This window comes from Panthera tigris, chromosome D1, assembly GCF_018350195.1.
Source record: "Panthera tigris isolate Pti1 chromosome D1, P.tigris_Pti1_mat1.1, whole genome shotgun sequence".
NCBI classification, from domain to species: Eukaryota; Metazoa; Chordata; class Mammalia; order Carnivora; family Felidae; genus Panthera; species Panthera tigris.
The window spans coordinates 107,887,271-108,154,636 of NC_056669.1; the positions used below are offsets into that span (position 1 = coordinate 107,887,271).

A 267,366-nucleotide genomic window follows, 5' to 3' on the forward strand; every position below is an offset into this window, starting at 1 on the left:
GAGAGACTGGCATAGTTAACCCCCGCATACCCATCCTTCAGCTTACATAAGTTATCAACTTTCCTGGGGTGTTTTTTTTTTTTTTTGCTCCGTTTTAGGGAGTATTTAAAAGCAACCATTACATTAACTCATAAGTACAGAATTATATATGTCTACATGTAAGGATTTCTATTTTTTTATATATTTATTAATTTTTTTTTAATGTTGATTTACTTTTGAGAGAAAGAGAGAGACAGAGCATGAGTGGAGGAGGGGCAGAGAGAAGGAGACATAGAATCTAAAGCAGGCTCCAGGCTCTGAGCTGTCAGCACAGAGCCTGATGAGGGGCTCAAACTCATGGACCACAAGATCATGACCTGAACTGAAATCGGACACTTAACCGACTGAGCCACCCAGCCTGGAGCCTGCTTTGAACTCTGTGTCTCCCTCTCTATCTGCCCCCCACCCTGACCCTGCACCCCACCTCCCCCACCCCCTGCTCGTGCTGTCTCTCAAAAATAAATAAAAATGTTTTAAAAACTAAAAGGTCTTTGAACAGATTTCCTGCTGTTGAACTCTCAATTTTTGATTATATGCAAATACATTCATTCTACCCTCATTTTTTATTTATTTTTGAGAGAGAGAGAGAGTCGGGGAGGAGCAGAGAGAGAGGAAGACACAGAATCCGAAGCAGGCTCCAGGCTCTGAGCTGTCAGTACAGAGCCCTACACGGGACTCAAACTCACGAACCATGAGATCATGACCTGAGCTGAAGTCGGACACTTAACCGACTGAGCCCCCCAAGCACCTCTCTACCCTTGTTCTTGAAAGATAATTTTGGTAAGCACGCAATTCTAACTTGGTTATTTTCTCTCAGTGCTTTGCAGCTATCACTGCCTTGTCTTGTGGCTTCCTTTGTTGAGAAGTTTGCTGTTATTCTCTTATTTATTAGAAACCTGTCCTTCCTTTCAGCTGTGAAAACTTTGTGTCCATTATCTCTAAATATATTACCTTTCCTCTATGTTTTCCATATGTTCTTTCTGGGACTTATTAGTAAAATAACTAGATAGGCCTCAGGGAAAAATATGTGTAACACATACATCCAAGAAAGTCCTCATATCTAGAGTATAAAGAACTTCTACAAATCAATGATGAAAAGAGAAACAATAAAAATTGGCAAAAGAATTGAACAGAAATGTCACAAAAGAAGATATCCAAATAAATGGTAATAAACACACAAAAAGTATTCATCAAGAGTCATCAGGGGCGCCTGGGTGGCTCAGTCAGTTAAGCGTCCGACTTCAGCTCAGGTCACGATCTCACAGTCCGTGAGTTCGAACCCCGCGTCGGGCTCTGGGCCGATGGCTCAGAGCCTGGAGCCTGCTTCCGATTCTGTGTCTCCCTCTCTCTCTGCCCCTCCCCCATTCATGCTCTGTCTCTCTCTGTCTCAAAAATAAATAAACGTTAAAAAAAAATTTTTTTTTAATTAAAAAAAAAAGAGTCATCAAAGAAATGCAAATTAAAACTACAATAAGATACCACTTCCCACATACTAGGATAAAAAGACTAAAACATAAAATGATAAAGAGGATGTGAAGCAACTTGAACTCTTGCTGGTGAGAACATAAAATGGTACAACCACTCTGGGGATCTGTTTGGCACTTGTGAAGTTAAATCTACATTCACTCTATGACCGGCAAGTTCACTATTATGTATTTTCCAAAAATGAATCTTTAAAAATGCTTTCACAAAAGGTACAAAGATGTTTCTAGCTTTTTTATACTATGAGAAGACTGTAAACTACCTAAGTGTCCGTCAGTAATAATCCTTTGTGAGTGGATTAACAAATTGTGGAATAGTCACACAATGGACTACAGTTACTGTACCTTGCACCTTCTACCATGGAAAAGAAGCACCGTGTCTGCGAGGCAGTTTTTAGATTTAGACCACAGCACATACTACGTGTAGGGATTCTGTTCTGACCCATCCATTGAATGGCTTGAAGCCACGTTTAAGTAGAGCCTGGAGCAAAAGAGAGCTCAATGTGTATGCAGGTTAAGGTCCAAGGGTCCCTGCCTATCATGATCTACGAATTGTCAACCCCATCAAGTTCAAAGTGACATATTCACAATCGGGCCTGTACAGATCCAAAGGGCAAATGTAAGTTTCATGACCATGTGGCCTGATCCCCACTAGGTCTGTTGCATCGACGTCTCCCCATCAGCTCATGCCTGTGGCCTCTTAGGGATTCTCTATGACCAGCTAACAAAGACGAAAAGCTCATGCTTGGTTCATTGATGGGTCAGTATGATAAGTTGGAGTGAACCAAAAATGGTCTGCCGCTGTTCTACAGACCTACCCAGGGTGGAAAATAGCGAGGGGTAATCCTCCCAGTGGGCAGAGCTTCAAGCAGTAGACATAGTCATCACCTTGGTGTAGTTTGAGAAATTAATGGCCTGGAATAGCGCTATGTATGGATTCCCGGGCAGTGACAAACTCATTCGTCAGAGCCTGGGAGTAGCAAGGTTGAGAGCCCAGAGACAAGGAGACGTGGGGAAGAAGCATGTAAGTGGCCTTATGAGAGTGGAAAGAAAGTGCAGGGATCTTTGTGTCTGGTGTTACTGCCTACCCAGACAGCATCCATCATAGACAGAAACCAAACAATATGGTGGACAAGACGACTTGTCTCATGGATGTAAGTCAGCTTTTGTCTTAGGCGACTCTAGCATTTGCACAACTCGTTCATGAATAGAGTACCACAGTGGCAGGGATGCAGGTTACCTATGGCCCAATGATGTGGGCTCCCTTTCATCACAGCTGATGGCAAGTGAATTACATTGGGTGCTTCTGCAATGGAGTGGCTGTGATATTGTCCATACTAGGATTGGCATGCATTCTGGGTATGAATTTGCCTTCCTTACCTAGGTTTGGGTTAACTCACTGGGCTAGCAACCATGTCCATGGATTGGAAGATTCAGTATTGTTAAGATATCAATTCTCCCCAGATTTATCTATAGAATTAGTGCAATCTCAGTCAAAATACTGGCAGAATCTGTTCTAGAAAATGACAAATTGATTCTAAAATTTATACGGAGGGGCGCCTGGGTGGCTCAGTCAGTTAAAGCATCGACTTCAGCTCAGGTCATGATCTCACAGTTTGTTCAAGCCCCACGTCGGTCTCTGTGCTGACAGCTCAGAGCCTGGAGCCTGCTTCCGATCCTGTGTCTCCCTCTCCCTCTCCCTCTGTCCCTCCCCTGCTTGTGCTCTGTCTCTCTCTGTCTCTCAAAAATAAATAAATGTTAAAAAAATTGTTTTAATTTATATGGAAATGCAAAGGACCTATAATAGCCAAAACATCTTTGAAAAAGAACAAAGTTTGAAGAATTACATTACTTGATTTCAAATTTATTTTAAAACTGTATATTGGGAAAAAACTGTATGTTGGGCTTTGATTAAAGAAGGGTTTATTGAAGTAAAAAAAAAAAAGCTGTAGTAAACAAGAAAGTGGGATATTAGCGTAAAAACGGACCTATTGATAAATGGAACAAATTAGAGAGAAGAGAAAGAGACTTACACATATACATACATGATCAATTGATTTTCAACAGGGGTGCCAAGGTAATTCAATGGGGAAAGGTTAATCTTTTCAAGAAGTGGTGATGGAATAATGGGGCAGGGGAGGGGTGGGGAGTAAAGAACCTTAATCCTTACCTCACACCATATATAATAGGTGGTTTCTTGTCTCTGCCAATATTTATTGCTGAGTAAAACGTGATACTTTCATGTGTTTGGTGGTGGTTGTTTGAGAAATCAAACAGTCCTGTAGGCTTAACTTGAGAAAGCCGCCCTCCATGGAGGGTTTGCTCCTGCTTTTGTTTCTGCTATTAATTTCAGTGGAGGTGGGAGTAACAGGACCACTGAGTCCATTTTAGTACTAATTTAGCCTCTCTTGTGGGTTTAGCGCTAACTGGGAGTCTCAAAATCAGCGTTTGATCCTTATTCTTGTTCTGAGAATTTAAAAGTGTTGGCCTAATGTCAATTGTGCTTGCTAGATATTTAAAATATTTTAAAACTGGGGCACCCAGGGGGCTCAGTCAGTTAAGTGTCCCACTTCGGCTCAGGTCATGATTTCACAGTTCATGGGTTCAAGCCCTGGGTCGGGCCCTGTGCTGACAGCTCAGAGCCTGGAGCCTGCTTGGGATTCTGTGTCTCCCTCGCTCTCTGCCCCTCCCCCGCTCATGCTCTGTCTCTCTCCATCTCTCAAAAATAAACATTGAAAAAAAATTAAGATATTTTAAAACTACGATTTTATTGTCTTACTGATAAAATTACTCTTTCTACAAATGATTGACACCAGAATTAACACAGTTTAATAAAACAATGTAAATATTGTCTATAAAACCATCTAAATAGTTTTCTTGTTGGAGCTGGTTGTTGTCATTGCTATTTGAGTAGGTTCCATGCCTGACACGGGGCTTGAACTGATGACCCTGAGATCAGTAGTTATCCGCACTGCCGACTGAGCCAGTTAGGCGCTCCTGGAGCTGGTTGTTCTAATGGGGAAGAGCAGAACTAGTCTTTGAACCTCTTTAAACTAGTCTTTAAATCCTCCTAAGTTTATATAAGGGACTTAGAATGAAGTTATCTGTCAGTTTTTCTGATACATATGACAAATATCTACACCAGTTATGGATTTAATATCTGTTTCTATAACTCTCCTAAGAATGGCATCTTCCCTATCTCTTGGTTTGTCCTCCCAGTCATGATTTGGGAATGTGAGAATCAAAACTGTATCAAAGGAGAAAAGTGCACCTGGATATGTAAGGAAATCATAGCCTTTCACCTTTCTGGCTGCCGACCAGTCGGTTTACTTTGTGTGCAACTTGTCTTGGTTCACTGGGCCTTGGGAATCAGATGTGCTGGCCCACTTCCAGCGTCGTGACAATAGCTAACACTGAGCATTGGTTGTGTGCCGGATGTTGAGCTAAATGCTGTACATGGGTGAGTATTTGAATCTCATGCTCACAGCCAGTCTTTGAGGTAGGTGTTGCACCATTCTACCTCCACATTACATGTGAAGTAACAGGTTCAGAGACACTGGGTAACGTTCTTAAGATCACACAGCTTCATGGAGAAGCCAAGATTGAAACCCGTTCTGTCTGCCAGGAGAACGGATGCTTTGTTGCAATTGCCTACATCGATGTGATCCTGGAGCCAAGTCCCAGATGCAGTGTTGAGGGCCCTTCAGATCTTCCTTGAAGCAAGCCATCTTCCCTAGTGTCTCTCCAAGTCTATCTTTGGCCCCAACATGGTCAGCTCTTGCAGCAAGATGCATGAAGCAGCTCTGGGTTTTCGAGGTCCTTCATGATGTAGGTCAAATCTGCCTCCCTTTGGCTTCCATTAGATGCTCAGCCCTTTGCCCTCTGGGGCCTTATAGAAGACGTAAAGCTAGTCCACACCATAGGGAATCCCCTCAGATCTTGACTCATGCATTCACCAGATATTTACTATGTGTCCACAATGTGCCTGGGACAGAGCAGTAAACAAGACAAAATGGTAGCCCTGGTGGAATTGACATTTTAAAGAGGGAAACATACAATAAGTTTCATGTTGATAGTGACACACACACACACACACACACACACACACCCTTATAGTCTCTCTGGATCATTCCAGATTTCCAGATTTTTTTTTTTTTTTTAGGTTAGCACAAGTTGCTGTTTTTTCTGCCACATTTTTTTTTTTTTTTTTTAAGAATAAAACTCAGGGGCGCCTGGGTGGCTCAGTTGGTTGGGCATCCAACTCTTGATTTTGGCTTAGGTCATGATCTCAGGATTGTGAGGTTGAGTCCTGCATAGGGCTCCATGCTGAGCCTTGAGCATGGAGCCTGCCCAAGATTCTCTCCCTCTCTCACTGCGCCTCCCCCTCATGAGCTCTCTCTCTCTCTCTCTCTCTCTCTCTCTCTCTCTCTGGGTGTAAGGCTACTGCCTCCTTTCTCTTCACATACTGTTGCTCTTTCTCTTCCTCCAAAAAGATGACCAGCTCTGGCTTCCACACAAGGAGACCCAAGAAGGGGAAGTTTCCATGATTCTCTAGAATTATACCTGTATGGTTCCTGCTCCTCCTGAGAGAATGCTATGGCCGCATCCCTGAATGTCAGCAGTCCCTGGCATTGTTTCTGTCTGTGGAAATGTTGGGGTTCGGAGCCAACAGCCAAGGAAGAATTCTTGAGACATCTTCAGTTACAAAAAGGTGGTTTTATTAAAGCATGGAGACAGGACCCATGGGCAGAAAGAGCTGCCAGATTTCCAGATTCAAGATCCTTTGAAAATGTGGTCTCAGATGAGGTAGTCATACAAAGAGCAAGGCCATGGGGCTGGCTGTGATGACCCCATGCAAGATGCTTTGGCTTGTTTCTGGGGTTTGGATGGGCCATAGGTCCAGGGCAATCCCAAAGCTTTACTCTGTCCAAGTCCCAGCAAAAAAAAAGAATGGAAATCCTGCTTCCCCATCTCCATACACCAAACAAGCAGACAGTAAGAAAGGCATAATTCGCTGGCCTCCCTACCCTCTCCCAAACTCCAGAGTTCCCACTCCTACCCCTGCCCACTATTTCCTTCACCCATCCCCAGATCCTTCCCTAGCCAGAGTGCATAGGCACTTCCAACCCAGTCACATTCTGCCTTTCTCTAGCCTAAAGCTCCCTTGCCTATTCTCACTGCCTCCCACCCTGTCTCAGCCACCCTCCCAATCTTCTGGTCTCTTCCACCTCCCACCTCTGTCTCCAGTTCAGCCTTGGCCCAAGATCAAGTGTCAGAACTGTTCCCTCAGACTTACACCCTTCCTGTTCACCTCCCCAGCCCTACTCCAACAGATATTTGGAATAGGAGAACATTTGAGATAGTATCACAAGTCAAACACACACATTTCCTTTTATTCCATGACTCTCTCTAGTCACTGACTCAGGACACAGTGGAACAAAAGAAGTCATGATGCTGGTTTCAATGTCATAACGATAGATGACAACAATAGAGTTGTCAACAATAGAGTCTATCAGCTTACCACCCCCACCAAGGGGGATCATGAGAGGATGAGGAACAGACAAGACAGGGACATCAGAGGTTTCAGAAAAGACCCAAGAAGTTGGGGTGTCCCCCCACTGTGTCCGAGCCACGGCCCAGCCCCCACCTTGGCTAAGGCACAGAAACAAAAAGAGAGCCCAGAGGGATTGGGTTGCTGGCAGCCCCATGCCTGTGTCGTGTTTCTGGGCGGGAGTCAGGGTCAAGGATGTCCTCAAAGATGATGGCCAGTGGGAGCCTGGAAGGTGATTTGAGGGGCCTCACAGAGCCCCTGGGCATTGAGAGGGATGGGGCACAGAAGGGTTCCCCTGCAACCAAGAGTTGTATGGTTTGGGCACCAAGAGCTGGTAGGCCTGGAGAGGCTCCGCCCTGAGAGCAGGGAAGGCCAAGATGCGGAAGGAACCATAGGTACCAGCAGGGTACCTCCCCAATATTAATAGTATTATTAGCACTCCATTAGCCTTTGTGGACTGCTCACAATATGGCTGTTCATGTGAACGGAGCTCATTTACATCTCAAAGCAACCTTGTGAGATACTACTATCCCCATTTTACAGATGCGTAAATTGAGGCACAGAGGGGTGAAGACACCCACTCAAGGACACAATACAGTAAAGGACACATTAAAAAATCACTTTTATTAAAATATATTTGCATACAATAAATGCATATATTTTGAGCATGCAGATCGATAAGTGTTGACAAACATACACATCTATGTGTCCATCACCACAATCAAGACACAGGACATTTCCATTATCCCAAATGCTCCCTTGTGCCTCTTCCCAGTCAATCTCCACACCCATCCCATGCCCTAAGCACTAAGTGATCTGTTTTCTTCTTCTTCTTCTTCTTTTCTTCTTCTCCTTCTCCTTCTCCTTCTCCTTCTCCTCCTCCCCCCACCTTTTTTTTCAAGAGAGAGAAAACATGAGCAGGGGAGAGGGGCAGAGGGAGAGGGAGAGAATCTCAAGCAGGTTCCACGCTTAGCATGGAGCCTGACACCGGGCCCGATTCCATGACTCTGGGATCATGACCTGAGCCAAAACCAAGAGTTGGACAGTCAATCGACTGAGCCATGCAGGTGCCCCTAAGTGGACTGCTTTCTGATACTATTAATTCAATGAGTCTTTCCTAACACTTCATAATATGGAATCATACAGTGGGATGAGTACTCTTTTGTATCTGGCTTCAAATGCCATCTATTGTAAAGTTTCCATTCAATTTTTTTGCTTTGAGTTTTTAGAGTTCTTTATATGTCTGGATAAAAGTCTTTTGAATTTGCAATACACGTATTGCAAATAGTTTCTCCCAGTCTGTGGTTTGCCTTTTCATTTTGCTAATGATGTCTTTCTAAGAGCGAATTTTTATTTCATCAATTTTTTCTTTTATGTTTTTAAAATTTTTTTAATGTTTATTTTTGAGAGAGAGACAGAGACAGAGCATGAGCAGGGGAGGGGCAGAGAGAGAAAAATTCACAGAATCCAAAGCAAGCCCCAGGCTCTGAGCTGTCACACAGAGCCTGCTTAGGATCCTCTGTCTCTCTGTCTCTCTTTCTCTCTCTCTCTCTCTCTCTCTCTGCCCCTCCCCAGCTTACACTCTCCCTCTCAAAAATAAATAAAACATTAAAAAAATCTTAAAAATTGTTATTTCATGTTTATTTTTTTTTTCTTTTTTAGAAAGAGGGACACCTGAGTGGCTTGGTAGGTTAAGCAGTTGACTTTGGTTCAGGTCATTATCTCACAGTTTGTGAGTTCGAGCCCCAGGTCAGGCTCTGTGCTGCCAGCTCGGAGCCTGGAGCCTGCTTTGGATTCTGTGTCTCCCCCTCTCTCTGCTCCTCCCCCCACTCATGCTCTGTCTCTCTCTGTCTCAGAAATAAACATTAAAAAAAAATTAGAAGTAAGGATCAAATGTCTCTCTCTCTCTCTCAAAAATAATAAACAAACATTAAAAGAGAGAGAGAGAGAGCGTGGGAGAGGGGCAGAGGGAGAGAGAATCCCAAGCAGGATCTGAACTCAATGCAGAGCCCAACATGGGGCTCAATCTCACTAACCAAACCATGAGATCATGACCTGAGCCAAAATCAAGAGCCAGACGCTCAACCTTCTGAACCACCCGGGCGCCCCACTGATCCATTTTTGAATCAGGTTTTGTATGGGTTAAGAAGTAAGGATCATGCGGTACCTGGGTGGCTCAGTTGGTTGAGCGACCGACTTCGGCTCTGGTCAGGATCTCACGGTTTGAGTTCGAGCCTCGCGTCCGGCTCTCTGCTGACAGCTCAGAGCCTGGAGCCTGCTTCGGATTCTGTGTCTCCTTCTCTCTCTGCCCCTCCCCCCACTCATGCTCTGTCTCTCTCCCAGAAATAAACATTAAAAAAAAAAAATTAGAAGTAAGGATCAAATGTCCTTTTTTTCTCCCCCAAATGGACGTCCAGTTGGTCCAGCTCCATTTGCTAAAAAGCCTGTCCTTTTCTCATGGAATTATCCTGACTCCTTTGTTGCAAATCAATTAACTATATGTGTGTGGATCTATTTCTGGACTCTATTCTGTTCCATAGATCTATGTTGTGATATATGTTTCAATTCTTATGCTAATATTATACTGTGTTATAAGTCCTCTGATCTCATTCTTCTTTTTCAAAAATTACATCGGCTATTCTAGGTCCTTTGAATTTCTGCATTTATTTTAGAATCAACTTCTCAATTTCTACCAGTAAAGCCTGCTGAGATTTTGATTGAGATTCTTTTAGGAATCTATAAAATTGAATCTCATTCTCAAAATGAAAAGGCTGCTTAGAAATAGGATACATTTTAATCAAGTTTCTAGAATATGTAATTGTTAACTGTGGCCATGGAGCAACCAAACTTAATATAATCTGAATAATTATTAAGACTGAACCCTTATTAAAAAGTAAGTGTTGGGGCGCCTGGGTGGCTCAGTCGGTTAAGCGTCCGACTTCGGCTCAGGTCACGATCTCGCGGTCCGTGAGTTCGAGCCCCGCGTCGGGCTCTGGGCCGATGGCTCAGAGCCTGGAGCCTGCTTCCGATTCTGTGTCTCCCTCTCTCCCTGCCCCTCCCCATTCATGCTCTGTCTCTCTCTGTCTCAAAAATAAATAAAAACGTTAAAAAATTAAAAAAAAAATAAAAAAAATAAATAAAAAGTAAGTGTTGGTGGGGATGTGGAGAAATCAGAACTCTTAGGCACTGCTGGTGGGGATGTCGAATGGCACAGGCATTGTGGGAAACAGTCTGGCGATTCCTCAGAAAGTTAGACACAGAACTAGCATAGGATGCAGAAGTTCCACGCCTATGTAAATGTCCACAAAAACTGAGAGCAGAGACTCAAACAGATAGGTCCACACCAGCGTTTATCACAACATTACTCAAGGCAGCCAAAGGGCGGAAACAACCCCAATGTCCATCAACAGATGAATGGGTAAACAAAATGCGGTCTAAACATACAATGGGATTTTATTCAACCTGTAAAAAGGAAGGAGATTCTGACCCGTGCTACAACACGGATGAACCTTGAAGACATTATGCTACAACACGGATGAACCTTGAAGACATTATGCTAAATGCTATGAAGCCGACACAAAAGGACAAGTATTATTTGGTTCCACCTACATGAGGCACCTAGAATAGGGAAATTCATAGAGACAGAAAGCAAAATAGAAGTCAGCAGGAGTGGGAAAAGGGAAATGAGGGATTATTGTTCGTGGCACGGAGATGACATTGGGGATGATGGAAAAGATGCATAGTACGGACGGTTTTACAACACTCTGAATGCATTTATGCCCCTCAGTTGCACACTTACAAGCGCTTAAAAGGAAAAATATTTTGCTACGTATATTTTAGCAAAATAAAGAAGTAAGCCTTTACTAATAAATTAATGGCATATATCTAGTGACGTTTAAAAACAGAAAAGTGTAGGGGTGCCTGGGCGGCTCAGTCGGTTAAGTGTCTGACTTCAGCTCAGGTCATGATCTCGTAGTTCACGAGTTCGAGCCCCGCATCGGGCTCTGTGCTGACAGCTCAGAGCCTGGAACCTGCTTCGGATTCTGTGTCTCCTTCTCTCTGCCCCTCCCCTGCTCGTGCTCTCTCTCTCTCAAAAATACACAAACATTAAAACAATAAATAAATAAATAAATAAATAAATAAATAAATAACAACAGAATAGGGTAAGCGTGGGGCAGGACTGGGTAACTCATTTTATAATCTGTTTTTAAAATGTGCCCCATTATCTTTGCTTGCACTTGGGCTCACAAGGGAAACGATGTGTCTCTTGAAAGCACTTGGGAATCCATCTCTCATTTAATCAGCCAACAAATATTTATTTAGCACCTAGTATTGGTCCAGCGCTGTTCTAAATGTTGGGATGGTGGTGCGGAGAGGAGAGCCAGGAGCGAAACAGAGTCCTCGCACTCGGGGAACTTATGTTCTACTTGGAAGACACATGTACGAGTAGAAGGTATCAAGCGCAGAGGCAATATATCAAGTGGAGATAAATGTGATGAAAAAAGGGACGATTTGATATCATTTGCTAAAGTATTTTGTATCTATGTTCGTGTGGGATACTTGTCAACGTCCTGTTTCCTTACGATAGGTGTGGTTTTCATGTCAGGGTAATGCCGGCCTTATAAAATGAGCGGGGAAATGTCTCTTCTGTTTCTGAAAGAATTTGTGGCGGATTGGTATTACTTCTTCCTCAACTTTGATCGAATTCACCAGTGAACCAACTGGACCTGGCATCCCATGCGTGGGAAAGTTTTAATTTACGAATTCAGTTTCTTTTTTTTTAAGTTTATTTATTTATCTTGATAGTGAGAGCAAGCGGGGAGGGGCAGAGAGAGAGGGGGAGAGAGAATGTCAAGCAGCGGACGTGGGGCTCGATCCCAAGAACTGTGGGATCATGACTCGAGCCGAGATCGAGAGTCGGACGCTTCACCAACTAAGCCACCAGGCACCCCCTCCCTTAGATATTCTTGAGTCATGTTTTGGGACACAGTTAAATTACTTTGAAATGGTTTGATCCTTTTGAGTCTTGCTTTTAAGATTTGGAGAGCTTTTTTTCCCCTCACACCAGCCAGTTCTCTGGCACCAACTGAATGTTCAACTATTTATTTCCATCCTGACACTATCTGTAGTTTGCACAGACCTCACAGGTTAAGGGCTTAGTTTCACAAGATTGCCCTCACTTCAGATGCCGGTTGCCAATGGGATGCTCAAGCTACCCACGTTTCTACCTGGCATTCTACAAATTTGAGGGGTTCTCATGACCTCCCCTCCTTCAGGTTCAAAACTTCCGTAGAATTCACAGAGCTCAGGACAGTGCTTTACTTACAATTACCGGTGTATTTGTAATTGTTACAAATTACAAAGGCTCTAACTCAGGAACAGCCAAATAGAAGAGACACAAAGGGCAAGGTAGGGGGGTACAGAGCTTACGTGACCTCTCTGGGCACACCACCTTCCTAGCACTGGGTGTTGACTGCTCTAGAAGAATTCTGCATCCTGTTGTTTAGGAGTTTTTATGGAGGTCTCATTATGTAGGCATGATTGATTAAATCATTGGCCATTGGTGATGAACTCAACCGTTAGTCCCTCTCTCTTCTCTCGGGGTTGGGAGTGGGGCTAACCGTTCTAACACTCTAATCACATGGTTGGCTCCTCTGGCTACCAGCTTCCATCCTGAAGCTATTCAGGGGTCCACCAAAAGTCACCTCATTAACACAGATTTGAGTATCACTGAAAGGGGCTTATTATGAATATCTAGAAACATTCCTATCATTCAGTAAATTCCAAGTGTTCTAGGAGGTCTGTGCCAGGAACCAGGACAAAGACTAACTATATATGTTTAATTAAACCAAAGATCTATTAGGGGGGAGCAGAGCTGCATTTAGTCTGGGGCTAATCACTCCTCACTACTGAAGCAAGACCCATCTAGGACCCAAAGCCCCATGTATTATGAAGTCTTCATTCTGACTAGTGGGAACAGACACAAATATCAGTTAGGTCAAGTTGGTCGATAGTGTTGTTCAGGTCTTCTATATACTTACCGATATTTTCTGTACCTGTTTTTGTTTGTTTGTTTGTTTTTTATCAGTTCTTGAGAGATGAGTGCTAGGTCTCTCATTGTGGATTTTTGTTTCTCCTTTTGGTTCTGTCAGTTTTAGCTTTATGCATTTAACCTCTTTTGTGGCTCTGTTAAGCATCTGACTCTCGATTTCAGCTCAGGTCATGATCTCACAGTTCATGAGTTTGAGCCCCAAGTCGGGCTCTGTACTGACAGCACAGAGCCTGCTTGGGATTCTCTGTCTCCCTCTCTCTCTGTCCCTCCCCCACTCTCTCTCTCTCTTAAAAATAAACAAACAATAAAAAAGAAACTCTTTTTTGAATGCGTACAGTTAGGACTTTCATGTTTTCTTGATGACATAATCCCTTTACAACTATAAAATGTCTCTCTTTCTTGCTGGTAATATTTCTTGTTCCAAAGAGGGCTATAGTATTCAACCAGCAGGTCAAATGACCAACACTACAGCTACAGGTAAGCCCTGTTTCCCTCCATCTCTACTGTAGATTCATGTCCACATCTCAAAAATTACTGAGATTAGATTCCCCACCCCCCAAGTATGACAGATCTCAAAACAGAGATTAAGATGAATTATGGAGAAAATAAAGGTTCTCTGCTTTCTCAACAGTGTTGTCATGCTGTGTAGATGGAAGGATGGAAGGATGGATGGATGGATGGATGGATGGATGGATGGAAAGATAGAAGGATGGATGGAAGGATGGATGGATGGATGGATGGATGGATAGAAGGATGGATGGATGGATAGAAGGATGGATGGATGGATAGAAGGATAGAAGGATGGATGGAAGGATGGATGGAAGGATGGATGGAAGGATGGATGGATGGATGGATGGATGGATAGAAGGATGGGTGGATAGATGGAAGGATGGAAGGATGGATGGATGGATGGAAGGATGGAAGGATGGGTGGATAGATGGAAGGATGGAAGGATGGATGGATGGATGGAAGGATGGAAGGATGGGTGGATGGATGGATGGATGGAAGGATGGATGCATGGATAGAAGGATGGATGGATGGATGGATGGATGGATGGATGGATGGATGGGTGGATGGATGGATGGAAGGATGGATGCATGGATAGAAGGATGGATGGATGGATGGATGGATGGATGGATGGATGGATGGATGGAAGGATGGACAGATATGGACAGATGAATGATAGATGGCTGCTCTTTAATGTCACAGACAACACCCATCTGTTCCTCCTGTGTTGCCTGTTTGTCAGCCTACCCCATAGCAGCAACTTCTATCTTGACTTCTAAACTACTCTTAACCAGCAACTCTCTTGCACATCCTCTTCCAGCCAGGCCCTCCGTGCTCTGCCTAGCAAAGTTCCTACTCTCTCTTTGATCCATCTTCTGAGGACACTAGAAGCCTCCTGACTATTGCAATGAAGATATTTTGCATCCTGATCTCGGCCCATCCTGTGGGCAGCTCCCTCTCCAGTCCTCATCATCAACTATTCCAAACCTGAACTTCCTTTTGCCTCTGCACCCATGCACACCCCCCAACAAAGCACCTGGTCTCCCACTCCCCCCGAAAAGAGATCTAGGAAGAGGTTCTCAAACCTCAAAAGACCTCAGCAGTGCTAAGGCCCCATGACATCACAAGACAAACAGTCTTTGTTTCAACAAAGTTTATTTTAGCTACTATTCATTGTGTGCTTACTCTACTGAGCCCTTTACATTCGGTGGTTATTTGTTACAACTACCAGTTGAAAGAGGTGTAATTATTCATACTTCATAGATTAGGAAATTGAGGCTCAGAGAAGTTAAATTACTTATCCAATCAGGTAGCTAATAAGTGGCAAAAGTAGGGATTCTTTCTGCAACATCAACTTTACTCAACATTTTTAAGATAGATAAGATTTGTTTTATTTTATTTTATTTTATTTTATTTTAAAGTTTATTTATTTATTTTGAGAGAAAGAGAGAGAGAGGGAGGGGCAGAGAGACAGGGAGAGTGAGAATCCCAAGCAGGTTCCACACCATCAGTACAGAGCCCAACGTGAGGCTTGAACCCATGAACTGTGAGATCATGACCTGAACTGAAATCAAGAGTCTGACGCTTAACTGACTGAGCCACCCAGGCACCTGTAGATAAGATTTACTTTAAGTGAGAAAAAATAGAAGAAGAAATAACAATGTAAAATAAATTCTAGCCATAAAGTAATATCAACAGGATATAATCCAAGTATATCATTCATTGCACTAAGGTATGTTGCTTAAAACACACACACACACACACACACACACACACACACACACAGAGCTATTACTGAGTTAAATCGAATTTTCTTTCAACCCAGTGATCCCACTCATGGAAACTGATCCTTTAGACTCTGAGGGATTTATTGTAGCTGTGTTCATGTTGGCATAAAACCAAGAACAGAGCAAAAGACCCCAGAGAGCTGAATTCCTCCTGTGTAATATTACAGGCATTAACGAGTGAAGCAGGCTTGAAGGGGGTCCCACGAGGTGCTGCTGAGTGAGAAAAGCACATTTGATTGGCTCAAAGCACTAAGAGTGACTATGAGACCAAACAAAAATGTCTGCACATACTCACAATCCTATAGCCATAAAAACACACGTGTTATGTCCATGTATTCATCACGTGCTCCGGAGAAGCAAAGTCAACAGAAAGGTGCCACTGTTGGAGGTGGGCCAGGCCTTGTATTGGTTGTGTATAATCAGAGAATCGAAATAGAAACACATGTATACGTGAGAGAGAACACACGTGCTTGCGAGTGCGAGCAGGGGAGGAGCAGAGGGAGAGGGAGAGAGAGAATCTCAAGCAGGCTCCATGCCCGGCGTAGAGCCCAATGAGGAGCTTGATCTCACAACTGTGAGATCACGACCTTTGCTGGAATCAAGAGTTGGACACTGAAACGACTGAACCACCCAGGCACCCTGAGAATAGAAATATTTTTAAGCCAAAAGTATATCTGGGGGGCACCTGGGTGGATCACTTAGCTGAACGTCCAACTTCGACTCAGGTCACGATCTCACGGTTCGTGAGTCTGAGCCCCACGTCGAGCTCGCTGCTATCAGCATGGAGCCCACTTCAGGCCCTCCGTCCTCCTCTCTCTGCCCCTCCGCTGCTCGTGCTCTTTCTCTCAAAATAAACAAACAACTTAACATTTTTTTAACATATCAAATATTGTGAAAGATACAAAATAACTTGTGGGTTTGGCAGGATCATACATGGGGAATGGGGAGGACACAGGTGAGAGAAAGAAAGGAGGTGGGAGGGGGAGAGGCCCCCTAGAGGCTGAGACAGACAAGAGCCGGTGTCTCGCACTAAGTCCGGGACACTTTCCTTCCCACCTGGGGCCCTCCCTCTGACCTTTCACTGCTCTTCCTGTTTGCCCCCTCGATGCTTTCTCAGCCCAGATGACTCTTCCTCTGGACCTTACAGCTGGGGTTGCTTGTCATCTGATGACATGTGTGTTTCCCTCCCCACCTTCCCAAACTCAGGCTCTGTGGGGCCGGGGCCGCTTCCGCATCGCCCGTCCCGATTTCCCCAGTGCCAGCGTGGTGCCTGCACAAAGGAGCCTCTCAATGAACATTTGCGGGAGGAATGAATCTGACCCCACAATTACCTGAGAATGGGGTTAGGTGCTGTACCCATTTGACAGGTGACCCATGAAGGCTCAGAGCTTTGGGGGACTTAACCAAGCCATAGAACCAAGGATTAGCAGAGACATCATTTGAACACAGACCCTACCTTTCAATCCACTAACCCACCCGCTGCCAGCCCTGCTCCCGGAAACCCAGAGCCAAAATGGGGCAGAAGCCCCTGGAGCACAGACCCCCACCTCAGCAGAGAGACTCGGGGAGTGGTCTGAGGGGCTACAACAGTGACCACTAGGGAGGAGATGCGGGGCTCAATCTCACCAACTTCAAAATCATGACCTGAGTTGAAACCAAGAGACTGGTGCTTAACCGACTGAGTTACCCAGGAGCCCTGAATTATTTTCCTATAATAGAATTGTATGAAAAGTTTCAGAGCTTTCTGTAAGTATATATATATATATATATATATATATATATATATATATGTATATGTATATATATATATACACACACACACACGCACACACATATGCTTGAAAGATTTATCATTATGAACCAATATATCCCAAGACCATATGTGTCAATGACAAGTAAAAATTATCTCTACCTGATTCAGGGGCGCCTGGGTGGCTCAGTCAGTTGAGCGCCCAACTCTTGATTTCAGCTCAGGTCATGATCTCACGGTTCATGAGTTTAAGCTCTGAACCTGGCTCTGTACTGACAGTGAGGAGCCTGCTTGGGATTCTCTCTCTCTCTCTCTCTCTCTCTCTCTCTCTCTCCCTCCCTCCCTCCCTCCCTCCCTCTCTCTCTCCCTCTCCCTCTCTCTCTGCCCCTCCCCTGCTCACATGCACACTCTCTCTCAAAATAAATAAATCAACTTAAAAAAAAATCTCTACCTGATTCAGACATTTGATGATGGAAAAGATAAAAAGAAGGGAAATGAACAAGTTCAAGGTCAATTAAAAGCCAATTACTGGGGTGCCTGGGTGGCTCAGTCGGTTAAGCGTCCGACTTCAGCTCAGGTCACGATCTCACGTTCCGTGAGTTCGAGCCCCGCATCGGGCTCTGGGCTGATGGCTCAGAGCCTGGAGCCTGCTTCCGATTCTGTGTCTCCCTCTCTCTCTGCCCCTCCCCCGTTCATTCTCTGTCTCTGTCTCAAAATAAATAAACGTTAAAAAAATTTTTTTAAAATAAATAAATAAATAAAAGCCAATTACTGAGAAATAAATACAAGTATTTAGTAGTTGATATTTAGAAGTTACCACTTCTTAAAATGAAAACGTAAAACATACAAAGCATTAATTGCCTATCTGATAGTCTTGACAGTTGTTTGTTAACAAATATTCCAGATGTAAAAACCTTTCTTTCATTTGGCATTGACCTTGATCAAATTGTTAAAATGGCATCTGCAAGCAACTTCAACTCAGGCATGTATCCTTCATACAAGCCCCTTTCATTTTCATTTTTTCACTTGAGAGAGAGAGAGAGAGAGAGAGAGGGAGAGAGAAAGAGAGAGAGAGCGTGAACTCACGTGCTCCAGAGCGCGGTAGAGGGGCAGAGAGAAAAGGAGAATCTTAACCAGGTTCCATGCTCAGTGCAATTCCGACACGGGGCTCAATCCCTGAGCTGAAATCAAGACTCAGACGCTCAACTGACTGATCTGCCCAGGCACCCTGCCCATTTCCTTTTTTTAATAAGGAAAATCTTTTGTCTGCTGGTCCTGATTTTGGTTTTGCTGTTGAAATCAGTATCGTTAATTTAGATTTCGGATCAGTTTCTGGTTTCCTGCTGGAGCATTTCATAGCACTCACATCTTTTTCATCTCTTTGCGTTTTTCTTCTTAAAGTTTTCGCAAGGAGCCGCAGCCTACAGCTGCTATTTCAATGCCAGAATACTCCAGTGAACATTATTGGGTGGTATTTGAATAATGTGACATTTGGATCTCCTAACAAGATTGAAAGTACTGCGTGGAATCCTAGGTCAAAATGACCAACTTAAGGACTTATTTTACTTCCAGAAGGTGTTATTTCTTAGGGATACCATTCATAAGATTTGTATAAAGAATAGTTTGCCCACAGACTTAGTATCCATACACTGGAATGTGATTCGCCCTTAAAAAGGAATAAGATTCTGATACGTGCTACAACATGGATGAATCTTAAAAACGTTACTCTAAGTGAAGCAAACCAGACGCACAAAGACAGATAGCATATGATTCCATCTATACGAGGTGCCAAGAGCAGTTAAATTCTGAGAGAGAGAATGTAGAATAGTGGTTACCAGAGGCTGGGAAGAGTGGGGAGCGGGGAGTGATCGTATAATAGGTAGAGGGTTAACGTTGGGGATGACGGAAAATATTCTGGAGAAGGACAGCGGTGACGGTTGTGCAAAAGTATGAATGTACTTAATGTCACTGAACTGTACACTTAAAAGTGGCTGAAATGTTAAGTCTTAGGTTATGGATATTTTGCCAGAATTTAAAAAAAAGAAAGAAAGAATGCCTCCCTGTTAGCAGAGGCAGGGCCACGAAACCACACTTAACAGTATGGAAACGACTGTAAGTGAAACTAGTTTCATCATGATGACTTCTCTCCTATGAACTCGTATTTCTGCATTTGCTTTCGACTTGATTATCAGCAGCTTCTTTCAAAGCATTAATGTCTCCGTGTTGACCACTAAGCTTTAACTGTTGTAGGGGAATTGTAATACTTTTTCCTGATTTTTTTTTTTCAGGGTCAGGACTCGCCACACAATTTGTGTGGCCCTTGTTTGAAAGTTATTAAGGATTCTCTAAGTTTATTTTAAGAGAGAGAGGGAGCACGAGCGGGGAAGTGGCAGAGAGCACAATCAGCCAGTGACCTAACAAAGATTTTTTTTTTAATTTATTTATTTTGAGAGAGAAAGAGAGCACGGGTGGGGGGAGGGGAAGGGAGAGAGGGAGAGAGAGAATCCCAAGCAGGCTCTGCCCTGTCAGCACGGAGCCCAATGCGGTGCCTGAACCCCTGAATCGTGAGATCATTGACCCAAGTCAAAGTCAAGAGCTGAATGCTTAACCAAGTGAGCCACGCAGGTGCCTCAACCTAACAAAGATTTTTAAAAAATGTTTATTTTGAGAGGGGGAGAGGGGGAGAGAGAGGGAGGGAGACTCGCAAGCAGGCTCCGAGATGTCAATGCAGAGCCCACAACGGGACCCCATGTCCTGAACCATGAGATCATGACCTGGGCCAAAATCAAGAGCTGGACGCTTAACCAACTGAGCCACCTAGGCGCCCCAGTTATTAAGAACTTTCAAGATGGCAACAACCGAATGCTAAACTAAGTGTGGGACCCTCTTCAGCTCTGGGCCCTGTGTAACTGCACAGGTCACATCCCCATGAAATTGACCCTGCTTAGGATCCAGGAAAACACATTTCCTGAGAGATGCCAAGAAGGAATTCTTGCACGGAAACACTAGGTGTGAAAGCAGAAGGATGCGGCCCAGTGACTACTGTAGGCTTCCTACTGCTTTAGAGGGAATCCCCTAGAGGGGCACCTGGGTGGCTCAGTCAGTTAAGCCTCTGACTTCGGCTCAGGTCACAATCTCGTGGTTTGTGAGTTCGAGCCCCGCGTCAGGCTCTGTGCTGACAGCTCAGAGCCTGCTTCGGATTCTACGTCTCTCCATCTCTCGGCCCCTCCCCTGCTCATGCTCTGTGTCACTCTGTCTCTCAATAATAAATAAACGTTAAAAAAAATTTTTTTTAAGGGAATCCCCTAGAGAACAAAGCCAACCCACTGGGTTGGTGGCCTGGAGAGATGGAATAAACCTGGGTGCCTGGTGGTGTCATCTTTGAGCCACTGGGCCAAGCAGTCTTGGGGCTGCTCCACCTCCAAGGAGGTAAGATATTTGGCTTATTAAAGCAGTTTACTCTTGGTTTTCTGTTATTTACAACCGAGAGTATCTAACTAATGCACGTCCTAAAGAAATTTCCTTTCTCCTCCTTGCAGCACCCCCTGGTTCCCCTCCAGAGGCTATCTTCCTCACCAAATAAATACAAGCTCATAGTTTTTTATAATTTTCTTCCATTTTTATTTAAGCTTTTCTACCTTTTATTTTAAAATTTTTTTTAATGTTATTTATTTTTGAGAGAGAGAGAGAGAGAGAGAGTCAGAGCACGAGCTGGGGAGGGGCAGAGAGAGACAGAGAGGGAGACACAGAATCCAAAGCAAGCTCCAGGCTCTGAGCTGTCAGCACAGAGCCTGACGTGGGGCTCGAACTTGGGATTTCTCTCTCCCTCTCTCTCCCCCTCCCCAACTCATGCTGTCTCAGTCTCTCTCAAAATAAATAAACTTAAACTTTTTTAAAAAGAATCAATGTTTTTATTTCTTTTTTCCTTTGTCCATTTGTTTTGTTTCTTAAACTCCACGGGTGAAATCGCACGGCTATTTGTCTTTCTCTGACTTATTTCACTTAGCATCCCACTCTAGCTCTATCTGTGTTGTTGCAAATAGCAAGCTTTCATTCTTTTTCATGGCTAAGTAATATTCCATTGCGTGTTTGCACCCCATCGTCTTTATTCATTCATTTATCTCTTCATTCGGGTCTCAGGTCACGTGTCATCTCCTGCAGTGGCCGTCCTGGCTGCCTCAACGGCCATTTCTTCCTCTCCCTGCTGGCCACAGGCATTGGCTGAGGCAGAGACACGTGCCCCATAACGGCTCACTCTGAGGGAATCCCACGGCCGGGGAAGACATTTTTCTCCTTGGACATGGCCTGGGACACATGTAGGTCCTAGAGCTGGGGGCAGCTGTCCTGTGATCACGAGAAGAGCCCACCCTAATGTAGGAGGAAGGTAACCACGAGGAGGCTGGAGTGGAAAGACAGAAACTTCGTTGTTGGTGATATGTCGAGTTCTCAGACGAAGCCATCCTGAAGCCCTGCGTGCCTTTGGGGCCACGCGGACCAAGAAAAAAGGCACTGCGTGACTCTGGGGCCTAGCAATCTTGACCGACAGCCCTTTAGAGAGGTCCGCACTGACCGGCACCTCACTCCCCACCGGATCACAGTTTTATCATCGACACTGCACTTACCACTACCCAAGGGGATTATTTTTGTTTTCTTTTGCTAACTGTTCATGTCCAGCCCACTAGAATAGGGGCCTCATCTGTTTTCATGCAAGTTGCTCCTGCGGGCTGCGGCACACAGGTGGTGCTCAATTAATGTTGTTGAATGCCCGATGCCCTGTTCGCCAACTGTTTCTTTTCTCCTTTTTTCTTTGCTGTTGCCGTCCTCACTTCCCGGAATGTCCCCCAAGTCCCTTCTCTTGCTAACACTTGCTCATCCTCTAAACTGTAGGTCAAACATCAGATGCTCTGAGATCCCTCCCTGGATCTGTCTCCTCTGAGCTTAGGTTTCCTTCTCATCTTACGAGACTAATCACTCTCTGCAGTAAATGTCAGTCTGCATCTCTGGCTCCCTGGAGAAATCATGTGCTTAATCCATTTGACAGGTTTTAATGGAATGCCTCCTGTAAGCCAGGCACTATTCTAGAAGCTAGGAGCATAGCGCTGGACAAAACAATACAAATACTGTGTTCGTGGATCCTACATTCTAGTGAGGGAAAGACAGTACTGAGTAAATAAGGAAAATATATGGCTCAATGGCTGGTGAAAATTCTATGCAGGACAATGAAGTAAGGAGCGGGGAGATGAGGTGGGTGGGGGATGGGCAGGCCTAACTGAGGAGGTCAGAGGTGGCCTCACTGGGAAGGTGACATGTGAGCAAAGGCTTGAATGAGGTGAGGACTAAGCCAAGTGGATAAAAGGAGAGAAAGTGTTGCAGGAAAGAAACAGCAAAGGACCAGAGAAAGGAACTTCCTATGTCCTGGAAACACAGGGAGGCCCGTGTGGGTAGAATGTAGTGAGTCGCAGAGGAGAATGGAGAGAGAAGCGGCAGATGGTAATGGGACTGGATTTATACAGGGATTTGGGGTTTTACTCTGAGTAAATGACGAACCACTGGTGGATTCTGATCATCACGGTGACACGGTGTGAGTTGTATTTTCGAACGATCCCTCTCGTTCCTGGGTATGAGGCTTCTGCAACAGTTCTGGGAGGCGATGGCGGTAGCTCGCCCCAGGCTGGCAGTGGTGAAGGCAGAGAGAAGTGGTACAGCCTCAAGTATTTGCTGGTGGACTGAATGTGAGAGAAGTCAAGTCCGATGACTTCAAGGTTCTTGGTCTGAGAAGCCGGATGGATAAAATTTTCACTGACAGGGACAAGAAAGAGAGTGGGAGGAGACCGTTAGGACGAAGACCAGGAGTTTGTTTTTGGATATGACCCCTAGACATCCAGGCAGAGATGCTGAACGGGCAGCGAGAGCGGAGTTGGGGAAGAGGTCTAAGCTGAAGATACAAGTTTGAGAAACCTCAGCATGTGAATGTTATGTAAAGCCACGAAGTCCAGGACTGAACCTGGGGCCTGTGAACATTTAACGGTCACGGACAGGAAGAGGAACTAGCAGAGGAGATAAGCGGCAGCCACGGAAGTTGGATGGGAACCAGGAGGGTCTGGTATCCTGGAAACAAGGGAAAGAGTGTTTCAAGGACTGGAGAATGACCAACCGTGCCAAATACCATTCGCGAGAGGACCAAGAAGCAGCCATGGGATTACCATGGGGGTCACGGGTGACTTTGACAAGGCGGCAGGGACTGAAACTCTGCTGTGATCCATAGCTGGCCCTGGATAAACATTTTTTTTGTTTATTTATTTTTTTAGAGAGAGAACGCACATGCAAGTGGGGGAGGAGCAGAGAAAGAAGGGGAGAGAGAGAGAATCCCAAGCAGGCTCCACACTGTCAGCACAGAGATGGAACCCACGAACCCATGAGATTATGCCCTGAGCTGAAATCAGGAGTCAGATGCTTAACCGACTGAGCCACCCAGACGCCCCAATTTTAAATACATTTTTTATCTATACCTCTCTTTTTCCTCCCAATCCTCAAGACTGTAAGCTCCATGAGGTCGGTTTCTTTCACACATTCGCTAACGTATTACAGGCTCCTAGAGTAGTGCCCAGGATGCTACGGGATCACTAAATATCTGTTGATTCTATGAATGATTAATACATTACATTTAAAGTTAGAAAACTAATATACAAAAGCATATGCCTACAAATCTGAATCCCCATCTCTAAGGAAGTACGTCCACAAGCGGCCAGGCACTGAGGTCCCTTAGCGGTCCCGCCCACTTCTCCAGCCTCCCAATCCCCCAGACCCGCCCCCGGCGCCCAGCAGGCTGTGTCCCTGCCGGCGACGCCTCCCGCTGCCACGAGGAGACGCTCGAGCCCGGGCGTCCTGGAAGCACAAACCTCGTCCCACGTGACCCGCGCCGTAACCACGTGATCGGCGTCGCACCCGGTGGGCGTCACGTGACGGACTCAGCTTTCCTCCAATCGTTGTGCGCCTTTCGGGGATTCCACCTAGGACCCAGGCCTTCATTTAAAACACCCCACTCTCCCGCCAGCCAAACGGGACGCCTGCCTGCTTCCAGCTGGATAGCGGTGTCTCTTAAATGTCTTCTTCTAAAGCGGCTTCAGGAGGCGCGGGCCTACAGCGCGATCAGTCCCGGAAGTGACGTCTCCCAGAGGGGCCGGAAGTGGCAGTGGAGGGAGGGAAGATGGCGGAGGTGGTGAGTCCGGTGCCCGGGGCGGGGCGGAGGGAGCCAGGGGAGGTGGGTAGAACCCGAGGCCCCCCAGTAGCCGACCCTGGCGCCGCGCTGTCTCCCCAGGGGGAGATAATCGAGGGCTGCCGCCTGCCCGTGCTTCGGCGGAACCAGGACAACGAAGATGAGTGGCGTGAGTGACGTCGGGGGGCGGGGCTAAGGAACCTGAGGGCGAGGGGCGGGAGGGAGTCAACCGAACCCTCGGGAGGGGGTGGGGCCTCTATAATCCTGGGGCGGGCGGGGCGCAGATACCCAGGAGGGGCGTGGCTCTCAGCCGCTCGGAGACGGACAGGGCGGGGCGTGGAGAGGGGGCGGCACTTGGTGACTAAAAAGGGGTTTGGGCGAAGGCTTCCAAGTGCTGGGGATCCAGTCTGGGGGTGGAGATCAGGTCTTAGGAGGGTGGATCCTCATCGCCTGGCTCGTCTAAGGCTCCTGCCTGTGCTGTTCCCACAGCCTTGGCCGAGATCCTGAGTGTGAAGGACATCAGTGGCCGCAAGCTTTTCTACGTTCATTATATTGACTGTGAGTTCTAGGTTGGGGTGAGGTAGGGCTGCAGGGTGGGGTTGGGAGGCAGCCTCTGGCATTCCTTCCTGAGCCATCCCCACTGCTACAGTCAACAAACGCCTGGATGAATGGGTGACCCACGAGCGGCTGGACCTAAAGAAGATCCAGTTCCCCAAGAAAGAGGCCAAGACCCCCACCAAGAACGGACTTCCTGGGTCCCGCCCCGGCTCTCCAGAGAGAGAGGTGGTGAGTAGGTCCCGTGCTTCACCTTTTTTCTCCTGCCTCCTACTTTTCTCATCTCTTGGCCTCAGGGGCTCCTGGATGGGTAGGAGTGCACACCCTTCCACTCTGGCTTCAGCTTGCAAAGGATGGGGGGGCCAAATTGCAGATGTAGCTTCCAGAGTCCAGTAGCTATTCCTATGTCCTTGAGAGGGCAGAGGGTGGGGTTTGAGCACTCCACGCTGAGGGGCCCCTACTCCCCTTCCCCATCCCACAACCATCCCCACCCCAGAGGAAGACCCTGGACCTATCTCTACAGCCGGCCTCCGCCCAGGCCAGCGGGAAGACCTTGCCAATCCCGGTCCAGATCACACTCCGCTTCAACCTGCCCAAGGAGCGGGAGGCCATTCCCGGTGGCGAGCCTGACCAGCCGCTCTCCTCCAGCTCCTGCCTGCAGCCCAACCACCGCTCAACGGTACCCTCAGCAATTCCAGGGACCTTGCTTTCCTCTTAGGTCCCACCTTCTCTACCTTCTGACCCACCTTTCTTGGTTTCTCTCTGCAGAAACGGAAGGTGGAGGTGGTTTCACCAGCAACTCCAGTGCCCAGCGAGACAGCGCCAGCCTCAGTTTTTCCTCAGGTAAGTTCCCCAAACCCTTGTTTTCTTTCTCGCTTCTCCCCTCTGGCGGCCTCTTTCAAGCTCATCTCACAGCCACCTTTTCCGTTCCTACAATTTCACCTGCAGAATGGATCCGCCCGTAGGGCAGTGGCAGCTCAGCCAGGACGGAAGCGAAAATCAAATTGCTTGGGCACTGATGAGGTAGGTCTGGGGAAGAGGAAAGCTGGGTGAAAAGGAGGGGACACAGGCAGGGTGGAGAGTTCAGTGATTGGCTTAAAAATAAATAAGAGGTTGGGGCGCCTGGGGGCACAGTCGCTTGAGCGTCTGACTTCTGCTCAGGTCATGGTCTCCCAGTGAGTTCAAGCCCGCCTCGGGCTCTATGCTGACAGTTCAGAGTCTGGATCCTGCTTTGGATTCTGTGTCTCCTCTCTGTGCCCCTCCCGTGCTCATGCTCTGTCTTTGTCTGTCTCTGGATAATAAATAAATGTTAAATTTTTTTTTAATGAATAAATAAGAGGTTGTAGGCAGTGAAGGATCTAGGTAGGGTTATGAGCCAGGCAGAGCTGGTCCAGATCAGTCACTGGGTGATCTTTTTCAAACTACAATTGAAAACTTTCCTAGTTGCCTTTTCTTTTCCTGGAAAGTGCTGAATATAGTACCACGCTACCCCATAGGGTTGTTGTTAGGCTTGAACAAGGAAAGCTATGGAAGGGTTACGCGAGCTGTGTCCTGTAACCTGGTGTTCTCCACTGGCCCTGGGCAGGACTCCCAGGACAGCTCAGATGGAATACCGTCGGCTCCACGCATGACTGGCAGCTTGGTGTCTGACCGCAGCCACGACGACATCGTTACCCGGATGAAGAACATCGAGTGCATCGAGCTGGGCCGGCACCGCCTGAAGCCGTGGTACTTCTCCCCGTACCCACAGGAGCTGACCACATTGCCCGTCCTCTACCTCTGCGAGTTCTGCCTCAAATACGGCCGTAGCCTGAAGTGTCTGCAACGTCACTTGGTATGAGGGGTCCCAGGAGGCTGCCTGCCTGCTGCCCTCCACCCTGCCCCTGCCCCTGATCCTCCTGTCTTCCTCAGACCAAGTGTGACCTGCGACATCCTCCGGGCAATGAGATTTACCGCAAGGGCACCATCTCTTTCTTTGAGATTGATGGACGTAAGAACAAGGTCTGTGGCTCAGGGGCAGTGGGGAGCCATTGGCACTGGTGGTGTAGCGGGGAGTTAAATGAGCAGCTTCCTCCTGCTCAGGAACACACTGAGCAGTCTGATCAGCAGATTAGTTTGTCCCATTTTTATGGAGTTCCTGCCGTAGGGCGGGTGTGGGGAGGTACAAAGATGACCAGTAACTAGACAAAGGCTCTAAGTGTTCACAGTCTGGAAAAAACAGATTTGCCAATATCTTCAGATTCCAGGGATAAGTGTCATGAAACAAAGGGCGGGGGGGGGGGGGGGGGCGGGGCGCTCAGGACCCAGAGGAGATGGCCAGCGGAACTTCACAGAGGAGGTCATCTTTGATCCTTGACACAAGGGTAAGGTGGGAGGTGGGTAAGGGAGTCACAAGCAGTAGGGTCCTGAAGGGTAGGCCTGGACGTACAGGTGGTGTGAGGGCTCAAGACCATTTGGGCTGAAAGGCAGAGAGCATGAGGCAAGGTTGTTGTAAGAAGCAGAGCTCAGGTGGTGAGAATAAGGTCAGTTGGGGGAGGAGTAGGGGTCGCTGCAGGTTTGGGCTTCAAACCTGCCTCAGTCTGTGGCTGCGGGAAGGAAGGAGTAATCTGGAGGGACCATTAGGACTGTGAGGTCATTCCCAGGGCAGAGAGGGCAGTGAGGGAGAAGCATCTTGAAGGGCAGGTGAGAGCTCTGGCTTGGGTGCTGGGGAAGCTTGCAGGAAAGAGGCTTTAGCCGCTGTTCTTTGTGGTTAAATGTGGATTTAGGCCTCCAGATGGCAGTGCCCAGCAGGTGGTTAAAAAGCCACGTCTGGTATGCAGGAGAAAAACGTGTATAGAGGTAAAGCAGCAAGATTAATCATTTTGCTGGGCAACCCCGAAGGCTGTTCCCTTTCAGTTTCAGAACACCTAATCTCCATTGTAGGATAGGAGGTCAGCCTCCAGTAGGTGTGACTGCGGGCCAGAGAGTGTTGTGGTTTTGGACAGGTAGATTCCTAGGACCATCACCTGGGTAGAGCTGCTCATAAGCCGTGGCAGTCTGCCTTCCTGGAAACACGCTGCAATTTGTTGACCGTTGTCAACTACGGCAGAGGGCAGTGGAAGCCCCCTGGGCGAGACTTAGGTGGAGGTATGGGGCCCGGGGGTAAGCCCGCCCAGCCCACCAGCAAGGCAGGTGGTCATCGTGGAGCTGGTATATGGGCTCAGCACTGAGAAGTCGCTCTGCCTGAGTGGCAGGGACAGCCTGACCGATTGAATGGATCAGACCCCAGGGAGGAAGGCTCATCACCTATCAGCCTCGGGTAAAGAAACTAAGTGACTACATTTAACACTGGGTGCCCAGAATGGTGACAGGCCTTTTCCTTTGCAGAGTTATTCCCAGAACCTGTGTCTCCTGGCCAAGTGTTTTCTCGACCATAAGACATTGTACTATGACACAGATCCCTTCCTCTTCTATGTCATGACGGAGTATGACTGTAAGGGCTTCCACATCGTGGGCTACTTCTCCAAGGTGAGCGCTCACCTGGATCCTCTCTCGGCCCTGCCCTGAGCTGTGTCCCCCTCCTCACTCACCCACCCCTGCTTTCTAGGAAAAGGAATCCACGGAAGACTACAACGTGGCCTGCATCCTGACCCTGCCTCCCTACCAGCGCCGGGGCTACGGCAAGCTGCTGATCGAGTTCAGTGAGTACCTGTGCCCTCGGCCGGGGGCTGGGGTTGGGTACTGGCGGGCCCGGCACCAGTGCCCCTGTGTGCCTCCCTCTTAGACATGCCAGGCTACTGTCAGCCCTGCTGTGCAGCCCCATCACCAGGGGAGCTGGCCAGAAAGAAAGATGAGACCCTCCTGAGGTTGTCTTCTATTCTCAGCGTGACTGCCCTGCTCGTTTGTTAGGTTCTCAGCCCCTCACTCCTCCTTGGCTAAGGTTCTAAGCACCACCCAACTTTCCCCAAATCTGACTCATAGGCTCCTGCCGAGGGCCACGGGCAGAGGCCACGTGAGCCACTGTTGTTTATCTGTCTGGTTCTGTGCCGTCATACAAGTTCCTAGGTGAGGACCAGTGCCTCCGTTTCCCTAGTTGTTGCCTGAGCCTTGCAGACAGATGATCAGAATGTCATCAAACATCAAAATGGTGTTAACTCAGCAAATTTTTGTGTGGATTTGGCCTCTGCTTCTTGGATTCAGGCAGATCAGTCTCTTTAAAGCCCAAAAGGGACTCTGTCCCTCGTAATACATGAACTCTTCCCTGTTCCTCCAACTGCAAGGCCCCCTTCTGCTTCCCAGTATCTTATCTCCACTCCATTCAACTCTCTACTCACTGAATCCTTGGGATAACCAAGCTCTGACCTGGGAGACAGGAGGGAGCGTTAGCTGTTTGGTGAAGACACAGAGGCTTGACTTAATCCAGGTCGTGGTCTATTTGAGGAATTTTATTAGTAGAATGATGCTGGACGGTGGCACATCCCCAGGAAGCCCTCTGTCTGGTAGAGCAGGCAGATACTTAAAATGCATCTAAGCTTGGGAGCTCAGACCTCAGTGGAGACAGGTTATGGTCAAGGTCACCAAGATGTGCTCAGTTCTCCCCAGCAGGAGCAGACCGGTGCACCACAAGCACCCATTCCAGGCAGTTCTTGAGGACAGGTGGAAATTCACTGGGGAGGGGCCAGGAGTTCCTGCAGCCAAGGAGGTGGTGAGTGTGGCCTCCAGTTGATCAGGACTCCACATGCACTGGTGGGCCCAGCAAAGTTGAGTAGAAACCTGGATTCGGCCCTGTTCCCTTCTGTTGCTGCCTTTCTCTAAAGAACCGGCCTCTCTGTCCTTCCCTCCACCAGGCTGCTGGTGGAAGTCACAGGAGATTGGACAAGAGGGTAAGACTGGCAGATAAAGATAGGGAGGAGTGGGGCAGAAAGGGCCATGGCCCAACATAGTTGATGACTGAGGGCGAAGGGCTTTTACAAGTAATGGGGACGCCCCAGACCCTGAGGAAGAAAGAGAATGAAGACTCTGCCAGGAGACCTGAAGCCACACAGGCTTTTGCAGCAGCTGAGGGGCTCGCTGGAAACTGTCTGCCAGTGCCCAGTAGTCAGCAGGGTAGAGGAGGACAGAGCAGTCAGAGGGGGGAGGGGAGGAGGGAGTCCCTGGAGAGATCAGGTAACCTGCTGAAGAATGACCTGACCTGGGGGGTGCATTGGCGCTGCTCTCCTTGCTTTACCTCCTTTCTTTTTTTTTTTAATGTTTATTTTTGAGAGAGAGAGAGAGAGAACACGCGTGTGTGCCACGTGCCGTGCACACACTGGGGAGGGGCAGAGAGAGGGAAGGAGGATCCAAAGCAGGTTCCATGCTGACGGGAGAGTGCTTGATATGGGGCTCAGACCGGCAAACCGCGAGATCATGACCCAACCCGAAGTCAGACGTTCAACCAACCAAGCCACCCAGGCACCTCTCTCCTTGCTTCGTGTCAGCACCTAGCTAGGCCTAACCTGGTCCTGGAGCACTGATGGCCCTCAGGTAGCAACTAGGGGGGCTGATTTGACTATAAATCCAAGGACCCTCAGGCCTAGACGAGAGGCGGGGTCTGCCTTCCCTCCTCACATACCCCAGCAGAGAGAGTCTGGAATGATGAAAATCAGAGGCACTTTCTTTTCCTAAGACATTTTCTCTGCATTCCCCGCCCCCTGCTCTGCCTATAAGCCCTCACTGGCTCCTGAGTATCCCTCCTAGTTGACTGTGGCTTCTACCCTAGGTCCCGCCACAGCAGAGTGTCAAGAGTGAATGCTCATTAGTTCTTTACGGGGAAACTGAGACACCACAGACAAGCCCCTTATGCCAGGTCACAGAACGACCACCTGGCAGGGCCAAGATGGGGCCCCGGCAGTCTACTTCCATAACCCACGCTCTGAAACACTGGTCGCACAAAGCTGTGACCGCTTACCCACCCCTTCCTGCTCTGTTGCCGTAGGCTATGAACTCTCCAAAGTGGAAGGGAAAACAGGGACCCCTGAGAAGCCCCTCTCAGACCTTGGCCTCCTATCCTACCGGAGCTACTGGTCCCAGACCATCCTGGAGATCCTGATGGGGCTGAAGTCAGAGAGTGGGGAGAGGCCGCAGATCACCATCAAGTGAGCCTGGCCCTACCTACCCCCGGGGGTGCATGGCACGCCCTGTCCTCACTCCTGGGGTTCCTGGGAGGCTTGGGGCAGAGACGAAGGTCCGCAGAGAACCTGATCTTTGCCCTCCCACAGCGAGATCAGTGAAATCACCAGCATCAAGAAGGAGGATGTCATCTCCACTCTACAGTACCTCAACCTCATCAATTACTACAAGGTAGGGGCTGGCAGGGGGAGACAGGTTTGTGTAGGGCTGCAGAGCACGTGCCCCACGTGGGCTGACCCCACCCCCCATCTCCCCTCCAGGGCCAGTATATCCTCACGCTGTCGGAGGACATCGTCGATGGGCATGAACGAGCTATGCTCAAGCGTCTCCTTCGGATCGACTCCAAGTGTCTGCACTTCACTCCCAAGGACTGGAGCAAGAGGGGAAAGTGGTGACCAGGCACTGTCCACAGCAGTGGCAACAAAAGCACGCGGGGCTGACAGCACGTCCCACCCCTTCCAGGGTCCCCAGGAGGCATACCAAGGGAGGTGGGGCTGAGGACAGCTCCATAAAGAGAGGACGGCCTCATAGGGCCTGGGCCGGCTGGGGCCCAGCACCAAGGCAAGGTCGGGGCTCAGGTCAACTCCAAGGTCAGCTGACCGCAGGCCTGGGCCTGCTAGGAACCGGGGACCGGAGGGAGCCAGGCAGCTGTGTACAGTGACATGGGGGGGTGGGTGCACTCTGTACAGAGGACTAGTGGCTGTAAAAATTCCTTTTGTAAAGTAGGAGTTGGGGGGAGGGTGGGTACTGGCTGCAAAATTCTGGCCTCTCTTGCCCTCACTGCTCCTTGGCAATAAATTGTTTCTATAGGCCAGAGCCACGAAAGTTTCTTGTGGGAGAAAGGGCAGTGCCAGCTCAGGGGCTCCAAGGTGCCCACAAACTCACAGGTGCTGTGAAAAGCTCATTTATTTGGGGTGATGGAATCAGCGGCTCCAAAGTGAAGAGCTGGTTTACTGGGGTGAAGGGACCAGTGGCTTTCAATTTCAGGTTCCGGTTCTCAGTCCTCAGGCACCTGTGCGTGAATCTGCAACAGGAGTCACCTCTACCACTGGATTTTTGACATGTCGTGACTGGGCGGCCCACCTACTCTGGGAGGGACCCAGCTACTCAGAATGACAGCCCCTTCTAGACAGGTCAGAGGTTAGGTGGGGAAGCCACGCTGCCCCTGATCAGTCCAGTCCTCCATTCAGACCCAGGCTCCACCTGTCCCATTGTGCTCCCCCGCCCCGAAGCCCCAAATCCACTGCGGGGGCAAGGTTCTGGAAAACCTAGGCAATAAGCTTGAAGTCAGAGAGGAACGGACGGGGCCTGGAAGAGGGCACATCCATCTACTCACCGCGGCAGCGAGACTGGGCCAGGTTAGGGCCCCGCGCACTTTGGCATCCGGACCGGGGATGGTCTCCAGGCCCCACAGCGTGAAGCCACTGAAACGAGCGGTGGCTCCAATGAAGCGGTCCTGGGGAGGGAGCTCGGCTGAACATTGGGGCCACCGCTCCCGCCCGCAGCCCCCCTCCAGCCCTATCCCCACCGACCCGCCCCCGTGCTCACAAAGTCCCGCTCCGGCGCCTCTGGGGGTTCCACCAGCTCCTGCTGCTCTTGCTCGTTGTCATTCGACGAACCCTCCGAGGAGCCCTTCCCCACCACCACCTCTCCCTGGTCTTCCATCACGTAGCCCACGAGGCCGGGCGGCACCACCACCTCCTCGCCGCGTAGTTTGCGGCCCCGAAACGACACTTCCAGTCCTGTAGGAGACAGGCGCGGGGCCTCAGTGAGGGCCTGATTCAGGCCTAGTGGGGCAGCCTCCCTGGGGCCCTCCCGCCATCGCCAGTGGACCACGATCCCCGGGAGCCCTTGAGCCGCTCCTCGCCGAGAAGAGAGGGGCGCGGGCGCGGGCGCTGCCGGGAGCTGTAGTCCGGTCGTGAGTGCTCACCGTCGGGACCCTGGCGGATGGCTGGGGTGAAGAAGCGCCCCACGGGGGCAGGCCGGCTAACCAGAACCTCGCAGGGCAGAAGGTGCAACGTGGCGGGAGGTGCGTCGCGCAGCGTGCCGGGGCGCAAGTGGATTCGGCATTTCTCGACGGCCGCTTCGTCGCCGCTCTCCATCCTCGGCCGCGATTCTGCCACTCGCTGGCTAAGGCCAAAGCTGGCGCGTAAAGCACGCGGAGCCTGTCGGGAGGCCGGAGACGGTCAGCGCAGAGCCTCCTGGGAGGCGTAGTCCTTCCTTGAGGCTCCTCTGCGAGCCCTGTGTCTCTGTGTTAAAGTCCCAGCCATTTTTTCTTGAAAATGTTTTTCAGTGGTACGTTATGGTTGCAAAAAATGAAAACTATTTCGAAGAGTATTCTTTTCATGTCATCGGTAAGAAGAGTTGTTTGTTTTACTGGGGACATCAGCCTTCCTCAAATGTGTTGAAGATGTTTTAATCTGAGTTTGTGGTTTGTTTTCCCAACTGTGACATGTTTTTTTGTTGTTTTTTTTTTTGTAAATTTATCAACCTTTTCCTCTTATGTCTTTTTTGTGTTCTCAATATTTGTTTTTTTAGTTTCCTAACTCTTCCGTAATGTTTATTTGTTCAGATGCCCAACTTAGATATGTTTTGACGTTATTTCATACCACAAGTATGTGCAAAACTGGTAATTAAGGTTAAAACTGCAGTTAATGTATAGATTTGAGAAAGTGAAACACACCTCCAGACACCCAGGTGTTGGCGGTGGTATTCTGTTAAACATGAACAATTTCACAGAACATCAGCATTAAGCAAAGTTATTCTGTGATGTGAGGGATCAAGGTAAAAACAAGATCACTCTATAATCACGTGAACACCAAAAAAGATAGGAACAGTGTCCAAACCACAAAAATGATGAAACATCCTTCCATCTTGGGTAATGTAAGCGACCTTTACCAATTACAGTTTTAGCCTTTGTCTGGGTAAGATTTGTTAACATACCCCATCTTCGAAATACTACTTCCTGACAACTCCAGTACAAAGAACTCTCACTTTCTTAAACCCTTCCCAAGTCACCTAGCACAAGCCCAAATCCTATAAATCCTTCCTAAACACCCTTTAACTGAGATGCCCAATAGCACAAAAGTAATAAACCCATTTGTGCAACTATAGATGTGCTCTTGGTGTCTTTGGCTGGAGGGTATTGGTAAATTAGAGAGTCTTTCTTTAGTTTTCTATCAAGCCTAAGATACATAATACCATTTATTCATGTCTCCTTTTACATCTGTGCAATTGTGAAGTTTGTTGATATATTCACTTTTTTTTAAGTTTATTTATTTATTTGGAGAGAGAACAAAGCAGATGAGGGGCAGAGAGAAGGAGAGACAGAATCCCAAGCAGGCTCCATGCCATCAATGCAGAGACCCATGTGGGGCTTGAACTCACAAACCGTGAGATCGTGACCTGAGCAGAGATCAAGAGTCGGATGCTCAACAGACTGTGCCACTCAGGCACCCCAGTTTTTACATATTTTATTATTAGATAGTTTTTGTTTCTGTTATTAAGTAGATTTTCCATTTTATTTTTCATTACTTTAAAAATATTTTTTAAATTTATTTATTTATTTTGAGGGAGAGAGAGAGTGCAAGTGGGGGAGAGGCAGAGAGCTAGAGAGAGAGAGAGAATCCCAAGCAGGCTCCACACGGTCAGCACAGAGCCCAATGCAGGGCCTGAACCCACAAATTATGACCTGAGCCAAAACCAAGAGTCAGATCCTCAACTGACTGAGCCACCCAGGTGCCCCTAAGATTTGATTTGATTTGATTTTTACTTTATTTTATTTTTAATTTTTAAAAATGTTTATTCATTTTTTAGAAAGAGAGACAGAGCATGAGTGGGAGAGAAGCAGAGATAGAGGGAGACACAGAATCCGAAGCAGGCTCCAGGCTCTGAGCTGTCAGCACAGAGCCTGACACGGTACTTGAACCCACAAACCATGAGATCATGACCTGAGCTGAAGTCGGACGCTGAACCAATTTTTATTTAAAAAAGTTTTTTAAATGTTCATTTATTTTTTGAGAGACAGAGACAGAGCATGATCTGGGGAGGAGACAGAGAGAGAGAGGGGGAGTCACAGATTCCGAAGCAGGCTCCAGGCTCTGAGCTGTCAGCACAGAACCCGACACGGGGCTCAAACTCATGAACCACGAGATCACGACCTGAGCTGAAGTCGGACGCTTAACCACTGAGCCACCCAGGTGCCCCTCAACTTTTTATTTTAAAAATGGAAATTATTATTTTAAAATTTTAATGTAAATATTTAAATTAAATATTTAAAAATTTAAATATTTCCCTTATTATTTTAAAAATGGAAATAAAAGGAAAGTATCAAGCAGTTTTTTTGCCTTTCTGATACTCACTCTACCAATGAGCAACCAGATAGTTGATTAAGGGCAGCGGGGGTGGTCTTTATAGAAGTATTCTAGAGGGTAAAAGAAGAATGGTGGACTTAGAATATTGGCTTCGTAGCTCGTAATGAATGAACGGATTACGTGGTGATCTCTATGGCTGCTAATCTCACAAAAAGGAGACATGAGGTATTATGCACCCCCTTGGAACAGTCTTGCCTCCTCCCCTCACAGAATCTGATGACACTTCTAGATCTCATTAGTAATTGGCAGGAAATATAGGACAGAAGACCCTAACACTAGGAATGCAGTCACTAGAATCCAGATGATGGGAAAGTGGCAGAATCAAAAATATAAAAACAAAATCCAACATCTACTCCTGAGTTAAAAAAGAGTTAGTAGGGTAGCTTTAATGAGACATATATAACAGATCAAAAGGCAGTTTCATGATTATTGGTGAAATAGAAAAGCATTCCCATGGGGTGCCTGGGTGGCTCAGTCGGTTAAGCATCCGACTTCGGCTCAGGTTACGATCTCGCCGTCCGTGAGTTCGAGCCCCGTGTCGGGCTCTGGGCTGATGGCTCAGAGCCTGGAGCCTGCTTCCGATTCTGTGTCTCCCTCTCTCTTTGCCCCTCCCCCGTTCATGCTCTGTCTCAAAAATAAATAAACGTCAAAAAAAAATTTTTTTAGAAAAGCATTCCCACGAAAACTTCAGGAAAAAGGAGAGGGTGTCCACTGAAGCCAGCAGCATATGAGATTGTTCTGAAAGTGCTAGAAAAGAAAACAAATTGCATGCAGCAATGAGGAGGCAAAGTTATCATTGTTTGGAAGTGGAAGGACTAATTCTGGGAAACCCAAGAAAATAAAATGAAAATTCTTAGAAATAACAAAAGACTTTAGTATATATCTGGCTTAAAAAACAAATGTGTGAGGGGCGCCTGGGTGGCTCAGTCGGTTAAGCGTCCGACTTCAGCTCGGGTCACAATCTCGTGGTCCGTGAGTTCGAGCCCCGCGTCGGGCTCTGGGCTGACAGCGCAGAGCCTCGAGCCTGCTTCAGATTCTGTGTCTCCCTCTCTCTCTGCCCCTCCCCCGTTCATGCTCTGTCTCTGTCTCAAAAATAAATAAACGTTAAAAAAAAATTAAAAAAAAAATGTGTGAGAATCAATAGCTTTCCTGAAAACTGTGCTTGGAGACCAAATCCTGCTCATTGCTTGTTTTATGCAAATAAAGTTTTACTGGAAGACAGCCATGCTTATTTATCTGCATATTGTTTATGGCTGTTTTATGCTACAGTGACAGAGTTGGGTAATTGCGACAGAGACCATATGTGTGATTTGCCAACCTCTGCTTTAGGTAAATCATAGTTAAAAGTTAAATGGAAGGGAGCCTGGCTGGCTCAGTAGTGGAACCTGCAACTCGTGATCTCAGGGTTGTGGGTCCAAGCCCCACGATGGCTATAGAGATTACTTAAAAAAATAAAGTCTTAGAGGTACCTGGGTGGCTCAGTCGGCCGAGCATCTGACTCGTGATCCCAGGGTCGTGGGATGGAGCTCCACGTTGAGCTCTGAGCTGAGCATGGAGTTTGCTCAAGATTCTCTCTCTCTCTCTCTCTCTCTCTCTCGGAGTCTCCCTCTGCCCCTCTCCCCCACTCCCCCACTCTCTCTCTCAAATAAATTTTAAAAAATAATAAAAATAAATAAATAAAATAGTAAGTTGTTTTCCTGGCATGCTCTGACTGGACCTTTTTAAAGTATCATTATTAAAAAATAGATTTTTAATATTTTGATCTGTTTCAGCTAATTGTGATTATTATTCTTATTGATCCTCACATCATCATGTCAATTGCCAATGTAAATGTCTTCAAGTTAGCTCCTGAGCTTTTATTTTTTTTTTATGTTTTTAAATGTTTATTTATTTTCGAGAGAGAGACAGAGTGTGTGGGGGGGAGGGGCAGAGAGAGAGAGACAGACAGACAGACAGACAGAATCAGAAGCAGGTTCCAGGCTCTGAACTGTCAGCACAGAGCCCGATGCAGGGCTTAAACCCATGAACTTCGAGATCATGACCTGAGCTGAAGCCGGACGCTTAACCGACTGAGCCACCCAGGTGCCCCATGTACATTGTTTATTCTTTTAAATCATTAGCATAGGGGCGCCTGGGTGGCTCAGTCGGTTGAGCGTCCGACTTCAGCTCAGGTCATGATCTCACGTTCCGTGAGTTCGAGCCCCACGTCGGGCTCTGGGCTGATGGCTCAGAGCCTGGAGCCTGCTTCCAATTCTGTGTTTCCCTCTCTCTCTGCCCCTCCCCTGTTCATGCTCTGTCTCTCTCTGTCTCAAAAATAAATAAAAAACGTTAAAAAAAAATAAAAAAAATAAATCATTAGCATAAGTTTATGTATATTGAATTCAAGTTCCTGATATTTTGTTGAAAATTTTTACACCTGTGTTCATGAGAGATACTGGTCTATAGTTTTCTTTTCTTGAAATGTCTTTATCTGGTTTTGGAATAATGCTGACCTCATAGAATAAGTTAGAAAGTATTACCTCTGCTTCTATTTTCTGGAAGAGATCGTAGAAAATTTTCAGTTTTTTTAAATGGGTTTTCACCACTAGAATTCACTAGCAGAACCATCTGGGCCTGGTGCTTTCTTGCTTTCTTGCTTTCTTGCTTTCTTTTTTTTTTTTTTGGAAGGTTGTTAATTATTTTGTGTTGTTGTTTATTTTAAAATAGAGGTGTCTGGGTGGCTCAGTTGGTTAAGCGTCTGACTTTGGCCTAGGTCACAATCTCGCCGTTCCTGAGTTTGAGCCCTGAGTCGGGCTCTGTGCTGACAGCTCAGAGCCTGAAGCCTGTTTCAGTTTCTGTGTCTCCCTCTCTGTCTCTCTGCCCCTCCGCTGCTCATGCTCTGTCTCTCTCTCTCTCAAAAATAAATAAACGTTTAAAAAATTTTTTTAATAAATTTTTCTTTTTCAGATTTATTGAAGTATTATTGCTAAATTGTGAGATATTTAAATTGTACATTATGATGATTTGATACATGTATACACTGTGAAGGATTCCTCTCATCTCGTTAATTAAGACATCCATCACTGACAGCACAGAGCCTGCTTGGGATTCTCTCTCTCCCTCCCTGCTCCTTCCCCTCACATTCTCTCTCTCTCTCTCTCTCTCTCTCTCTCTCTCTCTCAAAATAAGCTTTTGGAAAAGTTTTGGTACTTTGTATCATTCAAGGAATTGGTCTATTTCATTTATCAGATTGTCCACATTGAGTTGTTTGTCATATTTCTTTATTATTCTTTTCTTTATTTTTCTACTTTATTTTACTTTAAATGTTTATTTACTTTGAGAGAGAGAGACAGAGTGAGCAGAGGAGGGACAGAGAGAGAGAGAGGGAGACAGAGAATCCCAAGCAGGCTCCGCACTGTGAATGCAGAGTACTGAGCCTGACTCAGGACTCGAACTCCCAAACTGTGAGATCATGCCCTAGGCCGAAATCAAGAGTCAGACGCTGAACTGACTGAGCCATGCAGGTGCCCCCTTTATTATCCTTTTAATGGCCATAGGATCAGTAGTGATGACCCCTTTTTCTTTCTGGTATTAGTGATTTGTGTCTTTACTCTTTTTTTCTTAGTTTGGCTAGAAGCTTAACAATTTTTACTGATCTTTTCACAGAATCAACTTTTGGTTTCATTGATTTTCTCTGTTGATTTCCTGCTTTCAATTTCATTGATTTCTGCTCTAATTTGTGTTATTTCTTTTCCTTTGCTTGCTTTGGGCTTATGTCACTCTTCTTTCTCTGGTTTCCTAAAGCAAAAGCTTAGATTATTGATTCTTAGATCTTTCTTCTTTTCTAATCGTGCATTCAATGCCAAAAACTTCAAAGTATAATTTTCACTGCATCCCACAGATTTTGACAAGTTACATTTTATTTTCATTTAGTTCAAGATATTTTAAATTTTCTCTTGAGACTTCTTTGACCCATGTGTTATTTAGAAGGGGGCTGGTTACTTTCCAAATATTTGGGGACTTTTCCAGCTATCTTTCTGTCATTGATTTTTAGTTTAATTCTACTGGTCCTAGAACAGATTTCTATATATTTTTTTAATTTGTTAAGGTGTGTTTCATGGCTCCAGATGTGGTCTTTTCTGGTGAAAGCTCCACCTGCACTTGAGAAGAATACGCATTCTGCTGTTGGATGCAGTACTCTGTAATCTATAACTATTCTATAGTCTATAGAAGTATTCTATAAGTCCAATGGATTACTGGTACTGTTCAGTTCAACTGCATCATCACTGATCTTCTGCCTGCTTGAGCTGGCTGTTCCTGATGAAAGGGTATGGAAGTCTCCCACATGCAGTGCATTTATCTATTTTTTCCTTTCGGTTCTGTCAAGTTTTTTGCCTCATATGTCTTGATGCTGTTGCTAGGCGTATCGCATACCCATTAAAGACTGTTAAGTAAGTCTTCTTGGAAAATTGACCTTTTATCATTCTATAACGCCCCTCTTTATCCCTGACAATTTTCCTTGTTCTGAAGCCTGCTTTGTCTGAAATTAACAGAGCTGGTCCAGCTTTGTTTGGAGCAGCGTCCGCATGGTTTATCTGTCTTTATCCTTTTCTCTGGTGTCTTTATAGTTAGAGTGGATCTCTTACAGACAATATAGGCTTGGGTCTTTTTTTTTTTTTTTTTTAAGTTTATTTATTTTGAGAGAGACAGCGCTAGAGGGGGAGGGACAGAGAGAGAGGGAGAGAGAAACAGAATCCCAAGCGGGCTCTGTGCTGCCAGCTGCAGAACACAATGTAGGGCACGAATCCATGAACTGTGAGATCATGACCTGAGCTGGAACCAACAGTCTCGGATGCTCAACTAACGGAGCCACCTAGGCGCCCGCCCGGGGCTTTTTTTTTTTTTTTTTTAATTCATGCTGACACTTTCTGTCTTTCACTTGGTGCACTCAAAAAGATAGTGATTATTGATATAGTTGGATCAATTTGAACCATGTTTCAACTGTTTTGTTTGTTGCACTTTCTTTTTTTCTTTTTAAAAAAAAGATCTTCCCGAGGCCCTGGGTGACAGTCGGTTGAGCGTCCGACTTCGGCTCAGGTCATGATCTCGCAGTTCGCGGGTTCGAGCCCCAGCTCTGGGCTGACAGCTCGGAGCCTGGAGCCTGCTTCGGATTCTGTGTCTCCCTCTCTCTCTGCCCCTTCCCCGCTCATGCTCTCTCTGTCTCTCAAAGATGAATAAACGTTAAAACAAATTTTTAAAAAATATCTTCCCCTCTTTTTCTGCCTTCTCTGCCTTTAGCATTTTGTATGACTCCATTTTCTCTCCTCTCTTAGTGTATCAATTATACTTAAAAACATTTGGTGGCGGGGGGGGGGGGCGCCTGGGTGGCTCAGTCGGTTGAGCGTCAGACTTCGGCTCAGGTCAGGATCTCGCAGTTCGCGGGTTCGAGCCCCACGTCGGGCTCTGTGCCGACAGCTCAGAGCCTGGAGCCTGCTTCAGGTTCTGTGTCTCCCTCTCTCTCTGCCCCTCCCCCGTTCATGCTCTGTCTCTCTCTGTCTCAAAAATAAATAAACATTAAAAAAAAAAAAACATTTGGGGGGCATCTGGGTGGCTTAGTTGGTTGAACATCTGACTTCAGCTCAGGTCATGATCTCACAAGACTCCTGAGTTCAAGCCCCGTGTTGGGCTCACTGCTGTTAGAATGGAGCCGGACTCGGATCCTCCTCTGTCCCCTTTTCTTTCTGCCCCTCCCCCACTAGTGCTAGTGGGCTCTCTCTCTGAAAAGTAAATTAACCTTTAAAAAAATTGTTAGTAGTCACTTTAGAGTTTGCAATATATGTTTATAATTAACCAATTCAGCTTTCAAATAACGCTGTACCATTTCAGGGGAAGTGCAGATACCTTGTGACAAAGTATTCCCAGTTTCTGCTTACAAAGTTGCCTGCAGCCCATTGACCAAATACTTGAGGCTGGCTGAGTAAAACGTTTCTCCAGGAACTCTTTACTGTCTTAATGCTAATGCTTTGCTAAAGGGAAAAGCAATCTTAGCTTGACAATAACTAGGCCTCCAGTACCCTGGGAGTCTTTTTTTTTTTTTAATTTTTAAAAAAATTTTTAAAATTTACATCCAAATTAGTACATAGTGAAGAAATGATTTTGGGAGTAGATTCCTTAATGCCCCTGACCCATTGAGCCCCTCCCCCCTCCCACAACCCCTCCAGTAACCCTCAGTTTGTTCTCCATATTTATGAGTCTCTTATGCTTTGTCCCCCTCCCTGTTTTTATGTTATTTTTGCTTCCCTTCCCTTATGTTCATCGGTTTTGTCTCTTAAAGTCCTCTTATGAGTGAAGTCCTATGATTTTTGTCTTTCTCTAATTTCACTTAGCATAATACCCTCCAGTTCCATCCATGTGGTTGCAAATGGCAAGATTTCATTCTTTTTGATTGCCGAGTAATACTCCATTGTGTATATAGACCACATCTTCTTTATCCATTCATCCGTTGATGGATATTTGGGCTCTTTCCATACTTTGGCCATTGTTGATAGTGCTGCTATAAACATGGGGGTGCCTGTGTCCCTTCCAAACAGCACCCCGGTATCCCATGGATAAATGCCTAGTAGTGCAATTGCTGGGTCGTAGGGTAGTTCTATTTTTAGTTTTTTGAGGAACCTCCATACTGTTTTGCAGAGTGGCTGCACCAGCTTGCATTCCCAAGCCCTATAATTTCTTGAAGTTAAATGCTCATGCCCTCAGAGTTCCCTTCAGCTTTGCAGTCTCCTGCTTACTGTGTATTTGCCCTTACGGGTAATTCTCCATGACCAAGCAGCTGAGGAATAAGTTCAAGCTTGGCGTACAGGTAGTTGTGTATCCTAAGCTGGTACTAACCGGACATGGCAGGCTCTATCGTTACGGCCCATTGGCAGGAGTCCAGAAGGAGAAGTGGACATCCGGTTGGCCAGCAGTGTAACCCTACATCAATATTTCTCCACCTTGACGTTACTGGCATTTGGGGCTGGATAATTCCTGTTGTGGGAGCTGTCCTGCACATTGTAGGATATTTAGCAGTATCCCTGGCCTCTCCATGCAGATACCATAGGAACTCCCCCTCCCCAAGTCCCCCAAAATGTCTCCACCTATTGCTAGATGTCTTTTAGAGAGTGAGGCCACCCTTGGTTCGGAACACTGGTCTACTGGTCTACGGTGGTTCATGGTGGCAGCTAAAGGTGAGGCAGATGTTCCAGGACACGGCCAGAATGTGATTAGAAAATTAGTGGCTCATGGGGCATCTGGGTGGCTCGGTCGGTTGAGCATCTGACTTGGGCTCTGGTCATGATCTCACAGTACATGAGTTCGAGCCCCACATCGGGTTCACTGCTGCCAGCGCAGAACCTGCTTTGGATCTTCTGTCTCCCTCTCTCTCTGCCCCTCCCCAGCTTGTGCTCTCTCTTAAAAAAAAAAAATTAATTAATTAATTAAAAAAAAAAAGAAAATTAGTGGCTCAAATCTCTATGTTGTACACCTGAAACTAATATAATATTGTACACCAATAATACCTCACTACATTTAAAAAAGAAAATTAGTGGCAAAGAGATCTAATAAAGAGGTACATACATAGATTTCTTGGAATGGCTCGCAGTGTAATATCTCCTGTGGATGCTCACCAGAGGGCACCTTGCACAAGTGCAGAAGGTGACGTGTTCATTTCCCAATCGTACCTGTTCTTGCCCAACAGCCTCCTGAAAAAAAGCCATTATGGGCCATAGATGGAGAGTGTGCATGGTGAGCTCAATAATATGAATTTCTCTCCAGCAAAGCTGATCCAACCACTGCCACAGATAAATGCCTCACAGTCAGAGCACTGAAGTCTGAACATAGCAGAATGTATTCCAGGAGATCCGCCAGACGCTCAGTTTCAGTTGGATTGCAGTGGATTGCTTCCATTATGGATGTGACAGAAATTCTCCCGAATTTGCTTATTCTGGAGAAGGCTTTGCTTTCCCCGACCATAATGCCTCAACCAGTATTTTCGTGGCAGTATCCCTCACAGCACTGCTTGCAAGCACAGAAACTCTCTTGGTTGCAAAAGAAGCAAGCCAATGATGGGGCGCCTGGGTGGCTCAGTCACTTGAGCGTCCGACTTCGGTTCGGGTCACTGATCTCGGAGTTTGTGAGTTCGAGCCCTGCGTCGGGCTCTGTGCTGACAGCTCAGAGCCTGCAGCCTGCTTCGGATTCTGCGTCTTCCTCTCTCTCTGCCCCTCCCCTGTTTGTGTTCTCTCTCTCAAAAATAAATAACCATTTAAAAAATAAGAAAAAAAGAAATGAGGCCATGGTATGAGGACCATGGGCATCACAGGCCTTACCGTAAGCTGTCTCAGAAGAGTAGGCTCTATAGAAGAATGGAGTATCTACCGAAAACAGTTACCCTGTCCACTGGCAAACAGTATCTCGCTAGTTTCAGGCAGCTGTCCTATAGGATACGGTATGTCCCTATCCTAACGGTACCTGTGGATTTTAATTTATAGTGGTGACTGAGTGATGACAGAGAGGTCAATGCCATTGAAAGAAAAGTTCAACGTTATTTACAGTTCCCCTGGGAACAAGAGGGAGGGCATGCCACACGGGGCCACGTGGGGAAGCACCAGCGTTGGTCAGGAGGCAGAGAGGAGCGAAGGGAAGGCACAGACCACTGCCTTTCTCGGGGCTTCTGCGGGAAAGTCAAGACAGGGCCGGGTAAACAGCGTGCACTGAGGGACTTTGGGGCATAGGGGCTGTCCCTAGGCATCTGGTACCTGGCCCTGGGCTGATTTAGGGGAAGGGAATATTGGCTTGGTGTTTGACAGGTAAATAGAGGAGGTTGTTCAGAGTATGGGCTCGAACCCCTTACTCTGTAAACAACTTTGGCTGTTAGTTCAGCCCTGTAATTAACGGATGCCAAATATGGAATCTAAGAAAACACAGAACGGTGCTCTGAATCAAGGACCTATCTGTGGTGTTTTTTCACTCTCGATGAGACTACAGGGTCTGAGAACCAAGGGATAAAAGTGGGATATATACATATACGTATACAATCATATACAACAATTGTCTCACAATTTGTAAGAAACTTTTATTTGAAGTAGTTTCTTTTTATTATTTTTTTTAAACGTTTATTTATTTTTGAGACAGAGACAGACAGAGCATGAACGGGGGAGGGGCAGAGAGAGAAGGAGACACAGAACCGGAAGCAGGCTCCAGGCTCTGAGCCATCAGCCCAGAGCCCAACGTGGGGCTCGAACTCACGGACCGCGAGATCGTGACCTGAGCTGAAGTCGGACGCTTAACCGACTGAGCCACCCAGGCGCCCCAAACTAGTTTTAAACTTACAGAACACTTGAAAGAGTTCCCAAATACCCTTCGCTTGGCTTCTCCTAATGTTAACATCCTAGGTAGCCAGGGCGCAACGATTAAAACCGGGGAATTAGCACCGGGGCAATACTATAAACGAATCTGCAGACAAGATTCAAGTTTTGCCAGCCTCCGGATCGATGCCCATTTTCCGGTCCAGGATCTGACCAGGATCTGGTCCAGGATCACATATCCCATATCTTCGGTCACTCTTTTTCTTTTATGACCGTGACACTCACGAAGAGCGCCGGCCAGTTATTTTGTAGAATATCGCTCCGTTTGGATTGGCCTGATGTTTTTCTCCCAAGTGGACTGAAGATATGTATTTTGGCAAAAATACCACGGAACTGCTATTGTGCGCTTCTCCATCAGCATATCACTGCCCTTTTTAAGCGTTTATTTTGAAGTACTCCCTACACCCAGCGTGGGGCTCGAACCCACAACCGTGAGATGAAGAGTCGTGCGCTCCACCGACCGAGCCAGCCAGGTGTCCCAGGTGCGCTTATTACTGCTGTGTTCACTCCAATCACTTGGGGTTCTCCCCTTTAGAGTCACTGTATATTATTTTATAATTCATAAGGGTCTTATAGGGAGCTATTTTGAGGCTATGCAAATACTCTGTCCCTCCTCACGCTTCTCCCACCATTTAAGAACTGAAGGATGGGGCGCCTGGGTGGCTCAGTTGGTTGAGCGTCGGCCTTCGGCTCATGTCAGCTCATGTTGGCTCGTGATCATGTCATGACCTCAAGGCTGGTCTGTGAGTTCCAGCCCCACCTCGAGCTCTCTGCTGTCAGCAAAGACAGAGCCTACTTCGGATCCTCTCTCTCCCTTTCTCTCCGCCCCTCCCCACCCCCCTCTCTCTCAAAAATAAACATAAAAACAAAAAAAAGAACTCACTGCCGATTACCTGAAACTATTATTACTCCCGGTGTGCCCAGTGGTGATTTCCTATTTCTGACATTCCTTCTACATTTATTAATTGGAATTCTAGAGCTGTCCTTTCCCCCTCACGTGTTTATTCAATTATTTACTTATATCAACATGGGCTCATGGAGATTTACTCATTCTATAGGTTTGAATCCCTTATTATCATGATTTACTTGCTTATTTATTCCAGATTTGGCCATTGAGAGCTCCTTCAAATTCACTGCCTTCATACATTGAACAAGTTACCGTCATTAAAAAATGTCTTGTTGGGGCGCCTGGGTGGCTCAGTCGGTTGAGCATCGGACTTCAGCTCAGGTCACGATCTCGCGGTCCGGGAGTTCGAGCCCCGCGTCGGGCTCTGGGCTGATGGCCCAGAGCCTGGAGCCTGCTTCGGATTCTGTGTCTCCCTCTCTCTCTGCCCCTCCCCCGTTCATGCTCTGTCTCTCTCTGTCTCAAAAATAAATAAATGTTAAAAAAAAAATTTTAAAAAATGTCTTATTGACAGTTCACATACCGTAAAATTCACCCCTTTAAAGCATAAAATTTAGTCATTTTAGGATATTCCCACCATTATGAAACCACCACAATGATCAGACTCCAGAGTATTTCCATCCCGCCAAAGGGAAATGCTATTTCCATTTGCGGACACATCTTGTTGCCTACTTCCCCCAGTCTCTGGCAACCATTAGTTTGCTTTCTGTCTTTGGGGATTTGCCTATTCTGGAAATTTCATAAAAACGATCTCACACAGTACGTGGCTTTTTGGTTCTGGCTTCTCTCACTTAGCGTCACGTGTTCGAGGTTCATCCGTGCTGTAGCACGTGTCAGGACTCCGTTCCTTTTTACGGTTGACTAATATTTCACTGTACAGATATACCCTATTTGGTTTATCCATTTATTTAGCGATGGCCGTTGGGTCGTTCCTGCTTCTCGGCCATTATGAACAATGCTATGATGAACACTCACGTGCCCGTTTCGTGTTAACATATGTTTTCAACTCTCTTGCGTGTGTACTCGAGTGGGTATTAGCTAGAGCTGCCATCACCAAAGACCACAGACTTGTGGATTACACAACAGAAATCTCTTCTCACAGCTCTGGAAGCTAGCAATCCAAGATCAAGGTGCCATCAAGGTTGGTTTCTGGTGACCCTTCTTTTCTTGGCTTGTGGATGGTCGCCTTCTCACTGTATCTTCACAAGTTCTCTCTCGGTGCTTTGAACTGGACTTGTATTTCCCTGATGACTTATTAGGCTGAGCATCTTTTCATGTGCTTCTCGGCCACTTACATATCTCCTTAAGGGAAATATCTATTCTAGCCCTTTGCACATTTTTTGGTTGGGTTGTGTGTCTCTTTGTTGTTGAATTGTAATTGTTCTTGATACGTCTGGATACTATACCCTTTCAGATATATGACTTGCAAATATTTGCAATTTTCAATATTTCAGATATATGACTTGCAACCCATTCTTTGGGTTGTCTTCTCACTTTCCTGAGAATGTCCCTCGATGCACAAAGTTTAGATTTTTTTTTTAAGTTTATTTATTTTTGAGAGAGAGCATGAGTGGGGGAGGGGCAGAGAGAGAGGGAGACAGAGAATCAGAAGCAGGCTCCGGGCTCCGAGCTGTCAGCACAGAGCCCGACGCGGGGCTGGAACTCACAAACCATGAGATCGTGACCTGAGCCGAAGTCAGACGCTTAACTGACTGGGTCACCCAGGCGCCCCTTAGAATTTTTGATGAAGTTCAGTTTGTCTGTGTTGCTGCTTATGCTTTTTGGTGTCATATCTAAGAAACCATTGCCAAGTCTAAGGTCATGAAAATTTACCCTTATCTTTTCTTCTGTTTCATAGCTTTAGCTCCTACATTTAGGTCCTTGATCCATTGTCAGTTACCTTTTGCCTTTGAGGTTACCTATGAATTTTAGGACCAGCTTTTCTGTTTCTGCAAAAGCCATTCAGATTGTGATATAAGGACCGCACCAAATCCGTGGATCATTTGGCGGGAGTGTCGCCATCTTAACAATATTCAGCCTTTCAATCCATAAACATAGATGCCTTCCCATTATTTGTGTCTTGTTCAATTTCTTTCAGAAATATTTTGTAGTTTCTAGTGTATAACTCCTGCATTTCCTTGATCGAATTTATTCTGAAGTATTTTATTCTTTTTGGTGCTATTATAAATAGAATTTTTTCTTAATTTCCTTTTTGATGAAATTTTTTTTAGTGTTTATATATTTTTGAGAAAGAGACAGAGGGTGAGCAGGCGAGGGGCAGAGAGAGAGGGAGACACGGAATCTGAAGCAGGCGCCGGGCTCTGAGCTGTCATCACAGAGCCCGACGTGGAGCTCGGACTCACGAACCATGAGATCATGGCTTGAGCTGAAGTTGGACGCGTAACCTATAGAGCCATCCACGTGTCCCCTTAATTTCCTTCTTGGATTGTTCCTTGCTAGTGTACAGAGTTCAATAGGCATTCTTGAGATCTACTATATTGATTATGTTGTTTATGTCTTCAATGTCATTCCTTATTTTTGGCTCTTTTTTTCCTCTGTCTTATTTTGAGTGTGATATATTAAAATCTCCTGTAATTAGTGTATTTCTATCTATATTTATTTGCATCATCTGTAGTTTTTGTATCTCGAAAGTGTTTACTGGAGCACCTGGCTGCCTCAGTTGGAAGAGCCTGCGACTCTTGATCTCGGGGTCAGGAGTTCAAGCCCCACATTGGGTGTAGAGGTTACTAAAAGAAAAAAGTTTGTTATGCTATGCGGTGCATAAATACCGTGACAAATGTTACAGCGTGGTTGTGAATTGTGGCTTTTAATATTTAAAATTGCCCTTTTTGTCAGGTTTAATGCTTTGCAGCCTGAATCCTACTTTGTTTTAGATCAAGAGCATTACCTCTGATTTTTTGTTTCCATTTGCCTGGTATGCCTTTATCCCCTATCTTTAGTTTCTCTGAATCATGTTGCTCGAGGTGCCTTTCTTGTAGATAACATCGTTGGGTCTTGCTATTTCAGCCAAATTAAAAATTAAAAAAGAAAATAGGTGAGCTAAACCTTACATTTACACTTATCAATATAATTGGTGTGTTTGGTAATAACTCTTTGTCATAATATTTTATAATTATGCTTATTTGTTCTATTTGATATTTGAGTTGTATTTTTTTGATCTTTAATTTATAAGATAAATTGGTATTTAGGAAGGCTTATATTTTTGTTCTAGCGGTTACCATTGTATTTATACCTTAAAAAAAAAAGAACCTCAATTTCAAAACTCTGCCTGGCTTATCCATTTTTACTGGTACCTTTAACTCCTACTTATTGTCTGTTCTTTCAGTCAAAGTCCAATCTGGAGAGAAATCACACAGTAATTTGAACAGGAGGAGTTTGATATAAAGAATTATTAATTATAACAAGGGACCGAAGTGCCAAGGCATTGGCCAATAAGAACTCCAATGAATATAGAAATAGCAGATATTGGGGTGCCTGGGTGTCTCAGTTAAGCGTCCAACTTCGGCTCAGGTCAGGATCTCACACTTTGGGAGTTCGAGCCCTGCAGCGGGCTCTGTGCTGACAACGTGGAGCCTGCTTCGGATCCTCTGTCCCCTCCTCTCTCTGCCCTTCCCCCGCTGGCACTCTTTAGCTCTAAGATAAATAAACATTAAAAAAAAAGAAAAAGAAATAGCAGATATAAGGAGCAGCCCTCCCACCCCCCATTTACAGCAAGGCTGTGCCCAGGAGATACCTCTCTTCCCACGCATAGGTCTGAGATCCAGATCTGGTTGCACAGAGCATGACTGTGGCTCACAGGGTGTTAGCGAAGTCAACTGTGGTGCAGGTGGAACTTGCTGGAAAACCATTCTGTAGGGTGCCACGGAACGCTGTCGATGGGCAGGTGTCTCAGTGGAGATACTTTGCGCCAAAACAGTCCAAGGGGAGGTGCTGGGAAGCTGCTAACGGCTGGCTGTCGGGCGCTAGAGGAGGCTGGTGCCGGCAGAGCCATGGGTGCCCTGCATGCTTCATGCCTGAGGAGCCACAGGTCCTGGAGAAGCTTCACGAGACGGTCTAGTGAGACCTTCAGAAGGTGGAAAGAAAACTTCCTTCTGCCCTGGCTCCTCTGCGCCCTCTGCTGGCAAGCTTAAGAGTGAGCCAGCCGGCAAAGACCCAGATTTAAATGGCCCCAGCGTATTTTCACAGAGCAGTCCGTTAAGAGTGAATTTGGAGCGGAGAGGCACCCATACAGCCATCAGTGAGTTTCATCCTATTTTCCTTTCTCCCTCTCCCTTCTTCTCCCACGCTTTGAATTACACTCATTATCACAATATGTAACATGTTTACTTTTTTCCCCATGCCACCTCTGGTTTAGCCTTAAGTCATACGTGTATATATATTTGCATCATCTCTAGGGTGGGTAAAGTACATTCTCTACCAGATTGGCTCACAGGTGCAGACTTCCCGAAGTAGTTGCTGAAAAACAGAAAACTGTTTCCTATGGCCTTGATACTTGAAGGACAACTTGTTTGAATATAAAATCCTTGGTTCATGCTTTAAAAAATACAAGGTTAAAAAAAAAAAAAAACGCTAGGGGCGCCTGGGTGGCTCAGTCGGTTAAGCGGCCGACTTCGGCTCAGGTCATGATCTCGCGGTCCGGGAGTTCGAGCCCCGCGTCGGGCTCTGTGCTGACAGCTCGGAGCCTGGAGCCTGTTTCAGATTCTGTGTCTCCCTCTCTCTGACCCTCCCCCGTTCATGCTCTTTCTCTCTCTGTCTCAAAAATAAATAAACGTTAAAAAAAAAAAGCTGTTCCATTATTGTATCGCTTTGTTTATTGGCTTTTATTTTTTTGTTAAGTCTATTTATTTATTTTGAGAGGGGTGAGGGGCAGAAAGAGGGAGAGAGAGAATCCCAAGCAGGCTCCACTCTGTCAGCACAGAGCCTGACTTGAGGCTCAATCTCACAAACCGTGAGATCATACATGACCTGGACCCAAATCAAGAGTTGGACGCTTACCCGACTGAGTCACCCAGGCGACCCTGTATTTTGGCTTTTAAAAATCTGATGCCATTCTGATTCTTTTGTCTTTGTAAGTTATTTGATCTTTCTTCCTGAAGATCTTAAGAATTCTTTTTTTTTTTTTAAGATTTTTTTGGGGGGTGGGGGGAAGGGCAGGGAGAGAGAGGGAGAGAGAAAATCCTAAGCAGGCTCTGTACAGTCAGCATGGAGCCTGATGTGGGGCTCGAACTCTCGAGCCGTGAGATCATGACCTGAACCGAAATCAAGAGTTGGACGCCCCAAGAATTCTTTTTTTTTTTAATTTTTTTAATGTTTATTTATTTTTGACAGAGAGAGACAGAGCATGAGCGGGGGAGGGGCAGAGAGAGAGGGAGACACAGAATCCGAAGCAGGCGCCAGGCTCCGAGCTGTCAGCACAGAGCCTGACGCGGGGCTTGAACTCACAGACCGCGAGATCATGACCTGAGCCGAAGTTGGACGCTCAACCGACTGAGCCACCCAGGCGCCCCAAGAATTCTTTATAAAGAGTATTTTCAGGGGCACCAGGGTGGCTCAGTCGGTTAAGCATCTGACTCTTGATCTCAGGATCATGAGTTCAGGCCCTTCACTGGGCTCTGTGCTGACAGAAGTTAGTAGCCTACCTTCTACCCAGTAGAAGCCTACTTGAAAATAAATAAAATCTAAAAGTATAAAAATATCTTGAAAGCTAATAGTTTTATGAGGACATGTCTTAACGCTGATTGTTCTGGGTTAGTTTTCCAAGGTTCCCAGTGGGCCCTTTCAATGTACAGGTTTTTTGCTCTTTTCTTATAGTGTTAAATATCAGCTCTGGTTCATTGTTTGGTTTTTCTTCAGGGACTCCGATAATACCAATGGGATTCCTTCTTTGACAATCTTCTGTTACCATTATTTCCTTCTTCTACTTCTTTATCACGTTTTCATTCTCTCGATTGTTCTTCTGTCTTTCTTCAATGACCCTTATTGTATGTTTGAGTCGATTCTCCCTTGGGCATCTTACAACGTAATCTTTATTTCTAGATAATTTTGTGCGTTTCTTCCATTTCTCTCCTGAGTTCTACCAACCTTCTTTGTTCTTTTCCTGGGTGTTATCTATTTCCATTCTGTTTAAAATTTCTCCTTCTAGGGGCTCCCGGGTAGCTCAGTGAGTTAAGCATTTGACTCTTGGTTTCTGCTCAGGCTATGATCTCATGGTTGGTGAGTTCCAGCCCCGAGTGGGGCTCCGAGCTGGCAGTTCAGGGCCTGCTTGGGATTCTCTCTCTCCCTCTCTCTCTGCCCCTTCCTCGACCTCTTTCTCTCTTAAAATAAATAAATAAACATAAATTTTTTTTTTTCTCATTCTAGGTGGCTTTGCATATCTTCTAACACTTGTTTGGGGTGTATTTCGTTCTGGTTAGAGTGCTGCTCTGTGGCTGTTTCTTCAGGGGTGGATGTAAATTGTTCTTGGTTTGACAGGTGATGAAATTCATTTTGCGATATTTTGCAGTGACTCTGTAAGAATCCGTTCATCTTTTCTTGCTCATTTCTGTGCTGTTGGGTGTTTTCTCCCTAATCGAATGCTCCTTCTTTTGTCAACATGGCGAAGTCCAGATGCTTTCATGGATTTGTTTGGAGAGGGGGTCCTTTGGTTTTGTTCTTTCGTCTTGCAGAACCATGAAATCTCTCCGTTTTCTTCCCCTTTGACAGCCAAAGGGTACCTCTCCCTTCCTTGTGGCCCTTTGCTCTCCAGGAATCTGTGGTTTTCAGAGACGGGCCGGTTACATCACTGTGTACTTTGAAATCCCTCCCTTAGCGTCAAGCCTCTGACCTAGTCCAGACAGGGTTTCACATTTTTCAGACGTCAGGTGGACGCAGTGTTTCTGTGAGGTCTTCCATCAAGTGTGGGCCACTACCAGCTCCCTGCTTCTCCTAGCTTTTCTCAGCCGGTCTGCTCAGAGCCCGTGTGGGAAGGGTGAGGGTGGGACAGGGACACCAGAGATGGTGTGCTGTCACTGTTTCTTGTTTTTACTTACAGGTCCTTTTAAGTCTGAGCATTCGACCTTCAGGCTCTACTGGGGGCTTGGTTTTGCATAATTATATCTTTCTCTTCTCTTCGTTCCATATTGTTTTTTTTTTTGGGGGGGGGGGAGATAGGAACTAGGCTGCTACTGTCATTGTCTTTAGCTACCCAGAAGTCTCTCTCAAAATAATTCGCTTCTCATCCCTCCAGCTTTGGCCTTTGCCAGTTTAGAGTCCTTAGTACCCAAGAGAATGCTAGCGGACACAGCAGTGGTTCTTTTGAACTGGAAGGGAAGACTGCTACCTTGTGTTTTTGCCCTTTTCATGCCTTGGTACCAACAGCTCTAAAAGGATGGCTGAGGGGTGCCTGGGTGGCTCAGTCGGTTAAGTGTCCAGCTCTTGGTTTTGGATCAGGTCGTGATCTCACGGGTCATGAGTTCGAGCCCTGCATCGGGCTCTGTGCTGACAGTGTGGAGCCCGCTTGGGATTCTCTCTCTCCCTCTCTCTCTTCCCCGCCCTTGCTTGGGCTCTCTCTCTCTCTCTTTCAAAATAAATGTTTTTTTTAATAATAAAAAATAAAAGGATGATTGATCCTGATGATCAAGGAAGAAATTGTTGCTGCCATACAATGGAGTGGGGGGTCCCCAGGACTCACCAGGACTGCCAGGCCCAGTGATCACCTTCACTAAAAAAACTAAAGACACCCAATACAGGCAGACTTACCAAGGACTTAGACCTCTTGGGGAAGAAGGTCACCTCACTAGGTAAAGATCCTTGAAGACAAACAAACAAACAAACAGCCCATGTGATGGATCATAGAAGAAATAAGTTATAAATGCTAATCTAGGGGGTTGAGAGATTAAATACAGGATGCTCAGTTATACCTGAATTTCAGAGAAACAACTTTTGCTTGTTTTAGTATCAGTATGTCCTAAAAAAATTATTTGTTGTTTCTTTGAAGTTAACTGGGCACCCTGTACAGTATTTTTATTTGCTAACGCTGGAAGCCCTAATGATGGCCTTGAAACTCATTACACAACACTTTCTTCCTTGCAAGTAAAATCTAGCTTAGCCAGTATCTTTCCCTTGTCTTATGTAAAGTGTGTTATTGATGATTGTCTTCATAACCCAGTGCACCTGTTACAGTGTATCGAGATGGGATCATGACTCAACTACCAAGCGTCTCCACACCAATCTACACTTCCACAGTTGCCATGCTGGGGGGAGAGAGGGCCGGGAGGCTGAACGCTAGCGGTTAGTGCTTTGCCCCAGAACTGACATTCTATGTTTCATTAGCCAGAGCTGGTCTCACGTCCAGGCCTAAGTTCAGGGAGGTGGGGAAGGGGACTAATGTACCTAGAAGTGGAGAGCCAGCAACATTGCCAATGTCCAGACAGGTGGCCAGTGGCTGATGGAACTTGGGGTCTTCCCTTTTGGGAAGAAGTCGTGGTTGGAAGAGGGGTAGTTGCGGGAGCATGTCGTTGTTGCTATGGCCTTCAAGAAGTTTAAGTACGAGCAGAAGTATGTGGAGACTGAGCGTGCAAAGGGGTGGACTGTGGTGGATGTCATGGGCTCATGTCCATCCCTACCTTCCCAGGCGTACTGAGAGGATGTGAAACTGAAAACTTTACTCACACACCTCTTAGTCAAATTAAGCACACGCATGCCTTATGATTCAGCAATTCTCTTCCTAGCATGTGTCCCAGGGAAATTGCCACATAGACACATGAAGGGACATATTGTGACGCTCGCTGTGGCATATCTGTGGTGGGGGCAGGGGAGCTGGAGGTCATCTGGTGCCCAGCACTGGAGAAGTGGGTGGACAAAATGGGACGGATGCATGGATGGGTGGACAGATGGGACAGAAGGATGGCTGGTGAGTCCTCCCATGGGCCAGTGATCTTAATCTTAGGCTGAGGATTATCACTACTTAGTGCATCTGAAGTCAAAAAGAAAACGAGTACACTTCCCAGGCTCCCTTGTGCTAGAGGTCTGTGTGAGAAACAGATGTCCTCTAAATGACGTGGGCAGAGGAAACAAGACGGAGGCCACTCGGCGGCCGCGGGAGGCTCGGCCTGTCTGTAGCAGGGCCAGCGCTCTGGCTTTGTGGGTGCCAAGAGGCACCTGGGCTCTGGCAGCCCACCCACATTCCAGGATCGAGGCCCAGCTTCTGGGTGCTCGGAGGAGCTGGACTGCAGGCAGGGCAGGGGGTCCTGGAACTCAGCAGTGCCACAGGCAGCTCCTGGGGGCCCCCTTCTCTAGCCTTCCCAGCCACTTTGGAAGTAGCCGGGTGTCTTAAATCCCTTTCCTGGATTCTTTCCTGGAACCAAACCCTTCCTGATTTGGCAGTGGCGTGCCCAGATCACCCAGCAAGTTACCGCCGTGGCCCCAACTTGGGACAGACCTCCCGACCTGACCTGTGACGGCCCGCTTGTCCCGGGCCCTGCTTTCCTTTCCCAGCCCGCCACGGTTAGGAGGGGCAGGAATGGCCCATGAGGAACCTGTGGGCTGGAAGCCCAGGGGGCAGGGGCCACACGAGAGGCCCTTCCGGAGCAGAACAGTTAGGCCCCAGCCTCTGGTCATCCTCTGCCCAGCACTGCTGATTGATCACCGCTGACGGACCACAACCCCCCACCGCCACCCCAGGGGCTGGCCCAGGGCAGAGAGGCCTGGGGACTCCGCCGCCCTGTGATCCGCGCAGGTCTCTGTCCTCACGGTGCGGTGATGGCAGCCTGCTCCAAGATGACGAAACACCATTACTAACCAGCTGGGTGACCACAGGAAAATCACTCAACCCCTCTGGCCTACAGATTTCCTCATCTGTGGGGCCCCACCGAGCTGTTGCAAGGATGAAATGAGGCAGCGTAGGTGGAAAATACCAGCTTGGTGCCCGGCAGCAGGGTCGGCGCCAATACACTTGAACTCAAAGTTGTCTTGCACATTTGGAGAAAGAACAAAGGGACTAGTTTTTCTTAGCTAGAAGATTCTTAGGTCCACAGGTCGGGTTGCAGTGAAGGAGAGTCGGCTTAGTTTTAGCCCGCGTTATGGGGCCTTTCTGTCTTAGCTCCCCAAATATACTGACAGGCCCTTCCTAGAGCTGGCTCCAATCGACACAGCACGGGGAGCCCCCCTCCCGGGAAGGAGCTGCTAAGCCCTCTCTGCGACTGGCCTCCGGTCCGGTCCGTTGCGCTAGCTAGCCGGAGCTCCCTGGGGCGGGCACCCGGCAAAGCTCTGGAATTGGAAAGGACCAGTCCCAGGTGAGGAGGCCTAAATCCAGCTCCCTCGTTTCTAAATTGCCGCAAGGCTCCGGGCCACCGCCGGCCCCACTCTGGGAAGTAGAGACGACAAGGACACTTTTTCTCCCACTTGCTGGGCAGGGATTCTGGAGAAGCCCAGCATACCGGGGCAGAAAGATACGTTGGGCCCCTGCAGTAGGGGTGGGGGTTCCTAGTCTGGAGGTTTTCCTGGAGCCTCTCGCCCCCGCCCCAGTGTGCGTGCCCCCAAGTGGGGTTCAAAAGAAAACAAACCAGTAAAGTCACTGGTGAAATGTAGGTTATTTTAAAGAAAGGACCCACAGGACTGGGTCCTGGCCCTCAGTGCCCTTCTTGGACAAGACCCTGTAAGGGCCACCTCCCTCGTCCCGCTCCCACCCGGCCTGGCCTCCAGGCTCAGACAGCAGCTGACAGCCCACGGAGGTAGTCCCCAGCCAGGGGCAGCACAGCCCAGTCATCGGTCCGCAGGGCCACGGGCACCCCGTCCTCCCGGGCCGCCTCCAGCCGCAGCAGCAGCCTCGAGTCCGGGGGCAGACGGATGGCTACGTGGTAGCTGGTGGGGGGCTCGGCCACCACCACGAAGGGCTCCAGATGGCGGGACACCAAGGCCTCCAGCCCCCGTGGCCCAAGAGGGCACCAGAGGCGACTCTCGGCGCCCTTTGGCAGGCAGGAGTCCCAGAGCTCCTCGAAGAAGCCCAGCTTGTCCCCCTCGGGGGCCTGGGGGAAAGGCAGAAAAAGGTCAGCGAAGTTCACGGGCAGCGGCGGCAGGCGGGCATGGCACGTGAGGCCGGTGGGCGTGGTATAGAGGGCACGCACGTCCAGCCTCGTGGGGGCCGGGCGTCGGGGCTGCAGAGGCAGGAGCAGAGGACGGCAAGGGCGGCCGGGGCACAGGCAGGGCACGTGGACGGCCCCCAAGGGCGCGTACACTCGTCCTTCCACGCGGAAGCGCAGCTCCAGCGAGTACGCCGGCTCCAGCACCTCCACGCGGAGCTGCAGCACCGGGCCCGGGCCCGCCGCCCTGTGGGGCCCCACGCTCAGCCGGATCGGGGCCGGGGCCTCCTGCACCACCAGCACCGCAGCAAAGCCCTGGTTCTCGGCCACCAGGGAGGAGGCCGACGCAGGTGCAGCAGGCGAGGGGCCCAGGGCCACCCCCAGCTTGGGCCCCGCGAGGTGGGCCAGGAGGATGTAGTAGAGGCGGGCATGGTCCCGCCCGTCGGGGTCCTCCCACTGCCTGGCCAGCGCCTGCAGCAAGTCGGCCAGGCCACCCCCAACACCCGCCCGCAGCAAGGCCCGGCAGACCCGGAGCAGGGCCTGCTGGAGGCCCCAGTCCGTGCAGTGCGCAGCTGCCGCTCCCAGGAAGCCGAGGGTGGCACTCTGAGCATTCCCGTCCGCCACTCTGGCCAGGATCTGCAGGTGCCAACGAAGGGCCTCATCCCTGCCCGGCCTGGACACCACCTCCTGCCGCAACGCCACTCTCAGGGGCTCCCCCAGCTCCGGGCCCACGCGATCCAAGAGGTCCACGAAATGCGGAGCCAGCACCGGCCGGGCTCGGTACAGCCGGGCCAGTCCGTGGGTCAAGGGTGTCAGCACCGTAGGCTGCGTGGCTAGGCACTGAACAACCAGGTAGGAGGCCTGGAAGCAGAGGGTGGCCGAGGCCCGGGGGCCCCCGTCCAGGGCTGCCCTCTGCCGCAAGCCAGCCAGCAGCTCCTCCAGGTAATGCCGGGGGCTCCAGTCCTGGCCTTTCTCTTCCTTTTCTTCATCTTCCACGCAGAGCAGGCACAGCAGATGCAGGCGGGCCGGGAGGGCCATCGGGTCGTGCAGGAGACTGGGCAGGAGGCCGCGGCATAGCCGGGGGCCCAGCAGCAGCGGCGCGGCCTCCTCACCTGTGGGGCCCAGGGGCCAGTTCTCGGGGAAGCTCAGAAGGCAGTGCAGGTGAAAGAGGTGGGCAGGCAGGGGCAGCGCCGGGTGCTGGGCGGCCACGGTCAGCCGGCGGAGCAGCAAGGCCTCATCCTGGGCCGTGAACAGGGCTTCCCCAAAGGCTGCCTTAAGCGCCAGAACCGCGTGCAGCAGCGTGAGCTGCGCCGTGCCCAGCAGCCGCACCAACTGCGGCTTGAAGAGCACTGGCGTCTGTCCCCGGAGACCCCGCAAGGCCCAGCCCAGCAGCCACAGAAGCTGGGCCTGAGCCACGGGAGTGAGCAGGTAGGAAGTGTCCAGAAGCTGGGCCACAGCAGCCCGCAGCTCCCGGGCCTCCTCAGGAGTGGGTTCCAGCACTGCAAGGCCACACTCCTCCTCCGCTGCTGGCCAGCTGGGTGCCTGCGGTTGAAGGCGGGCATCCCCCTCCTCGGCTAGCGCCCAGTTCCAGGGATCACCCCCAGAGGGAGTATCCCCAGCCATGAGCAGGCCCTGCAGGCCGGCCCTGGCCCTGGCCCTGGCCCGTATCACCAAGGTGTTGCGCAGAGCGAGCGCCAGCAGCAGGCTGAGCGGCTGAACCGGGCCTTCCTGCCCCAGCAGACCCCGCAGCAGCCCCAGGCAGCCCCCCAGCAGCCCAGGCTTGCAGCTCTCCAGCTCCCGCAGGCACTCACACGCCGTGGCCTGCAGGGGGCGCTGCTCCGAGGCGGGGCCAAAGCCTCGCCCCAGATCGCGGCCGGAGGCCAAGCCGAGAAGAAGGGGCAGGAGCCGGCGGGAGGCTTCCGAAGCGGGGCCCAGCGCATCTCCTGCCACCAGGGCTGTGGTGGCCGCCAGCAGCAGGGGCCGCCGCAGGGCCGAGGGCCGTGGGGGTAGAAGGACCAGGGTGTCCAACAGGGAGGTGGCGGCTGCCTCGGCTGCAGTGGCGTCCGGCCACAGCTGGGCTGGATACTCCAGGCTCAGGGCCAGCAAAGAAACCTGGAGATGGGGGATTTGGGTGGGAATCACGAAAATGAGGTTCAGGGCGCGGTGGGCTGAAGTGACCAGATGGGTCAGCGCAGGGAGCGCACGCAGGGCCTACCTTGGTCTGTTCGCTCAGCTTCTCACTTCTCAGTTCGCTCAGCAGGTCACGACCCAGGTCCTCACCCTCGGGACCTGCCATGAAGGCGGACGGGCTGGCCCGGAAGGCGCCCAGGCGCTGCGCCCAGGTTTCCCGGCTCAGGGGTCCCATGGTCCGGCGGCACGCAGGTCCCTGCAAAGAAGCTAGGGAGGATCAGGCTCGCGGCCGCCAGAGGGCGCTCGGGCACCTGCTTGCACCCCAAAGGGGCACGGCCACCCCGGGGCCGCCTCGCAAATCCCAGCTGCCCTGTGCCACGCGCAGACGCCAGCGGAGACCCCGCGCCTGGATCCCGGGATGAAACCGAGAAGTTTCGGGGGTGACGCCGGGGCGGGGAGCCGAGGGTCCCCGCGGGGCAGGGCCGCCGGCGCGGGGTGCGTGCCGAGAGCTCATTAGGCCGCCCGCCCGCGGCCGGCACCGAAACCACAGCGCCGCCCCGGCCCCCGGCGCCCGCGGTAACGGGCCGGCAGCTCTCACCGTAGCTGACTCAGCCGCCGCGGGCACTGGGGCCGGCCGGCTCCTTCCGGGCGGCGGCGCGCGGCGGGGCGGGGCGGGGCGCGCGGCGCGTGGGCGGCGTGGGCGGGGCCGTAACGGGGCCACCGCCTTCCCCTCCCGCCCAGCCAGCAGGTGCCGACTCGCCGGTTTCGCTGGGGCTGAGTAACTGTCCCGCTGCGCGCAGGCCCCCCTTCCCCGAAACCGCCGCAGGCCCGGGCAGAGGCGGTGGAATTGGGTGGGCCCGGGCTCCCGGATGCCGGGGTCCGGTCCGCGCGCGGGCGGCGATCCCAGGGCCTTCGGGTGGACGGCGCCCACCGGGCCGGCGAGGATGGCAACCGGCGCGGCCCCCGCCGGCGTCTCGGCGCACCACACCCTGCGGGGGGCGTGGGGTGCGGGTCTTTGGACTCCCAGGGTGCCCGCTGGGAGGGGGGGGGGTGTGCAAGGTGCGGTCCCAGGGCGCCCGCAGGAAGTGCTCCTCACAGTCCCGGCTGAACCGGTCGGTCGGGCGCCTCAGGGCTTGGCTTCGCTTCTCCGACGCCGGCCGGGTCCCCCACCCGCTCGGCTTGGGGGCGCGGAGCCGGCGCCGGGGTCACGGCGGGCGGAAGCCGCTGACCTTTGCCTTAGGCCACACCACAGTCGGCAAGGGTTGCGGCAGCAGCCGAGCCAGCGTAAAGCTGGCAGGGCAAGGCCATAAGCTTCCATGAAGCCGGAAAACAACGGGATGCAGACGTGCAGAGTGGCAGGGCCTGGCGGGTCACCGGGCTCACGGCATGTCTAGCACGGACTCAGAAACCGAGACCTCGCCACTGAAGACCTGGGGGCAAGCAGTGCACGAACTCAGCACTCTTGATTTTCAAGGGGCTGGATCAGAGCTGTTTGGCGGCACTGAAGGGGCTCGCCTGGGGCTCATCAGGCAGCATCTCCTGGGCCCCTGACCCACACTGCAGATGCCCCGCTGACTGCTGGCTTCCAGGGCCCAGAACTTCGGGCGTTCAGGCCCCACCAGCTACAGTAACGCCTTTGGCTCTAATTAGCCGGCTTTGAAGATGAAACAGACCTGAGCCCCTACCTTAGCGCTGCCAACTAGTTTCTCTCCTTTCTCCAGTCTTCGCAGGCCCCTCCCTACCCCATCTTGCTGCCCTCCAGATGGGAGGTGATAGGGAGTGGTTGGGTAGAGAGAGCTGGAAAAGAGGCTGTCTGGGTGCCCACGGTGCCAGGGATGCCAGGGGGATGGAGACAGGGAGCCACCCCCAGGGACAGGTCCAGCTGGAAAGCCCGGTCCCAACTCCTCTGGGCCCTGGCTCCACAGTTGACTCACAGGCGGCAGCCCCAAACCACTTCCCTCTAGGTGCCTCAGTTTCCCCATCTATAAAATGGGAGTGATGACTCCCGCCCAAGAGACTGTGGGGTGGGGCAGCCTGGCTAATTAAACCTAAGATGAAAGAGGCCAAGATGAGAGCAGCCCTGAGAGGGAAGTCAGCTTGGGGGTAACAAGGAGCCTGTCTGGTTTCCCTGTCTGAGGCCCAGAGGGTGCTGATAACTACATACCCCTAGCCCTCACCCCTCACAGGGAGGGAGGAGTGATTATTAAGCCTCTTTTACAGTTAAGGAGACAGGCTTCAAAGGGTCAGGAAATCCACCACTGACTTTGGCCCTCATTCAGCCTCGGACAGTCGCCAGCCTTTCTGAGCCTTGGCTCCTTTGGGGCCAGGGGTCCGGAGGGAGGGAACCCATGTGTGGTTCCCGATGTTGTGGTGGCCACATCCACATGGACTCCCAAGCTCACAGCAGCCCTGGGCTACCTGGGGGTGGGTGCCGTTCACAGATGAGGAAAGGAAGGCCCAGAGAAGTACAGTCACCAGCCCAAAGTCACAGAGCTCCTAAGAGGTGGAGCCTGGACCTCAGCAGACAGCCCCTCCATGCCCCTGACTCGGCCTCCTTCCACAACCAGCTGCCCTCAGCCCTCTCGGGTGTCCAGGTCCCGGGATGGGCCTTCTCCTTACCTGCTGGTGCAGATGTCCCTGCCCTGTTCCCCTGTGGCACAGGCCAGCCAGAGAGTTAAGCTCGGCCCACCAGCACTGAGAGTACAAACGTTCCCTGAATCTGCAGTCTGCAGGCCTGCCCTGGAAAGTGGCCTCCCAGCCAAGAGGAGTGGGCCGCAGCCAGGTTCCCTGCTCAGAACTCCCTACTCGATGTTCACACCTCACTCCTTCTCTTCCTGCTGAGTTTCCATCCTCCCCAGAGGCGTAGCCCAGCTCTGGGGAAGACACTAGACACAAGGCTTAGAAAGGGAAAGTCAGTTTTCCGAGGGGTCCTGAGCCTCAGTTTTCTCATCTGTAAAATGGGGACATGACCGACCCATCTTCCCAACGCTGGGTATACAGGGATGCTTTAAAAAGAACACATCAGGGGTGCCTGGGTGGCTCAGTCAGTTGAGCGTCCAAGCGTCCGACTTCGGCTCAGGTCATGATCTCTCAGTCCGTGAGTTCGAGCCCCAGGTTGGGCTCTGCGCTGGCAGCTCGGAGCCTGGAGCCTGCTTCTGATTCTGTGTCTCCCTTTCTCTTTGCCCCTCCCCTGCTCATGCTCGGTCTCTCTCACTGTCAAAAATGAATAAATGTTAAAAAAAAAAAAAGAACACATCAATAGGCAAATCCATAGAGAGAAAGCAGAGTAATAGATGCCAAGGGGTAGTGGAAGGGAGGAAGGGGAAGGACTGCTAATGTGTACGGGATTTCTTTTGGGGTGATGAGAATGTTCTGGAAGACTGGTGATGGCTGCACAACTCTGTGAAGACACCAAACCCCCTGAAGTATATACTTTAAAAGGGGGAACTTATGGTATATGAATTCTATCTTAAAACCATTAAAAAATTTGTTTAACGTTTACTTATTATTGAGAGACAGAGAGAGACAGAGCATGAACATAGGAGGGGCACACTGCAGAGAGACAGGGAGGCACAGGATCCGAAGCAGGCTCCAGGCTCCGAGCTGTCAGCACAGAGCCTGACACGGGGCTCGAACCCACAAACTGCGAAATCATGACCTGAGCCAAAGTTGGACACCCAACCGACTGAGCCACCCAGATGCCCCTTAAAACAAGTTTTTTAATGCTTATTTTTGAGATAGAGACCGAGTGCGAGCAGGGGAAGGGCAGAGAGAGAGGGAGACACAGAATCCGAAGCAGGCTCCGGGCTCTGAGCTGTCAGCCCAGAGCCCAACGCGGGGCTCGAACCCACGAACTGCAAGATTATGACCTGAGCTGAAGTCAGATGCTTAACTGACTGAGCCACCCAGGCACCCCTAAATTATATCTAAATAAAGCTAGCAAAATAGTGTTAAAAGAAAGAGGTCCCTCGTGTACAGAACTTACATTGTAGGGGCCAGGCGGGGGAGGGTCACGGACAAACCTGACAAACCAAAATTTCACGGATTAAAAGATGCCTCCAGGGAAACAGAACAGGGTAATGGACCAGAGATGACTGGGCCACAAGGATTTAGCTAGGGTGGCCAGAGGGGCCTCTCAGAAGCGGGGACACTTGGCCGAAACCTGAATGACAAGAGGTAACCAGTCATCAGGTGGGGAAGAGGCTTCCGGGTGGAAGGCGCAGCGGAGGAGGGGCCTCAGCGGGACCAGGCCTCAGCAGGCTGGGTGGGTGGCGGGCCACGCGGGCACACAGAGCCCACGGGAAGGGAGACGCGTGTGTCAGGAGGTCAGCATGCGATCAAGGTGCACCGGCCTCCAAGACGTTCTTCCAGCTGCCACGGGAGCCACGGGAGGGCTTGAGCCGAGGGGAGACAGCTAGCTGGGGGCGGGAGCTGTCCCGTGGCCGGGTGAAATGTGACAGGGCTTTGGACCAGGGTGGTAGCTGTGGAGACGGAGGCGTGGGCAGATGCGGGACGATCTGGGAGCGGAGGGGACTTGCCGGTGGGTGGATGTGTAGGGTGAGGAAAGGCGGGGGGCAGATGACTCTGGGCTTGGGTGCTGAGGACTTGGGAGCTGACAGTCCCAGTCTTCACGATGGGCAGTAAGGACGGAGTGAAGCCTGGTGGCCACAGTGGTGAGCCTCACCTGGCTGCCTGGTCTCCTCCAGCAGGAAGCTTTGGCTTCTCCCTGCACTGCTCCAGAGGTTCCAGATGGCCCAGGAAGCCTCCTCCTCTGCCTACTGTCCCCCCCGCCAGCCCCACCTGCTGAGCCTTTTGCCCACGATGACCGTGGGAGGGCTGCAGGCCCACGGGCAGGACCTCAGCAGACATGGGGGAGTTGGTGTCCTCACAGCACTTCCACTTTGTCGAGGGCTTTGCGGCCTCCCCGAGGCCATTGCTAGATGGGGCCGGAAGGGCCACCTTTTGAGCAGAGGCCTTGGTGGCCAGGGCCCCATCGGCCTGCTCTAAGGCTGGGTCCATTCTTAGAGGCTGCTCAAAAACAAATCAACAGCGTCTCTTGACCGCTCGGAGGAACAGAGCTGGAACCAGGAGCCCCACTTTACAGATGTGGAAACTGAGGCCCTGCCAGGTTAGGCGGCTTGGCTTGAGTCCCCGGAGGCTAAAAGTCTGGGGCAGCCCAACTCCCGGCCCTTTCCTGCTTCTCCTCCCAGCACATCTCATCTCCCAGAAGCCCTCTACCTTCAGCCTCTGTGCTTCCCAGCCCTGCCCCCTCCCTGCACCCCGTCCCGGCTCCCCTGCTAAGCTTTCTCTGAGAACAGGAAGGGGCTGTTCCAAGCCTTCTCCATCCAACTCTGCCTCGGCCCTCCCTGGGCTTCTCAGGGCACCAAAGGCGGGAGCCGGCCACTACTTTTTGGGGAGCACGGTCCTTGCTTGCCTGCTGGGGCTCTGGCTTTCTTTACACCCCTGTCCGCCACCCCAACGAGAGATGTCCACTCAGAATGCCTAGAATCAGAGCTCACGGCTCCATTAGCAGATGGCCCAGGCCACCTCCTGCTTGGACAACTGCAGTAGCCTCCTTACTGGTCTCCCTACGGCCACCCTCATCACCCTCCCCCGGACACACATACTCCGTTCCCCTTAGCGGACCCCAAGGCTTTCCCACCACTCTGAGCCTCACATGACACGGCTCACCTGCCTCTTCAACCTCGGCTCCCACACCCTCCCATCCCCTTGATAATATCGCTGCCTGGTCTTTCTGTGCATCTCACGCACACTAGGCTCACTCCACTCCCGCTCTGGGGTCTTTGCACCAACCGTCAGGCTCTTCCCTGCTCTGCACAGCTCCTGGTTAGATCTCAGCACCCCCGGCCCGTCACTATCCCATCACCGAAGCCGTGCACCGCGCTAAAAGTTTCCTTAGTATTCTGTCTGCCTCGCGTCATAGAATCACCAGTGCCCAGCCAATGGTGGGTGTTCGAGAAGTATCCGTTGACTGGCTTAAGGACTGAACGAATAATATCGAACGGATGCCGTGTGAACAGAGCAGAAGGTGCCTGCCCTCATGGAGCTCGCAGGTTAGCCTGGTGTTCGTCCAAGTTCACACACGCCGTCTGGTTCCAGGGCTGCTCGCAAACCACAGGCGACATGCCAGCAGTCTATGGCTCCCATCTGCCCTACAGAGGTATTGTGTTTGACTCGTTCCATGGTTTTAAAAAAATTGAGCCAGCTTTTAAAAATTGGTATATTTCACATACAAATCTGGATATTTGGGGTGGGGGAGGGGCTTCTTTTCCCAAAATGGACAGATGGGGCCACACCGGGTTTCTCTGCTCAAATGACATGATTGCTACTACACCCTTCCGATAGGCACATTCTCCATGGTCCCCACCACTCTCTCTCTCTCCCTGACAGCCTTTTATCACTGAACCTGCCCCATCGCTTTCCTTATGATAAATTTGCTCTGTATCCATGCCTCTACCAAGAGTTGGAACGCGAAAGGCTGAATGGGTCCCGTGAGTCAAGAAAACCAGATATTCGTTCATTCAACAAATATTTATTGATAATCCACTATGTGCCGGCAACAGTTGTAGATAGGGCAGCGGAAACCATGGATGAATATCCCTCCCTCCCGGGGCCTCATTCCAAACACTGTGTGACATTCTTTTCACAAGTGGAGACATCTGAGTTGTTCCTCACTGCCCCCCCTTCCACGAGAAAGACTATGCTTCTCGTGTCCGGGGTCATCGGTGAAGACTTCGTCATAGTTTCCACGAAGCACCTACTGGGTGACGAGCCCCTGTAAGGGTCTGGCACCAACCGAAATGCTCAGTAAGTGTTTGTTGAATTCATTAGCTGAATTTACCTCCTAGGCAGGGTTGGTCAATGATGTTTCTCCAGGATTTATTCAAATGCTTGAGTCCGCGGCCGGCACTCAAGTCATGTCACTTGAACCCAAGGGTGCAGGTAAGAGGGGAGGACTATCAAAGTACGTTTGGGCTGCAAGAAGGCAGAGCCCTGGGAGAGGAGGGCGAAGGCGCTAACAGTACCGCCTGCCAGAGGCCAGTGACCCCAGGAGGCAGGTGACAGGATTCTCAGGTGATAGACATTAGGAGACAGGCGGGGAGAGGAAAGCCCCTTGGCCAAACTCACAGGCCCCACCAGGGAGGGAGGGAGGGGGCCTAGCTGCTCCTGAAGTCCACACTCTCCCCACGCACCTAGGGGGTGCTCCCAGAAAGTCCTGGGAGTGGGGGCGGGGCAATGCACAGGGCCTGCCCGGAAGTCGGACATCAGCGGTCTGCTCCTCTTGGACTTCTGGCTTTTGAATAGAGTGAATTCATTTATCAGACTCGTTTCCTCTTAACCTGTTCCAGCAAACATTTAGTACGTGAGAAAGGTGTATGTGTGGTAGAGATTCTGAAATGTTTATTTTATAGGGGGGTAGGAGGAGAGCTAAAAAGAGGAAGGGGTCCCGTTCCTGACCTTAGTGATAAGAGAAGCCCAGCCATGGCCCAGGGCCAAAGCGCCACAGTAACACCGAAGGCAACAAGCCAACAAGGGCTCTGAGGGTGGGCCTCCCTCCAGCTAAGCCTGGGGACTGGGCAGAGCATGATGAATGGTTGGGGGGTGAGGGGGAGGGTGTGTGTCCCAGGCTGAACCTCCTATGGGGGGGGGGAAGCAGACAGGAGCTCCCTGCCTGCAGTGGCTGCAACCAGGCAAAGTAGATTGGGTCTGATTCCAGAGGGCCTGGGCCTCGGCCTGGCTGCACTGAAATCTGGCCAGTTGGGACCAGGATGAGGGTGTCTGCAGGTGTGTAAGCCCCAGTGACTAAGGCGCTGGGGTCCTTCGGGATCTCGGTGGACTCAGACCGGTTTAAACGCCCTTTCCTCCACGAAGCCTTCGGCACTTCCCTGGCCAGAAAGCGGGCTCTGGGCAGTGATGAGCCGATCTGCTCTCTCGGAGGGCACTCCCCGCTTTGCACCGCGGCCGCGTCCTCCCCACGCTACTCACGCCTCGCGTGCCTTCCCGCACGGAGCCGGAGCCCGGCGAATACCTCTAGGCTGAAGCACGAATTGCTCAGCCAGGCCTTCGGGAACCGGGCCGCCTGGGCCCAGGCCCGGTTCAACAAGTGTGGGCGGGGCCGCGCGTTCCCGCCCGACGGCTTCGCGCCTCCCCAGGCGCCGGGACGCGCCGGGGCCGGGCCCGGGCCCCGTTGGGCGAGTTTCATTTCATCACCCGCGGAGCGTGCGAGCGCCGGTGCAAATAACGTTGCCCCCTCCCCTCCTCTGCTCCCTCCGAAACTCCGAAGCTTCCGTCTGCGAACGCTAGCATTCCCGACTGGGAGGTCCCTGGAGGGCGGCGGCGCGGCCGGCGGGGCAGCCGGGTGCCGGGTGCCCTGCGCCGCCCCCCGCCCCCTCCGCCCCCGCCCAGGCCGCGAGGCCACCTCACCCGCAGCGGAATGGAAACCGGTTCGACAGGTAACAAATAGGTGGTTGTCACCGTTATTTCCCAACGCATGCGCCGTCGCTCCCCGGGATACTCCAAGCTAATTAGCTCAGATCAACCCCCCCACCCCCACCCCGCCCCAGCCACCAACACACACCGCCGCGAGCCAATAAAGCGTGAACCCGTCCGTCCGGCTCGCACTTTAAGACTTCCCGAGCGGCCGCGGGGGACGCCAGTCGATCTGGGAGACGCTTACCTGCCGCTGTCCCCGCCGCCCGGTGCACCTGGCCGCGAGGGCCTCCGTTCGAGGGAGGGCGGCGACGGCCCCGCGGAGTTGGAAACCGGCGCGCGCCGTCCCGGGCACGGTCTCCCCGAGGAACGCGGGGGCACTTGGGCGACTCCTTCCCTGAACTGCCCCCTCCCCTCCCCCGCCTCCGGCTCGGCCCGGGAAAGGTGGGACGGCTCCCGGCTCTGGTTACGGAAGCGGACGGTGCCGGGCGAGCAGGGTTCGAAAATGCCCCGCGCGTTTCTGGTGAAGAAGCCGTGCGTCTCCACGTGCAAGAGGAACTGGAGCGAGCTCCCCGACGAGGAGCGCGGCGAGATCTACGTGCCAGGTGAGGCGCCGCTCCGCGGCCCCGAGCCCTCCGCTGCCCTGGAGCCCGGGGCGCCCGACGGGCTGCGAGCCGGGAGGCCCGTCCGGGCGGCGGGCGTGCGGGGCGCAGCGACGCGGCGCCCGGGGGCCGGCGCAGCCGGGGCGCCCGATTTAATGTTTAAGCGGCCGCGGCCCCGTTAGCCCGCGGCGCGGGGGGAGGGGAGGGGAGGGGAGGGCAGGGCGGCGGCGGAGGCGCCGGGTGGGGGCGGGGGCCGCCGGGAGGGGGCGAGAGCCGTTCCCAGGCCCCGCCACTGGCCCGGGGGCGGGCGGGTCCGAGGCGCGCGGCCCCGCGCGGTGCCGCCCTCCCCTCCACCGGCCCGAGCCGAGGCGCAAGGGAGGCAACGGGGTGTGTCACCGTTCAGGCGACCCTCCACTCTCACGTCGTAAATCCGCAAAGCCGGGACTTTTATGAGGCGGGAGGAGGGCACTGGAGCGATGCCACTCCGGGGGGGTGGGGGGGGGGAGCAGGGAGCGAGCTGGAGTTTCTGCCGAAATTTGTGCGAAATGTAAGACAAGGCGCAGTTTAAGCCGCCTCTCGTCCTCTGCGGGCCGGAAGGTCGCGGAGAGGGTCGGGCGGCCGAGGGGGGCTCCCGGCTAGCCGCCCCGCAGAGTTCGCGGAGACCGTGGGGCAGGCGCCCGGCCGCACCCCGCTTGTCCAGAAGACCAAGGTGGGATCCGGTCCCACCGCTATTAGAAACGCGCCTCCTTCAGCCTCGCGGAGGACACACTTGAGTGGCAAGTGTGAGTGGCAAGGAGCCCATCCCACAGCCGAGGGACCAGGCCCCGGGGCGGGGGCGGGGTGGGGGGAGCTGGTGCACCCAGCTTGTTTTTGGAAGACGCCTTGACAGCGTCGGAGTCAACTTTGAATGAGTAAGCCGAGTTGTTTCTCGAATGGCATCTTCCTTTGGAAGCCTTGAGAACATTCGTACCTTCTGTCCTCCTCCGCCCCCCTTGGTCAGGACAAAGCCAGCTTCCTTCCGAGCTCCCCCTCCCCACACCCTGCCCGGAGCCTCCAAGGGGGTGGGGGGAGAGGTTGTAATTAACCAACCGACTTTGACCCTTGATCTGCAGGCTCCCTGGCACCGCCCCAGGCCTTGTAGGAAAGTGGTGAAATGAGGGCGGTGAGGGGCCCTGGGAGGGCTCTTGCCTCAGTTTCTCTCCTGAAGAAATTGGTGGAGACAGTGGGTGTAGTGATGAGATTTCTGTGGCCTGATCTGCCAGGATCCAATGGCCTGTGGCGCTGGGGATGTTCCCCAGCTTAACCTTATCTTAAAGCTGCTTCTACGGCCTCCTTAAAACAAGGGGAAACTGAGACAAAAGGCAAGTGAGCTGCCGGCTCACCTGAGGTGGATTAGGGTGTGGGCCCCGGATGCTGTTTATAGCTTCCTGCCTGCCCAAGTTCCCTGGCGGGGTGGCTGTTCCACCCGCAAAGGGCCGGGAGAGGATCGGAGCCCCCTTCTTCGCTCCTGCCTCCTCCCTCACCTGTGTTTGCATTGCTGCTTAGCTGCTCCTTCGGATCTGATAAACTGAACTTGGACTGTGTGAAAGGTGAGCTGAGCCTTGCAGGAGACTCGGTGTGCTGTTATTTTTAGTTTTATTTCACATCCCAATCAGTAACAGATCATGTGTTGACTTTTACAAAGGACAAAGAAATTCCGTTCGTTCAAATCATTGACTTCCTTGCATCCTGGTGATTTTCCCCACCTTTCCCCACCACAGTCCTGGTGGCCATAGTGGGAGTGGTGGGGGAGGCTTCTCCCCAGGGGCTGTCCCAGCGGGTGATGAGGAAGGCTTCTGGGTGTTCTGTGCCCCCCCCCCACCCCCCGCTGCTGCTGTCCAGGTGAGGGGAGATGTGCAGGCCTCTCACACAGGATCGAGGGGATTGGCCCAGATGTTGGGTAGGGGGTCAAAACCTGGAGGGCACAGGTGACAATCTGCTCTCATTGTCTTGGGGAGGGAGAGTCCTGTGGGGTGAGGCCAAGGGTAGAAGGCAAAGCACTTAATTTAGCCTCTAAAGGCCATGTGGCCCACTGGAGAGTTTTCCCACAGGTTTTGGAAATGAGAAAGGGAATGTTCTCGGGCCACGCTTGGGTGCCTCAGCTGGCTGGAGAGTGGGGAGTGTGTTTTGTGGTGGCCTGTCCCCTGGCTGAGCCATTCCATCACTAGCCGACCATGACCCCAGGAGCCGGCTGGGCACGTTTCCTTCACCCCACCTCACAGACTCAGCACGTTGTGACCAGCTAAGCATTGACCCCATTCCCACTGTGAGAGGCACTGGGGGAGGGGGGGCCGAAGCTGGGGAAGAGTGAAATACTTGAGGTCTGACCTTCCTGCCAGGGCCCTCTGAGACGCTTAAAGCATCAGAGAGCGCCTGGAAGGAGGCACCGTTACTGACTGAAGGCCCAAGGCTCCAGTCTGACCAGCACTCCAGCCTCTCTCCCTGAGACACAATTCTAGAAGTTCCAACCCCCAGGGCAGAACCATTCCCTGGCCTCACTCTCCTTCCAAAGCTGAGGAAAAAGCCCAGAAGTGGGCACATGGGGCTAAAAGGTCATAGTGGAAGGGAGATTAACAGCTACCTATTTGGGCCCAAGAGCTTGGCCTTGAGCCCTTCACTTCCCCTGCCCCCAGCGTTGCTCCTTTGTAGTGTCAGTATTAATGTGCTGGGACTAATGCTGGTTTCTTGAGGAGAACTCCAAGCACCTGTACCCAGGGCCCGAATTCCATGTCTTGCACTGAAGGGGATGCTGGGGAAACCCCGTACGCCAAGCCCCTGCTGAGGAACAATGAAAAGCCAGGAAGGTACTTGAGGGTAGAGAGATGAGCCCGGAAACAGCCTAGAAGCTGTAAGGAGGTGCTCCCAGATGTGGGTGTCCCAGGGCCTCTTCCAGGCACCCCCTTCTCCGCATTGGGGCCTCTCTTGTCTATCTTGCCAGTTCGCCAGCACATGCCTGTCCCAGGGAGCCGCTTTTTGTCCGGCCGCGGTGGACAGGCCTCTCGGTCATCTTTGGGCCCCAGAGTATATGTGTGTGGGCGGGGGGAAATTAGGCCTCCAATGAGGATCATTCTTGTCATTCCTGGGAAGTGCTGGCAGCGAAGGAAGGACGTGTCTGCCGCACTCTCCAGGGAGCAAGGCAGGGAGCATAGAAAGCCAGACATGGATGGGGACAGAAGAGCAACGTGGGCCCGGGCAGTGGCCTAGATGGGGCTCCTGCCTGTCCCATGGGGCGCCGTCTCCCAAAGCTGCCAAACCGCTCCAGGCTGGGGTGACCCGAGGCAGACTCCTGCCAGACCATTTGTCCCAGAAAGAAAGCAGGTGAGGGCAAGGCCTCCGGGCGCAGGGAGGACCAGAGCGGAGGGTGGCCACTGCCGATGGTTACTTCTGACAAGGGTGGTGTCCCACAGGGGCGCGCGGCCCTGTGGTGGCCAGAAGGGCGGCAAGGACACGCAGGGAAGCACAGTTCACGGCCGGTCGGGGCCATCCGCCCTGGTGTGAGGGCTCGGGTGCTCCGTATTAGCTTGGCTGTGGCCACGGCACGACAGGCAGTTGGGAAAGGGGGAAAAGATACTGCCTGAGAGAAAAACTTGGCATTCAGGGCGGGCACAATGGGCTGAGCAACCGGCCCGTTGTGTTTCCAGGGCCGCCCGCCTCTGCCACCTGGCTGGCACTAGCTGCCTTTCAGGCATCGAGAGCTGACCTGCTGGGGCCGGGGCAGATGGGCACGGGGGACTCCTGCCTTCCCTGATAACACCAACCTGGGCCGTGCTGACACGCTGTCCCTGCCCGTTCAGAGCTGACTTAACCACACCCCGGGTCAGCACGAGCACCGGCCCCCGTGTGGTCAGAGGCTGGGTCCTCACATCTGCTTTACCTGCTCTCCCTGGGGAGCCGGCACCGGGCCCCGTGCCCGGCCCCGACCTGAGGCCTTGCTGGGTAGGGGTAGGACCTGGCCCTCTGTCCAGTATTTGGCCAGCAGCTCTCAGTCCGAGGGAGGCGGGGCTTGCCGGGGGAAGGAGGAGAAGGGCCTCTGGTGGCAAACTGCTCCCGGCCCGGCGCTCGGCATCATCCAGTGGAGGTGAGCTGGGCCAACACGAGGGGAACCCGCGAACCCCTGAAGGAGTAGGGAGAGGGCCAGGCTGGTGCGGCCTCGCCATTCTCCACAGCTGTGGGCGGGCGATGAGTAGCCACAGCCGCCGCCTTGCCGGAAACGTCTAATTAGGGGACAGAGAGCAGCACAAGCAGGGCCCGACCAGTTCTGCTTCCTGTCTCCGGCCACCCAGTGACACCCAGTGACAGGAGCGGCATGCCCTGAGCACGCCCTGTGCGTGCGGCCGCGGCAGGGCCATGCTCCCGGGGGTGGCGGGAAGACAGGTTTGGCGGGGTGGATGGGATGAGGCAAACGTCCCCACCCTGGCAGCCGAGTGGCGGTGCGTCCGGCCTCCCCTGCCCCTGGCTGAGGGTAGAGGCAGCTCCGAGGCCAGACCGGGCAGGCTCGCTCCCTGTCCCCAGTTCCCCAGCACCAGCATTGCCAGGCTTCTGTGGAACGGAAGAGGCGGGCGCGGGAAGCGGGTGTTCTCCCAAACCGGCCTGGACCCTTGGAACCCTAGCCGTGAACACCTCACCGCCACCCCGTCAGTGGAGCAAGGGAGCCAAAGTGACAACTCACTTTGAGCACGAACAAACTGGTTAGCCCTCACCTGCCGTCACTCCTCCCTCTGCCGCTCCTTGTGCAGGCGGTGTGGCCGGGCTCCAGCTTTCAGGAGCCTCGCTCAGGCTATGCGATACCGAGAGACAGAAGACGGTAGAGGTTTCTGTTTGTCTCTACCTGGATTGAGAAATGGAAATTGTCATTCAGCTTTGAGTTCTTGGCCAAGATCTCCGGTGGCTGGTAAACCGGCGTCAGAAGGGGAGGGATAGACACACCCCTGCCTTCCCCCAGCCCCCCTCCTGTGCACACAGACAGCCATCGCTGTGGGCAGGCCGGAGGGACCCCAAGAGCTCAGGCCTGATGTCCAGCCTCCCGGCGTTCAGAGAGAGGCGCCACGCCAGCTCAGAGGCCAGGCCAGGGCCAGGCACTGGTGAATCAACTCCCGGAATGAGGTGGCTCATCAAAGTCCCCTGGACAGGCAGACGCCAGTGCCAGCAGAACGGGTTCTGGGCGGCAGGCGGGCGCATTCTGCCCTTGTCAGACCTTTGTTGTGTTTTGAGGGGGCGAGAGCCAGGGCCTCTCCCGAAACTTGGGTGCTTTCATATTCACCCTTCCTCCATCAGTACGTTCCTCTGCCTTCCACCTCCAGCCTTGCCTGCGGTGTCCCGGGAGAAGACGGGAGGGCAGTGGCCCTCCTGCCCTGGGACCACCCCTCCCTCCCTGGGTCCTGGTCCTCTCTGTCTCACCAGCTCTGGGGCAGGGGGTGCTGAGGGCCTTGTTCGTGTCTGAGACCTTGACTCAGCCTCCTGAGTCCTTCTCCCTGAAGACCTTCGTCCTTTCCTTCCTTTACCCTTCTTGACCTTTCCTTTTGAAGCTTGGAAAATGTTCCTAGCTTTTGGGCTTTAAGCAGAGCTGACCCTTGAACAACAATGTGGTTTGAACTGCACGGGCCCACCTCTATGTGGATTTTTTTCTGATAAATACAGTACAGTGAATGCATTTTCCCTTTCTTTAAATTTTTTTTTTTTTAACATTTATTCATTTTTAAGAGTGAGAGAGACAGAGCATGAATGGGGGAGGGGCAGAGAGAGAGAAGGAGACACAGAGTCCGAAGCAGACTCCAGGCTCTGAGCTGTCAGCACAGCGCACGACGCGGGGCTCGAACTCATGGACCGCGAGATCATGACCTGAGCTGAAGTCGGACTCAACCGACTGAGCCACCCAGGCGCCCCTGCATTTTCCCTTTCTTACCGTTTTCTTACTAACACTTTTTTCCTCTGGCTTACTTTATTGTTATAATACATGTAACCTACAGAATGTGTGTTAGTCAACTGTATCTCTTATCGCTAAGGCTTCCGGGCTATGAGTAGTTAAGTTTTGGGGGAGTCAAAAGTTCTATTCGGACTTTTGACCGTATGCTGGGGGTGGGTGGCGGTCAGGGCCCCTATCCCCTGCACTGTTAAAGGGTCAACTGTATAATAGAGTTTAGCCTTTTGGGAGGAAAGATACCGATAAGTGAAAACATGAGCTAGTTTGCCCCAGCTCTGTCGGCTCTGAGACCCGTACCCTGTGTGTCACTGAGGCAGCCATTCGTCTTCTCTACTCCGCACTGGGGCCAAGCCTCTCTGGCCCCGTTTAGTGTGAGGTGTCTGCCGTGGGGAGCGGCCACGTCAAAGGACTGCCAGGTATCGGCGCCTCGGAGGGCGGAGGTTGGGAGCCCAGCCCTCGCTGGGCCACGAGCAAGCAAGCGGTCCCTGCTGTAGGGGAGGGTTGCGCAACCGCCGGGCAGGCCGCCCAGGAGACTGTTACACCGCATCCACCTGCTGCTCCCTGACCTCCTCCCTGCCCCACCTCACCTGGCCTGTTTGCCTGCCGAGCTTGGCCAGTGGGAGTGGGGAGCCTAGAACCCTGATGGCTGGCAACAGCGACACCCGCCAGCCTGGAGGACCACTCAACCCCCCCCCCCACCCCCACCCCAGGCCAGCAGCCCAAAGAAGAAGCCCAGAGTGGCTCAGGCCACCAGGGACCCTTCAGGGGCAGGGGTGGATCCCTGGGCCCAGGGCCTCCAGTGGTGCTCCTTGTCCACGCAGGAGCGTGGATGAGGCCCGGAATCCAGAGGGACTGGCCCAGGTGGGGCAGGCAGACAACTCTGGAGGGATAATTGGCAGGGCAGGTCGGGTCCTCCCAGTTCCGCTAAGACACAAATTACTCAGCGGGCAGGCCTGTGGGCTGTGGTGCTTGGCGGGCGTCACCTGTAATTACCTTAATGGGGCGGGAGGGAGGCGCAGCATGTATGGGCCGGGGGCAGCCCTGCTCTGCCGTTTGCCTGCAAGGGGCAGCCCGCTGCCAGGCAACCTTCCTGAAATCCCACAGGGTCCTGTTTTCCCCACCAAGCCCCTCACCTGGCATTTCTTCTCTCTGCAGTCAGTCTGGGCTTCTGCCCACCGCAGCCCTACCGGGAGCCAGAGCCGTCAGTGGCTGAACCCCCGTCTTGCCCCCTGGTTTTGGACATGAGCCTTCGGGACTCCAGCTATAGTGTGGCCCCTGGGCCCTGCGTGGTAGCCCAGCTGCCCTCTGATGACATGAGTCGTTTGGCAGACCCCCAGAGCAGAGACCACGGCTTCCTGCGCACCAAAATGAAGGTACCGACCCCCACACTGTCTCCAAGGACCAGGAGCGTGTCTATAGTCCTGTGTCCGGCCCACAAGACGTGGCACAAATGAGACCTAGGCAGTAGCTGGCCTTGCATCTGGGTCCAGGGTCCCGTAGAGAAGTGAACCCAGCAAGGCACAGATGGGGACGGAAAAGAAGAGAAGCAGGTCCGATGGGACAGTGTCATACATTGAGAAGGAGCAGCGGGGTGCAAGAGACATCCCACCCTCTGGAGGCCATTCCAGGGGTTGTTTCCTTTTGTTTCTGGCCTCAAGGGGAGCCACCTCTCTGCGAGTCCCAGGAAAAGCGAGTCCCATGGAGACATGAGCCCGGCTCAGCTCCTTCTCCTGGGTTCCCATCCGTGCCGCATCCGGAGTGAGCTCTGGAGTCCACCTGGTGGTTAACTGTCTCTTGAGGCCTGTGCCCGGCGGCCTCCACCTTTCCCGGGTGTGCCACTTCCGGCCCCCTCCGCATGAGGCCCCGTGTCTGGGGCGAGAGCTGGAGAGCTGTGCTCAGCAGCGGGGGCAGTGAGGAGCGTGGGCCCCTGCTTTCGAGGAGTGCGCAGACAGCAGGGCTGTCCCTGGCTAGGCCCGCGTTCCTGAAAGTTCTAGGGTCCGGAAGCACCCGCCAGCGGTGATGTAGTGGCAGGGTTCTGGTAGCCCTTTTCTCTGTGCCGAAGGGCCGAAGAAAGCTGGCAGTGCAATGCTGTTCCTTCCTCTCTTCCCCGTGGGGGCCAAGTGTGTGTTGTAACTAGAGGGAGACCAGCCACACGTGTCCCGGGTGCTTGGCCAGAGAGCCGGCGCGGTGCCCCCGAGCCCTCGCGGGCCTCCCTCCCATCCCGTGGATCCTGGTGGGTAGGGAGGCCGTGCAGAGAGAGCAGAGGGCCCAGGATGGCAGAAGTGCCAGAGGAGCGAGTCCTGACCCAAAAGGTCTCGACTAGCTAGCAACAGGCGGCATCGCCCCAGTGCCAGAAGCGGTGGAGGGGGAGGTGCGGGGTGACGGGGTGACCCGGTGCCCGGGGAGCTCAGGAGGGGGTGCCGGCGACCGGGCCGCCCGCAAAGCACGACCGCCCTCCGGACGGTAACCGAGGCGGAGGGTGGAGACCACGTCTCCCCGTGCTGGCCAAGGTGCTGGACAGGTGCCCGGGGAGCAGAGGGTGGCCGGGGTTTTCTTCCCAATGATCCAGGGCAGCCGGGGGAGGCTGGGAGGGGAAGATAAAGCAAGACCGGCCCTACATGACAGTTAAAACGGCACTCGTTTCCACACCTGAGACGTGAGGTTTTCCGTAATCACAAAAAAAAGAAAAAGGAAAAGGTTTACAAGCAAGAGAGTCGTGAGGAGGCAGAGGGACTCGAGTCATGCTGTGGTGGGCCTGGCTCGGGTCAAAGCCGGGGGCCTCCAGGCTGGGCCGAGGGGGGCTGCCGTAGGGCCCGCGCGGCGGACATCCCCTCGGAGAGTGAGGTCAGAGGGCAGAGGTGTAGAGCCGCAGATCGGAGCTCACCTTTCTACCAGGTGATGGTGAACCAGCTGTTTCTACAGGTAGTCAGTTGCCCGTCCCCCGAGAAGGTAAAGGGGCCGCGCGGCAACCGCGAAAGGGGATTTGGGAACCGGACAGGAGGCCCGACCGTTGACCCAAAGGTGCCCTCCAGCCCCGCCACGGCGGGCCTGGGGGCCCAGAGGTGTGGAGCGCGGCTTCCCCTGGGAGGCGGGGGTGGCTTTGTGTCCTCCTGCTGTGTGGACTGCAGCCACGGCTCCTGGTCATCTGTCAGCAACACCGTCCTCGCCTGCAGGTGACCCTCGGGGACAGTGCCGGCGGTGACCTCTTCACCTGCCACATCTGCCAGAAGGCCTTCACCTACCAGCGCATGCTGAATCGTCACATGAAGTGTCACAATGACGTCAAGAGGCACCTCTGCACCTACTGTGGGAAGGGCTTCAATGACACATTCGACCTGAAGAGACACGTGCGCACCCACACTGGTAAGAGGAGCGAGCACACCCAGACTCTGCCCGGCCAGGGCCACGCGGGGGACCGTGGCGATGCCCGCTCGCCTCGGCGGCGGGGCGGCCTCGGAGGGGCGCCTCGGAGCTCAGGCCCCAGGTCCTCCTCAGCTCATCGGTGAGGCCGCTCGGGGAGCCGGAGGCGGACGGGCCTCCTCTGTTCCTCTTCCCCGGTGTCAGGTGGCCCGGCCTTCCTGAGTCAGGGAAGCTGCCGGCGGGCTCCTTGTCAGGACCCTGACACCGGCCCTCCCGTCCCTGCAGGCGTGAGGCCCTACAAATGCAGCCTGTGCGACAAGGCCTTCACGCAGCGCTGCTCCCTGGAGTCTCATCTCAAGAAGATCCACGGCGTGCAGCAGAAGTACGCGTACAAGGAGCGGCGGGCCAAGCTGTACGTGTGTGAGGAGTGTGGCTGCACGTCCGAGAGCCAGGAGGGCCACGTCCTGCACCTGAAGGAGCACCACCCCGACAGCCCGCTGCTGCGCAAGACCTCCAAGAAGGTGGCCGTGGCCCTGCAGAGCACCGTCACCTCCCTGCTACAGAGCAACCACCACCTGTGAGCGGTGCCGCCCGGCCTGGGCCCCCCTCCCCGCTGCCTGGCCGGTCCTCCCGCCGCCGCCCCTTGCCGGACACGGCGATGGGGACCACCGGAGCCCCCCGGCACACGTGCTCACTCAGGCGCCACATCGAGTGAGCTCTGCTCGCGGCTGCATCTCTGTCTTCCGGGCCGAGCCTGGGCAGACACGTGTGAGTACGGGGCGGCCGTGAGGCCAAGGCTGCCTTCAGGTTGAAGGACAGCACACCTAGAGACGGGACTTCCCTCCCAGAGGAGGCGCCGGAGGATCCCCTCTCTGCCCTCTGGAGGGCAGGGGCGAGGACCACAGAGTAAAGGGCTCCCTGCACACCGAGGCGGTGGGGGAACTGGCAGCTGCCTGGTGGGGGGGTGGGGGGATCTAACGCTCAGGGCCGCGGTGGGGGGCTCTGCCCTCCCCACACGGAGACGCAAACCCGCGTGTGCACACAGGAGGCCTTTCCACATATCACCTCACTTTTAGGAAATCGACTACAAGGTGCCAAGGAAGTTTTATTTCCTTTTTTTAAAGATGACAAATGTACAGATATTAATATATTTTTGGTGCCGATGGCGGCTGTTTTTAAGAGAGGACGGAGCTGGCTTTTCTCCCTCCCCGTGCGGTTCTATTTATCCTGGACATTTCACACCTCCTCTGTGCCTTGGTTCTCCTGAGACGTTTAACCTGAGACTTTCCTCCGGCCCTGCCTGGGGAACGCGCTGCGCTCTGTTCTTCGCCTTGGGCTGGGGTAGCGCATCACACTGGCTCTTCCCTTCCCCCGTGACCCTGCCTCCCTCCCACATCCTTTCAAGGCAAGCCTGGGGGTTCCCGAGAGCCTGCTTGCCTCCTAATAACAGACCTCCTTTTGTGGAACGAGAGTCACCATGGCGAAGGCCGAGTTAGCCCAGCTGCGGCTCGAGGAGGAAGCCCGGCGGAAGCGAGGAGTCTTTGATGCGCCGGGTCCACTGTCTGAGACGCTGAGAAGACTATGGGGCCAGGCTGCAAGGCCTGCCTTTTTCCTGGTTGAGTGAAAAACCCTAGGACGGCAGCAAAAAAAAAAAAAAGGGGGGGGGGGACAGAGAATAATAACCAGACACCAGAAACCTCTCAGGAGGACAGTATTAGATGGCTATCAAGTTATATTTGTAGCCATTTTCTGACTTTTTCACATGGCTAGGCTGGGTTGTGAGCACGTAAGGACAGAGCCGTCCTTGGGCTGCTTGGCTCCATCTGAGGATATCAGCCAGGCTCTATCGGCTTGGCTGTGCCTCCTGCTGAAAACAGGAAAGGGGCGTGGGTCGAAAGGGAGAGAGGGGCAGGAGTGGAGCCAGCCTGCAGAAGAACGAGAAGGCAGACTCGAAAGAGGTCCGCGGAACACGGCGGGCTGGGCAGCCCAGCGCAGCCACACCGTAGGCAGCACCAGCGTTGGCTGCCGACGGGAGGCAGGCTGCCCTGACTTCCCTCCGAGTGTGTAGAGATCGTTGCAGAAGACTGCTTTAGTTTGGAGTGTCTGGGAACTGCTGTATTCTGGAAGTTAAATAGTGTGAGATAACATTACCTGGAAGCCCTGTTTCGTCTATATTTCTGTGTCCCTGTGCTATTGCAACCTGGGGGAGTCCTAACGCTCTGTGTTGTCTTTTATTTTATAACTTTCCCCCAACTATTAAAATCAAAGAATTCTCGTCTTCTGCATTTCTGCTTTTTTGTCCCATGGACCTCTTTTTCCACCTGCAGGGAAATTAATCAAAACAATTGTCGCATTCTATTCAAAGATCTACCCTTATATGGTTACCAGTAGGCCTCGAGTCAAGACAGGAATCTGGGCTGGATAGATTAGGTGGCCTGCCCGTGGTCTCGGCAGTCAAGGCCTGCGACCCTTGGGCTGAGACTCTGCTCTCGGCTGTGGCAGCCGGGCTTCCTCTCAGCTCGCCTCACCCGCCTGACTCCCACATCCTGACGTGGGTCTCTGCCAGGCCAGTGCAGTCACTCGGGGTCCCATTTCGGCTTCTCTTCCCAGTTCCCTGCCAGGACCACAGGAGGAAAACCGTGATCCCAAATGACAGGGCACAAAGGTCACGTCACTTCCAGCTCAGACACCTAGCGATAGGGACGGCCACATTTGCACAGCACTTGTTCTGTGCGGGGCACACTTGTGTTTCACGCACACGCGCTCACTTGATCTTTCGGCCACCGTCTGGAAGGTGCTGTTACCACCACCGGCAGAGAAGGTAGGTAGTGGCCCAAGGTTTCCTGACTGACGAGTGGGTCCGGGCTGGGAGCAGACAGCCTGGCTCGGGCTGTGCTCGGAAGCACTGTGCACTCTGCTGCGACGCAGACCAGGAGGCAGCATGCGCCTCTAGGCAATCCGAACGAGACCAGGGCTTTGAGATTAAGGGGCCCTTCCCGTCACCTACCCGAGATCGCTTGCGGAGACATGATCAGTCTGGGGACCTGGTCCCTGAGTCCCAGTTCAGTGTTCTTCCATCCTGTCCCTTCCCTGCTAGATGGACAACGAGGAGGGGGCGGCTGCCAGGCGTGGGCCTTTGACGTGATGTTCCAGGAGGTGGGAAAAGAGCACCCTGGTGCTGTGAAGAGAAAGGAAAACATGGGTCTGACACGTAAGGCTCCCTGGGAGAAGCCCAGAGGATCAGAAGGACCCCTAACCCTCCCTGTGGCTCTTTCAATAGCCAGGCACAGAGGATTTTTATCTCTAGAAACCTCCAAACGTGAAAGGCCAACCAAATCCCATTTCTCCCTGTCCCAAGATGAGCAAGAACCCATTGTTGGGAACCCAGATGAATAATTGTTGTGTCAACTTTAGGAGGAGCTGGGGATAAGCTTCTAGGAAGCCAGGCATGGGGGTGGGGGAATGTTCCTGGGGCCCCCTGCGAGCCTGTACTTTCTCTCCCACTCCTTTGAAGAACTCAAGGGTGGGACGCCTCTCAGATGAGCCCTTCCGTAGCAGTATCAGGCCAGGCGGCCCAGTTCGAGGGCCCATAATGATCTCCAGACTCCGCAAGGAAAAGTAGGGGGCCTCCACTGACTGGGAAATGGGCCCCAGTCAGGCAGGGAGAAGAGACGAGTGGGAGTCAATATATAACCAGGGACACACGTGTGTCCAGACTACAAATGCCAGGAAACCCCAAAACGAGTCTTTTGCATCTGAAAGAGTAAAGACTTCTTGGGAGAAGTGGAGCCCCAACTGGGCTGGAAAAACGGGGATCTGCATAGGACAAAAGAGGGGGGAAGGTGCTTGGGGGGAGGGAAGAGTGGGGGTCTCACCCAGAAGGGAAGAGGTGTGGGCCGTGGGGTGGGCAGAGGGTCTCTCTATTTCCATCAGCAATCTGGATGCTTGCTTTGTCCTCAGCCACCACCACAGGCATGTTCTAAGCCCTCCCCAGGTGCCAGTAAGAACAGATAAGAAGGTGAGATTCTGACAGGAGAGCTGGCCGGGGCCCAGGGAGATGGCCTCGCTGAGGATGGAAGTAAGAGTCCTCTGGTCAGAGCTGAAAACAAAGCAGACAAGTGCGGGGTGGGAAAACTTTCTAACAACCGGAAGTGCTAGGAAGGTTTATACCTTACCTTTTTATGTGTTTTCTATTTTATTTATTTATTTATTTTTGCAATAAGCATATCTTACGTTTACAACCAGAAGAAGATAACGTTGTAAACTAGTTTAGGGGTTTTTGCTGCCACAAAGTTCAACACATCCGTGGGGAGACGGGGCTGCCCTCCCCAAAAAAGCGAATGTGATCTTGGCCAAGGTCAGAAGTGTGGCGTCAACAACCAAAACGGCCTCCCTCCACTTTGGGCTGCTCACCGGTCAGTGGGTCTGAGGCCCAGCCCTGTCTCGTGCTGTCTGCGAGGCCCCCGGGGCAAGTGACCTCGCCTCTCAGCTTCCTCACCTTAAAATGAGGTGGGTTCCTAAGTTCGAAAGTCCCATTCTGGTAGAAAGACTTTGTGTCTCTAGGCCCCCATCTCGATAAAATCTTTGAAAAAACTCACAAACTGCAGTGGAGACGAGGAGGCGAGAAGGGCTGAGAAGTCGCTCGGTGGCCGGCAAGGACCGGCAACACAGCTGCTGGCTTGGGGCAGAGGGAAGCCTTCCCCGGGTGGTTCCAGCTGGCAGAACCTGGGCCAAGACGTGAGGATTAGGCGGGGGCAGACCCCACTGCAGGGAGGGCAAGACTTCCGAGCCCCGGCATGGCTTAGCCATGAGGTGGCCGCGTGGGGTGGGGGTGGGGGGGCAGTGGAGGGGAGCCCCAGACACTGTCGCTGGAGGGCCGGGAAGCCATTTGTAAGGAATTCCTAACAGGACTGCATCATGGGACTGAAGGCTGGACAACACAACCCTCAGGACTCTACCCATGAAACTCTAAAAGGTGGGGCCAAGGTGCAGCGGTCATGACTTCCAAACCTGTTCACCATTCCCAGGAAGGCAGAGCCAGGGTGGAACGCCAGTGAACGGCATGGAATGAGACAGAAAACACTGGGAAGAGACCAGCTGGGGGCGGCTGTCTCATACTCTGGGCTTGTGATGGGGACCTGGACTTGCTGGGGGAAGCAGACCCCTTCTCACTGCCCCTGGCCCTCGCCCATCCCCTAGGGCCACCCAGAACCAGGCCACTCCCTCGGGACACCTGACTCCATGATGTCCTGCCCTCCTCGCGTCCAAGACCAACGTGCCCTCCTCCGTTCCTCACGCACAGCCCCCCTCCCGAGTTTCCACAGTCTGTTTTGACGTTCCATCCCCCATCCCCCATCCCCCAGGGGAGGCTGGCAGATGTGCAGGTTCTGGTCTTGGGCAAGGGACGTACATAGAGAATTAGATCTTCCAGGTTCTGTTTCCTGAATATAAGAGCTGGGCATCAAGTGACAGATTTCCTCTGTTCTTCCCTCGTTCTCTCTGTGTAAATGGGCTGAGAACTTCTGCCCTGATCGACGTTTCAAAGTAGAATAAAATACCAATCAGGTAACTGCCAATGTGCTCAGAGGAGAGGGCCGGGGAGCCAGCCGCACTGTGTAACCTGCCTCGATCTCAAACGGGGGCACCGCCAGCCCTTACACTTCAGCTCTGACTTCAAGCTTAAGGGGTGGCCACCCCCCGCCCTGCAGAGAGGAAACCCCGGGCGGGGCTGCCCGGGGCAGGCAGCAAGTGCCACAGGGTGGACTGCTCTGTGCCAGGCTGCTGGGCCACACTGCCCATCGGCATCAACAGTGGCCATCTCATCCTTGAGAGCAGAGGGACCGCAGCATTCCGGGTGGGAGACCAAACGAGAGAGGCTCTGAGGGCACCTGGAAATGCCGGGTGTCACTCACTCGCTGCTGACCCCAGAATTCTTGGAGCAGGCGTTCACTTCAGGCACACGCGTAAACAGTCCTTGCACAGCAGCTAACCACTGCTTCCATCCAGTGAGCTCTTACTATGCGCCAGGCAGCTTCGAGCTTCGCTTCCCTCTGACGTCATCACTAATCCCCACAATGACGCTAGGAGGTAGCTATTACTGTTCCTATTTATAGACAAAGAAATTGAGGCTCAAGGAGATTAAATATCTTGCTCAAGGTCACATGGACAGCAAGCAATGAGGCCAGGCTCTAGCCTGAGGTTGGTTGGACTCTCAAGCTGGGGCTCTTTCTTGTCTCTCAAATTCTCAATGTTTATAAACGGGAGGGTTTTTCCTTCCCATTCTCTACTAATTCTCTGGACCCTGAGCACCCACTCTGTGTCAAGCACTGCGCTGACACATTGGCTTTGCAAAGATGAATAAGGTCACCTTCTGGGCCACGGAGGTGGCCCAGTCCGTGTGGGAGGCGGGGGGGGGGTGGGTAGGGAGGGACAGGTGCACTAGTGGGTGAGCACTGAGGACAGCAGGAAAGGGCTGCCTCGGAGCCCCACCCTGGAGCACAGATCTCTGAAGCTCCCCAGTGCTCCCCATGTCAATAGGGTTGAGAAAAGGGAAAGGAGGGAGAAACCCGGACAAGGTTGAGCGCCCACCTACCAGCCCCAAGGTCGGCACTGTTTTCTGTCCAGAAGAGGAAAGTGAAGCCTAAAGAGGTCACATACTGTCAAGGTCATCATAGCCACCTGACTCCTGGGCAGATCCCTAGGCTCTCACCATAGAGCATCACACTGCCTTCCCAGAAAGTGTGTGGGAAAAGGAAAAAAGAAAAGGTAGTTCTGGAAACTCCTAAGCCCAGCTGCAGAGACCAAGGGGGCCAGGGTGTCAGAGTCTAGCTCCTCCCACAGAAATGCCAGGTGGCTTGTTCCTGCTTAAGTCACAGCCACAGCCATCTTCCAAACAGGCCAACCCTGGAGAAAGGGCGGGAGGGGAGACACTTAGGGGAGTGAGAGCGGGTCATGGCATTCCAAACCCACGGGAGCGCCGAAGTGAACTCCCAACACCCACCCGCAGTGTACCCTGACCTCCTCCCTACAGTCCCAGTTTTCCAAGGTAGTGATCTCGGTGGGGAAGAAACTCATCCCGTCCTCACCACCTAGGCTCGTCCGGCCGGCTCCTGCTCAGCCCCCTCCTGGCCTCCCCCACCTCTGGCGGGGGGTTGGGGGGGACTCCAGGTAACAGGCCTGGGCGCCTCCTCCTCCCCACGCGTGCACACAGGCACAGGGCAGGGCGCAGGGCGCAGGGCGGGCCAGTTGCTGAAGGACACCAGGAGAACTGGTAGGACTTGTGTCCCTTTTGCCAGAGGCACAAACAAACCTGCCAGCGGTAATAACAGGGCAAAGGAACGGACCGCCTGGGACTCAGGAGGAGGACCGCAGGATCTCTGCCAGCGCACCCCTGCCATTAGGACCCTGCTCGGAAGCAAGAGGGGCCCTCCGAGAGTGGGGTTCTCTACATTCCTGCCCTGACAGACCTGACTAGTACCGCCTCCCCCACAAGACGCCTGCTCGATCGTTCTCTTCCACTGTTCTCGAGGGGTTCTGAGAGGCGCAGGTCGGAGTTTTCTGAAGCATTATGCAAGAGCCTCTGGGGGTCCACCACCACCCCCAGCCAGAGGCCGGTATAAGGGGAGGAGGCAGTGAGGTTTTGGAAGTCGGGGCGGAAGGGATGGAAGCCATCCTTACCGGGATTGGTGCCTACACGGGGAGGAATGGTGTTCCCCAAGGAGGCCAGAGTGCTTCTGGGGTGAGCACTGGGGGAGGAGAGCTTTACAAAGTTGGCTTTATTGGGTGGGGGGGAGGGTGCAATTTGTTAAAGAAAAAGTAGAGGAAAAAGAGCAAAGCATCTATGGTCCATTTGGGAGAGTTGGGTGGGGGGAAATCGGTATGTACCCAAATTCAAAATGGTGCATTAAAATGCAACGTAGGGGCGCCTGGGTGGCTCAGTTGGTTGAGTGTCCAACTTCGGCTCAGGTCATGATCTCACGGTTCATGAGTTCGAGCCCCACATGGGGCTCGCTTCTGTCAGCACAGATCCTGCTTCGGATCCTCTCTCTCCCTCTCTCTCTGCCCCTCCCCTGCTCACTCTCTCTCAAAATGAACATTAAAAAAATTTTTTTCAAGTGCAATATAAATTTTAGCCTTAACACAGAGAGTTGTTACATACCAATAAAAAAAAAAAAAGAAAATACACACCACTGAAAACTGTTAATAGTATGGATGGGCTATTTGTGAATGAGCTTCAAATGACAAAAATCATATGAAAAAATTCAGCTTCATTCATAATCAAGGAAATGAAAATTAAAATCAGACCTAGAAGTCTCTCATAAAACTGGTCATAATAATGAAAACTAGGAACAATCTAAATATTTAATTCTAGACTACCGTTAAAAATTATAATGACATATTATATATCTAATAAATATGATATCACAGAAATATTTACTAACAGGAAAATGTTTACAATATGTGAAGCTTAAAAAGCAGATTCCAAAACAGTGTTATGGGCAGGCACATTTTATATTCTGATATACACAAACAAGTCCACGTGTACACCATAAAAATCATGGAAGACTAAACACCATGGCGTTCATAATACTAAGTTATTACTCAGTGGTGGAATTCGGATTTTACTGTCTTGTTTGTTTGTCTACACTTTGTACTTTTCCTCCAATGATCCCACATTCATTTTGTAATGAGAAGAAACCTTTACGGTGACTTTGATTAAGAGTTTTTGGAAAAGGAAATGTAAGAACCATTTGCTTCATGTATATACTCTTCTCCAAGAAGTGGAGATTCATTCTTCTCCCACTTGGTGATCATGGAAGTAGGGGTAGCCTAAGAATGGGTGGGAGGAAGGCTGATGTCGGAGGTCACCCAGGGTGCAGAGCTGGGGTCAGGAAAGAGACCCAAGAATCACAACCCTGACGTTACTCTGGAATCGCTACGGGGCCCACGACCTTGTGTGGGAAGCCCAGAGGATTTGGGGCGCCCGGGGGGCTCAGTCGGTTAAGCATCCGACTTCAGCTCGGGTCGTTGTCTCATGGTTGGAGCTCGAGCCCCACGTCACGCTCTGTGCTGACAGCGCAGAGCCTGGAGGCTGCTTCGGATTCTGTGTCTCCTCTCTCTGCCCCTCTCCTGCTTGTGCTCTGTCTCTCTCTCAAAAATAAACAAACATTAGGAAGAAAAAAACAAGAAAGCAAGCAAGCGCAGAGGATTTGCAGTCAGAGGATGTGAGTGACTCTTATGTCTGCGAGTTGGCACCAAGGAAGATGCATTATCTTTCTGAAACTCAGGAAGTAACAGTAACACAGGATTCTTGTGAGGATTAAATGAGATAATTATTTGCTTTGTGAGGTGTAAATCCCTAAACAAATGTTGGATGTTGTGGTTAATAACATTAATCTCTGGTTCATCTTGAGCAGGAAGGCTGGCCAACTGCTACGGTCAAGTTTGCGCTGGCTGTTGAGAATGCTGGAAATGCCGGAGGGGAAAGATGATGTTCCCACGGGGTTCGGGCAAACTGTTAGATTTCCTGGGCCATGGTAAGAGAACATAAAAAGAAACAGAAAAGAAACTTACTCTGAGCTCAGAGGGAGGTGTTTGGAGACCTTCTGACTACTGTTTAAGGAAAGGATACGCAGCCTGTGATGAGAAACCCCGGGTCGGTCATGGGCTGGGCCCTGGGAGAAAACGGCACAAAGCGCAGAGGTCTGTGACTCCCTTCACCTGTACTTGTTTACTGATGTTCCTGCAAGATGCTTGGGGGCTGAGTTGGGTGGACCGAGGATGCCATAGCTCGTCATCTAAGGAGACTGGGAGAGGCTGGGTGGCGGTTCCGGTTAGGTGGGTCCCCACCCTGCACGAGACGGGGACGTCACGGCTTCTGTGTGGGGGCGGTTGGCGCGCTCATGAATCATAAGCCCCTCTCGTTCATAACTGGTTAGCTGGTTCTTGCAGTGCCGCTCACGGTTTCTACGCAGTATGGTGCTAAACGTACACCCTCGAAGAGCACCGCTTTCTTGGTCCCACTGGACGAAAGGGATTTACTGGTCAGACGACAAGCTTTCCGAGTACCGACCACATTTGGAAACTCAGTCTTGACTGCTCCGCTCCAAGGCCTTCAAATGAGGGGCATAATCTCCGCTCTCCTTTTCTTCCTTTTTTTGCTCCTTCTAGGACGCCCCTCCTGCCTTTCCTTCTGTTTACCTCCTTTCCTTCTTCAGAGTTGGTTTCATTGATCTTCCTCTCCTTGTTCCTCAGTTTCCCTCTCCTTCTCCTCACGCCCACCTTCTGCAGTTCTGGATCCAGCCAGCATCTTCCCCTGTGCCCTTCATGTCAGAGGCACCTGCCACTTGGAGCCACCCGATGCCAGGGTGTCCTGAGCTAAAGCCCACCGGTCTGCAGTGAGAGGCTGCCCCTTCTGCCGGGGTCGCTGAGGCTTCCTTACTCCTCGCTGCACCTCGTCCCCTCCTAAATTACCCAACAAGACTTTTCAAATCTTTTTGTAACGAAGTTTTTTCCTAATCCTCCTGCCAACCTGGCTCCCTGCCCCCACCCCAGGCCCCTCTCTCTTCTGTGGGGGGCCTCTGATCTATCTACACCTCGCTGAAGCTGATGCGTCCTAGACTGGAAACACGTTCCAGGTGTGGCATCGCCTCCTTGTTGGTGATGGGCAGAGGTGGGGACAGCCTTCTGCTCGTGTTGGCTGTCCCCTCTCCCCCACTCTAGGCTCTTCAGGGCTCTTCTGTTTATCCCCGCTATCCAGCTGAGAGACGGGGGGGGGGGGGGCGGGAGGGGAGGTTTTTTTTCGGTCTCTTTTATTCCTTAGAGCCTCACCCCACTATATTTTTTCTAATCTAAATCTCATTTCGAAATCTCCTACCCAAAGGGTTTCCCAATGCCTCCTGGTTTTGAATCAACCTGTTGTTTACGGCACATCCAGATCAGAAATAGAGATGTCACGGGGGAAGGGAGGGGGAAGGAGGAGGGGCGGGGGAGGACTAGATCTGATCCTACACCCTGAAGACACTCATGTGCCTGAGACAGTCATTGGATTGGTGGCACCTGGACAAACAGATCTATTCCCTCCTTATCTCCCGTGAAGGAAGAAGTCTCAGCCAAGTTGAGGACAAGCACTGGCCAGAAGGCAAATACCAACTTGGCCATATTCCTCCCCTGGGGAGACGTCTGAGGAAGAGCTGTCAGAGTAGGTCCAGCGGCACTGGGGGAGAGCCCCTCTCAGCAGCCCACAGAATTCTCTGCCCCCCAAGGTGCCCAGTCCCTCTCAGGGGTCATTTCATAAGAATATGCATCTTAGTCCCCGACCCATGACTTAACAAGGTGGAGTTCTGGCCACAGGGACCCTGAGTCAGGAGCAGCCTCTGTGGCAAACACAGAGAAGTGGGTCAGTGGTTGTTTTGTTTTTTTGTTTTTTTTTTTTAAACAAGCGAAGCAGGTTATTCCCTGTATACAAAGGTTGGCCCTGGTAACCTGACAGCTCTCCGTCACCAGCAAGGAGGGGCCACCTGTGGTCCTATCCAAGGGCCACACTTATTCTCCAGAAGAGGCCGAAGGACCAGTTTGGGGCTGAAATGGCAACCCGGACCTCTGTGTTGTTCTCTAGCCAAGACATTTCACCGTGATTTTTATTTTAAAAATCTATTCGAAGCCCCCATTCTGTATCTAATTCCCAGAGAGCCAATCCCTTCATCTAAACGAGCGGAGTGGAATATGGACCTTAAGTCAGCCTCTAGAGGCTCTTGTGACCCTCTCCTCGAGGGGAGTGCCGCGGACAGCAACTAGGCCTTTCTGCTCCTATAATTTGAGGAGAGAAAACCACACCGGCTGCCACAGCAAAGCTCCCACTCTTGGCACTTGGTGTCACTGTCGCTTCACCTTGCCTCTGCTCAGAGCCTTCCACTGACTGGTGGAATCACCACAGAGGAACAGAATCCCCTCTCCCTCCTCTCCCGCCCCCCATGCACACGCGCGCGCACACACACACACACACACGCACGCACACACACATGCACAGATGCCTGGGCAGGAGCCCAGCTCTCCTGAGGAAGGGCTAGTGTCCAGGCAGAAGGATGACAGGAGTGCCACATGGTGAATGGAACGAGGAAGGGCCCTGTCTTCCCTGAGCAAGGCTTGGGTGGAACCCAGGCTCCTGGAAATGTTGGGTGTTGACTTCGCCAGTGTTTTCGTAAAGCTCAGAATTGTTCAGAAGACCATCTAATAGCATAAACGTTCACGTGCAAACACTAAGAGTCACTTGACATCGAGGGGCAAATTTTGGTGACAGAAACACAGAAATGACTCATTTATAGCTGCAAGGCTGGCTGTCTCTGTCCTTTCCAAGACCTTGGCTACCAAGCCTTCGTCCATCCCCGATGCAGGATTTGACATTTTTTTTTCTTCTCATAATAGCTTTCGGCAACCAAATGAATGCCATATTCCCTTTTAGTTAGCTTAGTTAATTAGCATAATTAAACGTCTCCTCTTGCTGTGTTCCAGGGCCACTGGTCTCAATCCTTTTTAGCCTCTGCTGTTTCTCTTTCCTCGAAAATTCAACCACTGCCAGGCTCCTCTCAACAAGGATTTAATGAGCTCCCGCTGGACTCAGGGCCCACTCTGGAGTCTCCTTCTGCAAACCTCCAACCCCCAACGTGCCTTGTCTCTAGAAGATTCTTTCGTCCTTGAGGCTCTCCTGTGAGTGAATAACTCTTAGGAGTATAGCGGCTCCCCCTTCTCTGGGGCACACGGACCTAAGAAATCGAACTCCTTTACCACTCATGAGGGAAGGTGGTTCAGGGTAAAGGGGAGGCCTGAGGGGCGCCTGGGTGGCTCAGTCGGTTAAGCGTCCGACTTCGGCTCAGGTCACGATCTCGCGGTCCTCGAATTCTAGCCCCACGTCGGGCTCTGGGCTGATGGCTCAGAGCCTGGAGCCTGCTTCGGATTCTGTGTCTCCCTCTCTCTCTGCCCCTCCCCCGTTCATGCTCTGTCTCTCTCTGTCTCAAAAATAAATAAAAAACATTAAAAAAAATTAAAAAAAAATAAAGGGGAGGCCTGAGAGTCCCTAAATAGCACAGGTTTAGTGAAAAGCCACTACCCAACGAGGAGTCTGGAAGGGGCCACCTGCCCAAGCCACGTCCGTGCTTCGACCACACGATCTACAGCAGGTCACAGCATTGACAGCCTAAGAAGTTCAACGACATCTGGGTGACGGGGCTTGCAGCTACTGTGACATTCCCTGAGCCCTGGTCACCCGGCTGTCCTGAGCAAGAACTCTCGGGAAGCGGGGGGCTTCACTGCGCCCTGCCAGCTGAGTTCAGACATCTCGACACACAAAGGAGCGGGGCTCGCCATCTCCCTGCGGCCTCGTCTTTGAAAACAGCTGGTGAGAGTACCTCCTAGGTTCCTACGTTCCACCTTGTTCCCCTTTGAGTCTACCTTCGAATGGCTCCTGGAACATTCCGGGGCTGGAACTAACTATCTAGTCTGGTAAGTCATGCTGGAGGTGACCGAAGGCCCCCATGATGAGGAGTCACCAGTGGCTGAACTGCCATTTATCCTATTTCTGGAGATAAGAGTGTTGAGGCTAAGGTCAGGAGTGAGCGGCTCCAACCAAGAGTACCATGTGGCACTGTGTCCATAGCCCCAGCTGCTTCCTCTCGGGCAGCATCCCCAGGGAAGCAGATGACAGAAGCCCTGGACTGTGGGGTATGTGAAGTGAGTCGGCCTGTACTCCTCTTGAAGTAATTCAGCATACTTTATGAGCTTTATCCCATTGATCTTACTAACGTCCAAGGAAGGAAAGAAACAAGGAAAAGGGCAGAAGCCGTCTCATTTCATCAAAACAAAGTGAACGTGGAGCAGGAGCCTTTAGGTGAATGAGCCGATATTCACCCAAAAATACAATGAAGGGGGCACCTGGGTGGCTCAGTCAGTGAAGCGTCCAACTTCAGCTCAGGTCACGATCTCACAGGTCATGAGTTCGAGCTCCGCGTCGGGCTCTGTGCTGACAGCTCGGAGCCTGGAGCCTGCTTAGGATTCCGTCTCCCTCTCTCTCTGCCCCTCCCTTGCTCATGCTCTGCCTCCCTCTCTGTCTCTCAAAAATAAATAAACATTAAAAAAAATTTAAAGACAATGAAGAAGCGCATAGAAACCTAAAAACACAGACCCTGGCCCTGCGGCCACAGCAAATCAGACGGGTGATCGTGTGCGTGTGTGTGTTTGTGTGTGGTTCGGGTCCTCTACTCTGGTGGCCTCTGGTAATCTAACAGCTCAGACTGATTTCAAGAGATGGCAGAATTTGATCCCTAGGTGCTAAAAAGGGAACCAAGGGACAAACATCCCCCCCACCACCACCCTGCCTGCCTCAAACTTTGTAAATGACAGAGACGCTCACCAGAGTAATTAGCAGAAAAAACTGTCAGCTAAGTGGTTTGAGAAGGTGTGGCTGGAAGCGTTCTATGTGTTTTCTCTAAAGCCGATGTGTAGACAGTCAAAAATACGAGTTTAACGAGCTTATTAATTTGGAGTGACTCTTCATATGAGGTCTGGGGTTCACCTACTTCACCTTTGACATCAAAGAGGTAGCTACAGGGTGTTTGTCCCTGAACATTTCCTCCCGAGTCGGCTCCGGGGACGCCTGCCTCAGTTTACCTTTCTACCCAAACAGGCAACCGACCCAAACAATTCAGTGCCCAGTGTTTCATAGAGGGAGATAACGTCTGGCGCTTAAAGATGCTTTATGACGTTGCTTATCTCCTGCTGTCCCTCCTTGTTCTGCCCCCAGCCACCTGAAATACCTCCTGAAATTAATAGATACTTCCATGGTGTGGGACGGCAAGGTCACCTCAGTTTAGCACACTACACGCTGCTGATATCCCTCAGGAACTTAGATGTGTCTTGCGAGAGCTGGAACTCATCCCAGTTAACTCCTACAAATTCGTAAGGTTCTCTAAGGCTGCAACTCAAAGCATTTTAATTCCAGTAATACTGCTTGCTAGAGTGCTTTCTAGCCCTTTCGATCTACAGTATTTCTAAACATTAATTTAATTGAACTTAAAAGAGATTGTGCCTAATGTGCCACGACGTGGCGAACAAGTCATAAAAACCGTGTCTTGCCGACAGGGTAAGTCTAACTCGGGGAAGAACCCTGTCAGCACTGTGGTCCCACAGCGGACTACAAATCCCAAACCGCCGCAGGTGCTCCCTCGAGGCACACGTGAGTGACGTCACTCGCCAGGGGCTTGGCTGCCCTGGCTGGATCTAAGATGCTCTCCCTCTCCATTCAGTTTGTTCTTTAGAACTAATATTTGGGATGCCACTTCAATATTTTATGCTACTTCTGATCCATGCCAGCCTGGAGACTAAGATCGAATAAGCCTGAAGCTGAATCCTTTGTCACCATTTTTTCCAGAGCCCCAGGACAGCATTGTGACTATCCAGGGCTACGTGTGACCTTGCTGTCCCACACCATGGAAGTATCTATTAATTAAACAGACAGCCAACCTTATAACTAGGTCAACCACATATATTCCAACTTAAGCCCTTGACTCCATTCCTTTTTTTTAAATGTTTATTTATTTTGAGAGACACAGAGAGAGAGAAAGAGAGAGAGAGAGAGAGAGAGAGAGAGAGAGAGAGAGCATGCCAGAGAAGGGAAGGGGCAGAGACAGAGGGAGAGAGAGAATCCCAAGCAGGCCCCATGCTGTCAGTGCCAGCGTGGGGCTCGATCTCATGAACGATGAGATCATGACCTGAGCCAGCATCAGGGGTCAGATGCTTAACCAACTAGCCACCCAGGCGCCCCTCCATTCCTCTCTCTGAAAGATTATTTAGGGGAAATTTCTCACTGACCAATAACATATCTCATGACTTCTGACATCTACCTCAATACGCTGAGCTTTCTCTGTGAGAGTTTTCGTTTTTCAGGCTCTATCATTCTCATGGATTTTCCTGTGATTCTGAGGCTATAATCAAGACAAAAGGAAAGTCCCAATCCCGTGTGTGCTGGCTGAAGGAGTACAAACCTTAAGATAAGGGAATCTTGGGGGTGCTTGGGTGGCTCAGTTGGTTAACTGCCCGACTTCAGCTCAGGTCAGGATCTCATGGTTCATGAGTTCGAGCGCCACATCAGGCTCTCTGCTATCAGCACAGAGCCTGCTTCAGATCCTCTGTCCCCTCTCTCTCTCTGCCCCTCCCTCACTTGCACTCTCTCTCTCAAAAATAAATAATAACTGGGGCGCCTGGATGGCTCAGTCGGTTGGGTGTCTGACTTCGGCTCAGGTCATGATCTCATGGTCCATGAGTTTGAGCCCCGCGTCGGGCTCTGTGCTGACAGCTCAGAGCCTGGAGCCTGCTTCGGATTCTGTATCTTCCTCTCTCTCTGCCCCTCCCCTGCTCAAGCTCTGTCTCTGTCTCTGTCTCTCTCAAAAAATAATAAACATTTAAAAAATAATAATAAATAAATAATAAAAAGATAAGAGAATCTTAGAAAAATCATCATAACATTCTAGGAATTCTTGGTGCAAAAGTTCCTGATTCTACCCTCCTACCCCCAAACCAGTTGGAGACACAGACCCATCCTTCCCTGGGCTGACTTATTTCCTCCAGTTTTTTTTTTTTTTAACATTTATTTATTTTTGAGACAGAGAGAGACAGAACATGAACGGGGGAGGGTCAGAGAGACAGGGAGACACAGAATCCGAAGCAGGCTCCAGGCTCTGAGCCATCAGCCCAGAGCCCGACGCGGGGCTCGAACCCACGGACCGCGAGATCGTGACCTGAGTTGAAGTCGGATGCTCAACCGACTGAGCCACCCAGGCGCCCCTATTTCCTCCAGTTAAGCATCTTCCTCTGAGCTCTCTTCCAACTGAATCAGTGCCCAACCGGTTACCTCTCAGGGCTCCTCCAGGGCATCACCAAGTAGAAGGCCTTCCTAGGGGGTGATGGCACCATTCGGGAAGCCTAGCACCTCCCTGAGAGTGCCACCCTAGCCCCTCTGCCTTTGGTAGGTGCGTGGGGAGGATTCAGGAAAGAGGGGTGCCTTGGGGTGTAGCAGCCCAGGTCCAAATGAGTAACTGAGCCCAGGGGGCAGGGAGAAGGCCCGAGCAGGGAAGGAGCTTCGTGAGACTTGGCTGCACAGGTCTGAGCTGGAGGCCGTGCTAGAAACTGAATGACGAAACAAAAACTCCTTCTCAGTAGTGATCAAACTCCCAGATTAGCTCGGCTTTATTTCTTTTCCTTTTTTTTTTTTTCCCCCCCCAATTCATCTCTGTATGAATTTTTTCCTCTGGGCACATGAAACTTGCACTTTTCCTCTTCTTCTTCAGGACTCATGCAGAGGCAAGAGAAGGGGGAAGCACCAGGCTCTGATTCTGTGCTGGATCAGATCGCAAGATCTTTCTCCTTACAAGCGTCAAATCTAACCAATAAATGTGTTGGTCGGATATTCACTGAGTGTTCTGAACCAGGGGCCCCAGCAGTGAGGAGTTATGAAAGCCACAGCCTCTGCCTTCAGGAGCTGCTGTGGGACCAATCAGGCCAGCTCGGCCGTTCCTGGCTTTCCGCTCCTGCCCTTGAAAGAGTCTGTGCAAGGTCAGATTTTTCTAAATGGAAGCCTCAGCCCTTACTGACTCACTGGGCAATCAGACACTTTTTCATTGAAGACTCATCTCCCGCTGGTAACAGCTTTTGAAAGTTAGCCTCCAGTGTGTCTGTCCTCCCTCCTACTCAAATGCTCTAGAAGAGCTTCATATTTAAATAAATCCGAGTGTGAATCTCTGGTGAAGTGAAAAACTCTTTCTGTAAAACGAGGAAGTCTTCCCAAATTTGTTTGCCTTAGCTCAGAATGGCATAAATAATTTTTTTCTAGAACTGGTCTCCGTTGCATATTCTATATTCTTTTCATCTTTGTGGGTTTTTTTTTTTTTTGAATTTCCAAAGAAAGAGGTTTGCCACCTAAACCGCAAAAGGGTTGATTACCAGTTTCTGTCTTTCTGCATCAAAATCTTTAATGTCCTACAGATACAAGTCATTATTACCAAAGGACCTGCATCATAGGCGAAAGAGGAATTGGAAGTACCCTCACCGGTGCCCTGGGGATCCCAGCTCTGCTTCACTGCCTGGGTAAGGTCATTGCTAAGGAGATAACGCCTGTCACGGCTCACAGGCCTCTCTGGTGACCACATTTCAGAACCAAGAATTGGTGGCCATCTGATGCATGACCTGGCGAACGGCCAGTGTATCTTCGGTCTCAGAAACGGAGATTGTCCCAGAAAACCGAACGCCACAAGGCTGCCCACAGGACAGCTCTAAAAAGCCGTTTTCTGCTGCATTCGTTCCAGGGCCTGCTCAGGGGCCTCTAAATCATCTGGTACCTGGGTGCTCTCCCAAGCCCACTGTCAAGACACCCGGTGTTTATAGCCTTGATTAGAGCAGACATTCAAACAGTCCTGCAAACTGCCCTATCCACAGTTTTCATTTCCCCCTTTTCAAATCAGTCTCCCCTTTTAAAAAGAAATATATCAGGGGCGCCTGGGTGGCTCAGCCGATTAAGCATCTGACTTCGGCTCAGGTCATGATCTCATGGTTAGTGAGTTCAAGCCCCGTGTCAGGCTCTGTGCTGACAGCTCAGAGGCTGGAGCCTGCTTCAGATTCCGTGTCTCCCTCTCTCTCTGCCCCACCCCCACTTGCGCTCTGTCTCTCAAAAATGAATAAATGTTTAAAAAATTAAAAAAAAAAAAAAGACACATCAGCAGTAAATGAACATAACTCTGTCTACTGGTTCCAGGAAGGAGGTGTTATTGTTCTGTAACAAACTGGCTCTTTCCAGATTAAAAAGTAATTATTCTAAAAGAAGCTCTTATGGTTAAAATTAAACCACAGCCCCAAAGCTACTAGAAACTGGACTTTGGACAAATGCCAAAGAGGACAGTCGCAGGCATCTTCCCGAGAAGAAAGGGAAGAGACCCACTAGAAGGAAGAGATCTCCAGCAAGTGGTCACATTCGAAAATTAAGTAAAATGTTGGAACGGGTTCAACCACCCTACTTCAGTTAGGAGGCACTTTTTAACAACATTAGGAAAGCGAAACTAGCTGTGGGTGGGGTGGAAGCGCTGCCAGGTCACCTTGCCTAAAGAAACCCGACGATTGCGCCTACATGACGGACGTGCAGTGTGGGCACTGCCGTGGCTCTGCTGGACCACGTGGCTACGAGGACCACGCCAGCAGTTTTTGTGGCTCCCCGCCCAGGGGGCTGTACCTACGTTTTGGTGTTCCCCGACTCGTCCCTCGAGGTAACTTGGGTCACTAGCCCTGATTTGTTATTCCGTAGCGTGATTAAGAAACAATCATCTAGGAAAACACAGACGCACACATGAGTGTGCAAGAAAAGGCCTGGGGGAGCTGAGAGCTCGCTGGGTCATGAGTCTGGGGGCGGGGGCGCTGGAGGGCAGGACCCAGGAGGTCTGGTGAGGTGGCTCCAAGGCCAGCCTAGCAGTGCCCTCTCCTGGAAGGCTGGGGGCACACCAAGTGGGCTGGGTGGATCCCGACCGACAGAGCAGGTCTTAAACCCAGTCAGGTGCAGCACTGACCCCTATTGGACGAAATGCTTTTCAGCTCTACCAGACGGAGGGCTAAAGAGAAATCAAATCCCCACCAGGTGGCACGAGGCAAGGCACGACCTTCTGTGCCTCAGTTTCCACGTCTACAAAATGGGAGCAATGGTAACACTGTCTGTTGCTGAGTGTCTCAACAGACTGATGTCAGGAGGAAATGAACGAGACGTCACCGCTCTGACCTCAGCCCCTGCCTTCCCACTCTGTGCTGACACAATCCAGGTCACTTCCCGGAGGTGATCTTTCTTTCCAGTGTCTCTGAACTAAGAACAATATGGTCATGCTAACCGGAGCTTTAGTAGCTAGTAGCTATTAAACTTCTCACTTCTAGTAGCTTTTATAACTCCACAAATGTTTTCAACACAATTTTCAAAGCACTTTTTTCTTATCAGCATTTATCCAATTTAAATCAATTTCCTGGTAATTACGTGTTCAGAGCCTAAATCCCCCCTGGATTACGAGTCCCCTAAGTGAAGGCCTGTGTGTCCTTTGTCCCCGTCATATCCTTAGTACCGACCTAGCCTGGTGCCCGTTGCACAGTAGCTGCTCGATAAATAGCTGTCGAATAAACACACAGAGGAGTCATAGGAACTGGGGAAGGCCAGCCAGAACCGGAATGGACAAAGTCAGATATGGGGGGAAAGGCTTTTTTCAAGGGGGGCTGCATAAACGAATCTGAAAATCTTAAGAGCAGGGTGATGAACAAGTCTGAAAGCAGACAGAGATGGTGGGTGCACGCAGAATGAATGGGCTAAATGCCACTGGAGTACGTACTTTATAAGGGATAATTACATGTTAGATGAGTTTCACCACGATAATACAAAAAATGAAAGGGCAGAACCGTAATATAACAATTACAATCCTGACGATTTAGACACTCTACAAAAGCCGGGTAAAGTCAACACAAAGACAGTAACCTTTTACACAGTGCCTGACGGTTGACATAGATATTTCCGTAAATGATTTTGTCTGTTCCTCCCAACAAGCCCATGGACTTGCGGACGAGGAAACGGCAGGGGCAGGAGTTCAGCTGGTGACTTCTGATTTCTCAAAAAGGCCAGGCCACTTGCCACTGGGGAGTCCTCCCCGCACCCCCACCCCCCTCACCCGGGGAAGCACTTCCTCCAAACAGCTGCTTCTCCCTCCCCTCCTTCTGGGCCCTGCTTCAGGAGTCACCTCATCGGAAAGGCCTTCCTACATACTGTGTCTAAAAGCGCAGGCCCCTCACTCCTGCCTCAAGTCATTCTCTCTCCCTTACCCTGCTTGGTTTTTCTCCAAAATTCTTAGCTCAGGTTACATATTGAGCTATTTTTTTTTTCTGTCACCTTCTGTGACAGCGCAAGTTCCAAGTGACAAATGTGTCAGTTCTGTCCTCTGTTACAATCCTGACATCCCGCACAGCGCCTGACAAGTAATGGGTGTTTAGCAAATATTTGGTAAACGAAGGAAGAAGTAGAATTTTACCATGCGCCTGGCTGATCTGCTGGGGCGCCTAGGCTTTTTAGGCCTCACCACGGAAATGAAATTATAATGTGGCTGAGATAAAACACCAGTTGTTCGAGTCCTGTGACGAGTGCCACCTTGCTCACGAGCGAGTCCCTGCATGCTCCTCTTGTCCCCAGGAGCAGGGCACCTGTCCGTTGTGTCCCTGGCTGTCAGCACGGTGCTGACTACCTAGTACCGACATGATATCAATAAGGACCAACGGATTCCGAGTGACGCGGATAAGAATGGAAGAATTGGTCAAACGGAAGAATTGGCCTCAACACACGCCTGGGTCCCACCCTGGGTGTGCACCCCAGGCGTAGGGAGTCTCTGAGGAGGGAGGAGAGGAGGAAGAAGAATGTTCTAGGCAGGGGTCAGAGTCCAAGGCACAGCAGTGTGACCTCAGGAGCCGGTGTAATCTGTGTAGGAACGGCTCCAGGGACCGGATGGATCTGCACCGCGAACCTGCGCACTACGTCTAGCTCTCGGGGGGGGGGGGGGGGGGGAAGCTGGCGGGGCTGGCCTCTCGAGAGTGGGGGTGGTGTGGTCTAACAGAACAGATGACCCTTTTGAGATGGACAGCGAACCCTGAGACGCAGGGGCCCTCCCAGAATGGTGCCCGGTGGCCTGAGACATTCCAGCCCAGCCGCAGCGGCTGCCTTCTTCCAGTTCCTGAATCGGGTGGCGTGAGGGGAAACTGTCAGGTGTCACTACAGACAACACAGATTAGGAGTCAAACTCCTACAACTCTGACGTCAGCTCTATTTCTCATTTGAACCCGTGTCCCCGAGTGCAGCTTACGACTTGCAGACAACCACACAAGCATAAAATCCATGATGTAGCCAAGCTGACCGCTGCTGCGGGAATGGTTACACCTTTGGGGCAACAAAATATTTAATATGGGGGGGCACCTGGGTGGCTCAGTGGGTTAAGCGTCCGAGTTCGATCTTGCGGTCCGTGAGTTCGAGCCCCGCGTCAGGCTCTGTGCTGACTGCTCAGAGCCTGGAGCCCGTTTCGGATTCTGTGTCTCCCTCTCTCTCTCTGACCCTCCCCCGTTCATGCTCTGTCTCTCTCTGTCTCAAAAATAAATAAACGTTAAAAAAAAATTAAAAAAAATATTTAATATGGGAACATGTTTGCTGCCCTGTGCCTCACGTTTTAACTTAGTGGTACAGAAACATCTTTGCAAATCTTGAATAAATCATAAAAATTTTTAAATAAAATTTTGAAATCCAACTTCTGCAGAGAATCCCAAGCTACGGAGTGTAAGCTATGGCCCACGCACGCCTCACACACATGCATACGTGCACACGTATTTTCCTCCAAAGCTTCCTTGTAACATGCCCAAAGAAGCCAGTTCAAAACCCAGGCAAATTATTAAGTTCCGAACAAATTAAACAGAAAGAGGTCACAGCATGATTTGTATAGCTGCCATTACATCTGCTGTTTTCCACGGCACGATTGAGATTTCCTTTCACCTGGTGCTGGTTTCAGGAACTGTGACCATTCACTTTTGTCCCACACTGCCTGTCCGTGGCCCTCCTCCTGTGGGCATTCAAGTGTGGATGGGTGATTATTTTTTCTCAATTCCCACAGCATGAAGGGAAAAAACAAAGCAAAATGTGTTGTTTGTTTTTATCTTATATTCCCTGAAGTTCGAAAGGAGTATTTAACCGTCAGTGGAGGCCTGGGCTTGACACAGGATGAAATGCACAAAAACAGCCTCGCATCAGACTGGACCAGCTTGTGGCCGAGGGATGCAAACTCCGGCACCCGTGGAGGTGGGCAGGGACCCCAGGCCGGTGAGCTCTGGCCAACGGGAGAGCACAGGTCCCAGCTGAAGGAAACACAGAATAGGCAGCAAGGGTTGCTATATGGGCCCAGTATGGCCAGATTTTCTCACTTTTCAAGATAATCAAGGCTGGGGACCCTGGCTGGCTCAGTCGGTTGAGCAGCCGGCTCTCGATTTCGGCCGAGGACATGATCCCAGGGTCGTGGGACTGAGCTCTGCTTCGGACTCTGTGCTGAGCATGGAGCCTGCTTAAGATTCTCTCTCTCTCCCTCTGCCCCTCTCCCCTACTTGCACCCTCTCTCTCTCTCTCTAAAATAAACAAAATGGGTGCCTGGGTGGCTCAGTCGGTTAAGCGTCCGACTTCAGCTCAGGTCATGATCTCGGAGTCTGTGAGTTCAAGCCCCACGTCAGGTGCTGTGCTGACAGCTCGGAGCCTGGAGCCTGCTTCGGATTCTGGGTCTCCCTCTCTCTCTGCCCCTCCCCCATTCATGCTCTGTCTGTCTCACTCTCAAAAATGAGTAAATGTTAAAAACAAAAAAACTTAATAAATAAAATAAAATAAAATATTTAAATAATAATAATAAAAATAATCCAGCAGGCTTTAATGTGACTCTAGATTTTTTTAACATTAGCAATCAGTTCTAAAAATGTTTTTAAAAATACTCTGTAAGACAAACACAACACGGCTATGGCCTGATGGGGTACCCAGTGGCCTGTCTGTGAGCTCTGGGGGGGCAGAAGGTGGGTTCAGCGGGCTCTAGGCCCTAATCTGCCACTTGCGTAATTGCTGTCTGAAGTGGTCACTTCACATCCCGATCGGTTGGTCCCGAACTTCAGTCAGCTGCTGAAGCTGTGTAGTAGCTAAGGGCGCCAATTGTCTTGGGTTCAAATCCTAACCACTACCACACTATACCTGCCTTGTCGCCTTGGTGGAACACTCCAGGCTCCAACTTCCCCTCCTATGAAAAGCGAATAGTAATACAATCCCTCTAATAGGGCTATTATGGCTATTATGGGATTAAATTAAATGAGTTAGGGCAAAGCGCCTAACTACAGAGTAAGCACGGGATGATACGCGTCAGCTACTGCTATGTCTAAGTGCGGTGCCTCCCTCCTCACCATCCATTCACAATTAATTAGCAATCCTGTTCAACAGGACTTCTAAAACCCCCTCCAATCTATCCTCTGGTTCTTGTCCCCACTTTCTCTGCTTTAGTTCATAGCCTTGACCTCTCTACCTTGAACTGTTCATTCTTTTTTTTTTTTTAATATTTTTTAAGGTGTATTTATTTTATTTTATTATTTTTTTAATGTTTGCTTATTTTTGAGAGAGAGAGAGACAGCACGAGCGGGGAAGGGGCAGAGAGAGAGGGAGACACAGAATCCAAAGGAAGCTCCAGGCTCTGAGCTGTCAGCACAGAGCCTGACGTGGGACTTGAACTCACAAACTGTGAGATCATGACCTGAGCGAAGTTGGATGCTTAACCGGCTGAGCCACCCAGGCACACCAAGGTTTATTTTTGAGAGAGAGAGAGAGACAGAGCATGAGCAGGGAAGGCGCAGGGAGAGGGAGACACAGAATCCAAAGCAGGCTCTAGGCTCTGAGCTGTCAGCACAGAGCCTGACGTGGGGCTCAAACCCATGAACCGGAAGATCATGACCTGAGCTAAGTCAGACGCTCCAGGTGCCCCTTGAACTGTTCATTTTAATGACCTAATAATCATATCTCCCACTTTATTGAGCACCTACTCAGTGCTCCACTCTGAGCCCCCCTGATGCTGCACCCTGTTGATTACGTCTCTCAGCTTGGTAAGCCATGTAAAGCAAAGATCTCATGGTGTCATTCTCCCTGTCGCCTACAGAGCAAAGGCTAACTTCCTTAACCCTGCATTCCAGGCTGTCCCAGGCTATGCCAAGCTCACATCCTGCCAGTCTCTATCATTTTATTTTATTTTATTTTTTTAAATTTACCTCCAAGTTAGTTAGCATATAGTGCAACAGTGATTTCAAGAGTAGATTCCTTAATGCCCCTGACCCATTGAGCCCCTCCCCCCCTCCTGCAACCCCTCTAGTAACCCTCAGTTTGTTCTCCATATTTATGAGTCTCTTCTGTCTTGTCCCCCCCCTCCCTGTTTTTATATTACTTTTGTTGCCCTTCCCTTATGTTCATCTGTTTTGTCTCTAAAAGTCTTCATATGAGTGAAGTCATATGATATTTCTCTTTGACTGACTAATTTCACTTAGCATAATACCCTCCGGTTCCATCCACGTAGTTGCAAATGGCAAGATATCATTCTTTTTGATTGCTGAGTAATACTCCATTGTATAGATATCCCACATCTTCTTTATCCATTCGTCCATCGGTGGACATCTGGGCTCTTTCCATCCTTTGGCCGTTGTCGATAGCGCTGCTATGAACATGGGGGTGCATGTGTCCCTTCGAAACGGCACACCTGTAGCCCTTGGATAAATACCTAGCAGTGCCATTGCTGGGTCGTAGGGTCGTTCTAGTTTTGATTTTTTGAGGAACCTCCCATACTGTTTTCCAGAATGTGCCAGTCTCTATAATACTCTCTCTGCTCCGGCTGCACCAAATGACTGTTCTCCTCTCCTGACTGAGCCATGCAGTCCCCAGTCACTGTCCTCAGCAATCTTCTTTCTGAGAATGTTTGCTTGTCCTCTCCTCACCCAGCGTGGACCCCTTCTCACCCTTCTAAGTCCAGCCCCAAGTGGTCACCTCCACGAGGAAGGCTTCTCTGATTGCCCCCCGCCACCAGCCGCAAGGCCAGGCCCTCCCCCTTCTGCAGTTACGCCCCTCTTAGTACATAGTGCCCTCCTCGCCCGCCTCACGGTGCACGGACCTCTACGTGTTGAGAGGTCTGTGTCAACAAGAGACAGGTGGCCAAGGGCAAGAACCTGGTCCTTCACATTTGTTGCATTCCCAGCTGGCACACGGTAAGTGTTCAGTGTTTGCTGAATGAATTAATGGGACCGGCAAAGGGGGGCATTTAAACACAAGCCAAACCATAAAGTCATTTTTTTTTTTCATAAAGTCATTTTTAACACATCCCGTTGCAAGAAACAGGATCTTTGGCAAATATGCAAAGAAAGAACAGGACAATAGAGATACATAAAATCACTCGAGAGCCTCGATGCCCTCAAATGTGTGCATTTTGGTTAATTTTAAAGGATATTACATCTATAAAGTTCCAGCTATCTAGATGATTGAAAATATCGGCACTTACAAGGTGGCCTCCATTTGTCGCGGCGTCTCAATCCTTTTCCTTTCTGCGGCCTCAGTGGAATGCATCCGGTGTCCCAGGAGAAAATGTAATCCATCCAAAGAACAGGTCTGATTATTTCCTTCGTCATTTATACATTGTGCAGTGCAATTGGAGAGCCCCACACAGCTGTCCTGACCTCGTGCCTGTGTGGGCCTCCTTTAAGAGAGGCGACAACTTCTCGGTGCTCAGAGAATCACCAGACGAGGCTAGGAGCAGATGATCTTGGGAAGGCAGAGATCTGGGAAAGAAAATAAACATCACTGCTTTTTGGCATTTATGTTCTTTAAAACTTGCCACCGAAGCACACGTTCAACACGCCTCACTGAAGAGCTGGACCGGGTTGCTGCCCCGCCTCATTCCCCGCCCCCAGGGCAGGATCGCAGACCCTGCTTTGGCGGGCTGGGAAACCCAGTAGCAGGCCTTGTCTCGTAGGAACAGAGGGGGTAGTTCATCAGGGTGGTTTCCAGTGCAGCTGTGGGCTCAGGGCATGGCCCTGGCAGTTTCTACCCAGTGGAGTTGACACGGTAATAGTTCCCGTCTCAGAGAGTTAGTTGTTGGAAGGATGAAATGACAGGGAGCATGTAAAGTGCTTAGCATGGTGTCTATGAAATTATTCAGATTATCAGAAGAATTCAGGAAATGTTAGCTGTCACCACTTGCAAAAAGATCCTACTTCTAGGGCTGAGCCTTCTGTAGCTTATCTTTACGATTCTGCCCACACCGACTATGTCTATTTTATTGTCCAACTATGGGATCAGAGTTCCTAGAGAATAGAAGGATAAGCAAGCTATAAACGTCTGACCAGTAAATTAGCAGAAATAACAGAGGCAAGGAGAAGAAAACACCACATATACAGATCGCCTGCTCATGCGCAATGGCTCAAGCACGAAAATGGATGTGGACTCTCAATGGCCATGAGTGAAGGAAGAACACAAAGGGGCATGTCTTCAAACTACTGAGGGAAAATTCTATACCTAGACAAACCTCAAATATGGAATAAAGATATTTTCAGGCATTTGAGGCCTCAAAAAATGTGATTTATTCTAAGGAACAGGGTAAATTATTCTAGCAATTTCCCATTAGATGTTAAATAGTAGTGACACAGGTAAAGTCACTTAATATGACTTTAGTTCCTATCACAAACACATGCTGAGTGCCTACTATGTGTTGGTTAGACAGCAGACTAGAACAGGGAACCCAGCAGGCACACATTGATTCCCTCATGGGGCTTATATTCTACTGGGGAGAGATGATAATAAAAAAAGGACAGAAGGCAAATTCTGAGTCAGAGGTGATAAGTGCTACAGAGAAAGAAACCAGGGCCTATGGCTCCAACTTCTAGTACATGAGAACTACAGTGGATAGAAGAATGAACTAAATGATACCATCTGGACACAACTAGACAAATCCAGAATGCTAGACATCTAAGAAAACAGGCTTAAATTCTTTAAAAAGTCAAAGCTGTTAAAAACAAAATTAGAGGAAATTAACGTAGATTAAAACGAGTTAACAAACACATTCAATACATTAGCCCTGAATGCATGCTGGGTCAAGGAAAAAAGGTTATAAAAGATCTTTTGGGGACAAGGAAGGAAATTTTTATTTTATTTTATTTTATTTGGAAGGAAATTTAAATATAGATTGAATATTAGATGCTTTTAGGGAATTATTCTTAATTTTTATTTTATTAAATTTAAAATGTTCTAATTTACTTAGGTGTTGTGGATATGGAGGAAAATGTCTTTGTTTAACTTTTTAAAGTTTATTTACTTATCTTAAAAAATTTTTTTTAATGTTTATTTATTTTTGAGAGAGAGAGAGAGAGAGAGAGGCACAGAATCTGAAGCAGGCTCCAGTCTCTAAGCTGTCAGCACAGAGCCCGACGCGGGGCTCAAACCCACAAACCGCAAGATCATGACCTGAGCTGAAGTCAGAGGCTTAACCGACTGAGCCACCCAGGCACCCCTATTTATTTATCTTGAGGGGAGAGAGAGAGAGAGAGAGAGACCTCAAGTTGGGGAGGGGCAGAGAGAGAGGGAGAGAGTCCCAAGCAGGCTCTGTGCCGTCAGCTCAGAGAGCAGCATCAGGTTCAAACTCACGATGAACAGTGAGATCATGACCTGAGCTGAAATCAAGAGTCCAACGCTTAACTGACTGAGCCCCCCAGGTGCCCCTGGAGGAGAATGTCTCCATTCTTGGGAGATCCGTGAGGTACTAACAAAGCACAACAGGGCGAACTATTACCAACTGTTAAATCCAGGCAAAGAATAGTTAGTTGCTCTAAACTTTCAACTTTTCTGTATGTTTTTAAAAGTCCAATATAAACAGCTGGATAAAAAGGAAGGGAGAAGATTAGAAAAAGGGTAAACAACTATTTGGAGGAATCCTGCTGTGAAGGGAATGTATCAGTTTCCTAGAGCTGCTGTAGAAAATTACCACAAGCTGCATGGCTTAGAAGAACAGAAATTTATTCCCTCCGGAGACTAGAGTTCTGGAGGCCAAAAGTCCAAAAGCAAGGCCTTGGCAAGGGCCACACACTCTCCAGAGGCTCTGAGGGAGAATCCATTCTTTGCCGTTCCAGCTGCTGGTGGCCGAACCATTCCTGCCTCTGGCTTTGGGCTCACACGGCCGCCTCCTCTTCTCTGTGTCTGATCTCCTTCGTCTCTTTCTTATAAGGGTGCTTGTGATGGCATTTAGGGCTCACCCAGATGATCTAGAATAAGCTCCCCCTTTCCAGGTCTGTAACTTAATCATATCTCTTGCCATGTCAGCTAATATTCACCCTTCTGTCATATGAGGCCATATGCACAGGTTCCTGGGATCAGGAAGTGAGCATATCTTCGAGGGGCCACTTTTGTGCCTACCACAGGGAGCCAGGAAAATGGGGCGGTAGCCAGAGGGGAATATGTGTGTGGTCAAGAGAGGTTTTGTGTTGTTTTAAAAATGAGATAACAGGTTTAAGATGCGTTGTTTTTTTTTTTAACGTTTATTTATTTTTGAGACAGAGAGAGACAGAGCATGAGCAGGGGAGGGGCAGAGAGAGAGGGAGACACAGAATCTGAAACAGGCTCCAGGCTCTGAGCTGTCAGCACAGAGCCCGACGCGGGGCTCGAACTCACGGACTGTGAGATCGTGACCTGAGCCGAAGTCAGACACTCAACCGACCAAGCCACCCAGGCGCCCCAACGTTTTTTTTTTTTTTAAGATGAGAGCAATTACAGCATGTTTATAATCACTGATCTAGTACTTTGCTGTGTGCTGAGGTTTATTTGTTCACTATGTTAGTCACTTTGACCCAGGAAAATTCATAAAGGAAATAGTAAGTTACCTTCAAGATGAAAATCAGGGTTACACTTGAAAATTCAATTAAGAATAATCAAAATGTATGGGAAGGCAAGCTGGTGCAGCCACTCTAGAAAACGGTGTGGAGGTTCCTCAAAAAAAACTAAAAATAGAACTACCCTATGACCCAGCAATGGCACTACGAGGTATTTATCCAAGGGATACAGGTGTGCTGTTTCCAAGGGACACATGCATCCCAATGTTTACAGCAGCACTATCAACAATAGCCAAAGTATGGAAAGAGCCCAAATGTCCATCAATGGATGAATGGATAAAGAAGATGTCGTATGTATATACAATCGAGCATCACTCGGCAGTCAAAAAGAATGAAATCTTGCCATTTGCAACTATGTGCATGGAACCGGAGGGTATTATGCTAAGTGAAATTAGTCAGTCAGAGAAAGACAAAAATCCTGTGACTTCACTCCTATGAGGACTTTAAGAGACAAAACAGATGAACATCAGGGAAGGGAAACAAAAATAATATAAAAACAGGGAGGGGGACAAAGCATAAGAGACTCATAAATATGGAGAACAGAGGGTTACTGGAGGGGTTGTGGGAGGGGGGGTGGGCTAAATGGGTCAGGGGCACTAAGGAACCTACTCCTGAAATCATTGTTGTACTATATGCTAACTAATTCAGATGTAAAGTAAAAAAAAAAATAAAAAAATAAAATTAAAAAAAAGAATAATCAAAATGTATTGGAGGAGACTTTTTGTCAAACACGGCAGACTGAACACACAATGTTTAACTCCAAACCTCACCAAGATGAAAATAAAGGGATAAATACAGTAAAAATCATAAAGAATGAAGACCGTCAATTAACAAGCCCCATCTGTGCACAGGAATAAGATCAAACATTTGAGGAAAACTTCACACACACACATACACACACACACACACACACACACACACACACCAGAAAAGGGTGGTGGGGGGGGGAAGAATTCAAAGGAAACAATAAGAAAAGCAGAACAATTAGAAACAGGAAAGTTCTTCCTTGGAGAGCTAAGAGAACATGTACATGAAATAAAAACAGAAATGCTATATAAAAAAAGAAACAATCAGTGAACAAGAGAATCGAAATTGAAAAAAAAAAAACAACCCTCAATAGAAAGGATAAGAAGGTAAAGTTAATGACACTGTCCAGAGAGTAGAATAAAAAAAGAGGGACAAAAATAGAAAAAAAAGATAAGAGCCCTAACCGGGCTCCAATGTCCTATAGTAGAAGCACAGAAAATGAGACAAGAGGGCAGGCTGACCCGTCAGCGTGGTAGAAAACAGGTAATTCATATACGGAAGAAAAACAGGTCATATCCATCTCTGGAAGCTATTAGAGGATGTGGTTGACCAAAATAAGACTGTAAAACAAGAGAGAGGGAGAAGATCGAAGATCCAGGCAGTAGGAGATCCAACACAGAAGAACAGAGAGAAGGGTTAAGAAGTCCAGGAAAGTAGCTGTGGAGGAAGCCTAGAACAGAGCCACTCTACGTCAGACCCAGACGACAAAGGACTCAAAGAAGGAAATTGCTGGGAAAAAAAAGCGAAATTAATAAATTATCTATTAGGTTTGACTAGATGAACAAAACTATGACATGGGCTTTACAGATCTTTTGGAAACTTGGCAGAAAACTAGCAAAGGGTATGTAAAAAATGAACAATTTAGGGGTACCTGGGTGGCTCAGTCGGTCAAGTGTCCAGCTTTGGCTCTGTTCATCTCACGGTTCGTGAGTTCGAGCCCCGCGTCGGGCTTCTGGCTCTGCGCTGACAACTCGGTGCCTGGAGCCTGCTTCGGATTCTGTGTCTCCCTCTGCCCCTCCTCTATTTGTGTTCTCTCTCTCTCTCTCTTTCAAAAATAAAATATTCAACAAAATAAAAACATGAGTCTATTCTAAATTTGTGTCATGATACTTATGATATGGTGAAGTTTCTACTCCTCAGAAATATTACAGACTTTTAAAAGTACATGGAGGTGGGGCTCCTGGGTGGCTCAGGTGGTTAAGCGTCCAACTCTTGGTTCTAGCTCAGGTCATGATCTCAACGTTCGTGAATTCAAGCCCCGCGTCAGGCTCTGCGCTGACAGCGCGGATCCTACTTGGGATTCTCTGTCTCCCCCCTCTCTCTGCACCTCCCCGCTCACTCTCTATCTCTGTCAAAAAAATAAAGAAGCTTAAAAAAATTACATGAAAAATAAGTAAGTAAATGAATGAATAAAAGTATATGGAGGAAAAGGGAGAAATATTTCTTTCATCCTAACACTCCATGGCTGCTTTCTGTCATCTCCTTACATCCCTATCCAAGAGAAAAACAGGACCTAAGAACCTAAGTTCTGACACTGATGTCGTGACAGCAGGCACTCAGGGGGTCCTCTCTTCCCTGGGATGACAGTGGATGACGGATGGCATGTGGAAGTCATAAAAGAAAGCCCCAAAGGAGACTGACACAAGAGGAAAAGTCCACGTGATTAGATGAGCAAATAAAAGCCAAAGATGGAGTGGCGCCTGGATGGTTCGGTTGGTTGAGTGTCCGGCTCTTGATTTTAGCTCAGGTCATGATCCCAGGGTTGTGGGATCAAGCCCCGGGTTGGGCTCCACACTGAGTGTGGAGCCTGCCTGGGATTCTCTGTGTTTCCCTCTGCCCCTCTCCCCACCCCCCACTAGCACTTTCTCTCAATCTCTCTCTTAAAAAAAAAAATATATATATATATTTATTTATACATAAATATATATATATTTATACATAAATATATATATTTATACATAAATATATATATATTTATACATAAATATATATATTTATACATAAATATATATATATTTATACATATATATTTATACATAAATATATATGATATACATGATATATAATGTATATCATTATATATGTGTATATATATACAATGTGTATATGTCATATATAATGTATATACACATATATAATGTGTGTATATATAATACACATATATAATGTGTATTATATATATATAACATGGGTCAAAAATGGAAACAATAACACAAATAGTTGAGGTAACTTCAAATTGAGTATGAGCAACTCGAATTTGATGTGCGAAGGGGAGGGAAACCCATGGAAATGGTGATCATGGTGAAGTGACTGAAATAGTGGAGGCCAGCAATTATTCTGGATACATTTGGGGGCCAGTTAGAGGGAAGACCCATTAGGATGAGCTTGGTCCAGATGTACGGGGCCCTGCAAGAGGCCTGTCCCATTACATCATAAAACTGGCTTCCATGGGAGGGCACACATGATAGAAAGAGTAAAGGAAATAACTTTCAAACCCAACACACATAATCATTATGATGGGATTTGACTTCTTACTTTTTTTTCTCTTCCCTCATTTTCTTTGCTCTTGCTTTGGTCACTTTGGAGCCCCTCATCCTTCTTCAGGATCCTCTTTGAGAAGTTTTCTTTGCTCGCTCCAGCTTGCTTCTTCCTACACAACCTCCATTACCTATCCTTTGTCCTTCTGTAATTTTCCATTTTTCTCACTATGCATTCTTCTGTATCTCGTAAACCCAATCACACATCAAACGAAATCTTCTAGCCCATCCCAAATCCCTTTCTCAAACATTTCCCTACAAGTCACAGCTCTTCTCCAAGAAACCAATCTCCACTTTTCCTCTACTTATCAACACATTTTCAGATCTTTTCTTTCTCCTCAAAATGTTCCCATTTCCCTTTTTCTCACCCTTCTTTGTTTCCATTGGCCCTCGCCTCCACCTTCAACCCCAGAAGCTCTTCATTCCCGTGCTCTCCTTTCCTCTCTCGTGTTTACCTCTTCAGGGTCAATAATGCTCTGCTTGGCTCTAATTTCTCCTTTTTGACTTGCAACACTTCCTCTATCTGCTTCCCTTTCTTTCTTTAGCTTCAGTCCTTCATCTGCCTCATTCACCACTACCTTCACCTGTAACCTCTTTCTCTTCCACGGAAACAGATTCATCAGCAATATCATTCACCCCATCCAAGACATCCTCCTCAAGTCCCGCCTCCTTAGCCCCTTCGAGCTCATCATTCCCTTCCACTCTTTCAACAGGAATTTCCATCTCAGCACCAGTAACTTCTATCAACCTTTCAATATTCTCTTCATTTATGCTCCCCATTCCTGAATCCTCCAGCTTCCCTCCACTAGTCCCCAGCTTTTCTGCACTTGACTGCAGTTTATCTCCCGTGGATCTCAAATCCTCCCCACTAGTCCCCAGCTTTTCTGCACTTGACTGCAGTTTATCTCCAGTGGATCTCAAATCCTCCCCACTAGTCCCCAGCTTCTCTCCCCGGGATCCCTGGTTCTCTCCACTTGACCCCAGCTTCTCTCCAGTCAGACTCAGCTTTCTTCCACTCAGACTCAGCTTCTCTCCACTCTGACTCAGCTTCCCTCCACTCAGACTCAGCTTCCCTCCACGCAGACTCAGCCTCTCTCTACTTGACCTCAACTTCTCTCCACTGGACCTCAGCTCCTCCTCATTCTGCCCTAGTGTATGTCCCCTGGATCTCAAGTCCTCTCCGCTGGTCCGTACCCCAGTAACCTTCAACCTGTCTTTAAAACCAGACCCCATCCTAGACCCTGCTGTAGTGCCTGCACTTTCAGATTCAGCGCCTATTTTGCCTCCGATTTCTTGCTTTCCCCACATCTCCCTTGGGCTGTTTTTCCCCAAACCTGCCGAAGCCTGTAATGCACCTGCTACACTGGGCAGTAGCTTCACATCCGTCCTTTCCTGACTCTGGCCTGACTTCTCTTTCAAGACCCTCTTTTCCACACCGTCCAGTCTCCAGTTCTCAGAGTCAAGCTTGGGGCCCCACATCCTAGGCTTTTGTGTATTTCTACCCAGGAGCTCCATTCTCTTCCCGATCACAATGAGCCCGTTCCAGGGCACCCACAATTTTTCTCGCTGAATCTGCGCCCCTCTGCTTCCTGGCTCCAGGTGCGACCGCCCGTGAAGCCGGGCCTGGCCTCGGGCCTTGCCGCGTCCCCTCACTGCTCTGCGCTGCTTACCCCGCACATCCCTCATACCCCAGAGCGAATAGTCTAACGGAACCCCTTTCTCCACAGACATTACCCCTCACCTTCGTCCCTGGCCCACCACCCACCCCTGCTCCCCATTCCCTCCCCCAACCCTCCCCCACCCTCCCACCCTGCCACCCTACCACCCTTGCCCACTGGCCCGCCGCCTTGCCCACCGCCTGGAGGGCGCGCGACTGAGCTAGTGCGCACGCGCAGATCGCGCGAGGCGGTTGGCGCCGCGGCCCGGAGCTGCGGCGCGCGGCTCACTGCCCGCCTGGGGGCGGGGACTGACGTGGCACGAGGCCTCTGCAACCCCAGGACCCCCGACCCCGGCCCCCCAGCCTTCGCCGATTCCCGGCCCTCTCGGTCCCGCGCTGCCCCCTTAAAAGCTGGGGCCAAGCACAGGAACGACAGGCGTTGCAGCCAATGATGTCGCTCACGGGGAACCTGACACCCAATCAAAAGGCGCGGCTGCTAGGGGACGGGTGGGAAGCACGCCTGACTCCAGGTGACTCCGGGCAGGGAGGGGAACGTGTCTCCGTCAGCTGATCGAGTCCCGCGCAACCGGCGAGTTATCGGGGACGAAGCTGCGGGAGCGCGCGGACAGTGGCCAGCCGCGGAATAGTTGTGTGCTGCGGCCACGAAGGAGGGTGATGGAAGGGCGTCAAGAGGCTGGGAAGGAGAACAAGGTAAAGGAAAATGCAAATCCCCTCCCAACCTCCACCTCACTCCATGATACCCAATGATGCCCAATCAGGGAGTGGGGCGTGTGTGCGTGTGTTCGCGCGCACGCGTGAGCTAGAGGAGAGACCTGAGCAAGGGGGTGGGGCGCGTCTGTGGCACCTGCGTGGGGCCAAAGGAGGCAGGGTTTACCTTTGCCCTGCCAGGTGGAAAGGGACCGGCACTGCCACTCCTCTCCTCCCTCCCCAGGTTCTGGCTTACCGGGGAAGGAGAGGAAGGAGGGATGTTAGGGATTGAGAGGGGAATGGAGTACACTTCTTTGCCCAGGAAGGAATCTGGTTCAACACTAATGGCTTCACTTGTGTATTCGTGTTCCTATAACATAGGATCATGAATTCTTCACCCTTTCCTCCTGATTTCGTTCAACAAACAGTTGTTGAGCATCCTTGGGCTCACGGGGGTGCACACTTTTGAGAGTTGGAGGTATGTGCATGGAGGACAAGGATGGAGTAGCTGTGGTCCATCCTTGAAGTCCCCTCTCCCTCAAGCAGTTACCAAACAGTACAGGTTAGAACAGAGATACTAAGGCAGCAGGGGGGATACAGGAGACTTAGGGGCCCATTGTGCCACTGAGCCAGACTGTGTGTGTTGGGGGGATCGCAGTTGGACACAAAAGGAGCCTGCCCTGGGGATGTTGTCGAAGCCAGAAGGTGAGGAGTGGGGTTCAAGTGGAGTTCGTAGAGGTGAGAAGGCCTGAGAGAGACAAAGTATGGAGGAGAAAATATGTGTTTCAGTGTTTATCTATGTTCGTATTCATGGTTAAATTAATGAATATGTGTAAGACGCTTAGATCAGTGCCTGGCATATAGGAAGCTCAAGTATAAGTGTTAGCTATTGTTATTGTTGTTGTTATAACTGTTATTATATGGGATGTGTACTGGGCTATCAAACTGATGGGTGCATCCTCAAACTTTGTAAGTGCCAGACTCTCTGAATGTCCTCTATTAGATCATGGCCTCTAGAGTAAGCATTGCCTTCTCTAAGATTCTCCTTTAAACAGAGACGAAAAGAATACTAAATGAAGATGTAAATAAAAATATAATAGAAGAGGGGCGCCTGGGTGGCTCAGTCGGTTAAGCGTCCGACTTCAGCTCAGGTCACGATCTCACGGTCCATGAGTTCGAGCCCCGCGTCGGACTCTGGGCTGATGGCTCAGAGCCTGGAGCCTGCTTCCAATTCTGTGTCTCCCTCTCTCTCTGTCTCAAAAATAAATAAATGTTAAAAAAAATTAAAAAAAATATAATAGAAGATAAAATGAAATAATGCAAAAATACTTGACTAATCGAACAAAAGGCAAGAAAGAAAGGATAAAGGAACAAAAAATAGATGAGCCAAAAAAAAAAAAAAACCCACCCAAAAGGCAAGATAGCAAGTTAGTAGCCTATATCAGTAATTACAATAATTATGAATAGACCAAACACTCCATTAAAAACATATTCAGGGGGTGCCTGGCTGGCTTAATCGGTAGAGCATGTGACTCTTGATCTCGGGGTTGTGAGTTTGCACCCTACCTTGGGTGTAAGGTTACTTTATGTTTATTTATTTTTGAGAGAGAGAGAGCAGGGGAGGGGCAGAGAGAGAGAGGGAGATACAGGATCTGAAGCAGGTTCCAGGCTCTGAGCTGTCAGCAAAGAGCACAATGCAGGGCTTGAGCCCACGAACTGTGAGATCATGACCTGAGCCCAAGGTGGAAATTTGAGCGACTGAGCCACGCAGGTGCCGTAGGTTACTTTAAAAAAAAAATCAGAGGCACCTGGATGTCTCAGTGGGTTAAGCGCCTGACTTGATTTCAGCTCAGGTCATGATTTCAGTATTGTGGGATCAAGCCCCACATTGGGCTCTATGCTGACAGCGCAGAGCCTGCTTGGGATTCTCTCTCTCCCTCTCTCTTGCCCCTCCCCCCTTCTGTCTCTCTCTCAGCTCCCCCTTCCCACTCATGCTCTGTCTCTCTCTCTCTCCTTCAAAAATAAATAAACATTAAAATTAAAAAATTCAGATTGGATTTTTTTCAGATTGGATATTTTTTTATTCATTTGTTTATTTATTTATTGGGGTGCCTAGATGGCTCAGTCAGTTAAGCAGCCAACTTCAGCCAAAGTCATGATCTCATGGTCCATGGGTTTGAGCCCCTCATCTGGCCCTGTGGCTGGAGCCTGCTTTGGATTCTGTATTTCCCTTTCTCTCTTTCCTTCCCCTACTCACATTCTGTCTGTCTCAAAATAACAAACATTTAAAATATTTATTTATTTGTTTGTTTGTTTATTTATTTATTTATTTATTTATAGAGCGAGCATGAGTGGGGGAGCGGGAGAGAGAGAGAGAGAGAGAGAGACAGAGAGAGAGAGAATCCCAAGCAGGCTCCACGTTCATTACAGAGCCCAATGCGGGGCTCGATCCCAAGACCCTGTGATCATGACCTGAGCTGAAATCAATAATCAGATGCTCAACTAACTGAGCTACCCAGCCACCCCAGACTGGACTTTTTAAAGACAACTATATTCAGTTAAAAAAGACATACTTTATAAGGATACAAAAAGAATGCTGACCAAAAGAATGCTGGCATGGCTATGGCTATATTAATTTCAGACAAAGTAGATTCTAAGACAAAAAGTATTACTAGAAATAAAGAGGGACATTTTATAATGATTAAGGAGTCAAGTCAACAGGAAGATAAAACAGTCCTAAATTTATATGCAACTAATAACATCATTTCAAAATATGCAAAGTAAAAGATTATTGAATTAAGAGGAGAAATAGACCCACAATTACAATTATAGGTTTAACACAACTCTCTCAAGTGTTAGAACAAAAAAACAAAAAAAAATATGTAAGGATTTGAGGCTTTAAAATACCATGATTAATCTACTTGATCTAATTGGTTTATGTAGAGCTCTGTACCCAACAACTGCAGAAAACAATTCTTCTCAAGTGCACTTGAAACATTTACCAAAATACATTATATGTTTGGCTGTAAAGCAAGTATCAACAAGGTTTGAAACATTGAAATCATACAGAATGAGATCTCTGTCCCAGTAGGATTAAAGAATCAAAAAGATTCCAAAATATTTGGAAAGTAAGCATCATGCTTCTAAATAATTCACAGGTCAAAGAAGAAATTATAATTAACATTAGTTTTTTAAAGAAATTGTCTTGAAAATATGATATATCAAAACTCATGAGATATAGCTAAAGCAGTATCCAGAGGGAAATTTATACCGCCAAATGCATATTTTAGAAAAGAATAAAGGTTGAAAAGTCAATGACCTAAATTTCAATCTCAAGAAACTAGAGAGAGAAGGGCAATTGAAACCCCAAGAAAGAAAAAGGAAGGAAATAATAAAGAGCAGAAATCAACTAACAGATGATAAATATACAAATATAGAAACTCAATAATGCCAAAAATAGTTTTTTGAAAATACTAATATAAATTGATACACTTCCAGGAGCGCCTGGGTGGGTCAGTCGGTTAAGTGTCCAATTCTTGGTTACGGCTCAAGTCACAATCTCATAGATTGTGAGTTCAAACCCCACCTCAGGCTCCACACTGACAGTGCAGAGCCTACTTGGGATTCTCTCTCTTTCCCTCTCTCTCTCTGCGCCTTCCCTCCTCATGCTCTCTCTCTCACACACACAATAAATAAATAAACTTTTTTTAAATTTTTTTAACGTTTATTTATTTTTGAGAGAGAGACAGAGCATGAGCGGGGGAGGGTCAGAGAGAGAGAGAGAGACACAGAATCTGAAACAGGCTCCAGGCTCTGAGCTGTCAGCACAGAGCCCGACGCGGGGCTCGAACTCACGGACCGTGAGATCATGACCTGAGCCGAAGTCGGACGCTTAACCGACCGAGCCACCCACGCGCCCCTAAACTTTTTTTTTTTTTTTTAATGATAAACTTCTGGGGTGCCTGGGTGGCTCAGTCGGTTAAGCGTTTGACTCTTGATTTTGGTTCAGGTCATGATCTAATGGTTCATGAGATTCAAACGTGAGATAGAATCCCACAATCTCTCTCTCCCCCGTCTCTCTCTGTCTAAATAAATAAATAAATAAACTAAAAAAATTGATAAACTTGTAGCAAGACTAATAGAGACAGAGCAAGAGGGAGACTGAGAGGAAGGAACAGAGAAAATATTAATTACCAAAACCAGAGTGATAAAGTGCACATTGATAGAGATGTTTCAGACATTAAAAAGATAGTTAAGAGTTTTTAAGAACAACTTTATGCCAACAAATGAGAGAATTTAAATAAAATGGACAAACTACTTGAAAAGTGCAACTTACCAAACCTGAAACCAAAATTAGAAAGTCTGAATAGTCCCTGGGGTACCTGGGTGGCTTAGTCAGTTAAGCATCTGATTTTGGCTCAGGTCATGATCTCACTCATTCCTGAGTTTGAGCCCTGTGTCGGGCTCTGTGCTGACAGCTCAGAGCCTGGAGCCTGTTTCAGATTCTGTGTCCCTTCTTGCTCTCTGCCCTTCCTCCACTTGCATTCTCTCTCTCTCTCTCTCTCTCTCTCTCTCTCTCCTTCAAAAATAATAAACATTAAAATCTGAATAGTCCTATGTCTATTATAGGAAGTAAATCTATCACTTAAAAGTGTTCAAAAATACCTCTCTAAGCTCATATCATTTCACATGTGAATTCTTTTGAAACATTAAAGAAAAACTAATACCATTCTTATATAAATTATTCCAAAAGCAGAAATAGAAGGCACAATTCCAACTTATTTTAGAAGAATAACATAACCTTGTTACAAAAACCTGTCAAGAGGAGGCGGGTGGTAGTGATGGTTGCACAACACTGTGAATATACTTAATACCAATAAACTGCTTAAAAATGGTCGAAATGAATCTTTTGTGTTATGTGTATTTTACCACGCACACACAAAAATACCTGTTGAAATCATTAAAAGAAAGGAAAAATATAGGTTAACATCTCTTGTGAACATAAATGGAAAAATCACAAAATATTATCAAGTTGAATAAGCAATATATAAAAACATAATACTTCATGATGAAGGCTTTATTCCAGGAATGCAGGGTGGCTTAATAATTGAAAATTAATCAGTGAAATTAAGCACATACACAGAATAACAGGAGAACCCATATGATATCTCAATAAAGGGAGGAAACATTGATAAAAATCAACACTCTTACCAAACTAGGCATAGAAGGGAGTCTCACTGATCTGATAGGGTATCTGAAAACGTCTTCAGGCTTACATTTTGAATGCATTCCCTCTGAGATCAGAAACAAGTCAAGGATTTCCTTTTTCACCATGTCACCACTTCTGCGTTGTACTAGAGGTTCTAGCAAGTGCAATAAGGCAAGAAAAAGAAAGAAAAGGTATAAAGGTTGGAAAGGAAAAACTAAAACTATCATTATTTTATATCGTAGGCTTGTATAGGGACGAAATCCAAAATAATCTACAAGCTATTAAAAGTAGTATGTAAATTTAGCAAGGTTTTTGGACACAAAGTATATAAAAATCAATTGTGTCTTTCTACATACTAGCAACAAATAATTAGGAAATGAAATTTTTAAAAATCGCATTTAAAATAGCAACAATAATAAAAAATCATGGGGCACCTGGGTGGATCAGTCAGTTAAGCCTCCAACTTTGGCTCAGGTCATGATCTCACGGTTCGTGAGTTCAAGTCCCGCGTTGGGCTCTGTGCTGACAGCTCAGAGCCTGGAACCTGTCTCAGATCCTGTGTCTCCTTCTCTCTGCCCCTCCCCTGCTCATGCTCTGTGTTACTGTCTCTCAAAAACAAATAACTATTTTAAAATGTAAAAAAATAATAAATCATAAAATACCTAGGAATGAATCTAACCAAAGATGTGCAAAACCTTTACAGAGAACACTCCAAAACATTACTGAGAAAAATTAAAGAAGACCTAAATAATTGGAAGTCTATTTCATGTTGATGGATTGGAAGAATCAACATTGCAAAAATGTATATCCTTCCCAAATTGATCTATAGATTCAATTTAATCTCGATCAAAATCCCAGCAGGTTTTTTGGGTGGAAATTAACAAAGCTGGTTCTACAATTTATACATAAATGCAAAGACCTATAATAGCCAAAATGATTTAGAAAATGAACAAAGTAAATTCTGTTTGATTTCAAATTTGTCTGTCAATTACAATCATCAAGGCAGTATGATATCAGAAGTACAGACATGTAGAGTACAGAACTGATAACATTTATGAAGTCCATTTATTTTCTACCAAGATGTGCACCAAAGCAAATCAATCAAAAGATAGTCTTTTTAGGCCGCCTAACGGGCACAATCAGAAGAGCATGCAGCTCTTGATCTCAAGGTCATGAGTCCAAGCCCCATGTTGGGTGTAGAGATTACTTAAATAAACTTAAAAAAATAGTCTTTTTTTATTTTTTTTAAATTTTTTTGACGTTTATTTATTTTTGAGACAGAGAGAGACAGAGCATGAACAGGGGAGGGGCAGAGAGAGAGGGAGACACAGAATCTGAAACAGGCTCCAGGCTCTGAGCTGTCAGCACAGAGCCTGACGAGGGGCTCGAACTCACGGACCGTGAGATCATGACCTGAGCCGAAGTCGGACGCTTAACCGACTGAGCCACCCAGGCGCCCCAAAATAGTCTTTTTTTAAACAAATAGTGCTAAAGTGGCTGGCTATTTATATGGCAAAAATGAGTCACAACCCATACCTTACACTGTATACAAAATGAATTGAAAGTGGATCATAGACATAAATTTAAAAGCTAAAACTATTAATTTCTAGGAGAAGAAAAAATAGGAGAATATCTTTATCTTTATGACCTGGGGGTAGGCAAAAGTCTCTTCAAGGGTACACAAAAACCCTTAATCATAAAAGAAAAGACTGACATATTGGAGCTCGTAGAATTATAAGCCATTAAGAGAGTAAAAAGGAAACCAAAGAATAGGAGATATTGACAACACATATAACTGACAAAGGGCTTGTCTCCAGAGTATATAAAGAGTTCCTACAAATTAATAATTAAAAAAAGACAATCTGATTTTTTTTAAATTTTTTTTTTAACGTTTATTCATTTTTGAGACAGAGAGAGACAGCGCATGAACAGGGGAGGAACAGAGAGAGAGGGAGACACAGAATCTGGAACAGGCTCCAGGCTCTGAGCTGTCAGCACAGAGCCCGACGCGGGGCTCGAACTCACGGACCGTGAGATCATGACCTGAGCCGAAGTCGGACGCTTAACCGACCAAGCCACCCAGGCGCCCCGACAATCTGATTTTTAAAAGAAGAGGGTAGGGACGAAGCAAAAGACTTGAATAGGCACTTGACAAAAGATGTCCAAATGGCCAATAGGTACATAAAATGATGTTCATCATCATTCCTCATCAGGAAATACAGGTTAAAACCACAACGCACGATTATCATACCTCCACCAGTATAGCTAATATAAAAAGGACTAACAGCTCTAAGTATTGGCAGGGGTGTTGTGCGACTGGAACTTCCAAACAGTGCTGGCAGGAGTATAAATTTGCACAATCACCTTGAAAAACTGGCAGTATCTGTGAGAGCATTTAATAAACACACATACCCTGTGACCAAACAATTCTCATACCCAGCAGAAATGAGTACTTAGGTTCCTCAAAAGACATACGCGAGACTGTTCATGGAAGCCTTACTCACAGGAGAATAGATACGTAAACTCTGATATTTTCATATGGAATACTACACAGCAGTGAAAGAGTTACTACTGCACTCAACAACATAGATGGATCTCATGAAGGAACGTGGAAACAATGGTGTCTACTTCATTTATGTGAAGTTTAAGGCCAGGGCAAAATAATCTAGGGTGGTAAAAGTCAGTCGTCCATAGTATGTGCCAAATATGTGCCCAAGCCTATGAGAGGAGAGAGTGAGACCCCTGGATGCGAGAGGTGGGAAGGTGCCAGTTTATATATATACATACACACACACACACACACACACACACACACATATATACATATATATATGTATGTGTGTGTATATATATATACATATATGTGTATATATATACATATATGTATGTGTGTATATATATATATACACATATATATACACATATGTGTATATGTGAGCATACAAGAATTGCTTGCCAGTATATATATATACATATATGTATGTGTGTATATATATATATATACACACATGTATATATATGTGTGTGTATATATATATATATATACACACACACACACACACATACATATATGTATATATACTGGCGAGCAATTCTTGAAGATAGAATGGCCTCTTCCCCTTCACTTGGCACAGTGGTGTAGACATAGTAGGTGTTCAATAAATGTGTGTTGAAAAGCTCAGTGCAAGAATGAACTCGTAGTTTCATGCCTCGCAGATCTTTTCCCTTAGAGAAATGCACCCGCTTTGCCCACAAGCCAATGCCTCTTGGGACTAAAAGCGGTGAATGGTCTCAGGAACCCCTCAAAAGGGGGCGAGAACATCTTATCTCTCTTTAGGCCCTGATGAAAGGGTACCTGAAGTAACCAGCTGGGGAAGAGGTAAGCTGGTAGCTAAGAAAGGGTTTGGGGGTCTGGAATTGAGAAACTGGGTTCACATCCGGTCCTGCCACTTTGCGGCTGTGTGATTTCAGAAAAGTTATTTCACCTCTCTGGTGGTCTGCTTCCGTATCTATGAAATGGGGAGCATTCTGGCTGCTTCTGAGGTTGGAAGTGTGGGAAAGCGTTGTGGTAATTGTAAAGCCCCGAGCAGTGACTTATCAGGATCCCTCTAGGGGTAGCTGGTGACCCCAGGGCATTGGAGAAGCAGTGCTGCTGAGGTGGGCTTTGCAGGAGGACCTGAAGTCAGAGGTGAGGATGCGGGTAAGGGGCTGTGGTCAGTCATGTCCGAAACCTCCCCTCCCCGGCAGCCCTCCTCCATATCAGTGGACCCGCAGGGAGACAGCTCCTTACAGGTGGAGATCTCTGATGCAGTGAGTGAGCGGGACAAGGTGAAATTCACTGTTCAAACCAAGGTGAGGCTGCCAGGGGAGCAAGAGGGCAGTTCGGATGCCTGCCTGAGGAGCCTGCTGCCCCCAGCCTTTGCTTGCCCCAGGGGGTGGTGGGCAGATGCCAACAGAGACTCCGGGCCCTGTTCCTCAACCTGGCCCCTGCCCCCTGCCCCTCTGAGAAAGCAAGCATCTCGCCTAGTCTCCAGCTGGCCGTTTGCCTCTGGCCCCAAGTCCTAACCCTCCCCCGTCCATCATCCTGAGTGAAATCATGGACGGCTAAGCCACCAGGGCCCACCTTGGGCCTCACCTGGGATGTGGGATTGGGGAAGCCCAAAAGTGGGTGCCCAGGATGCTTGATGGGTGCAGGGTTTGGGAGGGGAGGAGAGACACCTCAGACAGGCTTCTCGGCTTCCAGAGCTGCCTCCCTCACTTCGCCCAAACGGAATTCTCAGTTGTGCGGCAGCACGAGGAGTTCATCTGGCTCCATGATGCCTACGTGGAAAATGAGGAGTACGCCGGCCTCATTGTGAGGAGGGGCAGGGCGGGCTGGGGTTGTGAGGGGCAGGCCTGGGTGCTTGGATGGGGATAGAAGACCGGGCCACACTTCCCCGTGCTGGGGATGGCCTTCTCAGCAATGAGAGAACCTCCCAGCTCTGTCCCTCCTTTGAGCAGATCCCCCCAGCCCCTCCAAGGCCAGACTTTGAGGCTTCGAGGGAAAAGCTGCAGAAGTTGGGTGAGGGGGATAGCTCCGTCACGCGGGAAGAGTTTGCCAAAATGAAGCAGGAGCTGGAAGCGTGAGTGTTACGGCCTTTCCTTGTCTATGATGGAGCCCCAGGCCCACCCCCTTCCTGAGAGTCCTAGGATTTCATCACCTGTGGATGGAGGCCCTGACCTCTGACCCCAGGGCTTCTGAGGGGCAGGAGACCTAGCAGAGCCTCGCAGGGCCTTGAGCTTCCTGCCATTTTCTGCAGGGAGTACCTGGCAATCTTCAAGAAGACAGTTGCAATGCATGAGGTCTTTCTGCAACGCCTGGCGGCCCACCCCACCCTGCGTCGAGACCACAACTTCTTTGTCTTTTTGGAATATGGCCAGGATGTGAGCTGGGCCAGAGCACTGGGGTCACCCTCGGGGGCAGGGGGCACGATGCTAGGTGGGCTCAAGCCTCTGTCTCATCAGCTCCACAAGTGGCATGTGCCTGGGGTGGGAAGTGCAAATGCCCTCCCCAACATCACACTCTCCCCATGTGTGCTTCAGCTCAGTGTCCGAGGAAAGAACAGGAAGGAGCTCCTTGGGGGATTTCTGAGGAATATTGTGAAGTCTGCAGATGAAGCCCTCATCACCAGCATGTCAGGGCTCAAGGTGACCCGTGGGGGCCCTCTGCAGATTCCACCCAGGGCCTCAAGTCCACAGCAAAGATTGAGGCCTAGGGTGGCTGTGGGAGGGAAACCACCGGTGGGGGCATGGCCTAGAAGGAGATTGTGCTCCCCTTGCATGTCCATGGGTGCCGTGCTCCTGCTGACTCAGTATAAGTGGCTCCTGTCTGGCTCCCTTAGGAGGTGGATGACTTCTTTGAGCATGAGAGGACCTTCCTGCTGGAGTACCACACCCGGATCCGGGATGCCTGCCTGCGGGCAGACCGTGTCATGCAGTCCCACAAGTGTATGCAGGGCCCAAGGGATTCTGGGTTCTCCGCCCCCTCTCCCCGGCATTCCTACTCCCTGCAGGGAGAGAAGAGAGCAGGAAATGCCCCGGGTCTCACTATGACCACAAACACCAGGGGTGGGGCTTGATGTGCAGACCGAGGGACTCTGATGGAGGGTTGTTCCCCAACAGGCCTGGCAGATGATTATATCCCTATCTCTGCTGCACTGAGCAGTCTGGGAACACAGGAGGTCAACCAGCTAAAGACGTGAGGACTCCCTCTCACCCCTCCTGCCCCCTCTCTATGCCTGTAATACTGTGTCTACCCACTAGGGGTCACTGTGGAAACCTACTATGGGCTGTAGGTGGGAGGTGTACAAGTTCCTTCCTGCTGGGATTTGGGAGAAGTGAGGGAGATTTCCCCAAGGGCGGGGTGGGGGGTGCGAGTGCTAAGGGAGGCTTTAAGGTGGGAGGCTTTAAGCAACACCCCCTCAAGATCTCTGCCCTAACTCTTCCCCACTGCCTCCTAGGAGCTTCCTCAAATTGGCAGAACTCTTTGAACGACTAAGGGTGAGTACTGCTTCCTGTATTGGAAGGGCACCCAACGATCCTTTGCAGGGGACAAGAGTCCTGAAAATGGAGAAAGCTCCAGGGTCATTTTGGAATGTTCAGTGATGACTTGGACCCAGCGGTACCCTGGACTCACCGTTAGTTAAACCCTATTGAGGGGGAGTGGGGACAGGGATCCAGCCTCAAGTGCGTGTGTGTGGTGTTAGGGGAGGGGGTGGGCACCAGGGTTGCCAAGGCATTTACAAGGATGCGCCACGTGCCTCTAGCAGGCTGCACTGCATCGCCAACATCCTGCCCCAGACACACACTTCCCCTTCTCCAAGAGTCACCGCAGCGTGCCAGTCTTTGTAAAATGTGTTGGATCACATCTCTTCCCTGCTCAAGGCCCTTCAGTGACCACGCCGCTTCCAGAAACTGCCCCAAATACAAAGCCCGAAGTTCTTAGCTTGCATTTTAGGCCTTTCAGGATCCAACCACCACCGTCCAAGTGCCCCCACTAAACTCATGAACACATACTAGGCTCGCACACCTGCAGCGCCTTTGGCTGTTGTCTAATGCCTTCCCAAGATCCAGATGAGATGCCACTCTCTAGTGGTTTTCCTTGGCCTGCCCCCCTGAATATCAGGGTTTGACCTAGAGCGGTTATCCAGTGACTCTCTGATACTAAGATGAGCAGCAGTACCCCAGCCCTTAGCTGCCCCTCTGTAAGCTCCCTCCCCAGCCTCCAAACTTCCTGATTCAGAAGCTGGAAGGCCGAGTGGCCTCTGACGAGGACCTCAAGCTGTCAGACATGCTGAGATACTACATGCGAGACTCACAGGCGGCCAAGGTGAGACGCGGCCCCGGAGCAAACCTCGGGGCTGGAGAACAGCAGGAGCAACAGGGGAGGGCAAGCAGGCGAGGCCGTGGGCACCAGTGACCCCGTGCCCCTGCTGACCCCAGGACCTGCTGTACCGGCGGCTGCGGGCGCTGGCCGACTACGAGAACGCCAACAAGGCACTGGACAAGGCACGTACTAGGAACCGGGAGGTGCGGACCGCGGAGAGCAACCAGCAACTGTGCTGCCGACGCTTCGAACGCCTCTCTGACTCGGCCAAGCAGGGTAAACCCCGTGGCTCCGCAACCCCTGCCGCTGGGCAGCCTTCCCTGCCAGGGTCCCCACTTCTCCCCCCTCCTCCCCAGAGCTCATGGATTTCAAGTCCCGCCGTGTGTCCTCCTTCCGCAAGAACCTCATCGAGTTGGCAGAGCTGGAGCTCAAACACGCCAAGGTGAGCCCTGCAGCCTCCGTGCCGTCTTGCTGTCCCTCTGCCATCCACTCCCAGACCTCTAGATTCTTACCAAATGCTTGCAAGTATGTGTCAAGGGGGAGGTGGACCTTGAGCAGCCCCAGTTGAGGTTCAGGGCCAGGTTTCCTCTTGCACCAGGACCCCTTCCCTTACCACCATCAGCAGTAAGCCCTCAACAAATGGTGGCCGTCATTGCTGAGAATAAGAATGCAAGGACGGAAGGGACAGGAGGTGTGGGAAGAGGAGCACCCTGAAGCAGGGAGCAGGGTGGCAGGGGGTGGGGGGTGGGGGGCATCAAGGACCTCTCTCCTATGCAGGCCAGCACCCTCCTTCTCCGGAACACCCTTGTCGCGCTCAAGGGGGAGCCTTAGAGCAGCCAGAGCCTGCTCTGGGGCCTTTTAGTGGCAAGAGCCCCCCCCCTTCTCACCCCAACAAGATGTCACCCCCACAGCAGCCACTAGCCAGGCCCCATGCCCTCCCAGGGCAAGGGCAAGCCCAAGCCCTACTCCCACCCAAAGGTGTCAGGTCCTACGAAAGGAAGATAGGGCAGCATGAGTACCATCCTTGGTCACAGGTAAGCAGAACCCCAACTTTGGGGAGGCCTGGGACCTGGACCTCCCTCCTCTCCTGGGGACCAAGGGGCAGCCCCCACACCTTGTCCCCCACCCCACCCCCAGAGTTCATTTGTCCCCATCCTGTTCACAAATAAAGAACTTGGTTCTTGCTACAAGGAGGCCTGTTTGTCCTCACTTCCCACAGCTCCAGGGCCCAGATTCACCAGGGTACCATGGAGACCAGACCCTGGGTAACCCCCCAGTGTCCTCAAAGGTAACTACTCCTTCCTGCTTCCCTCTTGGATACTGGCAAGCTCCAAGGAACTAAGGGACCAGTTTTAACACCAAGAGGCTTTTTTCCCTCCAGTTCAGGTGACTGGGAGTGAGGAACTATAATCCTGCATCCACACCCTTAGGGTACAACTTCTAGGATACTTTTACCTCCTAGGCAGGTGAAAACCCAAAGTACAGGTTGGAGAGCCAGCAGCAATATTGGCAGAAGGCTCAGGGCCACAGCCAACACCCTCTTGATTAAACACAGGGAGGTGGGACCCAAGACACTTGGGTCTGAAGTCCTGGGCTCTACCTGGCTTGGCCCCACCCTGGACTTCAGTCACATCTGCAGGAGGCCAAAGGCTTAACTTGGCTTCTGACTCACAGCAGCCACTGCACCCAGCCCTCACAGATGAATCAGCCACCCATGAAAGAAGGTAGAGAAAAACCAAAGAAAACCTCACAGACAGACTCAACAGCTCAAGAGGCAATTTGTAACTTGCAAGCTCAGAGCCTCCATTAGGCAGGACTGAGCGGGGAGTCAGGGAACGGGTCTCAGCGACCAGGGACCCACCCGTGGAAATGCTATGGGCTTAAGAGCTCAGGCGCGAAGCCCCTTCTGCTCAAGGGACTCCTGTGACTGGCAGCGGGTGCACCCTGGCTCAGCCACCTCAACAGCCAGTTTGGCACCAGCTGCGGCACCACCTAGGAGTGTCAGAGGGGGGCTCTGCCAGTTGCTGGGGCCAAGTGAGGAGGGGGTGGGTGGAGCTCTGGTATAGAAAAGAGATGCTGCTCATTATCTCAGCACACCTCCCCCCAGCCCCAAGGTCCCTGGGGCCCCAACCCTGAAACAAACATCCCGTTAGTGAGCCTTTTTATTGTCGTGTGTGTGTTTGTTTTTTTTTTTAATTGAAGGTCCCTTACTGGTCCCGCCTCCATGAGTGGCGAAGACCAGGGGCAAAAGGGAGGGGAACCAGCGGCGCGAGGAGGGGTCATCTCCACAACATTCCATTTATACACAGAACTAAACAGACAAGCACAGAGTCACTATTGCGGTTAGAAGTTGGCAGCATGGGAAAAGGGAGGAACAGGTGGGGAATTGGGGCATCGTTAAAAAAAATACAGGCCCCCCCCAAACTGGGGTGCCTGGGGGGAACTTGGTCTGCTTCAACCCAACAGGAATCAGAAGATCAAAAGCAGTTTGGGAACGCCAGAACCGTCAGGGATGGAGGGAGGAGGAAGGTCCAGGGGGTGAGGGGGCTGTTTGGCAACTGGGGCGAAGGGATGGCCCTCCCCCTGCTGGGATCCCCCCAGCCCCTCCGGTCTGGCAGGAAGGGGGCAGCCTGCAACCCCCACGGGCAGGTCTGGGGCTGCCAGATGCTCCAGGCAGGGGGCTGGAGGGGGCTCACAAAGGCTTGCCCTCCAGGGAGATGACGGCGCTGCCCCCCAGTTTCTCGGCCAGGGTGCAGCGGTCCTTGACCTCCTCGTAGCAGTTTGCTTGTAATTCATGCTTGATCCCTGTGAGGAAGAATGAGAGCATCTGTGAGCAGGATGCACTGGGGGAGGGGAAGTCGGGGCTGGGAAGGAGCCAATCAGAACAGATGGTAGGGACAAGGTTACGTTCCAGCAGGCAGGGGAGAGGGGGGGAGGTATCTTGTGTACCATGCCATCCACCCCCCACCTGCAGCCAAAGCCTGAGCGAAGAGGCACATGGCACCAATGCCGGCCCTTACCCGTCAGCTTCTTCTTGATGGCGTCCTTGGAGCTGGCATAAATCATTTTGCTCTTGAGGGGTGCACATTCAGGTGCCCTGGAGGGAAAGAGAGTCAGAGAACATGCGACAAAATTCCCTCTTGGAGTCTAGCAAGTGCCCTCAAGTGGGAGAGGACCTCAAGAACCCCCTGAACTGGTCCTCAGCTTTCAAGCTTTTATCAAGTTCCTCTCTGACCAGTGTTTCGTTCCAACACCCTCCCCCCAAACACACACCTCTGGGTTAACCAGGAGCCACAGAGGTTCAATACTGAGAAGGAAGAGTGGGGCAGGGCCGGGGCAGGTGACAGGAGGGAGTGCCTGCATGAGGGTCTCACCAGAAGATAAACACCAGGTCCTCCTTCTTGCTCTCCTTGGTCTCGTAGGTGGCATCATAGAGGGCATAGCGGCAGTCCTTGTCTGGCAGCATCTTGACAAAGGTGGCGTAGGGGTCGTCTACAGTCTGGCCCACATCACCCACCAGGATCTCCTTGCCCTCCTCCAGGATGATGTTCTTCTTGTCCTCACTCAGGCAGAAGAGTACCGCCTTCTTGCGCTTCTTCACCTCCTCTGGTGTTGAGGACTTACGAACCTTCATGTCATTGAACACTTTGATGACACCATCGGAGACTGCCACACCAGAGGCCTGGAGAATGAGCCACATATACTTTACAAATGAAAGATTTCTGGGACTCCCTGTAAAGTCCCTTCTTCGCAATCTTAGGAGATCTGCATAGATGCCAACAAATACGGTCCTCAACCCCAAGAGCTCATCAATCCCCTTCCCAAGATAAATGTCACCATTTTCCCACCCAAGCCACTGTCCAAGAACTAGACAGGACACAACCCCAGAATGGCAATCACAGGAGAGACCTCTAATCATCGAATTCAACATCATCCTCCCCCACCGAACATCTTACAGCCTAGAAACTGCAGACGTGTGAAGACCAGAACCTTGGCTTTGATGTGAGCCCAGAATTAAAAGAACCCACAAGCTACTGACTCGTTTCTTAAAGTACTCAATTTCAGTTCCTGGATAAAAGTGCTGACTCAAAACTTCACACATAGGGAAAGGGGACCCAGGTACTCAAGTCGTAGATAGCCATCTCTTCTGCAAACAGAACCACAATGGTAGGTGAGACACCAATGAGTTCAACAACCCTCGCTAAGTCTTTCAGAACTACTCAATGCAGTTGTTACACAAACCATCCTCTTTCTTGCCGAGGTCTTCTTCAACCAAAGCAGAAATCACAATCCCTAATTAAGGCCCTGCCCCATAACCTCCCTGTCCTCCCGGAAAAATGCAGGACCCCAAGATCGCTGATAGAAGTTAGCAGGCCAAACCCAAGTGCCCACGGACCCCGAAAGCTTCTTAAACGTCTATTTTGGGCCATCCTGGGGGACACCCTCAACAAGAGAGGGTCTACCGCCCACAGTGAAATCAGCTGTGCCCCCCACTCCCGGAACTGCAGAAGCCGGCCACGTGACTCCGCCGCTTCCGGAGTAGGCGGAGAAAAGTGCTCGCCAGGGCCCGGCCCGTCCGGGCGAGAAAGCTGTGCCCGGAGGCAGTAGCACCCCCAGGGCCTCAACCCCAAGGAATCGCTTTTACCGACCGGCGTATCAGCCCCGTCCGCTGCCGGCTGGAGCCTTGGGCAAGTTACACAACCTTCAGTTCTCGTAGCCCTGGGGCCGAACATGGGGCGGGCGGGGTGGTTTCCGGGCGGTGCCCGCCTGGGTCACTTCCCCAAACTCGGCTCCACCCTCAGGCCCCATCCGGGAGAGCCGAAGGCCCCGCTGGTCCAGGGCTTCGGGCCCAGCGGAGGGGCCTGAGCGTATGCGCACGCGCCGGCCGACTGCGCCGTTCCAGCCTCTGCCGGATGTACGGAGCACACAACCCTGATCGCTTTGTGGGCTCCCTCGCTACGGATCAGAACGGTGATCTCCGCGGTGCAAACCCGCGGCTCCGTGTCGCGCGGTGCAAGCCCCTAATTCCAATCGCCAGTGCCTGGACCCCGACGCCCTCGCATCTCCATTGGCCCAACGCCCCCGCCCCTCCTGGGTGCAGACATCCTTGCCACCTGCTCTCGAGACAGACCCGCCAGTCGAGGGAGGGTGACGCGGAGACAGGAACAGCCCTTGGGTGGGGTGCGCGCGCCAAGACCGCTCGCGCGCTTTTCCTTCGCCGCCCCCCGGGCCGAGTTCCGATGCCGCATGCTCCTATCGAACGCGCGCCCCCGTGAACCGACTTGCCTCGGCGCGCGTCCCCGGCTGCTCCGCGAGGGGCGGGCGCGCGCGCGCCACGGACCCCTCCCCCACAGTCGGTGTCCGCGCGAGCGCACCAGCGCGGTGGGGGAGGGGAAGGGAGTCCAGGGGGCGCGCGAGCGTCGTCCGAGGCAGCCCTCCCCAGCGCCCGCGGGCGCGCACGCGCGTCCCAACGCCGCCCGCCCCTCGGTCCGAGACCCTCATCCCGCCCGGGGCGCTGGGGGAGGGGGTGCCGACGTCGCTCCCCCTTTCCCTCCCCCGCGCGCAGACCGACTCGCAGCCACCACCCCTCAGTCGCCATGGCCTGCTGCTCACCATGTTTCCGGAAGCGAAAGGGAGATAGCAAGGAGAGTCAGAAAAGACGAGAGCCGCTGCAGCTGCTGCCGGGATCCGACTGAACGCGGCCTCTCCCGGCCCCTTCCGTTTAGTATGAGCCGCACAATGAGGGGCGGGGCGGGCTTCCGGCGCCCTCCCCACGGGCCGACGGGAAGTGAAGTCCAAGGGTCCTGCGCCGTTCTCGGGCTCGCTGGGTAACGGAGTCTTTTTCGCCAGCAGGCCTCCCAGCGCCACATTGCATGCTGGGAAACGTAGTCCGAGGCAGCCACGAGGGGCGGGGCCATGGCACGGAGAGCGCGCCCATTGGCCCAATTTTCCAGGAAACGCTCAGCTGAGCAAAGGGCCCCGGCTCTAGGTAATGGGACCCGAAAATGAGTCGTCGACCTCGCCGCTCTTTATCCGCAGCGAAACTGTTTCCTAAGATCCATCTTGGCACTTTCTGGTCTGAAAATTTTGCTTTTCTGAATTGAAGCAACTTATTCATTGACCTGGAATCCAGTCCTAGAGCAAGGAGAATAGAAAGTGTAAGGCGTCTTCAATAAAAAATTTCTTGAGCACCCTTCATGTGCAAAGCCACTTGCATACTGAGAAAAGGCTATCTGCAACTTCGATTAAATTAGAACAAGAAAAAAAAAAAAAACCACCAGGGAAAGGCTACAAGGAAGTCTTTGAAAATAGAGCTTTGTCCTTTTTTTTTTAAAGATGTCTGACAAATTCACGGAACAATAAAGGGAGAAGGGCACGGTTTTGTGCGATCAATTCAGTTCAAAGATTTTGTGCTAGACACAGTGAAAAGGGGAAATAGATATTAAACCAGACTTGACTCTCGTTCTCGAGTTGACAGCCAGGCTTACGTCTAACTTAATACCCGGGAGAATTAAGACACAGCTTTGTGTGGGCCTGTGTTTCAAACAAAACGGATGAGGGTACGGGAGTTTTCGTTGGCCTCGAACAATGACAATGGCCATAAGCTCTACAGAAACACATAAAGAGTCGCAAACAAGGGAACTGGGGACATGGATCCCATCACTGGAATAAAGGATGTAAATGAAGGGTTGCAAGTCCGGTCTTCCCGACCGGCAGTGGGGGCCCCTCGCAGGGCATGCCGGGGATTGTAGTCAGAGACATCCTGCTGCACCGCCCACCAGCCGAGTTGCCTGGAGCCCCAGGTGGAGGCCGCCGCTCGACCCCCAGCCCCGTAAACGACCCTGCCAGAAAAGGAGGCTGGCTCCACTTTTCTCAAGCCTCGGGGAGTTTCCAAGAGCAACGAGGAGGGGGAGAGAGACTTCGAAGTTACCCTGGAGACGCGCTCCCGCCCGCCCCTAGCCACGGGATGCCCTAGATGTCCTTATTAGGACAAGAGACTAGAGGGGGTGGTGCCAAACCGAAAGCCCGATGGAGGCTCCTTATAAGGCAGCCTCGGGAGGGAGGCGGGAGTTCGGAGCTAGCTGCGGGGGGGAAGGGGGGGAGGAGGGCGTGCAGAATCGCGGCTGGGCGGAGTCTGAAGGGGCGGGCCTGGAGCTCCGGCGCCCTCCTCTCCGCTCCTCGAAGGCCCCAGACCTGCGCCTCGATACTTCCGTAAAACAGCTGGGGAAGGCTGTAACTTCCCGGCGAGATCCTCGAGCCGAATTCGGCTGTACTCGTCTCTCAACCTGGGTTCCTTTTGCATAAGCCTAAACCTAAACCTCCTTGAGGGTCTCTCATCTCCAATGAGTCACGAAAACGACATGTTCTCCCCTTCCACCCTTGTCCGGGCTCTTACCTCCAGTCGGTTCCCCTGAATCCAACCACATGCCCATCTCAGACTCCCTCCACACACCTGCCCTGAGTTCTAGCATTTCCTATTTGTCCCTTTTCAACTTGTTCTCTGTTCCCTTCCGTCCTCCTAGCTTTGGCCTTCCTAATACGTCCCCTATTTTGCGCCCCTCCCCCACTGCTGGGTATCCACGCTCCGCTCCCTCCCAGTTGAGGACCTCCGTTTCTTCGGAGGTCCTTCAGCATCTCCTACATTACCTTTGTATCTCCATCCCTGGAGCCCTTTCTAGATGTCCCTCCTGCAAATATATCTGTATTCATTTGTCCCTCCCCCCCCCCCCCACCTCTCCGTTTCTGAAAACCCCGTCTCCAGCCTCCTCAGCAAAGGTGAGACTGAAACTGACAGCCTCAGGTTACTCGGTGTTAAGCACCACCCCAGCCAGCCCTCCCAGCCACACGGGGGCGCTGTCCGCCTTCCTGTCTCGCACAAAGAGGACCCCACTCTTGAATCTGGGATGGAGGAAAGGGCGGGTCAAGGCTCCGAGGGTCTGGGTGGGGCCCGCCCCGAAGGCTGGTTTGGGCCGGGAGGGGCGAGGGGGTGAAAGGGTATAGAGAAAGCTCTCAGCGCCAACCACTTGGAGTACTGCAGGGGCGGGGAGGGCAGCGGAAGGCTCGTCTAGTTAGTACCCCGCGTGGGATCACGTGATTGGAGAGGTTCGGCCCTAACCCTTTCGAGTCAGGTGTTCGAATCCCGTCTCCAGAACTGGCGGCGTCCCGTTCCCGTCGGCGCGAGGCGCCAGAGGACCCGCCCTGGGGCTCATGGCAGCGCCGGTCCGCATGGGCCGGAAACGCCCGCTGCCGGTTTGCCCCAACCCGCTCTTCATACGCTGGCTAACCGAATGGCGGGACGAGGCAGCCAGTAGGGGGCGCCGAACGCAATTCGTGTTTCAGAAGGTGGGTCCCGGCTTAATGGGGACAGGTGCGGGCGGAACCAGACAACCAGGCCCGCCCTGACCTAGTACCGTACCCCCACCGCCGCCAGGCGCTGCGCTCCCTCCGGCGGTACCCACTGCCTCTGCGCAGCGGCAAGGAAGCAAAAATCTTACAACACTTCGGAGACAGGCTCTGCCGTATGCTGGATCAGCGGCTGCAGCAGCACAGAGCATCAGGCGGTGAGCGCTGGGGTCAGGAGTCGGTGGTCCCCGAGTCTCCCCCCGGGAGCAGTCTCCATAATCATCCGGTATGCCTTAGCTTCAGGCACCTCACTCATATCCAAGTTGCTATTTAAGCTCAGGCTAGTGGCTGGCTTACACACGGAGCCTCACCTGTCTCACCTACCACGTGAGCTGGCAGCGTCTCAGACCTTCCCACCTGTTGGATTCCGTGGGGTTGACTGTCTTCTGCTCCCGCAGGTGACCAGGCTCCAAGTTCACCATCTGGAGAGAAGAGTCCAGCCCCAGAAGGGCCACTTGCCACAGCCCAGGACTCTTCCGTGCCAGTGAGGAGTGGGCAAGGGTAGTGAAAAGGAAAACGGGAACAGCAGGAGTAAGATTTTGTGGCTTGGGGGACTTATCAGGCCTGGGTACAGATCTCCCACCAGTGATGCCTGGCCTTGGGCAAATGATTTATCCTCGTACTTCGTTTTCTCCTCTGTGGATGGAGATACCGAATGAAAACAGAGTCAGTTGAGGAGTTCCACGATCAGGCTATTCAGGGGGCCAAGCCCAGTAAGTCGTGGGCATTGCTATTGTTGGCTTTTCCTTACTACTTCTGTTGTGCAGTGGATGGTACAACTGAGGCTGGGTCAGGCCAGTTACACCCCTGACCCCCCCCCCCCTCCTGCTCCCATCCCCCACTCCAACCATCCACCGTTTCGCTGCAGCTTTTACAGGCCGGCCCATCATCTGAGCCATTTTACAGATAGGGAAACAGAGGCAGCTTGCGTGACTTGTCTGGAGCCAGGCGCTGAGATAGAACCTGAACCCCAGCCCTGCCAGGGATTCGGTCTCTGATGGCTGGTTGGTTTTCCTCTTCAAAGCCGCTGTGTATCTTTCAGGTTTCAGCCCAGCCCAAAGCAGGAGGCCGTGGCAGCTACCGGCCCACTCGGCACTCGGGAGCACGGGCAGTCCTGCTTCTGCTCTACAGGGAACACCTGGTGAGCGCTTGGTAGTCCCAGGAGTCAGGGGAAGTCAGGCAGTGGGGCGTGAGGCTCCTGGAAGCGACTGGACTGGCCCCAGTGCTGAACCCGCCTCGGTTACATTTCTGCCTTGGTTCCAGAATCCTAGTGGTCATGGCTTCCTGACCAAGGAGGAGCTTCTGCGGAGGTGTGCCCAGAAAACTCCCAGGGTGAGCACTGAGATGGGAAAGGGTGGAGCCGAGTGGCTCTTGATGAGACCCCGAGTCCACCAGAGACTTCTCTTCTTGGGAGCAAGCAGTGGTTTGGGGCCCAGGGAGCTGGACGTGTGGTAGTACCAGGAGCTTTCTAAGGGTCTCCTCCCCTGTGGACAGGCGGCCCCTGGGAGTGCTCGACCCTGGCCAGCCCTCCGCTCCCTCCTCCACAGGAACCTGGTTCTCAGGACACACCAACCAGCCAGGTAGGGTCAACTACAGGAGGTGCAGGGGGGGAGATGTGGTATGATGTTCCAAGTGGGGCCCTACAGTCACCCAGCTAATCTCAGGCCTCGTGCTGTTGAGATAGGTGGGGGAGGGAGGACTGTGCTCCCAGGAGCCCCCACTGTTGGAGTCCCAGCAGGATCCGAGAGGAGAGGGTGCCACAGGTTACTGTAAGAGCAGACAGGCTTTGCTGGAGGACACGGCATTTGTCGCGTCTCAGAACGTAGTGGGGAGAGACGCAGAAAAGGCGCTCCGGAGAGAGGGAAAGTGTCTGAGATGTGCTTGTTGCAGACTGAGAAATATCCCTGGGCAGGTCCACAGGATGCTGATCCGGGGAGCAAGAACACAGCATGGGGGCGTGGAAGCCACTGGACTTGTTTGTGCAGGGTCACCGAGGCTGGCGAGGCCAGCCTCGCTGGGGGCCGGCGGGAGAGCCTGCCAGGTGTGAGTGAAAAAGGGAGGTCTGTGTTCCTCTCCTCCATCTCCCAGGTACTCGTTGACCCCTGAGGGTCTGGAGCTGGCCCAGAAGCTGGCTGAGTCAGAGGGCCTGAGCTCACTGAATGTGGGCCCCGGACCAGAGGAGCCCCCTGGGGCGGAGCCAGAAGAGCCAGGAGCAGCCTCCGCTGAGCTGTGAGGAGGAGCGGGGAGGGGGACGACAGGGGAGAAAAAGGGGTCCCAGAAATGAGGCCAACCCTGTCTCCGTCAGCTATAGCTGAGCTGCCCACCCACTGTGGGTTGTCGGGGGGAACCTGCCTGGCACTGGTGTTCTGGCCTCAGACACACCAACGCCCCCTCCCCGCCTCGTAGTGGCGCCAGCGAAGGGAGTGCCCAGCAGCTGTCACTGGAGCTCAGGCCTGGAGAGTACAGGGTGCTGTTGTGTGTGGACATCGGTGAAGCCAAGGGGTGAGTGGGGTGGGGGAAGCGAGGGGGAGGATGCTGGGAGGCGGCACGATCAGGCGTCCTGATCTAGGCCTCTGGTCTCGCAACCCCAGGGCCGGGCACAGGCAAGAGCTGCTCCTCGAGCTACAGCGGCTGCGTGTCACCCACACGGTGCGCAAGCTGCACGTTGGGGACTTCGTGTGGGTGGCGCAGGAGACCGAGCCCGGAGACCCAGGTAAGGGGCATGGACGGAAGGGCAGGTAGCAGAGGCCGGGCCCGGTTGGGGGGTGGGACACGCAAGCCAATAGAACCCTTCTTGGCTTCCTGGCAGCGAGACCTGGGGAGCTCGTCCTGGACCACATCGTGGAGCGCAAGCGGCTGGACGACCTGAACAGCAGCATCATGGATGGCCGCTTCCACGAGCAGAAGGTTCCCGTACTGGCCTCACTGTGCTCCCAGTTCCCTGTCTGCTCTAGGGCTCCTCCTCAGCCCAGAGGAGCCCGGGGCACTTCCGGGTGGCCTCAAAGCAGAGTTCCCGTTAGAGGTGCACCCAAGCAGCCCCAAGATCCGACCCGTGGAGCCCCTGCAGGCACGCGGGAGGGGCTCAGGGTGACTGGACCGGACTGAGGAGCGTATTCGAGTACCCTCGGGCGGCCGGCCCCTGCAGTCCGGGATAAATAGGACCCAAAGCTCCAGGAGCGGGACGGAAGCAGCTCAGTCTCGGTGCCGGCTGCTGGGCTAACTGCGTAGTCAGGCCACGTGTAGGCCAACAGAGGTTTGAAGAACGGGCACCATTCAGAGACGGTGGAAGGGGTGTCCGTGCAACGAGAACGGTGCGAGCAAAGGTGGAGGCCGCTCTAAGACAGGCAGAGACGCTAGGGAGGATGAGGAGGTGGGTTGGTGGGCCCAGGGACCCGTGACGATTTTGAGCGTGACAGATAGACAGCTGGCAGGTGGGCATCCGGGCCTGACCCTGCCCGTCTGTCTGCCCCCTCAGTTCCGGCTGAAGCGCTGTGGCCTGGGGCACCGGATATACCTGGTGGAGGAGCACTGCTCGGCGAGAAACCTCAGCCTTCCGGAGAGCACGCTGCTGCAGGCTGTCACCAACACTCAGGTGAGCCGAGGGGGCAGGGCCAGGCTGGCAGGGACCCCGTGGTCCACGGCTCCCGCCAGGATCCCCTCCTTCTCTTGGGTGGGCTCCTCCTCTTCCCCAGGTCATCGACGGCTTCTTTGTGAAGCGGACGGCGGACGTTAAGGAGTCGGCTGCCTACCTGGCCCTCATGACGCGGGGCTTGCAGAGACTCTACCAGGTGAGCGGGTCTATTTGTCCTCGAGCCCTGGGCTTCCCCCAAGGAAGGTGAGGGAGCAAACCGTCTGTTTCTCAGGCCGGCTCACGGAGGCCTAGGATCGGGCAAGGACTGGCTGGGGGCCGTCCCCTAGAGCTCTGTCCTGGCCTCAGTTCCCTCTTCCCTCAGGGCCATACCCTACGCAGTCGCCCCTGGGGAACCTCCGGGGACCCTGAATCAAGGCCTGGGCCCTCTCCAGATCCTCTCTGCTCACTCCTCACCTTCAGTGACTTCAACGCGGGAGCCATCAAGAACAAGGTACTGCCTCTACCCAGCGCCGCCTTAGGTGGCCCGGCCCCGGACCACTCCTGATACAGTCCTCCCCCGTCCCAGGCCCAGTCAGTGCGCGAGGTGTTCGCCCGACAGCTGATGCAGGTGCGCGGTGTGAGTGGGGAGAAGGCAGCGGCCATAGTGGACCGGTACAGCACCCCTGCCAGGTAGGCCTGCAACAGAGCCCCTTAGGGGTCCTCTGCCTCTGCCCTACCTGCGTGGAATCCAGCTCAACCAGTGCTTTGCAGGGGGGTCTGGCTCTTCGAGGGCTGGACAGACCCGACTGAGTTCACGGAGAGGAGTTAGTGGACGTCAGATGGTAAGGAAAACAGAGCCAGCTAGGACCAGACAGTATCTCAGCCACTAAGAGGGAGGGAGGAGGGAGGGAAGGGAGGGAGACATTCTGCCTGGTGCAGCAGAGAAGGCTTCTGGAGGAGGGGTTGGGCCATGAAGACTGGGCCAAGAATGGCCATACTTGGAGAACATTTGCAGCAGCACGAAGGGAGTGTGAGCTGGATAGAACAGGGCCTTGAATGCCAGGCTCAGGAAGTGTAGCAGTGGTCCTGACCCCTCTACCCCATGCTGACCTCTTCTGCCTGTCCCCCGTGATGCTGACCTCACCACTCAAAGTGGGCCAGCTGTCCGCTGTTGTCAAGCTTTAGAAACTCAAACACCACCCCCCCCCCAGCCTACTGGCCGCCTATGACGCCTGTGCCCCCCCCCCCAGCCTACTGGCCGCCTATGATGCCTGTGCCACCCCCAAGGAACAGGAGTTGCTGCTGAGCACCATCAAGTGCGGCCAACTGCAGAGGTGACGGCAAGGAAAAGGACCCAGAGGGAGTGGCTGGGGCTGGGTTGCTCTGGCCCGGGGCCTGAGCCTCACCTGCCTCTCTCTTTGTGCAGGAATCTGGGACCCGCTCTGAGCAGGACCTTGTCCCAGCTCTACTGCAGCCACGGCCCCCTGACCTGAGCCATGCCACGAGGCCGACTCCAGCCCCCACCTTCACAGGCTAGCCAGCCTTTTAATCGGAATCTTTTGGGCTACGATAAAAGTGTAACTATTTGCAGCCTTGTGTATTATGAGGGTGGTGCCAGGCCCCAGGGGCCTTGTGAAATATCCAGGCAGGAACTGGGGAGACCAGCAGGTCCGGTGATTTTTAAACTGAGCTCCTTAGGACCCTAGGGCTCCCTGGTGGAGCACTGAGACCACCCGGGAGATGGAGTAAGCAAGGCACTGCAGCTTGGAATCTAGTCCTAGGTCATCAGACTTCCCTGATCAAATAAAATTTCCTTCGATGAGAGGTTCTGGAGTTTGGAAAAGAAAAGTTTGAAAAGCACTCATAGTCTGATTGCCTCATTTTATGGATTGGAAGACAGAGGCCCGGGAAGCCACGAGGGTCGAGCCAAGTTGACAGTTTGAGGCCAAGCTGGGATTGAAACCCAAGGCTTCCATCGTCTACAGTGGGGTTTCCCAGGCCCCCTGTAGACCAGTCAAACCCCAGTTTCTGGGCTGGGTCCTGGAGTCTGCAGCCTCATTACCTCCTACCTTCTCAGAGCGATTCTAATGTGCGTGGTACCTAGACCAATCCTGGCTTGGGGCTGCAGTTCCCGGTTCTTATCCATGGGGCCCTCTCAGCCTGAACAGAGACACCCCCCCTGTGGGTGGTGGACCCTCCTCCCACAGCCTGGTCCCTTCCCCGGTCTGGGGTTCACTACAATGTGACCCACCCCCCTCAGCCACCAGGACTCCTTCTTTCTCCCTTTATTGCCTTTCTCTTTCTACTCTTCACAACAGCATCTTCCCTTTTAGCCGAACACAGTCATCCCTGAGCCCCCGGCTCTTCGGCTACAGGAAACCTCTCCCTCCCTGAGGGCTCCCCACCCACACCTCAGAAAGTGTAGGCCCCCACGAAGACGGTGAGTCTCAGTACAGAGCTGGCCCGGTAGCTCATGAGGGAGTTCATGGTGACCATCTCGAGGTCCAGCACGTACTCCCGGGGGCCTGTCACAGGCCGGGCGAGGACCAGCATGGCGCTGACATTGTTGATTTGCTGCAGGGCACAGTGGGTGGGGGGACATGCAGATTGTGTCAACCTACGTGCCAAGACCCTGCCCTGGCATCCCCTCCCTGTCCCTTTTCCTGCACCCACAACCAGTTTGCTTTGAAGTAGAAAGCCCTAGCCAGGCTGGGACTCCAGGCCCTCATCTGGCTCTGTGACACCCTTGACATCTCCTCTCTCGTGCCCCCAGGCTCCTGCCCTCAGAGATCTCCCACTGGTGGGGCGCCTGGGTGGCTCGGTGGTTTAAGCGTCTGACTCTTGGTTTGGGCTCAAGTTGTGAACTCACGGTTCGTGGGTTCGAGCCCTGCATTGGGCTTCACGAAGACAGCGCGGGGCCTGCTTGGGATTCTCTCTCTTTCCCTCTCTCTCTCTGCCTTTCCCCTGCTCATGCCATCTCCCTCAAAATAAATAAACTTAAAAAAGAGAGAGAGAGCGATCCACCACTGGTATTCTTCCCACCTTTCCCATCTAGTTCTTTTGTCTAACCGGGGTCAACTGATGACTCAAGGTGAGGGTGGGAGACTCTTGGGAGTGGTGGGGCCTTTGGTGACCTGGAGGAGGCCGACTTCCCTTCAGAACATTCAGTTTGGGAAAGAGAAAACAACTGATATCCGACAAACCCTTGGACCCCTCTTGTTGTCAGTCACACCAGGACCCCTCCCTCCTATGGTTCCACAGGCAGAGAGCTGGACTCTTGTACCGCAGGCCCCCGCACCAACCCCCACTGCCTCTCTCTCCAAGGCCCAGCTTCATCGGTTTGCCTTCCTCAGACTCCGCTGCATCTGTCACCTGGGCTGGCCTCTCATGCCAGTGCCTTGTTCTAAAGGTGAAGAAATTTGAGGCCAGATATGGAAGCCGGTGCAGGGACTCAAACCCCAGCGTCCGAAGGCCCCGTTAGAACTGTATTTAACAACCTGCAGTTTGTGCCAAGGGAATTTAGAATACCCCTACCTTTCTACAGAAATTGCACCTCCCAGGGGGCAGGGCTTTGAAAGAAGAGGCGGGACATGGTGATAAAGCCGAGTCTCCCACTTAGGGTTTCCTGGAATTCAATTTTGGATTATGCATATCAGTTGAAGTTAGGGGAGTTGGAGTTAGGGGAAAGCCTTACCCTAATGTAGAAGTCCCCCTGCGAGTTTCCCGCACGGATCTGAAAGGCATTGTAGGCGCCAGGGTAGACAGAGGTCGCTTGGATCTGGAACACATCGGCGGGCACGCTCCGCTCCGAGGTGATGCTCATGTAGCGGTGTACAATGGACGAGGGCTGCTCCCGGCACAGGGGGTTGGAGGCCGGACAGAGGCAGCGACTAGAGGCCCGGAGACGAGGACATGAATGAGGTCCTAGCCCATACCCCAGGTTTGGCCCCAACCCTAGAAATAGGGATCCCCAGGGGCGCCTGGGTGGCTCAGCCGGTTAAGTGTCCGACTTCAGCTCAGGTCACGATCTCACGGTTTGTGAGTTCGAGCCCCGCATCGGGCTCTGTGCCGACAGCTCGGAGCCTGGAGCCTGCTTCCGATTCTGTGTCTCCCTCTCTCTCTGCCCCTCCCCGCTCATGCTCTCGCGCGCTCTGTCTCAAAAGTAAATATTAAAAAAATAATAATAAGTGGGGATCCCCAAAGGATCCTCCCGCTCCTGCTAGAACAGTATGCATGGTTTAGCCATGACGGACTACAACTCCCATCGGCCCTCGAGGCACTAGCCAGGCAGAATAGCAGAGGCCTCTGAGCGTTGCAGTTTCTGGGGCAGGGGGGAGCTGTGCGAGTGGACTCACTTGTCCGACACCTGGACGTAGGGCTCCACGCAGCGGTTGGTGTCCACGCAGCGGTAGCCCCCGTGGAAGTTGACACAGGTTTGGGCCTCAGAGCACTGGTGTGTGCCCGACTCGCACTCATCAATGTCTGTGTCAGGGGAAAGGGGCTGGAACCCAGACGTCAGGCCACCAGCCCCCGATACCACCCTGCCCGCCCCACCGGGGCAGCCCGTACCCTGGCAGAGACGCGTGGCCAGAAGCTGGTAGCCCTGCGGGCAATGACAGGAGAAGCGGCCGGGTTCGTTGACACAGCGGTACTGGCAGAGGTAACTGGAGTAGCTGCACTCATCGATATCTGAGGGAGAGTGGGGAGGAGGGCTCTGGGCCAAGGGCAATCCTCTCGATCCGGTCCCACGGACAACCGGTTACGGAGAGAGCCCCGGCCCGATGTCAGGCTCAGTGTGGAAAGACAGAGGGGGGTGAGACCAGCCTAGCAAAGCTCAGTAAGGGGACAGAGGATTCAAAGAAACATCTGCCCAGACCGCCCAGCCCACAGGCCTCTCTGCCCCAGCACCGCAAGGCGATGCTAAACGAGAGCACTGGGAATCTATAGGTTTGGCAACTCGCCCAATTCCTGCAACCCACAGTCAGCCTAAGCATACGGTCCCGTCCCACCAACTGCGAGCTGCACAGGCAGGAGCCAGGTTTTCTGCTCTGGCCCTCCTCATGATGCCCAGCACCGAGCCGGGTATCAGTGGGGCCTTACACAGCGGCAAAGCAGGACATAAACAGGGTACATGGCCAGCTGACAGGGAGTGAGAAGTCCGGAGCGGAACCCTGGTGCCATCTTACCCTAGCTGTATGACCCTGGGCAAGTCACGTAACCTCTCTTTGTTTGAAGGATGTTATGCTTACTTTTTTTTTTTTTTTAACAATCCTCCCACTAAAGCTCAGGGGAGATATTCCCATGCTCGTTTTGCAGAGGAAGGAAACATTCATACTTACATCAAAGGGTTGTTGGCAGGATTAAATGTGGCCAAGTATGTACAGGAAATGCACTGCACAGGCAAGGTTCTCAATAAATGGTAGTTCGCCTTAAAACGTCGTGGCCTGGGGGGCTCAGTCAGTTAAGCATCTGACTCTTGGTTTCGGCTCAGGTCATGATCTCACGGTTCGTGGGATCGAGCCCCGTGTCGGACTCTGGACTGCCAGTTCAGAGCCTGCTTGGGACTCTCTGTCTCTCTCTCTCTCTCCGCCCCTCCCCCAACTCGCTCTGTCTCTGTCTCTCTCAAAATGAATAAATACACTTAAAAAAAAAAAACACAAAACCACGTTGTGGCTTGGAACTTGATGAAGCCTGTCTTGTCACTCCCCACATAATCCTCAAGACAACCCCATTTTACAGAAGTAATGGGCTCAAAAGAGTGGCTTGCCCTGGTCCAGGATTCGAATGCAGGGCAACCTGACCCGCAAAGAGGGGAGGACCCACGTCCTTTGTGGGTCTCCCCGCCGAGCTTGAGCTTCCGTGCTTCCTGCTGCTCCCCTCTGGGCCTTCCCGCCCCAGCTGGGAGTCCTGGTGGGCGGGTCTGCAGGTGCCCTACGATCAGCCCCAGGGTGGAATACACAGGAGGTACACGAGGGCAGAACGGATGTGACCCGGAGGCGTCCAAAGGACCACCGACCGTGTGGCAGAAAACACGGCATGGCGCGGGACCCGGGACAGCAACAGAGGCACAGGTGGTCGATGCCGAGCTCTCACCATTGCAGGAAAAGCCATCCCGATGCAGCTCGTAGCCCTGGTGGCAGCGACACAGGAAGGTCCCATAGGAATTGAAGCAGCGCTGCTCACACGGAGCCCCCATGTCGCATTCGTTCACATCTGCAAGTGCAGGGCAAAATGGGAGGGGTGAAAGCCAGGAAGCAGCCCGCTTTACCTAGGCCGCTCAGAAAGAGAGCTCCTCTGCCCCGTACCACCCTGCCCAGGATCCAGGAGCTGGCTCGGCCCGGCCCAGCCTCACCTACACAGGAGCGGTTGTTGGGCCCCAGCTGGAATCCCGGCTCGCACTGGCAGCGAAAGGAGCCGGGCAGGTTGACACAGCGGTGCTGGCAGTAGCGGTAACGGCACTCGTCGATATCTGCGGTGGAGGAAGAGGAAAGAGCGCAGAGGGCACAAGTCACGCGGGCCTCGAGGCCTCACCACTGATAGTCTTTTTTTTTTTTGAGAGAGAGAGTGCGCAAGTTGGGGAAGGACAGAGAGAGGGGGGCAGATGAACCCAAGTGGGCTCCGTGCTGACAGCCTGACGCGAGGCTCGATCTCACAAACCGTGAGACCGTGACCTGAGCCAGAGTTGGATGCTTAACCGACTGAGCCACCGAGGCACCCCCTCACCGCCCACAGTCTTGCCTGGGGCCGGGGGCGGGGGCTGGGTTGGGCCAGGTCAGCCAGGACTCAGACATATACCCTCACGGTCCCGTGACTGGCGACAGGAAGGCAGAGGTGGCGGGGGACCGGGGCAAAGCCTGACGGTGGGCCAGAACAGGTGCAAGGTGAGAGCCAGGCCAAGGGCACCAGGCAGAGACTAGAGGGTCTGTTCCCCGGACTCACCTACACATTCGGGCCCGATCTTTCGATAGCCATCGGGGCAGGTACACTGGTAGGAGCCAGGTAGGTTATGGCACTCCTGGCTGGGGCGGCAGTCATGCAGGGCCTGGGCACACTCGTCCACGTCTGCAGGAGACACCATTCAGCCCCCACTTGGGAGCCCATGCACCACCCACCATGACAGATACCTCAACACGGGAAGACACGGGTCAGGTACCACTCACGGGGTGTGTGAGTTAAACCAGAACTCTCAAAAAAGGAGCTCACGGATTCGACTCAACAGTCCGTCAGCCTGGGAGCCAACAGGAAGGGCACCCCTCACCTGTGACATTCCCATGCCAGAGGGGCATTAGGAGGTAAGGCCCTGCCCATACTCCCAGGAACACTGATTCCAGGGCCTTCCTCCAAAGCCCGTGGCACCCAGAAGCGGGGTCCAGATCAGGAAGAGGGTAGAAGACAGAAGCTGAGAAGCAGAGCTCTTGCAGTGTGTGTCCAGCAATCGGGGAGGGGGCTCCAGATGCTGGCTGGAGCAGTGGGACAGGAGCAGGGGCCACGTGTGGTGGCAGGCCCCACACAAAGCGAGGATCTGGATGGCATCCCAGTAGCCCTGAAGAGGCTTTCGAGCAAGGGAGGAACTGAGGTCTGAGTTTTTAAGATGCAGTGACAGATGCTTGGTAGGAGGACTGGAAGTCCCCGAGTCAGGGTGACCCTCACTCACCCACACAGCGCTCTTGCTCATCAGGTTCATAGCCTGGTAGGCAGGGGTTGGGATGTTCAGCAGGGGGCACCGGTGGTGGTGGTCCCTCGCCGTGAAGGTCATTGATGACAGCGGCTGAGCGGGGCAGGCACAGGTAGCCCCCATAGTGGTTGATGCATTTCATCTCCCCCTTGCAGGCCTCGGGGATGGTCAGGCACTCGTTGACATCTGTAGAGAGGGGCCTGCTGGGCACAGCCAGTCTCCTGGGCTGGCCGTGGGGTGGGTGGCAGGCAGGAGCCCAGCTTGGCCTTCTATAAGCTGTGTGACCCAGGCAAGGCCTTCCCTCTCTATTCAACAAGCTAAAGGTGCTTGCCCAGGACCCTTCCCCAAGCCTGCCAGGGCTGATGGCGGGGCGGGGTGGCCGTTCCCATAGTCCCCCCCCCCCCATTCTCTTCCCCCAAGAGGGTCTCTATCCCTCCCCAAAACCCTGGCCCTGGCTCAGCCCAAGAGTGATGTGCAGGCCTCCTCACCCACCCCACAGACACTGCCCTCCCAGGACATGATGGGACAAAGCTACATAGAAGAGTGATTAGAGGTGCCAGGACCCAACTCCTCTGGGCAGTGCCCTGTTTGTTCTCCTGCCTACTGAGGGGTGGGGGCAGGGTGTCCTGAGTTTCTCTGAGAGGGAGGGGCCTGCATGGCTTCTCCACCCCTAACTGAGCTGGCCCCCAGGGAATCAGAGCTGGCTTCCGCCAAGCCAAGCTGGGCAGAGGACAGGTCATCGGGCTCCCAGTGCTGCTCTCGGAGCTGAGGCCGCAATCCCCTTCCCAGTTCCTGGGGATGGGTCCGTCCCCCAGGCGCACTCACCCCGGCAGTGCTGGCTGTCAGGGTCCCACTCATAGCCATCTGTGCATTCCTATAAAGGGACCAGAGATGGCCAGTAGTCCTTCCCAGTCCCCTTCAAACGACCAGGCCAAGATCAGGGCCTGAGCCTGGCCACCCTCCCAGCCTGCTCCAAACAATGGCCCCCCAGCCGCTTCACCAACCAGGGGAGGGGAGAATCGTCCCCAGCAGCAGCCACCCCAGGATCCTGGTCTCTGTGTCCCTACCCAGCCCATCCCAGGCCAGTGGCCCCACGGTCCCCACCGTGTAGCTGTCGGGCTCCTCCGAATCCTGGGGAGATGCTGTCCCCAAAAGCAACAGCAGCAGCGCCCAGAGCAGTAGAGAGCCGGGGAGGCAGGAGGCGAAGGGGAGCATCCTGGGGCTGGGAGGTGGTGGGCGAGGGGGTGGGGTGGGAGGTGATTAGGGAACTTCTGCCACGCACCCCCCATTCCCTGTACCGGGACTCCGAGCCCTGGCCCGAGCCGCCTCCCGCTCGGGACTGTGCTTGGGGCCCCGGAGCTTCCCAGGGCCGCGGGCCCACTCCTCCCGCAGGCCGGGGTTCGGGGCCCACCCGCCCCGGGGCCACCCCGCCCCCGCCCGGTCCCCCTGTGGCGCGGGCCGAGGAGCGCGGGCCTCTCGGCTCTGCGCTGACGCCGACTCGGCCGAGACTCCGGCTCGCGCCCTCCCCCCACGGACGGCCACTCACTTGAGCCCGCGACGCCCCCGCGGCCCGGGTCTCCGGAGGCTCGGCTGGTTCGGGCAGTGCCTGAGGGCAGACGGACGGGCGGACGCCGCAGCTCCCTGGACGCGCGGCCCCAGGAAGCGCCCCCCGCCCGCCCGCCCGCCCGCCGCGGCGCGGCCCACCCCGGCGCCTCCGCCCGCCCCTCGGCGGATTCCTGAGCCCGCGCCAGGGGGAGGGACCCCGACCCCCCGCTTCTCCGCCCCCGGCCAGCCGCAGGCCCCCACCCGGTCCCCCGCGGCGCTGCCCGGAGCCGCCTCCCGGCACAGGGCCAGGGTCCCCCTAGCGCCCGATCCTGGGGGCATGGCCTTGATGCCAGGCCCCCAGACCCAACCAGGGGAACCCCCAGGCCCTCACTTTGCGCACCCCAGAATGTCATCCTGTGCACCTGGATCCTAATCTGGGCTCCTAGAATTCCATCCTGTGCACCCACATCTAAACGCCGGGGCCTCCACACTCTGCGCCTCCCAGAAAGTCATCCTGGGCACCTGGACCCCACCTAATCCCGGGGCTTCCGGACCCTCACTCTACGCCCTCCAGAATTTTATTCCGTGTACCCGGACAGTCACTCTGTAAACACCAAAATTTCATTCAGGGTCCCCAGACCCTCGCCTGAGGACGTTCCCAGGCCCAGAACTGTTCATGTCTGTCCCTTCTCGCCTCCATCTCTAGGGCTGTCAGCCAGGTGGTCCCTTCACTCCAGGACCGCCTCCTCCGAACAACCCATCTGGGAAACTACAGCAGTTTGGAAGCGGGGGCGGCAGTTCCCTTTTGGCCCAGAATGAATGGAAGCCCCTGAGAAGGCGGGCAGGGCTGAACTTGGGCGCACAGGACGCCAGGGTCCGGGGCCAGTGCCTTACCGGCCCTCCTCCCACCCAAACGCGTCCCCCGCCCTCCCCCGCCACCTCGGGGTTCGGCCTTCTCTCCCGAGCAGGGCGCGCCTTTCGGGGAGGAGTTTAGGCGGAGTTGGCTCCCAGGAAGGGGCGGGGCCTCGTCCTGCCCACGTCTCAGGGCGGGGCCAGACGGGAAAGGGCAGCGAGTGCAGGGATCTCCCGCGTGGGGCCGAAGACGTGCGGGAACTGTTGAGCCCTCCCTTCCCTTTCCCACCCTTGTTTATCCTCACGATCGCCCCCAGTGCGGCCCCGCCCAGGAAGAGGGTGTGCCGACGGGGGCACGTGGGTACCGATATCAGCCCTTGGGGTTCATTGAAGAGTGTACCCTCCACCCCCCAGACCCTTCCCAGCCACAGGGGCGAGGACGCTAACAACAATAGCTCTTTGAAACCAAAAAGACAGACAATAACAAGTGTTGGCGAGGATACGAAGGAATTGGAACCCTCATACACTGTGGTCCTCTTCGAAAAAGTTTGGAAGGACCTCAGAGTGTTACCACATGACCCGGAACTTTCACGCCCATGTATATACATACCCAAGGGAATTGGAAACCTGTGTCCATAGGAAAAGATCTATACACAACACTCAGAGCAACGCCATTCATAAAACCAAAATGTAGAAACAATCTAATGCCCATTAATTGATGAATGGATAAACAAAATGTGGTAATATGATGGAATGTTATTCAGCCACAAAAAAGAATGAAGTACTGATATGTGCTCCGAGGATAAATCTTGAAAAAATACTACACAAGGTGAAAGAAGCCAGACACAACGGTCCTCATATCCCATATATATGACATCCGGAATGGACAAATCTGGGTGACAAATTAGGGTTTGCCAGGGGAAGGGAGGGCTAATGGACATGGGTTTCTTTTGGGGTGATGAAAATACTCTGAAACCAGATGGTGGTGATGGTTGCACAATTATGCAAATACACTAAAACCACTGAATTGTACGCTTTAAAAGGGTGAATTTTATGGCATCTGAATTATGTCTCAATAAAGCGGTAGTTAAAAAATAACCAAAGTAATAGTTCTTAGGGCACCTGGGTGGCTCGGTTAAGTGGCCGACTTCGGCTCAGGTCACGATCTCTTAGTTTGTGAGTTCCCGCATTGGGCTCCGTGCGGATCCTGCTTGGAATTCTCTCTCTCTCTCCCTCCCTCTCTGCCCCTCCCGACTCTATCTAAAAAATAAATAAACTTAAAAAAATGGGGTGCCTGGGTGGCTTTCAGTTGCGTGTCCAACTTCAGCTCAGGTCACGATCTCACGGTTCATGAGTTCAAGCCCCGCATAGGGCTCGCTGCTGTCAGGACCAAGCCCGCTTCAGATCCTCTGTCCCCCTCTCTCTCTCTGCCCCTCCTCTGTGCTCTCTCTCAAAAATAAACATTAAAAAATAAAAACAATAGTTATTACTAAGATATATAACCTTTCTGTGCACCAGCGTGCATTTCATGCAACCCTCCTGCCCAGCCAGGGAAGGGGTACCGGTATCATCACCCTATTTCACAGATGAGAGAGGCTGAAATTTGCCGAGGCACAGCCAGAGTGGGAAGGACAGGATTTGAACTCAGGCACTCTGATTCCAAGACTCTCTGGGTTCTTTGCCCCAGAGTAGAGTATTAAGAGCCCACCATTTTGAACACCTCTTCTGTGCCAGCCGGGGTCATAGGTGCCCCACGGTCATCCCACTCAAAGGAATTGTTGCTGCCACTGCGAGATGAGGATCCGAGGCTGGGAGGGGAATGGCTGGGTGCGCAGTTGGCCAGACTTGAGCCTCCATCTTTGTGCTTAGACCTCAGTGCACCTGCCACTCGGAGTTGCCTCCCTGCAACGCTTCTCCTGACCTCCAGGACACAGACTTCCCCTGCCCTCACCCCTTCTGCACCCCATCTGGCCCCTCAGGCCCACCCAGACCCCTCATCTCCACCCCCAGACTGTGAGAAGAATGAGGGCCAGAAGGCAGTAGCTGCCGCTTACTGTACCCCAGAGCCTGAACTTTGCTGTTCAAAACCCGCCAACAACCAATTGTTCGGTCTACGAACATCCATAAAGCTTGCTCTGTGCCCAGCCCTGTGCTGGGTGCTGAGGACTGTACAGGTGTATCAGACACTTCTTGTGTGGCTGGGAGGCAGATGCCGAGCGGGCACAGGCACAGCAGGGGCTCAAGGGGCTGCTGGTTACATCAGAGGAAGGGCAACAGGGAAGGCTTTTTGGAGGGTGACCCTTGAGCTGACTGAGCTTCCCAGGATGAGCAAGAGTACTTCTCCGGGGGGCACCGACCGCCCTCCACCCCGACCCAGGTGTCAGGAGCCTGTGACACCCACAGCCCCCTGGATTTTCCCGTCATGACACTGATGGCCGTACACGGTCACTCCTCACTTAGGATCTGTCTATTCCTGTTTCCTTAAGGACAGATCCACCTCTGTATCCCTAGAATTGCCCAGAACAGGGTGGACAGAGGGCCTCTGCTGAATAAAGAAGAAGGGTGGAGTGGGCAACAGGCAGGCAGAGGGCTGCATAGGACAAAAGCCTGAAGGTCTGAGGTAGCTCCTGTGTGGAGGGGTCCACCCCTCCCAACCTGGTTTCCCCTTCGTGGTTTCTCCAGCTCCGCCCCCTCGGCCCCTCCAGCCTGGTTTGCACAGCTTCCTGCTCCCGGTACTCTTGTCTGCAGCATCATGGCCATTACTGTCTACCTTCCCTGCCTCCTGGTCCTGTCTATGGCCGGCCTGGCTCAAGGCATCAAGAGCTCCCTTAGGAGCCAGGTAAGTGCCCCCCACCTGCTTCCCATACCCTTCCTCCCGCAAATCCCATGCCTGGGTCTCACCCTTTCAGAAACAACAGCCTTATTCCCATTTCTCAGGGGGGAGCAACTAAGGCTGGAAAAGTGATTGACATGCTCAGGGAGACAGAGCAGGCTAAGCTGCTGATCCCCAGCCCAATCCCTGCAAGGCGGGGGTGAGGTGGGGTCCCAGCAATGACTCCTCACCCGCTCTCCCCTCCCACTCCCCACCCCCTCGGTTCCCTGCTAGGACCCAGGACCCCAGCCACTGGAGCTGAAACAGGCCTTCACATTGTTCCAGATCCAGTACAACCGGAGTTACTCAAACCCAGAAGGTATCACGGGGCATGTACATCTCTGGCCCAACCCCCTTCTCCCATTTAATAGATGAGGAAATCAAGATTCAGGGTGGGGAATCGGCTTGGCCAAAGGCACTCAGCAGGACAGTGGCATGGCTGGGGGTGCACTCCCCGGTTTCCTAAACGTACAATCATTCCTAATCATTCTTTGCTATGAACTTGGAGGGCAGGCAGCAGCTGTCGGGGGTCTGCCCTGGACGGAGACGATCCCTCGCCTCCACAGCCACTTTTCCTCTGCCTCCAGGCAGCGGGCTGACTGCTGCCGTGAGTTCACTCAGAAACACCAAGCTGGGAACTCACTCTCCATGCACGTGAGGTCGCAGCCCTGCCCCTGCCCTCTCTGGGTCTCATCTTCCACAGGGGAGTGGCCTGTGGACACCTCTCAGGCCAAGCTGCCCATGCCACGGGCCTGAACCCCCACTCCTTCCCCACCTTCATCACATTTCAGCTCCGAACCTACAATCAGAGGTGTGAATTGAAGGTGGAGAATGTAACCTGGCAGGAAGCCAGTCTCTGATCACCCACCTTTCCTTTCTGAGTCACTCTGCCTTTCTTCAGACCCTTCCCTTATCTTCTCCGTGGGTGGGCAGAGATGTCCCCCTTGCTGCCTCTGGGGAAAACCCAACCCTAGACAGGCTGGAGAGCCACTTCCTTGGCCTGCAGCGGCCACAAGAGAAGAGTGAACGCTCACCTGGGTGAGTGTGGGTGGTAGGATGCCCAGCCGGCGGCCACTTCCTGCCCACGGGGGCTTAGGAGGCAGCTTAAGACAACCCTCTTTTGGTCCAGAGTATGCTCGCCGCCTGGACATCTTTGCACACAACCTGGCCCAGGCTCAGCAGCTGGAGGAGGAAGACTTAGGCACAGCCGAGTTTGGGGTGACTCCATTCAGTGACCTCACAGGTAATGGACACTTCCTGGACCCTAGGTGGTAGGTGGGGAAGCAGTGACTTCTCCAGGGATACTGGCAGATGGACAGGGCAGACGTTCAGCTTTCATTTCCCAGAGAGGAACCCTGAGGGCCAGAGGCCTGGTTGCTTGCCCCAAGTCACAGAGAGCAGGGTCAGGTCTGGGCCCCAGCCCAGTTCAGGGGCAAGGCAGCAAGTGCACGGGGATGCATCCTAGGAAGAAATCTGGCTGCTCCCCGGGCCTCGACATCCACGCCGGTCTCCCAGGGTACTATGGGGACTCAAATAACCGAGGATGTGGATGCTTGGGAGTATGCGAGGCAGGATGTGGGGGAGAAGGGGTCTAAGTTGTGACCCTGGTGGTCCTGTCTACACCCCCAGAGGAGGAGTTTGGCCGGCTCTACGGGCATCGGAGGATGGATGGAGAGGCTCCCAAAGTGGGCAGAGAGGTAGGGGCTGAAGAGTGGGGGGAGTCAGTGCCCCCAACCTGTGACTGGCGGAAGTTGGATGGAGTCATCTCATCCGTCAAGAAGCAGGTACCTGCCCCAGTCCGGCCTAGTCCAGCCCTGGGGGTGGAGGGACGGCGGGGCAAGGCCCAGAAATCTCTTCTCCTGCCCCCCTCGTGCAGGAAAGCTGCAGCTGTTGCTGGGCCATGGCAGCGGCAGGCAACATCGAGGCCCTGTGGGGCATCAAATACCGCCAGTCCGTAGAACTCTCCGTGCAGGGTATGGCTGACAGAGTGGGGCAAGTGACGGGGGAGAGGGAGGTGCGGGGGGCCAGGGCATAGTCAACCCCCATCGTCCCTTCTTGCACCAGAGCTGCTCGACTGTGGCCGCTGTGGGGATGGCTGCAAGGGTGGCTTCGTCTGGGATGCGTTCATAACCGTCCTCAACAACAGTGAGTGCCCTGCCTCTCCGGGCAGCTGTGGTGGAGGTGGGGGGAGGGGGGAGGGGGGAGCAACATTCAGGAGCTGAGCCTCCTCCCTGGCCTTGCTTATCTCCAGGTGGGCTGGCCAGCGAAAAGGACTACCCATTCCAAGGGCAGGTCAAACCCCACCGGTGCCTGGCCAAGAAGCATAAGAAGGTGGCCTGGATCCAGGATTTCATCATGCTGCCGGACAACGAGCAGAGTGCGGGCAGAGGGGAGACAAGGGCAGGCATGGGGGGAGAAGGACAGGGACAGACAGACCAGGATAGAGACAAACAGACTGGGCTACAGACAGAGATGGAGGGACAGAGAGGTGGAGGGTGGGGACGGGAGGTAGAACCACGAGCCAAGAACAAAGGGCACAGAGCAAGCAAGGCCTAATGGCACCTTCCACCCCCAGAAATCGCCTGGTACCTGGCCACCCAAGGCCCCATCACCGTGACCATCAATATGAAGCTCCTGAAGGTGGGACAGGATCTAGAATGGGGGTGGGGGTGGGGAGAGGCATCTAGGGAGGTGGCCTCAGACTCAGCCCCTCTGCCGCTGCAGCTATACAAGAAGGGTGTGATCGAGGCCACGCCCACCTCCTGTGACCCTTTCCTCGTGGACCACTCTGTCCTGCTTGTGGGCTTTGGGAAGAGCGAGTCAGTGGCGGACAGGCGGGCAGGGGCAGCCGGAGCCCAGCCTCAATCTCGCCGCTCAATCCCGTTCTGGATCCTGAAGAACTCCTGGGGCACCAAATGGGGTGAGAAGGTGAGAAGGAGACCTACTCAGGGGACGAGGCAGGGTAGGCCTCCCCCTACCTTCTGGCCCTGAGGTCCCCTTAACTTCCCAGGGCTATTTCCGGCTGTACCGAGGGAATAACACCTGTGGCATCACCAAGTACCCGCTCACTGCCCGTGTGGACCAACCAGCGAAGAAGCGCCCAGTGTCCTGCCCTCCCTGAGCCTGCGCGACTGACCCTCGGCTCTGTCCTGCTATGCCAGCTGTCTCCTCGCCAGCCCTACCCAAGGCTTTTGCCCGTCCTCTTCATCTTGCTACAGCTTGAATAAACCAAGATAAGCTCCCTGGCTTCCAACCGTACTCAGCTGGGGTGCGGAAATGGGTGGGGAGGGCACCGACACCGTGCACTGACCCATCCTGGTCTCTGTGGGGCCAGCGGACACGTACAGCCGTGTACACGTTCACCTGACCCTTAGAGACAGATGCGTGCACACCTACGCACACTCCCATGCACAGGCTCTTCCGAAGTCATGGCAACTTTATTGTCAGTGGGGGCAGGGTGGCGGGAGGGGACCTCAGTCATGATAGAGGCGCAGGAGGCAGCCACGGAGGGTGCCCATGTAGCGGTCCCAGAGGGCCTGGTGCCTGTAATGATAACAGTAACAGTGACGGCTGCCTTCTACTGAATCCCTACTGCTTCTGAGCACTGCTCTGAGAGCTTCCTGTGCCTAAGTGCCCCTTCACGCCTCATAATATTCTTATGATCGTTATCATCACCATCTCCAGGTTCTATGGGGGAAACGGAGACATGGAGAGCTTAAGGAACCTACCCAAGGTCAGGTCACAGCTTCTAAGAGGTGGAGCCCACAGAGAGACTTCCACCCCTAGGACAGAACAGAGAACCCTGAGTCTGCAGGAGGGCTAGGCCCTGGCAGAAGGCTGGCTACGGCAAGGACAAGCTGGAAAGGAGGCCTGGGGTCTCTCACCGGAAACCATCCAGGGAGTGGACGGATGCCGAATACTGATTCAGGAAGAGCCGCACATCATTCAGTGGCCAGTGGTCGGAACGGCAGGGTTCCACGAACTGTGGGCCCAAGGAAACATCTAGGATTGGTACAGCCCAGGGACAGGCCAGGTTAGGGAATCAGAGGACGGCAAGCAGGACAGCTCACCTTCTCCACGAGGTCCACAAACAGGTCTCTGACATCCTTATTGTGGGTCAGCTTGGCGGCCACGTTCACCAGCCCCCGGGACAGGTTCTGTGGGGCAAGGAGCCTGGGAGTTCTGCCCTCTGTCCCAGAGCCTGGAGGCTGAGCCCAGAGGCTGGAGGAGGGGTAGGGCCCTTCCCAAATCTATCCACCTCCCTCAATCAAATAACTCCCCAATGTCTAGGAGCTGACTTTCCCCTCCCAGGTGGGTGGAAGGGGCGGCCGACTACCTGCCGGTCAATGTCCGGCATGAGCAGAGTTGCCCAATGGGGACAGTGCACTGAGGCCGACGATGCCCAAAGGACAGAGGCTGGATTGGGCCACAGACCTTGAAGTTGGCTTCCATCTCAGAGAAGACACCAAGCTTCCCCCGGAGGGCAGTGCACACCAGGCTGTAGGGAGATAGGGTAAGCCCAGAGCCGCCTGGGCCCCCACTCGGGCCCCACCCTGTGGACTCCCCAGGGTCACCTCTTATGCAGGTCCAGGAGGTCTTTGTCAGCCACAAGCATCTTGAGCTCCTTCAAGTCTTGGAGAAACTCCTTGTCTAAATCCACATCCATGTCAGCCACCTGGGAGTCTGGAGGAGGCCCAGCAAGGGAGTTGGGGCAGGGAGTAAAAACCCCTCCAGGGACCTCCTGAGCCTTCCACACCCACCACCTCAGTGAACCCCACGAAGAGGAAGTGTCAGAAAGGTGGAGTGATTTGTCCCAGGCCGCAGAGAAGCAGCAGGCCCTTTGTCTGCAGACAAGGTGTGCATGGGGACACTGGACTGTGTCCAGAGGTGGCTGCGGTGGGGGCACTGAAGAGAAAGGATGCTGGAGACTGGGGCCCGCAGGAGAAACTGCGGGTGGCGAGCCAGGCCCTGAGAAGGTGGGGAGGTATCTGGGCACCAAGGTCAGCGGGGGCCTCACCGACGGCTCCGAGGGTCCAGTTCTGGATCATGAGCTCAGCACAGAAGGCAAAGTCACCAAAGCTCAGATACTGCAGTTTTTTCTTCCCCGTCTCAAAGCGGTTGTTGGCAAAGAAGACAATGGCCGCATAGTCCCTGGAGGGAGGGGAGAGGGGGCCTGTCAGGGTTTGAGATTCCTTTTTAGCAAGCAGCTCCCACCTGCAGCACTGGCTGGGCATTGGAGTTCTGGCCTATCTCTGCCCCAACTCACTATGTGACAAGTTTCAAGTCCCTTCTCCCTGGGCTTCCTCACCTGCCTAAAGAGAAAGTTTCAGCCCAGGTCTGCTAAGGGATACAGAGGGAGACCACGAGGGTGAACTGCGATTTACTGGGTACTCCCTAAGCCCCAGGGGTGGCACCATGGACTTCATATGTAGCATAGCTCACAACAACCCCACTGGTAAGTGGCCAGGCTGGGATTTGAAACCAGGCCAATCTGATCCAAAGCACAGACTAAAAGTAGGATAATCATCCCCAATACAGCCAGAAGATCAAGTGGGTTGGGGTGGGGAAGGTAGAGCCGCCTCATGGCCCAAGGAGAGTGTGCAGGAAGGGGAGACGGCTGGCTCCTTGCCCAGCCCCTCACCTGGCCAACCGGTCAGAAAGGAGAAAGTGTTGCTGAATGTTGTCCACCAGGGAGCCCCGCATTTCCTCCACCACCTTGAAGACTCGCTTAAAGTTGTCAAACTGTAGGGCAGTCAGGGGAGGAGGGAGGACTGGTCAGAGGCTGGTCACCCAATAAACCGATTGAACATCCCTCCCTCATCCGTCCATCTATCCAGTCAGCGGAGGCCGACACAGCCTGTGGTATTCTTCAGTAAACTATTAATTGTTAATACGTCTTGTCCATTCAACCACGTTGCCTTGGATAAATGTTTCCTCACTCCTACCTCTGAATTCCCCCTATTTTAGCATCATGCTCTCCAGTTCTCCAGGAGTTGTGCTGGAACTGACCCTCTTGGCTAAGGTCCAGGAAGTAAAAAAATGAACAAATGCTAAACTGCACAGAGGGAGCGAACAAGAGACACAGAGAAAAGACACTAAAGGCCAGAAGAAGGGTTACTTCTCCCTGTACCACCAGAAAGGCTTGTGGAGGAGGTGGCATCTAATCCCCCTGTTTTGTACTTCAAGGGGGAGACAAGGCCAAGAATAGTAGTGGAAGTAGGAGGAGCATGAGCAAGAAAGCCACCGGCTGGAAAAATGTAAGCCAAGAAGGGTTGGCAGGGACCAGATCACACGAGAGTAAGAAGGTCAAGGCCGAAGAGTATGGCCACTATCCAGGATGGAGTGGGAGCCAATTAAAGTTTATGAGGAGGGGAAAGCTACGCTCAGATCTGAGCTTCTGAAGGAATAGCTCCCGCAGAGTGTAGGAGATGGTTTGGAAGTTGCAAAAAGATGCGAGAGGAGACTGGGTAGGAAGCCCTTGCCACAACCAGAGGTGGGGAAGGAGAAAGGCGCTGGGGCAGTGACCAAACAGACGAAGTGAAGGGGCAGACTGGACATGGGATGTTGTGTTAGGGAGCGGTGGGGGGGGGGGGGTGCAGTGCCCACTTGTCTCCGGCAGCTCTTGAGGGTGATGCCTGTTTTGGTGCTGATGTCATCCAGGTCTTTCTTGGTGCCTTTGGACAGCTTCTTGCCCAGGACCTCCCGCACAAAGGCCTCGTCGAAGGCATAGTACCTGCGTGGAGGCAGAGGACACCACTGACTTTCCATATAGGAGGGGAAAGGGGGTCTGGCGGCGCCTAGGTGTGGCCCCTCCTGCTCGCAACTTTCCATCCCGGCCCGGGCCTCAGGTGCGGCCTGCAAAATGGGTCAGACTGGTGGGCGTCCCCACCTCTCGATGAGCAACGCCTGTCGGGACGGCGGGATCTGGAAGATGAGCTGGTGCAACAGCTTGGGCGGCGCGTGCAGCAGGCGCTCGAGCATGTGGAAAGTACGGTAGTGGTCCATGGTGTCACTCTGGAGCACCGCTGCCGTCGCGCCCGTCTGCTCCAAGATTCCCGAGCGCACCCTCAGGGACACCGCGTCGCTCACTAGGGAGTCGGAGCTAGCATTAGGACCGGCTCGGCCGAACCCACAGACCCTCCGGGGATCCCAGCTCCAACTCCCACACATCCCTTACTCTCTCCGCCCACCTCCCCATAGGACGCCCGAGTCCTGGCTCCGCCCCCTCTCCCAGCCCAAACAACCGCCCCTTCTGGGCCGCTCCGTAGACGGCCCCCCACACACCCGAGTAACCGTCCAGCCAGAGGCGATACACGTCCTCGTCGATGAGCGTCGTGTTCCCCACGAAGATATCCAGTTCGCTGGTCATGGCGACGCCCGGACCCGGGCGCGGCTGCAGCGCCCCGGCTGGAGCGAGCACTGCCCCGGGCCGGGCGCGCCGCCGGCGGGTTACTTCCGGGAACGCGGAGCTTCGTCTCCCGGCACCCGGAGCCAGAGAAGGACCACTTCCGGGACAGAGGGGGTGGGGGCAGAAGCGGCGAAGGAAGAGGAATGGCTCCTCCCCGCGGCGGGAGGGGCAATCTCAGGTCCCTTGTCCCCGCCCCCTGTCCTAACCCCCCCCCCCCCCCCCATCCTATCCTGGCCCAGTTTGCAGGAAGACGTTGGGAGTCGAGGCCAGCGGCCAGTCTCCCTTGCCCCTGTAACCTTCCCTCTCACTTCCTCCAGGCTTTTCTCCCACTTTCTCTGCCCTTTTCCGGGCCTCCCTATTTTGACCCGTATCCTAAATGTGGTGGTTTCACAGGTCTCTCTCCTAAATCTTTTCTGTGCAAAAAATAGGTCTGACCTGACTTCCAAGGACCCTTACTGGGAGTCCCTCAGGGCAACCTGCCGATGAGCACCTCTTCCGGGCATGGGCCATTTCTTCCTATGGCTTTAAACCCCGCCCTCCCCACCACTGATGACCTCTCTTACTCTGCAGCTCAGAGCTCTGCCTGGAAGTCCACATCAGGAGGGCCGTCCATCCGCAGGTCTTTTCAGGCTGTCTGCCCCCTACAGGCCCCTCAAAAGCCAGACCGACCTTTTTCCAATCTGTTTCTGTCCTGCGTTCCTATCACAGTGAAGTCCCAACATTCACCCAGTTCTGATGCCACAAAACCTGAGCTTTCTCCCAGACTCATCTCTCCTCACATTTAGTTCTGCTGATTTGCCTCCTGAATATTTCTAGGATGCTTTGTCCTCTCCATCCTCACTGGCACTGTCCCAGTCCAGTCCTGCGTAGCTCTGTCTCTCCCATTGATACGGTGTTCTTACTAATCTCCCTGCCTACATACATCCTTTCCCCAGGGTCCATCCCACACAGAGCAGCCTGAATAATTTTTTTAGTGCGTATTATAGTTTAATTACTTTTTTTGAGAAGGAGGGAGTGCATGCGTGTGCAGGGGAGGGGCAGAGAGAGAGAGAGAGAGAGAGAGAGAGAATCTGAAGCAGGTCTCATGCTCAGCTTGTAGCCTGAGGCAAGGGTCAGTCTCATGACCCCCAGATCGTGACCTGAGCCAAAATCAAGAGTTAGATGCTTAACAGACTGAGCCACCCAGGTACCCCAATGCATACATATTTAAAATGTTAATCCCCCCACCTAAAATCTTTACTGGCCTGTGGAAACACTCCAGCCAACTACCTTTGTTGCTTCTCTCCCTCACTTTATCACTTTCTCCACACACGTACCTTTCGAAAACATCGAGCTGCTGTCACTGTTCCTGAAGCAGCTGGCCCCCAATGTCTTTCACCATGCTCTTCCCACTCCCTGAAGTAGCTCTATTTGGCAAAGGCCTATACTTCTTTCAAGGCCCCACAGATGATCACCTCTTTGAGAAAACCTTTTTTGGGGGGGTGGAGGTCCCTCAGACCATGCTCCTCCCCCGTTTGCTTCCTGTTTAACACAGCCTGTCTCCCCTGCTAGATTACAACCTGTTTGAGGACAGGATCAGACTCTTAGCCAAGTTTATTTCTGCACCGTTTTTGCACACAATAAGTTTATTGAACAAATGAATCCTTGTGTGTGCCTTCCCCCGAGGCAGGAAACCGGTCCATGAGAGGGTAGGCTGATCCGTGAGGCAGGCACATTTGGACTCAGGGTTCCCAAGAGCTGGGAGCGATGTTCAGAGAGCCAAGACTCTCGAGTATGAACTAAGCCAGGAAAGATGGAAACGAGATCCTTCTGGGTTCCGTCGGGAGGTGGACACGAGAGTCGACGGCCCATGCCGGAGTCTTGGTTCCTGAGAAGGAGCCGCGAGGCCTAGGCTAGGGCTTGAAGAGGTTTGGAAGTGGGAGGTACAAAGCGCCTAGTTTGGGGGTGACTGTCGGGGAAGGTGGTGGCGCTGGGACCCAGTGTCCACGAGGGTCAGTCGTTCCGCGGTCCGGAAGGGGCAGAGAAGGGTCTCCCTCTCTCTCTCTGTCTATTCTGCGGTCAAGTCCCGCCCCTTTCCGGGGAGGCTTCCTGGATTGGCTGTCCTTCCTTTACGTCACACGACCCCGCCCCGGCGCGCGCCCCGCCGCGTGCCCACCCCTGGGCGGCTGGTGCAGCCTACGCTTGCCCGACCACAGCCTGCCGCCCGCGGAGCCGGAGCCCAAGCCCCAGCGCGCCGGGCTGGACGTGGGGCTCCTGGGCCGCGGCGGCGGGCAGGCGATGCTCCAGAGGCCTGAGCAGCCATGGAGGCCGAGGCGGGCGGCCTGGAGGAGCTGACGGACGAGGAGATGGCGGCGCTGGGCAAAGAGGAGCTGGTGCGGCGCCTGCGACGGGAGGAGGCGGCGCGCCTGGCGGCTCTGGTGCAGCGCGGCCGCCTCATGCAGGAGGTGAATCGGCAGTTGCAGGGTCACCTGGGCGAGATCCGCGAGCTCAAGCAGCTTAACCGGCGCTTACAGGCCGAAAACCGCGAGCTGCGCGACCTCTGCTGCTTCCTGGACTCGGAGCGCCAGCGCGGGCGGCGTGCCGCGCGCCAGTGGCAGCTCTTCGGGACCCAAGCATCCCGAGCGGTGCGCGAGGACTTGGGCGGTTGTTGGCAGAAGCTGGCCGAGCTGGAGGGCCGCCAGGAGGAGCTGCTGCGGGAGAACCTGGCGCTTAAGGAGCTCTGCCTGGCTCTGGGCGAGGAGTGGGGCCCCCGGAGCGGCCCCGGCGGCGCGGGGGGCTCAAGCGCCGGGCCGACACCCGAGCTCGCTTTGCCCCCCTGCGGGCCCCGCGACCTGGGCGATGGAAGCTCCAGCACGGGCAGCGTGGGTAGTCCCGACCAATTGCCCCTGGCCTGCTCCCCAGATGACTGAGGGCTCGGCTTCCTTCTTGTCGACGCCCGACCAGATTGCTTCCCAAAGCGCAGGGACTGCGGTGGACCTCGGGACCTAGACGCCGTCCCCCCTCGCACGACGGGCCGCTGGGATGGATTTGGAAACTCTGGCACTGAGGAGGGCCCCTTGCTCTCGCTGGTGTGGCGGCAGGGGAACTGGATGCTGGAGAGAAGGGACTTGCCGGGGACGGGGTGGGGGCTAATAAACTGGAACGGAAGCAGAGCCCTTGGCCTGGGCAGCGTCTCTTTGGGACTCGCCGTGGTGGGGACGCGGGCGGGGACGTTGAGACGGGGTACCGTTCCCATCCGGAGGGGCTGCAGAACTAACGTGGCCGACCCTCGCTACCTCAAGCCTGGGACGGGATGTGGGACCGTGGTAAACCACTGGCTCCCCCCATCAGGCCTCGGAACAGGCCGTATTCTGGCCCCTGAAGTGGCTCCAGCTCCCTTCCCGGCTCCTTCCTGTCCAAGACAATGGGGCAGGAAGCAGGTGTTGGGGGCCTAGAACCCACTCAGCGACCTCCCCTGAGGCTGGAAGGGGCATAAGAGCGCCCTCCTGTGGCACACGCAGGAGCGCTGTGGGCCCGCATCCGGAGGAAGATGATAATCCTTTGGCTTGCACCCAACAGCAGCACTCTGTTCCTCCTCTCAATGCTGGAGACGAGGCAGAGCAGATGTAACCTCTTTTGTCAGGTAAGACAATTGAGGTCTAGAAATATCAAATAGTCTGTCCAAAGTCATGCAGTAAGTCCGTGGAGCTGAGACTGGAGCCTAGGGCTTCTGATTTCAAATATTCTCCCTTTAGCCTCTGGGTTCAATGAGACCAGGCCAGAGCTTCAAGCCTTTTATTCCATTTTGGCAGGTTTGTATAAAAATACTCTCTGTAGGAAAATAAATAGCAGCTGCCTTCGTTGTGGAGGCTTGGATTCCCTGGAGCTAAAGTCTTCTCAGAGCTGGGGGCTGCAGGTCAGCTCATCACAGAAGCCTCTGACACCCTCCTGCCATTCAGGAGGGGCCAGCAGAATGCCCTGGTTCAATCACTTGGTGCTGCTGGCAGTGTGGGGCTAGGTGAGTTAGTGTTCTAGGCTGGTAGAGTATCACCTGTCAGAGTAGGATTGGGTGGATCACAGGAGGAGGGTGATGAAGACTGTAGGTGTGGTCTGGAGGGAGTTAGGGCTCTAGAGGACCTCTAGGGAGTCACAAAGTCCTTTTGGGCTGCCAGGAGTTCTCGCGAACAAATAGGAAATCTTTTGTCTCTGATTTAGTGCAAATTGCTAGAGAAGCCAGCTCTAGAAAAACCGTGGGCAGCGTTGGTGGCCCCAAGCTGGCTCTACTAGGAAGCAAAATATGCTCAGTCTCATCTGGAGGCATGGAGAAGAACCTGCTGGGCTTGGGCATGGGATATGGTCCAGACCAGCTGGACCAGTGGGTGGGAAGGCATTGGCTAGGGTGGCACCCGTGGGTAGGGATGCTAGTTTGCCTCATAAGGCAAGGAGGGTGGGAGAGCCCAGAGGGTCGGAGGATGGGTCCCCGCTGCTGCTGCTACTCCTGCGATGGGCTGAGGCACAGGGCTCAGGGGTGCTGGGGTAGGTGAAGACAGGGCTAGGGGTGAAAGGAGTCAGGGAGGGTGTGGTCATGAGCGTGGGGGTGTGCAATGCCTCAGGTTCAAGCACAGGCCCCGAGGAAAGAGAGATACATGGTACAGGGCGGGAGGGGGCTGGTGGTGGGCTGCTGGTGCCGCTGGTACCGCCTGTGTCGCCAGTGTCCCTCTCCGTGGCCCCCTCCGGGATTTTGCAGATGGGACGGTGGGCTTCGAGCACCAGCTCCAGACGCTCCTTCTGCTTCTGCAGCTCCTCAATCTCTCGCTGCAGACCAGATTTCTCGTCCTCCAGTTTGTCAGTCTCCTGTAGAGGGTTGGAAGAGGAGTTAGAAGAGGAGGGCGGAATACCGCGTAGCCTCGGGGAGGTGGTGGTAACTGGGGGGGGGGGGGGGGGGGGGGGGGGGGGCGGTTACGGGGCTGGGTCTCCAGCGAGTCTGGACTACAACTCCCATGAGGCCTTGGGAGAAATCCGGCACGACTCCCATCAGGCCCGGGAGCATTTTTTTTTTTTAGGAGATCGTTGGCCGAAGCTTTAACTCTTCTGCTCTGCTGGAGTGAGACGCGCTGTAACTAATTTTTAATCGCTTTTTCGTCATTGTTGTTTCCGAAGGGCTGCACCTCCGACGGGGTGCTGGGGGGGGGGGTGGGGAACTTCATACACCGGCGCCCCCTGGGGCCGGGCAGGCTCGGGGGAGCCGCGCCCCTCTGAGGTTCGGTGGGCCCGGGCCTCGACTCCCTCCGCACCAGCCAGTGCTCACCGCCTGCAGGAAGTCGGTCAGTTCCTTCCTCCGGTTCCTGCACTTGGCCGCGGCCAGCTTATTCCTCTCGCGCCTCACTCGACGGCGCTCCTCCTCCTCCGGGCTGATCTGGGGTGGGGGTGGGGTCGGGGATGGGGTAAAAGGATCGATCAGTGAGGTAGACCCTGGGCCACTGGCTTGCCCGGCACTCGCCTCTTGAGGTGGCCCAGTGCTGGGACCCTAGCGGAGGACATAGCAGCGTGGGGCGCCCCCGGGCTGCGCTTCAGGGACCACTGCACGGCGACCCGTTCCCCGCATTCACGCTTTAGTAAATTTGAATTAATCACACTTCCTCCTCGCACCCAGCTTTTGCCTCCTCTGATTACCCTCTCAGAATGCTCCCCCCACACACGCACACACGCCACAAACCTTCAACCTCCTCCCCCATCTCTCAGGACTCCACTGAGATACCCCCGCCTCCAGGAAGCCTTCTCTCATTCCCTGGCCAGAAGTGGCCTTTCTTCCTCTGAGCCCCTGGGACCCAGCCTCTCTTTTTCGAAAGACCCTCATCCTTTTCAGTCTCTTGATAACCAAGCGTGCTCTTCCCCAGGGGCTGTAAGCACTAGGAGGGGTTAATGAGTGTTGCCGCTGAGTAAATTATTTATTGGGAGCCTATTACATACAAGCTAAGAGCTTCACACAGATTCTGAACCCAACTTCCCATGTAAGGAACTAAAGCCCGGAGACGATGAATAACTTGTTTATGGTCCCAGAGCTGAAATGAAAATCCACTCACTTTATTCAACATAAAGTTGAGAGGCCCACAGATGAAGACCACCTCCCCCAAAAGGGGAGCTTACAGCCCCAGTCTAGGAGGACTCAGGAACAAGGAGCCACCCTCAGGACCGGACTGAAGGAGGGAAGTCCAGCAGCCTGCCTCTGGGGCCCAGCACGGTCTTCTTCTCCAGTTGGTCACAAAGGGCAACCATGCTGTTTCTGGGAAAACCACCCTGTCTAATTGCACATCTTTCCCAAGATCCTGACCTCTCTCCTCATCTTCTACCTTGCTGTCAGGGCAAGCTCTTTAATGGGCCACTCCCTTCAAAGACCCTCTGTCTCTGGGGCGCCCGGGTGACTCATTCGGTTAAGGCGTCCAGCTTTGGCCCAGGTCAGGATCTCACAGTTCGTGAGTTCGAGCCCTCCATCCGGATCTCTGCTGTCAGCACAGAGCCTGCTTGGGATCCTCTCTTTCCCCACCCCTCTCTCTGCTCCTTACCCACTCATTCTCTCACAAATAATAAACAAACAAACAAACAAATAAATAACCCTCTCATTTATTTTGGTAAAGACTTTCTTAGCAGTGTAAAGGCAGGAACCCTGGTTGGGGAGCCGAGAGTTCCCAGCTCACTCTGCTTCAAGCCTCTGTTAGCTCTGGATGAGACAGTGTGGCTTGATGGTTAGGATCTGACTTTAGAATTGAAAAGACCTGTCTCATTACTCACTACTTGTGGGATTTGGGGCAAGTGACTACCTCTGTTGTGCCTTCATTTCCCTAGTGATAAATTGGAGAAAACCGGAGTGCATTCCCCAGAGGCTTTTTGTAAGGATTAAGTAGGATGGGGAACCTGAAACCCAGAGAGTAGCTGTAGAGAACCCTCTCTTTCCATTCTCTCCCCAGCTACACTGACTCATTAGCTCAGCCTCTCCATATACGTCAGCAGGTGGAGCCCCTCTACTGTCCACACACCTTTCCACACGTACCCCTTACACATTCTCACCTCTACCTCCATTCTTGCTCCTCCCTTCCTCTCCACCGGGAATGTCTTTTTCTTCGTCTCGACCCATGCAAATTCTACCCATCCTTCTACACTACTGTACCTCCACTTCCAGAAAGCTTTCCCTGATCTAGGGGTGACCTCTGCCCTCTGCTGGATCACCCCAGGGCCTCCTATCACTTTCTGCCTTGGCCAATAGTCACCAGCGGCCCTACCCACCTGCCTCAGCCTGTGTTCTTTTAAGGAAGAACTTGTCCTCTGCACCTCAGCAGCCCGGTAGGCATCAGAGGCAGCACCACAATGCCTCTGCTACTTACCTGCTCACAGGGCCTGCGACGGACCCCTGGAGGTGGCCCTAGGGCCCTGATGACTCCTGGCCGGGGCTGGGGGGGGCTGTACTGGGGGTAGGCCAGGGGCCTGGGATAGCTGCTGCTGGGTCCCAGGAAGTGAGGCTGTACCATCCACTGCAGTTCCTGGCTGCCACTCACGGCATTGATGCTTGGCACGAGGTGAAACTTCTGAGGGGCGAGAAACGGAGGGGCCAAGGATGAGGTCTCTGTGGATTGAGGGGCTTCCGCTGGACAGAAACCACACTGCCATCTACCCTCGATGCAGCTGCCGGTTCTGGGAGCCCAGAAAGAGCACAACTGGGCAGCCAGAGAGACTAACTTGGCGATAAATCCCTGCTCACGAGCTGTGTGACTTGGGGCAGGTCTCGTAACCTTGCTGTGCCTTCATTTCCCCATCAGAACTAATACTTATAATAAAGTATGAATTCTAGGCACAGTCCCAACCACTTTACAAATGCTGAGTCATAATTTGCACAACAGCGTCTTCATTTTCAGACAGGAAAACAGTTGTCCACAGACACACAGCCGGCAAGCGGGAAGTGGGGTTTGGACCCAGGCAGTCAGGCTCTTAACTGCTCCTGTACCCTGCCTGAGTCTCATCTGCACAAAGGGGATGATTCCAGTTCCTATCTCCAAGGGTGGCTGTGAGAGTCAGATGAAAGAATGTGTGTGACAGAGCCTGGTAAGTGGCAGGTAGGCGCCCAATGAACAGGGGCTGTGGTGGGCAAGAACCACTACCCTGGGTTTAGGCTGACCCAGCTAGCTCCTTTAGCTCAGCCACTTACTGGCCAAGACTCTGGGCAAGTCATGGAACTTCAATGTACATTAGTTTCCTTGTTTTGTTTTTTTAAATTAAAAAAAAAAAACATTCATTTTTTTAAGAGTGAGAGAGACAGAGTGTGAGCGGGGGCGGGGCAGAGAAAGAGGGAGACACAGAATGCAAAGCAGGTTCCAGGCTCTGAGCTGTCAGCACAGAGCCCGACACGGGGCTCGAACTCATGAACTGTGAGATCATGACCTGAACTGAAGTCGGCCGCCTAACCGACTGAGCCACCTAGGTGCCCCTCCTTGTCTTTTAATATTGTCCTAGGTGAGGATTGTGACATCTCATTGATGCTAAGAAATGCCCTTTAGTAGCTCTGAAATCATAGTTCAATGGCAACTTTAGAAAAATTTAGTGGCACAAAATAATGGGTTTTTAAACCAATGAAATCTTAGATTCTGTGAAATACGGTAAATGAGGTAGAAACCGCTGTTCTGGCTGCACTGTTTGCTCTGCCTGTATTACCTGCCAAGATTTTCTTTCCGCCAGAAATCTGAGGAAGGGGTTGAGATGGGGGCTCAGTGTTTGGGGAGGAGAACTGGGTTCAAGCCCTGGGGCTGGGCTCTGGGTGTGGGTGCCCGGTCCTCCGGGAAGCGCGCCACAAGCCCAGGCAAGTCCAGACAGCGATGTCCCCGGCCCAGCTCTGCGGGCCCAGTGGCCCAGGGACCCCAGTTCCGGGACCGAGGTACCGCCGGCGGCATCTCTCTCTCCCGAGGTTGTCCGGGCCGGGGCCGCTCCGGGCCAGGAAGGGAGGGGCGCCCCGGGTGAGTCAGCCACCGTGACTCGGCCGCTGTGACTCGGCGGAACGGACGCCGAGCGACACGTGCGCGCTGCCCGCCGACAGGAAATGGGCACCTGCGGCCACCCATGTCCCCCCAGCCTGCAGCGGGCGCCGTTTGGTGCCGGGAGTCGAGGGGCGCGGGAGTTGTCCGCTGCATGACCCCGCGCACGTACCGGCATCCCGCAGTCTCCATGGGGCCCCAGCTTGTAAAGGGGACAAAAACCAGTCTCCCGGAGCCCGACGGATTCCACTGCGTCAAGAAGGGGATAGGGACTTGGCGACGGGGGAGAGAGGGACAGACAAACGGACAGACACACAGACGGTCACGGACAGTGCTGAGGGTTCCCAGTCTGTCGGAGTTAGCCTGCCGGTGGATCCCGCCTCCCTCCTGTGTGGGAACATCTCGGCCTCCCAGGAATTTAGTCCGAGATGGATCAGACCCTCTGATCCAGTCCGAGGTGGGACCAATCCCGGACTAAGGGGCGCCCTTCTGGCGCAGACAGGACAAAAGTAAGCGTGGACGGGAGAAAAGTTGGAAGGTAACAGAGACGGAGGGACAGATAGCAGACAGCGGAGGAAGAGGGGTGAGCGACAGAGGGGACGTCCGTAGATCTTTGTTGCGCCCACCGCGCGCGTTCCCCTGGGCTTGCGGGGGGGAAATGTGCCTCTAGACCGCGGAGAACGGGCAGGGCAGCATCCGCGGCCACGGCCACGGCCACGGCCACAGCCACAGCCACAGCCACGGCCCCAGATCCAGTCCCTACTCCCGTTCCCGGTCCCAATCCCAGAGTGTGCAGGAGCCGACCGCAGCGTCCCAGGCGCTGTCCACCCGGGATCCCCCAGCGTCGGGTCCCTCTCACCTGCTGGCCTGAAGTGGGGGGCTGCGCCGGGCCGCCGTACGCACCGCCGGCCCCGGAGCTCGGTCCGGGTTCCCCGAAGTCTCGGAACATGCCCTGGCTGGCTGCTCTGTGGGGTCCGCGTCGGCGGCTTCGGTTCTGACTCACTTGCTCCTCGCGGGAGTCTTTTCTTTTATGAATGAAAAGGGCTCGGGCTGAACCACTTCAGTTGGGAGGGGGGGGCGGGCGTTTCTCCGGCGCTGGACACCTCGGGGCTCCACCTCTCCAGACGCCCCGCCTTTTGCCAGCCCGCCCCGAACTTTTCGACGCCTCCCACCGTCCGGTGGCCGCCTTTTCGTGCGGGGAAAGGGACGGACCTGGCGTCCCCCGCGGCAGCGGCGGGCCCGCCCTCTCTGACGTAGTTGCCCATACATGGTGCGGTTTCCTCGCCGCGCCCAGGTGGAGCCGAGGATTCCCCCGCGGATTGACGCACCTGCGAGCAGCTGGGCGCCCCGCCCCCCGGGGCCGCCGCCTCGGGCCCGCCGTCGCCCTCCCCGCCGCCCGCGCCGCGAAGCCCGGGCTGGCCTCAGTTTTTGCCTCCGTCAGATGGGGCGAAACCATCACGTAGCTGCCTTGCAGCGCGTGGGAGGTCGGGGTGAAGAATGAGAAAGGGGCCCGGAGACAGTAAAGGGGGTTATTCGTGTGATTGTCGCTACGGGTTTACTTACCGGGTGCTTATTTCATGCCAGGGACCGTTGCTACTGCCTTCCCAGGCTTCACGGTGGTGGCCCGAGGCGCTTCTGCTGGCCTTGTTTTAAGGTTCAGGCACACTAAAAAGTGGATAAACGACAGAGCAGGGTTGCCGAAAGGGCGATATAGTTCAGACGCTTACAACGAGCAAGTTCGTGGTTTGAACTGCCCACAAAAACAATGCCATAGAATCGTGCCACTGGTAGGATCATTTCCGAAGTTAGAGCAAGTTTTAATTCAGAGCTTCTCTAAACGGCGAGAGGCTGCGGGGGGCCCCGGTTATCCAGTGGTCTGACAAATACCATCTTCTTTCATTTTTTAAATTTTTATTAAAAAATGTTTAATGTTTATTTGGTTTTGAGATAGAGAGAGACAGAGCATGCGCTGGGGAGGGGAAGAGCGGGAGACACAACCGGAAGCAGGGTCCTGGCTCCAAGCTGTCCGCACAGAGCCCAATGCGGAGCTCAAACCCATGAACCGTGAGATCATGACCTGAGCTTAAGTCGTAAGCCCAACTGACTGAGCCATCCGGGCACCCCAGTGCCATCTTGTTTAAAATACTATCACTGCTTGGGGCGCCTGGCTGGCTCAGTTGGTTAAGCAGCCGACTTCAGTCAGGTCATGATCTCGCGGTCCGTGAGTTCGAGCCCCGCGTCGGGCTCTGCGCTGACAGCTCAGAGCCTGGAGCCTGTTTCAGATTCTTTGTCTCCCTCTCTCTCTGAACTTCCCCCATTCATGCTCTGTCTCTCTCTGTCTCAAAAATGAATAAACATTAAAAAAAATAAATAAATACTATCACTGCTCTTTGGGAACTGCGTGGTCACCAGCCTTGTTTGGAGATCATGTCCAAGGTCTGTGTGAACGTGAGGCCAGGGCCAGATTTCAACAACCAAAGGCCAGCAACCTTGGGGAGTAGGTACCATCAGCATCCCCATTTCACGTGTGGGGAAACGGAGGCCAACACGTGTTGAAATGAAGTGGCGAGGGGCGCCGGGGTGTCTCAGTCCGTTGAGCGATTGTCCGACTCTTGATTTCGGCTCAGGCCATGATCTCGTGGTTTGTGAGTTCAAGCCCCACACTGGGCTCTGCGCTAACAGTGCGGAGCCTGCTTGAAATTCTCTCTCTGCCCCTCCCCCGCTCGCTCACGCACACCTCTCTCTCTCTCTCAAAAAGAAATGAACATTTAAAACAAAAAAGAAATGAAGCACTTAATATCACTGATCGAGTGGTTGACGCAGGTTGCCAAACCAGGGCTGTGGGAGCTCCAGGCTCAGACGAACTCTCTCAAAGGCTCACGGACGCGTTTTCACGGGTGCAGAAGGTCTGTGCTGAGAGGACCACCCCAAAGCTTCTCTGTTTCCTCCCACTGTGCAGATGGGAAAACTAAGGCCTAGAGAGAGTAAGGGGCTACCAGTGTCACACAACTACAGAAAGACAGCTGGGCTCTCCTGCTGTCCACTGCTACCCCCATTTGATGCGCTCGAGTTTTGTTCTCAGGGAAGGAAGATTCCAGGGAAGCGGGTTCCTGGGCCGTCTTCCTTGGGCCAGGTGTCTGTGGGGGCACTCGGGACTCAGGGACAGAAGGCCAGCTTGGGCCTGGGCTTCCGGTGCCAGAGTTACCATTTTCTGTCTCCGTGACCCTGGGTGGGTCACTTCCCTGTGAGTCCCGGGCCCAGTGGGAACAACTGAGCCTCGTGCTGACCTCCTGGGGTTCCCGCAGGATCAAATGAGATCATAAATGTGAAAGTGCTTTGTGAGCTGTAACGTGCTGTGCACTCAGCCCGCTGCCTCTCCCTTGCCTTGTTCGACTCCATGCTTGTCCTTCTCTAAAAAGAAAAGAAACCAACATCGGTTCACCAGAATTAGAACTAGAGATGTGTAGGGTGGGGGAGGGGAGAGGGAGAGAGGTTTTTGAGGCAGTGTGATCCATGGACAAGAACACGCATGCTGGAATCAGACAACTCTGGGTCCTGGAGTTTGAATCCTGGAATTCTGGGTAGGCGGCTCGCCAGCCTAGGTGAGGCACACGATGTCTCGGCGCCTCTGTGCCCTCGTCTGTAAAATGGAAACGTAATGATAATTACAGCTCAGGGTTGTTAGAGAATAGAAATGAAATAATATCACACGTGTGGCACAGCATATAGTAAGAACTTGACCGGTAGCCAAAATAAATACACGTGTTAATAAAAAGCTCCGGAGGTGGGAGCCCTTGGGGTTCTGATCACACGCTAAGGCAATCGTGCAGGGCGCACGCGCTGACATGCGCACTCTTGGGCTGAGCCCAAGTTGGAGGGGTCAAGGTGCCGAAGGCGGCCAGGTGGTGGCACGTTCGAGGATGACACAGGTCAGCCTTGACTGCATCCATGCATCCTCCTGATCCAGAAACACCGCCCTGTCCCACTCCCCCAGCATCCTGGGGCAGCGACTGAGCAGGGGCTCAGGTCTCAAATGTGTGCATGTGTGTGCGCGTATGTGTGTGATTACATGGTTCTGAAAGTCCCTTCCTGCTCTAACCGTTGGTGGAGCCACAAGGAGGCCCTTTCAGAGACAGGCACATTCCAAGCTCCTCAGTCACCAACTCCTGCTTCGTGGCTGCAGAAACGTTCCTGGCCCCTGACCTCACCAGCTCCCACCCAGGGAGGCCTGGCAAGAATCCCAAAGGGCCACTGTGATTGCAAGAGTCTGGGGGTCCAGAGGTCTGAGGAACCAGGGCATTGTCCCTTGGCAGCCTGTGTGAGCCTGGCTGGGTCACTTCCCTCTCTGAGCCCCGGAGAATGTCCACCTCCTGGGGCTGCAGGAAAGCAAAAAGAGGCGATCGATGGTGTGCTTTGCACCCAACACGTTCTGTCAGTGCCCCCAGGACACTGGAGGTGATGTTGATGCATTTCATTTTTTCACTCGCTTTTTTAAATCAAAGTTAATTTTTATTTATGTATTTATTCATTGATTTATTATTTATTTTTGAGAGACAGAGAGAGAGCGTGAGCGAGGGAGGGACAGTGATAGAGGGGGACACAGAATCCAAAGCAGGCTCCAGGCTCTGAGCTGTCAGCACAGAGCCCGACACGGGGCTCGAACCCACAAGCTGTGACATCATGACCTGAGCCAAAGTCTGACACTGAATGGACTGAGCCACCCAGGTGCCTCAAAGTATTTATTTTTAAAAATGAGGTTGAAATTTACATAACATACAGTTCACCAATTTAACTTTTTTATTTTTTAAGAGACTGTAATTTTTAAAATCAAAAAAATTTAATGTTTATTTATTTTTGAGAGACAGAGAGAGAAAGAGAGAGAGAAAGAGTGGAGGAGGGGCAGAGAGAGAGGCAGACAAAGAACCTGAAGCAGGCTCCAGGCTCTGAGCTGTCAGCACAGAGCCCGACCCGGGGCTCGAACCCACAAGCCGTGAGATCATGACCTGAGCCGAAGTCACACGCTTAACTGACTGAGCCACCCAGGTGCCCCTAATTTTTAAATTTTTTATATATTTTAATTTTTGTATATATTTGAGAAAGCACTGGTTTATTTTATTTTATTATTTCTTTTAATGTTTATTTATTTTTGAGAGAGAGAGACAGAGTGCGAGCAGGGGAGGGGCAGAGAGAGACGGAGACAGAAATGTGAAGCATGTTCCAGTCACCGATCTGCCAGCACAGAGCCCGACTCGGGCTCAAACTCAGGAACTGTGAGATCATGATCTGAGCCAAAGTCCAACACTTAACCAGCTGAGCCACCTAGACGCCCCAAGAATTTAATTTTTTTAAGTAATTTCTATACCCAACGTGGGTCTCTAACGCACAACCCTGAGATTCCAGGGCTGCACCCTCCACCGACTGAGCCAGCCAGGCGCCCCACAGTTAAACCATTTTAAAGTGTAGAGTTCAATAGAATTTTGTGAATTCACAATGTTGTGCAATCACTACTTCCCTCTAGTTTCCCAGACTTTTTTTCTTTTTTTTTATTATCCCAGAAAATCACCCCATTCCCATGAAGAAATCACTCCCAGTCCCATCTCCTGGGAACCACACCTTCTTTCTGTCTCTATGGATTTTCCCATTTTGCACATTTCATATATGTGGAATCCTGCAGTCCGTGGTCTTCTGTGTCTGGTTTCTTTTCACTTGCCACGATGTTTTCCAGGCTCATTTGTGTTATAGCATGTACTGATACTCAGGTCCTTTTTACTGCTGAATAATATTCTATTGTATGGATATACCACAATTTATTTATTCATCAGTTGATGGACACTGGAATGTTTCTCAGACATTTGTGTACAAGTTTTTGTGTGGACATATATTTCTATTTATCTTGGGTATGTATCTAAGAGTAGAATTTCTGGGTATTATAGCAAGTCTCTATTTAACCTTGTGAGAAACTACCAGACTGTTTTTACAAAGTGGTTGTGCCATTTTACGTTCCTACTAGCAGTGTATAAGGGTTATAATTTCTCCACATCCTTTCCAGTGCTTATTATTTCTGTTTTTGAAATGAAAGACATCCTAGAGAGTGTGACGTGTTTTAATTTTCACTTCCTTAATAACTGGTCATGTTCCTTAATGATCAGTGAACTCTTTTCATGTGCTTGTTGGCTATTTGTATATATTTTGGGGACAAAATTCAAGTTCTTTGCCCGTTTTTAAAATTTTTTTTAATGTTTTACTTATTTTTCTCATTTATTTTTTTAAAGGAAATTTTTGTTTAATTTTTTTTAATGTTTATTTATTTTTGAGACAGAGACAGAGCATGAATGGGGGAGGGTCAGAGAGAGAGGGAGACACAGAATCTGAAGCTGGTTCCAGGCTCCAAGCTGTCAGCACAGAGCCCGACGCAGGGCTCGAACTCACAGATCACGAGACCATGACCTGAGCTGAAGTTGGACGCTCAGCCGACTGAGCCACCCAAGCGCCCCATTCTTCGCCCGTTTTTAATTGAGTTGATGTTTTGTGTGTGTGTGTGTGTGTGTGTGTGTGTGTGTGTGTGTGGTTGAATTATATGAGTTCTTTATATATTCTGGCTCCCAAACCCTTATCAAAGATAGGATTTGCAGATATCTTCTCCCATTCTGTAGGTTGTCGTTACCCCTTCTTCATAACGTCCTTTGCTGCACAAAAGATTTTAACATTTTTATGAAGTCCAATTTCTCGGGTTTTTTCTTTTGTTGCCCATTCTTCCAGCGTCAAATCTAAGAGCCCACCGCCAAACTTCAGGTCATGGATGTTTACCCCTATGTTTTCTTCTGTTTTATAATTTTCATTCTTGTATTTAGTTTCTTGACTTAATTGAGGTTTAAGACACATCTAGTGAAGTGCATTGATCCAACATGTTCAGCTCAATGACTTGTTACATGTACGTAAACCCATGTAGCTACTGCGCTGATCCAGGACGTTTCTAGCAGCTCACAAGCTCCCTGTGTCCTTCTCAGTCACCACTCCCCACCCATGGGTGCCATTCTCCTGACTTCTTTCATCACTGATGATTTTTGCCTGTTCTTGACCTTGGTATAAATGGATATACCCTTCGGTGGCCAATTGCACTCATTTCCCCTGAATAAGCGCCCAAGTTCTGATTTTCTCCAACAGTCCTTCAAAGGGGTTGTGCCCTTTTACATGCCACCAGCAGTGGGTAAGAGTTCTGGCTGCCCCACAGCTGGAGGTGACATTTTAGTTCGCTTCAACCGACATTTCTTTCCCTCGGTCCTGGTCCCATCCTCTCTCTCCTGGACGCTGTCCACGGCCGCTGGCTTGGCTCTTTCCTGTCCATTTCCCACCTGGCAGCCTGAGGGAATCTTTTAAATTCTGAGCATTTTGGGGCACCTGAGTGGCTCAGTTGGTGAAACATCCCACCCTGGATTTTGGCTCAGGTCATGATCTCACCGTCGTGAGATGGAGTTCCGCCATCCGTGCTGACAGCACGGAGCCTGCTTGGGATTCTCTTTCTCCCTCTCTCTCTCTCCCCCTCCCCTACTTGCCCTCTCTCTCTCTCTCAAAAATAAATAAACGTTAAAAAAATTTAAAACATGATCTTTATTTTTTACTTTGCCTTCTATTTTTAAATTTTTCATTGCCTTTCTTTTTCTACCAGGTAATGCATTAACATGCTTCAAGGTCCAGAAGCTGCACAAGGGTATACAGTGAAAACTACACTCCATAGTGTGACCAGTTTCTTGCGTATCTTTTTACCTAGAAGGTAGCCTGCGCTACGTCCTGTTTTCTCTGTTTGTTTTTTTTTTCTTATATCTTGGAGATCCTTCCACTGAGTACATGTGGCTCTGCTTCATAAGAAGAAAAATATCTGGGGTGCCTGGGTGGCTGAGTCGGTTTAAGTGTCCGGCTCTTGATTTGGGCTCAGGTCATGATCTCACAGTGGTTTGTGAGTTCGAGCCCTGCGTAGGGCTCTGCACTGAGCCTGCTTGGGATTCTCTCTCTCTCCCCGCCTCCCTTGTTTGCACTCTGTTTCAAAATAAGTAAATAAACCTAAAACAAATACCTGCTTCGTTGAGGTATATTTAACATTCAATCCGATTTATGGGCCAGGTGTTCGACCATTTCGCACACCTGTGAGCGACGTTCCAATCAAGTTACAGAACGTTTCCCTCCGCCCGGCAAGTTCCCTCCTGCCCTTTTGCGGTCAACCCAGGAAGTCACTCAGTCTCAGTTCTATTGCCATAGATCGGTTCTGCCCCTTCTGGAACTTCGCATCAGTGGAATCACACGGCGTGTGCTCTTTTGTGTCCGCCTTCTGTCTCTCACCATTATGTCTGTGAGACTCTTCCAGATGTGTGGAGCGCTAGTTCACTCCTTTTGATTGCTGAGTCCGATCCCATTGCACGATGGACCGGTTTCTATATCCATCCTCCTGAATTAACGGAACACAAAGTGGAATGCAGCCGGCTGTGGAGAAGGTAGGATGATCAAAGACTTGCTCTTGGCCCCAAGGCGCTCACAGCGCAGAGAGGTCGTCAGACACTGAAGAAAGCAGTAGGTCGCCGATGCTGAGGACAGGCGCGGCACCGGGGGCGCTACAGGAGCCCCCAGGAAGGAAGGATTCTTTCCCACTGGAGGAGGGCAGCCTTCCTGGCACAGGAGTATTTGAGGTGGGGGGAGACATTCCCGGGGTTGAAGTCGGTGGGTACAAAAGGCCTGGGGGTGGACGGAGTGAGGCCTCAGCCCCGGTCTTGCAATGCCAGGCTGAAGAGCTTGACTTGGGCTGGGGGACAAGGGAGCCCCGAATGGCGTTTGAACAGGGAAGTAACCTGTGCTCAGTTTTCTGAGGCTGGAGTCTAGGGAAGAGGGAGCCGGGTCCCTTGTGGGAAGGTCTTCTGGGCCCGGCCATCCAGGCTTTGGAGGTCCGGGGAGTCATATGGCAGGGCCTGGGCGAGGAAGAGGTTGAGGTGTGTGTGTGTGTGTGTGTGTGTGTGTGTGTGTGTGTGTGTGTTGGGGGGGCGTTGCTGGGCTGCTGTTTCCAGGGCCTGGGTATCACTCTCTCCCCATTCCCCAGACGCCAATTGAGCATGCACAGGTGCCTGTCCTCTCTGCTGTCCTTTGAGGGTCATGCCACCCTGCTGCCATGGCAGTCCTGTCCCCATGAGGCAGGTGAGGACCCTGGGGCCCCAGAGAGGGAAAGGGGCTGGGTTAAGGGGGAGTCGGGGACAAGGCCATCATCTCCCTGCTCTTGTCCTGGGGTTCCCTTTCCCACCAGCCACCTCTCCAGCCCAGGGCATCCTGGGGAGCCTCAGAGACATGGCCGCAACCACAGTGCATCTCTGATCTGTGATGCAACCTCAGGCCAGTCCCTTTTCCTCTGGGAGCTTCAGTTTTCTCTTCTTACAGATGAGTGATTTACATACTGCGACCCCTGAAACCAGAAATGTCAGTGGAGGTCCACCTGGGGGAGGGGCACAGGGCAGACCCCTGGGCTCCTCTCCCTGCTCCAACCAGCACAGCTTGGAGAAGCAGCAGGGGATAACAACATGAGTTTTGGAGTCAGATGGCTTGGGTTCGAGTCCCAGCTCAGCCACTTTCTGACGGTGGGACCCAGGCCGTTCTCTTAACTCCTCTGTGCCTCAGTCTCCTCGTTTGTAAAAATGATATAACAATTGTCCCTGCTTCTCAGGGTTGTTGGAGGAGTAAATGAGACATGGCGTGGGTGACACTTAGCGCAGGAGTGGTACAAGAAGAGCTCAGTAGGTGTTAGTGAGCATTTTCTTGCTGCGATATTTTGTGCCCTGTGGAACTTCCTCTGAATGGAGGGCATCAGGGGCTGTGCTGCCAGTGCCCAGGATGGCTCTGCCCACTCAGCCTCTCTCCTGAGGTTTCTTGGAGCAGCTCCCGCTCTCTGTAGCCCGAAGCCCAGGGCAGGTAGGGCTCGTCACCCAGTTCTGGAGCCCTCCTTACCCTCCCAGACCTGAGGCTTACCCCCACCCCTGGGCTCTTGGGTGCCAGTTCCTGCTCTGGGCCAGGACGGGGATGAAACGCTCATCCTGGGATAAAAGGCTGGCGGGCCTGGGCTGGGCCAGTAAGCCACCCCACCCTCGCTGGGAGGTCCTCTGGGCACCCATGTAAACTGAGTCATGGGGGGCAAGGGGGTGACTCATGTAGCCTGTGAGTGGGAGCCAGATAGGGCAGAGCTTGCCTGCGGAGGGCCGCTGGCCATGCCTCATAACGTCACAACTTTCAAGGTCCCTCCAACACCGGCAGGACCCCAGCGTGCCTCGCCGAGGGACAGGGTCTGGAGGCTGGAGTCCCAGTGAGCACGCCCGTGTGTTCCTGTGCCTGTGTGTTCCTGTTTGAATGTGTGGCGTCGGGGAGTGAGGCTGGCAGACCGGAAACAGAGGCTGTGACTCGGGAGGAAAGGATTGGGGTTTGGAAAGGAGTCAAAGCCCTAGAGAGGACAATTTTGGCGGGAATGCTTCTCTGCCCTCTTCTGGCCTCTGGGGGTTTGGCTGATTTTTTTTTTTTTTTTATTCTTGGGGGACTAGCTTTCTCTTTTTAGCCTGGGAGGAGCTAGGGCCCAGTGGGTAACATGTCTGTCCCGGGAGCCAGAGCTGCTCAGGGACGAGGGACACAGCTCCCTGCCACAGGGGTGTGTACAAGCACTTTGGGGAGTTGTGGAGGCTGCCAGAGCGTTTCTAGCCTTGACTGTGGCCGAGTGACTTTACCTCTTTTGGCTGCAGTTTCCTCCTCAGTAAAACAGGGGCTGCGAGGACCAAAAAGCTAATGCATGCAAACTGCTTGGAGCAGTGCCTGGTACAGAGCAGGTCTTTGTGCCCCTTTGCTCTTACTATCTGAGCCTCGGTGGCCTCATCTAAGAAATGGGTGAGGGGAGGGGGCCAGAGGCATCCCTTGTCTGGCCATTGCTTTGGTTCTAGTCTCTGAGATCATTCCCACTGCCTGACTCTGTCCGTCTTTCCAGCCTGGGGGGTTTCATGATCTGCTGGGAAGCCAATAATCAAGGGAAAATGGGTTCAGTGGGTTTCTGGGCCGGGTGCCCTCAGGTTACCCCTCGGTGTCTGGGGGATGCGCGTCAGAGAAGTGGGGAGTTTCCCTCCCAGGATGAATCAGCTGTGTCCCTGCCAGGGCCCCTCCCAGAGGGCGGGAGAGGGGTGCAGTTGCCCTGCTGGGAAAATCCCCAAAACCTCGCCAAAGCCCTGGCTGAAACTTTCTCCCAACTCAGCCATTTCCTGTCTTCCCTGGTTTAGCCCCTAGCCCCGGCTGAAATCAGGGGTCCGGTAGATATTCTCTCCGTTCCCTGGCCAATCCCTCTCGAGCCTCCTCCCTGAGGTTTGGGGTTCACGGGACATGTGAATGGGAGGTGGGGAGGGGGAGTCTCCTTGCCCTCTTCTGTCATCCTTCCCATGGTTTTGTAAAAGAGAGCTGAGCACGGAGGCTTGTCCAAATTTACTCAGCCTGACCCACCCTGGGCCCGGGCTGCTTCCTTACCCCAAACAGGGCAGAATCCCCTGTCAGCCTGAGGGGGTGGGCCTCGGGGAGCCCCCGGCCTGGTAGGGAAGCAGTCCTTACCACAGGCCTGGGAGATCCTTCCTGCCCAAGTAGGCTTAGTCACTGTACTCTCTGGGCCTCAGTTTCTCTGCCAGTAAAATGGGAATCTTAGTCTTGGCCCAGTCTCTCTCTCCAGCAGTTGTGAGGCCCCGACTTGTGTGCTTTACAAATCAGAACCTAAGTCCTTGCTGGGACTTGTAGCCCCCCACCACATCAGCACTTTCTATCGTGGGGGCCCAGCAATGCATCAGGTGCTCTGGAGTTGCACGACCTGGGTTCAAATCTTGGCTCTGACACTTATGGCTTTGCAACCTGGAACCAATTACTGAACGTCTCTGGGTCTCAGTTTCCTCTTCTGAAAAATGGCAATAATGATAGAGCCAGGTGAGACTTCGATGAGACGGCGTATGGAAACACTCAGCATGGTGCCTGGCTCTCATGATGAACAGAATGAAGAAACAGGCCCAGAGACAGAGAGTGACTTCATTCAATCGCTCGTTTATTCAATAACATTTATTTGGCACTTGTGCTAGGCCAGGTCCTATGCTGGACACTGAAGATACCCTGCGGGATCAAGTGTGGCCACTGTCCTTGAGGGGCCCCAGACATACAGATGAGAGGTGGGTGGGTGTGACGGGAGCCTGTGGTGCCGATGAATGGGGAAGAAGAAATCCAAGAGGATGAGCTGGGAGGTCTGAGGTGCGTTCAGCCAGGAAAGCAGGTGAAGTTCAGGCACACCAAATGCAGGTGACAGCGTGAGCAAGGCACAAAAATGGGAAAGGCCAGCATGGATGCAAGAAAACAACAGACAGCTCAGATTTCTGGAACAAGAAGGGTGAAGCAGAGAGTGGATAAAAGGACTCCAGAGGAACCGACAGGGGCCGCATTTGCTTTGAAATTTGGATTCGGATTTTAGTTAATTTACGGAGAGGTTGCTCTGCCCAAGCACAGTGTTAGGCTCTTGGGACAGGGCTGAGACTTAGACACTGTTTCTGCTTTCACTAAGCCCCACACTCTAGGCTTGTGGGAGACAGACATCAAGCAATTACATAAATAACCTCTCAACCCTTGCTGAACGACAGGTGTTCAAGCAGAAGGAACGGCCTGAGGCCCAGGGCTGCATGCCAGGCGGTGAAGGACGTGCCAGTTGGCTCCAGTAGGGTAAGCACAGGCAGGAAGGGGCACCTGAGGGAAGCTGGGGCTTGGCAGGGGTCTAGGTCACGGGCGCCTCAGGAGAGCGGACTCTATATTGCAGGCCAGGGGGAACCATGGAAGGACTTTGAGTAAGGGAGGGGCTTGGGCAGCTCTGCAGGGCTCTGTAGGGGGGTAGCGGGGGTCACTGGGAGGGAGTGGAACAGAGGAGGCAAGCTGCAGTGGTGTGTGGGAGAGTGGGGGGAGGGAGGGAGAGAGAGGGAGAGAGAGGGAGAGGGAGAGGGAGAGAGGGAGAGAGAGAGAGAGAGAGAGAGAGAGAGAGAGAGAGAGAGAGAGAGACAGGGCGAAGGCAGGGCCAGGAGGCTGGAGGAGAGGGGAGGAGCGTATGAAATGCTTAGTTAGGAAAAGAGAATCAGGTGCTGCAGATACCAGTCGGGCATCTTTGTGAGACCCACGAGCGCCTGGCCGGGATCCCTGCAAGCCTCGGCCCAATTTGGTCAAGTGCAAAGCACCGCTTGTCTGAGGGGGGCAGGGCAGTGGGCTCTAAATCGGAGACCACCCAGCTCTGGGACTTCCCAGGGCTGGGGCTGAGGGGGGGGGGACTCAACCCTGGGGAAACTTGGGGTGAAGAGGAAGCTGGGGAGGGGGCTGAGCCAGCATCTCATGACTCACCACTTCCACCCCGTCAGCCCAGTGGCATCTCCGCTCCCCTGCTCCAAATTCCAATTTGGTGAGGCTGCCGAAGGCTTGAGTCAGCTCCGGCACGGCACGAGAGCAGCATCCCAAGGGGCCCCTTGCCAGAAACCTTGGCTTCCAACCGAGGCCGGGGCCAGGCTCCCAGGCTCCGGGAGCCTCGGCCGAGCGGGGCGGCCCGGCAAGATCATGAGAGTGAACGTGCCTCGTGGGTTGTGAAGAGCTCGCTGTGGCCGAGGCCCTGGACAAGGAGGAGGCGGAGGCCAGGGCGCAAGTCCGACTCTGCTCGACTCACCACATGACCCCGAGAAAACCCCTTTTCCCTCTTGGCCTCAGTTTCCTTGACCACACAAGGGGACCAACATTTCCTTCTCAACGGGCTGTGAGAATTGTACAATGCACGTGGAAGTGCTCTGCAAACTGCCCAGTGGCCCAGGACACTCAGGGCGGGAGAAGGGAGTACAAATGGGGAAGCTTCCACAGCTTACAGCTGTGCAGGTCGTTCGCTGCTCAAGGATGTTCAACCGAGGCTGCTGAAATCTAGCCCACTGTCTGCTCCCGAGACCATATGCCCTAACCTACAATTGCCAGGACCAAGAGGATACTTTTCTCTAACTGGCACAAATACACCCTGTGGGCTAGTAGCAGTCCCTCAGACTTGGCTGGGTCAAGCCCTTAGCTTTATGGGAAACCACCAAGAAACCGATTCTGACCCTTGGGACGGAGGAGAAGCAGGACTGGCTTTGCAGAGGCTCTCAGAGAGGTTCCCGGCCTTGGCAGTGAGGTGAATCTTATCACTGGGGGCAGTTAGGGGTGCCCAGTTAGGGCAGGGAGGCAATCTCTCCTGGCCTGCCTCTCTCCAGCAACCAAAGCAGGGAAACAACCAACAGAGCATTTTAAAAAACACTCAAGACACAGACCCAAACTGGGTTTTATTGAAATGCCAGGAGCAGGCACATGTCAAGGTAGCCAAGGAAGAAAGGAAGGTGGTGCAGGCTGCAGGAGATGGCAGGGAGGGGCCGGCCCCGTGTCCATGGCCCTGGCATCCCCTCTCTCTGCAAAGGGCTGAGTGGATACAGTCACCCTCTCCCCGCAACAAAATAGCATGCTCAGGCCTGCAGGGCCTTTGCCCCCTGGACTGCAAAGGCTCCAAGAGGGACCGGAAGCGCTAATTTTTCTCTCTTGTCAGGGAGGAGGAGGACAGAATGCAGGAGGAGACGGAGGTACAGCTGGACATGACGGTGGCCAAGGAAGGCTCTCCTCCTGGAAATCTGTACCCAGCCTGCAGTTCTGTATGACAGAGGGGGGGGCAGCAGTGAACAGAGAGGCTGAGGGTCTGGCCCTCAGGGAGCCAGAGCCTCCAGCTGGTGGGGACTCGAATCAGCCCTGAACAGAGGGCAAGTGTTCAAAGGGTTCGAAGATGCAGGCAGTTCCCGGTTGACCTAGTCCTCAGAGCTGGGGGGCTCAAACTCTTTGGGACAGAGAGGAGGAAGACGGGAGGATCCATCCCGAGCGTGGGAGGGGGCAGAAGGTGGCCGTCCCCACTTGGCCACACTAGGTCAGTTCCACATTGTTGGCGCGGTCCAGCACACGGGAGCCGCGGGCACTGCCCCCCAGCTGGAAACGACTCTCATAGAGAGTGGGGCACAGGTGCCAACGGTTGGCCCGATAGATGCCCAGGTAGGTGTAGACGTCAGGCTTGTAGGTGAGCAGGCACTTAATGCCCGCTGCGCGGATGGCCGCGTCCGCCTCCAGTACACCCAAGCGGTCCGTGAAGTCATCCGTGTAAACACAGATGACCTGGCGCCCACCCTCCCTGGCCCGTGGGCTCACCTTGGCCACCTGAAGCCGGCCCTCGACCACAGCCCGAGCAATGCCAGCCCAGGCATGGTCCAGCTTGAAGCCAGGTGCCAGGTGTATCAGCCACTTGCCAGAGAGCACATGATGGGTGATGGCCAGCTGGCGCAGGGTACTCGGTGTGACGGGCCGCCCGCTGGTCTGCAGAACCTCCCAGGCTGCCTGCAGGCCCTGCACATCGCCCGAGTTGGGGACGTAGCCCTGCCCGTATGCTGCAATCCAGCCCACGGGCTCGGAGTTGGGTGAGCCAGGGTCCCCGTAGCGAGTAACTTGGGATGGTGGGTACTTGGCCAGCCAGGCATCCAGCTCAGCGGCAGGTGTGGTGCGGGCATCAAACACCAGCCAGGGGTCCATGTCGGCTGCCATGGCCTCTGCGGCCAGGTGCTCGGCGGTGAAGCCATCCTCACGGCCGCCTGGAGAGTCTTCCTCCTCCATTTCTTCACCAGGCTCCATCCTGCTGTGAAGGAACCCAGTTAGGGCAGGTCCAGGACAGATCTACAACTTGCCGGACCCTAGCAGGTGCAGCCAATGAGCTAAAACTCTGTGGCCTTGGGCAAGACCTAATGTCCTCAGTTGCCTCATCGTTACAGTGGACAATAACCGTTCCGGTCTCCTAGAGCTGTTGAGAAAGTAAACACCTGAGGCGGAATCAGCGCTGCAAAAAGGTTGTTGCTAATATCGTTACCACTCTCCCCGACTTACAGCTCAGAAAACTGGAGCTCAGAGAGAAGTGACTTACCCAAGGTCACACCTGCCGTGAGTGTCAGGGCCGAAACGTGAATTCAGGTGTGGGAGCAATCAGCCCGGCTACACCACCGGGTCCTGCCAGTAACCGGTAGGAATCCCGAGCACTGGGATCTAACGGAGGGCAGCAAAGAAGCGCGCGTTCACGCAGCATGAGGCAGGCCCAGTAGGGCCAGACCTCTCAGGCGGGCACCGTCGGGCCCACTTGAAGACGAGCACAGTGATGCTCAGAAAGGGCAGTGACCGGTCCAAGGCCAACGGGGCGGTGGCCGGACAGGAACGCAGGCTTGTTAGGGGCCTACGAGAGGGCCAGCCTCCGGCCCGCCGCGCCCGCCGCCATTAGCGCCCACAGCCCGAGCCGCGCCCCCGCCCAGCCCTGCCCCCTCCCGCAGCCCCGCCGTCACCTCCGGCCTTCGCCGCGCTCGGCGCCGCTCCAGCCCCGCGCCCGGCTCCGCTCCTGCCGGGGCTCCGCGCCGCTGCCGCTGCCGCTGCCGCCGCCGCCGCGCCCCGCCCCCGCCACGGCTGCCGCCGCCGCCATCTTAGCGCCCGCCGCCTCAACAACAACTTTATAGACAAGCGCAGCACGGGGCGGGGCCACCGGGCCGGTCGGCCGCGCCGCGGGGCGGGGCCCGAGAGGGGAGGGGTTGACCCCGGGGGCGGGGCCGTCGGGGAACCCGGGGCGGGGCGGGGCTTCGGGGGCGGGGCGGGGCTAACGTTCGCTCTCCCAGGCTTGGGGGCGGGCGGGAGTGGCGGTCGGGTCCGGGATCGACGCACTCCGCCGGGGAGGCTCCAAAGGGAGGGCACTCGGGTCCTGCGAGCGGCGTCCTGAACGGCGGCGCTAGGACCCCGTGGGGAGCGGCGGGGGCGGAGCAGGCGGCACCAGGACCCGGGGGAACCGCGGCAGGCGGGCGGCGAGCAGGCCCGGGGGCCGGGAAGCTGCGGGCGGCGGCGCTGGGCCCGGCGCGGCGAGAGAGGCCCTGAGATGCCGAGCAAGAAGAAGAAGTATAACGCGCGGTTCCCGCCGGTGAGCACGTGGCCGGGCCCGGGAGGAGCGGTCCCGGCTCTCGGGAGGCTCCGGCCCAAATCCGGCCGTGGGGGCGGGCGCATCGCGGTGTTCGGGGGCACGGACGCCCCGCCCCCTTCCGTGCCCTCCTCGCGTCGGTGCCCCCCGCCCCCTTTCTCCCGGGATACCCTCTCTCGTTCCCCCCCACCCAGCACCCCTTTCTGGGACGGAGGCGACGGGGTCCGAGCTTTGTGCTCCCTCCCCAGGCGCGGATCAAGAAGATCATGCAAACTGACGAAGAGATTGGGAAGGTGGCGGCGGCTGTGCCTGTCATCATCTGTATCCTGTCGGGGCCTGGCCAGGCTGAGGGACGTGGGGTAGGGAGGGAGCCCGGGGTCGTCTTATTTAAGCAAGGGATCCCCCACCCGTGTTCTCCTTGACGCTTCTCAGCCCGGGCGCTTGAGCTCTTCCTGGAGTCGCTGTTGAAGAAGGCCTGCCAGGTGACCCAGTCCCGAAACGCCAAGACCATGACCACATCCCACCTGTGAGTGGTCTGGGAGCTGGGAGGGCCCAGTGGGAGTTCACACACTCAGGGGAGGTGGGAGGCTGCTGGGAGACCAGCAAAGCCTCAAGCACTGGTGTGTTTGAACTGGGGTGGGGGGGTTGGGGGGTGGGGGGGAAGGGATTGGGTGGTCTACCAAGATCGGGAAGTTTAGGTAGTGGAGATGGGGTGGAGGTTTTCCAGGTTTATTCTCCTGACATACAGAGACCCTTACTGAGGGACCAGACATCTGGGCCCTACCTGAATGCCATGTTCCCCCCACCTCTTTCAGGAAGCAGTGCATTGAGCTGGAGCAGCAGTTTGACTTCTTGAAGGACCTGGTGGCCTCTGTGCCTGACATGCAGGGAGACGGGGAAGACAACCACATGGATGGGGACAAGGGTGCCCGCAGGTGGGGAGCCGGGGCCAGGTGTCCAGGCAGGGAAGGCCAAGGCCACCAGGGTTGGGGGTGGTTGGGGGGTGGTCAGGGAGTGGTGAGGCCTCTGGGCAGATGGACTGTGCCTTCCCGAAGGGGCCGGAAGCCAGGCAGCGGTGGCCGGAAGAATGGTGGGATGGGAAGCAAAGGCAAGGACAAGAAGCTGTCGGGGACGGACTCGGAGCAGGAGGTGAGTGAGGCCCCCAGCCCTCTGCCCTACCCCGTGGTGGGAGAGAGCAGTCTTGCATCAGCCTGAGCTGGCTGGACTCCTGGGCCCATCCTCACCTGTGGTTTTTCTGTAAACTGGGGCTCTAGGGGTCAGTCTGCTGTCCCTGCCACTCCCAGGCTCTCCGGCAATGGCCTCATGCTTTTCTTGTCCCCTCTGAACCCTGTCTTGCTCCTAGGATGAGTCTGACGACACCGACACTGACGGGGAAGAGGAGACGTCACAGGCTCCACCACAGGCCAGCCACCCCCCTGCCCACTTTCAGAGGTGAGCCGCTCAGTGGCACCAGAGGGGGCTGACAGATTCCTCCAGGCTGACTTTGGCCTTCCTGTCCTCCGTGGCCACTTGGTTTTGTTGGCTGTGGCAGATTTGGGGGATGGGAAGGGAGGAACCAAGGAGGGCTTAAAGGCAGGAGACTGCTCTCAGAAGGTCCCTGCCCCCACCCACACCCCGCCGTGGTGAATGGGGCTTGAACTGGTGCTGTGTGACCTGCTCTGGGCCCTTCTCTTCTCTGAGCTCGGCTGCCTGTTGGTACAGGGAGCCGTGGGCTCCATGCTCACTGGGATAGGGTAGGGCTCAGTGGGCAGAAATGGGCCCTGGAGAGCGGCCTGATCTTTCTCTCCTGCTTTCTGCCCTGCAGCCCCCCGACACCCTTCATGCCCTTCACCTCGAGTCTGCCTCTGCCCCCGGCCCCCCCGGGCCCCTCAGCACCTGACGCAGAGGATGAAGAAGACTATGACTCCTAGCGCCCTCTGCCCCCCAGGCCACACCCCCTTTTAGCTGGTTTTAGTTGCTCTGGGGGGAGGAGAGAAGGTAGAGCTGTTCTTAAATTTATTAAACAATTAATAATAAAAGGGAACACCAGTGTCTGTCCCAGCCTATGTCCAGGGCGTTGTGGCCACCTTCCCATCCACCCACCTGCATTCCCCATGCTGAGCTGAGGCCAGAAGCAGTGGTGGGCAGGGTAGCAGAGTGAAGGGAGGGGCCAGAGGCCACGATTCTGCCAGGGTAGGAGCTGGGGTGCTGACAGAAGGAAGGCGGGCAGAGTGGTGGTGTAGGGCCTAAGCCAGAGGTGCTGCTTATGCTGGGGGACGACCTGTTTCGTTTTGCTTTACGACCCCGGAAAGGTGCCTGTCTTTCTTTGAGTGGCCTCTTCGTGTCTCTCTGATGGAGGCTATTCTGCCCTCCCTGGGCTGCTGCAAAGGGACAGATTGGACAAGTAATGGGAAGAGGCCTTGCACGCTGTAGAAATCTGCGTCTGGTGCCACGAAGGGTATGTGGGAAGGAGCTGAGGGAGCAGAGGTAGGTGGGACTGTCGAGGGCCCCAAAGATCGGCTTTCGAGCAGGAACAGTGACACAGCTGGGCAGTCCACCCCCATTTCTGAGCAGACCTTGGAACTGCGGGGTCCACGAGGCAGATGTGCGCCTTCAGGGAGCAGGGGCTCAGGGAGGCTGAGCAGGAGACGTGGAGGACGGTGGGCAGACTTGAGGGGCATGTTATCAGACTCAAGCGTGCTGAGAACTGACTAGAAGTGGGGCTGAAAGGGAGGGAACTTTATGGATTCCCCGGTTTCTGTCTGCAGTGACTTGGTCAAGGCCCCCCCCACTCCCAGCTGGAGGACAGAGAGAGCAAGATTAGGTGTTAGGCTGTGACGAGTTTGGGGTGCCTGTGAAGCTGCTGGGGAGAAGGCACTGGAACGTAGGGGCCTGGAGACAGATGTGCAAGCTTAGAGAGCAGATGACCTCGCCTCAGGGAGAGAGGGTGGAGCCCGGACAGGCCACCAAAGGAGACTGAAGAGCAGCCGCCCCCAGGGCCCCCAGGAGCCACTGGCAGTGCCCACGCAAGCGTGTCTGGGAGGAGGGAGAGGTCAGCGGTCCCAACACCTTGCAGGCTTTAGGGAAGGCTTGCTGGTCGTTGACAGGCTGGGAGCTGGAGGTGAGAAGCCGAGGTGAGGAGAAGTGATGCTCGGGGCTGAGAAGCGGAGATGAGAGCTGTGGCTCGGAACGAGGGCAGAGGGGACAGTTTTGGGTTTTGTGTCCTAAGGTAGCAGAAATGTCAGCTATAGCGAGGAAGGGGACCGGGGATGGGAGGGGCGGATGCGGTGAGGTCAGGTCGCCTGAGGCCGACCCCAGCCTGACCAGGGGGAGGTGCAAGGTGACGAGGGGGTTTGGCAGGGGCATTGAGGTATTCGGTTTTTATCTGACAGGGTCTGGCTTCTCTGGGGAAGAGGAGGCCAGGTGACAGGCGTGGATGGGCCTGGAGCCTAGGAGCAGCTGGGTCCTGTCTGCTTCTCCTCTGCTCCCCCTCTGGTTATAGCGTCCCTGCTATCTTGTGGGGACAACCCCAACCTGTAGTACGCGCAGCTGTCCCCACTCCCTGATGTCAACGGGTGGGGACATCACACTACACACTGTGGCCACAGTGCGTGGTGCGGGCCAATCAACACACCTGAGCCCTTGGGACTTTAGGTGGGACCGTCGGGGAAGGGGATTCACAAGATCGCTAGCTTTCCCGTGGCACTGGAGGCAGGAAGGAACCCACTCGGGAGCCTTGGAGAGGATGATGGTGGCCACACCGGGGTAGCAAAGCTGGCAGAATGTAGGCCGGATGCTGCTAGAAGCCTTTTCCCACCCCGAGGAGCGCTCCTGGCTGAGGATGAGGTCAGCGCAGCAGATCCAGGAGGCTCAGAGATACTGACGTCTGATGACACCTGGACCCAGTCTTGCCTGAACCCTGTATACCTTGGACTTCTGAGTCACGTGAGCCAATAAACATTTTCCCTCTCGAAGCCGGTTGGCTTTCTGTCACTCGTAACTGAAAGAACTCTGGCTGACGGGGACCATGAATGGAAGGCGGTTCCCAAAGGCCCAGGAACGGGAGCACCTCTCCCCAGCAGTGATTTGGGCCCATCCGGGGAAGGTGGCCACCGGGGGTCCGCTGAGCTGAGGGCGTGCCAAGCAGGTGTGATGAGTCGGGGTGGGAGAGGAAGAGACCCTTGGAGCCTGTTGCTGGGCTCTGTCCAGAGGTGAGGTTCTGAACTGAGAGGGTTCGCAGCGACCAGGCTGGGGAGGATTGGGAGAGGCAAGGAGGCCAGGGTGCTGGGAGCAGCCTCCAGGCAAAAGGCTGGAGGAGGCGCAGGTGAGGTAAGATGCCAGGAGCCGCTGGCCTGCGCCTCTGCTTTCCAGGCCTGCTTTTTTAGCCTGGGCAGTGGGCTGATGGGCATAACCTCTGGAACCAGGCCCTGGGTTCAAATCCTGACCTCTCCATTTATTAGCTTTGAGCAAATCCTATAGCATGTATGTGTCTCAGTCTTCTCAGCTGTAAAATGGGGCTAGCGATTACCTATGTCAGTTATGTGTGCTGTAACATACGTACTAATTACTGGTGAGGACAAAGGGCCGATGTAACAAACTCGAAATACCCGTGACTTTGAAGGTCACTGTGGAAAGGGCAAGCTCATAGACCACGGAGGGGTTTTGGGGCCAGGGCTGGAAGTGGCCCCGTTGGCTCTTCACCTCCCGTAGCTGTCACAAGGCCCCACCTGAGGGAGGCTAGGTGGCCAGACCGACCTCACAGGCCTCTGGGAAGGGCCTGACCCAGTCCTTACCAAGTGTTAGGAATGTAGCCTCCTGAGTGAGGGCAGGGACCGCGGGGAGACAGCACCTCTGGCTGGGCCTGGGCTCTGGGTGCATCCTGGGAATGGGAAGGGTGGCTGGGCCCGGCAGGTGCCACTGGGCACCAGGAGCCGCAGCTTTCAGCATTCCATCTGCAGAGCCCTGTCCGGGCCCATTGATTTTCTCCCTTTGTTCTCTGTTTTCACGGGGGAGCCTTGAGCTTGGGGCCAAGTCCTATCCGAATGCCTCGGTCCAGACTTGGCTGCGCCCTGGGGTGTAAGTGTGACCAGTGTGTGAAATGACCAGCAGCTTCTAGGCACCGAGGCCGCCCAGGGCTACCATCCTCGGGCGAAAGGTGTGGACCCAGCCCTCCCTGCTGAGTGGAGAGTCTCCCGCCACCGCGCCCCTGGGGATTCAGGCAGCAAACGTTCCTCGAGCACCCAGCATCCTCACTCAGCAGGGAGAGGAGGTACCACAGTCCCCCTCCCGGAGCCTGAAACAGCGTGCTCGCACCGAGTGCTGGGGAGGAGGTCACGGCCCCAGAGCTCACGCTGCTGGTGGGAATGTCAGAGGGTGCAGCCGCCTTCGAAAATGGTTTGGCACCTTCTCCTGGAGTCTGTTGACCCACACGTCCCCCCCACCCCCCCACCCCGCCCCGGTCCGATTCCATTTCTAGGCATGTGGCCACTGACACCCACCTGTTCATAGCCCCCAGCCAGAACCAACCAGAATGCCCAGCGACAAGAGCACGAATAAATAAATGATAGAATATCGTACAATAGAACAGCACTAGAAAAGGACTGACAGCTGTTAGACGCAACATCACGGTGGATCTTGTAGACGTTATATTGAGCAAAAGAAGCCAAACGCAAGACTACACCCTGCAGTACGCATTGATCGAAGTCACTCAGATGAAGTTCAGGAACAGACAGGGGAAGTCAGTATAACGGTACCTCAGGAGGTGGGGGTTGGCCGGGAGGGGGTGCAAAGGAACCCCCTGGAAATGTTTTACCACTTGAACTGGGTGGGGGTAGTATATAAAAATACGTGAAAGCTGCACATTTAAGATGTGCATTTTTATGATAGGCTTCTAAAAATTTTACCTATCTACTGAGCACCTGTTGCACGCTAGGCGTTATTATAGGGGGTGACGATTATGCGTGTTCTCCGCGTTTATTTTCTTTTTTTTTTTTTTTTTAATTTTTTTAACGTTTATTTTTTTTGAGACAGAAACAGAGCATGAACGGGGGAGGGGCAGAGAGAGGGAGACACAGAATCAGAAGCAGGCTCCAGGCTCTGAGCCATCAGCCCAGAGCCCGACGCGGGGCTCGAACTCACGGGCCGTGAGATCGTGACCTGAGCTGAAGTCGGACGCTCAACCGACTGAGCCACCCGGGCGCCCCATCTCCGCGTTTATTTCTGATGGGGAGAGAGAGACAATAAGGCAGATGAGCGGTATGTCAGATGGTAACGCGTGCCCTGGGGAAAATAAAGCATAATAAGGGAGCGGTAGGGAGTCCTGGGGCAGGCAGGGTGGCCCCAGCCATCCCCAACAGGGCTCAGGGGGAGACAATGATAAGGGGAGATTGGAGTAGAAAACCCCGCTCGGTGAGGAGTTATCTGAGGAGGGGGCTCCAGGCAAAGGGACAGGAAAAGCAAAGTCCTGGAGGACTGCGATTTGATTCTGTCCGGTTTCCCCTGGGCTCCCCAGCTCCCACTACCTCGGCCACCGCCCAGGAGCCTTACTTAGCCACTAGCCCTGTACTTGGCCTGCCTTGGCTGGGGCGTGTTTCTGTGGCCGCCTCTCAGGGCCTCGGGAGCTTCCTGAGGGGAAGAGGGTAGTGCCGTGGGCTCCTATCCACACCTGCCCTGGGTGCTACTTGACCTGGAGGCTCCAGGGTGAGGGAGGGACAGCTGAGGGATGGGGGTGAGCTTGCCCACCATCCACTGGCCTGGAGATCTGAGATCAGACGCACCGTGTGACCTGTGTGACGACCTCTTGACCTCCATCAAATGGGGCTGTTGACACCACCCCTTGTGACAGGAGGCCAAGCATGTTGCAGCCTGTCACTGTGATACGAGTCCCCGATTATCTCAGCCTGTCTCTAGGAGAAGTGTCCTCATCACCCCCACTTCACAGATGAGGAGACTGAGGCTCGCTCGCGAAGTGAGCTGAGCAGCCTAAGTTTGCTCTTCGGTTCGGAGGTGGGTTGGGGGCTTGTATACAGGCCTGGGCGGGGTCCTGGGGACCGTGTGTGGGGAAATGGAGTTAATGGCCTCCTCCTCTCACCCAAGCGCCGTCCCTTGTCAGGTGCGATAGGTTTGTCTCCAGGGCACGGACAGAACCGCGTTCCCGCTGTTCCAGGCCATGGGCACTGTGGCAGGGGAATGACACGGAACACCCAGATCTCTGCAGGGGGCCTGGTCCCTCCTCTCCTTGGGCAGAGCCTTTGTGAGAATGGCCGGTGGCTCTGGACGCCCTCGGGGGACTCCTCGTAGCTGGGGAGCGGGGTAGGCGATGGGGGACCCTCACCTCCTTTCATCAGAGTGAACTGCATTCTGAAATCACATCCTTCCTGTTGTGTGTGTGTGTGTGTGTGTGTGTGTGTGTGTGTGTGTGTTCAAATGTCACTTTAAGAAAAATGGCCTAAGGACAAAGATCTCTGCCCCCCCCCCACCCGTGGCAATCAGAGAGCTGCAAAGGAAAACACAAGATCCCACGTGACACCTGTCAGATGGGCAAGAATAGGAAGTCAGGTAAAAATGATAGCTGGTGGATGGAGTACCTGGGTGGCTCGGTTGGTTGAGTGTCTGTCTGACTTCGGCTCTGGTGATGATCTCTTCATTGGTGAGTTCGAGCCCCGTGTCAGGCTCTGTGCCGACAGCTCAGAGCCTGGAGCCGGCTTCACATTCTGTGTCTCCCTCTCTCTCTGCCTCCCCTCCTTGTGCTCTGTCTCTCTCTCTCTCTCTCTCTCTCTCTCTCTCTCTCAAAAATAAGTAAACATTAAAAATTAAAAAAAAAAGATAACTGGTGGGGAGTCGGTAAATGGGAGTCTGGTGCTTTTTGTGGGAGTGTAAGCCATTGAGGATGTCTGAAAAGGAGGTTTGACAGCTAAGTGCCCCCTGGCAGGTCCACTCCGGGGTAAAACCTCTCGCAAATAGAAAGATGTGTCCTGGGTGTGCTTTGAGGTGGCGAAGAGCCGGAGGCTAAGTATCTGTCCCTGGGGAACTGCATGGCAGATAGCAATGTGGACAAAGCTTCAACACATAGTGTTGCGTGAAAAACAGAAAAATACAGACCAACCTCTACAGCACAGCTGTGTTTATGGAAACTACAAACACAGAGGAGCACAACCATCTTGTATATTTCTGCCAATTACTCCGTGACCTTGGGCATCTGACAGAAGGTCTCTCTGCTACAGTCTTCTCATCTGTAAAGTAGGGACAATAGTAGCAATTCCTTCAAGGACACGTGATGTTTAAATGAGATTTGATACATGACGTGCTTAACACAGTGCCCAGCACATAGTAAACACCTAATAAATGGTGCCTCCCATCACTGATGTATATGGAGTTCAATGCCTGGAAAGCAGATTGGAAGGTCACGCGTCAAACCCAAGAGCGGGGAGCTATGGGAAGCTGGAATAGGACTGGGGAGAGGCTGAAAGGGAAAGTTCATTTCAAACGGAGGCTGGTGATTCATTTTTTGGGAAGCTTGTGATGCATAGAGTGTCCCAAACTAAGGAGCATGGGCTGCTCCTGTCTATGCTCCCAAGTTTATTTTATTTTAATTTATTTTTAAAAAATTTTAATGTTTATTTTTGAGAGAGAGAGAGAGAGAGAGAGAGAGAGAGAGAGAGAGGAGAGAGTCAGAGCACCAGTGGGAGAGGGGCAGAGAGAGGGGGGAGACACAGAATCTGAAACAAGCTCAATCTAGGCTCTGAGCTGTCAGCACAGAGCCCAATGCAGGCCTAAAACCCACGAACTGAGAGATCATGACCTGAGCTGAAGTCGGACACTTAACCGACTGAGCCACCCAGACGCCCCTATGCTCCCAAGTTTAAATAAAAACAAAAGAGATTGCCAATTGTCATCTTCCAAAATGGGCTCAACCCACAAGGTGGCCTCAACCCACAGGAAAACAGTGGCCCTGCCGTGTTTATGGGGTCATGTATGTTTTCCTCATTCACTCACTCAACAAATATTTCTGAGCACCTGTTCCATGCCAGGCCCCGTCTAGGCTCTGGGGAGGAAGGCACAAAAGAATTCACAACCTGCGGCTTCTGGTCTGACTCTGGTGTCCTCGCTGAAGGGTCACATTGACCTTCGAGCTGTTTTCAGGGGTGTCTTTAGGACTCAGCAAGCACCACGGCAGAAGACATCAAGATCATAATCAAGAACTACCAGACTGCCCCTTTGACAGCCGCTTCCCCGCCAGAATCAGACCAGGAACTTCTGCCAGAACTCCCTGGACTTGTAGCGCTGTCCCAAGGGCAATGACTGTTCAAGGGGCGATGTCTCCGTGTGCAAATGGCACTGGCGTGTGTACAAGTCCCTCTGACCCACATCCTGAGTGCCAGCCTGGCACAACTACAGGGCAGAAGTCACATTTCCTGGGAAGATCTGCACTGGCTCCTCCCACCTCTCCTCTGTCCTCCATCCAGGGTTCTGGAGGGTGACCTGGGTACATGGTGATCTGCACCCTGGGATCTGAATCATGGCTTAGCTGATAAATACTCGTTGGAAAAGTGGAAGACTCTGTGTGTGTGTGTGTGTGTGTGTGTGTGTGTAAAAGAGCCAGATGATCGGGCAAGAAGCCGGGGGGGAATTAGTACCTTGACCAGTAAGAGGGGCTTCAGGTTGATTGTCTTTCTGTTTTGTTTTGTTTTTATGTGGTTAAACTAACCACCTTCTCTATACCAAAACCAAAAACAAAGCAAAACAAACCTGAGGACCTGCTCCCAGGGGACGGGGGTTTCCATTCTAGTCGGGGTGGCGAACCGGCAGACCGAGAACAGCACCCACCGAAGGGCTGGGCGGTGGGTGTCAAGAAGGGAAGGAAAGAAAGAAGCTGGGGAGGGGAGGAGAGAGGCGGGCGTGAGTGTGCCCGCTGTGCCAGGAGCTCAGGGGAGCCCCCGGGGCCACGTGACCCTTCCCCCTTCCTTGTTCCTGTGAGGGGATGTGCTGTCTGGTCTCCAGCCACAGTCTCCGCTGTGGCCTGTGCCCCCGTGCTGGCCAGATTTCGCTTTCCCTTTCCCCTAAGTGCTTCAAGTTCAGTTTCTGCCCCGTGGGTTCTCTGCCCCTGCTTGCCTCCTCTGCCTGGAGCCACATCTGACCTTGCAGACAAGCGGGTCAGTCGGGGGCGGGACGCTGATGATGGGTCATCAGGATCCGCACCCCCACCACGCTCGAGAGTGGAGGACCCTGTAAGAGTCTGGGCTCTGGGGTGATGCTCCCTGTATTTCGCAGCACGGCGCTTATCAGCCTTGTAGTCACAGAACTTTGTGACACATAACCTGACCTCTCGGTGCCTCAGTTGCCTTATTATAAAACAGGCACCATCATTTTCCCTACCTCATAGAGTTGTCGTAAGGATTAACTGATATCTACAGAGACCTGTTGACCACCTGCTTCGTGCCAGGCTCAGCTCTAGGCACTGGCGTTCGACAGTGAACAAACCCAGTCCCCGTGTACTTGACCTTTGGTGAAGGCAGGGGTGTCACCCTCGTTACACTTGGAATCACCGATGAGCTCTGAAGGCGATTGGCCTTGGGCCCATCTCTGGAGATTCTGATCTAACCGGCTGGGAGGCCCGGGCCTTGGTACATTTTTCAAAGCTTCCCAGGTGGTTCTAACGCACAGCCGGGGTTGAGAACCGCTAGCCTAACAGAATCCACAACACAATCCGGAACAGTGCCCGGCTCCCGAGCCTTCAGTAAACCGTGCTGTTCTGTCTCCTGTGGTGCCATCATCTCTCGCCTGAATTATCCCAACATACTGCTCACGGGCCGCCCTGCCTCCAGCGTCCCCAGTGCCGAGTCCTTCTCCAATGTGGGGCCAGATTCAACTTTGTAAGCTCAGATTTCATCAGATTAAATCCTGTGGCTGCCCCTGTCTCCTTGGATTTGAATCCCATTGCATTCGTGACCGAGAAATTCCTCATTTCCTCCCAAAGTAGTTATCTAACTGCACCTAAACTATGAAACTCAACTTACCTCCCTCTACCAGTGTGGTAATTAACTCCTTGTATGCCCCTCATCACACACACACACACACACACGCCATGTTCTGACTCAATGCCTTTGCCACATGGGCTTTCTCAGTCTTCACAGTCCCTAATCCTACACGGCCTTTAAAACTCAGCTCAGGGGTGGGGCACCTGGGTGGCTCAGTCAGTTAAGGCTCCGACTCTTGACCTCAGCTCAGGTGGGAGGGAGCCCCACATTGGGCTTTGTGCTGATAGTGAGGGGCCTGCTTGGGATTCTCTCTCTCTCTCTCTCTCTCTCTCTCTCTCTCGCCCCTCCCCTGCTTGTGTTCTCTCCCCCTCTCTCAAACAAAACAAAACAAAACAACTCAGCTCAAGTGTCACATCTTCCAGGAAGCCTTCCTGGATGCCTGGCTGACAGTGGCTTCTGCTTCCTTTCGGTCATGGGTTAGTGTTTGCATGATATACCTTCTTCCATTCTTTTCCATTTAAACCTGTCTGTGTCTTTACATTTAGAGTGGGTTTCTTGTAGGCAGAATGTGATTTGAGTCTTGCATTTTTAATGCGACCTGACAGTCTCTTCTTTTTCATTGGCGTGTTTATACCATTTACATTTTTTTTTACTGTTCCAAAATACACATGCAATTTACCATCTTAACCACTTTTTTTTTAAATTTTTTAAAGATGTTTTATTTATTTTTGAGACAGGGAGAGACAGAGCATGAACAGGGGAGGGTCAGAGAGAGAGGGAGACACAGAATCTGAAACAGGCTCCAGGCTCTGAGCTGTCAGCACAGAGCCCGACACGGGGCTTGAACTCACGGACCGCGAGATCATGACCTGAGCCGAAGTCGGCCGCTTAACCAACTGAGCCACCCAGGCGCCCCCCCATCTTAACCCTTTTAAGTGTACTGTTCAGTGGCATTAAGTACTTTCACATGGTTGTGCGGCAATCACCAGCATCCGTCTCCAGAACCTTTTCCTCTTTCCGAATTGAAACCCTGTCCCCATTAAACACCAACTCCCCATTTCTCCCTCACCCCCAGCCCCTGGTAACCATGATTCTGCTTTCTGTCTGTCTTTGACTATTCCAGGTATCTTATGGAAGTGGGATCATACAATGTGTATATTTACAGGCCTGGCTTATTTCACTTACCATCACGTCTTTAAGGTTTATCCATATTGTGGCATGGGTCAGAATTTCCTTTTTAAAAATGTTTATTTATTTATTTTGAGAGAGGGGAGGGGCAGAGAGAGAGAGAATCCCAAGCGGACTGCATATCGTCAGAGCAGAGCCCAACGTGGGGCTCGATCTCATGAGCCATGAGATCATGACCTGAGCCGAAATCAAGAGTCAGGCGCTTAACCAACTGAGCCACTCAGGTGCCCCAGAATTTCCTTTTTTAAAAGGCTGAATAATAGCCCATTAATGTATATACCACATTTTGTTCATCCATTCATTCATCGAGGGACATTTGGTTGTTTCCCGTTCTCGGTTACCGTGAATACTGCTGTCATGAATGTGGATACGCAAATATCTCTTCCAGTCCCTGCTTTCAATTCTTTTGGATACATATGCAGAAGGGGAATTTCTGGATCCTTTGGCAATGGTACGTTTAAGTTTCTGAGGAACCCCTGCACTGCGTTCCATAGGGGCACCATTTTTGTTCCTACCAGCAAAGCCCAAGGTGCCCATTTCTCCAACTCCCCACCTGATACTTGTTATTTTTTATTTTTTATTTTGTTTTTGTTTTTGGGTTTGTTGTGTTTTTTTTGTTTGTTTTTTGCATTTTTCTTGTAGCTCAGCATCATTCGCTATTTTCTTGTTCCAAATTCTTCAATGGCTTTCCCGTTGCACTTAAAGCAAAAATCTGACTTCCTTACTCAAGTGTCATAAAAGGCTCTGTGATTGGGCCCTGCTAGCTTTCTGACTCCTAGATCACCATCCCCCTATTCACACGGCCTTCTCTTTCCTGGAAAACACTGAACTTGACCTCCTTACTTGCCATTCACGTGCTTATGGGCTATTTGAATGCATTCTTTGGAGAAATGTCAATTCAAATCGTTTGCCCGTTTTTTAACGTCTTTTTCTCCCCCTTGAGGTATAGTTGACATACAATGTTATATTAGTTGCAGATTTGCGTTACTTTACAACATAGTGAATTAATTGACAGTTCTATACGTGACGCAATGCTCACCGTGATAAGTGTAGTGACCATCTGTCGCCATACAATATTATTACAATATTGCTGATTATATTCCCTGTGCTATACTTTTCATGTCTGTGACTTATTTATTTTGTACCTGGAACTTTGTACCTCTTAATCCCCTTTGTCTATGTTGTTCATCCCGCTCCTCCCTCCTCTCTGGCAACGACCAGTATGTTCTCTGTATTCACGAGTCTGTTTCTGTTTCTCGTTGGTTGGTTTGTGTGCACACTTTGCCCATTTCTATATTGGGTTATTTGCCTTTTATTGTTGAATATTAAGACTCCTCTGTATATGTTGTATACAAGTCCTTTATCAAATCAATGATTTCCAAGTATTTTCTCTCATCTTATGGGTTGCTTCTTCACTTCCTTGATGGTGTCCTTTGAAGCACAGAAGTTTTTTTTATAATTTTTTAAATATTTATTTATTATTTACCCTTTAGAGAGAGAGCGAGAGAGAGAGAGCAAGCAGGGGAGGGGCAGAGAAAGAGGGAGACACAGAATCCAAAGCGGGCTCCAGGCTCTGAGCTGTCAGCACAGAGCCCCACGAGGGGCTTGAACTCACCAATCATGACCCGAGCCTAAGTCGGACACTCAACCGACTGAGCCACCCAGGCGCCTCAAAGCACAGACGTTTTTAATTTTCATGAAACCCAATTTATTTATTTTTTTTATTACTTGTGCTTTTAATGTAACTTATAAACCATTGCCTAATCCAAGATCATTTCTATGTTTTTTCCCTGTGAGTTTTATAGTTTTGGCTCTTACACTTAAGTCTATAATTCACTTTGAGTTAATTTTCATATATGGTATGAGGAAGGGGTCCAACTTCACTCTTCTGCATGTAAAAATCCAGTGGTCGTAGCATCATCTATTGAAAAGACTATTCTTTTCCCATCCAATGGTCTTGGCACCCTTGTCTAAAATCAATTGACCATAAACATAAGAGCTCTCTTTTCTGAACTCCCAGTTCTATTCCATTGATGTCCACATCTGTCCCAATGCTAGTACCACGCTGTCTTGATTATAGTAGTTTTGAAATTGGAGAAATCAGAGTCTTACAACTTTGTTCTTCTTTTTCAAGATTGTTTAGCAAGGCTCCTTGACTTTCCACGTAGACTTCAGGATCTGCTTGTCAATATTTGCAAAAGGCAGCAGAGATTTTGACAGGGATTGGGTTGAATCGGTTTGGATAGTATTGCCATCTTCTGGGTTTGTTTTCATGGGCAGATTTTCTGCTGGTTATTCATCACATTTCCCTCCTTCTTTGTATGTATACTAATTTTTTATTGGATGACAAACATTGTGAATTTTACACTATTAATCTGAATTTGATTGAATTCTTTTAGAGAGTATTGGACTTTCCCTGGTAATTTAGTACTTGTGGGTTAGGTTTGATCATTGAAAGATTTGTTTCAAACTCTTTTATGGTGGGTCTAGAGTGGCTTTCACTAAGGGCTGATTTCGGCCCACCTCTAAGACATGGTCTGTCTGGTTCTCTACTGAATTTTCTACGTACTTAGTGAGATTTTTCTACTCTGACTGGAGAGAATCTTCTTTTAATATTTTACTTTTGAGAGAAAGAGAACAGGTTGGGGAGGTGCAGAGAGACAGGAGGGTAGAGGATCCAAAGTGGGCTCCACGTTGACAACAGAGAGCCCAACATGGGCCTCGAACCCACGAACCGTGAGATCATGACCTGAGCCAAAGTAGACGCTCAACCAACTGAGCCACCCAGGCGCCCCTGGAGAGAATCTTCTTACAAAATCTTGTATGAGCTCTGGGAATTACCTGTCTTCCGCTCTGCAGTAATTGTTCTCTTGAAATGTGTTTTTGTCCAGCTTTGTGGGGCTTCACCTTACACCGTGTGCAGGTTAGTATTCTTCTTAAAGTAGCTTCCTAAAAGCTTACAGCCCCTCTACTGGGTTTGGGGATCTTTCTCTACATAGGCTCCTCCTCTTAGATGTTTTACCTCCCAAATTCTAGCTGCCTTTTGCCTGTCCAAACTGGTCTCTGACTCGTTACTCAGTGAGACTGAAGGACGCTGTTTGGGTTCCCCTCCCTGCACGCAGTAGGGGATTTGCCTTTAGGCAGATCTCAGATGTCAATGGCCTGGATGATGGTAGGGCTCACCTTGTCTGCTTCCTTTTTCTCAGGGATTACAGTCCGTGCTACCAGTTTTCTAATATCTGAATGCAGTTGTTTCTTATGCTTTGTCCAGTTTCTTAGTTATTCATGGGGAAAGAATCGTTTCAGTTCAACTTACTTCCTTGTGGCCAGAATCAGCAGTCCCTCGCTCTCCTTGGAATACCCCGACTCCTTCGCCTGTTCCTCTTCCAAGACTCTTCCCATGTTCTGATTCCAGCATAATTGCCAGTGCACGTTTTACCTCCCCCATTGGACTGCTCAAGGCACCTGAGGTAACTTCCAGCAAGAACCAAGAAGACAAACTAAAAATAGAAATGGAAAACCAAAAATGTGATAATTTAAGAGAGAACATGGACATCAGGATCAAGAACATAATAATAAATATGTAGCCCATAAAGTGTTCTCAGCTCTATTAACCGAGTATCACATTCATCTCTGAGCTTCCTGGCAGCCAAAGCAAAAAGGGAGATATAGTAACTTAGCTCCTCCCCCCTCCCCCTCCCCCCGAAGATAGCACCTATAATTTCTTCGGAGGAAAAAAACCACATTTTTCCTAGGCTAAAGGAAAAGTTTCATATGGAACTCCATGAGGAGATACTGTGTGGTGTGATAGAGGCCATCTCCACCCACATTCCAACAGCCAAAATCTGTAAGGACCTCATGTGTCCTTGAATTGGGGCCTAGGGAACAAGTGAGGTTGCCAAATTTTGTTGTTAACTCTGTCAGCCTTGCCTTGAACTTTCAGTGGCTCTTGTCACAGTCGGTCACTCCCTCCTCTCTGAAACACTTTCTTCACTTGGCTGGGAGCCCTTGCTCTCTCCACTTCCTCTTTACTGGCTGCTCTTGTCTGGTCTCCATGGCCATGTCTCCCTGACCTCTCCTGACCTCTAAATGGTGGTGGGCCCAGGTCTAGTCTCCAGGCCTCTCCTCTTCTCCCCTCTGCGTGTCTCTCCTGGCCCAAGTCTTCCGGTGTCTCTCCTAGATGACAGCCCCTCATTTCCCCACCCTCCAGTCTATCTCTCTACAGTCAGAGGGGCCTTTTAAAAACATAAATCAGCTCACATCACTCCCCCTCTCAAAGTCCTCTACTTGATGGCTCCTTTCACCAAAGTTCATGGGATATAATTAAAGATTATTTTTGTCTCCCAGTGTCCGTCTAAAACTCGCAAGGGAACTCTTCTCTCTGCCCACAAATGAAGTCATGACCTTCTGTGCCAACTTTGCTTACAGCCCTGTGATCACTTGAAGTCATTAAATAAGTTCCGTCAGAATGCCCAGTTTTGTGTAGTAGCCAGATCTCTACACTCGATGAGATCGTTTCCATCTCCCCAGCCATTTTGGCCCCTGCCGATGAGGGATGCAGGGGAAGTCAGGTCTGCCTCTCTGCCTTCCCTCCTGCTCCCCCAGCTTCAGGACCCTCTGCTGTTGGAGGGCAGGGACGAAGGAGGGAAGTGGGTGCAGAGGGTTCTTCCTTGATTGGCTCTGAGTAAGATGGTGAGTCACTCTATGGGTGGCAGCTGTTTCAAGTGGGCTCTTGGGGGAGCGCGTGGCTCTTGATCTCAGGGTTGTGGGTTCAAACCCCACGTTGGGTGTAGAGATTACTTAACAACATAAAATCATTTAAAAAAAATAATAAAGTGGGCTCTTGCTCTGTGGGGGCTTTCACAGCTCCTTTATGGGCCACTTGCTTGACTGTAACTCCTGGAAAGTGGGGAGGGACTCTTTCGGCTGGCTCTGGTTTTCTTTTGACTGGCAAACACTCACCTAAATATAACAGAAGCCCTCTGGACAGGACCTCCTGCTACCTTGCCACAGGCCAGTTCCCACTGTGGTGCCACAGTCTCCCCGGAAGTCTGGTGGACCACTGACCCGCCGGGCGGCCATGGCTTCCGGGAGCCCCTCCCCAGCTCTCCGGGGGCGGAGACTGACTTGGAGATTAGCGGGCAGTCCCCAGTCCCACCCCCGGAAGGCAGTGTCTGGGCTCCTCTTTCAGGGTCCGCCGTCCTCCATCTCTTTATACTCTTGAGGTGGGACCAGGGTTTGCAAGAGTGGCTAAATGGGCTTTTCCAATATTGTCACATTTTCCACCGTACTTAACGACAAATTTACAGTCGTTCCCATGGCCACCAGGCCCCATATGATCTGACCGCTGAGACCCCCCACAAAAGTTTAAAATATCAAATGTCAGGGTAGGAGCACCTGGGTGGCTCAGTCGGCTAAGCATCCAACTTGGGCTCAGGTCATGATCTCAGGGTTCATGGGTTCAAGCCCCGCATCCGGCTTCAGATCCTCTCTCTCCTTCTCTCTCTGCCTTTTCCCTGCTCGTGCTCTCTCTCTCTCCCTCTTTCAAAAATAAAATAGCAAATATCAGGGGAGCACAGTCGGAAGTGCAAGCATCTCAGAGTCATGATTTCAAGCCCTACGTTTGGGTATAGCGATTACTCAAATGAACAAATAAATAAAAAAATAGCTTAAAAATAATAAAATATCAAATGTCAAAGAATGTTACAGGGGCGCCTGGGTGGCTCGGTCGGTTGAGCATCTGATTCTTGATTTCAGCTCAGGTCATGATCCCAGGGTCATGGGATCGAGCCCCCAGTTGGACTCTGCTTACTTGGGATTCTCTCTCTCTCTCTCTCTCTCTGTGCCCCTCTCCCCTATTCATACTCTCTCTCAAATTAAAAAAAAAAACATAGTTCAAAGATGAGATCGATAGCATAACACCATTTATATAAGCCAAACCTACAAATGCATAAACATGATATTAGATATTTCCCAAGGACCCATTCATATTTTTTTTCAATATATGAAATTTATTGTCAAATTGGTTTCCATACAACACCCAGTGCTCATCCCAAAAGGTGCCCTCCTCAATACCCATCACCCACCCTCCCTTCCCTCCCACCCCCCATCAGCCCTCAGTTTGTTCTCAATTTTTAAGAGTCTCTTATGCTTTGGCTCTCTCCCACTCTAACCTCTTTTTTTTTTTTTTCCTTCCCCTCCCCCATGGGTTTCTGTTAAGTTTCTCAGGATCCACATAAGAGTGAAACCATATGGTATCTGTCTTTCTCCGTGTGGCTTATTTCACTTAGCATCACACTCTCCAGTTCCATCCACGTTGCTACAAAGGGCCATATTTCATTCTTTCTCATTGCCACGTAGTACTCCATTGTGTATATAAACCACAATTTCTTTATCCATTCATCAGTTGATGGACATTTAGGCTCTTTCCATAGTTTGGCTATTGTTGAGAGTGCTGCTATAAACATTGGGGTACAAGCGCCCCTATGCATCAGTACTCCTGTATCCCTTGGGACCCATTCATATTTAAGTGGGATGGGAATGGGGACTGAGGATAAAGGAGAACAGAAATGAAATCAAAACAATGAAGTGGCCTTATATCCATTGATGATTCTTGCTCATTGTAAAATGGGGAACACCATAAACTCAGCTCTCTGTTCCTGAGGACGGGAAAAAGAGAAATGTGCGAAGATCCCAAGCAGACAGTTCACAGAGTAAGCACAAATGGCTCATAAAGAAAGGAAAATACACGGGGTGCCTGGGTGGCTCAGTCAGTTAAGTGACTTTAGCCCAGGTCATGATCTCGCAGCTTGTGAGTTCGAGCCCCAAACTGGGCTCTGTGCTGACAGCTCAGAGCCTGGAGCCTGCTTTGGATTCTGTGTCTTCCTCTCTCTCTGCCCCTCCCCTGCTCACGCTCCATCTCTCTCTCTCTCTCTCTCTCTCAAAATGAAATAAACATTAAAAAAAAAAGAAATGGAAAGACACTACTAGTCTTACAGATAATAAAGGGAATGCAAGTTTTAGCAACAATGAGATCCCATTTTTTTCATCACATCAACGATTTTTAAAAATTACGATATACTTTGCTGGGGAGAATGAAAACACCGTTGGTGGAAATCCACATTGACTGAGCATTTGGCGGGGGTGACTGGGCGTTATCAAAATGTAAGTTTCTTAGAGCCAGCAAGTTTGCTTATAGGAATTTATCTGGCAGAAATATCCAATGTGCAATGGTGCATTTACATGGATGTCACTGTTGCAATGTCTGTAGTAGGGAAGCTAGTGGGAGCCACATGTGTCTTTGACAGAAGGGGGGACAAGTTAGGGTTAGGGTTACGTTATGTCGGTCGTGCTGTGGTGCCCAATGGCTGTGGTGACACTGAGGTGGCTTTGCATGTACTGACCCAAAACAATGAGTATAACATACTATTTTTTTAATGTTTATTTATTTATTTTGAGAGACAGAGAGAGTGAGACAGGGAGAGCACGCACGCTGGCAGGTGGGGGAGAGGCAGAGAGAGAAAGAGAATCCCAAGCAGGCTCCACGCTGTTCGTGCATAGCCCAATGTAGGACTCAGTCTGAACTGTGAGATCATGACCTGAGCCGAAATCAAGAGTCAGATGCTTAACTGAGCCAGGTGCCCCAAGCATAACATACCATTTTTTAAATTTAATTTATTTTTTTAAATTTACATCCAACTTAGCATATAGTGGAACAACAATTTCAGGAGTAGATTCCTTAGTGCCCCTGACCCATTTAGCCCGTCCCCCCTTCCACAACCCCTCCAGTAACCCTCTGTTTGTTCTCCATATTTAAGTGTCTCTTATGTTTTGTCCCCCCTCCCTTTTTAAATATTATCTTGGCTTCCCTTCCATTATGTTCATCTGTTTCATAACATACTATTAAGTAAGAAAAGTAGATCTTGTTTTGTTGAAAAATTATATATACACACACGCACAATCAGAAGATATTATAATGACCCACTGACATGGGTCTCAGTTTTTCTTTTAATGTTTATTATTTTTGAGAAAGAGAGAGACAGAGCATGAGCAGGGGAGAGGGAGAAAAAGAGGGAGACACAGAATCCAAAGCAAGCCCCAGGCTCCGAGCTGTCAGCACAGAGCCTGATGTGGGGCTTGAACCCACAAACTGCAAGATCATGATCTGAGTCAAAGTCAGATGCTTAACTGACTGAGCCACCTAGGCACCCCTTGGGTCTCAGTTTTTTGCATTGAAAGCCAAGCATAAAGCTATAGTTCAAGGGTTCCCACATTGCTAGGGTCCAGACCCCCTTGCAGGCAGAACGGGAGGGGAACAGAGCAGGTAACACCAACCCAGTACCCACCTCAACCCCGGGTGATGTACAAGAGTGGGCAAGGAAGAGAAACCTGGGGTGATGGGCTGGACTTCCTCTCTCCTCAGACTTTGAGAGGGGCTCAGAGAACTGTGTTCCTAGAAATTTGGAAATATCTAAGCGTTGGAGTCTGACCCAAGGAAATGGAAATGGCAAGGGGACAGGTTGGACAGCCGCTGCCTTCCTAGTGACAGGCGAAGGGGCTGGTTAAGGAGTGGACTGCCTGTGATCCAAGAGTGAGGCAAGCCTCCAACCTCAAGGGGCAGAAGACGCGGTGGGTAGGGATCCAGGTCAGGACTAGCTTGACAGGAAGTGTGTCCGAGGGAGCACCCGATGGTGATGGGGGTGATGGGGACTTTGCAGAGAAAGAAATCCTGGGTGCAGAGCAGGGACAGCTTCTGGTGACAGGGGTTGTGGCTGAAAGTTCACAGAAGGGTCTCTGGAGCACCCATAAATTGCCCCAAAATGAAAGCCTCAAGACGGGTCCTGCCGGTCCAGAGTGACTTCCATGCCCTCTGCTCCTCCTTCCTTTCTGAGTTCCACCTCAGGGGAGATATAATTTATTCCTGTGAAGTATGTATATATTTAAAAAGATGCTGGGGGACTTCTGTCTGGCTCAGTCAGTGGAAAGTGCAACTCTTGATCTTGGGTTCATGAGTTCGGGCCCCATGTTGGGCACAGAACCTACTCTAAAATTTAATTTAATTTAATTTTTAATGTTTTTACTTATTTTTGAAGGAGAGAGAGAGACAGAGCATGAGTGGCAGAGGAGCAGAGAGAGAGGGAGACACAGAATCCGAAGCAGGCTCCAGGTTCTGAGATGTCAGCACAGAGCCTGACACGGGGCTCGAACCCACAAACTGTGAGACCATGACCTGAGCCGAAGTCGGATGCTTAACCGACTGAGTGACCCAGGCGCCCTTAATTTGATTTTAAAAGTAAGGGAAATGTTTCGGGCACCTGTCTGGCTCGGTCAGAAGAGCATGCGACTCTTGATCTCAGGGTCATGAGTTCGAGCCCCACATTGGGTGTAGAGATTATATAAACATAAATAAAACTTTTAAAAAATTAAAAAAAGAAGATGCTCGTGTATGTGCCCATCAGCTATTGAAAGAAGGTGTTGTGTTCACGTCACCTTGCTAACCACTATTGGGTCCCAATCTGGAAGCCGAAGGAAGGTTAATGAGAGGCAACAACCTGAAAACATCTGGAAGTTATTCTCACTGGGTTTCGGCCTAAGATGACAGCAATCTACAGTGTATTCTTTTTTTTTTTCATTTTTAAATGTTTATTTTTTAGAAAGAGAGGGAGAGAGAGAGAGAAACAGAATGTGAGTGGGAGAGGGGCAGAGAGAGGGAGACACAGAATCCAAAGGAAGCTCCAGGCTCTGAGTTGTCAGCACAGAGCCCGACGCAGGGCTCGAACTCCTGAACTGCGAGATGATGACCTGAAAGCGGGATGCTTAGCCGACTGAACCACCCAGGTGCCCCTGCGGTGTATCCTTGTTCGTCCATTGGCTCACAGACTAGTTATTGAGGGTCCACGATGGGCAGGCTCTGTCCTTGGTGCTGAGGATACAGCTGTGAACACGAATGAAGGCCCTGCTCTCCCTGAGCTGAGAGCTAACTGGGAAGGACAATCAAGCGGACCACATAAGTGGATTCAGTAGAAGCTGTATTCATTTGCTGAGGCCGCCATGACAAGGTGCTACAGACAGCAGAAATTTCCACCACAAGAATTTATTTTCTCACAGATCTAGAGGCCAGAAGTCTAAGATCAAGATGTTGGCAGGTTTGGGGGCTCCTGGGGGGCTCAGTCGGTTGAGTGTCCGACTTCGGCTCAGGTCATGATCTCACAGTCTGTGAGTTTGAGTCCCGTGTCGGGCTCTGTGCTGACAGCTCAGAGCCTGGAGCCTGCTTCGGATTCTGTCTCCCTCTCTCTCTGTCCCTCCCCTGCTCATGCTCTGTCTCTCTCTGTCTCAAAAATAAAAAATTAAAAAAAAAGATGTTGGCAGATTTGGCCTCTTCTGAGACCTCTCTCCTTGGCTGGTAGATGGCCATTTTCTTCTGGTGTCCTCACATGGGCTTCCCTCTGTGTATGTCTGTGTCCTGATCTCCTCTTTAGGGAGAGGGCCACCCCTGTGACCTCATTTTAACTTAATCGCTTCTTTTTAAAAATATTTATTTGCTTTATGAGAGAGAGTGAGTGTGGGAGGGGCAGAGAGAGGGGGAGAGAGAGAATCCCAAGCAGGCTCCATGCTGGCAGCACAAGCCCGATTCGGGGCTCAATCTCATAAATCATGAGATCATGACCTGAGCTGAAATCAGGAGTCAGATGCTTAGCTGACTGAGCCACCCAGGCATCCCCTTAATCACCTCTTTAAAAGCCCTATTCCCAAATACAGTCACATTCTGAGCTACCGAGGGTTAGAATGTCAACGTCTGAATTTAAGGGTGAAAGGATGTCAGCCCATAGCAAACGGTGAAGGTTAGAAAGTGACACGTGCTGGGGCACCTGGGTGGCTCGGTCGGTTCAGCATCTGACTCTTGGTTTCAGCTCAGGTCACGATCCCAGGGTTGTGGGATTGAGCCCTGGGTTGGGCTCCACTCTGAGTGTGGAACCTGCTTAAGATTCTCTTTCTCTGTCCCTCTGCCCTTCTTCCCTGCTTGTGTGTGCGCTCTCTCTAAAAATAAAATAAATTAAAAAAAAATAGAAAGTGATATGTGCAATGGGAAAAAGCAGAATAAGAGGGGTTGAATGCGTGTTTTTGGTGCAGGTTGTAGTTCTAAATAGGGTGGTCAGGGTGGGGTCTCTGTAAAGTAGACATTTGAGCACTACCTTGGAAGCAGTTGAAGGCCTGAGCCACACAGACATCTGGGGACAGAGCATCCAGGTAGGGGGAAGGGCCAGGGCAGAAGTGAGACCCTGTCTGATGTATCCCAAAGAAGAGCTAGAAGCCAAGGGTTGGAGGTGGGATAAGCAGCTGAGGACGAAGTGGGAGAGCCAGTGGAGTTGGGGGCCGGGTGACCATAGGCCATTGTAGGACTTTGACTTTGAGTTTTCAAGACCATTGCAGGTCACATCTGCAAGGAGGCTACTATCAAAACAAAATAAAATGCAGACGCAAAACAAAAACAAACAAACAAAAAACCCCAGAACATAGCAAGGATTGCAAGGATATAGACAAATTGGTACCTCGTGCGTTGTTGTTGAGAGCGTAACATGGTGCAACCAACTATGGAAAACAGTGTGACGATTGCTCAAGAGATTAAACATAGAATTACCATCTAACCTGGTGCTCCCACTTCTGAGGACACACCCGAGAGAATGGAAAGCAGGGACTGGAACAGAGAGCTGCGCGTCCACGTTCACAGCAGCGTGGTTCATAGTGGCCGAAAGCTGGAAACAACCCAAGTGCCCATCAACAGGTAAACGGGTAAATGCAATGTGCTAGATGCAGTCATGGAATAGTACTCGGCCCGAAAAAGAAAGGACATTCTGACACATGGTGCAACATGGATGAATCTTGAGGACATCACACTGAGTGAAACAAGCCAGTTACCAAAGGACCAATAGGATAGGATTCTACTTACATGAGGCCCCTAGGATAATCAAACACGGAGAGACAGAAAATAGAATGGTAATTGCCAGGGACCGGGGAGATGGGGAGTTATTATTTAATTAATGGGGACAGAGTTTCAGTTTAGGAGGATAAAAAATGTTCCGGAGATTGTTAACGGTGATGGTTGCACAACATTTTATAAGTATACTAATGCCGCTGAATTGTCCACTTAAAAGTGGTTAAAATGGTAAAGTTAGGTGAGTGTTGACAGTGGTTTGAGCTCAGGTGGTGGAAAGTGTTCCAACTCTGAATACACTTTGACATGAGGATTAACTGTCAGATAGGACGGAGAAGAGAAAGGGGAGTCCAGGATTTGCTCAAGGAACTCGAAGGATAGGGGTGCCTGGGGGGGCTCAGTCGGTTAGGGTCTGACTTATCTCAGGTCATGATCTCACAGTTCGTGGGTTCGAGCCCTGCATCAGACTCTGTGCAGACAGCTCAGAGCCTGGAGCCTGCTTCAAATTCTGTTTCCCTCTCTCTCTGCCCTCCCCAGCTCGGGCTCTGTCTGTCTCTCAAAAATAGATAAACATTAAAAAAAATTTTTTTAAGAAACTGGAAGGATAGATAACCACTCCTCCAAGATGGGGAGGCCTGTGGGGAAGATAGAGAGCTCAGTTTGGGACCCAGTACACTTGAGATGCCTAGTAGACATCCAGGCAGAGGAGTGGAGTAGAAATTCGGCATTTGGGAGAAAGGAATCGAGTTCCAAGTGTGAGAGAGATGCCAGGAGTACTGATGACTTTGAGACTCATTTGCAGATAGATGGTATTTCAAAGACGAGCCTGGATGAGACCACCAGGAGCGTGAATGTGGACACAAAGGAGCACGGGCTGAGCCGGCTCCTGGGAGGGGAGGAGGGGCCAGCAAAGTCGCTGGGAAGGAGTGACCAGAGAGGTAGGAGGATCTAGGGCATCTTGGGTTAACAACAGGTCAGGTGGCTGGTGACTGAAGCAGGAGCAGGTGGGCGGCCCGATGGGAGAGGGTCCGAGAGAGAACAGGAGGGGGAGATTCATGTCGGCAATTGAGACTGAGTTGACAGATCAGCCCTGTCAGGAGGTTCTGTTGCCAAGGGGAATTGAGAAATAGGGCAAGTACTGGGGGAGGAGAAGTGAGGTCAAGAGAGAAATCACAGCACGTTTGCTTTGATGGAAATGATTCCGAAGACAGTGAAAAGTTGCCCAGGAGAGAGGGGGCCGATTACCGGAGCCACGCCCTTGAGCAGGCAATAAATGAATATATATGAGGTGTATATGTAAGTAAAGTAGAGTAAGGGCACAGTGGCACTTCAGGGGACATTTTAGGGGGACATTTGGCAGGGGACATTTTAGCAGAAACCTGAAGGAAATGGGAGAGTCAGCCATAGGGATTCTGGAAAGAGAGCATTTCAGGAAGAGGCAGCAGCAAGTGCAAAGGCCCTGAGGTGGGACTGACTGGTATCCTGAAGGAGCCGTGTGGTTGTACCAGAGTGAGTGAAGGGGGACAGTGATGGGACCTGCAGAATCATGCGGCAGACAGACCAAACAGGACCTCGGAGGCCATGGTGGGGACTTTGGCTTTTGCTATATGAGAGATGGGGTCCATCGGAGAGTTTTGAACAGGATCTGGCCTTAACGGGATGATTCTGGCTGCTGAGTACAGAACAGGGTCGGGCAAGAACAAAAGCCAGGAAGAGGCCAAGTGATCCAGCGGAGAGGCAGTGGTGGTGGTTTGGGGTGGGGGGGGAGCGTCTTCACAGTGGAGGTGGGGAGAAGTGGCTGGATTCTCTACGAATCCTGAAGGCGGCACCAGCAGGGTTTGCTAGGGCGTGGGGCGTGGCGTGTGGGAGAGAGGAACCCAGGATGCTGCCAGGGTTTTGGTCTGAACAGGAAGGATGGATGTGGCCTTGACCGAGATGGGGAGAGTCTTACTTTCAACACGTCAAGTTAAGATGCTCACGCGTCATCCAAGTGGGGTGTCACGTGGCTGTCAGATAGCAGTCTGGAGTTTTGGGGAGAAGTCAGGGCTGAGACATGTAAACTTGGGGGCGGGTGGAAGGCAGAGGATGGCTTGTGTCGGACCGGATGAGCTCCCCTGAGAAGTGAGCGTGGCTAGAGAAGGAAAGAGCCTGCCCACACCTCGTGAAAATACAGACCCGAGAGGCTCAGACCTGCCCTCTGCCGCGGAAGGAAGTGGCCCAGAGTTCGTCCAGGAAATCAACTGGGCGGGGTCTGGAGAGGGCTTGCCCTCTACCTGGGCGCTTCTACGTGACATTTGGGAGCCGAGGCAGTTGGGTGGGCATGGCAGCCGCCAGAAGAAGCGGAGTTGGCCTTTTTTTAGGGCCCAAAGATCTCCACCTGAATCGTTATTGGGGCTGGGTGTGCTCCTTGTAGAGGTGCTGCTGGGATGGAGCCTGAGAGCAGATGAGGGTCCCCGGAAACGACGCTCTGGGAGAGACACGCCCGGAGGGCGTCTGCTGGGATGTACTTCCTTGACCTGCGCCACTGGGGCCGCACCGTTGGCTGAGTAGCCACAGCTCTTACACAGCAGTTAGGATGGGCTGTGGGAATGTTCTATGTGCGCCTGTGTATATTAACTGACTTAATCCTCACTACGACCCCAGGAGGTAGATGCCATTATTACAGCCCCAACCGTTATCTGCTGCTGCCTCCCAATAACGATCGGTTATCATTAGCGGTCTAATAAGGACAAACCTTTGCCGAGCGCGCTGCCTTTATGATTCCATTGGATCCTTGCAACACGCCTATGGGATGGCCTGTGAGTTCCAGTTTCTCAGAGGGGAGAGGTGAGTTGCCCAAAGTCACAGAGCCGGTGCGAGGCCAAGCCAGGCTTCCGGCCAGACCGCTCGGTCTCTAGGGCCTCAGCTTGGCGCCACATCCCTGCACTGGTGGTGGTGGTGTCCCGTGGGGATTTGCCACGACAGGGCCTTTTGGCGATGCTTAGAAGTTTGGGATAAGATTTAAAGGCTCTACATCCCTCCGGAGCCTCCTCTGGGCCCGGGTCTGCCTGCTGCCTCCCTCCTGGGCCTGGTGTGCAACTTCCTGGCCTTTCTTATCCTGCCAGGACCTGGGGGGCCACGTGGTTCGAAGGAGATCTTGTTGTGAGAGTTCAGCTTGGCTCCCATAAAGCCTCATTTGAGCTGGGAGACAACCCAGGAGGCAGGAGGAGGGAGAGGGCCCACCTCAGGCGCCCCCCGGCCATCTTCATAGGATGTGAGCACCCTCCCAAATGGTCTTGAGGTCCTTTTCACAGACAGATGGGAAAACACAGGCTGAGTGAGGGCAGGGGACTTACAGCAGGTCAACAAAGAGTCCCACAGGGGCAGGGCTTGGCCCTGGGTCCCAGGACCCCCAGCCCCGGATCATTCCTCAGCATCCTCCTATACTTTCCCCCCTGGAAGGAAGTTGGCCTCACATACCCTGACTGACCCTTCCTGGCCTGCTTTTTGCCGGAGCCCCTGAGACTGGCTGAGGACTGGTTGCCATAGAGATGGTGGGGAGGGCGGTTCCAAGGCTGGCAGATGGGGGTGGGGGATGGGGCAGGACACCAACATGCGAAACACCCACCAACAGCTGATCAGGACTACTTCGGGGAGACCAGGGCGGGACACGCGGCTCCAGGCTCCAGTGACGACCACAGGGCTGCTCAAGTTTCTGTCGGACATCCCCCAGGCTGAGCGGGTGAGGGAGGCCCTGTGGGAGGACTTCCAACTGCCTGGAGGCAGGCTGGCTGCCTGGGGTCCACCTAGGCCAGGGCTGAGGGAGGCCCTGGAGAAGCCATGAGATTGAGCTGAGGCCCAGGTGAGAGACGGGGGGTGGGGGTGGGTGGGAAGGGGACAGGGACCCTAGGGAGGCCGAAGTCGTCCAGGGCGAAGATGAGGAAGACACCCAGAGATGACTCCCAGCCTTCTGGTGGAGTGATTTGGGGAACACTGCGGGAGGAGGAGGGTTTTGGGAAAGATCATGAGTTTCCTCCACCTTGACTCAGCAAGTCCGGGACCCCATGGGGCCATTCAGAAGAGCTGCCCCGGGGCCCAGAGGCAGCACTGCACGTGCTGACAGATCTGGGCTCTGGGGACAGACTCAACATGATCAGGTCCTGGCTCCGCTTACCCGCTGGGTGACCTAAGTCAAGTGATTTCCCCTCTCTGAGGCTGAGTGTTCTCATCTGCAGGATTGGGGTAATAGTGGAATACAGGGTCCTCGGGAAGGTTAAATGAGTTACTGAGAGAAAATCCTGAGCAGCTGGCAGGTACTCAGTGAGGAGCAGTGGTTGCTATTTAAATACTAAACACTGAGATGGTGATCAGTCGGTTATACTGGTAACAAGAGTCCAGGGGGGTGCCTGGGTGGCTCCGTCGTTTAAGCATCCAACTTCGGCTCAGGTCATGATCTCGTGGTTCGTGGGTTCGAGCCCCACGTCAGGCTCTGTGCTGACGGCTCGGTGCCTGAAGCCTGCTTCGGATTCTGTGTGTCTCATTCTCTTTCTGCCCCTCCCCCACTCGCAGTCTGTTTCTTTCTCTCTCAAAAATAGACATTAAAAAAAAAAAGTCCAGGGGGCCACTTGGGGTGCACAGAAGAGGGAGATCCTCTGAGGGAGGTGTGAGGTGGTCCAGGAGCCTGCTTGGAGCTGGGCCTCCTCTCCTGTCTTCACTCAGGGGAGGCTTGGGAGCGGTGATGGTGTAATTCAGGGCCAGCAGCCCAGGTCTCGGAGTGCTGGGCAGACGGCAAAGAAGGACCGGAGACCCAAGGTCCGGAACAAGAAAGGGCATAGCCCTGCTGAGGCTGAAGAGTAAGCAGCTGTGCGACCGGCCGGGTGGGATGTTGGGTGTCAGGCCCCATGGGGGGGCCGGCATCCTGACCTTGACCCCTGCTCCCTGTCCTTTCCTTCCTCAGTCTCATCCCTTCTGCTCCTCGGAAACCCTCCTTTCCCTTCCAGTGGGCCTGGGAGAGCTTCCTCACTGATGGTCGGGCCCTGCTTCAGCCTGGCCACCAAGCCCCGCCCTTGCCCCGAGCCGTCACCCAGCACAAGGCCAGGCTCAAGTCCACAGCCACCCTCCCAGATGCCCACGGCTTCTGCTGGAAGACAGAGGTGCCAGACCTGGAGAGGAGCCAGCGGCTCAGGGCCTGGGACGGCATCCCTACCCCTTCTGGCAAAGGGGGGAGCCAGGAACTGGAGGCCCCCAGTGAGTGTGACCTCCAGCCACCTGGGAAGAGGTCAGGCTCAGGATCAGAGTCTGAGGAGGGCGCTGAGCCGGAAGCCCTGGGTGCTGAGGAGGTCGAGAGGGGTATGAGCCCTGGAGAAGTGTCCCAGCTCCTCAAGAGGGGGTCGTTCTGGGAAGAGGAGCGTTTTGCAGGGGTAACAGAGGAAGCTGAGGAGGGGGAGCACAGGGCCCCCCATAGAAGGAGGGCTGGTTCGCAGAGAAAGGGGCAGAACTCTGGCAAGGAGGCCTTGGATGAGGGTGACCTACAGCGCAAGGCGAGCAGCTCCAACCTTCGAGGGCCGCAGACGAGGAAGTCAAGGGCCAAGGAGCTGGAGAAGCTGCAGAGGCAGTTACAGCAAGAGTTGGACTGCGGTGAGTGTGGACTTCAACGTTTGGGTCCCCCAGGAAACTACACAGCGGGGAGACAGGTTGGGGAGCCAGCACCCTGGGCCAGGAGTTCAGACAGGGCTGTGCTGTGCTCCACATACTGGGCAGGATCACCCGATGGGCTGGGAGGGGGGCTACTCTCTAACTTGTCCCGTTGTGGACAGGCCCTGAAAAGCAGCCCCGGAAGGCTTTGCGGGCTGCTGTGCAGGCCTCCAACCGGAGTGGGAAGACCTATGCCTTGGGAGATGAAGAGACTTTCCAGTTTACCAACTTTCCTAACCGTACCTTCCACAAACGACAGGAGGCCACCAGGTAAGGTGGAAGAAAAAGGAGGATGGGAAGAAAGGACAGGAAGTAGAGAAGGAGCCAGTTCTCTAGAGACGTTGAATCATTCATCATCTCACTCATTCCTTCATTTATCCATTCTCCAATCTTCTGATCATCCAATCTTCTATGGATCTATCCACCCACCCACCTGTCCTCCCTCCCATCCATCCATCCACCCACCCATCCACCCACTCATCCTCTCTCCCATCCATCCATCCATCCATCCATCCATCCATCCACCCCCCACCCGTCCTCCCTCCCATCCATCCCACCCATCCATCCATCTCTGTCTTCTTGGCCAGCTATCTATCGATACAAGCTACTTTTCATTCATTTCCCATCTTCTATCCATCAATTAATCTATTAACTAAGTGATTAATGCAACATATATTGAGTATCTACTCATGGGTCCTCAGGATGTAAAGATAAAAAGACTTGGTCCTAGCCCTAAGAAGCTCAAGGTCTGTTGGAAAAGGAGACGGATGGGCAAGACAGCAATGAGGGCAGTAGAGTTAGACAATCGCTATACTTGGGGCTTAAACAAAAGACAATGGGAACAGAGGGGGAAAGCCTGGAAAGGGGGCACCGTTGCATTGTCTAGGTGAGGGATGATAAGGGCATAAACCAGGTGGTCATGTGAATGGAGACAGGGGGGATCCACTTAAGAGATATTTGGGGGCTGGCTCAGCAGGTCTTGGTGACTGGTTAGAAGTGGCAGGTGAGAATCTACTCAGCACTCTAATGGCACCCTCCAATTCTTACTGTCATCCCCTGCTTGCTTCCCATGCTTCCCAGTTTGCTTAGGACAAAGCCCAGATTTCTTGGTAAGGAGCCTCCTGTCTCCCATGCCAGCCAGTCAGAGTGCTAGAATGCCCCATGCTCTCCCTCCCTTCTCTACCGGGACTGCCCCTCTTCCTCATTCACCTAGGTAACTCGGAGGCATCTTTCAACTTCCAAGTCAGGCGCCCTCTAGGAAGCTCTCCCCTGTGCTTGCCTCCACCATAGCTTTTGCCACGCGGCATTGCATTGGGGTCCCGGGGTACCTGTCTATCCCCGTGTACAGAGCTCCCTGAGGACAGGTACCAGATCTTATTGATCATGGCCTCTCTGGTGCCCCTACACAGGACCTGGCACCAGCTGGTGCTCAATAAATACGTGCTGAGTGAGTGACCGCATCTTCCCTTTTATTAGTCCAACCATGATTGAATTATGCATGAAGTCACCAACACTGAGTTTCTAGTTAGGTTAAGAACTGTCCTAGGTGCTGGGGAGACACTGGTGGTGAAGAGGAGAGATAAGGAACCCTGCTCTCATGAGGCTTACATTCTCCTTGGGAAGAAGGATAATTAATAAAGAAATGAACAAGATGTATAGCTAGAGGCAGAAGGGGTGGTCAGGGACTCTCCTTCTCTCTCACTTTTGAACAAGGACCCAACTGACAAGAAGGAACTGGCCATAAGAGCTAGGGGAAGAATGTTCCACATGGATCTCGATGTTGTCTATTCAACCGTCCACACCATTCATCCATCCGGTCATCCACCCATTGATCCCATCACCAATTTGTTTCCGTTTCCCATCCATTCATCTATCTGTCTGTCCCTCAAACCCAAAGGCATTAACCTAGTTCCTGCCAGAGATGGGGGTCAGAGAGAACCAGAGCTGGCCCCTGCCCTCAAGGAGAGCTGCTCTGCAAGGGGAGGTTAGCCATACACGCGGGGTCACAGGTGCACCAAGCCCCACAGGGCTGAGGATGTCCACCGTTGGGGCATACAGCTGGCTGGAGCGGGACGAGGCCTCCAGGAAGAGTAGCGAAAGGCCCCGAGGCGGGCCAGATGCGGCCCTCATCACGGCACACTTCCAAGACGAACGCCATTCCCCGGGCCTTTGGCTCTCTGGGCTCCTGCGATCCCTCCCTCAGGCCCCCACACCCCTCTGCCTGCTCCTGGTGTCCATGAGACTGCTGCTCCCCCCAGACTTCTCCCAGCTTCTTCTTTCCCTCCCCCCTCCCAAGAAGCCTGTTGCAGGCCTGGGAGCGGCAGCAGCAGGAGGAGTTGCAGCGGGCCGAGCTGCGGAGGGCCCGGGAGCAGCGGGTACAGCAGCAGGTGGCTCGCTGCCTGGCGGCCTATGCGCCCGGAGGGAGCCGGGGGCCGGGCGCCACCCAGCGCAAGCTAGAGGAGCTGAGGTAGGAAGCCTGGCGCCGGGGAGGGGCTGGTGGGGAGAGGGCAGGGGGAGGCAGCGCGAGAGATGTCAGCTGTCAGACGAAGGACAGAGGAGATGCAGACCTCCCCTCCCCTCAGGGCTGAGTCTCCACAACCATCTTCCAGGCCACTTGGCCGCGCTTTACCCATGAAGACACTGAGGCACTGGCGGAGGACGAGCTGAGGCGAGGTCACCGGCTAACAAGACCGATCCCCGCAGCTGGCAAAAGTTCACGGTTAAAATGTTCTGCCCGCATTCCCACTCGTTCTGATCTTTTCCGATTTCAAAAGCCAGGGATGCTTCTTGCAAAAAAACTCCGACATTACCGGAATAGTTAACATGGCACGTAAAGCGAGCCTGGGATCTCACTCCTGGGGACAACCGTTCTTTGCCATCAGGTGAAGAGTCATCTGTTTCACTCTCTCCCTATATTTTCACGCTTAAAAAGAAACGGGCAAATGTGTATTTAAAAGTTTTTTAGACTCATAACAGGACCATGAAGCGGGCATTAGCATCAGAACGATAATTCGACAGAGGAGGAAACTGAGCTCAGAGAGCTTAAATAATTGGCCAAAGGTCACAAGTGAGCTGCGAAGCTAGGATTCCAACGTGGGCAGCCATTGAGTCGCGCTGCTACGTGGTCCCAGAGTGCTCGGATACCCAATCTGCAGATAAACGGCGCCAGGATGGTCCCCCCAAAGCCCTACCTAGTGAAACAGACATCACAAATAAATATGGCCACCAGGGCCGTTGACATTGAGCACCTACTGGGTGCACCTGGCAGCAGGGCAGATCTTTCCACAACTCATCTCCTTTCATCCTGGGAGAAGGGCTAGGTCAAGGTTGAGTGGAGTGCTGCGGAGAGACCCGAAGGTCTCTGTCCTGCAGCGACCCACCAAGGATTCAGTGGGGTTCTGATCACGTACTCTTTGAGGCTCAGTCTTCTCATCCCCAGTTTCGAAGATGAGGAAACCAGGACTCTAAGAAGTCAAGGGTGTTTTAAAGGAATCCTTGGCCAGTGATGGAGGAGATGCCTTCTCCACGCCAGACCTCAAGTTCATTGTTTTTTAAATAAGGCAGGAAGCCTAAAGTTCAGAACTCCAAGGGACGGATGTCAGTGAGAGGAGTGTTTCCCACACACCTTTTATTTTCTACTTGAGAGCAGATATATACCACGGGCTCTCTCAGCCCTTATAGCCCGTGAAGTTTGCTCTCTCCGAGCCGCAAAGACTCTGCCCTGCGCAGGAGACGCTGGCTCAACTAAGGTCACCCGGTGGTAGGGAGGCTATGTGGCTTCCTTTCCTTCCCAGATGCTGGACAGGGCTGACATCCACTCACAGGCTTCCTTTCTGCCTGGGGCTCCAAGATGTGGACTTCCTCTCCATTCTAACGAACAGCCTCAAGAATCAAGCAGGAAAAACATGCAAGACCTCACAGGCGACACAGAGACCAAACGCAAGCTGGCGCTCCCCACCCCCGCCTTCTGTAGCTGCTGAAATGACCTCTTGAATGCCGAAGACTCCATCTTGCAATAACTCCTGTTCCTGGCCAAGGGTTTTCAAATTCATCTCTTCTTCTCGAATGGAGGAAGCTTCCTTCCCTGGCACATAGCCAAAGATCCTGGCCGGCACATTTGCTAGAGGTCCCGAATGGGTCCTGGGGTCTTGTCTGCTTCTCCCCTCCCGTCCTGTGTGTGGGTGCTGCCACCAGTTCCCGAGACCTCTCCTGCGTGCTTCGCAGGATTCCTGGTCTCGGGTGTTAGTACAGCCAGGGGGCCCCTCCTCCTGCCAGGATACCCGGCTTGAAGAGCAGACACATTTCAGACAAGTGCACAGACTGGGTTTTTGTAAGTGGATTTGTGCTTCCCCAGTGCAATCCTGATATTTTCGGGATGCAGTCTGTCATCTGCAACATATTTCTTTTGTTCCTCCCTCCCATTTTCCAAGCCGCGTGCTTATAAAAACCACAGAGAATGGCGGCAAGCTTGTGTAATCCCTGCCATAGCACAGAGGAAACTGAACCCAGAGCCCAGACTGGGGCCTTGCCCAAAGCCACAGCCAACAGCCACCGCTTCTTCCTCACAGGTGCAGGGTGAAGGGGCGCAGAGGTGTAAACGCAGGGAGGGGAGAGGCCCTGCAAGCTGATGCCCAGTTGCTCCGAAGCCGGAGCTGGTCCCTCCGCCTGGGGGTGGCTGGGATGCTAGATGAGCTCCCGGCTGCGCAGCCTGCAGACTTGGGCTCGGGGCTCGGTCTCTCACTTCCCAGCTGTGCGACCTTGGACAAGTCCCTCAACCCCCCTGGGCCTCCGGCTCATCATGGGTAAAATGGAGCAAATAATTTCCACCCCACTGACCTCAGGAGGAACCCGGGGCGAGGCTGGGAATGAAATGGCTTTGCAAGGTAAGGGCGGGGAGGACGTCACGTCCCTAGCGAGGAGGAGTGGACTCAGGACTGGGGACGGGTGGTGCTCGCGGCTGGCTGCCCACAGGTCCGTCTCCCTGCAGGCGCCAGGAGCGACAGCGCTTTGCTCAGTACCAGGCAGAGCTGCAGGGCATTCAGCACAGGGTGCAGGCCCGGCCCTACCTGTTCCAGCAGGCCATGCAGGTGAGGCCTAGCCCCTGGACGAGCATCAGCCTCCCCGAGAGCAGCGCTTCTCATTGGCTGAGTGCGTAGGGATGTAAGTGAGAGTGGGCCCCCTTAGACGGGACCCCGGGGCCACCGCCCATCCGGAAGCCCTGGGACCTTCACACGTGGCAACACCCGTCCCCGGCAGCCTGCAGAGCAGGAACGCTTCTCTTTCTTCAGGCCAATGCCCGGCTCACGGTGACCCGGCGCTTCTCCCAGGTGCTGTCAGCACTGGGACTGGATGAGGACCAGCTACTGGCTGAAGCAGGAAAGGGGAACCCAGAGGGCGCCTCCGGGAAACCCAGGTGAGGCCGTCTGGCTAGCCAAGGAACTGGCTCTGCCCAGCTACAGGGAGAAGGGAAGTGGGGGGGGGGGCACCGCCAGTACTCTGGGCCCTACAGGGTCTCCCCTAGCTGTGGCCCTGCCCATCTCCAGCCTGGGCTGGACCATCTGGGAAGAAGCTGAGAAAACTCACCAGCAGCCACGTTGATCCGCCCTGGATCTAAGTCCTGGTGGCCCAACCCCTCGGCCTGAAGGACACTGCCTAGCTCTAGCAGTCAATCGGTCCTTCCCTAGGCCCTGTCCCCCAGGTCACCCGAGGAAGGCAGGACCGGGGTGATGCTCTCCAGATCCCAGTAAAGAAACTAAGGACCTGAGGGGCAGGGTCCTGTCCAAAGACACAGGAGCAAATAAGCTGCAGAGCCGGGCTGGGAATCTGTGGCCAAATGAGTGGCCACACACCAAGACCCCATTGTGGGGTGGGGCCCCACAAGTCACCCCCTGTATACTGTCCCTTGTGCTTTAGAACAAGGTGATGCACAGCAGGGATTATGAGGCCCATGCATAAGGACACTGAGGCTTCAGGAGGGGAAATCACTCGCTCGGGGTCTCACAGCACAGGAGCCAGATTTGAACCCACATGTCAATAATGGCCTTTCCCCTCCTACAGCCCAGGTCTCCTTGGGCATGGGGGTGGGGAGCTAGAAACCCATGGTCTCTACCTATGTCTTCACCTTTAAGGAGCCACAGGTCAATGGGGGTAAGGATGGAGCACTCTTCTGAAAGCCCCCCAAAGGCAGAACCCACTGGAAGCCAGCCCAACAGGCACTCCACTCCAAGCCCAGACTGAGCCCAGCTCCTAAGATAATGATTAAAGGCTTTATGGAAACACACTGTGTAATTTCTGGTGGCGCTGGGAAGAGGCTGCAGGTTGGGAGTGGGAGGTGGCAAGTGGGTAGGCAGCAGGCTTAGCTTGTCCCATCACCCAGGAGCTCTGGCTGCCGGAGCTGCTCCCGCCCAGCACACACAGCCCTGCCTCTGCTCCCGAGTGGGTCGTCGCATGGGGCAACCGCTGCGGCTCCTCCACCCCCACTTCCGTCTAGGCTGGGTCTTAGGAACTCGAGTGAATGGGATCTGGCTTTTGAGAACTCCTGGTGCGTGTGTGGGGTGGGGGTGGGGGTGGGGGTGGGGGGTAGGGGTTGGACCTTTAATGGGGTACATCACACCATAACAGGCCAGACGGAGCAACTGTGGGGTGGGAGTGTGAGGAGGGATTATGTGAATTGAGCCTTTTTTTAAAAGTTTATTTATTGAGAGAGAGAGGACATGCGCGAGCAGGGTAGCGGCAGAGAGAGAATCCCAAGCAGGCTCTGCACTGCCAGCGCAGGAACTCAGGAACCTTGAGATCATGACCGCAGCCGAAGCCAAGGGTCGGAGACCCAGACGCTCAACCGACTGAGCCACCCAGGCGCCCCAATTGGGCTTTTAACTTAATGTCAAGTGAGACGCCCTCCAAGGTGGGGGGGGGGCTCACATACACAGATGTGCCGAAATTCTACACTCAGTTTTAGGGGGTCCCAGAGTACAGGTTAAAAAGCCCAATCCAAGGCTCGAGAGAAGGCGGCGTCTGCTGACCACACTGGTTGCAGGGACTTGGAGGCTGGACTGTGGAGCCACGGGTGTCAGGAGACCATGCTGCGCTGTCCGACACCCGATGGAGCCAGGACCCTGGGGAGTCCACTAGGAGGACGCCCAAGGAGCGCCGGGCGCCGTCCACAGCAAGTCCGTGAGACACGCAGCGTCCGGTGCCGGGCGGGCGCTTCCAGCTCCCAGGTGGCTGGCGTAGAGCGCTTCCAGCGGAGAGACCCGTAACCAGTACATCCGGTCGACGCCATCCCCGGAGCGCATGCGCAGTCAGGCTACCAGCTTAAAGACCGCCACCCCCACCGACGCGGCCGCTCTGGCGCCGCTGGGCTCCGATCCCGGCCTTCCCATGAACCTCTGGGGCAGGCTCCGGCGCGAACGACGGAAGCGGCCGCTCTTGGTTTCCGGCAACACGACTGCGGCTGCCGGGCGACCCGGAAGTGTTCCCATTTTGCATCGTCGGGCCTCGGCGGCGGCCGGGCTCGGGGCGGACGTGCCACCATGGGGTCGTCGAAGAAGCATCGCGGGGAGAAGGAGGCGGCCGGGACGACGGCGGCGGCCAGCACCGGAGGCGCCACCGAGCAGCCGCCGCGGCACCGGGAGCACAAAAAACACAAGCACCGGAGCGGCGGCGGCGGCAGTAGCGGCGGCGAACGACGGAAGCGGAGCCGGGAGCGTGGGGGCGAGCGCGGGAGCGGGCGGCGCGGGGCCGAGGCCGAGGCCCGCAGCGGCGCGCACGGGCGGGAGCGCAGCCAGGCAGAGCCCTCCGAGCGGCGCGTGAAGCGGGAGAAGCGCGATGAGGGCTACGAGGCCGGTGAGGGGCGTGGCCTGTGGGGGCGGGGCGTACCCGGGGCCCCGGAGCGGGAGGGCCTGGGTGTGTGCAGGCCGAGTACTCTGGGCCTGGGCACCCCCAGGCTGTCTTCGTCGGCACTCATTAAAGGGTCTTCTGTGGTTATTTGGGGTTGAGGGTTGTCTCCCTCCACTGCGCTCCGCGAGGGCAGAGATTTTGTTTTCCTTGCAATTGGCACGTCCCAGGCCCTCAGTAAACGTGTTGAGTGAACGGATGAATGAAGTAGTCCCAGCGTGTGTAGAGGCAGGAAGAAATCTGGTATTGAGCAGATCGTGCAGGGCCCATCGCAGGGATAAGAAACGGGTCTGAACGCAAAGGACCCTGTAGAAATTTGAGCTTTGTCTTGAGGGTGGTCGGGAGCCGTAGATTTGAGCCGAGGAGTGAGTTGATCATGTTGTTAGTGTCACCGCATTGAGAACTGGCTCAAGAGTAGTCAAGAGTGGAGGCCACGTGAGGGCTGATAGTGGTCTGCACCGAGGCAGTAGGAGGATGGAGAGACCCGAAACAGATCGAAATCGTGTTTTGCGGAAGGAATTTAAGACATCTTAGCACTTGGATGAGGGTGGGAAGAGGAAGGAAATGAAGATGACTCCTTGAATTTTGGTTGGAGCAGCTAGGTGGGTGGTTGTGTCGTCTCCTGAAATGGAGGAGTTTGGAAGAGGCCCTCATCTTTGGGCCTGTGTTCGGCACCTGAGCCAGGCTTCTTCTTCTTCTAGCCGCCGGCTCCAAAACGAGCTCAGGAGATGCCTCGTCACTCAGCATCGAGGAGACCAAGTAAGTTCTGTCTCCCATATGTTTCTGCTTTTATTTTCTGGGACAGCTTCTTGGGGGTGGCCTTCCCCACACTAAAGCATTCTCATTGAAATCAGAAGTGCCGTATGACCATCCGAGTTACAGAAGAGGACACTAAGATCTGAGAGGAAGGATGGCCCGCTGGTTAAGGGGCAGGCCAGGCCTGGTGCCTGTGTTCCCCATATTGGAGGCCAGTGTCCTTCCCAATGTCCTAGGCTGCCTGGGTCAGGTCCTGTTTTGGGGACCCTCGTGATCTCTCCGTCTCATCCTGTTTTCACCCCGTCTGTCCTGAAATGTCTTTCGTGCACCTGTTTCGTTGACGGCTCCTAACAGTTGTATCTCTTGCCCTCAGTAAACTCCGGGCAAAGTTGGGGCTGAAACCCTTGGAGGTCAACGCTGTCAAGAAGGGTGAGTGTGGGGCTGAGGATGGGGGTGAGGGAGGGCATTTTGGTGGAAGAAAAGGACCATCTGAAGGGTCTCTGAGGAGGGTGGGGTTATGGCACAGGTTCAGCCTCATTTAGTGGCGCTGTCCGTGTGTGTGTGTGTGTGTGTGTATGTATGTGTGTACATAGTTGCCAATAGACATGAGGCTTCTCCCTACAGTGGTCATGGGGGTTTGGGAATCAGTTTATTCTTTAAGTTCAAATGGCTAGCACCACGTGCTAGCCTTGTGCCGTGAGGCAGCATTAACCAGGCTGAGACACATGCGTAGCTGCTACAAACTGACCTGAGCTGTGCACGTGTCAGGTGTGTTTGTCTTTTAAAGCATGACTTGGGGGGCTTGTAAGGCGTGGAGGGTCCCATCATGCTGTGCGGGGTGACACGGAAGTGTGGGGATGTAGTGGGAGGAGGCAGGTGAAGGGTTCGATCCCCCCTCTCCTGGCCCCTTCTGGCCCCCTGAGCTGGAAGGGGGCAGGGTGAGTGGCTCCCTCCTCTCCCCACCAGCCACGGGCAGGCATAGCCTCACGTCTGGGCCCCCCTTCCAGAGGCGGGCACCAAGGAGGAGCCCGTGGCAGCCGATGTCATCAATCCCATGGCCTTGAGACAGCGAGAGGAGCTACGGGAGAAGCTGGCAGCCGCCAAAGAAAAGCGCCTCCTGAACCAGAAGCTGGGGTGAGGGGGTCCCTGCCGGGGTGGACAAGGGAAGGACCTGAGGAGGCTGCCAGGGAGCTCTTGAGTCAGGTGGGGGGAGCAGGAAAGGGGTTCTCCAGAAGGCCACTTTCTTTCCTCTTCAGGAAGATAAAGACACTGGGGGAGGATGACCCGTGGCTGGACGACACCGCGGCCTGGATTGAGCGGAGCCGGCAGCTTCAGAAGGAGAAGGACTTGGCGGAGAAGAGGGTGAGCGCCCGGGGAAGCTGGGGGCGGTCACTCAGGGCCTCTGGCAGCCCGACCGGCTGGTGAGGCAGGAGGCTTGTTCTTGGGAGGTGACCGGGCTCAGAGAGGTAGGAGGCCCACGGTCAGTGCTGTCTGCTCTGGATTCCCTGCAATGGCCTGCTCTTTCTGCACCCCCGCCTGGTGGAGTCCCACGTGTCTTCCAGTGACGCCGAATGGCGTGAGGTCATAGGTCACCCCCCTCCCATCCCATAGGCCAGACTGCTGGAGGAGATGGACCAAGAGTTTGGTGTCAGCACTCTGGTGGAGGAGGAGTTTGGGCAGAGGCGGCAGGTGAGGCTGCTGCAGCGGCCGAGGGCAGGGAGGGGTGGACGCACCACCGTCCTTAGTGCTGGGGTCCCAGGGCTCGGGGAGTCCGGTCCCCTGACTTGTCCGGACGTTCCCTCTGCCTCGTAGGACCTGTACAGCGCCCGGGACCTCCAGGGCCTCACCGTGGAGCACGCTATCGATTCCTTCCGAGAGGGGGAGACCGTGATCCTCACCCTCAAGGACAAAGGTGGGTTGAGCTCAGGTGCTCTGGTCGGGGACGTAGGCACTGCTGAGTTGAGGGCAGCTGTGAGCGGCTGCTGCTCCTGCCCTGTCCGCAGGCGTGCTGCAGGAGGAGGAGGATGTCCTGGTGAACGTGAACCTAGTAGATAAGGAGCGGGCAGAGAAAAACGTGGAGCTGCGGAAGAAGAAGCCCGACTACCTGCCGTATGCGGAGGATGAGAGCGTGGACGGCTTGGCCCAGGCAGGCCGGGCGGCACGGGGCTGTGAGATGGGGGCTCTGGGGCTTTTCGGGAACAGGCTGGATCCCGACCTGTCCCCCTTGCCCTGCAGCAGAAACCCCGCTCCATCCTGTCCAAGTACGACGAGGAGCTCGAGGGCGAGCGGCCGCGCTCCTTCCGCTTGGAGCAGGGCGGCACGGCTGACGGCGTGCGGGAACGGGAGCTGGAGGAGATCCGGGCCAAGCTGCGGCTACAGGCTCAGTCCCTGAGCACGGTCGGGCCCCGGCTCGCCTCCGAGTACCTCACACCCGAGGAGATGGTGAGCCCCGAGCCCTCCAGCCACGGCTTGTGATGGGGTGGGGCTTCCTCCCCCTCCTCCCGGGTCCTGTGCGGCCAGATGAGCTGCGGGGGATCGAGTGTGAGGGTCTTGGCCCTCATGGGTGAGCAGGGAGGTGTTGCAGGGAGCCAGTGGCTGTCAACAGAACGGGGACCGTCGAGACAGACGGTCCTGAGTTCGCGTTCAGGTTCTGCCGTCCAGCCAGCTCGTGCTTTGGGGGAGTCATTTAACCGTGAGGCCGAGGCTCCCCGTTTGGAATGGGAATGGCAGGAGCCCCCGTCTTGAGGGCCATTGCGAGGGTTAGTGACAGCGTGGGTGAGTGTAAGTTTACCTTCTGTGTGGAGTTTGTGTCTGGGAGGATCGTGAACGCAGAGGTAGACGCCGGGCTCGGTGAACTGCTTGGCCACGTGATTAAGAGCAGGACCCCCTGAGCCCCGAAAACAAGATTCGCAATCCCGGCTGTCCCTCTCAGCGGGGCAACCTGAGGCAAGGAACGTAGACTCTCTGTCCTCAGGTTTCGTCATCACAGGTGGGATGAAGTCCCACCTCCCTCACGTGTCGTCTGTGCGCGGGAAGCGCTTGGGACAGAGGCTGGTACGGAGGAGCACCAAGGAAGTGTTCGTTCTCGGGGGCCCGTGGCCGCCCGCCTTCCCCGTCTCAGGCGTCGCCTCTCCTCCCCTTAGGTGACCTTTAAAAAGACCAAACGGAGGGTGAAGAAGATCCGCAAGAAAGAGAAGGAGGTGGTCGTGCGGGCCGATGACTTATTGCCTCTCGGGGACCAGACTCAAGACGGGGACTTTGGTTCCAGGTGCGCTTGCAAAGAGGGGTGCGGGGTGGGGGCTGGCCTGGCCCGGGGGCCCGTGCTCACCCGAGAGGCCTCTCCCCCCAGATTGCGGGGCCGGGGTCGGCGCCGAGTGCCTGAGGCGGACGAGGAGGCCCCGGAGGAGGAGGAGAAGGAGCCGGCGCCTCAGCCCTCGCAGTCGGATGACACCCGCGTGGAGAACATGGACATCAGCGATGAGGGTGAGGCGCCCTGCCGGCCGGGGGCTGCTGGGGTGGGGGGGGTGGTCAGGGGCGGGGCCGAGCACCCTGGGGCGAGGGGATGATTCGAGCAGAGGCCTCCCGTGTTTCCCCGCCAGAGGAGGCAGGAGGCGCGCAGGCCGGGTCCCCAGAGGCGCTGGAGGAGGACGAGGCGGAGCTGGAGCTGCAGAAGCAGCTGGAAAAGGGGCGCCGCCTGCGGCAGCTGCAACAGCTGCGGGACAGCGGCGAGAAGGTAGGGGGCCCTGGGGCTGGGCGGGAGCGGGTGGGTGTTGGCCTCTCCGGGGCCGGGGTCTCCGGGGACGGGTGTGCCGCGGCGCCCGGTCCCCGTGAGCGCGGCACCTGCACTCCGGCCAGGATCGTCTTTTTTGTTTAGCATCACGTCGTTAGCAGATCCCTAGGTTTGAGCGGCGTTTTTGCCCTAAGGTGGCGTAGGGTTGGGGCCTCCCCCGCCTCCCTCCCTTCTGTGGTCGGGTGTTGCGTGCCTGCCGTGAGTAAGGCATCGTCCCGAGGGCCGGGGAGTCATAGGTGAGCGGGACCGCGGGGGGCCCTGTGCTCACGGAGCTGCGTTTCTAGCTGGGGGTGGAGGCCGGCACGCGTGCACGAACACACTCTGGTGGTGCCTCGAGCCGGGCAGACCGAACCCAGGAAGACGGAGCCGACGGCTGGGCGGCTGGCGTCTTGCATCAGCTGTCTGGGGGAGATCTCGCAGGGGGCGGCATCTGAGCTGAGACTTCTTAACACCAGGGGCCAGCCTCGCAGGGATTGGCCTAGGACTCTTGAGGACCCGGTGGTGTGAGCTGAGCGGAGGGGCCGGCGGTCCGTATGGCCTCGGTCATTGCTGACCCTCAGCGGGCACTAGCGTGTCTCGCCACCGCTCGGGTGCCCTGTCGACTCACTTAGGCAAGTTGCCCAGGGTTCCGTGACTGGTACGTGGGTTTGAACAGCCTGACTCCAAAGTCTGCGCTTTTAATCCTACCCCTCCCACTTCTGGAGGGAGAGAGAGAGAGAGAGAGAGGCCGGGACGGGGAGCCCTGCGTGCCCAGCCGGTGGGGCACAGCAGTGGGAGCTCCTGCGGGGGGATCCAAGAAGCAGCAGCCCCTGAGGTCGAGGAGAGCCGCGGGCGGGAGTGGGGCTCACAGAAGCCAAGAAGGACTTTCGAGGAGGGACAGGCGGGTCAGGTGCGGCACAGTGTGTCAACAAGACTGAGGAGACACGGAAGCGAGGGCGGCAACTTGGGGCAGTTGGTGGACCGCACGAACACTGGAGCGCAGGGGCTCAGGCGCTCGGCCGTTGCAGCGGGGCATGGCTGCGACCCAGTAAAACTTTATTTGTGGCAGCAGGTGGTGGCCGGTCCTTTGTCCACCGCTGCCCTAAAGAGAGTCAGAGAAATGGGCAGTAGCTGAAGGGGGCGTGATGGAGAGTAGGGTTTTTTTTTTTTTTTTTTTGTAGTTAATGGTTAATAGCGTTAATATTTACAGATCGGATCTAAGAATCGTAGAGTTTGTGGCTGGAAGGACTGCGCAGAGGTCACGTGGCCCGATGGTTCTCAGCCTGGGCTGAGCCCGAGTCACCTGGGGGTGTTTGTAAACATGCCTGGGCCGCACCCCGCAGCAGTTAGGTGCAGGGCAGTTGAAAGAGTATCATAATGAACTTAATTTTAAATTACTTTTAATGTTTATTTATCTTTGAGAGAGAGAGAACGGGGGAGGGGCAGAGAGAGAGGGCGACAGAATTTGAAGCAGGCTCTAGGCTCTGTGCTGTCAGCACAGAGCCCGACGTGGGGCTCAAACTTGCGAACCACGGGATCGTGACCTGAGCTGAAGTTGGACGCTTAACCAAGACTGGGCCCCCCAGGCGCCCCCATGATGAGCTTTTTTATACGTCCTCTTAATTCAGTATTTTTAAACATTTAGTCACAGTGCTCTCGCCTCGCTTTCTCTTTTCCGTTTTTTCTGAATCCCTGAAAGTAAGTTGCGGACTCTGTGACTCTTTCCCCCGAGGCACTTCAGCAGGCGTCTCTAAAAATAAGGACATTGCCCTACGTAGCTGTGTTCCCTTAAAAATCCCATACGGTACTTGCTGAACCCCAGGCTCAGGGGACCCCACCTTCCCCGGAGGAAAAATCCCATAAATCCTCTGATAGCAGTCCATGACAAAACTTCCCAGTTATGCCCCCAACGCCTTTTGGGTTTGAACCAATGTCTAATCCAGTTTTAAATTCTCAGAAGGTTTTCTTAAGTGACGGCGATTCACGAGTGTGCTCGCTGCCGATCCAAGGGAGCCAGAGAAGTGAAGAGAAGGGAGGAGCTGTTTTCAGGAGCAAACCCTTAAGGAGCAAGGCAGGGGTGGGGCCTGGAGTGCTGGTCGGGGTGGCCTTTGAGTGGAGCCAGGTCACGTCGTGGTTTGTCTCGGGGAGGGCAGGAGCGGGCACAGCAGGTGCAGGTGGCTGGTGGGGGGCAGAAGTTAAGGGAGCCCCGTCTGGTTGTCTGTTTTCCAGCGAGGAGGTGGAGGGTGGGGGTGGACGCGGGGTCTTGGGGAGGTGGGGCGCTGTGTGGGAGCCCGGAGTCGGGTACGGGGCGAAAAGCAGGTCTGCTGGGCAGATGAGCGGAGACTGCGCGTTTGCAACAAGGGGTCGCGAGTCGGAAGTGGGTCTGCGCGTTTAAGGGTTTCTGCAGCCCGTCCGGTGCTCCGTGTTGTCAGCCAAGTAGGTGACGTCTGGGATGAATCCGGGTTGGGTGTGTCGAGGGGAGAGACAAGGTAAAGTGTTTGCAGAGGAGGGACCCCGCTGACGCACAGAATGCACGCTGGGTGCTACGGACGCGCCAGGAGGGGCGACGGGTGGGAGGACGGGACTGGAGTCCTGGTGAGGTGGGGGAGTTACTGGATTGAGGTTTACAGGGTAAGTGAGCCGGGAAGATGGGAGGCAGCCAATGGAGAGGAGACGGGGTGGGGCTGTGGATGTCGGTGATGACAAGCCAGGGCCGGGAGGACGAGCCCTGGCGGGGGAGGGGAGGGGAGGAGAGGCTGGGGAAACGGGCGTTAGCGGTCAGGAGTCAGCAAACCTCTGGGGTAGTGGTTGGATGGGTCCTTTGGAGGCAGAGGTCCCCGAGAGTGCAGACGAGAGTAGGGGCAGAGGGAAGGCAGGAGGCTGGGTGCCGGAATCCACAGTGAAAGTGAGGAGGTCGGGAGGTGATGGGAGCCCGGGAGCAGCAGGCGCCCCCCGCGTGCCAGGGCCTGCGCCCCCCAGGACGTCGGGAATGAGGCGGAGCTGCTCTCGGCGCCTTCACAGAGTTCACGGTGCCGCGGGATGTTAGCGTCATTCCGCGGCGAGTAACTTGCCAAGCGCCCAGCGTCCGGCAGGGAACACGGCAGCTGAAAGCACAGGAGTGTGTGTCCTCGTGAAACTTGGGTTCTGGTGAGAGGAGACGAGAGAGGGCAGAACGACATCCGGCGGTGAGAACCGCCGTGAGGAGAGGAGAGAGAGGAGAAGGCGAGGCGGTGGGGAGATCAGGAGTGAAGGAGCGCTCCCGTTTTCAGTCGGCTGGTCAGGGGGGGCCTCCCCGAGGAGGTGACGGTTGAAACGAGATGAAGTGAGCCTCAGCGGCATCCTAGGGCACGGTTCCGAGGTGAGGGAGCACCCGGTACCCGAGGCGCTGAGGCAGGAGCGACTGGGCCCGCTCGGGAAGTTGGGTGAGGCCCGTGTGGCCTGGGCCACGGGGAGAGCGGCAGGGAGGGGGGTGGGCAGAGGCCACGTCAGGCGGGGGCTTGCTCTCGCGGTAGGTTTAGCCAGTGCGGTTCTGTCGGGGGAAGACCAGGTGGGATGGTGGCCCGCCGGGGACCGTGGAGACCAGGAGGAGCCGCCGTGTGTGGAGTGCATCTTGAGGGTGGCATTGACGGTGTTGGCTGACGGACCGACTGCGTGCGAGATCGCGAGCGGGTGTGAGAGGTTAAGGACGACCCCTAGGAACCTTGACTTGAACAGCCGGCCGTCGACTGAGTTAAGGAGCAGGGAGGGCTGTTCCTGAGATGGGAAGGGCTAGGGGAGGACGGGTTTGGGGGAGACGACCCAAGGGTTCGGTTTTGGCCGTGTTTGAGGTGCCTTTTTATTAGACGCGTTGGACACCGAACGGGCAGTTGGATGCAAGAACTTGAACGTCAAGGGAGAGGCTGAGGCTGGAGGCATAGATGCAGAAGTCAGTAAGTATGTAGACGCGAGTCAAAAGCCACAGGAGTGGGTAGAGTCCCCAGGACGGTGAGTGTGGATAAAGGAGGGGAGCCCGAGGGGGAGAGCGCGCGAGGAAGACCGGGAGGACGGGGTGTTGTCCTGGAAGCCACGTGCCGAGAGGTTCTTGACAGGAGGCATCTGTGACAAATGCTATGGAGAATCAGGGTATCCGGGATGAGCGCTGACCTCTGGATTGGGCAGCACGGAGGTCATCCGTGCTGTTGCCCAAGGTGGCCTCGGTGGGAGATGCGGGCAGATCAGGCAGGCTGTAGTGAGGTTGGTGATACGAGATTACCAGAGGAAAGCCGGTCGTGTTTCTGTACCCCAGCGAGAGAGAGAAGATATGTTAAAAAAAAAGATACTGTTTATGAAGGCGTTACAGGTGGTGAAGTAATACGGGCAAGCAATAGACAGCTTGCTAAACAGATGTTTTTTATCTTTTCTAAACGGGTAACAGATAAGGAAGACAGCAACAAAATAAAAAGGAGTAAATGATGCGTAACATTTGGAGGGGAGGGGCGCCTGGGGGGCTCAGTCGGTCAAGTGTCCCGACTTCGGCTCAGGTCACGATCTCGCGATCCATGAGTTCGAGCCCCGCGTCGGGCTCTGGGCTGACGGCTCAGAGCCTGGATCCTGCTTCGGATTCTGTGTCTCCCTCTCTCTCTGCCCCTCCCCCGCTTGCACTCCCGTCTCCCTCAAAAATAAACATTAGAAAAAAAAAAGATCTGTACGGGGAAGATCCTAGTCTGTTTTCAAAAGACATTAAAGAAGACAGGTACACTGTTGTTTTAGGCAGCTAGAGCTGCCCTGACAAAATGCCACAGACAAGGTAGTTTAAGCAACGGAAATTTATTTCTCAAAGTCCTGGAGTCTGAAATTTCGGGAGGGCGTTCAGGAGTTTTGGCTGCTCCTGAGGCTTGTCGGTGGCCGTCTTCTCACCGTGGCCTCTCGTGGCTTTTTCCCTGTGTGCCTGTATCCTTGGGGTGTCGTTCTCTCTCCACAAGGATACCAACCTGCTGGATTAGGGCCTCACCCTTATGACCTCTGACCATGACCATCTCCTTAAAGGCCCTGTCTCCAAACACAGTCATACTGGGGGTAGGGTTTCAACATAGGAATTTGGGGGGGACGCAGCACAGTCCGTAACAGCTGCGTTAACGGATAGGACATTTCAGAACAAAGTTCAGGAAATTATGTTTGTGACTTTGTAGCAGAGAAAAATTTTTTTCCTTTTTTTAATTGCATTAAAATACATAGAACATAAAATTTGCCACTTGGGCCTTAATATATATACATTTTAGAGAGAGAGTGCGCGGGGGAGAGGGGCAGCGGGAGAGAGAGCATCCCAAGCAGGCTCCACTCGGCACCGAGCCCGACGTGGGGCTTCATCCCACGACCCTGGGATGGTGACCCAAGTCAAAATTGAGAGTCGGACGCTCAACTGACTGAGCCACCCAGACGCCCCTTAACCATTTTTAAATGTTCAGTTCAGTGATGTTAAATCCCTTCACGTGGTTGTGCAGCCAGCCGTGTCCTTCATCTATCCCTAGAACTCTTCCTGTCTTGGAACCCTGAAACTCCGTTCCCATTAAACACTCTCATCTCTCCGCCCCAGGCGGCCACGCCCTACTTCCTGTCCCTGTGATTTTGACCTCCTCTAGGGACCTCCTGTGGGGGGTGGGGGGGCATCACAGGTTTTTGGGGTTTTTTGGCTTTTTGTTTTTTTGTGATTGGATGATTTTAGAAGAAAGATTTTTTAAACGATAAAAATGTAGAGTGTAAACCATGAGGGGAGGAAAAAAACCCCTAATATTTACTTAGAAATTAAGAACCGGTAGTTATTTGAAAAAGGTGTCACGAGGAGTACGAGATGGGCCCGGAGAAGATCTCTGCCCACGTGCACGTAACCGTCCCAGAAGGGTTGGTGTCGAGAATATCCGGACAACAAACACGGGCAAAACGGGGAAACAGGCAGAAGACCCCAGCAGGCAGTTCACGGAAGCGGAAGGGGAAATAGCCAGTAGGACACCCAGGGGGGCCCAGCTTCGTTCGTGGTCAAGGGAAGGCGAGCCACGAGGACGTCGATCGGGTCCCGCCCGCACCGTCTGGCAGAAATGTCCGAGTCTGACGGGGTCAAGTGTCAGGGTTTGGAGCGGCCAGAATCCTCACACGCACTTGCCCGCGCGCTCCGGGGCCCGGGCGTCACGTCGCCGGTCGCCGCGTCCTGTGTGGAAAGACAGAAGGGCCGTCCGCGGCGCCAGGTGCCTGGGTTAAGTACGTTCACATCGTGGAACGCGATTCTGTAGCGAAAAGCTAACGAAGTACAGCCGTTCGTGTCAGGATGAATCTTAAAACGTATTAAAAAAAAAAAAAAGCAAATCACGGAGGAATCTACAGCACGGTTCAGATTGTGTGATTTTTTTTTTTTTTTTTTTTTTTTAAATTTTTTTTTTCAGCGTTTTTTATTTTATTTTTGGGACAGAGAGGGACAGAGCATGAACGGGGGAGGGGCAGAGAGAGAGGGAGACACAGAATCGGAAACAGGCTCCAGGCTCCGAGCCATCAGCCCAGAGCCTGACGCGGGGCTCGAACTCACGGACCGCGAGATCGTGACCCGGCTGAAGTCGGACGCTTAACCGACTGCGCCACCCAGGCGCCCCAGATTGTGTGATGTTTTAAAAACGTGCAGCTGGGGGCACCTGGGTGGCTCAGTAGGTTGAGGGTCCGACATCGGCTCAGGCCACGATCTTGTAGTTCGCGAGTTCGAGCCCCACTCGGGCTTGCTGCTGTCAGCACAGAGCCTGCTTCGGAACCTCTGTCCCCCTCTTGCTGCCCCTCCCCCGCTTGTGCTTTCTCAAAAATAAAGCATTAAAAAAAAAATACACAACCAGGGCACCTAGGTGGCTCAGTCGTTAGGCATCTGACTTCGCCTCAGGTCACGATCTCACGGTTCGTGAGTTCGAGTCCCATATCGGGTGAGCTTAAGCCCTGCTTCGGGTAAAACATGAGCCCCCCACTTAGGTAAAACACAAGCCCTGCTTCAGGTGAGCCCCGCTTCTCTTTCTGTCTCTCTCTCTGCCCCTTGCTCACTTGCGCCCTCTGTCTCTGTCTCTCTCTCTCTCAAAAAAAAAAAAAAACAAACAAAAAAAAAACACCACACAACCAGGGGCGCCTGGGTGGCTCAGTCAGTTGTGTCTGACTTTGATTTTGGCTCGGATCACGATCTCACACCATGAGATCAAGCCCTGTGTCAGGCTCTGTGCTGGCCACATGGAGCCTGCTTGGGATTCTCTGTCTCCCTCTCTCTATGCCCTCCTCCTACTATGCGCTCTTTCTCTCTCAGAATAAACTTAAAAAAAAAAAAAAGTACAACAAAATAATACTCTGTTTGTGGATGGGTCTTTGTGTGGTAAAACCGTAAAGAAAAGCTAGTGAGGGGCGCCTGGGTGGCTCAGTTGGTTAAGCGTCCGACTTCGGCTCAGGTCATGATCTTGTGGTTTATGAGTTGGAGCCCCCCATTGGACTCTGCACTAATAGAGCCTGCTTGGGATTCTCTCTCTTTCTCTCTCTTTCTCTCTCTCTGCCCCTGTCCTGGTAGCCCTCTCCATCTCTCTCCCTCTTTCTCAAAATAAGTAAATAAACTTTATTAAAAAAGGAGAGTAAAGCCAGTGAATTATGAGCCCAAAAAGGGGGAGGAGACAGTCAGGCTTGAAAGGATATTAATGATATATCTGCGAGTGGGCCATGGGTGCCTGGGTGTGTGTTTAGTTATTACTATTTTTAAACATGCACGTGCCAGGACCCTTTTATGTTTATGGTGATATTCGTTAAAAAAAAATAAACGTAGTAAGACAGGATGGAAGGAAGGGGTGTGGAAGTGGATGTGGTGACTGGAAACTTCTCTGAGGAGCTTGCTGTCGGGGCAGAGCACGAAAGTGAGGGGTGGAAGGAGGGGAGATCCTAGACGGTCCTGGGTGCTTATGGGAGTGCTGCGTGGAGGGGACCGGAGGGTGGCATCGGGAACGGAGTTGTGAGGGGCCTTGGGGCCATGCTGGGCCAGAGGGTGGCCTGAGGGAGGAGCGAGGCAGGCGGTGCGGGGGGGGGGGGTTGGGGGGGGCGGGGGGTGCCAGAAGTGTATGGGAGTTCCACAGGCGTCTCCCTACCCTGTGGGCTCAGGGAAGGGTTCTGGAAGAGGTGTTTGAAACTGGAGTTTGTGGGGTGAAGGGTGGGTGGCGGTGGAGTGGCCGAGAGGCCCTGGGTGCCCCGGTCCCAGAGGAAGACGTGAGGCTGTGGGGCTTTGGAGAACGGCCGTGTGGAATTCTGGATGTTAATTTAAAGGGCAGAAGGGAGCCATCGACGGCTTTGCGGCAGAGGAGTGACCTAGCGAGATGGGTGTAGGTGCAGAGTGGGGGAGCGGACGGGGAGCCAGGGAGGAAGCAGAGACCAGCCAGGTCCGCTGTGGACATAGGAGCGGCCTCTGGGTCTCGACGACACCTCCCCAGAAACTTCTGGGTTTGCCCACAGCTGCTCCCTCCCCCAGGTGGTGGAGATTGTGAAGAAGCTGGAAGCCCGCCAGCGGGGCTGGGAGGAAGACGAGGACCCCGAGCGGAAGGGGGCCATCGTGTTCAACGCCACGTCGGAGTTCTGCCGCACGCTGGGGGAGATCCCCACCTACGGGCTGGCGGGCAACAGGGAGGAGCAGGAAGAGCTCATGGTGGGTCCTCGGGCGGCCTGCCCCTGCCCCCTGCTCCCCTCGGCTCCGGCTTGGGCCCCCCCCACTCTGGTCAGGTCCCCGGTAATGAGCCTCGGGGCCCCGGTGGGTTAGGAGGCTGGGGGCGGGGAGGGGCTGGGGCTCCCTGGGCTGACCCTGGCCTCCTGACCCCCAGGACTTTGAACGAGACGAGGAACGCTCGGCCAACGGCGGCTCTGAGTCCGACGGGGAGGAGAACATCGGCTGGAGCACCGTCAACCTGGACGAGGAGAAGCAGCAGCAGGATGTGAGGGGCGCGGAGCGAGGCGGGGGGTGGGGGGCGAGGAGCAGGGGCCCACGGCGCAGCGGGGTTGGGGGCCGGGGGACCTGGAGCAGTGGCCCGTTGTCTCAGAGCCCCGCCGTCCCCCTCTGCGATGGGGCCTGTGATGCTCACAGGGTCGTGGTGAGGATTCAGCGAGGCGTCTGGCGTGGGGCCGGTCACCGGAAGGACCGCGGTTGTGTGCGGTGGGGGGGAGGGTGAGGGGTGAGAAGAGTCCGCGCGGCCCGCTCACCACCTTCGTCCCGTGTGCCGCCCCCCAGTTCTCTGCCTCCTCCACCACCATCCTGGACGAGGAGCCCATCGTGAATAGAGGGCTGGCAGCTGCCCTGCTGCTGTGTCAGAACAAAGGTGAGGGCTGTGAGCCCTGCGGGGGCGGCAGGGTGAGCCACTCCCCGGGCCCTGCGAGCTGCCCCCCTGCCCCCAGGTCTGGGGCGGTCATAGCGGCATCTGGCCTTTCTGCGCCGTGTCACCCCATTTTTGACGGCTTTGCCCATCCCCCCCCCCCACAAAGCCACCACTCGCTCCTGAAGTCTTGGCATCTCTGGGGAGAACCGGGGCAGTGGAAGTGGTCAGGCCGTGGCCTTGAGAGACCCTGGCTTGAGGACCCGGCGGGCCTCCTGGAGTCTGACCACCGCCTCTCCCCAGGGCTGCTGGAGACCACGGTGCAGAAGGTGGCCCGGGTGAAGGCGCCCAACAAGTCTCTGCCGTCGGCCGTGTACTGCATCGAAGACAAGATGTGAGTGGGACGGTTGGGCAGCGGGTCACGGGGGTGTCACCGGCCGGAGGCTGTGGGGAACTCAGGCGGGGTGGGCGGTGCTGGCCCTGAGGCCCCCCGTCTCTCACCCAGGGCCATCGACGACAAGTACAGCCGGCGGGAGGAGTACCGAGGCTTTACCCAGGACTTCAAGGAGAAGGACGGCTACAAACCCGACGTTAAGATTGAGTATGTGGACGAGACGGGCCGGAAACTCACGCCCAAGGAGGTGAGCAGGGCTGTGGGCGACTGAGTCACGGAGAGGTGGGGCCCCTGCCCTTCCCGGAGGAGGCAGAGCTGCACCGCGGGGTCTTGGCTGGAGTGCTGGTGAAGTGTCAGAGCCCCTGTGCCTCAGTTTCCATCTCTGGGGGGCACAGCAGGCTCCATCATGGGCCCGTTGCCGGCCTGCCCCCTCGTGGCTTGACCTACCCTGGGGGCCGCCTTTCTGGTGGCTGGTGTCCTGCCCCGCCCCACTGGCGCTCTTCCCCACGTGCTCCCAGCCCAGCCTCGGGGTGCACCGTCAGTCTGGACGGCCCACCCAGCCCCAGCCCCTGGCCGGCTCAGCCTCCGCACGCAGGTCTCACCGAGGATCCTCAGTGTCCCTGTCGCGGCACCTCCGGCCCCCGAGTCCGTCTCTGTGACTCTGCGGAGCCCCTGGGGGGCGCCAGGTCGCTGCCTTCCTCCCGGCCCCGTCCCGACCACCCCTCCCCTGCCCTCTGGGGCACAGGCGGCTCTCACACGGTTCCTGCCCCGTGTCCCCAGGCTTTCCGGCAGCTGTCCCACCGCTTCCACGGGAAAGGCTCAGGCAAGATGAAGACTGAGCGGCGGATGAAGAAGCTGGACGAGGAGGCGGTGGGTGGCCCGTGGGGACGTGGGGTGGCTTCGGCACCTGCCGGTGCTGGGGTGGTGGGTGTTCTGGGGCCCACTCCTGCCCTGTGCTGACTGGCCCCTGTCCTGCAGCTCCTGAAGAAGATGAGCTCCAGCGACACGCCCCTGGGCACAGTGGCTTTGCTCCAGGAGAAGCAAAAGGCCCAGAAGACCCCGTATATCGTGCTCAGTGGCAGCGGCAAGAGCATGAACGCGTGAGTGGGGAAGCACGGCGGGCAGGGCCGGGGCGGGGGCGGGGGCGGGGGCCGTGGCAGGGGCCACCCGACCAGGTGGGAAGGCCCAAGCCGGTGTCCAGCCTCATGCTTCTCTTCTCTCCGCAGGAACACCATCACCAAGTGAATCCGATCTCCCTTCCGATCCCCTCCCCGACTTTAATATTAAATAAAGTTCCCTCCTTATTTTTTCCTCCTGCGTCATGGTGCAGATTCCAGGGTTAGACCTGGGAGGAGGGGCAGGCAGTGCTGGGCGGGGCATCCGCTGCCCTCAGGCCGGCTCTGGTTGCTGTGTGACCTCAGGACGTCCCCGAATCTCTCTGAGCCTTAGTTCTGCCATTTGTACAATCAAAGCACCTCTGCTTCATAGACTGTCTTGTGAGGATGAAATGAGTTCATCCATCCATCCATCCATCCATCCATCCATCCATCCATGTACCCACCCACCCACCTGGCATTTAGAGGCAAGCAGGACCCCTCAGAGATGCCTCAGAGTCTGACATCTGCTAGGTATGACCCAGTGACACAGATAAAGAGACGAGGGAGAGACTGTCCAGATCCTCTAGGACAGTCCTCCACCCCCGCCCCCGGCGTGGTGGTTCAGGTCGTGGCTGATTGTCAAAGGTCACACCTTACCCTCGCCAGGGATGGCTGTCGGGTGAGAAGTGGAGGTGGTTTTAGAGCCTCGGTCACCCTGGTCCCTCCAGCCTCTGATGGCACACGATCACTGCCCTCGGGGGCCCGGGACCGCGTGGGCCAGTGGGCCGGGCTCCACGCCGCGTTCCTCGAGGCCCTGTGCCGCCCCCGTCTGCTCGGGGACGTGTCCCGCGTGCGGTTCCCCAGGGAGGTGAGCTCTGAAGGAGGCTCGGACGTGCCACGACGGGACGCACCAGAGCCCTGAATCGAGGCTCCCGTTGGAGAGCTGGTGTCCTGCTGCCACCGACGCCCAAACACATTCCAGGTGGTTCACGGATTTTTTTTTGAGGCCAACAAACACGAAGTAGAAGAGAAGGATGGTTTCAAACGGTCTCGCGGGAAGTGTAAGCTCGGGCGACACGCAGTTGCCCTGATTGCTCTTGGGGACGGTTTTGCCGGACAAACTCAGCAAGCGGTCACATCACGCTTGCTTTGAGCTCGTGGTCTCCCTCGTGTGAGGTCTCGCCCGGGTTGAATTTCCACCTCGGCCGCCCCTCCGGTCCCTGGGGAAGGCCGCCCGCGGGCTCGGGGCGCCAACGCTGGCTCTAGCGTTTGGAACTCAGGACATTTCTCCCAGAAGCTCGTGAGACCCGGCTGGCGGTGTTCACGGTCACCGTGCCTCGTGCGGCTCCCGCCCTGGCCGGGCCCGTGCCGACCTCAGTCCTCACTCCGTAGGCAGCGGTCCCTCAGGAGGCTGTCACTGTCGGAGCCGGAAACAGCTCAGGCAGGGCCGGCCCAGGCATCCCGATGCAACCGGTAAGAGGTGCCAGTCTGGGCTGTTGGCAGTAGGTCCTCGGAGCATAGGCTGGTGAGCTGAATGCTTTCCTGTCTGCCCCCGAGGTGCCATCCTGGGCGCCCCTCAGCGCCAAGCCCATGACTGCCCCCTGGAGCTATGCTCCCTGCCCCACCTTTCCCAGCTGGTCCCACATCGTCCCTTGGCATCCTCAGGAAGGAGCCAGGTGGCTTAAGGAGCCTACTGAGCAGGGCTCTGGGTTGTCAAGCCTCTGAGGCCTCAATGTCAAGTGCCCAGAAGGGGCTGTTTCCCAGAGGAGGGGGTGCAACAGCGGGAGGAACAAATTCCCTTTCCCTCCTTGGTCACTAGGCCAGGTCTCACCCAGCTCATCATCTACACGACCCTGGGGACCCTGGGTGCACTCTGTGCCCCCGCTGAGCCCCGCCTCCTTGGCTCCCAGATGGAGACAAAAGTTCCCACCTCAAATTGTCCCAAGTTTTACCAGTGGGAGCCCCTGGAAGCTGGTTTTGGTGTCTAACAGAGCAAAAGCTTGAAGAATTGAGACTGCTCAAGCTAGACAGACCTCTGAACTTTTGAGCAAAGTGGAGGGATGTTAATACACGCAAATAATCTTATTTTCTCTAAAACGATGGAAGAAAAAAAATTGAGTGGAAACTCGGAAGAAGTCTGGACTTCTCTGATGTGTCTTGTTTTCTCATTTTGACTTTGGAAACCAGGTAAGTTTTTTACATTATTTTTTAAATGTAAGTCAATATAAAAGCAATCCCTAAAAGCCTAAATAAACAAGTGAACCGAATTTTATATCAAGTTGATTGCATAGCAACATAGCAAAAAATTCTTTTGAATGACACAAAAAATACATTTTGACTTTACACCCCCTACTGGGGTATCAACTAAGGATAAAAAGAGCCATTAAGAAATGAATAAACAATTGGGCGCCTGGGTGGCTCAGTCGGTTGAGCGCCGACTTCGGCTCAGGTCACGATCTCGCGGTCCGTGAGTTCGAGCCCCGCATCGGGCCCTGTGCTGACAGCTCAGAGCCCGGAGCCTGTTTCAGATTCTGTGTTTCCCTCTCTCTGACCCTCCCCCATTCATGCTCTGTCTCTCTCTGTCTCAAAAATAAATAGACGTTAAAAAAAAGAAAAAAAGAAATGAATAAACAATTAAGAAATCACGGGGCTCTGGGGTGTCTGTCAGTTGAACATCCGGCTCTTGATTTCGCCTCAGGTCATGATCTCATAGTTCGTGAGATCGAGCCCAGGGTCGGGCTCTGCACTGGCAGTGTGGAGCCTGCTTGAGATTCTCTCTTCCTCTCTCTCTGCCCCTCCTCTGCTCATTCTCTCTCTCTCTCAAAAACAAAAACCACTTACCACTAAAAGGAAGCAGGTATCTTTAGAGAAGGTGGACTCTGGGTCTGGGGCAGGAAATACACAAGCTGAGTCTGAAATATCTTGTCACGCTGGATAGCAAGGAACCTAGGACGGGGATTGTCAGATTGACACAGGAGCCACCTGTAAGGGACCACCGCCAGCCAGAGATAGGACGATTTAAGCATCAAAAATATTAATGACTTGGGTTTTTTTTTTTTTTTTTTTTAATTTTTTTTTTTTTTTTTTTTTTTTTTTTTTTGAGACAGAGAGAGACAGAGCATGAACAGGGGAGGGTCAGCGAGAGGGAGACACAGAATCTGAAACAGGCTCCAGGCTCTGAGCTGTCAGCACAGAGCCCGACGCGGGGCTCGAACTCACGGACTGCGAGATCATGACCTGAGCCGAAGTCGGCCGCCCAACCGACTGAGCCACCCAGGCGCCCCAATGACTTGGGTTTAAACACACTCAAATACATTTTAAAAAATCATGAGTTCATAATACTCTCAGAAGTTGCTCGCTTTTATTTTTTTTACATTTATTTTTTGAGAGGCAGAGACAGAGCACAAGTGGGGGAGGGGCAGAGAGAGAATGAGGCACAGAACCCAAGGCGGCCTCCAGGCTCTGAGCTGTCGGCACAGAGCAGGACGTGGGGCTCGAACCTACAGACCGCGAGATCGTGACCTGAGCCGAAGTCGGAACCGACTGAGCCACCCAGGCGCCCCCTGCTTTCTCAGTTCTTAAAGACTTTGCTGGATGGTTCTTTAGACAACATTCTCACCGTTGAAGTGGCTCCTTCTATCTCCTTGCTGGGCTCTGGCTGGTACAGGCGCCAGATAATGCTGAAATTAATGTTAAAAAAAGAAAAAACAAGACTTTTCTTGTTTCTCCTCTACTTATTATATTTGAGGGTAACCAAATAGCTAATAATGAAAAGCTTTTCCTTTTAGAAAAATTCCAGCTGAGGATACAGAACTAATGATCTAATGAGAACAAAATCACCCTTTTGCAATGCCTGGTTAATGAAGGTTGATCAACAGGATCATGATGAACTCGACCAACAGCTGCTGAAACCATCACGTGAAGGTCGATAGACTTTATAACAGATGCGTCTTGCCAACAATTCCTGAACACGCGGGTCAATTTTCACATCTAAAATCACAATGTTCACATTTAAAAGCAGAACATGCCTCCTGATGTGATGCAGAAGCATCACCTGTGAAGTGTTCTTTCCAAAACAATAGCTTCTAAATTTACCTACCAGTCTACACGAAAAACGGGCAACGGCACAGCACATTAAGACATCACCACTAGGGGGCGCCAGGTGGGGGGGTGCTCAGTAGGTTAAGTGCTCCACTTCGGCTCAGGGCGTGATTTCACGGTGAGTTCCAGCCCCGCGTCGGGCTCTGTGCTGACAGCTTGGAGCCTGCTTTGGATTCTGTGCCTCCATTTGTCTTTGCTCCTCCCCTGCTCATGCTTTCTCTCTCCTACAAAAATAAACATTAAAAAAAAAAAAAAAAAAGACATCACCACTAGGACACAGCCAAATCACGCATGGACAGTCCACAGGCAAGTGAACCTGTTTCACCAAAAATAAAAGGCACAAGAAAAGGTGAGAGGTGAATGTGGTGGATGAAAAAGACACAGATGGGGTGCCTGGGTGACTTAGTTGAGCCTCTGACTCTTGGTTTTGGCTCAGGTCACAATCTCACAGTTCGTGCGTTCAAGCCCCGTGTTGGGCTCTGAGCGGACAGCACAGAGCCTCCTTGGGATTCCCTCTCTCTCTCTCTCTCTCTCTCTGCTCCTCCCCCACTCACTCTCTTTCAAAGAAAAAAAAAAAACTTGACAAAAAAAGACATCCACAGGAAAGCACAATGTAGGCCCTGTCTGCCCTCATTCAAACAGGATGAGAAAAACATTTTTAAGATTATCAGACCAATTTGAATGCAGACTGGGTATTAGATGATACTATCAAGGCAACTATTAATTTTGTTGGGCATGATACCATCAGATGATTATGCTAAGAGAAAAATCCTTATCTGCTAGAGAAGCATGTAATATACATGTGTATATATTATATATATGATATGTGTGTTATAACGTATACAACCACCAGGAGTATGCATTGAGATCTGGGATTTGCTTTAAGTTACTCCAAAATTAAAATAAATAAATAAATAAAAATATGGGGAGTGGGGATATATGAGGCAGGGGTAGCAAGGTGATTGTTATCGAAGCTGGGTGATGGGCACAAGGGGGTTCATTATTCCATTCCATCTACTTTTGAATATATTTGAAAACTTCTATTGTAAAACTTTGTTTAAAAAGAACATGGGGCGCCTGGGTGGCTCAGTTGGTTAAGCATCCTACTCTTGATTTGGCTCAGGTCACGATCTCATAGTTTGTGGGTTTGAGCCTCGCACTGGGCTCTGTGCTGACAGTGCGGAGCCTGCTTGGGACTCTCTCTCTCCCTTTCTCCGCCCCCCCCCCCCGCTCTCTCTCTTTCTCTCTCTCAAAAAATACACTAAAAAAAAATTTTTTTTTAAAGAGAGAACAAAGGGGAGCCTGGGTAGTTCACTCGGTTGAGCGTCCTACTCTTGATTTGGGCTCAGGTCATAATCCCAGGGTTGTGTGATCGATCCCTGCACTGGCAGCATGGAGCCTGCTTGGGATTTTCTCTCTCTCTCTCTCTCTCTCTCTCTCTCTCCTCCCCCTCCATCCCTCTCCCGCTTGCACTCTCTCTCTCTCAAAAAAAAAAAAAAAATTAAGAAAAAAAAGCAAAAATGTTGGCTTAGCAACAGAAAAATGTACATATGTTCAGCCAAAAACATGAACAAGAATGTTCAGAACAGCACTATTTATAACCATCCCAAACTGGAAACAAGCCAAATGTCCATCAACAGTAAAATGGATAAATAACAGTGGATATTCATATAATGGAATGAATAACATGGATGGCTCTCAAGACATAGTAGAGAAGTAAAGAAGTAAAACATAAAATCATACACACTGCTTCCGCTTTACAAAAACAGGAAAATTAATTTATGCCCTTAGAAGTCAGTATATTGTTTCTGGGGGTAGAGACTGACGAGGAGCGGCCACTAGGGGAGCTGGGCTGGACACGTTTTATTCTTCTGGGTGCTGGATACAGGAGTGTTTGCTCACTTTGTGGAAACATATTGGCTGTATACTTATTATTTTTTTACTTTATTGTATGAATATTCTTCAATAAAAAACTTAAGGATATACAGGCTTAGAAAGAGGAAGGATACATTATTGCAGATCCAGAAGAAATCAAAATAATCACCAGGGAATGCTTTTGAGAAAAAGTACAACAACCAGCTGGAAAATTCAAAGGAAATTAATCATTTCCTAGGATAATGTAAAATACCAAGATTGACCTTGAAACCATTAGAATTCAGGAATAGATTAATGACCAAACAAGAGATTGGAAAGATGATTAAAGATAGTGAAGGCAAAAAAAAAAAAAAAAAAAAAAAAAAAAAATATATATATATATATATATATATATATATATATATATAAGGCCCTTTGTTGTGAAGGAGCAAAAAGTCAGAAATATTGGCTCCCTTTATAAGATTGTAAATTGCTTCACTAGCTAAATTTGTTAAGCTAAAATTCCTGTTGCTCGTCGTATTATTTTCTAAGTTGGCTCTTACATTCCGGGAAGTTCATCTTTTTCTCTTATGAAATAAAAAGTTCATGGTCATTAAGTTCATTAAGTTCATTAAGATATGTCAAGCACTGGGGGCACTGGGTGGCTCAGTGGGTTGAGCGTCTAACTTCAGCTCAGGTCATGATCTCACAGTTTGTGAGTTCGAGCTCTGCGTCGGGCTCTGTGCTGTCAGCGCGGAACAGGCTTCAGATCCTCTGTCCCCCTATCTCTGCCCCACCCCCATAGTGCTCGCTCGCTCGCTCTCTCTTGCAAAAATAAAAAAATAAACATTAACAAAAAGATATGTCAAGCACTGTTTTCAATAATTGCATAAGTAACAAAAATGTCCAGCTTGAGAACTGAGGAAAGTCCATGAATTCTTCCATTCACTTGAAGAAAGCTCACTTTTCTCCTTTTTCTCTTAAGGATCTATCATTTCCCAGGCCTGTAACTTCCTGTCTTCCTGCTACAGTGTTTCAAAGGGCCACTATTAATTTTCCAAATCTAAACACAGTGTAAATCTTTGTTGTGGTTATTCTTTGAACTATCAAAAAAGGCACCAGACCCAGATGGTTCTGTCTCGCCTTTGAATAGCAGATGATTCCAGGGTGCCTGGGTGGCTCAGTCGGTCAAACATCTGACTTTGGCTCAGGTCATGATCTCGCGGTTCATGGGTTCGAGCCCCGCGTCAGGCTCTGTGCTGACGGCTTGGAGCCTGGAGTCTGCTTCAGATTCTGTGTGTTCTTCTCTCTCTGCGCCTCCCCTGCTCACGCTCCGTCTCTCTCAAAAATAGATAACCATCAAAAAATTAAAAAAAAATAGATAGCAGATGATTCATATGCTATTTACACTGTTCCAGACCCCAGGGAAAGATGGTAACACTCTAGCATACTTTATGATGTTGATAAAATGGGAATAGCCAACTCTGAGGAATATGCTGCAAAAAACAAATGTTGCTTATAAATCATATAGATGCAAACTCTCTAAATAAAATACCAAATCTCATCCGGGAGTGTATCAAAAGAATAATACACCATGAGGTTTATTTCAGAAGAGTAAGGGTGATTCTCCATGGAGAATCTATTGACATCATTCATTACATGCACAATTAAATAAGAAAACCATGCAATTGTATTCATTCTGTTTGATAAAAAAACATCATCTATTTCAAATAAGAAAGCTCTTGGGGGTGCGCCTGGGTGGCTCAGTTGGTTAAGCGTCTGACTTCGGCTCAGGTCATGATATCACGGTTCGTGGGTTCGAGCCCCACGTCAGGCTCTGTGCTGACAGCTCAGAGCCCGGAGCCTGCTTCAGATTCTGTGTCTCCCTCTCTCTCTCTGTCCCTCCCCGACTCACACTCTGTCTCTCTGTCTCTCTCTCAAAAATAAATAAACATCAAATAAAAGCTCTAAGTCAACTAGTGGCAATGATGCTGAAAGCAGTTCTGATGTTTATTGACTTCCAGAAGAAAGAGTGGTAGGGTATGGATGCTGAGGTCCCGGGCCAGCCCCGTGAGACACCTCCAGGGCCAACACTTCCCCAGTTGGGGCCACTGGACGCTTCGAAGTGGCGTTTCTCCTGGCCATGGAACCTCTGAGTCTCTGAGCTTCCTGGGATTCCATGAGTGGATTAAACAGAATGAACACGATATACCCATATGTCGGAGATTTATTATAGGAATTGGCTCGCATAATTATGGAGGCCGAGAAGTCCCACAGTCTGCCGTCTGTGGACTGAACTGGGAAAGCCAGTGGGGTAAGTCAGTCCAAGTCTGAAGCCCAAGAACCAGGGGAACCGACAGCGTGGGTCCCAGTCCAGAAGGGCAGGAGAAGGTGGCGGTCCCAGCTCAGAGAGCAGGTTCACCCTCCCTCGCCGGTTTTCTCTCCGGGCCCTCAACGGACTGGATGGTGCCCACCAGCACTGGGGCGGGGGACCTTCTTTACTCCGCCTGCTGATCTAAATGCTAGTCTTTTCCAGAAACAGCCCCACAGACACACCCAGAAATAAAACCTCTCTGGGCATCCCTTAGCCCAGTCAAGCTGACACAGAAAATTAACATCAAAACGTGTCACCTAAAACAGTCTCCAAAATTCTTTTTCTGCTTAAACAAAAACAGAGTCGTTTTTATTCTACACAACCTTTATATGTTCGGTTTGTCCTGCTTTCTATTGTTTTTCTGCTTCCTTGCTTTCTTTTCTGATGATTGGGTTTTAAATATCTTTTCTTTTTTTTTAAATTAATTAGTTAATTAATTAATTTGTTTTTGAGAGTGTGTGAGTGAAAGAGAGAGAATCCCACGAGGTGCAGGGAGAGAGAGAGAGAAGGTGCAGAGTCTGGAGCCGGGCTTGAGCTCACAAACCACGAGATCATGACCTGAGCCAAAGTCGACACTTAACCAGGCGCCCCAGTACGTTTTCTTTCTATTGACTCAGAAGGTATACACTCATTTCTTCTTTCTTTCTTTCTTTCTTTCTTTCTTTCTTTCTTTCTTTCTGGGTGAGTGAGCGCAAGGGAGAGGCAGAGAGAGAGAGGGAGAGAATCTTGAACAAGATCCGTGCTTGATCCCACGACTGTGAGATCATGACCTGAGCCGAAATCAAGAGTTGGACGCTTAACCGACGAAGCCACCCAGGCGCCCTACAATTTCTATTCTTTTGGAGAGTACTCTTACATTTCAACAAGTGTATTGACACAAGTCTAAACTTAGTCAATGGATCTATCTCCCTTCAACCCATACAAAGCCTTTAGAACACTTTATTATTATCGCTCTCTGTTCTTTTGGGTTTTTGCTCTCCAGTACTTAATTTTGACTTTTTAAGAACCACCCCCAAATTGGACATCATCCTCAGTCACTTATTTGCCCTTCATTCCTTCTTCCCTCTCTGATCTCTTCTCTCTGATCTCTTTTCATTCTGATCTCTTCCCTCTCTGATCTCTTTTCATTCTTTCTGAAGTTCATCTTCTAGAAGTTCCTCCTGTCTGTCGGTGATAAACTCCTATATTCAGTTGGTCTGAATGCCCTCACCTTGGTATAAGATAGGGATGGCCGTCCTTGCTCATGAGACTGGGGTGAGTCAAAGTCTCTCCTCCTCGGCCATTTCTCTGAAGCCCCAACACCTTGGGAAGTCAGAGTCCCTTCACTCAGGGTCTGCACACGGGCTGGGCTGGCTTCTAGCCATCCGTCTCTCCTTCCCAGACTCGATGTACCAGATCTTGCCACCTCAAGCAGTTCTGGTCAAAGCCCCTTAGCCTGGCATTCCAAGCCCCGTACCTTCCAGACTTACCATGCCCCTGCTCGGCACAGACACACGACGTGACCTGCCCTTCCTCAGACCCCTGGCCTTTCCCTCCTCTGTGCACTGGCTCTGGGAGACACTGAGAGAAGTAAAATAGTTCTCTGTGCCAAGATATGCTCTGCCTTGGGGAGTGGGGAGGGGACAGCTGGCGGGGAGGTAGGGGGCCCAAAAAGTGTCTGGACAGAGAACGAAGAAAGGGGAGGTTTTCCCTGCAAAGGCCCCCTCTCGCAAAGCTATGTGTGGCCATGGACAGTTTAATAAGGCACAACTTGACTATCAAAATGCTAGATTATGGAAGACATAAGGTGACAGGGGACCCATATGAAGGAGGAAAGCACTTGGAGGGTTCAGAGACAAGGCAAATGAAGGGAGCAAGGAAAGTAAGAGTCTGAAAGTTCCAGCAATTTCTAGAAGGGAAACACTCAAAATAGGGGGGTGAGGAGGCCTCTGGGGAGAATACCCCTGTAGGGTTCTGAGGTCTCACCCCCTCCTCGGCCTCTCATGGTTTCCTGGATTCCATGCCATTTTCTGAAAAATCTGGGGGGACAGATACTGCTGAGTCCCCGGCACCCTGATTTGGATACTTTCAAACTGAAAGACGAAGGCAGCTCCCCACCCCTCTCCAAGCACGTCTTCTGTTTTATATACGCTGGGGGGGAGGGGACCGATAGCGCCTTGTAAGTGAGTTCCCCGTGGGGCATGGGACTTGTGTCGCAGTTGCTGTTGAGACACTTGGAGCCCCCGGTTGGACTTGGCCTGCTGTGGCTGGTCTTGGATCCCACAATCAGGACGGATGGTGCGGCTGCTGCCGAACAGGGGTGGGTGCTGACTTGCCGCTTGGACGTGCTCATCGTGACCTCTGCTGGTAGCTTCTAGAAATGTGGGCGGAATACGGAGCCAGCAACCTCATGTGGGCCCTGGGCCCGGGGCACACAGTTGGAACCAGAGTGCATACCACAGGGAGGAAAAGAGAGTGCTGGTCTCAAAAATCACTGAGGCATTGTGGTACCCACGACCACCTCCGTGGCTAACAACCGGGACCGGTTGGGAACGAAGGTTTCTGGCCCTTGGCACCTCACTGCGAACCAGTGAGGGTTACTGAACACACACACTTTAATAGCATCATCGGACTCTATGGCAACAGCAGCTGAAAAGTTGCTGTCACTGCTGACGCGCAGCGGACAGCCTCGGCCAGTGCTTTTATTCCTCTGCGTCACCAGGCAAGGTGTGCCGAGTGCCTTTACGCCTTCCGTAGGGGCTGTGGAGTCTCTTGCAGGTGTCATCAGTGGATCAGGCCGGAGCACGATATGAGCTACTGCTGTTGTCCTGACTTTCCACTACGTCGATGACACGGACCCTGGTTCCTACTGAGCCAACTGTCCATGTTGCCTCACACGCCGCTCAGATACAGATAAGCAGAGATGGTTGGGCTTTGGGTGAGGGCAAAATCCGGGGTCCTGCAACCCAGGTAACTTCCTTCAGGGACGTCTGGGCACCTACCGAGGATAAATTGCCGGCCTCATGCCTCCGACTACAAAGAAAGAAGCCCTATGCCAGTTCAGCTTCTTTGTATTTTGAAGGCAGCAGACTCCACATTTAAGAACCTTACTGAAGCCCGTGCGCCAGGCCAGCAGGCGAGAGACCGTGCCTGAAGGGCCTCTGGAACGGGAAGTTTTGGAAGATCAAGAAGCTGCGAATCCGGCGCCGCCACTGAGCCCCGTCTCCTGCACACCCCACAGAACGACGGTCTCAGCTTCGGAAATTCCATTCCACCAGTTCTCAGGGTCTTCTCCCTGCCGCTGGGATGTGCCTTCTGTAGAACCCCACACGCATCCCCTCAGCACATGACAGATGCGTGCGTGCTGGCCAGGTTTCCATGGCCACCACACGCAACTCTCTGCCTGAGGACTTTCCCTGGCCACCGAAGTCTGTGTACCCACACAGGGGCAGGCTGGAAGCCAACCCCCCAGGAGCAGCCCTCTTCCACCCATGACGGGTGTGAGTTGATGGGGAAGTGCCCTCGCTGCCTCGCCCTCGGGCTATTGCTGAAGGGTTAGATGCTGGCTCCCAGAGTTCTCTAGGAAGGAAATTTCTAGTATGGTCAGCTGCAGTTTCAACCTGCTGGAAAAGTCAACCTGAGTTGAAGTAAAGAACACAACAGACGGAGGGCACCTGGGTGGCTCCGTCGGTTAGGCGTCCAACTTCAGCTCAGGTCAGGATCTCATGGTCCATGAGTTTGAGCCCCGTGTCGGGCTCTGTGCTGGTAGCTCAGAGCCTGGATCCTGCTTCGGATTCTGTGTCTCCCTCTCTCTCTCTGCCCCTCCCCCCTCTCAAAAATAAATAAACATTAAAAGAAAAAAGGAACATAATAGACGGGATGTCTAACAGAAGGGATACCTCTTAGGCATGAAACAGGGAAATCAGAATACCAGACTGAGAAGATCTAAGAGGAAGGACTAAAGAAAACAGCTGCACAAGAAAAGCTAAGATATGGAAAGTAGAAATAAAGATGTTAAAACCTGAAAAACAGGGATTCTGGAGAGAAATCTAAACATGGAGGGAGAAGATGTTTGAAGAAATAATGGAGACAAACTTCCTGGAATCATATAAACATAAAGCACCTGGGATCACAAAATGCCCAAAGAGTGCCAGGAGAAGAAAAAGGAATAACTCACATCTACACACGCCATCTAGAACTTTACGAATAGCGCAGATAACATGGATAGGAAAGAGCATACCACATGCAAAGCAATGAGAACGAGACCAATGTCAGGGTTTTCCATCGCAACGCTGAAAACAAGAAGATGATCAAGTAATATTTTCAAAGTATTGAAGGAAAAGATTTAGGATCTAGAAATTTATATCCATCCAAACTGCCAAATAGGACAGATGGGTCCCCTATACCAATTATTAAAAGAAGTTACATGAGCTGCGTGTATCATTTAAAGGAAAAATAGTGATGCGTGATTCAACTTTTACGATGTAGAGATGGGTGGAGCATCTGAAAGTAAGAGTATGGAAAAGCATTTACCAGGCAGAAAGAAAAATACTAAGCAGAAGAAACTGGGATTTGGAAACGAATTTGACAATACATTGCATATTGAAAAAAAAAAAGAAACTGGGGGGAGCTATGCTAACATCACATAAACAAGGATGAAAAGCATCTGGAGGGATGGAAAGCATCACTCCGTAAGAAAGGGTTCAATTCACAAAAGGAGACAGCAGTTTTGAATGTGTTGTACTTAATACCATAAACTCAAAATCGATTAAGCAAAAGGTGACAGACTACAGGAAGAAATCCTTCAGTCCCCTCAGGGATCCACAGCTGATGAATGTCCATCGATGGAGCCACTTCGGAAAACATTTGGTGGCATCGCCTAAAATTCTGACAAATTCCGTGCCCGAGAAGTGTCCTAAGAGGAACTTTCACACCGGCACAGATTACCTACCAGAATATTTACAACTGGGGGAGGGGGAGGCGGGGAGGAAGAACCCCAAGGGCCACCAGCAGAAGAGTGAATGGATAAATTGTGAGAGAGTCCCGCAAGGAAATATTATTGGCAGTCAAAACAAATGAACTACAGCAACCAGGAGAATCAAAGTAATATATTAAATGAAACATCAGCCCCTAAATATGACATTTGGCATGTCATCCTTTTCATAAGGTTAAAAACCGCCTTTTTAAAAAGTTTATTTAGAGAACGAGAGACTGAGCAGGGGAGGGGCAGAGAGGGAGAAAGAGAATCCCAAGCAGTCTCCGCACTGTCACGGAGCCTGATGTGGGGCTCGAACTCACAAACTGAGATCATGAGCTGAGCCAAAATCAAGAGCCAGATGCTTCCCGACTGAACCACCCAGGTACCCCTAAAAAAACCTTTTAGAAAACGCACGTAGATAGAAGAAAATGACATGGGAAGAAGACAAGGGCATACAGAGTCCAAGTTGGTTGCCTTGGGTGGAGGAACGGAAGATGGGACGGACAGGGTTTAGGATGGGAGGGTGGAGGCAAATGATAGCTTGGGTTGTTGTAGAGTCAGCTGGAGTCTTTGTTTTGTGGTGGTGAGTTTGAAGGTGCTTACATTATTAAAAATAATCAACTAGGGGCGCCTGGGTGGCTTAGTCGGTTGAGCGTCCAACTTCAGCTCAGGTCATGATCTCATGGTTTGTGAGTTCGAGCCCTGCGTCGGGCTCTGTGCTGACAGCTCGGAGCCTGGAGCCTGCTTTGGATTCTGTGTCTCCCTCCCTCTCTGCCCCTCCCCTGCTCATGCTTTGTCTCTCTCACTCTCAAAAATGAATAAATGTTAAAAAATTTTTTAAATCAAATATTTAAATATAATAATTTATGGACGAAAAATGGAATCATATGGAAATTAGAAAACACTCAAAACTAAACTTTAATAAAACACTAGACACTTCACACCTACCAGGATAGCTACTATTAAAAAAAAAAAAACCATAATGTGTTGGCAAAGATATGAAGAAATTGGAAAACTTACGCACTGTTGGTGGGCATGTAAAATAATGCTACCACTATGAAAAACAGTATGCTGATGGTTCCTTAAAAAATTAAAAATAGAGGGGCGCCTGGGTGGCTCAGTTGGTTAAGCATCCAACTCTTGGTTTCGGTTCAGGTCATGATCTCATGGTTCATGGGTTCAAGCCCCACATCAGGCTCCGTGCTGACGGCACGGAGCCTGCTTGGGATTCTGTCTCCCTCTCTCTCTCTCAAAAATAAACATTAAAAAAAAGTTTTTTTTAATTAAAAATAGAATTACCCTATCATCCAGCAATTCCACTTCTGGGTATATCTTCAGAAGAGTTAAAACCAAGGTCTCAAAGAGATACTTGTACACCTGTACACCCATGTTCATAGCAGCATTATTCACAATAGCTAAACGGTGGAAGGAATCCAAGAGTCCACCGATGGGTGAATGGATAAGCAAACTGTGGTATACACAAACAATGGGACAGGTTCAGCCGTAAAAAGGAAATTCTAACATGCGCTAACAACATGGCTGAACCTTGAAGACATTCTGCCAAGCCAGTCAGAAAAGGAGAGTGTTTGCACAAAATTGTGAATGTATTTACCACTATTGAGCTGTATGCTAAGAAATGGTTACAATGGGATGGGGCGCCTGGGTGGCTCAGTCGGTTAAGCCTCCAGCTCTTGATTTCAGCTCAGGTCACGATCTCATGGTTTGTGGGATCAAGCCCAACACCGGGCTCTGACAGCTGACAGCACAGAGCTTGCTTGGGATTCTCTCTGCCCCTCCTCCCACCACTCACGTTCTTCAAAATAAACATTCAAAAAAATGCTTTAAAAATGGTTATGATGGGAAATTGTATGTACATTTTAACTTACTAATTAAATAATTTAATTTATTACTAAATTAGGCATCTGGGTGGTTCAGTTGATTAAGTCTCTGACCTCAGCTTAGGTCATGATCTCACAGTTCGTGGGTCCGAGCCTCATGTTGGGTTCTGCGCTGACACCGTGGAGCCTGGAAACCTGCTTTGGATTCTGTGTCTCCCTCTCTCTCTGCCCCTCCCCCGCTTGTGCTCTCTCTCAAAAATGAATAAACATTAAACAAAATTTTTTTAATAACAATAACTAAATACAAATGCATACAGACCTGCATCAAAGGACATTTTGGCCTGAAAGGGTAAGACTGTCCCACAAAGGGAAAAGAGTACCTTTGTAGAGAAATGATCTAGAAGCCATCTCTTTAACCAGGTGATCAAAATTAGCACCACCAGTGATTGGGACCTTCTCCATCACCACCATGCGCCTTAGATAAGCAATAGGAACACATCAGTCCTAAGCTATTTTTGCTAAAATTGTTTAACCCAAATCTAAGTATGCATAAAGAATCACAGATATCCAAACATGGTACATTGTAATAAGATAACTGGCTTGAACTTGTAAAAAAAAAAAAAAAAGCCCATTAAGGTATCTGTTCTAAAAGAGGTTAAACAGACATAACAACTTGATATAAAACCTATGCATGTTGTGTGTAGAAAGGAGTAGAACGTGGCAAATCTTACAAAGCGGTGGCCCCACGAAGGGCATACAGTTCTTTCACCTTTTCTTCAGGCTTGGGCACGGGCAGGAGGTCGAGCCGAAGTGCCCACGCACAAGGGTTAGAATAAGAGCCACAGGATAAACTCAGGCGAGTGTGAGAAAAAGGGAAATTCATATTTCTGATTCGTGAAATAGAAACAAACTAATAGCGAAGAAGAATGACAACAAAGAACTGATGCGCTGAAGAATAATGAAATGTCTACCAAGACTGACAAAAAAGGAGAAAGCACAACAATATTAGATATAAAAAAGGAGACACAATGTGGATAGCCAAGATTACAAACATAAGGCAGTTCTACAAAGAACTCTGTGATAAATTTGAAAGCACAAAGATAACAAAATAGGAAAACATTTTTCCTTAAAAGTATCACAGAATCCAGAACAGAGAAACCTAAACGATCTATTATCACCAAAAATCTAGAGTTAAAAATCTCCCCACCTGGGGTGCCTGGGTGGCTCAGTCGGTAGAGCAGCTGACTCTTGATTTCAGCTCAGGTCATGATCCCAGGGTCATGGGATCGAGCTCCACATGGGGCTCCACACTGAGCCTGGAGCCTGCTTGGGATTCTCTCTCTCTCCCTCTGCTCCTCTCCCCAGCTCGTAATCTCTTGCTCTTGTAACAAGACAAACCAAAAAAAAACCTTCCCACCCACCCTAAACATGCCAGGCACAGTGGTTTTACAGCAAGCTTTACCAAAAATTTTAGAAATCCAAAATTCCAATGTTGTACAAACACTTGTAATGACAATAGAACCCTCTCTAACTCATTTTATGAAGTTGGAATAATCTCGATATAAAAACAGGGGCAGCGCAGGAGAGAAAAAACTTAAACCATCTCATTTCTGAGCCTGGATGCCAAAATGCCCCCAAATATCAGAAAAACAAGTCCAGCAATATATTGGAAGATATATCATGACTGTTTTATTCCAGGAATGCAAGGATGTTTTAAGGTGAGAAAACTGTCAAGGTAGCTTACCGCAGTCACAGGCTAAAGGAGAAAAAACACGTGGCTCGCTCAGATTACCAGGTGTGCTCCTTGGCACCCGTATGCCGGTGGCCGCATGGTGAGGGAGGAGGCGGGTGGGGAAGTTCTGGTGGAAACGACCTGCCGTAAGGCTGATGCTAAAGTGATACAGGTGCCAAGCCCGAAGGGCCACAAGTCTCAAACCTAACAAATTACTACTATTGGGCATCCAATCGCATGGACTGACCATGGCATCGTGGGGGGCGGAGGGGGAGCTCTTAGAATACTCAGCTCATTCTGGGAGATCTATTCACTCATGGTTGGATTCTGCCGCTAAGCTGGGAAATGGAGGGGGCATTCAACTTCAGAGAATGGCAAAGGGGAGTACTATGCAGAACACAGGACTGTACCTGCATCGGGAAGCTTAGCTACGGCCCACAGGAGCTAAAAGACTGAGAAGAGATGGAGAAATGGTGATGAAAAGGCTTTAGGGGGAAAACAGGGGCTATTAGGTACATCACACAATCACTGAAAGCTAGAGAAATATCTAAGGCCAGGCTTACAGATACAATGCCAAAACAATCGCAGATACATATGACCAAGCGGGTAACAGTCAAAGGAGTACTCAGAGGAACACTGGTAGCCACGAGTATGCTAGAAAACACGACTGAAATGAAGCACACAACTCAATAAGGTAGCTTTGAGCAAATAAACCCAAAGAAACAGAAGGAAAGGGCCAATAAAGTAGGCAGACATCTTGCAAAGCTAGTCAAAGAAAATAAAATGCACAGAATACAGGACAAATGTTTGTTGGTTTTAACTGCTCTCACCCTGTCTCCTTATTCTGGTAAAAGAACCTCTCTAGTCTATGGAGCACGTGGTACATGCGAATCAGGTTTGGCTCATCTCGCCTCCCACCAAACCCCCATCCTCCCTATTCAGCCCTGGCCACAGCGCTTGCTCAGGAGAGGGCCAGCGACCCAAGAATACCCACTGATCTTCTGTGAAATACACAGATGCTAAGGGAGGAACTCTTTGCCTGTAAGGACTGAGTGTAAACCGGAGCTTCCTGCAGAAAACAATGGTAGGGAGAAAGAGATTCGTCCACCTACAGAAGCAGAGGTAATCCAAGGAACAAATGAGAGTCCTAACGAAATCATGCCGGACCTGGATCAGCTCTGCCTAGAGCTGTATTCTTAGACCTCTGTCAACGAGCCCTGGTTTGCTTCTGCTAGCTGGAGTTAGATTTTGTCGCTTGTAAGTAAGAAGGTCCAAAATGATGCCCCAAACAGCTTAAATACACATGAAATACGACTCAAAAAATATAAACTGCCAAAATGGACTCAAGGATAGAAAACCTGAATAAAATGGCACAGGACTAAAAAGCAAAGATCTACCCCTTAAAAAGGAACCAGACAGAGATATTTTTATAAATAAAGCCTACCAAACTTTGAGGCAACAAATTACTCCTGTTCTACAAATTATTGCAGAACAAAGAAAAAGATAAAGATTAAACATCTCCAAATCCATTCTACAAGGCTAGCATAATGCTGTTATCAAAATGGAACAGCGACATCATTAAAACAAAAAGTGAAATTGGCCCAGAAGTAAATATAAAAATCCTAAAGAAATGAACAAATCCTCTAAAACTAAACAGGGCTTACAAGCAAACCCAAGGACAGCTTGAGGAAGTCTGTTCATGGACAGCAGCACAGTAATAAAATGAAGACTTTTGGTTAACTCAGGAGATAGCAAAATCCATCATTGTTAAATACAGGGTAAAAACCTTCAGCAAGCTGGGAACAGAAGGAAACATTTTCAGCCTAATGGAGTTTATCTAGCAGAAACTTAGAGCAAGAACTGTGTGATGACACATGAGAACCATTCCCATTGGGAGAAAAACAAGGATGCCACCCAACGTTACACTGGAGGTCCTGATCCCTGTAATCCCTAAAGAAAAAAGAGTGTCAAGGATAAAACTACCACCAGTGGGACATGACTGGACTACCCAGAAAGCCAAGAGAATTAACTGAAAAACCACGAGAACTGAAGAATTCAGGGGCGTCTGGGTGGCACAGCCCGTTAAGTGTCATGACCTCATGGTTCACGAGTTAAGATAGCGCTTTTCTCCAAATTGAGCTAGGAGATTTATTCACTTACTAATGTTTGAGAGAGAGAGAGAATGAGCAGAGGAGGAGCACAGAGAGCAGGAGACCCAGAATCTGAAGCAGGCTCTAGGCTCTGAGCTATCAGCACACAGCCCAATGTGGGGCTCGAACTCATGAACCGTGAGATCATGACCTGAAGTCAGACACTTAACTGACTGAGCCACCCAGGCACCCCTCAAGCTAGATTTAAAACCCTGCCAATGAAAATCTCAACAGGATTTTTAAGTGGAAATTAACAAGTTCCTTTTAGAGTTCTTATGTAAGAGAAAATATGAAATTTTCAAGGAATAGTAAGGCAGAGATGAGGGAGCTATGAGATTATTAATCCTGCCATAAAACGTGGTAGGTGCACATACATCAACAGATTAGAAATTCCAAAAGGAGACCCATAAATACGCAGGAATTTCGTTTATTTTAAGATACCTTAAATCTGTGAAGAACGACCCCTTCAGTAGATGGTATACAGATGACTATCCCTTTAGCAAAAGTCACTTCCCATAAAAAATAAATTTCAGCCAAGTTCAATATACACACACATACATATCCTTAACTCACCTGAAGTTTATTTTTTGTACACACAGACATACAAACACATACACATGTATACGTTTAAAGCTATACTAAGATACTATAAAGGAAAGTGAACAAGAAGCAGATAAATGAAGCAGTAGCTGGAGAGGATGTGGGAACAGCGACCGGTGTTTCAGGCTGTTTTGGATGGGAGAGTCTACAGCGTGTTCGATGCTAACACATCCAGTAGAAAGGATGACAAAAACCAAAACTTCCATACAGTCCCTAAGCAGGAGGACAGACAAGCTCCAAAGCACAACAGAAAAGGTTTTAGTCCCACTGGATTACATGGGGACATTAGAGACAAGACAATCCATGAGCACATTTGTACGCTTGGTAACGGAGAGGTGAGAGTTCCCTCCAAAGGCTATGATTTAATGAAGTATGTGGTCAACACCTAAGAGGAGAAGGAGGAATTGGCAGACAACGTAAAAGTTTTGAAATACAACATCCCAGAGAAGATCTGCTAGGCAGTGCTGAGTGTCCACTTGAGGTTTTGTTAATTATGAATTTAAGGTAAAACTAGTGAGCTAGGTTGGCTGTTTTCTCTAGCAGTTACTTGAGCATAAGCAGAGAGGTAAACGGGTTGGCCGGGGTTAGGTTTTACTAGATGAACACAGTGGAGGGAAACAAGGGAGCGGGAGGGTATAGGAAAGTGGAGATAGGAGAGTAACAGTAAGAAGGGAAAGGAGCGGGGTGGGGGGGGGGGGGGGGAGGCCTGCAGATAAAGATAAAGAGGAGGTAGTTGAGCAAGCAAGCAAGAAAGCCAGGACGTGGTGACTGCACAGATGTATGAATTCAAGAAGGGCAATTCCTACCAATGGCAGGGATCCAGGGAGGGACTGAAGACACAGGCAGCAGGCCTGAAGTGGAAGACAAAGAAGTAGGGGGCCACACACAGTGTCGAAGAGACCCACTCCCAGGAGGTAGAAAATGACGACAGAAGCAGGAATAGAAGACTCTAAGCCAGGGGGTAAACTCTTCAACGTCTGAACAGTGATTAGGTCAAGGCCAATAATGAAGAGGGAGTGTATGGCCAGAAGTATGAGCTTCAAAGGACAAGTGGGATGGTTTGCAAGAGGGCTGAGGAGTAATGGTCTGTGTAGCCACAAGGCCGCCACCAGGCAGAGGATGTACACCACGGCACGGAGGTGGGCATTACTGCAGTCGTGGTGACTGGCACGCCAGGAAAACAGCTTACGAGGCACTATGAAATTTGTCCTGAGTGTCTCTTAGAGGCGGAGGCACTAGATCCTTCCGCCGTGCTCCTGAATGCCTGACTCAGTATTACTTGCCAGCAGGCAACAGAGAAGGATTGCTCCCAGTTAGTAAATACATGCATGAAGGCACAGCACAGGGCCTGGCACTTACTGAGTGCCCAGTGAGAATCTAGGAAAGGTTCCAGCCATTTCCATTTCCTGCCCGTTTAGGACCTGCACCAAGGAGCAGTCTGTAACTTCACGAATCCCTCCTCCCTCCAGAGAGCCACTCAGACACCAGCACAAGTCGTCACCCACCAGGGGTTTAATTCTCCTTGAGCAGAAGGTCAGTTCAGAGAGGGGCCCTGCCTTGTCCCCCATCCAGAGGGGGAAGATCTGCAGAGCACCCCAGGAATGTCTGAGCTCAGAGGAGCCAATCCTAGTCTCTGGGCAAGAGAAGCGGGTCGAGGGACTCAGGCTGTCTCTTCCTCTTCGCTCTCCTCCTCGCTCTCATGATACTGTCTGCGATTGGTGTTAACAAAGAGGTCAGAATCATCTTCAGAGCTGGACTCTTCTCCTGATGACTGTGGCTCCACTGGGAGTTCTGGCGGAGTCTGTCTGCATGGGGGAAAGGGACAGGGTTAACCCAATGCCTTCTGGAAAAACTAGACTGGCAATCAAGGAGCCCCATAAAAAGGAGGGCATAAGGCCAAGAAAAATTGTCTAAAGACTACTTCCCACCTCACATCAAAAGTCTGCAAGAACCACTGGTTTTAATGAGTCCAATCACCAACACTCAATGGACTCACACTACATACCAAGTGCTATACTAACTAATTTTACAAGCATTAACTCCTTTAATCCTCACAAAGCTCCCATCTTACAGGCGGGGAAATCCAAGCCTAAGAGATGAAGTAACCTACTTAAACCATTCATTTACAAGTGGTATTGCCATGATTTTAACCCCAGGCATCTGACTTTAAAGCCACACTCACAACCACATATTCTGGAGCTCTCACCAGGGACTCTACACAGATAGAAAGAAGGTCTCTATTTTCCCCTCAAGTCTCCAAGGCCTTAGCCCCTATTTTCTGTCCTAAGGCTTGTTCCTCACCTGTTCCTACTGTTGTTGTGCTTCTCAGCCACTTCTGAGAAGGCCTCAGGCCTGTACCAAGAGAAGAACCAGGGTCAGAAAAGACAGAAAAATCTATCAGCAAAAAAGCTGTTTCCAGCTGTCCCTGCCTGGGATGCCATCTTCCCTCCCCCACCTCCACAGCTAGGAAGTCAATATCCCCCAAAATGAGACAGGCAGTGACCAAGGGGACCACCCTACCAGAGCCCTTCCTTCTGCAGAGAGCGCACATGGTCTTTGCAGAGTACAAAGGAGATCTCAGCCTTCACTTTTTCTCCCTCTTCAATCGGGTCAACAATGAGAAAGTCGCCTGCAGGTAAGACAGGAGAAAAGACACAATAAATCCTGCTTGCAGCGGGGGAAACCAAGCCCCCAGGAAACAGTTGTCTCCTATAGGGCTACCTCTCTCACCTCTCTTGATCCAGATGTTCTTCCGGTATTTGGAGGGCATGCTCACCAGGAAGCGCTGCCCCTGGGCTGTCTCCACCTCATGCAGATTGTTCCCTGGGGTCCTGAGTACCTGGTCCAAGAGAGACCAAGAACCAGTCAGCCTCATCAGCCAGCTCAAATACTCAGTGAGCTGTGCTGCACCTTACCGCCATGCCAGGGGTCCAAGGGGAGTAGAAGGATGGGGAGGCAGAGCCGCTTATGCCCAATGCCACTCACCCTCACGATCTGCTGCTGGTCAGAGGGCACCATATGCTCCCCCAGCACCTCCTTCACCACATGCTTCCTCTTGGTGGCCTGAGACATGCTGGGGCCCGTCCCAGGGGGTGAGGGATGGGGAGACTGTCAACTCCTCCTCCTGAGTTTCTTCGATGGCAAGTTCAGAACCCAGGACTGTTCTGAAGACGGAGAAAGACCTTTTACTGACGAGTGACTATGTCCTGGTTAAGAACATGACCTTTAAGGGGCGCCTGGGTGGCTCAGTCGGTTGAGCGTCCGACTTCGGCTCAGGTCACGATCTCACGGACCGTGAGTTCGAGCCCCGCGTCGGGCTCTGGGCTGATGGCTCAGAGCCTGGAGCCTGCTTCCGATTCTGTGCCTCCCTCTCTCTCTGCCCCTCCCCCGTTCATGCTCTGTCTCTCTCTGTCTCAAAAATAAATAAATAAACGTTAAAAAAAAAAAAAAAAAAGAACATGACCTTTAAAATCTAATTACTAGCATTCAAATTCTATCTTGGCTATGTCCCAGCTGTTCAACTTCCCTAGTTTCAGAGAAAAATAATAGCTAACTCTGATCACCGTTAGTAGAATAAAAGAAGGCAAGCAAAGCACTTAGCACAGCATATGGCACATAAAAACAACTGATTGGGGTGCTTGTGTGGCTCAGTAGATTAAGTGTCCAACTCCTGACATCGTCTAAGGTCCTCATCTCGTAGCTGTGAGATCAAGCCGGGAGTCTGCTTGGGATTCAATCTCTCTCTCTCTCTAAATAAACATTCCATTTATTTATTTAGGAGTCTGCTTGGGATTCATTCTCTCTCTCTAAATAAACATTTAATTAATTAGTTAATTAATTATGTATGTATGTATGTTTATTTACTTTTAAAACCGAGAGAGACAGAGCACGAGCAAGAGAGAGGCAGGGAGAGAAGACACAAAATCTGAAGCAGGCTCCAGGCTCCCAGCTGTCAGCACAGAGCCCCGCCGCAGGGCTCGAACTCAGGGACCGCAAGATCATGACCTGAGCCAAAGTTGTACCCTCCACCGACTGAGCCACGCAGGCGCCCCCGGAAATACACATTTTAAGCAAACATTTTTAAATAAATATAAAAAAAAACCCTCCTGTTACCACATGTGCTGGCACAATCACACAAACTAAATACATGTCCTACAGAAATAAGTCATTCCAGCAACCGCCCGGGGAAGGAGTGTGAGAGGACCTAACTATGTTCCTCAACACATCCGTACATCCCTAGCACAGCCACACAACACAGATGCTCAATTTTTCAACACACTATAGTCAGAGACCGATGGTCCGAGCCAGGAACAAGTTCATAAAAGGTCGGGTAAGCCGGCTTGGTCTGCGGCATCTGATTTCTGACTTGGGTACTGAGAAGACAGGACTCGTTCCACCAAGGCTGAAGGTTTCCAAAGGAAACTGCAAAGTGACACCTCTAGCTGCTGTCCCCTGCCCTCCTCCCTCCCTCTCCTGGAGGAAAGACGCTGAGAGCGAGACCCACACTTACTCTCTGGCCTTCGTCTCCCACGGGCGCTGCCCGAACGACCTCGTTCTCCAGGAGGCTGAGAGCAGCTCGCCCACGACTCACTTCGCAGCTAAGCCAACGAAGGCACAGAAAAGGGGCCTGCCGGCGGTCACGACGATGGCGTGGACATATACTCAGGTCCCCCGCGCCTCTGGCTTCTAGCCGACTCCTCCAAGCCCAGTGACGACGAGGACTACGCGAGCCCTCCTGGGTCGGATCCTTCCGAGCACCGTACTTCCGGTGCTACCGCGGAAGCCTCCTGGCTACCCTCCCCCGCCTCGTCCGTCTCTTTAACTCTTCCCACCGCCAGGTCAGCCGAGGCTAAGTTTTTAAGTTCCCGATGCGTGCAGCGGGGAACGGAGTTTTCTCCGACGCCCCAGCTTCCTGAGACCGGACATACTGCCCGAGAAGCGAGACCACAGAAAGCAGCCGGGCTTCCCGAGAGGCAACCCGAAAGCCAAGCCTACTAAAGGCGCCACTGAGGTCGAGAGCGCCTCATCTCTATGGCTCGAGGCGGCTAGAAGCGCCCAATTCGGAATTTTTTTTGCACAGGCGGCTCTTGAGGCGACCCGGAAGCGGAAGTGGAAGAAAGTTCTAGTGGGTTGAGGTATCGCTCGGAGCAGCCGGGTGGCGGGAGGAGCCGTTACGGGAGCGGGAGCTGCCGGTGAGCGCTAGCTGCGGAGCAGGGCCGGAGCTGGAGACGGGAGGAGGCGCGGGGAGGAGGGGTGGAGAGGAGCCCGAGCGCTGGAGCGGCCTAGAGGATGCGCCCTCGGAGAGGGCTCGGCCGCCGGGCGGGGAGAGGGCGGGGCGGGGCGCGGCGGCGCGTGGAGGGGGCGGGGCGGCGCGCGTGGGGCGGGGCCGGAGGGCGGGGCGGGAGCGCGTGCGTGGACCCCGCCGCGCGGGAGGAGCAGGTGCGCGCGCTCCGGCCAGCGCGGTCGCTCCGTGAGCGGCGTGCGCGGGCGAGTGGGGGCAGAGCGACCCTTCGTTTGCTTTTCGGCCCAGGGGAGCCGCTCCTGGCGGGGTCAGTGCCTTCTTAGCCCAGCCAAGGTCACACACAGGGAGTGACAGCTCAGGGAGGGCCCCGGCTACCGACTCTGGGAATCTTCCCGCTGCCCCGAGTGCGCCACCTGTGAGGGCAGGAGAGTTTTTCCTCCTGGGCAGCGCTAAAACCCAGATCCCGCAGGGAAAGGTTCTTTTGCCTGGCGGGGAAAACACTCTTCTTGGACCCCGGTTCTCTCCTCCGTGAAAGGAGGGGGATCGGGTTAGCCGCCGTAATGGCTGGTTTCGCGTTCTCTTACTAGAACAGGGCCCCTGGGCCCTTGGGAGTTCCCGGTTTTCAGCCCTAACTCCCTTTTCTTGGGATTCCTAGATTAAGCTGATCAAGATGACAACCTCCCAAAAACACCGAGACTTCGTGGCAGAGCCCATGGGGGAAAAGCCAGTGGGGAGCCTGGCCGGGATTGGTGAAGTCTTGGGCAAGAAGCTGGAGGAAAGGGGCTTTGACAAGGTGCGGGGTGACTGCATGCATCTGGGGGGGGGGGTGAGTGTGGGTAGGGCAGACTACCATGTTTCCTGGCAGTTAGGGGTGAGGAAAGCGAGAGTAACTGTTGGGGGTGGACAGTGGTGTGTGATCTGAAGGGATAGCCAGAGCCTGTCGTACCCGCCAGCCTCACGTGCTTTGAAGCCACAGTAGTGGCCTTCGAGCACTGAGCAGCATGCCCTTTACTTTGCCCGTTGTGCAGGCCTACGTGGTCCTTGGCCAGTTCCTGGTGCTAAAGAAAGATGAAGATCTCTTCCGGGAATGGCTGAAGGACACATGCGGTGCCAATGCCAAGCAGTCCCGGGACTGCTTCGGGTGCCTTCGGGAGTGGTGCGACGCCTTCTTGTGAGGCTCTCCGGGGAGCCCCCAGCCCCTGGCCCCAGCATGGAGTCTCCAGAGTTTGCAGCCGCGTGGGGACTCCTCCCCTGTCCTCTACAAAGGAAGAGATTGCTGTTGTCGTACTCCACCTCTGATGTACTCCAAGGTCTTTTGGGAGTTCTCTCCCCTCACCATTTCAACTTTTTGAAATTCTCGCCCTTGCATGCATTTCCCTTCTCCTTCCCCTGCCAGTTTCATGTCAACAATTACCAGCTTCTCCCGAGTGGATTCCAGGCCCTTCCCTGACCCCCACTCCCACCCCTACCTCTGGTCTGTTTTATGCTATTTGGCTCTTTTTTGGCAAAACAGTCACTGTCCTTGTAAAGTTTTTTAAATCAATAAAGTCAGTGGCCTTCCTGACTGGGCTTTGTGCGTTGAAAAGCAGGTGGGCTGGGACTTCCCCACAGACTGACCAGGTCTGCGACACTCCTTATCAGTGCAGATCGAAACTGGCGGCTTCCTTCCTACCCGGGAGGGCAGCCACCCTAGCCACGTAGGCCTCAGCCAGGTGCTTTGGCGTGTCCCTTAGTAACCTGGCAGGGAGTGTGGGCTGATATCTCCCTGGGATCTGGGTGGGCTGTGATGTTCCAGATGTCATCCGAGTCAACATCTGGGCTAGGCAGCACCTGGTGGAAAAGTCAGTGGGAGTCCAGGGTACCGGGAAGAGGGTGAATCAGATGTAGGTAAGAGTTCACCTGCCAATCATCGGGTGCTTTCCTGGCCTTTGGGAGGAGTGGCCAGGCCTCTGGCTCTCTTAGGGAGGTTAGGGAGCCAGAAAGAACGTGGACATCACAACTACGCGGGCTTGAGTGAGTTATACTTTTGTTGGGTATATTTTTGTCCTGGTCTTTGTTGAACGCTCAGTGGTAACCAGGCCCGCAGCTAAGATCCTTGCAAACATATTTTTCTCCCCTGGTAAGAGGTAATTGTTTTTTCTTTTGTAGGTGAGGAAACCAGAGGCTCAGAGAGACTAAGTAATTTGACCATGGACTTCCTGCTCGGAAGTTGCCAGATTGGCCCTCAAAATGTAGCTCAAAACCCACGTACCTGAGGGCCCTTTGTTCCCTGGTCACGTCACTTGGCCTCTCCAAGCCTCTGTCTTCCCACTTGGCAAATGAGGTGGTTGTAAGGATCAGGTATAACGCTAGCCGTGTGGCACCCAGCCCTGCTTGGCTTTGTTTCTTTCCCCGGACCACTGATGAGGAACTCCTTGCTTACAGAATTCTCCCCGCAGGACTTACAGTCTGGTGAGGGGAGCGTGACAGGTATTAAATGCAAAAAATTGGGATACTATGTGAAGATTCTCGTGATCCCGGGGAAGGGAAAAGTGAAGGAAAAGTTGATAAACTCAACTCCGCTAATAGCAACTTTGTCTGAAGTTCCAAAGAGAGTGGCGATGCTACCCCAGGGTGGGAAAGGATACGGGCAACACACATAAACAACAGAGGGCTGCATCCAGAGAACTTGACGATGATGAAGATGAAGCAGACAAGATAGAAAAAGAGTAAAAGACTTGAATGGCAGCCATGAAAGGAACACCCCAAATGGCGGATAAGCTTAGGAAAAGGTGCTCGATCACAGGAGTCGGAAACGCAAATGAGATGCCGTTGTCCACTCCCTGGCAAAAATTCCAAAGTCAAACAATACTAAGTGCTGATGAGGGAGTGAAGCAACAGTTTCCATCCAGCTGGTGGGAGTGTAAATTGGTATGAGCCCTTGGGGAAACAGTTGGGCGTTTTCTAGTAAAACTAAAGATAAGACCCATCCTGTGACCCTGCAGGTCGGCTCCCGGGGCCACTGCCAAGGACTCTCGCATGTCCGCACCTGAATGCGTGCTCACGAATGCGTGTTCACCGCAGCTTCATTTATAACAACCCCCAACTGGACCAACCGTAACGGCTGTCGGTACCAGTGAACGTGAACAAAAGACAGGTGAACCGAGCGCCCAAAATGTCAAATGCCGTGATGCCGTTCACGTAAAGTTAAGTGGATCCCTGCTCAGGGATCCCTGTATAGGTGGTAAGACTCTAGAAGAAAGACGAGTAGAAGCGGAGTAGTTCCCTTAGGGGGAAGGAGGTATGAGCAGCGGGGGGCTTGGGGGCGGGGGTGGCAATACAGGTATCGACTAATTTGTTAACACATACGCACTGTGTGCTTTTCCGGTATAAGCTACATCTCAGAACAGTGGAAGGATAAAAAGGAAATCAAAAGTAAGGCCCCAGGGATAGAGCAATTACGTGATTACTTGGAAAACAGGATGGTTATTGGTCGGGGTAAGGGGTGAGTGCGGGGCTGGGTCTGGAAAGTGAGCAGCCCTCCTGGAAGGGCACCAGGTGGCCAGAGCAGGGCCCAGCTTGTGTTACAGACCACTTTCTGGGAGGATGCCAGTCTGACTCCCAGACCGCGGTGGTAATTCAGGCCGTCCGTGGAGTTTCAGGCTAAGTTTCAGATGTTTTCCTGGATGGGTCCAGGGTCACCTCAGAGTCCCCTCAGCCTCAGCCCTTTGCGGTGTGACACTGCCACACGGGCCTGGGGTGCTCAGGCAGGGGCTCGGCAGGGCCATGCCCTCCCCCTACCTCAATCCTGACGCTGCCAGATGGCTGCTGACGCTCGGGAGGCAATGGAGACTCCCTCCTCCCCCACAACACCCTTCCCATGGCTCCTGCCCATGCCGGTTGGCAGGTCTTGCCTCTCCTGGTTCTGGCAAGGGGGCCCGCCCAGCAGAAGCTCGTGGGCCACACTGCCCGCTCTGCTTCCTCCTCACCCACAGTCTCGTGGGCCCTTCCCTGCCTCGCCCACAGTCTTTGTCTCTAAAGCGGCTGGGACCTGCTAGCTCACCTCTCACTTGGGGCTCAGGCAGCGTCTGTGACACGTTAAAGGTCGAAACCCTTTATCTGGGTCCCTCAGTGCATCCCACACAAGTTCCTGGTTCAGTCCTAGAGCAGCAGGAGACAGAAGGCATCTAGAATGTACTTTGTGACAGGGTGGCTTCAGAGATCCAGCCCCAACTTAGCCTGCAGGACATAGGGACCAAGGCCTGTAATGTTGGAGAAAGCAGACCTGAGTGGGGACGGGTAGGAGGTTATCTAAATGTCAATCCAAACTGCTCAACAGGATGTGCCCGGCCAGGGGGCATGGGTGGGCACGGGAGTCAGCAGATACTGCCCCCTGTTCCTCCCTCCCCTGTGGTACCCAGCCAGAGCTTGACCCGCTCGGCCACTCTAGTTATGAGTACTCAGATGTGGCCAGAGCTTGGGGTGAACCCAACTTCCACGCTCTGGGGTCCGGAAGGGGTCCTGCTGTCCCCGGAGGGAAATGGGAGGCTAGGGATGAACCCCAGCCTGAGACACGCCTCCCCACTCTGGCCCAGTAGCAGCCCAGACGGTGTGAAAGGCTCAGAGGATACGTTCTTGCCTATCAACCCCCTTCCCCGTTGCCCACACCCCCTCAGGGACCCAAGGCTCTTTCTACTGTCACTCGTGGCCTCGACTGCTGACAGCCTGAAGGAGCCAGCCAGACCCGCTTCTGAATCAGGGCCTCCTCGACTTGCCGTGTGACCTGGGGCCAGCTGCTCACTGTTCTGAGCCTGACTTCTCTCCTCTGTCACCTGGTATAGGTTGGTAAAGGTTCAACCAGCTAATGAACCTGAAGCCCCGGGCACTCTGGGGCACTCCTCCACCGATGGGAGCTTCCTGGATCTCAGCTTTCCTTGCCTTAACGTCTCTTTTCTCAGATGTGCTTAGGGCAAGGGGAGCGAAGCCCTGGGGGAGGGAATATCCGTGGCCCAACTGGAAGTCCAGGGAAGAGGGCTCTGGGGGCAGCACCGAGGCCCCGAGTAGCCTGATCCCAGGGTGAAGATGTCGAGAGCCCACCCTGGTCAGCAAGACCCATCGGCCAGAGGCAAGAGGGTGGTGCCACGGGCAACCTGGATTGGGATCCCTGGGCCACAGCAAAAAAGAAGACTGTGCCCTGTGGCCGGTAGGGAGGGCCAACCCCGAACTCACACCTGGCCCATGCCTCCTTCTGGAAGCCAGAGTGGTCCCGACAGGATGGAGCCCAGGCCGAGGGCTCTTCTTCAGATGAGACCCAGCCCTGGGAAAATCCTTTTGGGGTCCCCCTGCCGCCAGGGAGCCTCCGCCTACACAGCAGACCTCATATCCCCGTGGAGACGTGGGACTCACGTCCAGGACTCACACACCAGGACGCTGGCACGCACCCGGCTCCACCCCTGACACTTTTCCTTTGACCTCCCCCATTTCTCCCTAGTAAAACAGCTTCCGCAGAGCAGTTATGAGGATGAGAGTGTGTCGAGGCCCCGGTGCAAGACCCGGCACACACCAGAAGCCCAGCAATTGTTACTTAGCCTTCCCCATCCCTCTTTTCCCACCAAGACACCGCTTCTAGCTGTGTGACCCTAGACAAATGACCTGAGCTCTCTGATTCACTTTCTTCATCTGAAAAACAAGCTCGATGCTTACTACCTAAGAGTGCTAAGGATAGACCAGTGGGCGAAAGATCTTTGGAGACTGTTAGGTTGTGGTGCTCATTCGCACCGGTGCAAAGGAGTGAGGGGGAGGGTAGGGGCCAGCGAGCTAGGGACCCACCGGCCCTTGGTGGGTCAGAGACGAGGCCTTGGCTAGTTTTCCAAGGAGCTGTTGGAGGTAAGTGTGGCCATGGCTGAGCTCCAAGTAATGGCAGAGCAGGACGGGGAGAGCCTGGGGAGGCTCCCGGCCCCCTGGGGCTGCCTCTCCCTCCTCTGCCCTGAGCCTCTTACTCCACCCCCTCCCAGGTTCTCTCAGGTTGGGTTTCTGCCTCATTAAGCCACAAGTGAGCCGGCTCTCCCACAAACGGGCATCTGTCCCTTTAAGGCAGACACCTGAGCCTATCCTGTGACTGTGTGACTGTTCCTTGGAATCCCAGATTGGTTTTCACAGCTGGGCTGAGGGGGTGGGGAGCAGTTGGTCTGGGTCTCCCTGGGAGGAAATCACGGCCCTTCCTGGCCCCGGGATTCCGCGACCGACCGGGAATTCTACCTGGTTGTAATATTCACCATCGTAATAGCCCCCACGGTTTGTCAGGTACTATAACCCACTACCCCTTACAAGCCCCAAGCGAGATCCCTGGAGGCCCTAAGCACTAACAAGATCTTCGTGCCCCAGAGCAAAATGCACCCCTACCCCCCACAACTCGTGATTAAAAGTACAAGCTACACTGAACTCTAAAACACAAATAAAGAAGTCCACCAAGATTCAGACTTCTCCCGTGTTAGCTGCTTCAGTGCTGTTCATTGATTACCAGATTTTTCTA

The 267,366-nt window shown here is 52.6% G+C and overlaps 19 protein-coding genes, 1 long non-coding RNA gene and 1 other non-coding gene across 61 annotated transcripts; 11 read left to right on the plus strand and 10 right to left on the minus strand.

The window, feature by feature from the left end:
* The first annotated feature begins 24,293 nt into the window (after positions 1-24,293).
* KAT5 (lysine acetyltransferase 5) lies at positions 24,294-31,899 on the plus strand. Of its 4 annotated transcripts, XM_007091878.3 has the most exons (14): positions 24,294-24,386; positions 24,486-24,552; positions 24,873-24,941; positions 25,033-25,169; positions 25,462-25,617; positions 25,707-25,781; positions 25,887-25,961; positions 26,524-26,772; positions 26,850-26,939; positions 28,305-28,445; positions 28,525-28,618; positions 30,892-31,051; positions 31,175-31,256; positions 31,346-31,899. In XM_007091878.3, exons 1-14 carry the CDS (start codon positions 24,375-24,377, stop codon positions 31,478-31,480), a joined length of 1,542 nt encoding a protein of 513 aa, XP_007091940.1. In that variant the 5' UTR covers positions 24,294-24,374; the 3' UTR covers positions 31,481-31,899. The 4 variants fall into 4 exon arrangements, with proteins under 4 accessions (XP_007091940.1, XP_007091939.1, XP_007091942.1 ...); XM_007091877.3 differs by having other exon boundaries at positions 24,294-24,552; XM_007091880.3 differs by lacking the exon at positions 25,462-25,617.
* A 57-nt stretch (positions 31,900-31,956) lies between these two features.
* RNASEH2C (ribonuclease H2 subunit C) lies at positions 31,957-33,267 on the minus strand. 2 transcript variants are annotated; one of them, XM_042958608.1, is made up of 4 exons: positions 33,016-33,267; positions 32,634-32,827; positions 32,422-32,509; positions 31,957-32,109 (listed from the first exon to the last, which is right to left on the minus strand). In XM_042958608.1, the coding sequence occupies exons 1-4, from the start codon at positions 33,185-33,187 to the stop codon at positions 32,090-32,092; spliced, it is 474 nt and encodes a 157-aa protein (XP_042814542.1). In that variant the 5' UTR covers positions 33,188-33,267; the 3' UTR covers positions 31,957-32,089. The 2 variants fall into 2 exon arrangements, with proteins under 2 accessions (XP_042814542.1, XP_007091938.1); XM_007091876.3 differs by having other exon boundaries at positions 31,963-32,109; positions 32,422-32,541; positions 33,016-33,261.
* Positions 33,268-55,685: 22,418 nt separating this feature from the next.
* AP5B1 (adaptor related protein complex 5 subunit beta 1) lies at positions 55,686-59,593 on the minus strand. The gene is made up of 3 exons (XM_042959301.1): positions 59,549-59,593; positions 59,036-59,206; positions 55,686-58,932 (listed from the first exon to the last, which is right to left on the minus strand). The coding sequence occupies exons 2-3, from the start codon at positions 59,183-59,185 to the stop codon at positions 56,446-56,448; spliced, it is 2,637 nt and encodes an 878-aa protein (XP_042815235.1). The 5' UTR covers positions 59,186-59,206; positions 59,549-59,593; the 3' UTR covers positions 55,686-56,445.
* A 7,813-nt stretch (positions 59,594-67,406) lies between these two features.
* On the plus strand, positions 67,407-78,237 carry OVOL1 (ovo like transcriptional repressor 1). 5 transcript variants are annotated; one of them, XM_042958358.1, is made up of 5 exons: positions 68,561-68,785; positions 69,549-69,592; positions 75,118-75,335; positions 77,136-77,325; positions 77,608-78,237. In XM_042958358.1, the coding sequence occupies exons 3-5, from the start codon at positions 75,204-75,206 to the stop codon at positions 77,901-77,903; spliced, it is 618 nt and encodes a 205-aa protein (XP_042814292.1). In that variant the 5' UTR covers positions 68,561-68,785; positions 69,549-69,592; positions 75,118-75,203; the 3' UTR covers positions 77,904-78,237. The 5 variants fall into 5 exon arrangements, with proteins under 5 accessions (XP_042814295.1, XP_042814296.1, XP_042814292.1 ...); XM_042958361.1 differs by lacking the exons at positions 68,561-68,785; positions 69,549-69,592 and adding an exon at positions 67,407-67,424; XM_042958362.1 differs by lacking the exons at positions 68,561-68,785; positions 69,549-69,592 and adding an exon at positions 67,610-68,006.
* Positions 69,622-111,954, minus strand: LOC107180550. Of its 15 annotated transcripts, none has more exons than XR_006208308.1 (8): positions 110,185-111,954; positions 103,467-103,743; positions 81,921-82,047; positions 81,198-81,421; positions 80,330-80,500; positions 78,775-78,952; positions 72,743-72,870; positions 69,622-71,616 (listed from the first exon to the last, which is right to left on the minus strand). XR_006208308.1 is itself a non-coding variant. In XM_042958356.1 (8 exons), exons 2-7 carry the CDS (start codon positions 103,591-103,593, stop codon positions 78,795-78,797), a joined length of 924 nt encoding a protein of 307 aa, XP_042814290.1. In that variant the 5' UTR covers positions 103,594-103,743; positions 110,185-111,954; the 3' UTR covers positions 69,622-72,870; positions 78,775-78,794. The 15 variants fall into 14 exon arrangements, 3 of the variants coding, with proteins under 3 accessions (XP_042814290.1, XP_042814291.1, XP_042814289.1); XR_006208307.1 differs by having other exon boundaries at positions 69,622-72,156; XM_042958356.1 differs by adding an exon at positions 82,733-82,849 and having other exon boundaries at positions 69,622-72,870.
* Positions 111,955-112,398: 444 nt separating this feature from the next.
* SNX32 (sorting nexin 32) lies at positions 112,399-125,869 on the plus strand. Of its 7 annotated transcripts, XM_007091873.3 has the most exons (13): positions 112,399-112,554; positions 121,508-121,612; positions 122,004-122,114; positions 122,261-122,382; positions 122,560-122,683; positions 122,843-122,947; positions 123,142-123,247; positions 123,422-123,497; positions 123,760-123,799; positions 124,542-124,628; positions 124,742-124,901; positions 124,982-125,067; positions 125,403-125,869. In XM_007091873.3, the coding sequence occupies exons 1-13, from the start codon at positions 112,519-112,521 to the stop codon at positions 125,454-125,456; spliced, it is 1,212 nt and encodes a 403-aa protein (XP_007091935.2). In that variant the 5' UTR covers positions 112,399-112,518; the 3' UTR covers positions 125,457-125,869. The 7 variants fall into 7 exon arrangements, with proteins under 7 accessions (XP_007091935.2, XP_042814604.1, XP_015397488.2 ...); XM_042958670.1 differs by lacking the exons at positions 112,399-112,554; positions 121,508-121,612 and having other exon boundaries at positions 121,851-122,114; positions 122,560-122,947; XM_015542002.2 differs by lacking the exons at positions 112,399-112,554; positions 121,508-121,612 and having other exon boundaries at positions 121,851-122,114; positions 122,560-122,947; positions 125,604-125,869.
* A 900-nt stretch (positions 125,870-126,769) lies between these two features.
* CFL1 (cofilin 1) lies at positions 126,770-130,330 on the minus strand. Of its 2 annotated transcripts, none has more exons than XM_042958673.1 (4): positions 130,239-130,330; positions 128,000-128,307; positions 127,646-127,722; positions 126,770-127,430 (listed from the first exon to the last, which is right to left on the minus strand). In XM_042958673.1, exons 1-4 carry the CDS (start codon positions 130,239-130,241, stop codon positions 127,318-127,320), a joined length of 501 nt encoding a protein of 166 aa, XP_042814607.1. In that variant the 5' UTR covers positions 130,242-130,330; the 3' UTR covers positions 126,770-127,317. The 2 variants fall into 2 exon arrangements, with proteins under 2 accessions (XP_042814607.1, XP_042814606.1); XM_042958672.1 differs by lacking the exon at positions 130,239-130,330 and adding an exon at positions 129,275-129,373.
* A 1,444-nt stretch (positions 130,331-131,774) lies between these two features.
* Positions 131,775-138,447, plus strand: MUS81 (MUS81 structure-specific endonuclease subunit). The gene is made up of 16 exons (XM_042958638.1): positions 131,775-132,968; positions 133,057-133,186; positions 133,427-133,512; positions 134,071-134,169; positions 134,292-134,360; positions 134,523-134,608; positions 135,117-135,257; positions 135,435-135,530; positions 135,620-135,741; positions 135,838-135,935; positions 136,504-136,620; positions 136,721-136,816; positions 136,982-137,110; positions 137,186-137,289; positions 137,850-137,933; positions 138,026-138,447. The coding sequence occupies exons 1-16, from the start codon at positions 132,834-132,836 to the stop codon at positions 138,090-138,092; spliced, it is 1,659 nt and encodes a 552-aa protein (XP_042814572.1). The 5' UTR covers positions 131,775-132,833; the 3' UTR covers positions 138,093-138,447.
* A 10-nt stretch (positions 138,448-138,457) lies between these two features.
* On the minus strand, positions 138,458-145,955 carry EFEMP2 (EGF containing fibulin extracellular matrix protein 2). Its single transcript, XM_042958639.1, has 11 exons — positions 145,821-145,955; positions 145,379-145,496; positions 145,100-145,148; positions 144,254-144,460; positions 143,539-143,661; positions 142,952-143,068; positions 142,693-142,812; positions 141,169-141,288; positions 140,955-141,081; positions 140,294-140,489; positions 138,458-139,173 (listed from the first exon to the last, which is right to left on the minus strand). The coding sequence occupies exons 2-11, from the start codon at positions 145,487-145,489 to the stop codon at positions 139,012-139,014; spliced, it is 1,332 nt and encodes a 443-aa protein (XP_042814573.1). The 5' UTR covers positions 145,490-145,496; positions 145,821-145,955; the 3' UTR covers positions 138,458-139,011.
* A 3,421-nt stretch (positions 145,956-149,376) lies between these two features.
* Positions 149,377-152,783, plus strand: CTSW (cathepsin W). Its single transcript, XM_042958963.1, has 10 exons — positions 149,377-149,510; positions 149,778-149,862; positions 150,673-150,786; positions 151,173-151,327; positions 151,420-151,516; positions 151,608-151,688; positions 151,795-151,920; positions 152,119-152,183; positions 152,268-152,471; positions 152,554-152,783. The coding sequence occupies exons 1-10, from the start codon at positions 149,424-149,426 to the stop codon at positions 152,662-152,664; spliced, it is 1,125 nt and encodes a 374-aa protein (XP_042814897.1). The 5' UTR covers positions 149,377-149,423; the 3' UTR covers positions 152,665-152,783.
* A 178-nt stretch (positions 152,784-152,961) lies between these two features.
* Positions 152,962-157,016, minus strand: LOC102969198 (FGF1 intracellular binding protein). Of its 2 annotated transcripts, none has more exons than XM_042958964.1 (10): positions 156,828-157,014; positions 156,433-156,631; positions 156,150-156,276; positions 155,185-155,285; positions 154,561-154,694; positions 154,118-154,226; positions 153,978-154,041; positions 153,614-153,700; positions 153,428-153,525; positions 152,962-153,086 (listed from the first exon to the last, which is right to left on the minus strand). In XM_042958964.1, exons 1-10 carry the CDS (start codon positions 156,910-156,912, stop codon positions 153,017-153,019), a joined length of 1,074 nt encoding a protein of 357 aa, XP_042814898.1. In that variant the 5' UTR covers positions 156,913-157,014; the 3' UTR covers positions 152,962-153,016. The 2 variants fall into 2 exon arrangements, with proteins under 2 accessions (XP_042814898.1, XP_042814899.1); XM_042958965.1 differs by lacking the exon at positions 152,962-153,086 and adding an exon at positions 153,093-153,230 and having other exon boundaries at positions 156,828-157,016.
* Positions 157,017-158,963: 1,947 nt separating this feature from the next.
* On the plus strand, positions 158,964-160,103 carry CCDC85B (coiled-coil domain containing 85B). Its single transcript, XM_042959221.1, has one exon. The coding sequence runs from the start codon at positions 159,252-159,254 to the stop codon at positions 159,858-159,860; it is 609 nt and encodes a 202-aa protein (XP_042815155.1). The 5' UTR covers positions 158,964-159,251; the 3' UTR covers positions 159,861-160,103.
* Positions 160,104-160,910: 807 nt separating this feature from the next.
* FOSL1 (FOS like 1, AP-1 transcription factor subunit) lies at positions 160,911-166,954 on the minus strand. Its single transcript, XM_042959220.1, has 4 exons — positions 166,807-166,954; positions 164,310-164,510; positions 162,239-162,346; positions 160,911-161,784 (listed from the first exon to the last, which is right to left on the minus strand). Exons 1-4 carry the CDS (start codon positions 166,894-166,896, stop codon positions 161,362-161,364), a joined length of 822 nt encoding a protein of 273 aa, XP_042815154.1. The 5' UTR covers positions 166,897-166,954; the 3' UTR covers positions 160,911-161,361.
* Positions 166,955-180,290: 13,336 nt separating this feature from the next.
* CD1H11orf68 (chromosome D1 C11orf68 homolog) lies at positions 180,291-182,544 on the minus strand. 6 transcript variants are annotated; one of them, XM_042959264.1, is made up of 2 exons: positions 182,381-182,544; positions 180,291-181,689 (listed from the first exon to the last, which is right to left on the minus strand). In XM_042959264.1, the coding sequence occupies exons 1-2, from the start codon at positions 182,512-182,514 to the stop codon at positions 180,930-180,932; spliced, it is 894 nt and encodes a 297-aa protein (XP_042815198.1). In that variant the 5' UTR covers positions 182,515-182,544; the 3' UTR covers positions 180,291-180,929. The 6 variants fall into 6 exon arrangements, with proteins under 6 accessions (XP_042815198.1, XP_042815199.1, XP_042815200.1 ...); XM_042959265.1 differs by having other exon boundaries at positions 180,291-181,686; positions 182,381-182,542; XM_042959266.1 differs by having other exon boundaries at positions 180,291-182,090; positions 182,381-182,423.
* Positions 182,545-182,710: 166 nt separating this feature from the next.
* DRAP1 (DR1 associated protein 1) lies at positions 182,711-185,058 on the plus strand. 2 transcript variants are annotated; one of them, XM_042959275.1, is made up of 7 exons: positions 182,711-183,000; positions 183,246-183,318; positions 183,430-183,523; positions 183,813-183,932; positions 184,032-184,146; positions 184,361-184,449; positions 184,823-185,058. In XM_042959275.1, the coding sequence occupies exons 1-7, from the start codon at positions 182,959-182,961 to the stop codon at positions 184,926-184,928; spliced, it is 639 nt and encodes a 212-aa protein (XP_042815209.1). In that variant the 5' UTR covers positions 182,711-182,958; the 3' UTR covers positions 184,929-185,058. The 2 variants fall into 2 exon arrangements, with proteins under 2 accessions (XP_042815209.1, XP_042815210.1); XM_042959276.1 differs by having other exon boundaries at positions 182,712-183,000; positions 184,053-184,146.
* Positions 185,059-191,084: 6,026 nt separating this feature from the next.
* Positions 191,085-210,575, minus strand: LOC122231121. The gene is made up of 3 exons (XR_006208278.1): positions 209,828-210,575; positions 198,478-198,661; positions 191,085-191,228 (listed from the first exon to the last, which is right to left on the minus strand). It is a non-coding gene; the product is annotated as an uncharacterized LOC122231121 (long non-coding RNA).
* A 66-nt stretch (positions 210,576-210,641) lies between these two features.
* Positions 210,642-219,044, plus strand: LOC102968306 (testis specific 10 interacting protein). Of its 4 annotated transcripts, none has more exons than XM_042959297.1 (8): positions 210,642-210,814; positions 211,792-211,925; positions 212,030-212,709; positions 212,889-213,036; positions 215,063-215,233; positions 217,754-217,853; positions 218,055-218,179; positions 218,895-219,044. In XM_042959297.1, the coding sequence occupies exons 1-8, from the start codon at positions 210,668-210,670 to the stop codon at positions 219,001-219,003; spliced, it is 1,614 nt and encodes a 537-aa protein (XP_042815231.1). In that variant the 5' UTR covers positions 210,642-210,667; the 3' UTR covers positions 219,004-219,044. The 4 variants fall into 4 exon arrangements, with proteins under 4 accessions (XP_042815231.1, XP_042815232.1, XP_042815233.1 ...); XM_042959298.1 differs by having other exon boundaries at positions 215,066-215,233; XM_042959299.1 differs by lacking the exon at positions 218,895-219,044 and having other exon boundaries at positions 217,754-217,926; positions 218,055-218,145.
* Positions 219,045-220,244: 1,200 nt separating this feature from the next.
* Positions 220,245-236,221, plus strand: SART1 (spliceosome associated factor 1, recruiter of U4/U6.U5 tri-snRNP). Of its 2 annotated transcripts, none has more exons than XM_042958621.1 (20): positions 220,245-220,611; positions 221,364-221,421; positions 221,792-221,847; positions 222,426-222,552; positions 222,675-222,780; positions 223,030-223,107; positions 223,231-223,330; positions 223,422-223,564; positions 223,654-223,860; positions 224,562-224,686; positions 224,768-224,901; positions 225,018-225,151; positions 233,685-233,858; positions 234,031-234,141; positions 234,435-234,522; positions 234,820-234,910; positions 235,022-235,157; positions 235,691-235,780; positions 235,889-236,010; positions 236,137-236,221. In XM_042958621.1, the coding sequence occupies exons 1-20, from the start codon at positions 220,299-220,301 to the stop codon at positions 236,153-236,155; spliced, it is 2,412 nt and encodes an 803-aa protein (XP_042814555.1). In that variant the 5' UTR covers positions 220,245-220,298; the 3' UTR covers positions 236,156-236,221. The 2 variants fall into 2 exon arrangements, with proteins under 2 accessions (XP_042814555.1, XP_042814556.1); XM_042958622.1 differs by having other exon boundaries at positions 223,657-223,860.
* A 7,493-nt stretch (positions 236,222-243,714) lies between these two features.
* On the plus strand, positions 243,715-243,799 carry TRNAR-UCG. The gene has a single exon. It is a non-coding gene; the product is annotated as a tRNA-Arg (tRNA).
* Positions 243,800-255,572: 11,773 nt separating this feature from the next.
* On the minus strand, positions 255,573-260,385 carry EIF1AD (eukaryotic translation initiation factor 1A domain containing). The gene is made up of 6 exons (XM_007091861.3): positions 260,124-260,385; positions 258,599-258,777; positions 258,344-258,452; positions 258,134-258,242; positions 257,915-257,965; positions 255,573-257,418 (listed from the first exon to the last, which is right to left on the minus strand). Exons 2-6 carry the CDS (start codon positions 258,683-258,685, stop codon positions 257,274-257,276), a joined length of 501 nt encoding a protein of 166 aa, XP_007091923.1. The 5' UTR covers positions 258,686-258,777; positions 260,124-260,385; the 3' UTR covers positions 255,573-257,273.
* A 314-nt stretch (positions 260,386-260,699) lies between these two features.
* BANF1 (BAF nuclear assembly factor 1) lies at positions 260,700-262,419 on the plus strand. Its single transcript, XM_042958910.1, has 3 exons — positions 260,700-260,805; positions 261,511-261,648; positions 261,884-262,419. Exons 2-3 carry the CDS (start codon positions 261,526-261,528, stop codon positions 262,028-262,030), a joined length of 270 nt encoding a protein of 89 aa, XP_042814844.1. The 5' UTR covers positions 260,700-260,805; positions 261,511-261,525; the 3' UTR covers positions 262,031-262,419.
* The last annotated feature ends 4,947 nt before the right edge of the window (positions 262,420-267,366 follow it).

What these genes read in the sequence shown, in the direction of transcription:
- SART1 (XM_042958621.1), top strand. Translation starts at nt 220,299, where the DNA reads ATGGGGTCGTCGAAGAAGCATCGCGGGGAGAAGGAGGCGGCCGGGACG. An exon ending in CTCCTGAACCAGAAGCTGGG is followed by an intron (nt 222,553 to 222,674) that starts GTGAGGGGGTCC and finishes TTTCCTCTTCAG; the next exon opens with GAAGATAAAGACACTGGGGG. An exon ending in GGAAACTCACGCCCAAGGAG is followed by an intron (nt 235,158 to 235,690) that starts GTGAGCAGGGCT and finishes CCGTGTCCCCAG; the next exon opens with GCTTTCCGGCAGCTGTCCCA.
- MUS81 (XM_042958638.1), top strand. Translation starts at nt 132,834, where the DNA reads ATGGCAGCGCCGGTCCGCATGGGCCGGAAACGCCCGCTGCCGGTTTGC. An exon ending in CGCAATTCGTGTTTCAGAAG is followed by an intron (nt 132,969 to 133,056) that starts GTGGGTCCCGGC and finishes CACCGCCGCCAG; the next exon opens with GCGCTGCGCTCCCTCCGGCG. An exon ending in AGGCTGTCACCAACACTCAG is followed by an intron (nt 136,621 to 136,720) that starts GTGAGCCGAGGG and finishes CCTCTTCCCCAG; the next exon opens with GTCATCGACGGCTTCTTTGT.
- DRAP1 (XM_042959275.1), top strand. Translation starts at nt 182,959, where the DNA reads ATGCCGAGCAAGAAGAAGAAGTATAACGCGCGGTTCCCGCCG. An exon ending in ATAACGCGCGGTTCCCGCCG is followed by an intron (nt 183,001 to 183,245) that starts GTGAGCACGTGG and finishes CTCCCTCCCCAG; the next exon opens with GCGCGGATCAAGAAGATCAT. An exon ending in GGGGACAAGGGTGCCCGCAG is followed by an intron (nt 183,933 to 184,031) that starts GTGGGGAGCCGG and finishes GCCTCTGGGCAG; the next exon opens with ATGGACTGTGCCTTCCCGAA.
- CD1H11orf68 (XM_042959264.1), bottom strand. Translation starts at nt 182,514, where the DNA reads ATGGCGGCGGCGGCAGCCGTGGCGGGGGCGGGGCGCGGCGGCGGCGGC. An exon ending in GAGCGCGGCGAAGGCCGGAG is followed by an intron (nt 181,690 to 182,380) that starts GTGACGGCGGGG and finishes GTTCCTTCACAG; the next exon opens with CAGGATGGAGCCTGGTGAAG.
- EFEMP2 (XM_042958639.1), bottom strand. Translation starts at nt 145,489, where the DNA reads ATGCTCCCCTTCGCCTCCTGCCTCCCCGGCTCTCTACTGCTCTGGGCG. An exon ending in GATCGGGCCCGAATGTGTAG is followed by an intron (nt 143,069 to 143,538) that starts GTGAGTCCGGGG and finishes CCTCCACCGCAG; the next exon opens with ATATCGACGAGTGCCGTTAC. An exon ending in GGCCACGCGTCTCTGCCAGG is followed by an intron (nt 141,082 to 141,168) that starts GTACGGGCTGCC and finishes CCCCTGACACAG; the next exon opens with ACATTGATGAGTGCGAGTCG.
- AP5B1 (XM_042959301.1), bottom strand. Translation starts at nt 59,185, where the DNA reads ATGGGACCCCTGAGCCGGGAAACCTGGGCGCAGCGCCTGGGCGCCTTC. An exon ending in AGCTGAGCGAACAGACCAAG is followed by an intron (nt 58,933 to 59,035) that starts GTAGGCCCTGCG and finishes CCCCATCTCCAG; the next exon opens with GTTTCTTTGCTGGCCCTGAG.
- LOC107180550 (XM_042958356.1), bottom strand. Translation starts at nt 103,593, where the DNA reads ATGACGAAGGAAATAATCAGACCTGTTCTTTGGATGGATTACATTTTC. An exon ending in CCTCGTCTCCACTGCAGTTT is followed by an intron (nt 81,422 to 81,920) that starts GTGAGTTTTTTC and finishes CTTTGTTTTCAG; the next exon opens with CTCTGACCAGAGGACTCTTA. An exon ending in CCACACCTCTTCCCTTCTGG is followed by an intron (nt 80,501 to 81,197) that starts GTGAGACCCCCA and finishes TTCTCTTCACAG; the next exon opens with CACCAGGGTGCTCTTTTCCC.
- KAT5 (XM_007091877.3), top strand. Translation starts at nt 24,375, where the DNA reads ATGGCGGAGGTGGTGAGTCCGGTGCCCGGGGCGGGGCGGAGGGAGCCA. An exon ending in GGACAACGAAGATGAGTGGC is followed by an intron (nt 24,553 to 24,872) that starts GTGAGTGACGTC and finishes CTGTTCCCACAG; the next exon opens with CCTTGGCCGAGATCCTGAGT. An exon ending in GCTCTCCAGAGAGAGAGGTG is followed by an intron (nt 25,170 to 25,461) that starts GTGAGTAGGTCC and finishes CTATCTCTACAG; the next exon opens with CCGGCCTCCGCCCAGGCCAG.
- OVOL1 (XM_042958362.1), top strand. Translation starts at nt 67,907, where the DNA reads ATGCCCCGCGCGTTTCTGGTGAAGAAGCCGTGCGTCTCCACGTGCAAG. An exon ending in CGGCGAGATCTACGTGCCAG is followed by an intron (nt 68,007 to 75,117) that starts GTGAGGCGCCGC and finishes TTCTCTCTGCAG; the next exon opens with TCAGTCTGGGCTTCTGCCCA. An exon ending in ACACGTGCGCACCCACACTG is followed by an intron (nt 77,326 to 77,607) that starts GTAAGAGGAGCG and finishes CCGTCCCTGCAG; the next exon opens with GCGTGAGGCCCTACAAATGC.
- CFL1 (XM_042958672.1), bottom strand. Translation starts at nt 129,358, where the DNA reads ATGTTCGGCCCCAGGGCTACGAGAACTGAAGGTTGTGTAACTTGCCCA. An exon ending in GACCTGGTGTTTATCTTCTG is followed by an intron (nt 127,723 to 127,999) that starts GTGAGACCCTCA and finishes CTTTCCCTCCAG; the next exon opens with GGCACCTGAATGTGCACCCC. An exon ending in CATCAAGAAGAAGCTGACGG is followed by an intron (nt 127,431 to 127,645) that starts GTAAGGGCCGGC and finishes TCTTCCTCACAG; the next exon opens with GGATCAAGCATGAATTACAA.
- RNASEH2C (XM_007091876.3), bottom strand. Translation starts at nt 33,187, where the DNA reads ATGGAGAGCGGCGACGAAGCGGCCGTCGAGAAATGCCGAATCCACTTG. An exon ending in CATCCGCCAGGGTCCCGACG is followed by an intron (nt 32,828 to 33,015) that starts GTGAGCACTCAC and finishes TGTCTCCTACAG; the next exon opens with GACTGGAAGTGTCGTTTCGG. An exon ending in GGCCCAGTCTCGCTGCCGCG is followed by an intron (nt 32,110 to 32,421) that starts GTGAGTAGATGG and finishes CTCCTGTTGCAG; the next exon opens with ATTCACGCACAGGTGCCTGA.
- CCDC85B (XM_042959221.1), top strand. Translation starts at nt 159,252, where the DNA reads ATGGAGGCCGAGGCGGGCGGCCTGGAGGAGCTGACGGACGAGGAGATG.
- FOSL1 (XM_042959220.1), bottom strand. Translation starts at nt 166,896, where the DNA reads ATGTTCCGAGACTTCGGGGAACCCGGACCGAGCTCCGGGGCCGGCGGT. An exon ending in CCCCCACTTCAGGCCAGCAG is followed by an intron (nt 164,511 to 166,806) that starts GTGAGAGGGACC and finishes CTCGCCCCTCAG; the next exon opens with AAGTTTCACCTCGTGCCAAG. An exon ending in GTCGCAGGCCCTGTGAGCAG is followed by an intron (nt 162,347 to 164,309) that starts GTAAGTAGCAGA and finishes CCCCCACCCCAG; the next exon opens with ATCAGCCCGGAGGAGGAGGA.
- LOC102969198 (XM_042958964.1), bottom strand. Translation starts at nt 156,912, where the DNA reads ATGACCAGCGAACTGGATATCTTCGTGGGGAACACGACGCTCATCGAC. An exon ending in TCAAGAGCTGCCGGAGACAA is followed by an intron (nt 155,286 to 156,149) that starts GTGGGCACTGCA and finishes ACTGCCCTACAG; the next exon opens with TTTGACAACTTTAAGCGAGT. An exon ending in CACTCCCTGGATGGTTTCCG is followed by an intron (nt 153,087 to 153,427) that starts GTGAGAGACCCC and finishes TTATCATTACAG; the next exon opens with GCACCAGGCCCTCTGGGACC.
- EIF1AD (XM_007091861.3), bottom strand. Translation starts at nt 258,685, where the DNA reads ATGTCTCAGGCCACCAAGAGGAAGCATGTGGTGAAGGAGGTGCTGGGG. An exon ending in ACCAGCAGCAGATCGTGAGG is followed by an intron (nt 258,453 to 258,598) that starts GTGAGTGGCATT and finishes CTCTTGGACCAG; the next exon opens with GTACTCAGGACCCCAGGGAA. An exon ending in CACAACAACAGTAGGAACAG is followed by an intron (nt 257,419 to 257,914) that starts GTGAGGAACAAG and finishes TCCCCCATGCAG; the next exon opens with ACAGACTCCGCCAGAACTCC.
- LOC102968306 (XM_042959297.1), top strand. Translation starts at nt 210,668, where the DNA reads ATGGGGCAGGACACCAACATGCGAAACACCCACCAACAGCTGATCAGG. An exon ending in AGCCCTGCTGAGGCTGAAGA is followed by an intron (nt 211,926 to 212,029) that starts GTAAGCAGCTGT and finishes TTCCTTCCTCAG; the next exon opens with TCTCATCCCTTCTGCTCCTC. An exon ending in TGTTCCAGCAGGCCATGCAG is followed by an intron (nt 217,854 to 218,054) that starts GTGAGGCCTAGC and finishes CTCTTTCTTCAG; the next exon opens with GCCAATGCCCGGCTCACGGT.
- BANF1 (XM_042958910.1), top strand. Translation starts at nt 261,526, where the DNA reads ATGACAACCTCCCAAAAACACCGAGACTTCGTGGCAGAGCCCATGGGG. An exon ending in AGGAAAGGGGCTTTGACAAG is followed by an intron (nt 261,649 to 261,883) that starts GTGCGGGGTGAC and finishes CCCGTTGTGCAG; the next exon opens with GCCTACGTGGTCCTTGGCCA.
- CTSW (XM_042958963.1), top strand. Translation starts at nt 149,424, where the DNA reads ATGGCCATTACTGTCTACCTTCCCTGCCTCCTGGTCCTGTCTATGGCC. An exon ending in TCAATATGAAGCTCCTGAAG is followed by an intron (nt 152,184 to 152,267) that starts GTGGGACAGGAT and finishes CTGCCGCTGCAG; the next exon opens with CTATACAAGAAGGGTGTGAT. An exon ending in GCACCAAATGGGGTGAGAAG is followed by an intron (nt 152,472 to 152,553) that starts GTGAGAAGGAGA and finishes TTAACTTCCCAG; the next exon opens with GGCTATTTCCGGCTGTACCG.
- SNX32 (XM_042958667.1), top strand. Translation starts at nt 121,938, where the DNA reads ATGCTTGATGGGTGCAGGGTTTGGGAGGGGAGGAGAGACACCTCAGAC. An exon ending in GAGGTCAACCAGCTAAAGAC is followed by an intron (nt 123,498 to 123,759) that starts GTGAGGACTCCC and finishes ACTGCCTCCTAG; the next exon opens with GAGCTTCCTCAAATTGGCAG. An exon ending in TGGAGCTCAAACACGCCAAG is followed by an intron (nt 125,068 to 125,402) that starts GTGAGCCCTGCA and finishes TCTCCTATGCAG; the next exon opens with GCCAGCACCCTCCTTCTCCG.